The sequence below is a fragment of the Natator depressus genome, chromosome 26, assembly GCF_965152275.1.
Source record: "Natator depressus isolate rNatDep1 chromosome 26, rNatDep2.hap1, whole genome shotgun sequence".
In the NCBI taxonomy this organism is placed as follows: domain Eukaryota; kingdom Metazoa; phylum Chordata; order Testudines; family Cheloniidae; genus Natator; species Natator depressus.
Genome location: NC_134259.1, coordinates 13,610,156 through 13,861,953, shown reverse-complemented (window position 1 = coordinate 13,861,953; position 251,798 = coordinate 13,610,156). Strand labels below are relative to the sequence as shown.

The 251,798-nt window shown below is 57.5% G+C and overlaps 5 protein-coding genes across 15 annotated transcripts; 3 read left to right on the top strand and 2 right to left on the bottom strand.

The window, feature by feature from the left end:
- The first annotated feature begins 14,615 nt into the window (after positions 1–14,615).
- On the top strand, positions 14,616–162,355 carry CAMK2B (calcium/calmodulin dependent protein kinase II beta). Of its 7 annotated transcripts, XM_074940232.1 has the most exons (24): positions 14,616–14,744; positions 30,642–30,736; positions 76,180–76,239; positions 80,295–80,349; positions 85,082–85,147; positions 102,777–102,849; positions 107,268–107,370; positions 107,460–107,543; positions 108,909–109,003; positions 111,272–111,394; positions 113,759–113,842; positions 115,389–115,431; positions 118,012–118,086; positions 128,798–128,838; positions 129,275–129,346; positions 139,418–139,462; positions 148,290–148,338; positions 152,016–152,144; positions 153,373–153,501; positions 154,910–155,023; positions 160,236–160,311; positions 160,556–160,650; positions 161,240–161,474; positions 162,069–162,355. In XM_074940232.1, the coding sequence occupies exons 1-23, from the start codon at positions 14,680–14,682 to the stop codon at positions 161,470–161,472; spliced, it is 2,004 nt and encodes a 667-aa protein (XP_074796333.1). In that variant the 5' UTR covers positions 14,616–14,679; the 3' UTR covers positions 161,473–161,474; positions 162,069–162,355. The 7 variants fall into 7 exon arrangements, with proteins under 7 accessions (XP_074796333.1, XP_074796327.1, XP_074796328.1 ...); XM_074940226.1 differs by lacking the exons at positions 152,016–152,144; positions 153,373–153,501; positions 154,910–155,023 and having other exon boundaries at positions 162,069–162,352; XM_074940227.1 differs by lacking the exons at positions 152,016–152,144; positions 153,373–153,501; positions 154,910–155,023 and having other exon boundaries at positions 128,801–128,838; positions 162,069–162,351.
- A 9,310-nt stretch (positions 162,356–171,665) lies between these two features.
- Positions 171,666–186,656, bottom strand: YKT6 (YKT6 v-SNARE homolog). Of its 2 annotated transcripts, none has more exons than XM_074940240.1 (8): positions 186,554–186,656; positions 185,939–186,065; positions 179,874–179,956; positions 177,515–177,615; positions 176,593–176,697; positions 175,917–175,982; positions 175,041–175,142; positions 171,666–173,821 (listed from the first exon to the last, which is right to left on the bottom strand). In XM_074940240.1, the coding sequence occupies exons 2-8, from the start codon at positions 186,040–186,042 to the stop codon at positions 173,786–173,788; spliced, it is 597 nt and encodes a 198-aa protein (XP_074796341.1). In that variant the 5' UTR covers positions 186,043–186,065; positions 186,554–186,656; the 3' UTR covers positions 171,666–173,785. The 2 variants fall into 2 exon arrangements, with proteins under 2 accessions (XP_074796341.1, XP_074796340.1); XM_074940239.1 differs by having other exon boundaries at positions 186,497–186,618.
- A 4,442-nt stretch (positions 186,657–191,098) lies between these two features.
- On the top strand, positions 191,099–227,809 carry GCK (glucokinase). Of its 3 annotated transcripts, none has more exons than XM_074940233.1 (10): positions 191,099–192,107; positions 205,276–205,438; positions 207,358–207,512; positions 210,638–210,757; positions 211,884–211,979; positions 212,356–212,455; positions 220,977–221,160; positions 223,863–224,018; positions 225,931–226,164; positions 227,158–227,809. In XM_074940233.1, the coding sequence occupies exons 1-10, from the start codon at positions 192,018–192,020 to the stop codon at positions 227,300–227,302; spliced, it is 1,443 nt and encodes a 480-aa protein (XP_074796334.1). In that variant the 5' UTR covers positions 191,099–192,017; the 3' UTR covers positions 227,303–227,809. The 3 variants fall into 3 exon arrangements, with proteins under 3 accessions (XP_074796334.1, XP_074796335.1, XP_074796337.1); XM_074940234.1 differs by lacking the exon at positions 191,099–192,107 and adding an exon at positions 201,648–201,754; XM_074940236.1 differs by lacking the exons at positions 191,099–192,107; positions 205,276–205,438; positions 207,358–207,512; ... (2 more) ...; positions 212,356–212,455; positions 220,977–221,160 and adding an exon at positions 213,247–213,329.
- A 6,716-nt stretch (positions 227,810–234,525) lies between these two features.
- MYL7 (myosin light chain 7) lies at positions 234,526–241,292 on the top strand. Its single transcript, XM_074940064.1, has 7 exons — positions 234,526–234,583; positions 235,735–235,845; positions 236,706–236,781; positions 238,995–239,099; positions 239,865–239,943; positions 240,796–240,844; positions 241,121–241,292. Exons 1-7 carry the CDS (start codon positions 234,581–234,583, stop codon positions 241,220–241,222), a joined length of 525 nt encoding a protein of 174 aa, XP_074796165.1. The 5' UTR covers positions 234,526–234,580; the 3' UTR covers positions 241,223–241,292.
- Positions 241,293–242,220: 928 nt separating this feature from the next.
- On the bottom strand, positions 242,221–247,722 carry LOC141978139 (antimicrobial peptide NK-lysin-like). 2 transcript variants are annotated; one of them, XM_074940003.1, is made up of 6 exons: positions 247,640–247,722; positions 246,143–246,273; positions 243,921–244,031; positions 243,466–243,637; positions 243,006–243,141; positions 242,221–242,437 (listed from the first exon to the last, which is right to left on the bottom strand). In XM_074940003.1, the coding sequence occupies exons 1-5, from the start codon at positions 247,692–247,694 to the stop codon at positions 243,128–243,130; spliced, it is 483 nt and encodes a 160-aa protein (XP_074796104.1). In that variant the 5' UTR covers positions 247,695–247,722; the 3' UTR covers positions 242,221–242,437; positions 243,006–243,127. The 2 variants fall into 2 exon arrangements, with proteins under 2 accessions (XP_074796104.1, XP_074796103.1); XM_074940002.1 differs by having other exon boundaries at positions 242,424–242,437; positions 243,006–243,252.
- Between the last annotated feature and the right edge of the window lie 4,076 nt (positions 247,723–251,798).

Below are 251,798 nucleotides of genomic sequence, written 5' to 3'. Positions count from 1 at the left end.
CCCCCTGCCGAATTTCAAGTCCCTGCTCCAAACTGCGCGAGCTTTAGAGTGTCTTAAAGACAAGGGTGCCGAATTCTGGAATGTGGCCACGGTATTTTCCCCTAGCCTCAGGCTCTGGGGCCGCCTGCGGCTGAAACTTTCCAGCCACATTCAGCCTGGGGCCGCCTGCTGCTGCTGTGGACGATTTCAGCCTGAAAGGCTGCAGTTTGGCAAGTTGGAAGCAGCTCCAAAGGGACGTGGCAGGCTCCTAAACACAGATGCTGTGGTCTACACAGAGCCCCACTGGACCCCCCTGCAGGGCCCGATTGCGGAAGGGGGCGGGGGCTTGCAGCTATCCCCATAGCCATGTATTTGGATAGCGCTGGTCACTCGCCATGGGCAACTGCCGCTCTGCTACCGGTCTTGCTGGGCGAGCCCCACTTAGCCTGCTCTGCCCCCCAGCCTGTTCCCCATGTCCTGCTGGTTTAGCCCTGCCCCGGCCCCAGTGTGAGTGGAGCAGCCCAGCCAGCCTGGGTGTGTGTGCCCCACAGGACTTCAGGCTGGGATTGACACCCCCTTCCCGTCTGTGCCTGGGGGCCACCCCCTAGAATAGCCCCTTGGCCCCCTCGCCATCACAGCGGGGTCTCCTACTCCTGGGTTAACTCAGTTCCTCTGCCTCTTTAAAGGAGCCCAGCCTGTGTGTTCTGCTGGCCGGCTCCCCTCTCCTTTAGGCCCGGTTGGGTCAGTACCTGTAGCTCCTCTCCCTCAGCCTGGAGGCTACCTAGCGGTTAGTCTCGCTTCGTTCTTCCTTGTCTCCTCTTCTGCGGGTCTCTTCCCAGGCCGGGGCGGCCCACGGGCCAAGCAGCTCCAGCTGCCCGGGCTGCGGTGGGCGCAGCCTGCTTCATTCTCTCCGTGAGCCCCCCGGAGGCTGGCAGCGTGCTCCAAGCCGCACCCGGGAGCCAGCGACCGGCACCCCGTTGCCGCCACATGCGACTGCACTGGGATTTGTCCGCCTCCCTCTTGCTTTACAATAAACATGTTTATCTGAGCAACTGTGTGCCCATGTATGTGACTCTGTGAGGAGCCCCTCCTTCCCCTGCTGGGGGACATGGGTTGGGCTGGATCCAGCCTGCTGCCTTTTTGGGACAGTCAAGTCTCCAGCTGGGACCTGCCTTAGAGCCGAGCGACAAAGCAGAGCAGTGCCCAGCAGCCGGAGCTAAACCTCCCCCGGGGCTGGGGCTCCCACCACCCCTGCAGGAAAGAACTGGAGTTGGATAGATCGCCCTGGGGGCGAGGAAACGCTCTGCCATTCAGCAAGGAGCTAGGGCTCAGGTGTGTGATATTTTCTACTGGCCGCTGGATTCACCCTTTATCCCTGACCACATCTTCCCACCAGCTGCTTCCTTTTCGCAGCCACTGTCCCGCTTGCCTGCTGTTCCCTGGGCATGGGGATGGGAGAGTTGGATGGCATGGCAGTGTGGGGTGGAGAAGCCCTCCCCGGGGGTAGGTTGTTGAGGAATACAGGGGGCATTTCAGGCCGTGGGGAGTGGCCGTCACTGGCTGAGTCATGGCGGGGGGAGTGAACGGGAGTTGGCTACAGAGGTGGCTCTTCCTCACCAGTCGCTCGTTCCCTCATGCGCCCGTTGGCCTCGTCCGAGGGGAACATCCCTGGGCCCACGCGGAGCCAGGGCGGTGGGTGCCAGCACCGTGCACAGAGCATGGAGTGTGCCAGGAGCCAGGGTGACTTGTGCTCTGTCTGTTCCCTTTGCTTCCCACCTCTCCCAGGGGTTCATCGATTCGGAGTTTAAGGTCGGGAGGGACCATTGTGCTCATCGAACACAGTCACCCTGTTACTCCTGGAGTGAGCCCAACAGCCTGGCTTGACGGGCACTTCTTGCAGAAAGAGAGACTCCCCCATGTCCTGTGGGAGATCGTTCCAGGGGTTAGTCGCCCCCGCTGCTAAGATTTCTGATTGGAACTGGTCTGGTTTCAGCTCCAGCCGGCGGGTTTGGGTCTGCCTTTCTCCCCGAGCCTGAAGAGCCCTTTAGCGCCAGGACTTTCTCCCCATGAAGGTACTTAGACATTGTGCTCAAGTCACCTCTTGATCTTCCTTTCAGTAAGCCGAAGCCAGCCTCCTAGTACCCCCCGCCCCTCCCCAGGGGCCATGGCTGCTCTCAGCTGGGAGCCACAGACCAGCCCTTGGCCTCCCCCGAAGCCTGACTCACGCTGACGTGACCCATGAGCAGCAGGCGAGATCCTGTTTTCACACTAATGTTCCTGTGCTAATGAAGAGCGGGGGGGGAAGAGACGTTCCAACTCACCCGAGCCACATCAGGCGAACGTCTTCGGCCAGCTGAAGGCATGGAGGAGACGGGGGCGGGGAAGCCGGGCTCTTTGGGAGTGGAAGAGAGCTGGTCTCACCCCCGCCTCAGAGCTCTTCCTCCCTGGCACTTTCCAGCTGGCAGCCGCGGCGCAGGCAAGCGGCTGGCGAATCCCCAGAACTCGCACTCGTAACTAGGAAGCAAAACTTAAGCCCACCCGCTTGGCATTTGGGGCTACGGAGAAGAGTGTGGTGAAGCCCAAAGGGTGGGGACACCAGGCCAGCGGGCACCATGGTACAGGGCAGAAAGAGGACACAGGGTACAGAAGAGAGCACCATGGTCTCTCTCCCTTTCTGTCCCAGGGGATAGCAGGAGCGGGCCCGGGTGGGGGCAGTAGTGAGGTATCGGCCCCAGGGGGCTGAGATGGGTCCTTGGCTGAAGGCTCTCAGAACTTCCCAGGGGGCTAGGGGAGAAACGTGCATGAAACGCAGCAAGACTCACCGTGGGAGGAACTCCTGGGCCTGAGCCACTGGCCAACGCTACCCCAGCATCTCGGCTTCTGCTTAAAGCCAGATTGTGTGTCATAGAATCACAGAAGATCAGGGTTGGAAGGGACCTCAGGAGGTCACCTAGTCCAAGCCCCTGCTCAGAGCTTCTACAAAGCCACCGTCAAACAGCTGGCTTGGCCTGGAACCTGGGGGGCGAGGCCAGGGCCTGGGGCGGTGGATGTGGACCGAAGGGGGGTTCCCAACCTGGAGCTCCCCAAACAGGGAGTGGTACAAAGGGATTCATTCCTGCCAGGGCACCCAGGAGGCACCAAGTCTCCAGCACTGGCCTCCCCTGGTACCAGCCCCAAGGCCCAGCCCTGGAAATACGACCCCCTAAGACATCGCCAGGGACACTGCAGGGGAAGGGGGCTTTGGGTAATGGGGATGACTGGAGCTGGGGGCCTGTAGATCTCTGCTGTGCAGGGGAGGGGGGCAGGGAGACGAGGGGCCCTGGGGGATGTGGGGCTGGGGATTCAGGGCAGAAGAGACCTGGGCAGCGATTGCTGCAGGTTCACTGAGCTGCCACCACCTTGTTTCCAGCTGCCCCGTCGCAATTAACGAGGTCAATGTGGCAGCTCCCTACCGGGAGTTTTCCTGCCATGCTGGGGAAGCGGCCCCTGGCCTGGATTTTTCTATGGGGGCGTCAGGGTGTGGGGGGCTTTTCCAGGTCACCCGGATGGCATGGGGAGGCCAGAACTGACTGAGCATTTCCCTGGTGGCTGGGTGGGGGGCGGGGGGGGGGCAGGAGGTTTGTGTGCTGCAGCCCTACATCCCCATGGCATGTGGGGAGCAGGGGTTCAGCAGAGGTCTTAATGCAACCCCAGTGGGGTGGTGGGGGCAGCTGGAGCTGACCGGGTGGCTGAGGCAGGCTCTGGGGGCAGGTGCGCCGGGAGGAGAGAAGGACACAGGCTGCAGAGGGAAGATGACAGGGCGACAGGAGGAAACCGGAGTCAAGGGGAGGCCAGGTCAAGCTGGGCGGTGCCTGGGGAGGGACTGAAGGCTCCAGCACCGAGCAGGGAAAGGCCCCCCCCAGCACCAGTATTTCACACTGACTTGGTTTCTTGCCCCCGGGTGACTCCTCTGAGCCCTACCCAGGCCGGGTCCGTGGTGCCCGCACCTGGGGTGTCCTTCTCACCCCTGACTGAGCTCGGGCTGCAGCTGCCTCTGTCTCCCAGGAGCCGAGGGACAATTTCGCGCTGGCAAACGGAAGCACAAATATAACGGGGCTCTGTGCAGCCCCCCACAGCCGCCCCCGGTGCCCATGGCAACAGCAGTGCCAGCTGCCTGCCCTCCTGGCAGGGCTCCCTGTGCACTCTGGCTGCAGGGGGTCAGCCCCAGCCTGGGAACATGCCTCCCAGCCCCTCTGACCCAGCCCGTGAGCAAACCCTGCCCTGCCCCTCCTCGCGCTGGGCTCATTAATGCGGCCCGGGTTTAAATGCCCTGAGCTGCCCTGACACCGCCCCTTCCTCTGGCACCGAACAAGGAGTTCTGCCGGAATGAGGGAGCCGCTGTCACCCCGAGGCTGCTCTACCTGGGACTCTCCCACCTGGCTTCCAGATGCAAGTTAAGAGACAAGACACAGCCTCACGCAGGCTGCCCAAGTGAGCCCCCACCCAGCAGAATAATCTCTCTCTCTCAGTCCTGCAGCCCCCCAGATCCCTCAGCCTGCCCCCTACCCCCCAGCGCTCCAGAAAAGATCGGCTCTGGTGCATGGGGCTGGGCCAGAGCAGACCCTCCACTGATCGCACTGACATGGGGACCAGACCGCGAAGGGCTCTGTGGGCTACACCCAGCACCTCCCGCTGCCCAGTGCAGGCCCATGGGGAGCCCACCTCTGGGGAGGGCAGTAGTGGGTTTGCTCCCTGCTGGCCAGCTGCAGTGGGGGAAGGTGCCTGGTCAAGGTGTCTGCCCCCAGCAACCAGGGCCTGGTATCCTCTCTGCCAGCCCCTTCCCCTGCCCTGCTCAGGGAATCTCAGCCGGCCCGGCTCGTTTAGGGGCTGGCTTGTGCTGCGTTGGCCGGGCGGGTGGAGATGGACACGCGGGTGGACACTGTAGCTCCCGTTGGTCTCGGCCCCCCGGGGCAGAGGTCTTGTCTGCCTCTGCCCTCCCTACATCGCCGACAGGCAGGCAATGCAGCGCTGTGCCCAGGCAGGGCCCTGGCAGCAGGAGGCGCTGCCCAGCTGGGACGGGGGGATTCGGTGCCGGAAGCCACCCTGCACATGGGCTGCACCTGTTCCTCTGGGAGTGCGTCACCAGGAAGAGCGGCTGGGATGGGGGATCCTGCTGCCCTCTCCAGAGATGCCACCTTTTGTGCAGCTCCGTGGGTCACACTTCATGCAAACGATGCAATGAGCTAATTAGCATAGTTGCCAGTGATTTGCATGCGACCACAAACTTCAGCTCTGCCCGCGTTGAGTCCAGGGGAAAGGCCCTTGTGGGCAGCGACGCCCACAGCCCAGCCCCCTGGCACTGCCCAGCTAGCGGCCCCCTTCAAACCCTGGGTTCAGTTGCACCACGGCTGGCAGGGCGCCCTGGTTTTAACCGATAGCAGCAGTGGGAAGGGAGTCATGTCTCCGGGTGGGACTTAAATCAACCCGGTTTTTAAACAGGGAAAACCAAATGATAACACATGCAGCCCTGGCCTCCCCGCCCCCCTGCCCTGGGTTATCAGTAGGGTTTGAATCCCAGCACAGACTGGTCCCGCTTGAGAACAAATCACCCGCTTTTGTTCTGCAGCCCGACCCCCAGGAGCGGACTTGACCCCCGTGGTGACAGTGGGTGGGAACAAAGCCGGAGCCCTGGCTCTGAGCGGGAGTCTTATTGGGATCCAAAAAGTGGGTGGGCAAAGTGGATCCCCCCCCCAGCCTAAGAGGGGGGTCCACAGGACCTGGAAAACCAAATAATTGCGGGGGACAACTAATGAACAACAGGGACAGGAGTGCGGTCAAAGGGTCGAACGAAGGGAACGGGACGGGGACACCGAGCAGAGGACCCCGGACAGCGCCCACTGCTCCTCAAAGGGACTCAGTGGACGCCGCCCAGAGGAACTCTGCCCGGAGGCGTGAACGGACGGAGGATCGGAAATAGGCCCCAGTCACAGGAGACTCCATCAGCCAACCTCCTCACCCCGGTTTTATAGATGGCCACTTTAGCCAGGGCCAGAAGGAGGTTGACCAGGAGGTCCCGTGACTTAGCGGGGCCACGGAGAGGGATAGATAAGGAGGTGAGGGGAAAAGTGCAACCAAAATCTTAACAAAATATTCATGAGGAGCTGGAATAGGGGCTGCAGCCTGGCGCACTCCAGGTAGACGTGCGCCAGGGTTTCCCTCACACTGCAAAAGGGGCAGGTGTCCGGGATTGGGGTGAACCGCGCCAAGTACACGCCGGTGCTCACGGCCCCGTGAAGGAGCGGCCAACTGATATCCTCGGCGGGCCTCGGGACCAGGATGGAATATAGGCCGGCCCACCGGAGCTCCTCACCCTCTAGAGGTGGCAGGAGGTCCCGCCACTTTGTGTCAGGGCAGGACCCGAGGGTGAGGACGTGAAGGGTGTGGAGCACGAGATGGTTCCTTGGCGCGGTCTGGAAAGGGACCGGCTGCAGCTCGTGTAGCCGGCTCACGGTGAAGGGGCAGGGGGGTCGGTCGGGTCCACGGGGCAGGGGCCCGATGAAAAGGTCCGGAGGGCCTGGGGTGGAGGGTGGGCGGGGCAGCAGTTCGAGACAGACTCACCAAAGCCCACAGAGCTGGCACAGTTCATACAAAAGGCAGCATCACGGGGTGCCTGGCCCTTTAACGGGCCCCGGAGCGCAGCCTCACCTGGGACACTGTTTACTCCCTTCCCCAGGTGGGGAAAATGAGGTAGGGCCCCATGAGGCAATCAGGCCTGGGATAAATGAGGGAGAGAAAAGTCAGCCCAAGCCTGGAGCAGGCTGTGTGGGGATCCTGAGATGTAAGGCAAGTAGCCAGGGCATTTGCCCACTGGTCAGTCTGAGCTTGAGGGACAATAACTCAGGGGGAGTTTTGGATCCTGGCCTTTGGGGGAATGAGGATTCCAGCTAGACTGGGCTGGGCATGGCCATTGGGGAAGAGCCCCAGGACTGGCAGAAATGTGGGAACAGAGTATGAATGTTTGGGATGGGGATGGATTTTAGTTTGGGACTCTGAGCAATGTTCTGAGCTGTTCATGTCGTTAACCCTGCCCCAGGCAGGGGGCGAGGAGTAGCTGTGAGAAAGCCTCGGGAGATGATTTCTGGGAGCCTTGGAGGGAAACTGAGGCAGGGCTGCTGCAAAGCCACCCCTGGCCATGAAGGGGTACTCAGGAGGCAGCAGCCCTGGTACAGGTGGCATGGCGTGTGCAGGGTGAGCTAGGGGGCAGTGATACGTGCTGGGCATGTGTCCAGGGGCACAGTGCTGGGGTGCAGGGCCAGTGATATGTGGCCGTTGGCCGGCCTGGCCGGGGGGGTGCCAGGCAGTGGGTACAGGCACTAGGGGACCTAGAATCCAGTTGTGATTTTCCACCTCTTGATCACTCTCATGTTGCTTCTCAGTCCCTTTCAAGGGAGGGGAGGGGAGTTTGCCCAGCTGTTTGTGCCCCAGTTACTGGGGGTCCCTGCATGACTGCCCTTGGAGCAAAATTATCTTGTTGGGATGGAGGCAGAAGCAGCAAATGGGCTGAGTGAACCTGGGGCACAAGGGAAATCAGGGGACTCTGCAATGTCCTCCTTGGGGCATGGACAGCATGCGGTTTTCCTTATCCCCCCCCGGGGAGGCCCTGGCACATTGGGCTTGGTACCCCTTGTCAAGCTCTCCTACAGCAGCTCAAGAGCGTGAGTGCCAGCCCCAGGGCAGACAGTCAGGAATGGGGGCACAAAAATCCCAAATTGGCTGGGAGTTTTAGACTAAAATTTCACTTATCAAGTGTCAACTCCTCAGCCCCTATAACATCTTTCCCATGCAGTCAGGTGGTCCCTGTGGGCACTCTGATCTGTCTTGTCACCCAGGCAAGACTGCCTTTGTGATAGATGGTCCCTTACATCAAAAATCACAGCAATAGTCAGTCCCAACGGAGCAGTCCCTTACCCCTGCTCAATTGCACCTTAGGTCTCCCACCAAAGACAACGCTTCTGGCTGATCTTATAACAAACTATCTCGAAAGATTTATTACCTAGGAAAGAGAAATCCCAGAATTATTTACAAGGTTAAAGCAGGTAAACATACATGCATGCAAATGAGTTAAGTTTCAAAAGTAATAGGAGCTTCTCTAAGAAGCAAGCTCTCTGTGTCCTTTAGTGCTAACCCAGGCCAAGCCCTGGGGATATTTTGCTTATGCCTAGTAATCCTTGCCCCTCAGAGTCCAAGCAGCATTAAAGAGACAGTCCCCCCTTGACGGGGCTTTTTTATTCCTTCTGCTTTTAGTTGCAAATTCAGCTGGTGGGAGGAATTCAGTGGCACATCTCCCCTTCATGCAGGGGGCTAGGGTGGGGGAAGCAATCAACAAAGTCTTTTTGTTCCCTGATGTTCCACAAGGCTTTGTCTGGTGCTGAGAGGCCGCCTTTCTTGGGCAGGAGATAACCCTCCAGTTGGAAAAGAGTATTTCACACTTGTTCATGAGTCTCTCCTCTCTGGTGATTGACAGCTGCTGAACAAACACTTAAAATCCCTATCCTGCCTGAAAAGGTAAGATTCATGAGTGAAATTAACGCATGCAGTAATTTACAGGGATTTCATGAAGTTTTAAGACGTTCTTCTAATTCTAATACCGACTTTAACAGTACCAACACACAGGCGAGCCACTCTGGTGCCAGCTCTCTATTTTTCGGAGTTCAGTGGAGACCTAGGAGCCTTGGCATCAGTTGGCACCTGGTCTGCCACCGTGTCACCCCTTTTTTGACATAAGCAGTTAGCCAAAATATAAGGCCCTGTGAGTTGTTTCCACTAGGAGGAGAAGCTCATGCTGAAGCCAGGTGTCCTTGGCCTTATCGTTTATTTATGAAGTCCTGTTTCCCTGAACAAAGCAACAGCCAAACAGGAGGCAATTTCTTTGCTCCCAGCCCCTTTCTAGCCCACACTCTGCCCAAAAGCGCTCTCTTTCTCAGAGCCACACATCACAGCGGATCTCTTGACACCCCTGTGCTATGGCAGCTCATGCACTCATGGGCAAGAGGGCTACTGCCCGTTACCACGCCGGGGTGATCAGCGCCACTTGGGAGACGACAATTATGTCCTTACAGAGTGGAAGCCTGGGTGAGAAAGCGAGTCCAACACACAAAATAAATCCAGGAGTCCATCCCGCATCGGCCTCCTTGTCCACTTGATTGTAGCTCCTGGAGCAGGCTTCCCAGACTACTCTGGCTTGGCCAGCCTGGCTGCAGCCATCCCCTGACCTGACCTGGCTTCTTCCCCAGGCTGTGACTTGCTCCACAAGTCGGTGGAGCAGTGGCTCCTCTGGTGGAAAAGTGCCCAGCTTGGCACCTGGAGGATGGTCTGCAAGGCCTGGGCTTCCTAGATACGGAGGCCATCCGTCAGCTCCAGGACCTGCCCATGGAGTTTCGACCTCTGCACAGGCCATGCTGGGAGCACTGCTGTGCCTGGTGCTTGCTTGTTGCTTTCTCCCCCCTCCCCTTTCTGGTCTTTTTCTGCCTCTTTCCCAGCCACAGAATCCCTCACAAAGTCAGAGCCAGGGAACCCCCTCATCAGTGCAGAGCCCCCGCATCTCTGGGCCTGGCAGTGCTTCGCCCTGGCACCCCTGCTTGCCGCACCCGTTATGAACATCCAAAAATGGCTCCAGCCCCGACCCCTCTTTCATTCTGTATTAAGCACGGCCCCTCCGCCCACATGTGCCTTTCTTTTGGGCACTGACACATGCCTGGGTTTGCTTGGAGGCCCCCAGAGGCCCCGATCCTCAAAGGTATTTAGGTCCATGAGAAGCCGGGCCCTATTATTTGGGCCACAGGGCTCCATAACGGATCTTAGTGGCAACTTACAACCCTCTTCAATGTAGCACAGCCGTGGGCCAGCCCATAACAGGCTGCCCTTCTGCACAGGTGGTCATGGGGACAGCACAAGCTGCCCCCCCCCCCCCGAATGCATGTGCTGGCAAAGATGGATGCAAACGGAATTAAAGGTTACTAGGTGTGCTATGGTAGGAGTGCCGCACTGCGTCAGGCGCTGTCCCTGCCCCCCGCCGCTGACAGTCTACGTAGGAAGTTGCACTGGGGATTTACAAGGCTGATCGCTACACTGGGGGGACCTAGCTGGGTAATTGCAGCCCAGGCCTGTTTATGAAGATGCAGCCTAGCAGTGGGAGGAGCAGATGCAATGGGCGCGTCCAGGGGAGAGACCAATAGCCGGCGTACTGAAGGGCACAAGCGACTGGGGGAGCCCTGAGCTGAATGTGACTGCCATGCGTTCTGTTCTCCGGGCTTGCCCCGAATAGGGGTCAAGCGACGCGGCAGCCGGCGGAGACGATGAGTTCTAAGCTCCCCTCCACACGCTCCTGTTTGTTTCTGTGCCCGCCGTCGTCCCTGCTCCTGAGCAAGATCTTGCGCTCCAGGAAACCACCCTTTTCCCCCAATAAAGGTGTCGAGAGGATGCACGAGGGCAGACCTGGTAGAACTGGGGTTAGAATCCAGATCTCTCGTACGACATACCTGAGTTTCACATCTCTCGTGCGGCGCTGCTTAGAGTGAATGTGCCAAACCTATGTACTGGTCACTGCTGGTCTAACCACTAGACATCACTCCCCTTCCAGGGCCAGAATAGAACCCAGGAATCCTGCTTCCCACCTTGCTCCTGCTGCCTGGCAAACAGCAGCATCCCGCCCTCTAGTGGCTGGTCCCTACAGAGGACAATTCAGGCCTTTGCCCGAGAGGGTTGCAACGCTTTAACTTGCACCTGTTTCCTGAAGTGACTTGCTTTGAGGTCATTTAAATCAATTCCCAAGTGACTTACGCCGAACTGAAATATGCCTGGAGCCAGCCACATTTAGAGTCCGCACGGCCTTGGGCGCCGGTTTAATGAAATCGAGTTTCAGTCCCGTTTTCAGTGAAACTAGGACAGCGTTTGAATGTACTCGAGGCTTCCTTCAGCTCAGGAGGGAGAAGCTGAGCTAGGGATTAGCCGGCCTCCGGTCGGACCCGCTGCTGATTCCTGGCTGCACAGAATCCTGTTTGTTACTGGAGTGCCCGGGGACCGGCCACGATCAGGGCGCCTTCGCAGAGCAGACAGTCCCTGTCCCCCCCCCCTTCCAAGGAGGAAGAGTGACCCAGTGGTGAGAGCACATAGGAGACCAGCGCTCATGCCCTGCTTCGTCACAGACTTCCTGTGGCCTTGAGCAAGTCATTTAGCCTCCCTGTACTTCAGTTTCCCATTTTACAGATACTAACGCTTCCCTATGTCCCAGGGGCACTGGGAGGAGTAACAGATCTAGTGACAGGAAGGGCTAGAGAAGAAATGGACATTTATTATTAATCTACGAGGCGAGACAAGACAGATGCTGGGTAGAAGAACACACTAATCCAGTGGCTTCTGTCACACAGTGGCCGGCTTGAAGGATGAGATGCACGAGCTGCATCGATGGGAATCGTTTGGCCAAAAAACTCCCGGTGCCAACAGCATGTCCCATGTCTGGCACCCAGCTGAAAGCACACGGGCTCCCGGAAAGAAGGCAGCCCGGCCCCGATCCTCAAAGGTGCTTAGGAGCCTGGCTCCCCTGGAAATACCCCTGAGGACGCAGGCCTCTGTGTGCTGAGTGGCGAAGCTGCTGTGTAGCAAATGACGGGGACACATCCCAGGAGCATTCAGGGCATCCCTCCGCACAGAGCCGGTAAGATTCCCTCGCTTTGGGCTGTGCCTCTCATCTCAGTTCAATTGGGTTCCATTGTGATCACTGCTGTGTTTCTTAAAGCCCCAGCTCCTGGAGTCAGGTGACTGCGTGAGACTCTCCACTTAAATTTTTTAAAAAGGCAAGCATCCCTCTCCTCGTTGTGGAGAAGAGCTTGCAAAGGTGAACCCTCCAGGCTCCGTGCCCAGGAACCCAGTCGAAAGACCCTCTAATGTCGTCATTTAAAATCTTCGGATTTTTAAGCTGATCTCATGGTTCGGGGGGGGGGGGGGGGGGGCTGACTCCTGGGGTTTAAAGCCTGGATCGGCGTGACCATGGACAGGGGTGCCGGAGATGAAAAAGCCTCCTCACCCTGCTCAGCCATGAGGGGGTGCACCAGCTGGTGGGTGACCGTCCTCCCCCCCCCCAAACCGCCCATCTCCAGGGCTACATGGTTCATCAGACATGCAGATTTGTGGCGGTGGGCCTCTGGGCTCCATGTCAACTGGCACGATTTCCCCCAGGAGTTTCCTGCTGGGCTAATTCTGCATCCTTCGTTTTCGGTCCTTTCCCTATGTGGCACGTTCTGCCCTGGCTCCATCTCCTGCTCCAGATGACGCTGGCAGGATGTCCCTAGGCAGCATCACCTGCAAAGGAGGGACCCCTGGGCTGTGGTCTCTGTAGACATCCCCGCTCTCCAGCTATGCCGGCCTGGCCTTGGGAACCAGCTCGCCGCACAAGGGTTCTCCCTGACTGGGGCAGCCAGCTTGGCCGAGTCAGGACGTGCCAGGTCAGGAGAGGCTGCTGTGGTGCTAAGCCATGTTGTGATCAGCCCAGGTGCCCTGATGGAGCCAGAGCTGGGTCTGCGTGGGTCTCGTTACAGAGCTTTTTCTCCTTCCCTTGACTGAGGACGTGGAAATTTTCTAGGTCTAAAGCCAGCAGCGTTCCCTTGAGCTCACAGAAGCTGTAACAGGAATCTGCCTTCACACCCTTTGGAGTGTGAACGCTCCTCCCCACCCCCGCTATTGCCATACAAGTCCCACAGTTACTGATTCACAATGGTGTCCACGCTGAATGGGGCGGGGGGACTGGACAGGGCCCTGGACCGGAACTTAGGAGACCTGGATTCTCCTCCCAGCCCTGCCACTCCCCTGTCGGTGACCTTGGGCAAGTCACTCCCCTCCCCCGCCATCTGTGCCTCAGTTTCCCCCTCTATAAAATGAGAATAAGGATACTGACCTTCTTGTAAAGTGCTTGGAGATCTACCGATAAGAGCGATGTGGGAGTAGTTTGGATTTCTAGCAACCAAAATGATGGTGGTCTATGGGTCAGGGCCCAGCCCAGCAGCTGTGGTCTCAACCCAGGGCAGATCGTTGGCTCTAACCCGGTTCAGTGTGGCGGCCATGAGGATGCCTCTGCCCCTTTCACAACTGGGATGGTGCAACCCCCTGGCCAGAGCCTGGGAACAACTGGGACTACAGGGCCTGGCCACTCAGGGCTAGTCAGCACATACATCTGGGGCCCACGGGCAGAAGTGTGCCCTTGCTGAGCCCTTGCCCTGTGCCCTTGCTGAGCAGCCCCGAAGAGTGAATGATTCCCAAACCGATCTCGAGGGATAGCTCGGCTGCTGGCACAGGGGCTCTTCTCCCACTCTCGTTACTGTAGGATCTGAGCACCTCTCAGTCTTGCTTGAGGACACATCAGTGGGGGTGTTTGCGGGGGGAGAGGGACGTGGCGGGGGAGTGGCTTGTTGGGGTCGGATTGTTTGTTTTATTTAAATGTGCATTTTGGTGCGTATTTCTGTTGGAGGAGGCAAGGTCAAGGGAATGCACTGGGCACTTGGAGCAGAAGTGGGGGCCTCTGGGCATGGGGGGGGGAGGCTCTGGGGTGGGTGTCTAGGAGTGGGGAGGCTCCGGGTGGGTCTGGCAGCACTGTTTGGGTTGGTGGAGGGGGAGTTTGCTCCACAGGCAGGGACCAGGCCCTGGGCCAGCCCTGTCTCAGGCACTGTGTAGAGGGTCCAGCGCCCGGAGTTCCACCATGACCAGTGAACCCCCACCTCCCCTTGCAGATGGAAAGGGCCTATGAGAACCTGGATGGTGGTCCTGAATTACCCTTACAGCCGTGCGGCCCCCGGCTCCACCGCCCCCTGGGTCTAGGTGCAACAGGCTGGCACGTGGGGGTGCAGGGTGATGGGCCCTGTGTGCCCCCCTCTCTCAGACCGGGCAGCGGTGCTATATTGCGCTTTAATGGCCTTTTATGGCCCAGCCCCATGACCTCTGGACCTGGGGGCGAGGGGCTGATGCAGAAGGGAGGGGCCTAGGGCAGAACCAAGGTGTCACCTCCTTAGCAGAGATCCTGGCCCTCGGCAGATGCCCTGTCTGGGGCATGGCCTGTATTTTTGCCTGGCTGGCCACAATAAGAAACAGAGACTGGTCAAGCCAAAACCAGAGCACATTCCCCATCTCCCCCAACCTCCCCTCCAAGTAGACCCCAGGTCCCAAGCACCAAGGGGTCTGTGCCCCTTTCCGTCTCAGGGGAGGGGCTCTGGCTCCCTGGGGTGGGAGTGGGGAGGAGGTCTGGGGACCCTTGGGGGGGGGTGCTCTATGGGGAGGGGCTGGTTCTAAGTGGGGGCTCTCTGTGTATGGGGACGCTCCTTGGCTTCTGGTGGGGGGACCCTAACGATGTGGGGGCTGGCACTGCTCCCTCCACTGGGGGTGCACTGTGGGGCCTGACACCACCCCATACCCTGGGTGCAGGGGTCGCTGGGCTGGCCGTACCCCTCCCCTGGCTGCGGGGGTCCCCGAGGGGCTGGTCCTTGCTCCGGGGCGGGGGGGGGCCGGCGGCGGGGTGCATGTGTGGTGGGAGTGGGGGGGGGAGGAATCGCCGCTCGCAGGGAGCCTCGGAGCGCAGCGGGCTGGGTGGCTCCTGCCCCCGCCCCTGCCAGCCCCTCCCTCCCCCGCTGCCAGGCGGAGCCGGAGCCCAGCTCATTGCGGAGCGAAGCGGCAGCCGCGATGGCAACCACCGTGACCTGCACCCGCTTCACCGACGAGTACCAGCTGTACGAGGAAATTGGCAAGTAAGGAGCCGCGTCTGGAACCAGCGGCGCGCCCCGGGGCCGGGGCGCACTGGCTGCGGGGCGGGGGGAGCCTGCGCCCCTCGGGGGGGGATCTGGGGGTCATTCCCCTCCCCCCGTTACAGGGCCTGATGGGAGGAGCCGGGGGTACTGCGCCCCCCCCCCCGCGCCCGGCACGGGTGAGGGGCAGGGGGTGCGCTCTCCATTGCGCCCTGGGCGCACGGGCTGGGGGAGGGAAGCCCCGCGGGGGTGGCTGGAAGGTGGCTGCTGGCTCTGGGGTGCCACCGTGCTGGGGGTTCCCTAGTGTGTGTGTGGGGGGGGGGGGGGGAGCCTGGCCCAGGCTGCTCTGGTTGCCAGCTGCCCCCCCCCCCTTTGGGAATCCTGCGACTTGCCATGTGCCGGGGCTGGGCAGTGGGCAGCCCTCGCCCGGCCGCGGGTGGCAGCAGGGCGGGGGGGCTGGGGGCTCGCTTGCCGGCCGGAGCTCGCAGCCATGACGCATTATGCAGGAGGAATGGGAACCATCTGGAGAATGGCACTAGCCCTTCAGCGAGTCCCTTGTGCCAGAAACCCTAGACCGCCCCTCCGCCCTCGGCTCCCCTGCGGCGCTGGATCCTCCCCACCCCCTCTCCGGCTTGGGTTCGCCGCGTATTTATAGGCTCCTGCAGCCGGTTCTGCGGGGCTCACCCAGCCCCCTCGCCCCCACTGCAGTGGTTTGTCTGCCTGGCCCGGCGCAGCCCCGGGGACCGGCCCTCCCCAGCCTGCTCTTGCTCCTCGGTCATTAGTTGCATTTAGAAACACGCTCCCCCCCTCCGCCGCTGATTTTTTGGCTGGGGGGGGCGCTCTAGGTGATGCCCCTGGGCTGGGGAAGGCTCCACCCACTCTGGCACCCTGCCCCAGGCTGGCAGCAATCACCCCTCTTTGCATTCAGCGCCATGTGCTAGCGCTGGAGGAGGGGGAGGGGAGCTGGAGGCCCCCCCCCGCCCCGGGAGGATCAGCGGGGAAATACCCTGCGCCCAGGGCTCCGGAGTAGCGGTGCCACAGAGCGGGCAGCCCATGGGTGCTGGGCATGGGGAGGAGCTGCCCTGGCGGGTTGGCTCAGCACCCCACACACACACACACACGTGCCTAGAGGTCGCCCGTGCCCGGCTGGGGGCTGGCATAGCTGCCCCTCCAGTGAGCAGGGGCTAGGGCTGCCGTGTGTGGCCGACCCATGTTCCCTGCTGGGGTCTGCCCTTGTGCCACCGGGAGAGCGCGCGAGGTGGGCACCCTGCCATCTGCACGCCCACGCTGGGACCCGGCCGCAGTGCCGCCTAGTAAGGGGGCTTTCCCCACCCCAGCTGCCCCCCGCGAGGTCCGGCTGCTGGGAGCGTCTCCTGGAATGCCCCCCCCCCACCTGTTAGCTCCGTGGCTGTCGGAAGTCACTGGCTTTTGGGGGCGTCTCCAGGCTGAGACCCCTTAAAGCGGCCTGGGTTGCCGTGAGGCGGTGCTTGGCGCTAGCCCAGACTCAGGACCTTTGGGGGTGTCTCAAGCTGAGCAGTGAATTTGGGGTGCCCCAGCTGAGCGCCCCCCCCCCCAGCTGGGATAATCTTGGCCCTGGCGTTTCACAACCCCTGAAAATGTTCCATTCCTGGCAAACTGGCTCCATCTTTAATGCAAGTCTGGCAACCCCATAAGGACCTGCCTCAACCCCCCACTTCCCAAAGACCTGCAGACAGACAGGGCCTTTGCGGCGTCCCGCTGCCCCCTCCCTCGCCGCATGGATTTAGCTCTCTCCGTCTTTCCTTCTACCCCAGCTCCCAGCCGCCTGCCTTGCCCGGCTGGGAGCCCCTGCCGGTTTTTCTACATCTGCTACTTGGACCGCCGGCGCTTTGGGGTGGGGACTCGTTTGGTTCCGTGTCTGTCCAGCGCCTGACACAACAGGGTCGGGCCCTGACTGGCGCTTCTAGGCGCTCGGAGAATATGCTCCGTATTAGTCGGGTGCCCGGAAACCAACACGAGATGCCAGGTGGGCTCTGCCCAGAGGTGTGGAGAGAGATTGTCCCCTCTTCGCTACAGAGAGAGGGGCCGGGGGCTCGGTCATAGGCGTCTGTGGAGTCACCCCGTCTCTGGGGGCCTCCGTTCCCATGTGTTCACTGGGGACAGCCGCTCGGCCCGTCCCTCCGGAGCTGGAGAAACAGGCTCAGGATTGTGGGGTGCTCAGAGGCGTAGTCAGGGGCGGGCCCCGATGTTGAACGTGCCCTGGAGGGGTGCAGGGCGTGAGGCGTCCGGAAGTGAGGGTGCTGAGGGGGTGTGGGTGGGTCTTTGCCGGAGCTGTATAGAGGGGGACCCCCCCTTCCTGCTGCAGCCCCGGCCGCTGGGTTTGCACCTGGAGAGGCGTGAATTCGGCGTGGGTGCCGTAACCCAGATCGGGGGCCTTGGAAATGCCGGCCAGGAGCCCGCCCCCCAGAGGAGCCGGGCACCGCAGGGCTGCTCCGGAGCGGGCTGGCGGGCTTGTCGGCCAGGCTCCCTCCGCTCCGTCGGCGGGATGCCTGGCTACGCCCCCGGCTTCGGAGCAGCCTCCCGGAGGAACCCCTTGGCTGGGTCAGATCCCCGGGGAGGGGCGCGCTGGGCCTCGCAGCCGCCGGAGCCTGAGCCCCGGGGGGCTCCTGCTTCGCGCCACGGCCAGTCGCACGGAGCCGGGGACGCTCTGCCGGGAGGCGGCCCCCGCGCCCGGCCTTGGTGGGTCCCCGGGAAGGCGGCGCAGGACGGCCCGAGCTTGGCCTGGAGAAAGGAAGGGTCAAGGGTAGCCCAGAGCGACCTGCAGTGAACTTCGTCTCCCTCTCACTCAGAGCCCCACCTGCACTGATGTCCCTTCGTCTTCCCCGAGAGCAAATGGAACCCTCCTTCCCCGCACCGGGCAGCCACCCAATGCCTGGGGAAACTGAGGCACGCCAGGCTCATAAAAATACTGCAGCAAATTCTCACTTTGGCACACTGGGCGTGTCCAGGCCTGAGGACTAAGCCCCCTCTGCCGGGACTCAGCAGCTGCCCCGCGGGTGCCGAAGTGGGGCTGCTCCGGAACCGTGGTGGAGCTCAGATACCAGGGTGATGGGTGTGTTCGAAATATCTCAGCGGATCAACCGTGGCTGCCAGTCTGCTCGGAGCCCAGTGCAACGGGGGGTATCTGCGTGGTCTGGGCCCAGCCTGCCCGTAGAGGTGACCCGGCTCCCTGCCCCTGGCTACGTGTGGCCTGCTCTTGCGCTCCCGGACTGTCTTGGTGAGGCTCCTAAGTCCTGCGCAGATGGACCCGTGCCAGGGGTGTGGGCTGCCCTCTTGGCTCCTGCAGCAGGCCCCCTGCTAGCCTGTCCTTCGGGGGCGCCAGGCTTTGATCCCTTGGGGGCCTGGGAGGGTCGCTTTTGCACAAAGGCCCTCTGGCGGGTGGGGGCCAGGCTATAGTGCGGCACATAGGTCCCTGCCCCGAGGCAGCTCGGCCAATACACAGTAGCCCACCTCGGCTGCGGTGTGTGGCAATCGCGGAGTAAACAGCGGGTGGCTTCCAGGATCCATCCGGGAGAGGCTGGAACCGGGGCTGCTGGGTTCCCCGGGAAGCTCAGGCCGGGCCCAGGCTGGGGCAGTGGCCTGGCTCCTGGGGTGCAGGCCCTGCCTGTCTGCCCCCCGGCCCACGCTCCGGGGAGGCTCGGGCTGGGGAAGGAACGGGGCCAAGGAGGTGAACAGCAGCAGCTGGGCTGGCGAGGGGCGTTTGCGGGACTGGCCCCCCTAAGAAGCAACGAAGGGCCTGGCTCTTCCATCTCCCTCCCCCCCAGTGGAGTTCAAAATGGGGAGACTGAGGCCCAGAGCAGGCGAGGGACTCACCTAGTAGGCCGGTGGCATAATCTGGACCCACCCCCCCCGTTGAGCTGCTCTAGGCACTAGGCCACGCGGCCTGTCCTAGCGTAGAGGGGGCTGCCCCCAGCTGCAGGGCCTTGTGGCCACGGCTGACTCCTCGCCCCAGCAACCCAGGCGTGAGAGGGTCCCCTTCGCCTGTCAAGTCAATGCGGGGAGCAGGTGCCAGGCAAGGCCGGGTAGAGTGGGGGTCATGCAAGGTCAGCGCAGGTATGGCAGAACTCCCGGGGGGTCGGAGAGCAGCGAGCCCGGGTAGAGACTTCCATGGGGGAGACTCCAAAGAGGACACTGTGACAACCCAACTAATAATGATCCCTAGCTCTTATCCAGCACTTTTCCTCAGTAGCTCTTACAGTGCTTCCCGGGGGAGGGGGCTGGTCAGGATCATTTGACAGATGGGGAAACTGAGGCACAGAGTGACTTGCCCATGACCGCCCAGCAGGCCAGTGGCAAAGCTGGGAATAGAACCCACGTCTCCCAAGGCCCATTCCAGTGCTCTATCTGCTACCTTGGGGGGAAGACCGGTGGAACAACCAGTGAATGACTCAGGCGCAAGACACAGGGGTCTCAGATAGAGCAGGAGCGCCGATGTTTACCCTTCATCATCATACAAGGACAAGGGGCCGGTGAGTGGCAGCTGCCTGAAACCAGGAAAGACAATTATTGCACATCGGGTAATTAGCCGGTGGAACTCACTGCCACAAGATCTGACCGAGGTCCGGAGCTCAATGAGGTTCGCAAGAGGACTGGATAGTTATCTGGACAGGGAAACAGACGGTTCTCAGTTACAGGCCTTAGCAGCTAGGTATAAAAGAAGGGGGCCTCATCTAACACCCCCGCCTGGCCTCAGCGCGGGAACCAGGCTCTAGGGGGAATGTCCCCATGGGCAGGCTTTCCCCAGAACTGGCGGCTACAGGGTGCCAGTGTCTGAGACAGGAGTGGGGCCCCATGGCTGATCTGGCCTGGCCCCAGTGCCTCTGGGGCCAGACCAGTGGGCAGCGTGGGGCTGCCCTGACTAGCCCCAAACCCTCTAGGCCCTGGCACCTGTTCAGAAGCTGGCGGCCTCTGCCAGCTCACCCTGCCCTTCTTATCCCACCCCTGGGCTGCGGTGCCGGTCGGAGCTGCGGGGAGCTGCCGTCCTCCCTCTCATGCGGGGCCCTGCCGGCTCCACCCACCCTCCCTTTGCCACTGCCCGTCCTCTCTCTGCGCCGGCTCCCCGCCGGGACACCGGGCATCGCCGAGCTCGCCCCAGGCGGCCGCTCGGCTCCGGGTTTCGGGAAGGGGGGGTCAAGGCTCGGCCGTGGTTGCGTTGCCCTGAGCCGCTGGCTCTTGCCCTCTTGCCCGTTCGGCGGAAGGCTCGTTAGCCGGCTGGACCGGGAGACACAAGGCAACCGGCCCAGAAGCAGCAGCCGCGGCGGGGGTGTGAGCAGAAGGGTTCGGGGTGCCGGGCTGGACAGCGCCTCCGGGGATGACAGCTCTCATGGGGGGGGTTACAAACATGGGGGGGATCTGCTGTTCTGGGGGGGGGAGAAACTGGCCCTGGGGGGGTCATCCGGCCCTGCAGTGCCGGGAAGCGGGGGGGTTATAGGCCACGCCGGGCGGTGCGTCTAGGGGGGGCCGTAGCCCGGGGTTCGGGCCGCATCCATCGGGGCGACCCTGCAGCTCCCCTGGAGCCCGAGGGCCCCAGGCTGTGTCGGCCCCGGGGCGGGGGTGCTGCTGTCCGGCTGGGGGGGAGATAGATGGGGGGAGATGGGGGATCCCGGCGGACGCACGGCGGGATGAGCGCAGCGAGGGGGTTACAGCCTGGCCCTCCTGCGGGGTGCGCGGGGCCCCAGCTGGCCCGGAGCGCGGGCGGGCTCGTGTGGACGTGGCGCTGCCTGGCTGGGTTATGCCCCGCTGCAGCCCCGCGGGGCCCGAGCCCCGCTGGGGCACGGAGCTGGGGAGCGAAGGCGGCGGGCAGCGCAGCGGTGCGCGGTGGGAAGGCGGCGAGGAGCCGCGGTTGAAGCCCGGTCTCGGGGCTGCAGGGGGCAGGGATTAGACAGCGGGATGGAAACTCCCCCGCCCCGGCGCTCGCCGTTCTGCGGGGCCAGGAGCAGCGGGGGCTGCGAGTTCGAGGCCCCCAGCCCCTTCCCTCTGCGGGCCGCCCGCGGGGCAGAACAAACCGGGCCCCGGGGGGGCCAGCTGGGAGCTGGCGCTCCCCCCGCCGGCCTCCCTGCTGGCTCTGCCAGCCCGCTCCGTGCCCCAGCATCTCGCTCGGCGGGGGAGCGGAGCGTGCGGGTCCCCTGCCCCCGACATGCCAGGCGAGGAGACGGGCCTGGCCCCCCCGCCCCGGGACAGGCTCGGTTCTGGGTGGACGGGGAGGGCTCAGGCTCTGCGGAGACCCTCCGGGCCCGCGAGCAGCGCGGCGGGGGCGGTTCCTAGATTGCAGCCGGCTCTGGGGGCTGGGCAGGGCCCCCCCCGGGGGGACTCCCGGCCCCTGCCCCCCTGTGCCCCTGCCCGGTGCTGCCCGCCCGCGCTCGCTTCCTCGCCCCCCTGCAGCAATCCTCAATCCGGGGCGCCCGGCGTTTCCACGGCAACAGACTGCGCCGGCGAACCCGGGCTCCTGCCTCCGCTTGCCGGGGTTTCTAAGGCGTGTGGCTCCGCCCACCTGGGAATCTCCCCTAGCTGTTAGCAGTACGGGGACTATGACACACAGGGAGGCTACTTTGACCTCGCGGACTCTCTCCAGGAGGAGGCGGTGCCCTCCCCTGCCCCCTGCCCATTGCCAGGCTTGTCAGCCATGATCCTGCCCCAGCGCTTTCCATCCTCAGCCTGCCCCTTCCTTGGCGTTAGCACAGCGTCCGCAGCCTCTCCTCAGCGAGGTGGGTTTCATTACCCGCCCCCCTCCCCTTTACAGAGGGGCAGGGCATGGGCAAGGTCAGACCTACCGGGTGGCAGAGCTGGGGAAGAACCCAGGAGTCCTGGCTTTAGCTGCTGCTGGCCCAGATCAGAGGCACCAGGGACGCTGTGCGGTTCCCTCTTCCCCCTGTTCTCTCCAGGGTGCCCATGCTGGGGCCTCTGACCCACGGCTTGCTGCCCTCCCCAGTTTGCTGTTGTCGGTCCCAATGGGAGCGCTGACTGGGCTGGTTCTGAGCTCTCCCCAGGCACCAGCCCAGCCCACTGAGAGCCGGGGGTGAGCTTCTCCCGGGGCTGGGTCTCTGGGAGAGCTGATGCCATTTTTGCAGCGGGTGGGGCCCGGGTGCCAGCGGGGAAGGGCAATTAGAACGGCAGAAGGGGGCGAGCAGGTCACCTGGCAGGCCTGGGCTGTGCTTCCTGTTTGAGGGGCCTTTCCGAGCTGGTCTGGGCTTTTGGATTTGTGGGAGCAGATGTGCGGATGCTGGAGAACTGCTGGGGGACACCCCAAGCCTGCCTTGCCTGGGGAGGGTGTTCAGAGGGGTCGCCCTGCATGGGCCTCAGGGGCAGGGGGACTTGCGCAGAGCAGAGCCCCTTATTCCCAGCCGAGCCTCTGCTTTGAACTCTGGTTGAAGGGATGGGGATGCCAGATCTCCCCACTCCCTGACACCAGGTCTCTGTCACAGGGCTGGAGGCCATCATGCTGACCCGTCCTGTGCTCTCCCCTCTGTATGCACCTATTGCCTCTTGTCTTGCTTATCGGCTCTCCCGGGTGGGGAGTGTCTGTCTGTTCCGAGTTTGTACAGTGCCTAGCACAATGCGGGCCCTGCTCTGTGACTGGCCGGCATAGGTGCTCCTGTAACTCACCGAGGCAGTAATGTGCCCTGGGAGATTGCTGGTCTCAGCATTGTTGCTTCAAGTTTATGGTGGGGGGGGACCAGCTTTTGGGGGGATTCCTTATGTGGAGGGGGCTGCAGGATTAGGGGGAGCAAACCTGGGGTCTGCTTCTGGGCACTGGTGCTGCGGGGTGGTGAGGGCAGAGAGGAAGGGTGGCCCAGTGGCTAAGGCACTAGTTTGGCACTTGGTTCAATTCCCCACTCGGCCCCAGACTGATTCCCTGAGGGCTGTGGGCTAATCACTGAGGCCCAGAGCTCTGAAGGCATTCAGGTGCCTGAACCCCTTTGGGGAATGAGATCTCAGCTCCTAAACCCATTAGGTGTTGCAACGCTGAGCGTAAAAGTGCCTGGAAACCTTCGTAAGCCTGGGCCTTCTTCGCTGGGCCTTGGGTCTCCCCTGACTCCAATGGGATTAACAGCCCTGCCCCGCCACCTGGGGGGGTGATGATCCATCTCTTGCAGTGCGCTGCCGGGATGGGGGCCAGAGGAGCAGCCTGGTAGACAGGAGGGGCTCTGATAAAGACCTCATTTCTGGGTGGGTGGCGGTTTCTATGCTTTAATATGGGATGGCGCTGGGGCCTCTCCCTTACTGTACAAGGGACAGTCTCGCTGGTCAGTCCATGCAGGATGCTGTGTCTTGCTGACAGGCCAGAAGCAAGAGCTCCTGGGTTAGGCCCTTCTCCACCTGAAATGCTGGGTGCTGAACCAGGCTTTGGGGCGTGGGAGCCCTGCTCTGGGGGTTAAATGCTCCGTGGCACGTCGGCCATTCCTGTCGTTGATTGCTAGTCAGGGCCGTGTCCGGGGATTTCACCCGCTGGAGCAGCCTGAGATGGGCTCTGGTCAGTCCCTGTCCCTTCCTCGCACGCTGGGACTGGACCACTCCCCTGGGCACAGGAAGGGGCTGGGGCTGGGATCAGTAGAGATGGGGGTGGGCTGGTCTGAACGCTGAGCTGGGCACACAGATCAGAGGCTGGGTGGGGGCAGATTATCCCCCTGGGAAGGAGAACCTGGTTGGAAGGTTTGGGAGGTGGATGAAGTAGGAGCTGGGGTCTGCACGTCTAACCGGATTCAGGAAAGTCACTGATGCCATCTGCCAAGCGGGGGCCGTGTCTCCTGTTGGTTCTCCGGCTGCAGATCTGGGCACCATGATCAGCAAACGCTGATTAGACACTTAAACTGGCCCTTTCCACCGTGGAAGAGGCAGTAACACTGGGGACACGTAGGCTACAACTGCCCCAGCAATATCAGGGCCGGGAATTGCCAACGGGCGCAGCTGCCCTGGTGCCTGCTGTAGTGTAGACAGGACTCCGGCGTTTCACCTCTGTGTTGTCTTAGACCCAGCCTCATCCACACTACAGCTTCTGCCAGTGGAGCTGCGGCCTGGGGTAGTTATGGGGCCCGATGTGTGGTGCAGACAAGGCCTCCGGCGGGCACAGCAAACCAGGCAGCACAGCTGGGCCAGCCCAGTTTGGGGCTCTGTACCAGGAAGGATCAGGTCACAGAGCAGGGAGGAGGCAATCTGAGGTAGCTCTGATGCGACTGTCCCTGAGACACAGCATCTGGTCCTGGGTGCCTGCTTACCATCGAGACACAGAGAGGCTGGAGGGGGGAACTTCCCGGGAAGGCTCGGCGAAGTGATGGCTAAGGGGAGTCTGCAGACACCTGCCGGGGTGGGAGGAAGAAGAGTTACTGAAGGCGGTGCCAGGGGGGCATGTGAACCACCTGGCATAGAGGGGCCCCGAGCCTTGATACTGGTGCATTTAGACGCTGCCATAATCCCCCTGTTAACTCCAAACAGTTCAGACAACTAGGGACACAGCTGCTGGCATCCTTTGGGCTCGTGCCATGAAACCGGGGCAGCTTGTTCTGCCAGGTACAGATGGAACCTGAGCGTGTTCTCTCCATGGTACTGAAGTGTCTTGCTTCTTTAGAGGTCCGTTCTGGCCTAGTCTGAGCCCCTGGGGAACCGACCAGGCCCCTAGCAGATATCTTCCCTAACAGAATTCTGGGAATCATTAAGAGAAGGATAGAGAATAAGACAGAAAATATCATATGGCCTTTGTATAAATCCAGGGTACGCCCACATCTGGAATACTGCGTGCAGATCTGGGAGATCCATCTCAAAAAAGATATATTGGACTTGGAAAAGGTTCAGAAAAGAGCAACAAAAATGATTAGGGGGATGGAACGGCTTCCGTATGAGGAGAGATTAACAAGATTGGGACTTTTCAGCTTGGAAAAGAGACGACTAAGGGGGGATATGACTGAGGTCTATAAAATAGTGACTGGTGTGGAGATAGTATATAAGGAAGTGTGATTTATTCCTTCTCATAACACAAGAACTAAAGGTCACCCAATGAAATTAATATGCAGCAGATTTGAAACAAACAAAAGGACGTATTTTTTCACACAATGCACAGTCAACCTGTGGAACTCCTTGCCAGAGGATGTTGTGAAGGCCAAGACTATAACAGAGTTCAAAAAAGAACTGGGTAAATTCAGGGTGGATAGGTCCATCAATGGCTATTAGCCAGGATGGGCAGGGATGGTGTCCCGAGCCTCTGTTTGCCAGAAGCTGGAAATGGGCAACAGGGGATGGATCAGTTGATGATTCCCTGTTCTGTTCATTCCCTCTGGGGCACCTGGCCCTGGCCATGGCCTCTGGCCACTGTCGGAAGACAGGACACTGGGCTAGATGGACCTCTGGTCTGACCCAGTATGGCCGTTCTTATGTCCTCTCTCCTCTCTCAGACCCCAAGGAGCCATGTGCCCAGCACTGGTAGGAGGAAGCCCTTGAGGAAGGATTGCTCAGTGGTTAGAGCACAATCCTATCCCTGCTCTGCTACAGATTTCCTGTGTGACCTTGGGTGGCTGTCTCTGGCCATCAGTTCTCCACCTGTACGATGGAGATGTTTGATGCCTTGCTCCAGGGGACAAATCCCTTGCCAGGTGCTCAGACCCTCCTGTGATGGGGGTCATGTGTTTGTAGCACCTCGGAGCCAGATGGGTGGGACCAGGGCCCTGGTGTGGCAGGTGCTCTACAAACACAAAGCAAAGACCCAGCCCTGCCCGAAGGGGGCAGCTGAACTCCCAAGGGCTCCCACAGTCCAGAGCCTGCTTGTCCCGTGCTCCGGAGGGTTGCTTTGCCCAGGTGACTTCCCCGAGGTCAGGGCCTCAGGAAATGGGCCGATGGCCTTTCTCGGGCTGTTCTTCTCTTCCAGCCAACCCCTTGGTGGCTCCTAAGTCCAGAAGTTTGGAGCAGAAAACCTCACTGAGCAGGGTCAAAAATAGCCCACCCTGCACATGGTTTGGGGAACGGGGACCCGGGGGCGGGAAATACAGGGCCGGGGGAGTAAGCCGCTCCTTGCGGCCCCTGGCTGGGCCTAGCTGCTGCTGTCCTGGTGTGTCCGGATCTGGGCCAGCTGCCACATCCCCCTCTGGGAATCCCCCCAGCCCCACCTCCGTTAGGTGATCCGATCTGCTTTGTCTGCCCCCCTGCTTGTCCCGGGGGAGGCCCTGGAGCCTTCCTGCGGGGCCTGCTCTCTGCAGGTTGCCTTTCTGTTGGCTGCGGTTCGACGGCTCCTCCAGCTGCCGGTGCGCCTCCCTCGTTTGAAGGCGTCTGAGCAGAGCAGCGTGGCCTTTGCCCATCCGCACTTGCCGGCTCTGCGAGCAGAACGTGCCAATGCCAGGTCCGGCCAGAGCCTTTCTGCCCAGCGCTGCAAAGAAAGGAGGAGCCGGGGGCAGAGATCATTAGAAATGCTCCCAGGCTGAAAGCCTCGTGCGGGGATCCCGTGCCGTGTGTGGCAGGAATTGCTCCAAGGGGCCTCCCGTAACGCGGCCTGGCTTCCCCTCGGCTGTGTGTGTGTGCGGGGGGGCTGTGTCTCTGCTTGGCAACTAGGGCCCCTGGTCCTTGAGGGGTCGCTCCCTGTAGGGGAGACTCAGGGGGAAGTAACTGAGATGTGGGCCCAGAAGAGACTTGGCGAGGGGGGCTCCGACTCTCATGCTCCCCCCTGCAGAAGGTGCCCAGATTTGCTGAGATTGGTTTCTGCTGGGAGTTCTCTCTGCAGTCGCTGTTCGTGCAGCGCCTAGCACAGAGGGGTCCTGGCCCATGCCAGGTGCTCTTGGCACTGCTGCGATCCAGACAATAAATAAGGAGGAAAGGGAGGGCATGTAATGGGTGCCCGCAGGGAGAACGGGGTGCCTGGCTTCACTCTGTGGCTCTGAGCCCCCGGCTAGTCATTCCATCCCCCAGCCGGGAGAGCTAGATGCGTATCAGGGTGGCAAGGAGCATGGAGGGGGCGGTCTGTCTCCATTCCCTGGGCCCCAGGAACCCTGGGTGCCCTTCGCTTTCCTGCCCAGACAGCAGCTGCAGAAATTTCAGTTGAAAACTATCACCCCGCCCTCCCCACGGCTCTCTGCCCAGGGCCGATCTAAACTGGGCCAAGACCGCTGGGGAGGGCGGGGTGATCGGTTCCATTGGAAATGACTTTTTGCCGGGAAATGGCCTTTCGTTTTAGTTTTCAAACAATGGGGCAAAGAGCGCTCGAAATTGGAACAAAACGTTCTGTCCGAACGGAAATTATTATTATTGATTTTTTTTGCTGGTCGCTGGAAATTCTGGCAACTCTGGTTTTCGGGTTGATTTTTTTTCTCAGAACTTCCAGCAAACCCGGAAAAGCCATCGGCCGCCCGGCTCTGCAGGCGGGTGTTATACACCTGGGCGGGCTGGAGGTACATTGTGGGGCCAGCGGCAGGGGGCCTGGGCTCACAGCTACAGACAGGTCCCAAGTCTGTGTTCTGCCCCCCTCGGGCACAGCTTAGCCCTGCTAGGTGTGAAGCGTGGTCCTGCCCCAGCCCTTGTTCCCCCAGCCAGGCACTCCCGAATCTCTGATGATGAAGCTCATCCTTCTGGGGAGCAGCAGCTCCTGAAGAAGTGGCAGTCTCTGGGGAGCAGCTGGGTTGGGCAAGATGATGTGGAGTGTGACAGAGTGAGAGCTAACAGCTGTCCCAGCACTCCGGTCACTTAAGCTCTGATTAGTTTCCCCTAGAGAAAGCTTGAGGGAGGAATGGAGAGTACTTAATTTCCTAATCAGAGTGTAGGCTGGCTGGCTAAGGAGGTGATTGTCCCATCAGCTGGGAGGGGGGGTTAAAAAGCAGGGGAAGGAAGTGGCAGAGGGAGAAGACTAGCAGAGGAGAGGGGAGACGGGACCGCGGAAAGGCAAGATCTCTCCTGGGAGAAAGGGCCGTGGTTTGAAGGGCGCTGTCGGTAGAGGCTCTGCACAGGAATTAGAGTAACAGCCGTGTTAGCCTGTATTCGCAAAAAGAAAAGGAGGACTCGTGGCACCTTAGAGACTAACCAATTTATTTGAGCATAGGCTTTCGTGAGCTACAGCTCACTTCATCGGATGCATTCTGTGGAAAGTGTAGAAGATCTTTTTATACACACAAAGCATGAAAAAATGGGTGTTTACCACTACAAAAGGTTTTCTCTCCCCCCACCCCACTCTCCTGCTGGTAATAGCTTATCTAAAGTGATCACTCTCCTTACAATGTGTATGATAATCAAGTTGGGGGTGGGGACGGGGGGGGGGAGAAAACCTGGATTTGTGCTGGAAATGGCCCAATTTGATTATCATACACATTGTAAGGAGAGTGATCACTTTAGATAAGCTATTAGCAGCAGGAGAGTGGGGTGGGAGGAGGTATTTTTTCATGCTTTGTGTGTATAAAAAGATCTTCTACACTTTCCACAGAATGCATCCGATGAAGTGAGCTGTAGCTCACAAAAGCTTATGCTCAAATAAATTGGTTAGTCTCTAAGGTGCCACGCGTCCTCCTTTTCTTTTTGCACAGGAATTGAGGTAGTGGCTTGGGGGCGGAAGCATAAATAAAAAAACTCCCAGGGGGTGTCGACGCTCGAGGTGTCCAAGACTGTTGGTGAGGATCTCCTGGGCAGGAGGGGAGGCAGCCGCCCTTTTCCATGGCAGGATCAGGGCTGGCGCTGGACGTGTGGGCCGGCTCGACTACCCTCGCCGGGCTGTGGCAGCCTGAGGTCAACAGCACTTGCTGTTTGGAGCCGGGATTGATTTATTAGTGGTGCTTCCCTCGTGCAAGTTACCTCCTGGCGATGCGGCCACCTCTGGGGTGGAGGACAGCAGCCGGCTGCCCAGCAATGACTGTGGCAAAGGGGAGAATTCAGCCGGGGCGCCGAGGTCTTTAATGCCCACCCAGAGCCACTGGCTTGTCTTAAGGAGACCTCCCAGCTGATCACAATGCAGAGAGAGAAATCCAGGAGCTAGGGACACCAACGCTTTCCCCTTGTGCACCTGGGGAACGCTCAATGCTTAGCTCTGCGGTGATCCGCGCTGGCTTTCAGAGAGCCTCAGACAGGCTGCAGTCTGTGTAGCAATGCTGGCTAGCTGCCTGCTTTCCCGGGAGCCAGTCCGCCCGCTGCCACTTTCTGGCAGCATGTTCTAGACCCTCTTTGGCTGCACCGGGCCTGCGCTGCCCACCTGTGCATGCTGATAACTCGGCTTTAACCCGTAAACACCGCCCCCATCCATGGAAGCCGCTTTTCCCGATTCAGAACAATCCCGGCGTTAGCACATTTGGAATTTCAGCATCTTTTGTCCTTTATCCTTTTGAGCGGGGGGCGTCTCCAGATGCGCGGCTGGGGAGCTGACAAAATCCCAGCCAGGCAGCGGGAGACGGGCCGGGCCAGAGGGGTCTCCCCGCACCTGGTTTCCCCCGTATTCAGGGAGAGGCTGTTTCCTGCTGGGGGAATCGTAGCTGGGGAGGGAAACCGGGTTTAAAAGAGTTTTGGAAGTGGAGCGAAAGGAAAAGGGAACGGCCCTCGGAATGGAATCCCCCGGCAGGAGTGAGTCTCGCGGGGCCTAAGACGGCTTCAGGTTTTTACACCATGGATCACATTTTCAGGAGTCGTTTTCAAAGCAATGACGGGACCCAGGAGCCTAAGTCTCACTTTCAGAAATGATGTTTAGGGTCCGTCTCTGCGGCAGCTAAATGCCCACGGCCGACCTGGGCCACCTGACGTGGGCCAAGGGGCTGCCTCATTGCAGGGTGGGCTCTAGGACCCTGCAAGGGGGAAGGGTCCCTGACCGTCTACACTGCAATTAAACGGCCCCTCGAGTCAGCTGGCCAGGGCCGGCGCTGGGTTTTTCATGGCCGTGTGGACCTGCCCTTGTGAGCCCCATTCCCGCTGGCTGTCCGGGAGGCAGAGGCAGCTGAGTGCTACCGGCCCTGGTCGTCAAAGACACAGAAAGGCACCTAGTGAGATACAAAAGTGCCTAAGCAGGTTAGGTGCCTAAATCCCATGGGAGACAGGGTGCCTGCCCTGCTTAGATGCCTCTGAACATCCTACTAAGCGCTCTCCTGTGCCTTCGGGCACCTCAGTGCCTTGGGCAGTCTGGCCCCAAGTCACTTTTGAAAACAGGGCGGAGGGTGTCTCAACCACTTAGGTTGCTTTAGAAAATTTTTACCCCAGATGCTAAAACCCGGAGCTCCAAGCTCTTGCCTTCCTGTCTGAGGGCTGCACGGTGCCGGCTGCCCCTCGGCCCCCATGCCTGTCTGCTCTTTGGGGCCGGCCCCGCCGGTATCTGGTGTGTTGTACAGCAAAGAGCGCAGCAGCAGGGGGGCTGCTGGGGTGTGTGGGAGGAAGTGTGTGTGTGGCGGGGTGGGGGGTGAGTCCTGCCCAGCTGCATTATGGGGCGCTGGTGGCCTTGGCTTGGGACCAGGACTGAAGGGTGTTTGGGGGTGATATGCTAATGTTCATTTTTTTGCAATGCATTGTGGACTGGCTCCTCCCTCTCAATGGAAGAGGCTCCGCCCCCTGTGCTGGGAGAGGCTCCGCCCCCTCAGACCCTGTATGGAGGGAGCCCTTGGCACTGAACATCAAGCGGTCCCTGGGTCACCCCCGTATAGTGGGAATACCCCCCAAACGTGCCCTGCGAAACCTGCAGGCCTTTCTTCCCTGGCTCCTGGCCCTGCTGCAGCCTTAGATCCTCCGGCAGCAAACCTTCCCATCATGGTGCCACGTCGGAGCTGGCGCCAGGTGTCTCCGTGTCTGTGGGCTGGTTACACTGAAATTAAGCCAATGAGATAATCAGCAGCCTAAGGGCCTCTCCCAACCGGCCCGGTGGGCTGCTGCTGAGCTCTCCAGGTGCAGAGTTCGGGAAGTTAGTTTTCTCTCTCTCTCTTTTCCTCTTTCTAGGGGGGCTTTCTCGGTCGTGCGACGCTGCGTCAAACTCTGCACCGGCCATGAGTACGCAGCCAAGATTATCAACACCAAGAAGCTCTCTGCAAGAGGTAGGCTTAGCGCTCGGCTTGTTTCCCTTCCATGGCTGCTCTGACTGGGAAATCTGCCAGCCTCCCCTTCTCACCTGCAGCCTCCGTGGCCGCAGAGGGGAGAAGGGGATCCTTTGCTCGCCGTTTGCGGCCGCCCCGACAGGGGGGTGGGGTTTAAGGTCAGGCGACACGCTGATCATTTTGTCTGACTGCCTGCATTCGCACCAGCCACAGAACCCCGGCCCCAGGGTTGTGTGTGTGTGTCTGTGTCGATTCTCCTATGCGGGTGACACTATCACGCCCACCGATTTCACTGGGCGCCGGGTCGAGCCATTTCAGTGGTTGCCTTTAAAGAATCAGCATTTGCCAAAACAGTTACCCAGCGGTAAATTGAAAATCACCTGTAACAGACATGAAATCACTCCAGTCAGTATGTGGTACCTGTGGACTTTCCTGACCAACCATGGTCTCCACGCTTGCTGTTTCACGATGGACCTGTCCCGTTCAGCATGTGCCCACGAGCTGGCGTGGTTTATGGCTGAGTTATAGGAGAAGTGAGGATATGGATTCCACAGGCCTGTTTTGCTTTGCTAGGATGACGTATGAAGTTTCACGACTGTCTTTTAACAGAAATTGCATTAATTCCTCAAAGGTGTCACGAGGTGGGTGGGGGGACACACAGATTCTGGGTGGCTTAGACTCTCTGTTCCTCACTTCCCATTTGTACAATGGGGATAACTCGCAGGGGTGTCTGAGGATAAAGGCATTGAAGACTGTGAGGTGCCCAGATACCACGGTGATGGGTGCAGGAAAAGTACCCGTGATCCCTTACTGGCCACGAGCCCACTCCCCTATGGCTTGGCTCGCCTGCCTTTGCTTGCTGAGCCTGTTAATTCTCAACCATCTTCCCACTCCTCCGGAGGGAGACACGTCCCTACCGTGTCTGAGACCTCAGTCATCTCTGTGGCTACAGACGGCGAGATACCAACCTCAGCGTGTGACCCCGGGGCCGATGCCGGCAGCAGGTTGGAGAGAAGGGGCCATGCCAAGCGATAAATATCCCTAATAACAGCAAAGGGGGCCTGGAAAAGTACTGGCCCGGCTATTCTCCCTTTCGTACCATGCTCGCTGCTGGGGGCCCAATCCTGACCAGTGCTGGGCCTCTGCAGGAAGCGAATGGGAATTGAAGGGGGCGAGGGCCGTGCGGCTCAGGATCAGGCCCATCCATCTGCCTTTAGGGACAGGCCCCGCTGTCGCTGTGTTGTGAAGCTGTCGGAGTTCACGGGCTCTGAGGAACCAGCTGTACGAGCGTTCTACACGCTCCGGTGTGCGCGACGCCTGCCAGGAAGCTGGAGAAATCACAGCCTCTCTCGTGGGCACAGCGTCTGGGTAAGCGTCGCTCGCCTCTTCCCAGCTGTCTGCCCCCCGCACCAGCGTCTCTCAGCACCTCACGCACACTCATGCATTTATCTTAATACCTCCCCGTGTTATTATCCCTGGGGACTGGAGGCACGGAGAGACTAAGTGACATGCCTAAGGTCACACAGGAAGTCTGTGGCAGGGCAGGGAATCAACCCCCTGGTCTTCCAACTGCTAGGCCCCCATCCTAGCCACTGGGTTAGCCTTTCTTTTATTTCAGGAGCCTGAAATTAACATGGCTTTAATGCTTTTGGTGATGGTATTGCCCCTAGGCTATTGGCATAGCTCCAGCAGTGGGGTCAGATGGTTAGTCCCAGTCCCAGAGGGGCAGCCAGAGGCAACAAAGGGAGGGGGGCCTGCATGGTCACGTGCCGCCCCCAGATTTCTGCCAGGGTTTATATTTGTATTTTTATTTCCCTTTTTTCTTGCGGAAGGTGGGTTACAAATCCACGCCCTCCCCCCCCCCCACTATCAACAGTTACGCGCCACCTCTGGGCACCACCGTGAACGAGTGTTTTGTGTAGGTCCTATGTAAACCGTCTCTTTTTTTGCAAATCTTGGTTTAAAAAGGGGGCCCCGTGTTTTTAAGGAAAATCTGCCTTGAACCCAAACTCCCAGGCGTTGGGTTAACGCACAACCCAGCCACCTAGCTGTAGATCCAAATCACTCCAGGGCTCTGTCGGTTAACCCGCTCCCCATGGAGAGCTATTCTGCAGGCAATGAATAAACACGCGGGGAATGTGGTGGTAAGGTTGCATAGTTAATGCTCGAGTCAAGGAAAGCACAAGTGAAGATTTCAGGCATCGTCTTAAATCTGCCCCCTCTGTCCATTCCGAGCCAACCTGGAATGATGTGCTCGCATCCTGAAATTCCACGGGTAAGAGAATAGACTCGCCCATTCAGAGGCAGTGGGCTTTTGCTTTGGGGCTATACAGCGCAATAGAGCCCAGGACTGGGACTCCCAGTCACCGCTGCAAGCCAGATCACAACTAAGAAGAATAGGGGGCCTTGTTAGGATGATGCATCTCTTGTCTTTTGAACAGTGACCTGTTGAATGCATTCAAGCATCGTTGCAGGCGATGTCCGGCTCTTTCAGAAGGAAGAAATGGGGAAAAGCCCCCAGTCGTGTTTCCGCAAACGCCCTTGGGTGGGTGGGCAGCAGTGAGGGCCGAATCTGAGATCCAGGGATCTTCATACACACAGCTATTGCCCGAGCTGAAGGATTTCAGCCTCTTACACAAGGCTGTCGCAGGCTCGTCACCAGAGCAGGGCAGAACGCCACGCAAAATGGGCATGTCTCGCCAGGCCAGCGGGGTTGATGAACATTAGGAAGTTGTTCTCCTTTAGCTTCAGCGAGCTCCTTGTGTGCGTCGGCGCTAGGGCTGCTGCCAGCATGACACAAAGTCAGTGGAGCACGGATTACGTGGATTAAAAACTGGCCAACTGATAGATCTGAAAATCTAGTTGTAAATGGGGAGTCATCATCCACTGGGGACATTTCTAGGGGGCCTCACAGGGCGGTTGTGGTGGGGTCTTGCTGTTTCCCAGCGCAGGGCTAGTCAGTGTCTGGGTCATGGATCCACAGGGTCAGTGCTATGCCCCATTTTTGCAACAGCCTCGAGGAGGAATCCCTTCAGGGTGCCGGATCCCCACGGGTCTCACGCTTCCTGCCCAGGATAGGCCATGTGGCCTCTTTCATTTGAACCTCTGGGGCTCCAGCATTCCCGCGTCACACCGTGAGCTCCGTTCAGTGAGTCCAACTGAGGAGCTCCTGGTGGAGACGTGATCGCTCTTTGGGGATTAATGCGCCTCACCCAGCATTTGCAGGGACCTTCCAACTGCGTTGTCCAAGCAGGTGGGTTTATTAATCACCGGGAACACAGCATAGGAGGTCCGTACGTTAGCACAGAGAACTGAAAGTTAAAGCATAGACCATTCTGGTCAGCCCAGAGCCCAGCCAAGCTGTGGTGAACCCCATTGTTCAAGCTCTGTCTCTCTCTGACCTTCATCAGATCCCTGCAGGTGAGAGCCCCAACTCCTTCCAGCAGCCAACTCTTACCCCCCTCACCTCGCACCTCTCCAGTCCTTTGTTCTCACACTGGGGTCTTTGCTCAGCTTCCCGCCGGAGAGACGTGGAACTCCACCTCCCTCAGGGTCCTAGAGGCTGCAGGGACCTGGTGGCCACTTCCCGGGAGCCACGGTAAACGCCACTGGGACCTCGCATCCCAAACCTCCTCCCGTGCCCCTGCCCCAGCCCGAAGTCCCCTCCCACACCCAAACTCCCCCCCGCAGCCTGCACCCCACACACCCCAGCCCCCTGCCCCAGCCCGGAGGCCCCTTCTGCACCACAAACCCCTTATCCCTGGCCCCACCCCAGAGCTTCACCCCCAGCCAGAGCCCTCACCTCTCCCCCACGCCCCAAACCCTGCTGCAGCCCGGAGCCCCCTCCCGCACCCTGAACTCCTCATTTCTGGCCTCACCTGGAGCCCACACCCCCAGCCCAGAGCCAATACCCCCCTACCCCAGCTCAGAGCCCTCTCCTGCGCCCCAAATACCCTTATCCCCAGCCCCACCCCAGAGTCCACGCCCCCAGATGGAGCCCTTACTCCCGCCCCCCGCACCCAATCCGGTGAAAGTGAGTGAGGGCGGGAGAGAGCAAGAGACGGAGGGAGGGGGATGGAGCGAGCGGGGGCCGGTGCCTCGGGGAAGGGGCAGGGCAGGGGTGTTCGGATTTGTGCCCTTAGAAAGTTGGCAACCCTACCAAATTGCAGCAGGCAGGAGGCACGGGAGGGGTGGGCAGAGGCAGGAGCTGATTCATGGGGCTCCTAGTGGGTGCTGAGCACCCACTGGTTTTTTCCCATGGGTGCTCCAATCCCGGATCACCTGCAGAGTCGATGCCTATGTCTTGGCTAGTCCTTTTTTTAATGACTCATTCAGGGTCAGACAGCGAGGTGACATTCATACCTAGGGCTCTTAGCCTGCCCGGGGACCAAACAGCCCTTTTTGGGCCCGTTGGCTAGCCACGCACAATATAGGGGAAACTGAGGCATACATTGGCTTAAGAAAAATATTACAGAAAATTCCCACTTTGTCACACACTGATCTGGCAGGAACTATAAAAGCATGACACAAAAACTGGCGGAGCGGTAAAAGACGATGGCAGGTCGGCTCGACGGAGCTGAGCTCACTTGGACAACCGGCGTTTGAATGCAGCCAAATGCAAGGCCGTGCATCTAGGAACGAAGAATGTAGGATTCTGGGCTGGCTCCTGGAAAGCAGCGACTCCGAGGAGGACGTGGGGGGCCTGGCGGGGAACCAGTTGAACGTGAGCTCCCTGTCTGAGGCTGTAGCTAGGAGAGCTAATGCAAGCCAGGGCTGTGTAAGGAGGGAATATTGAGCAGGAGTAAGGATGAGGTTCTTACCTCTGCATACTGCACTGGGGAGACCTTACAGCCAGAGACAAGAGCAGCTCAGTCTAGATGATCCAAGAGAAGATGAAGAAGTGACTTGATCACAGTTTAGAAGTACCTACGCAGAGTGATTACTAGTTGGCTCTTCAGTCTAGCAGACCAAGCCGGAACAAGATCCAGTGGCTGGAAGCTGAAGCTGAAATCTTCGGACTAGAAATAACGTGCAGACTTTTAACAGGAAATGTAACTGACTTACCTAGGGATATGGTGGATTCTCCATCCTTGGAGTCTGTCAGTTACGAGTCGGTGTCTCTTTCTGAAATGTAGGCTCTAGATTAGCCAGGAGAACATAAGAACGGCCAGACTGGGTCAGACCAAAGGTCCATCTAGCCCAGTGTCCGGTCTTCTGACAGTGGCCAGTGCCAGGTGCCCCAGAGGGAATGAACAGAGCAGGTAATGATCAAGTGATCCATCCTCTGTTGCCCATTCCTAGCTTCTGGCAAACAGAGGCTAAGGACACCATCCCTGCCCATCCTGGCTAATAGCCATTGATGGACCTGTCCTCCATTAATTTATATAGTTCTTTTTTGAACCCTGTTGTAGTCTTGGTCTTCACAACATCCTCTGGCAGGGAGTTCCATAGGTTCATTGTGCATTGTGTGGAAAAAATGCTTCCTTTTATTTGTTTTAAACCTGCTGCCTATTAGTTTCCTTTGGTGACCCCTAGTTCTTGTGTTATGAGAAGGAGTAAATAACACTTTCTTATTCCTTACCAGTCATGATTTTATAGACCTCAAGAATATCCCCCCTTAGTCGACTCTTTTCCAAGCTGACAGTTCCCAGTCTTATTAATCTCTCCTCATATGGCAGCCGTTCCATACCCCTCATCACTTTTGTTGCCCTTTTCTGAACCTTTTCCAATTCCAATACATCTTTTTTGAGATGGGGCGACCACATCTGCACACAGTATTCCAGATGTGGGCGTACCATGGATTTATAGAGAGGCAATATGATATTGTTAGCCTTATTATCTATCCCTTTCTCAATGATTCCCAACATTCTGTTTGCTTTTTTGATTGAGTTCTGGGCTAGATGCAGGAATCGCTGGGGGAGGTTCTCTGGCCTGGGTTAGACAGGAGGTCTTGGTCCCATCTGGCCTCCACATCTATGAGTCTCTGAACTGAAATCTGAGCCCTAAATCTTTCCTGGAGCTTTTAGCTAATTGCAGGACCCAGCTCATGCCACAAGGTTGTCCGGCCAGGTGTGAGGCTGGAGGCTGGCCAGCAGATCCTTTATAACTAGGGCTGGGAGCTGAGAAGAGCCCAGCGGGAATCTCAGGGGGAGTTTGCAGAGGTGGATGTCAGAAAAAGCACTGTCAAATGCTGGGAGCAGGGAGAGAGAGGAAGATGGGTACAACAGCAGCTGCTGCTCTAAAGGCTTTTGGCTTTCAGAAGCCAGAGGGGCGCAGGATGCTGCGAGCAGCTGGGCCGGAAGAAGGTGGGAGAAGCATCTAGGGTTTGGGAAACACCTGTGTGTCTACACTTGTGGCACCAAGTCTCAGAGCCCAGGTCAATAGCCGTGGAGATGAGCCCGAGCTCTGAAACCCAACGGGACTGGGCAGGGGGATGGGGGGGGGGTGGACACACTCTGACAGCCCAGGCTCCAGCCCAAGTGGGAATGTCTACATGGCTATTTTTATCCATGCAGCCTAAGCCCTGCAAGCCCAAGTCAATTGACCTGGGCTCTGAGACAGCGCCACCGGCCTTTTATTGCTGTGTAGACATAACCACCCCAGTCGGAGTCTATGTCTAAACAAGAAAAGGAGGACTTGTGGCACCTTAGAGACTAACCAGTTTCTTTGAGCATAAGCTTTCGTGAGCTACAGCTCACTTCATCGGATGCATAAAGTGGAAAATTCCTTTTCTTTTTGCGAATACAGACTAACATGGCTGCTACTCTGAAATATGTCTAAACAGCGGCTGAAAATGGCAGATCTGGAGCTCTGACATCTGTACTCAGATCCTCTTCGAGGGGAGATTCGTGGATGTTCTAGGCTGTATTCTTTCAGTGGCACCAGTCAGTGGGGCGAGGCAGCCCAGTCTGTGATGGGCAAACCTTGCTGGCCACCTCTGATCACTTTATTTAATGTGATAACAATCTGTAGAGAGAGCGAAACGTGTGGACTTAACTGACCCAAGTCGGGCTCCACGTCCCTCTGCAATGAATACAGAGTCATTTGTCGGCGTTCAGAGGACTGATACAGGCATGACTGGGAGCTGATTTGGATCAGTGAGTGTGTTCTTCGTGGCGGCTGGTCCCTCATGAAAGGTCGTTAAGTTTGCAGATGATACCCAAAGGGGAAGAGGCTGGGGACGCATGGCCAAGACTCCGACGGACGCGGCTGTTCACGTGATGATTTTGATTAGGTGCGTGGGCTCACAGGTAGACCGGAATGGAGCGTGTCTGTTTAAAGTGATGCACTCCGCTCGTTAAGGGGCGTTTAAATGGCGCTGAGGAGGGAAGGGTCTGGGTACATCGTAGTGTCCAGCATTTAAAATTCTCTGCCCACGTGGCAGCGGCAGAGAGAAAACCTAGTGGAAGGCCAATGTCTCCTTCCAGTTGCCCTGGTCAAAGGAAGATATAGTTTCATTGGAGGGAAGTTCCGGGGGCCAGAGGGTGACCAAGTCACTAACTGGATTAGAGGGGTTTAGGTCGAAGGAAAGATTGATAAGATTGGGCTTATGGAGGCCTGGGAGAGGATGATTACGAGGTGACATGATTGATGTGTTTGAACAAGCTCAGGGTTGTTATGAGGCTAAACCCGGTGATCCGTGGGAGGTCGCGCTGCCCTGGGTTAGGGGCTGGGGGGTTATGGTAATCAGGAGCACAGCGCTCGGAAGAAGCGTTTGAGGAGGGCGTTAAAGCAAGTACTATCAGCTTCCAGACAAGGTGGCGGACTCAAGTAGCATTAATGCTTTTACGCTAAAGTTGGCTGGCTGGCTCGTCCCATCCCTGGTTTCCCTGGGCTCAGGCCAGGATTATTCCCTAGGGGACGAGCTCTAGGATTTCCGTTGTCTCAAGGGATGGGGTGTCACAAGTTGCAGTGGGGGAGGTTTAGGTTGGATATTAGGAAAAACTATTTCACTAGGAGGGTGGTGAAGCACTGGAATGGATTACCTAGGGAGGTGGTGGAATTTCCTTCCTTAGAGGTTTTTAAGGTCAGGCTTGACAAAGCCCTGTCTGGGATGATTTAGTTGGGGATTGGTCCTGCTTTGAGCAGGGGGTGGGACTAGATACCTCCTGAGGTCCCTTCCAGCCCTGACATTCCATAATTCTATGGGGCTCTCCCTCCTTCCCCCGGGGAGCCAGTTCACAGCCTGCCACGTCTCACCGCCGGGACGCCTGCGTTGCCTTTCCGCCTTTCACCCCATTGCCGCAGGTAGCTCCCTGACCTGTCGGCCTCTCCCCGTGTCCATCTTGCTCGCGGGGATGGAGGGGGAGGCTGAGGCCTCGGCTGGAGGAGAACAGAAGGCGTGGAGGGAAAGCAGGGACCTCGGAGGGCAGCACTAGGCGTAGGGAATGAGGCTATGAGGTGCGAATTAGCCTCTCAAGGGAACTTTTAACCCGGTGGGGGTGACAGAGGAGGTGACCCCCACGGCTCTTCTACACCAGTCTAATTCCAGGGCCCTTTGGGTCCAACATCGACCGTGGCATTTCGGCAGCTCTGAACCACTGCTTCTCAGCCTCTTGGATTCCATTAACCCAGCTATACAGGGGCACGACTGCCCTGAAGACAAACGGGAACGGCTTAGCCATGACGGAGAACAACGGCTGGCTGCAGCTGCACGCATTCATGTAGCTTTGATAATGCCCTGAGACCCCGAACTGGAATAGTCTCCTCCTAGTCCCGGCTTGGGTCCATCCTGTGCAGGCCATTCTGACCATTCCAGTGATGTCCCGGTGCGAGGAGGGCATCAAACATCTTGTCGCTGGTGAACCTCGCTTTTTGGTGGTTTATAAACTCAGGGAGCCCACCATTCTAGGCACAGCCAGTCGTGATGCCCGTAGGCAAGGTTGACACTTAATCTTATTTAAACCTTGTTTTCAGATGCCTAGATCTTTACCGTTCAAGCTGAAATTTTTCCATGCTGAGTGTTGGCCTCAGGCTGAATTTTGGGCAAACATAGTTCAGCCATTTCCAAGAACAAGGACAGGGTAAAATAGGTGGGTTTTCCTTTGGTTAGTTCCCTCCAGGGTTTGGAGCCGGAGCTTGAAATTTGGCAGAGGGATGGTCCGTGGGTCAGGGAGGTGGTTTTTGCGGTTCTCATAGAATCATAGAATCCTAGAAGATCAGGGTTGGAAGGGACCTCAGGAGGTCATCTAGTCCAACCCCCTGCTCAAAGCAGGACCAAATCCCCAACTAAATCATCCCAGCCAGGGCTTTGTCAAGCCGGGCCTTAAAAACCTCAAAGGAAGGAGATTCCACCACCTCCCTAGGTAACGTATTCCAGTGTTTCACCACCCTCCTAGTGAAAAAGTTTTTCCTAATATCCAACCTAAACCTCCCCCACCGCAACTTGAGACCATTACTCCTTGTTCTGTCATCAGCTACCACTGAGAACAGTCTAGATCCATCCTCTTTGGAACCCCCTTCAGGTAGTTGAAAGCAGCTATCAAATCCCCCCTCATTCTTCTCTTCTGCAGACTAAACAATCCCAGTTCCCTCAGCCTCTCCTCATAAGTCACGTGCTCCAGTCCCCTAATCATTTTTGTTGCCCTCCGCTGGACATTTTCCAATGTTTCCACATCCTTCTTGTAGTGTGGGGCCCAAAACTGGACACAGTACTCCAGATGAGGCCTCACCAATGCCGAATAGAGGGGAACGATCCCGTCCCTCGATCTGCTGGCAATGCCCCTACTTATACATCCCAAAATGCCATTGGCCTTCTTGGCAACAAGGGCACACTGATGACTCATATCCAGCTTCTCGTCCACTGTCACCCCTAGGTCCTTCTCTGCAGAACTGCTGCTGAGCCATTCGGTCCCTAGTCTGTAGCACTGCATTGGATTCTTCCGTCCTAAGTGCAGGACTCTGCACTTGTCCTTGTTGAACCTCATCAGATTTCTTTTGGCCCAATCCTCTAATTTGTCTAGGTCCCTCTGTTTCCTATCCGTACCGTCCAGAGTATCTACCTCTCTTCCCAGTTTAGTGTCATCTGCAAACTTGCTGAGAGTGCAATCCACGCCATCCTCCAGATCATGAACATCCACTCACTTTTGGCTGAGTTATAAAACTTTGGCCAATTGCCATCTGTACGCTCTGTAGGGCTTGTTACAGGCTTGCTGCTAAAATCGGTCACGTCCTGTTTGCACGGAGTGTACTCCAGCCCCACGGAACTCCTGAGCATCTTCTAACCGTCTGAGGAGTGAAGGTCTGGGATAGTCTCCCGGGGGAGCAGTGGGGGCAAAAAACCTAACTGGTTTCAAGACGGAGCTTGAGAAGTTTATGGCGGGGGTCGGATGATGGGACGGCCAACGATGGCACAGAGCCGATCGGCGACTGCTTGCAGCAAATATCTCCAAAGGCTGGTGACGGGACACTAGATGGGGAGGGCTCTGAGTTACTACAGAGAATTCTTCCCCAGGTATCTGACTGGTGGGCCTTGCCCATATGCTCAGAGTCAAACTGATTGCCATGTTTGGGGTCAGGAAGGAATTTTCCCACAGCTCAGACTGGCAGAGAGACCCTGGGGGGAATCGCCTTCCGCTGCAGCATGGAGCACAGGCCACTTGCAGGTTTAAACTAGTGTAAATGGAGGATTCTCTGTAACTTGGGGTCTTTAAACCATGATTTGAGGACATCAGTCACTCAGCCAGAGGTTCGCGGTCTGTTACAGGAGTGGGTGGGTGAGGTTCTGTGGACTTTGATGTGCAGGAGGTCAGACTAAATGATTATGCTGGTCCCTTCTCACTTAGATTCTCTGAGCATGCTCACAGAGGCAGAGAACTTGAGCTCAGACGGGTGGATGATCCCGAAGCTGCTGGCACCTCCTTGGGCTAGGTCCATGCAGGGTGGGCATCAGCATGGGTCCACCTGCTGGGAGGTGGCACTTCGGTCTCGCCTGTTTGCTCCCTATGGCACGTAGTTTAGTTTACTAAAGATTGAAATGCTTTAATCTAGCTAAAGTCTTTGGGTTTGATGGGGAGGATCTGGGTGAAAATGAATGGCTTGTGGTAGACAGGAGGTCTGCCAGGATGATCTGCTGGCCTTGGTCTCTAGGCAACTGTGCAGTTTTGAGGTTGAATTTTTTTGCTTTTTAAAAAAAACAAAACTAAGAAGTTGAATTTAAAAAACGCTTCAGTAAATCTGCCAAGTTTAGAAACTCAGATTTGATCCTATGGAAAGTGTTTGCCCTTGCAGCCTTCATCTGGATGTGCGTTACGACACAATCTTTGGTGGTGCGATAGCTCACGACTTGTTCTGTAGGCCCCTGGACTGGGTCAGCGCACAGGCTGGACGGTGGCAGTGACTGGAGGTTGCAAGGAAAGGGTCGCTGTTCTCTTGTGTTTAAAGATCCAGGAGGACTTTGTTCTGTTCCTGTCTCTGCCACGGTCTCCCCGTGTGAGGTGGGGCAAGATTATCCCAATTCCCACACACGAGAGGGCTGAATGGAGATTGCCGGGGCAACCTGGATTCTGGCCTCTCCTAACTTCTGAGTGCTTGGCTCTTCAACCTCCATGTTCTTTTAACACAATTTTTGTGTGTGTTCTGGATGAGTGCTAGCAGCTCCAGAGTATTGACTGAGACAAGCTTTGTACTGGACAGCTGATTATTTCCCCCAACAAAGTACTCTAAATCCTGCGAGCATACTCAGATTGTCTTAAAAATGGCTAGGCCTCGCTGAGGCCTGGGGTCAAAGGGTTCCTGAGATACAGCGTTTGGGACATGGTGGCGGGGGAAGGACCACTCGGTCAAATGTTTCCATTCTGTTAGGGGCTTTCCCTTCCCCCCTTCCCCAGTTCTTGTCACGGAGACGGAAAGCAGAAGGCCGGAAGTCCGAAGGGCAGGCAATGATGCCGCAGAATCCCTCCTCCTTAGCAGGCCCAAAGATACCTGCAGTGCACGTCCCTGGTCCCACCCCTTACAACTTATGGTCATATTCTGTTTTGGAGGTTCATGAGTCTTGGGGTTTTGTATCACCTCTTTTGTACCTCATGGGACATGTAGGGAGCGAGGTTGTGTACTGGCCAAGGTCAGGCAGTTCTTTGGCTTTTAGTGTTTCTTATACTTTCCCGCTTGACCCTCCCTACTGGTTGCTTGACCTTATCTTGGGAGAGGAGCTGAGGCAGGACTGTCCTTCAAGTGTACGTTGGTATATTACACTCCCACCAAACCCTCTATCCCTTATCTTTTCTCATTGCACTAAAAGCCCCACCTGGTTGTAGGAAAAGCAACACACGGCGCCTGTGTTCTTTGTTCCACATCTTAGGATGGATATAAAAGTATCAAAAAGTCAAACCCAAAATTCTCTCTCAGGCTAACAAACAGACCTATGTACTAACACATCCTTGTAACGTTTTCTCTGTGCGTGCCCATCTGTTGCTCAGACTGGGGCACCTAACTGAGCGTATCTGATTGGGTTTGATCTCTGCTAGAGGCCCATCGAGGGGGAGCTAGATTGAAAACGTTATTCGGAGGTGCATCCAGATCTGCCAACTGGCCTGTATCTGGGAAGTGCGCCACAGGAAAAGAACCGCTCGTGTGCCATGAGACGAGGACATCTTGAGCCGGGTGTGCTGTAGCAACCACCTATGGATTGGTGGTCGGCTCACAGGTTTTTCTGGCAATAGAGCCGGAGCCTAACTCAAGGCCCGTGAGTTCAAGCCCCACCGCTGGCAGACTTGTGAGAATGTCTGCTGCGTGTATTACTATTCTCGGCCTGCTCCCTACTCGGGCTGCGAAGAGGCTCCATGAGGAAGGTTGGCCCAGGGGGCAGGCAGCGTTGTGGAAGTGCCGTAGTGGGATTTCCATGACGGAGGCTGAGCGGAGCTGATTTTTGTTCCAAGCGCTCTACGCTCAGTGTGCGCCGAGGGATTGTCTTGAAAACTGGCCCACGACAGGGGTTGGGGTAAGACTTTGTGGAGCACAGTTGAGGTCGTTTGGGCAAGAGGTTCCTGTCTGCGTCCTGCCCTGGGTTCTTGGGCAGTGCTATGTCCAGGATGTGATGTCTGGGACGGGAGAGAATTGAAAATTGCACCAGAAAGGCCACTGCAAGGGTTCCAGGCAGGACCAATCTGTGCCAGGAGACTTGCCAAATTCCTGCCAGGCAGCTCTAGGCGTGACGGACCCGATCTGAGCTGGGACTGGGCATGCTTGCTGCAGCAACGGGCACACGGTGCTCTGACTGGCGGGGAGGAGAACACCCAGTGAGATGAATGGGGCAGTTCACACCTCTCCAGATGGGCATGCCGATCCCCTGCTTCCGACGCCAGACCCTGATGTGGGGTAGGAGCCCTGGGGCTCCCCTCCCTTAGCTCTTGCTGCCTCCATCCGGTCAATGTGTGTCTCAAGCCCGGCCTCTGCCAGAGTTCCCAGGCAATGCTGGGCAAGTTATTTACACCCAGCCTGTCACAGGTGGCCACTGAATGTTCCTCATTTCCTGGGTGCCCAGGGGCTGATTTCATAAAATCAGAGAAATGTAGGACTGGAAGGGACCTCGAGAGGTCGGTCATCTAGTCCAGTTCCCTGTGCTGAGGCAGGACTGAGTATTAAACCATCTCTGACAGGTGTTTGTCTAACCTGCTCTTAAAAATCTCCAATGGTGAAGAATCCACAACCTCCCTGGGTAATCTGTACCAATGTTTAACTACCCTGACGGGACGTTTTTCCTAATGTCCAACCTAAACCTCCCTTGCTGGAATTTAAGCCCATTGCTTCTTGTCCTGTCCTCAGAGGTTAAGAAGAAGAATTTCTCCTCCTCCTCCTTGTAGCAACCTTTCACATACTTGAAAATTGTTCTCAGGTCCATCCTCAATCTTCTTTTCCCCAGACCAAACAAGCCCATTTTTTTTCAGTCTTTCCCTCGTAGGTCACGTTTTCTAGACCTTTAATCATTGTTGTTGCTCTTCTCTGGACTCTCTCCAAATCTTTCCTGAAGTGCTGCGCCCAGAACCGGACACAATACTCCAGCTGAGGGTTGATCAGTGCACTCGCAGCTGCGGCTGAAGTCACTGGGGACTGTGCTTGGAACGAATGACGTGCTCAGTGATGCTAAATACTCGGATGCCACAGAGGCTCCAAACTGGGCACCCAAAGTTAGTGGACGCTTTTGTCCTTAATTTCTCTGTGCCTCAATTCCCCCTCTGTAAAAATGGGACAATACCCCATATGTAGACACAGGGGTGGTGTGAAGATCAATCCACTAGCGTCTGTGGACCCTTCAGCTACTGGAGTGAGGAGCGCCATAGAAAAGCCCGGGAGGAAATTAATAATTCTGCCTTCAGAGCAGGGTTTGACCCGTGTGCCGTAAATAAGGCCTGGACAATGGAGATAAAATGAAATCATAGAACATCAGGGTTGGAAGGGACCTCAGGAGGTCATCTAGTCCAACCCGCTGCTCAGGGCAGGACCAGTCCCCAATTTTTACCCCAAATGGCCCCCTCAAGGATTGAACTCACAACCCTGGGCTTAGAAGGCCAAAGCTCAAACCACTGAGCGATCCCTCCCCCCTATTGGGTAGCTGCTCAGTAAGCAAGCACCGTCCATCCTGGGCCAGGTACTGTGGGGGACAATAGTATGTGATCCTGGAATGAAAGAACTGCACCATAATGTACACGCAGAAGGGGACTGAATTAAGGAGGCAGAGACCACCTTACTTCTGGCTTGATCCAACTTTTGAGTGCTTGGCTTGGCACCCTTTTAAATCCAGGCTCCCGTCGTGACTTCACGGGGAGTTTTGCCTGGGCCAGGGCGGGCTGTGGAGTTCAGGAGGCGGCCTGTTCAGCCGCAGGGAGATCTGTAGTTGGAAATTACTGCCCTGTGGTTGCTACTGAAATCCACCAGCTGATGGGGGCGGGGGGTGCTTCAGATAAAGGAGCAATGGCTTTTCTATCAGCTTCAAGGATCCCGTCTATACAGACTCCTGGGTATTCTTCCTAGCTCTGCCACGCACTCGCTGTCACCTTGAGCACGCCGCTCCATGCTTCAGTTTCCCTGTCTACAGCCCAGCGATAACACGACCCTCTCTGGGTTGGCGGGCTGTATGACAAACGCCTGTGGAGATCCGTCAGTGAAACAGACTAGAGAAGGACGAAATCTTATAGTTCGTATTCACTCTGCTGCGCCTCAGCCCCTCTTCCGGGGCTGGCTCTCTCTCATGGCGGTTCAAAGCAGCACCCCTCTGTGCTAACCGTGTCTGAAATCGGTTCTCAGCGTAGTCGGAGGACTGCAAGTCCACAGTGTGCTGGAGGTTTCCATGCAGCTCCATTAAATGCAGCTCACGTAGCTCCGATGGGCTGCACAGTGATAAGCTAGAGCAGCGGTGTCTGAGACAGACTGGGGGGGAGAACCAGGAAGGAGGGGGAGGACGGTACTGTAACTGAGGCAGGACATGGACCGGGAGGTAGAAGTGGCAGGACATGATCAGGAGCCTGGCTGTGGGGTGAGCAGGACGGAGGAGAGTCTGACTCACCTTCCTCATCTGGTGGAGGGCCCTGGCGTTGGGCAGGTCCGGCTGTCCTGGGTTCTCCCCCCGGCAATGGAGTCCAGGGGCGTCTGTGATGGTGCTCGGGGTATCCAGGACTGTGAGCCACCTTGTGCCCCCTGCCCGTGGCGAGAGGGAGCCTTGCTGGCGGTAAGTGGCCATCAGCCTGTTAGCTCCTCAAGCACTCTCCTCCGGGTTCTGCCGGTCGAGTCTCAGGTTAACAAGCCGTGCGCCCCAGGGCCTCTGAAGTGTTCCCCTGCGCTATCCAGCCCCTGACACTGGCTGGTCGCAGAAATCCCGGCTCCTTGGCCCGCAAAGGAGCAGCGAGACCCCGGTTAACCTGAAATTACTGTTCCTGTATCCCACGCAGCACTTGAAATCAAACAAAAGCAGGTTGATTTAAGAAAGAGCAGAGATTCCACTCGAAACGAGAGAGAGAGATGGAGACAAATGGTTACAAAACGGAACCAAATCAGAAATCGCAACCCAGGGCTGGTACTTATGAACCGTTCCCTTTCCTGGCTAATAAAGGGGTTCCCTCCCCGTTCCCCACCCCAAGTCCAGGCGGTTGCAGAGCTGGCTGGGTTCCTAGGAACCAGGATCCCCTGCTCAACCAGAGGTCTCCTCAGCGAACGGATGCCTCTTCCCGACCTGGCATTCTGCTGAAAGAGAGTTTTGTCTCTTCACAGCCGGGGCGACCCCCTGTCCGTATTAATGGGCCTTTTTTACCCTCCCAGTGCTTGGATTGTTGGTAGCTGTCTGTGACGGTTTTCCATTTACTGTTCGGGGATGGGGTAAGAGTGGACGACTGAGCCTGGCATTACATCACTGGCTAACCCGGGAGGGGTGGCATCTTCCTCCGGCTCACCAAGGAACATTACCCCCCCACGCCTCCTTTTAGCCTTAAGACCATCAGGGCATAAATTTTTTGCACCGTTGCATTATTCCTTAAGTATCACCCGTGCACGCGCCACGTCATCATTATGAACGTCGATAGGTTGCAAGCTTTCAGTCGAGACCTCCCACGTTGCTCTTTACGGACACATATCCTGAAAGCAATGCATTGGATGTAGTGAGTTGGTCAGGTCTGAGATGAGAGTTGGTTGCAAGGAACAGGGGACCCTTCGCCGAGGGGTCTGTGTGTCACAGCATCCCCAGGACGTGGCAGTGATTGGCACCTTTGGAAAAGAGCCCTCTTGTTTCTGCTTCTGTGCTTTTCTCTGCTATCCCCAGGGCGGGCCGGTACCCGCGTCTGGGGGCAGGCCGATGGGTTAGTTTTGGTGTCGTCCGATGCTCTGTGAATGCTGCGAGAGGGCAGGGGAGCTGGGCCTCCCGGGGTACTGCAGGCAGGAGGTGCTAAGTTCTGCCCGGTCCTGATCATGGGGTCGGGTCCAGCCCGAGTGGGAGCATCTACCCTGCAATTCTGGAGCCCTTGGCCTGGGCTCTGAGACTCGGTGCTGCAGGGTTTTCATCGCAGCATAGACAGACCCTCTGTCTGCCTTCTTACTGCACGTTCTGGATAGTCCCGTCTTTTCTGGAGAACTTTGGAGAGAGGCCTGTTGGGCTGGCGGGCGGATCTCGGCGTTTGTTAGACATTCGTTCCATTCATCACCGTGGTGCATTTCTGCGGCATTCGCTTTACCCTGGAAGTAAGAGAAATTCTCTCAACGTAGTGCCCGGGATCATAGGAATAATAGCCTCCTTCCACCTGTCCCTAGCGCCGCTTGAGGGTCTGTGTGACATGGGGGGGAGGGGGAGCTTTATCTGTTAGCGCCCCCTCGTGGCAGGATGGGGAGCTACCCTGACCTGGCTCCATTCCCCCCATGCTGTCACAGCCAGTTCTGCACGGGCCGAGGACAATAGTCTCAATAGTCTCTGACCCCCTTTAGGATAAAGGGGAAGCAGAAGTTCTATGGCTCCAACTGGGGCTAATTCACTCTAGTACTCCTGGGTTTAGGGGCTTCTTCCCTAACAGTCCCTGGCTGGGGTAGACAGGGGACCCCAGGCCTATCCACTCCCCTGGGTGTCTGAACTAGTTCTCTACTGTTCATTGCTGTTCCCACAGCCGCTCCCCACCTCTGGCCTTCCCCAGGCCTTCCCCAGCTTCTTGCCCGGCTTTGGTGGGTGGTTTGTCTGGCAGCTACTTACTGGTCTGCTGGAGGGATGCTCTCTACAGACCCTCTGGCAGCCCTTGCATCCTCCCAGTCAGCTTGGGCTGAGCAGAGCAGGCCCTGGGACAGTCTCGCAGCTCATTAGCCTCCCGGGGCCAGATGGGGCAGGTTGGTGGCATTAGCCCCACTTTGCAGATGGCTGAGATGGGGCACAAATTGGGGAAACAGAAGCATTGATGTGTAGGACTGGAAGGGACCTCGCGAGGTCATCTAGTCCAGTCCCCTGCACTCAAGGCAGAACTAAGTATTATCTAGACCATCCCTGACAGGTGTTTGTCCAACCTGCTCTTAAAAATCCCCAGTGATGGAGATTCCACAACGTCCCTGGGCAATTTATTCCAGGGCTTAACCACCCTGACAGTTCGGAAGTTTTTCCTAATGTCCAACCTAACCCTCCCTTGCTGCAATTTAAGCCCCTTGCTCCTAGTCCAATCCTCAGAGGTTAAGAAGAATAATTCTTCTCCCTCCTCCTTGTAACAACCTTTTATGTACTTGAAAACTGTTCTCATGTCCCCTCTCGGTCTTCTCTTCTCCAGACTAGACAAACCCTATTTTTTCAGTCTTCCCTCAGAGCTCATGTTTTCTAGACCTTTATAGTCATTTTTGTTGCTCTTCTCTGGACTTTCTCCAATTTGTCCCCATCTTTCCTGGAATGTGGCAGCCAGCACTGGACACAATGCTCCAGGTGAGGCCTAATCAGAGCAGAGTGGAGCGGATGAATTACTCCTCGTGTCTTGCTTACAACATTCCTGCTAACACAGCCCAGAAGGATGTTTGCTCTTTTTGCAACAGCGTTACACTGTTGACTCATATTTCGCTTGTGGTCCACTATGACCCCCAGATCCCTTTCCGCAGTGCTCCTTCCTAGGCAGTCATTTCCCATTTTGTATGTATGCAGCTGATTGTCCCTTCCTAAATAGTGTATTTTGCATTTATCCTTATTGAATTTCATTCTGTTGACTTCAGACCATTTCTCCAATTTGTCCAGATCATTTTGATTCCAAAGCCAGAGGGGACAATTGTGATCATCTGCTCTGACCTCCTGTACAACACAGGCCAAAGACCTTCCCTGAAATAATTCCTAGAGCAGAGCTTTTAGAAAAACATCCAATCTTTGATATTAAAAATTGCCGCTGATGGAGAATCCACTGCAACCCTTGGTAAATTGGTCCAATAGTTAATTACTCTCACCATTAAGAATGTACACCTTATTTCCAGTCTGAATTTGTCTAGCTTCAACTTCCAGCCATTGGACCATGTTAGACCTTCCTCTGCTAGACTGAAGAGCCTGTTATCAATATTGGTTCCCCGTGAGGGGGAGGGATAGCTCAGTGGTTTGAGCATTGGCCTGCTAAAGCCAGGGTTGTGAGTTCAATCCTTGAGGGGGCCATTTAGGGATCTGGGGCAAAAATTGGGGATTGGTCCTGCTTTGAGCAGGGGGTTGGACTAGATGACCTCCTGAGCTCCCTTCTAACCCTGATATTCTATGTAGGTACTGACAGACTGGGATCAAGCCGACCCTTACCCCTCTCTTTGTTAAGCTAAAGAGACAGAGCTCCTTGCATCTCTCACTGGAGGCAGGTTTTCTAATCCGTTCATCATTCTCGCAGCTCTTCTCTGACCCCTCTCCATTTTATCAACATCCTGCTTGAATTGTGGGCACCGGAACTGGACACAGGATTCCCGCCGCGGTCGCACCAGTGCCAAACCCAGAGGTGACATAACCTCTCTGCTCCTACTCGAGATTCCCCTATTTTTGCATTCAAGAATCCCATTAGCCCTTTTGGCCACAGTGTCTCACAGAGAGGAGGCTCCCCCAGAGTGCTGACTGGCTTCATATGGAGTAGTCCCAGACCATCGCCCAGGGACGCCGTGACAACGTCTTACAGGGAGCTCATGGTCAGTTGATTATCCACCATGCCCCCCAAATCTTTTTCAGAGTCACTCTGTTAAATCACTCTGTATAGTTACCAGCAGGAGAGTGGGGTGGGAGGAGGTATTGTTTCATGGTCTCTGTGTATATAATGTCTTCTGCAGTTTCCACAGTATGCATCCGATGAAGTGAGCTGTAGCTCACGAAAGCTTATGCTCAAATAAATTGGTTAGTCTCTAAGTTGCCACTAGTCCTCCTTTTCTTTTTGCGAATACAGACTAACACGGCTGTTACTCTGAAATCTGTATAGTTATAGGGGTAATGCAGATACCTTGAGCACGCTTTGTCCCAGAGGTCATTGACCAGAGGCCGACAGAAGAATTTGGAATCTCTTTAGTGAAAGCAGGGTGCTCGACACTGTCCATAATAGTCCCTGGGACATTTTGGGGGTATTTCTGAACGCTCTTTAGGGCGTGTCTACATGGGAAGTTATGCTGATATAAGGTGTGGATTTACACTGCTAGAGTGACACCAGTATAACTCCCATGTGGACATGCTTGTTCCAGTTTAAGAGTGGCCTTTTCCGGTTTAGCGTAAGCTGCTTCCAAAGCCAAGTAAGCTAAAGCAGTAAAAGCCTCTCTTAACTCAGGGAAGACCTAAAACCTGTGTTATGCAGGAGGCCAGGCTAGATTACCAGATGGTCCCTTTCAGCCTTATGATCTCTGGAGTAGGAGTGTTCACATGGGGAGTTATTCTGGGCTGACAATAGTGGTTTCACTCTCCCGGTGTAATTATACTGGTGTAACTTTCTGCGTAGACAAGCCCTCAGTGACAGATGTACACTGAGCTGGCTAGGCAGGGCTGCCGGGGTTGGGTGATCTGATTTGCTGGTAGCTCTGCATGCTAGAATGTGTGGTTTGGGGTGCCTGTTTTATTCTTCGCTTGGGTTCCCCTCAGTCACCACATGTTGGTTATGTCGACCCTGCCGTTAAAAACCTGCCACTGGCCTGTGCGAGGCGGGAGGGTCCCAGAGCTCGGGCTGCAGCCTGAGCCCCAATTACTTGCATGGGCCAGCTGGGGTGTCTAATTGGACCCTGGCACACGGTAAAACCCTAGTGAAGACAAGGCCCTCTGTAGCTTTCAGATGACTTGCAGGTCAAGGTAGACCCTAGACCAGGGGCCCTGGAACAGGCGGGGCCAGGGGGACATGCCCCCGCCCCACTTTTAAAAGAGGGAGAGTTATGCAGAGGGTGAGTGATGGGGGGAGGGGGCAAAGAGGAGCGAGCAGGGGCAGGGCCTTGGGGGGAAGGGGTGGCACAGGGGGGTGGGGGTTCGGGGAGAAGGGGTGGCGCAGTGGCAGGGGCTCGGGGGGGCAGCATGGGGGGACGGAGCCATGGTTCAGGTGCCTATGCCCCCCACTTTTGGGGCGCTTCCGCCCTACACGCTGCCGTGTCTTCACTAGGGCTTACCACTGGTGTGTGCTAACTGGAGTTAAGAACACACTTTCTCTTAAGCCAAGTCTACACTACCACTGATGTCGGCAAAACTTTTGTCGCTCGGGAGGGTGAAAGAACCCTACCCTCCCCCCCCGGCCAAGCGACATAAATTTCACCAGGATAAGTGGTCGTGCGCACAGGTCAGCTCGTTAGGGGTGGTTTAATTATGTTGACAGGAGAACTCTCTCCCACCGGCGTAGAGCGGCTACATGAGAGACCTTACAGCAGCGGGTAGAGGTGGCCTACGAAAGACTCGCCCAAAAAGAAAAATCTGGAGCCTTCTAGTCCTTGAAACGAATTGGTTTGGGCACGGTGCGGATTTCCCCTGGAATAGCTTTCCCCTGGCTACCCGAGGCGCATGTCCCGTAGCAATGGGCGAGGTCACCAATTATCACACGGGACGAAGCCAAACCGAAACTCGGGCATGGCTGAGTTTTCGGCTTAACTCCGCTTTCGGAGCTTGTCTCTCCACGTGGTCAACCAAATGGGCACTTGCACTGTGTGTAATTGCGATGGCGGGGTCTGTCACGGAGGCCCCGGGCGATGCTCTGGAACTGCTCCCTGCGAAGCCAGTCAGGACTCTGGGGGAGTCTCCTCTCTGGGAGCAGCCTGTCTGCAGGACACACAGCTCACCCGGCTCCACCTTCCTGGGTCTGACCTCAGAGCATTCAGCATCCTCTGCCCCTCCGTGCGCTTCCCCCAGCGAGTCCACCCAGGCGGGGTCCTGGGGAAGCCAGAGGGTCCTGCCCCCCAACTCCGCAGTCAGACGGGACTTTCAGCCAGCCAGTAAAACAGAAGGTTTATTAAACGACAGGAACATGGTCTAAACCAGAGCTTGTAGGTGCAGAGAAGAGGACCCCTCAGCCGGGTCCATTTTGGGGGGCAGTGAGCCAGACAACCCCGTCTGCCCTTCACTCCATGTCTCCAGCCAGCCCCAAACTGAAACTCTCTCCAGCCCCCCCTCTTCTGGGCTTTGTCCCTTTCCCGGGCCAGGAGGTCACCTGATTCCTTTGTTCTCCAACCCTTTAGCTCTCACCTTGCAGGGGGGAAGGGCCCAGGCCATCAGTTGCCAGGAAACAGGGTGTCGGCCATTCTCTGTGTCCAGACCCCTGCACACACCTGCTCTCTAGGGCTCTGCAACGATCACACATCCTTACCCCACCACCTAGATACTTAAGAACTGCATAGGGGAAACTGAGGCACCCCCACACTATTCAGAGGAAACATTAAGAACAGTCCCGCTTCGTCACAGTGTCATAACCGTCTTGGGAGGAACAAAAGAAAGATCCGATTGGAGACCCAACCACTGTCTACGTCACTGGCTCTGGGGGAGTCAGCAGAGCCCTCCTCCGTCGTAGCAGAATATTATGCCTGGACACACCAATGTCCGATAATCCCTCTCCCGAGCGGATCTTGCGACCAGAGTGTGTGCCGGCTCTCCGGAAACAACCGACACCACTCGCAGGGCACAGTTAGGATGGGAACGAGGACTGTAGGGCACGGTGTGAGTGGGCTGGCATCGCTGTAGCTAGCGGAGGGTTGGTGGGGATCAGCTCCCCCGGTGCGAGACAGGAAATCCAGCGTGTGGGGTGAGAAACGTTTGCCAGGCTCTGGGTTGTCTTTGAAAGAACACAGCAGGGCCAGGGTAGGCGCTGTCCCCGCCTGAGGGCTTTGGCTGGGCTCTGCCGACCGATTTGCCTGGTTTCCGCCCACTCTGGGAACAACCGGGGGCTGAGTTTTTAATCCCTTGTGGCCGAGTGTACGTCCCCGCTGCACTGGAGGTGTGAGTGCGGCGAGCGTGCAGCTGGCTGGCGTGGGTGCCATCGCAGCAAAGCCATGCGAGGCCGGCCGCCCAGGTGCATAGCCCACCCGGCACCCGGGGGGGGCACAGCCCATGCTGCTGTCGGTACCTGGGCTAGCTCGACCAAAGTTCACTCGGGTACAGCTAACTTATCCACGGCTGCCCCCGTCCGGAGCAGCCTCCCTCCTGCTGCCCCCTCACCCACCGAGAACCTTGCCCGATACCCTGCCCTGGGCCAAGAGGGGGACAATAAGGATCCCTCCAGGCCCGGGACTCGCCTCGCTCCGAGCGAGTGGCCGAGGCGTAGGTGAGACAGAAGGTGCCGTGGGTAGCTGTAAATATCCCGAGCCTTGCGACGGCTCGGCTTCTCCGGGGCACCTCTGCCCCGTTCCCTTTGATCCCCTTGTGCACACAAAATGAAACATCTCGGCAGCTTTTGCCTCCTGCCCTGTGCGCCGGTGCAGATGTGGCAGGCGCTGTGCGGGGTGTCGGGGCGGTGTCATTTGGGGGTGGTGTGTGCGTGCCGGCCGTGCGGGAGGGCAGGTGCGTGCAGACCCTGGCTGGGGGTGGGGGGGCGGTGCAGATGTGGCAGGCGCACGCGGGGGGGGGACAGGGGACGCATAGGTGTGGAAGGAACTTGCTCTCAAGCGAGCCGAATGGCAGGTTTCGCAGGAGCCCTTGGCTACAGTCGCCCATAAAAAGAATGGAGCTGATTAAAGTGGAAGGAGGAGGCTGGCTCCCTCCGTCTCTTCTCGTCCCTGGCCCCAGCAGCCCTAGGGCACAGCCTGGCCATTCCCTCCCCAGGGATTTCTGTCCATCTTCCTCCTCCGGGTCTGGGGCTAACAGCTGCCTCTGACCCATGGAGACATGTGCGTGGAGCCCCTCTTACCTCTGCCCCTCCCCCCGGAACAGGGCGCCCCGATGCGTTCTGCTCCCCCAGTACCTCTCCTGCGTCTCAGATCCGCCCCCCCACCCAAGCCCTGGGGTCAGGGTGGAATTAGCCAGGTGGCATTTGCCGGCCAGGCTCCATCTGTGGCCGCAGCTTCCAGCGTCCCGTTGGCACGGCTCGTGGGCCCCAGCTAGCCCCTCGACCGGGGCCTGGCTCTGCGGAAACGCCGGCGGCCGGGGATTGTGCTGGGATTTGCATTCTGGCAGAGTTCGAAATAGTTGCTTTCCTGTCCCTTCCCCCGCCGCCCCCCATTCCAGGCGAACGCTCCCCCCTGCGGCTCTGCTGCTGTGCTAATAAGGGTCCTGGGTGGCATGGTGGGATTAGCCTGCAGCTGGGTTAACAGAGGACAACTGAGCCACTGCATTGCAGGTAGAACGGAGCATGCTCAGTCACACGGCTCCGCTTGCCTGCCAGCGCCAGCCCAGCTCCGGCTCCTCTGACTGACAGCCCCCGAGCCCCGGGACGACTGCTCGGGTCTGGGCTGACGTTAGCAGGCATGAGGCTGTGGGCTCGGCCCGCCAGGCCGGCTCCTGCCTGGCCCCTTCATGCATGGGGCGCTGGGAGTGCCCGGGAGTCGGATTCACTCTCCCTGGTGGGATGGGTGCAGGGCTCCGGGGTCGGCTCCCTCCAGGCTCTGAGCTGCCCGGGTTTGCTCTGCCCGGTGGCGCAGGGGGGTGGTCCGAAGGCTATTGAAATGAGAGCGAAAGGTCCGTTCAGACGTCCCAATTCTCCGCACGCCCTGCAGCCCCTCCCTCGGGTGCAGAGCTGCCGGCTCCCAGCTGTTCGTGGCTCAGGCCCCGGCCCAGCCCGAGGGGCGTACGGACACCACCCTTCCCTGTGCCAGCCGGCTGGGTGGGTGTCCGTGTGCAGGGGGGAGCATGCACTGTTGGAGCTGCGCTGTCTACGGGGCGTGTCCTGGCTCCCGGACCCGTGCTCCGCTTACTAGACCCGGATAGCAAGCACCTCTGGTTGGGGCTGCCTAGCACTTCCCCCTCCAAGACCCTGTTTTCAGTTGCTGATAACATTGGCAAGCTGTAACCGTTCGGGCTGAAATTTTCTGGGCTGGGAGTTTGCATCAAGCTGAGTTGTTGGGGAAAGTTTCAGCAAAAACCGTTGATGGTTTCTGAGAATGAGATATTTTTTGCCCGTGTTTTTAAGAGAATCGTACAGCTGTTTACAGAATCTCTAGCGCCCTCTTGCTTTGGAACCAGGAATGAAAATTTGGCCATGGGGGCTCACCCTGGCATCAGGGATATTAGGGTGCACAGCTCATCCCCTCTCTCGTGCTGATCCACGTAGAGGATGACAACCTACTACTGCTATCAGTTACTCAGTTAGGGGGTGTGGGGTAGATCTCCAGGTGCCAACCCTGCTGATGAATCGTGTGAGCGTCAATACGATGCCACACGATGAAATGTCTGGGGGGGGGTGTTAGGTTTTTTTAAGAGCCTAGGAAATGACGTGTGCTCACACAAATGACCTCTTTAAAAGAACACTGGTGTGACCGCTGCTGGAATCCTGTGTCCACTGCTGGTGCCCACAGTGCAAGAAGGGTGTCGATAAATTGGAGAGGGGTCAGAGAAAAGCCCTGGGAATGATTAAAGGACTGGAAAACCTGCCTTATAGCGATAGATTTAGCTTAAGCAAAGAGAAGGTTAAGGTGTGACTTGATCAGTCTGTATGTACCTACACAGGGAACAAATATTTAATCATGGGCTCTTCAGTTTAGCGGAGGAAGGTCTAACACAACCCAACAGCTGGAAGTTGGAGTTAGACAAATTCAGGCTGGAAATAAGGTGTAAATTCTTAACTGGAGGAGTAATTAACCATTGGAACAATTTACCAAGGGCTATGGTGGATTCTCCATCATAGAATCATAGAAGATCAGGGTTGGAAGGGACCTCAGGAGGTATCTAGTCCAACCCCCTGCTCAAAGCAGGACCAATCCCCAAGTAAAAATCACCAATGATTTTTAAACCAAGATGATGTTTTTCTGAAAGCTCTGCTCTAGGAATTATTTCAGGGAAGGTCTCTGGCCTGTGTTACACAGGAGGTCAGACTAGATCAGGGATCTCAAACTCAAATGACCATGAGGGCCACAGGAGGACATTGGCCCAAGGGCCGCATCACCGATGCCCCGCCCCCGCTGCCCCTGGCCTTGCCCCTACTTCACCCCTTCCATGAGGCCCCGCCCCTGCCCCGCCTCTTCCCACCCCTTCCCCAAAGTCCCCACCCCAACTCCACCCCCTCCCTGCCTCTATTCCAACCCCTTCCCGAAATCCCCACCCCTGCCCCGTCTCTTCTCCACCTCCTCCTCTGAGTGCGTGGCTCCCCGCTCCGTCCTGGAGAGCGTTAAGCACCGCCAAACAGCTGTTTGGTGGTGGGAAGCGCCTGGAGGTAGGCAGAGGACTGGGGACGCGGCGCACTGGGGCGGGAGGGAGACAGGTAAGGGGAGCTTGGCGGCCGCAGGAAATAACTCGGGGGGTGCGGGGAACTTGGCGGGCAGCAGCAAATAACTCCGTGGGCCAGCCCGCGGGCCGCGTGTTTGAGACCCCTGGACTAGATGATCACAATGGTCCCTTCTGGCCTTGGAATCTAGGAATCTACAAGGTTGCAAAGTCAGCTCAAAAGTTAGGAAAGGCCAGAGTGAAGGTTGCCCTCAGGGAGTTTTAGTTCACCCCCCTTGTGTGTGTGCGTCATGATACGGTCTCCAATGACGCGGTGTGATTATTCCTCACTGGGTGTGTGGGGCCTGCAGCTGGGCTGATTTTAATGGTGTCATTTGTTTCCGACCTGTGCTGGGAGCCCAGATGGCACGCTGCTGGTGTGAAATAAAATAAACCCAGCGTGAACGTGAATGGAGGCCACAAATAGAGGCCGGAGGCCTCTCGCCAGGCTCCGTGCCTGCGGTGGGCTGGGATAGTTTCTAAGGCTGGGCTCTTGGGCTCAGCCATCAACTCCCCCATCCTCCTCTCCTCTCTGGTTCTGTCCAGGAGCTGGAACCCCTGGCACCGACTCCCAAAGCCCAGGTCAATACACTTGGGCTTGGGCAGTGGGGCTAAAAATTGCCATGTAGATGTTTGGGCTGGAATCCGGGCTCTGAGACCAAGTGACGGGGGTGGGCTCTCTGGTACCCTGTGAGGCGGGTAGCGCACATCTTTGATTGCAGCGTAGATGTGCCCGACGGGTCCCAGGAAATACACGCCCCATCCGTGGGGGGTGCTTGCCATGGGGCCGGCTGCAGAGCTGCGACTGGAAGAGCCTGGCCTTCTGGTTTGGGTCAACTGGCCACGCTGTCTCTATCCTTTAGGCCTGGTTGCACAGCAGAATAGGAGGCATGTACGTCCACTGGCACCCAGCCGTAGTCCCCGTGCCCTATAGAATAGCACTTTCCCCACGTGCTGGATGGGGAGAGAATCTCAGAGAAAGCCATGGGCTAGGGGTTCTATGCCAGACAAGACCCCTTGGCCTCAGCTATTCCTCGCCCGCAGCTAGTTATTTCAAGACACTGATGCAAGATCACGCTTCCCTCCGAGGTCTCTTCCCACCCTAATCTTCTATGATTCTCCTTGGGGCGGCCAGCTGGGGGGTCTGAGCTCGCCCTGCTCTCTGTTCGGCCTTCCATTCAGCTACCCACAGTGTTTATTTGGCTGCGCTAGGTAGATTTTCCCAGGGTTTTCCTTGCTGGCGACCCCTGTGCGACGGGGTCTCTAGACTGCAGTAAGGCACCCACGGCTGGCCCGGGTCTGCTGACTTGGGCTCAGGTTGCGGGGCTGTACAATTGCAATGTGATGTTCTGGCTTGGGCTGGAACCCACGAAGGTCCAGTACCAATGATGCTGCCCTCCCCCCTTCAGCACCCCCTGCTGGCCCAGGCCAGAACTGCTGTGTCTGGGTGCACCCCACGGCCTGCACCCTTCCCTGCAGGAGCGCCTGTGGGCCGCTGGGAGTGGCTGTTCCATATTCTAGTCTCCCGAGGCGTAAGGAAGTCTCCTCTGAAGTACGTGGGCGGGCGGGTTCCTCAGTCTCTTTAGCTTCATTCCAAGACCTTGTGAATCTGAGTGCCACCATCAGGGTCGTGTCTCCCACTGATTTCCCTTTGTCTGTGATGGAGGCCAAATGGGCTCTTGAGTTGTAACTCAGAGCTACACGTCCCCGGGCTCACGGCTGCCGTCAAAGTCTGCAGAGCTCCCCGCTTTCTCTTGCCCCTGTGGCCTCCTAGGGCCACCCTTGGAAAAGAGGAGTTTTCCCTTCTTAACGGCCCGGCTGGGTTTGAACCTCACTTCCCAAATCCGGACACGCCTTGTTTTCCAGCCTGGCGAAGGTACCCTGTGGTCAGAGAGCAAAATGCTCTCCGGCCTCGTTTCATTGTGTGCTGGGAACGCCGAGGGAAAAGCCCTGTGGCACATAACAGAGACAAAACAAATAGGGCTGTGCAGAAATTGCCCTAGAAAGTTATCGGACCCTGGTTCCCCCCCTGCCAGGTAGCTGTAAAACTTACTTCTTCTGGGTTGACCCACTTTGCCTGAGTCAGTGACAATGGCATGAGATCAGTCTCCGAGCCTCTGCTCCAGAATTCTGCCAGCTGCTCGAAAGGTTTCTACGGCACTTCTGCCTCTGGAAAGTGGGGTGCTTGAGCTCTCCCCTGCAGGGATCGCCACCGCCCTGCCTGTATTGCGCCACTGACACACCTGTTCTGCTTTTAAATGAGCGGTGTGGACTTGGAGGGTTCTTCCTCGGGGCAGTGTGGCCTAGTAGCCAGAGCTCTGGAGTGGGACTTGGGAGACCTGGATCCTGTTCCCGCCATTGGCCTGCTGGGTGGGTGACTTTGGGCAAGTGACTTCACTGCTGTGTGCCTCAGTTTCCCCACCAGATCGCCTTTGCCAAGCTCCTTGAGATCTGTGGATGAAGCGTGCTAGATAAGAGCCAGGGATCCTTCTGATGCGATCCCATCCTAGAGTGGGGCTGTGACGAAGTGGGACTGTTCTTAATGGTTCCTCCGAATATTGTGGGGGTGCCTCAATTTCCCTTATGCAGTTCTTAAGTATCTAGGTGGTGGGGTAAGGGTGTATGATCACTGCAGAGCCCTAGAGGGCAGGTGTGTGCAGGGGTCTGGACACAGAGAATGGCCGACACCCTGTTTCCTGGCAACTGATGGCCTGGACCCTTCCCCCCTGCAAGGTGAGAGCTAAAGGGTTGGAGAACAAAGGAATCAGGTGACCTCCTGGCCTGGGAAAGGAACAAAGCCCAGAGGAGGAGGGGCTGGAGGGAGTTTCAGTTTGGAGGCTGGCTAGGACATGGAGTGAAGTGCAGACGTGGTTGTCTGGCTCACTGCCCTCCAAAATGGACCCAGCTGAGGGGTCCTGTTCTCTGCACCTGCAAGCTCTGTTTTAGACCATGTTCCTGTCGTCTAATAAACCTCTGTTTTACTGGCTGGCTGAGAGTCCCGTCTGACTGCGGAGTTGGGGTGCAGGACCCTCTGGCTTCCCCAGGAGCCCCGCCTGAGCGGTCTCGCTGTGGGAAGCACACGGAGGGGCAGAGGATGCTGAATGCTCCGAGGTCAGACCCAGGAAGGTGGAAGCCGTGTGAGCTGTTTGCCCTGCGGACAGGCTGCTCACCGGAAGGCGACTGCCCCAGAGTCCTGACTGGCTTCATAGGGAGCAGTTCCAGAGCATCGCCCAGGCACTCTGTGACAACTGGTGTTAGCGGTGGGATCTACTGCACCCCGTGGATGGCGCTTCCTGCAGTAAGTGACTGGGGAGCAGTAAAACAAAGGGGGATTGATGGGGACTAGGCGTGCTGAAGATTCAGAGAGAGACGGTTTCAGGGGGCGGTTAACCCCTAGGATTGTGTGACCAGAGAAAAGGACTTTTGCAGTAACAGGGTCCCCCGGGGGACTGCAGCGAGCGGTCCCAGGGGCGGAGGAGTCTGCAGCTCGACCCTGGCAAAGAGGTGGTGACCTCGAGAAGGGCTGGCACACTAGGGGTTCTCCCTGGAAACCGTGGGGAGCTGCGAGCACACAGGCCTGTGAGTCCACAACAACTTGGGAAGAGCGGAGTGATGGTCTGTCACCGTCTCCTGAAGAAGGACATTGTAACCCTGTGCAGAAAGAGAGGGTTGAGCATTGGAAAGTTCACCAAGGCACAGTTCATCGTGCAGCTGGAGGAGGATGACCGCTCTAAGGGACAGATTCCTGACCCCAAATGGGGCTATAGCAGGATCAGGGAGCAGCTGGAGTGGTAGCCAGGCATCCCCAAGACTCCTGTCCCTGACCAGACGAGGGTCTTCACGATCGGGTTCCCCATCCGGGGATCGGAGATGGACGGGATTGGAGCTGAGTCCGAGAGAGCAAGAGGACTGTGAGAGACAGCGAGAGCCCGAGAAAGAGCTGCAGAAGCAGCAGCAGCATGAACTGGCGGTGGGGGAGCGGAGAGGCCTAGGGAACCTCCCCGGGGTGAGTGGGGATAGACCCCGGGGGGCCAGTTCCGCAGGGAACCTCGAGACTAAATTGCTGCCCCTGGTTAAGGAGGGGGGGGATGTGGATGCCCACCTCACTGCCTTTGAGCAGGCTGGAGATTTGAACCAGGGGGACCCTGCGGAAAAGCCCCGGTGTCTAGCTCCCTTGCTGGGTCCCAAGGCCATAGACTCTGTCGGCCAGATGGGTGGGGAGGTGGACAGGCTCCCACTCCTGACCCCAACCTATATGTCTGTGTGGAGTTTCCTGGGGCCAGGCCCCTCGGACCCCCAGTGGGAGCGGAAGGTGATGGTCAATGGGGAGACATTCCTGGGGTGGCGAGATCCTGGGACAGAGAGAACTGTTGTCAGGCCCTGGGTGGTGCAGCCTCAGAGGTTGAGGGGCTGTGTGAGCTGGGTGAGGGTCCCAGGGACGAAGCCCCTCGCCCTGCCTATGGCCCAGATCCCTGTGCAGACCCAGGAGGGGTGGGGCTGGCTGGTCTTTGGGGTGCTCCAGGATACCAGCTGCGAGACCCTGTTGTGGGGCAACTGTGTCTCTTTGGGACAGGATCCAGGCCCTGCTCCTGTAACGGCCAAGGGTTTGAATTTGAATCCAGGGAACCAATCGGTGGAGAGGGAAACGGTCAGTGAAAATGCAGATGACCTGGCTGGCAGCAGGGAGGAGCCGCTAGGCTCAGGCTACCTGCCTGCCTGTAAGCAGACCCCTGGGGCTGGGTGGGACAGAGAGATGCTCCCTGCGCCCTTGCACTCCGGAGAGGGGGCTCACGCTGGCTCTGATGCAGTGAGGAAAGCAGCGAGCTCGCTGCCTACCCCCACTGGCACAGCAAGGGCAGCGCTGAGCACAGGGGGAGCTGAGACCCCAGCTGAGTGGGGGGAGACACAGGCAGGGGAGGGGATCTGTGGGGAGTGGCAAGGTGCTTGGTAAGGAAAGTTTGGATGAGCCTAGGCAGCCTTGTGATCTGATGGCTTTGTCCAGTCAGCAGGGTGGGAAGGCGAGGAGAGTGGAAGATGAGTGTCCCTGGACCTTACCTGTTAGCTGGGTGGAGAATTGGGACAGTGAAGGAAACGTGCCTGTGCCTGTCAGAGGTATTGACTTGCCTGTGGAGGGAGCTACCCTGATCTCCAAGCAGTTGTCTGTGACCAGCCTTGTGTGCTGGGACAAGGGGAATGAGATCCCAAGCTGTGTGTCTGGTAAAGGAGAAAGTGTGTCCGGCTCTTCTTGGTCTGTGGAGCAGACAGAAGGGGCCTTGCAGCCTGTGATGGTTGAGCGTTGTGCAGTTGTCTCAGAGCTGGTTCTGGATTCAGCTAAAGCCCAGGAAGGGAATGGTCCTAAGTTTGTGTCTGCTCAGGAGAATGGCCCTGTAACTAGGTCGCATCCAGTTAGTGTCTATGTAAAATCCCAGAGACCAGACAATTCTGGTGCTTGTATTTTGCCTGTTGCTCGTGTGTGGTTGGGAAAGGGTGTCGCAACTCTGTCTAATCAGGGTGAGATCCTAGCCAGGGCACAAGGAGAGCGTGAAGGTGATGTGATTGTGTTACCTATGGAGGGTGTGGAAACCTGTAGCAAGAAGGAAAAGATTCCTGAACTTGTGTGTGGCAAAGGGAAGGAGAAGGCTTCTGACCATTTATCTAGGAAGTCTGTCAGTTTGCCTGAAAGGGGATTGTGTAGGAATCCACCGGACGGGCCATAGGTAATTCTGGATGTAAGGGAGACCCAGAAAGAGTCTGTTGTTGCTCAGGAACGTGTTCCTCTAGAGCAAGCCCTAGGTAAAGAGGGTAAGAGCAGAATTTCTGGGAGGGGTGAATTGTTGCATAGAAAAGCCCTAGGGAAAGGAATCCTCATGGAGTCTTTGCAAGCAGTTTACTGCAACTGAAGGGTTTGAAAGTGATTTAATCAAGAAAGTTTCAGTTCCTAACAGCCAGAAATTTTCTGTTGTGAATGGATCCACTGACTGTCCTGTTGAAAGACCCAGTGTGGATAGCTTTGAGAAGGTCTCAGATGGAGTGAAAGCTGTTAAGAAACTTAAACAGTCCTATAACCAAGTGGCTGTGTTTGGCCAGCTTGTTGGGGAGAAGACCCAATCCAAGTTTGACCCCCTGGGGTTTTGGGGTGGCCAAAGGGCGGGCCGCAGAAACCTTCCCACATGCGGCCTGCGAGTGCTATCGACCACCCCCGACCTAAGGGAGGGCGTGAAACTGGAAGGGCCTGGTGTAACTCCTACCAAGGAATGGCAGAGACGCTGGGGCATCCATGGGAACGTTGGTGGCTTCGAACTTCCCCAGGTCACCGCCTAAAGTGACCCCGCTCAGTTCGATCTCGAAGGGGGGAGAGATGTGACGAAGTGGGACTGTTCTTAATGGTTCCTCCGAATATTGTGGGGGTGCCTCAATTTCCCTTATGCAGTTCTTAAGTATCTAGGTGGTGGGGTAAGGGTGTATGATCACTGCAGAGCCCTAGAGGGCAGGTGTGTGCAGGGGTCTGGACACAGAGAATGGCCGACACCCTGTTTCCTGGCAACTGATGGCCTGGACCCTTCCCCCCTGCAAGGTGAGAGCTAAAGGGTTGGAGAACAAAGGAATCAGGTGACCTCCTGGCCTGGGAAAGGAACAAAGCCCAGAGGAGGGGGGGCTGGAGGGAGTTTCAGTTTGGAGGCTGGCTAGGACATGGAGTGAAGTGCAGACGTGGTTGTCTGGCTCACTGCCCTCCAAAATGGACCTAGCTGAGGGGTCCTGTTCTCTGCACCTGCAAGCTCTGTTTTAGACCATGTTCCTGTCGTCTAATAAACCTCTGTTTTACTGGCTGGCTGAGAGTCCCGTCTGACTGCGGAGTTGGGGTGCAGGACCCTCTGGCTTCCCCAGGAGCCCCGCCTGAGCGGTCTCGCTGTGGGAAGCACACGGAGGGGCAGAGGATGCTGAATGCTCCGAGGTCAGACCCAGGAAGGTGGAAGCCGTGTGAGCTGTTTGCCCTGCGGACAGGCTGCTCACCGGAAGGCGACTGCCCCAGAGTCCTGACTGGCTTCATAGGGAGCAGTTCCAGAGCATCGCCCGGGCACTCCGTGACAGGGGCTGGTTACACTCCTGCCATGCCTTGGATGTTTGCTTTGGATCCCTACAGCTTCCTGTCTCTGGCTTGGAGCCAGCTCTCCTGTTTCATGTGGGGCTGTCAGCCGGGAATGGCGTTGAAATGGGCTGAAACTGACGCTGGGCTTCCCAGGGCCATGACCACAAAGTGTCCCGATGGGACTGGAGGAATCACAAAAGGGATAGGCTGGCCTGGATAGGAGCCACCCAAGTCAGGCTTCTCTCCCTGTCCAGGGGGATGTGCAGTCACGGTGCCCCAGTTGCTCTGACTGCTAATATTTGGTTTAAGCTCTTCCTTTTCCTGCTCCGGGCCATTGCTGCTCCTTCTGCCATCATCTGAGTCGGCGTAATTCCCTCCTTTAATTTCCATGGCTACCTTGGAGGTATTTACAGACAGAGACCGTGTCCCCCGCACCGCCTCTCTTTAGACTACAGAAATGCAGCTCACTTCTCTGCCCCTGGCAGGGTTTAGCTTCCGTTCCTTTACCAAGTTTTTAAACGCCTTTAAAATGGGTTTGAATATGCCCAGCGAGCGGCTGGGAGTTTGGATGAGCAGAAGCGCACGGTCGCCCTGCTCAAGGCAGCCTGAACGTGCCGTTCTTCGCTCAGATGGCTCCAGATGTGACCCGCTACGGCGTCGCTAGGTGCAGGGGGCGGGCGGAGAGCGCTTCTGTGATCATCACAGAACTACAGCGAGGAAAACCCCAGTTCCCGCTCCCCGGGGTCAGGGCAGGGATCTGCCCTACAGCTCACGTTCAGTTTTGTCCAGCCGAGTTTACCTTCCCCAGCTCTTCCCTCCACGACTCAATCCCACAGCCCCACGCAGGACTGTCCCAGCTCTTCAGCCGTTTCTAATGTCACCCCATTCCTCCACATTATACACTTGGGTGCTGCCCAAAGTAATCCATCCGCCCCGTTTCTGCTAACACCCTCCCCATGTTGTGTCCCCTGATGGAACTGCCCAGTAGAACTGAACAGGGATGAAACCTAAGGAAGCTGTTCTTAAAAGCTACCCAAGGTGACAGCGAGCAGGGCCCTTTCTATAGGGCATTTGTATTCAGGGATGTAATTTTCTAGTTAATCCTATAAAATGGTCCCAAACCCTATAGACGATGTTCCGTTCTACGGGGCTGTTTCTGCAGGTTCCGAACTCCTGGAATGATTTCTCATAAGTCGGTCCCTGCATCCCCCTGGATGGACAGACTGTTTGTCTGTCTGTCACACTTATATACTCCCCACTACCACAGTATTGTAGGGTTTGTCCACGCTGTCTTCGAGCCCATGGGAGCGAGACTCCTAGCCCGGGGTGGGAAACATGGGCTAATGGGGCCCACATTAGCACTCTAAAAAAAAGTCTGTAGACGGCCTTTTGGAGTTGTGGATCGAGCTGTGAAGCCGAAGGAGGAGGGTGGATTTCAGAGCCTGCAATACCGACAATCAATAATAATGTCAAGAGATGCTAGATTCCAAGACCAAAAGAGACCATTGCAATCTAATCCGACCCCCCGGATAGCACAGGCCAGAGAACGGCCCACATAATTCCCAGCTCAGATCTGTTAGCAGAAGAGCTGGACGTGCGTTATAAACTGCCAGGGACGGAGAATCTCTCCCACCCTGGGTAAATTGTTCTCATGGTGGATTGCCCTGAGTGTTAAGAATTTCACCTTATTTCTCTGAATGGGGAGAGCAGAATTCTGTCAGTTTCATTTATGTCTGTATGCAGCAGCTTTCCTTCCTGTGGGGCCGTTACAGCTGGGGCAGGGGGGGTGATGGACATGCTCTGTGGTGGGGGGGGGCGCGTTACAGCTGGGGCTGGGGGGGTAGGGCAATGGGCACACTCTGTATGGGGGGCAGGGCCGTTACAGCTGGGGCTGGGTGGGTGGGGCGATGGGCACACTCTGTAAGGGGGAGGTGGGGCTGTTACAGCTGGGGCTGAGGGGACAGTGGACACGCTGTGTATGGCGGGGGCAGGGCCATTACAGCTGGGGCTGGGGGGGCAATGGACACGCTCTGTGGGGGCGGGCGCATCGATTTTATGTAGTTCTCTCTGCTTTCTTTGCATGTTCCTTTCCCCTTGCTGCTGCATCCCGTTGCCATCTGTTCTCAGCTGTCCTCCTCCCCAGTCAGTGTTCGGGGGCGGATCATCCTCCCTGCTCACCCGTCCATCCCACTCCTTTTGGGCTGGTTCCCCATAGCCACGGGCGGTGACTTCCCTCTCCCTGCTCTCTCAGAGAGCATCACGGCCAGAATTTGGCCGTGAGAGTGGCTCAAACAGCCCTGCTGGAGTCTGGTGCTGCAGTGGGAGGTGGGTCCCCAGGGCCCTTTCGGAGGTTTGCTTGGGCCTCGATCAGGAGAGAGGACCCAGGTTGGGGTTCAGGTGCAGCCGGGAGCCCAACACCCCTGTTCTGTTGGGTGGGGAGGGTTCTGAGCTCTTGCCCAACTGCTCATCCGCAGCCAAGTTGCAAGTTGCACCTCTTTCTCTGTGGAGAAAGAGGTGGTTAGGGACTGTTTAGAAAAGCTGGACGTGCACAAGTCCATGGGGCCGGACGCGTTGCATCCGAGAGTGCTAAAGGAATTGGCGGCTGTGATTGCAGAGCCATTGGCCATTATCTTTGAAAACTCGTGGCAAACGGGGGAAGTCCCGGATGACTGGAAAAAGGCTAATGTAGTGCCCATCTTTTAAAAAGGGAAGAAGGAGGATCCTGGGAACTACAGGCCAGTCAGCCTCACCTCAGTCCCCGGAAAAATCATGGAGCAGGTCCTCAAGGAATCAATCCTGAAGCACTTACATGAGAGAAAAGTGATCAGGAACAGTCAGCATGGATTCACCAAGGGAAGGTCATGCCTGACTAATCTAATCGCCTTCTATGATGAGATTACTGGTTCTATGCATGAAGGGAAAGCAGTGGATGTATTGTTTCTTGACTTTAGCAAAGCTTTTGACACGGTCTCCCACAGTATTCTTGTCAGCAAGTTAAAGAAATATGGGCTGGATGAATGCACTATAAGGTGGGTAGAAAGTTGGCTAGATTGTCGGGCTCAACGGGTAGTGATCAATGGCTCCATGTCTAGTTGGCAGCCGGTGTCAAGTGGAGTGCCCCAAGGGTCGGTCGTGGGGCCGGTTTTGTTCAATATCTTCATAAATGATCTGGAGGATGGTGTGGATTGCACTCTCAGCAAATTTGCAGATGATACTAAACTAGGAGGAATGGTAGATATGCTGGAGGGCAGGGATAGGATACAGAGGGACCTAGGCAAATTGGAGGATTGGACCAAAAGAAATCTGATGAGGTTCAATAAGGATAAGTGCAGGGTCCTGCACTTAGGACGGAAGAACCCAATGCACCGCTACAGACTAGGGACCGAATGGCTAGGCAGCAGTTCTGCGGAAAAGGACCTAGGGGTGACAGTGGACGAGAAGCTGGATATAAGTCAGCAGTGTGCCCTTGTTGCCAAGAAGGCCAATGGCATTTTGGGATTTATAAGTAGGGGCATAGCGAGCAGATCGAGGGACGTGATCGTTCCCCTCTATTCGACATTGGTGAGGCCTCATCTGGAGTACTGTGTCCAGTTTTGGGCCCCACACTACAAGAAGGATGTGGATAAATTGGAGAGAGTCCAGCGAAGGGCAACAAAAATGATTAGGGGTCTGGAACACATGACGTATGAGGAGAGGCTGAGGGAACTGGGATTGTTTAGTCTGCAGAAGAGAAGAATGAGGGGGGATTTGATAGCTGCTTTCAACTACCTGAGAGGTGGTTCCAAAGAGGATGGTTCTAGACTAATCTCAGTGGTAGAAGAGGACAGGACAAGGAGCAATGGTCTCAAGTTGTAGTGGGGGAGGTGTAGGTTGGATATTAGGAAAAAAATTTTCACTAGGAGGGTGGTGAAACACTGGAATGTGTTACCTAGGGAGGTGGTAGAATCTCCTTCCTTAGAAGTTTTTAAGGTCAGGCTTGACAAAGCCCTGGCTGGGATGATTTAATTGGGGATTGGTCCTGCTTTAAGCAGGGAGTTGGACTAGATGACCTCCTGAGGTCCCTTCCAACCCTGATATTCTATGATTCTATGATTCTATGATGGAGTCAGTTTCAATGTCCTCTTTTCCCCTGCATCCTCTGCCATCTCCCCATCACCCTGTGGGTTCGGCCACTCTGACAAGGGCCTGCTTTTCCTCTGCTCACCACGGAGCATGCAGGCCTCATGAGCGTTTCTGCCCAGCCCTGACCACTGGGCATTCAGGCAACTTGGGTGCAGCCGAATACCAGCTCCAAAATGCAGCGGGCACCCAGCTCCCGCCCCGCCCCCCGCCCTAAGCCACAGATGGCTCAGTGCATCTGCCCCAGCCTTCCAAAACTTGGCCAAGGTATGTAGAAAGGGCCCTCTCTCTGCTTCTCAGGCTGGCAGAGCTCAGCACCCCAGAGCACCGGGGTAGGGGGTGGGGGCTGGATGTCCCAGCTGTAGGCTGAGCAGATAGCAAGTGTGAAAAATCGGGACTGGGGGTGGAGGGCAATAGGCTCCTATATAAGCAAAAGCCCCAAATATCGGGATTGTCCCTATAAAATCGGGACATCTGGTCACCCTACCCCACTGGGCTGCCAGTGTGGAGAGCTCGGCTCCCTTGTGCTTCAAAGCCCTCTTCTCATCCAAGTGCCCAACCCTTTGAAAACTCCTGCCCTGGCCCCATTCCCTCTGAGCAGCAACCCCTTTGGGGCACCCCCGTAGCCTTTATATAGGTGCAAAGAGGAAGAGAAACCCCAGCAGCAGCACTATGGTGCCACAAGGGGAAGGGGCAGAGATCTGGGGGGCTCCCAATGGACTGGCACATGGACGGCCAGGAGCGCGGCCCGGATCTTCCCTGCACGCAGTCAACGTGGTAGGGCTCTCCCTGTGTCCTGCCCAGCCACTCGAGTGTATTTGGCAGTGAAGCTGGGTTGCTTTGGAGCGGTTAGAGATTTCCTGTCCCTGTGGGTCTCCTGTAATCCTGCGTGCAGCTGCCTCAGAGCACTTGCCAATCAGGGGATCCCCTCCGTGTCCCCGAGACGAGAAAGGGGCCGTTGTTCAGGGTGGTGCACATGGGCAGGTGTCTCCTCTGCCTCAGGGAGCGCTCTGCCCCGAGTAACTGATGGAGCGGGGCCGGAGGGGGGTCCCCGAGCAGCAGAGATCCAGTTTCCCTGCAAGTGTCGCTGATGACAAGCCACAGCAGCTGCGGCAGGGAGGGCAGGCGGCAGCTGGGGCTGCGCGCAGGCAAGAAGGCGTCTGCAGTGTCCCACGGCCTCTCCGACAGACCCATGCCCAGTTGGATTGCTGAGCCTTCCTGGGTGCGCACCATGCCCCTGCCAGGCACTGGAGGGATGAGGAGTGCCCAGTGTGGCTGTCCTAGATATAAAGGGAAGGGTAACCACCTTTCTGAATACAGTGCTATAAAATCCCTCCTGGCCAGAGGCAAAGTCCTTTCACCTGTAAAGGGTTAAGAAGCTAAGGTAACCCCGCTGGCACCTGACCCAAAAATGACCAATGAGGGGACAAGATACTTTCAAATCTGGAGCTGGGGGGAAGGCTTTTGTCTGTCTGTGTGATACCTTTGCCGGGAACAGATCAAGGATGCAAGCCCTCCAACTCCTGTAAAGTTAGTAAGTAATCTAGCTATATGCGTTAGGTTTTCTTTGTTTTGGCTTGTGAAATTCGCTGTGCTGGAGGAAATGTATATTCCTGTTTTTGTGTCTTTGTGTAACTTAAGGTTTTGCCTCGAGGGATTCTCTGTGTTTTGAATCTGATTACCCTGTAAGATTATCTTCCATTCTGATCTTGCAGAGTTGTTCTCTTATCTTTTTTTGTTCTTCTAATAAAGTTCTGTTTTTTAAGAATCTGACTGGGTTTTTTTGGTCTTAAAAATCCAAGGCTGGTTTGTGCTCATCTTGTTTATTCTCAAGCCTCCACAAGAAAGGGGGTGTAAGGGCTTGGGGGGATATTTTGGGGGAAGACGTCTCCAAGTGGGCTCTTCCCGGATTCTTTGTTAAATCCCTTGGTGGTGGCAGCGTACCAAGGTTTAACCGAAGCTGGTAGAAATAAGCTTAGGGGGGCTTTCATGTGGGTCCCCACATCGGTGCTGGAGGCGCTGACTGTGGGACCCTTGCAGTGCTCTGAAGTCGGAGTTTTAATTCTGTTGCGCCCCGTGCTGTGCGGCGTTGCTGCGAGCTGCTGCGCTCCACCCCAGAGGTGGTTCCATCTCAGCAGGGCGAAGTGCTCTGGGCTCCTTGGGCATGCTGTAGCAGTGTTTATAAACCCAGCCACTGCATGGCCCAGCCTTGCCGTTTGCAGCCTGCTGTGGCCAAGCCACCAGGAGGGACTGAAGACGGGGAGGGTCCTGCTCCTTCTAGTCTTGGAGCCAGCAGCGTTCACAGTGGGGACCTTTACCCCAGGGGCTTCCAGAGAGAGCCAGCCATATCTCCTCCAGACCCCCTGCCCGGTGTGGCGCAGCTGGGCAAGAGGAGCGGGCCACGGCTGTGTGACGGAGGGAGGCTGCTGGCGGTGAGTGTCTCAGTGCTGAGCCGCTCCCTCCCATTCCGTCTCTCTGATCTCTCCCCCTCCCTTCTCTCTCCCGCCCACCACCCCGGCTCTCCTCGTGGGGGGCGTGGCACAGCTGCCATCTGCCCTCGCGGCTCCTGCTGGGGTGGCAGAGCAGCTGGTGCAGACAGGGGAAGCATGGAGGAGGAGAGTGATAGCAGCAGGATCCGTCTGGCCGTGCAGTCCCGGCATCAGGTTTCCAGCTGACCCCGGGGACGGAGGGAAAGTGCCTTGGGTCCTTGCAGCCCCAGCATACCCACTGAAGGGGCTACGTCCACGCTCAGTGCTGCAGAGGGGGTGAAGGGCCTGGGGGAGAGGGCCGTTGCTTGCTGGGCCGTGAGCAGGATGTCAGGGGGGCAGTCCTGGCAGAGGTGAAAAAACCCATCTTGTCTTTGCCCTGCTGCTTTGGGGGTCCATATGTGCCATGGCATGTCATTGGCAAATCTCTATGGGGCTCAGAATGACTAGCAACCGTGCTGTGGGTCAGCAATAGAGAGGGACCATGCCTTGGTCCTGCCCCACAGCTCGACTGGTGCCCCCTCCATCCTTCATTCCTGCTATCCTGGACTCTGCCCCTGCCCACCCCACTCCTGATGCTCCTCAGTGCCAGCCTGCATCCACCCATCCTGGGTTCATCTGGGCACAGACTGCTGACTGCACCAGGGCCCCGGCGTTCATTTCATTTCTGACCTGGAGAGGGTTTTGCTCGAGCCCACGAGGGGTTAAAGATCAAATGCATGAACCCACTATCCCCGGAGCTCCCCTTTGGTTCCCTGGGTTATAATTTCGCTGGGCACTGAGCCGTAGGGCTCCCCCAGCCTTTTGCTCTCTTTCTCTCTCTCTGAATTTCTGGGTCAGGGAACAGAGAAATGGATCTTGCTCTCCGTGACCGTCGGTGGTGGCGTGTGCTGGGACTTCATAGAATCATAGAAGATCAGGGTTGGAAGGGACCTCAGGAGGTCATCTAGTCCAACCCCCGGCTCAAAGCAGGACCAATCCCCAACTAAATCATCCCAGCCAGGGCTTGTCAAGCCTGACCTTAAAAACCTCTGAGGATGGAGATTCCACCACCTCCCTAGGGAACCCATTCCACTGCTTCACCACCCTCCTAGTGAAATAGTGTTTCCTAATATCCAACCTAGACCTCCCCCACTGCAACTTGAGACCATTCCTCCTTGTCCTGTCATCTGCTACCACTGAGAACAGTCTAGATCCATCCTCTTTGGAACCCCCTTTCAGGTAGTTGAAGTCTGCTATCAAATCCCCCCCTCACTCTTCTCTTCCGCAGACTAAACAATCCCAGTTCCCTCAGCTCTCCTCATACGTCATGTGTTCCAGTCCCCTAATCATTTTTGTTGCCCTCCACTGGACGCTTTCCAATTTTTCCACATCCTTCTTGTAGTGTGGGGCCCAAAACTGGACACAGGACTCCAGATGAGGCCTCACCAATGTCGAATAGAGGGGACCTATCACGTCCCTCGATCTGCTGTCAATGCTCCTACTTATACATCCCAAAATGCCATTGGCCTTCTTGGCAACAAGGGCACGCTGTCGACTCCTAAGTAAGTCACACAGGTGACTTGGGACACCTAACAGGGGCAGTTGGGGACGAAATCATACTAAGGCTGGGGAAGGATTGCCTGGCCTGACCTGGCCGACAGTGAGTTATAAAGAGTCACTCAGGATGGCCCGGGTGTGTGTGGAAGCAGATAGGGGACGGGGCTGCGCGGGGACTGGGACCACACCTCTGTCACGCTTGTTATAGGAGTCACTGCACCAGCAGCTCTCTGACTCGGGAAGGGCTATTTACATTAGCAGAGGCAGCAGCTCTGTGCCCTGGAGCGGTGTTGTTCTTTCCCTCCTTCGTTGCTCAGGATCCTCGGGGATGAAGGCAGGACGGACGCTGAACAAGAGCTCGGTGCTGAGAACCCTGGACAGTAGCCCGCAGAGACCAGCCCTGCTTTGCCCCTGTGATGAAGCGGGACTGTTCTTAACGTTTCCTCTGAATACTGTAGGGGTGCCTCAGTTTCCCCTGTGCATTTCTTAAGTCTCTAAGTGGTGGGATAAGGGGGTGTAATTGTTGGAGAGCAAAGGGCCAGGGTACATAAATGGCCGACACTCTGTCTCCTGGCAACTGATGGCCTGGGCCCTTCCCCTCTGCAAGGTGAGAGCTAAAGGGTTGGAGAACAAAGGAATCCGGTGACCTCCAGGCCTGGGAAAGGGACAAAGCCCAGAGGAGGAGGGGGTGGAGAGTGAGTGAGTTTGGGGCTGGCTGGAGACATGGAGTGAAGGGCAGATGGGGTTGTCTGCCTCACTGCCCCCCAAAATGGACCTGGCTGAGGGGTCCTCTTCTCTGCACCTACAAGCTTTTTCTAGACCGTGTTCCTGTCGTCTAATAAACCTCTGTTTTACTGGCTGGCTGAGAGTCACGTCTGACTGCGGAGTTGAGGGACAGGACCCTCTGGCTTCCCCAGGACCCTGCCTGGGTGGACTCGCTGTGGGAAGCGCACGGAGGGGCAGAGGATGCTGAATGCTCCGAGGTCAGACCCAGGAAGGTGGAAGTCGTGTGAGCTTTTTGCCCTGGGGACAGTCTGCTCAGAGAGAGGAGACTTCCCCAGAGTCCTGCCTGGCTTCGTAGGGAGCAGTTCCAGAGCATCGCCCAGGGACTCTGTGACAGTCACCATTAATGATTCTAACTCTGGATATTGTTACCCTATCCCTCTTTGAATCTTTGTCCCAGTGATATCTTGTGGCAGAGAGTTCCACAGTCCACCTATGCATTGTGTGAAAAAGCTTTTCTTTGCAACAGTTTTGGGTTTCCACCCATTAATGTCATTGACTGTCCCTTTGTCCTTGTGTTCTGAGATAGGGAGAACAGATGCCCCCGATCACCCTCCTCTCGACCAGACTAGACTTTATATGCTTTTATTCTGGCCCCTCTTATTCGCCTCCTCTGTCTTTCCAACCTCTCTTCAGAGGAGAGCTTTTCCAGCCCTTGATCATTTTCATTCATTCTCTGAAGCCTGGTTTAATTCGGCAAACCCTTTCTGAGAGGGGATGCCCCGTCCTGCACATGGGAGGCCGCCCCGTTGATTTCTAACCTCCCTTGCCTAGACACAGCCTGGTGCACCTTCAGGGGTGGCGTCCACTGAGATAAACACTGTGGCATGTATTGCATTGATTCCACGTTGAGCTCAAGTGGCTCAGGGAGCCCTGCGTCCCCCCCATCACATAGGGGGACAGGATTCCCCCGGCACGCTTCCCTCCGTGTCTTTGTTTGTCAGCCACATGCTTTGCTGCATAAACCTCCATCCAGCCGAGTTTCCACGGACGCCACGGGTCAGGGGATCCGGGTGTTTCCCCTTGCAAGCCCCTCTCCCACCCTCTTCTCGGTCCCTCACCCCGAGGCAGCTTTTCCCGCCCACACCATTGTTCTCGCTCTTCTGCATTGGACCCTTTCCAGTTTCTCAGCATCCTTTTGGAAGCGTGGAGCCCGGAGCTGGAGACCGCGTTCCAGCACCGGTCTTACTGACGCGCTGCAGGGTGGTAGTTCGACTCCTACGCCTTAGTCCCCTGTTTCTATCGCTGACGATCGCCTTAAGCTCTTAGCAACAGTGCTGCCCTGGGAGCTCGTGTTTAGTTGTTTGTCTACCCTGACCCCCAAGACCTTGTCAGAGACGCTGCTTTCTAGAATACAGCCCCCCCGCCCCCATCCAGCAAACGTGACCTGCATTCTTTGTTCCTTGATGGATGGCCCTGCATTACAACGCACGTTGGTCGAGTCTAGCTTTCGAAGCTCTGTAGAACTGACTTTTGCCCTCATTTTTTACCCCCCGTTCCCCCAGTTTTTGTGTCATCTGTCAAATTGACCAGCAACAAGGCTATATTTTAAAGATATTGAACAGTGTTGGGCCCCTCTAGAAATACCCCTGTGGGATGGTGATCCCCTCTTCACAGGCTCTTTGGGAGATCTATCAGCTAGCCAGTTTGTATTCTCACATGGTGAATTGATTGCATACGTTTTTAAAATCAGAATGTCTTGCAGTGCTAGGGGCAAGGAGGGCATTAACCGTTGAGGTGCGAGTTCACACACAAGGTGACGACAAAACCCTAACGCTACCCCATAGAGATGGCAATAAGAACATCACAGTACCTAGCCTTTCGTTTACAAACGGTGCCATTGTTTCTGGGTCCACCACAATTTCGCACCTGGACTCCTAGTCAGACAACTCCATAGGACCCTTGCCGTGTGTCAGCACTAATACGGGGAGCAGCTGCTGCCGGTTTACAGAGATCACGCTTCCGCCTTTTTTCCTGCTGCCCGGATGCAATTAACGAGGCCAACGTTGCGTCGGGCACTTTGCTTCCTGCACTTGAAGCCACTCTCCCTCCCTCCCGACAGAGTGATCCTCTGGGGGCATAGAATCATAGACTATCAGGGTTGGAAGCGACCTCAGGAGGTCATCTGGTCCAACCCCCTGCTCAAAGCAGGACCAATCCCCAATTTTTGCCCCAGATCCCTAAATGGCCCCCTCAAGGATTGAGCTCACAACCCTGGGTTTAGCAGGCCAATGCTCAAACCACTGAGCTATCCCTCCCCCCAGAGTGAAGGCCGGCTGGCCATGCTGGGGGAAACCTCCCTGGCGGGTCCAGGTTACTGGGGAGATGTGGGAAGGCTTGAACTGACTGAGAATTTTGGGGGTGTCTAAGGGTGAGTCTGGGGTGATGTGGCCCCACATCTCGGTGGTATAGGAGGCCCAGCTGGGTGGCAGAGGTGGTAAGGGAATCAAGGTGGTCTGTAGGGAGATCTCCGATGTTTGGGGCATGTTAGCTGAACAGACACTCTCCAGTGGTTGGATGCTGATGTTAGGAAAATTCAAACCAGAAACAGAGACAACTTCTGAAGTGGGGGGCGAGTAGCCACCGCAACCGATTCTCAAGGGGCAGGATGGGGCGGACTCTCCGCCACACCGGCTCTTCGCAGCGAGAGCGGATGTCTTTCTAAACGCCACGTGCTTGCGAGGGGTTACTCTGGCTAGCGTCAATCCCCTGGCAGGGGAGAACAAATCCCAACACGGCAGGACTCGCTGGCGGAGGTTCTCTGGCTTGTGCGATGCAGGAGGTCAGACTAGATGGTCACGATGGGCCCTCTGGCCTTGAAATCCATCCGTCCATGACCCTGGGCCCGCCTGAAAGCCCTCTCCCACGTGAGCTCCCTGGCGGCCTTGGGAGGAGAAGAGGGGGCTTTTGCAGAGTGCACTGCTGATGTAGCTTGGCTTCTGATACCCTTTCTCCCTTCCCCGCCAATCTGCTTGCTGTATTAAAGCCCATACCGTTTGGCCCGGTCCCGCTCTCAGGACAGGAGCCTTGGGCTCTGGTTGGGGTGCTTGGTGGCCCTTGATAAGCGGGATAGGTGATGTGTGCCCCTCTTTGCCCCCAGCCCGCGAGGGCTTGCTGAGCATGTGGAATGGCTGCGTCAGGCGATGCCGTTAATGGGGCTTGTTCTCTGTTCCGCCTCCAGATCATCAGAAGTTGGAGCGCGAAGCCCGGATTTGCCGTCTCCTGAAGCATTCCAACATCGGTGAGTGCCTGCCGCGAGGAGAGGGTGGGGAGTGCTTGCCGCGGGGCGGGGGAGGGTGACAACCCCCCTAAGAGGGCCAGAGGAGGGGATGGAGGAAGGATGCCTCTCCCCGGGATTTTGGTTGACCCAAAACAACCTGAATTTGACCCAATTTTGCTCATGGTACTGGCACGCCCAAAAATGCATCTTCCGGTGAATGTACTGTTCGCCCCAAAAATGTCACCCAGCTCTAGCCAGATGGGGTAGAAGTAGCAGGCAGTGCAGACATGTCCTTGGGACGCTGGGGGAGTGTGGGGGGGATGTCTCTCATTCCCAGAATGCCACTGTGCATGTCGCTCACCACCCTGCCCTCTCCAAAGGCCCAGCCTAGCCGCGGTTTCAGACCTGCTGCCCCAGCCGCCGGCCTCAGCCATTCGGGATCCTCCCCGTCTACCAGAGCTCAGCTGGAGCGTCGCGTGCCTGGGACCCTGGCCAGAGCTCGCCTGGGCACCCTGGGGAGTCCTCACCCCAGCCACACTCGCACCCAGTGCAGAGAGAGGGGCCACTGAGCCCATGCAAATGGCAGGAGCCCTTTGGCCGCCCCTCTGGCTCAGGGCCTGGGTTTTAGAGCTTCAGCAGAGGTGGAGGTATGCAGGTGGCTGGTCTGGTGGAGTGCGCTGAGACCAGAGGAAGCACGCGGGAGCCGTCCGGCGTCAGGAGAAAGATCTTGCAGGCTGCACGAGTGCTTGCTGCATGCCAGTTTCTTGCTCGTTTAAAGACATCAGCTCAAATGCAGGGAAATTGCTGACGGGGACGCAACCGAGGCTGACCCCGAACAGCCAGGCTGCCTCCTGCCGCACACCGTCCCCATGCCTCCGCCCTGCACGGGGCGTGATCCGGGCTCCCCGGGGAGCCATTGCAGCCTGGGGGTGCAGACCCAGGGCCCGGCCCGGCGCTGCATTGCTCATGGCCAAGTTAATAGCCCTATGGAAGAAGGCCACAAGCCCACGCCTGCCCTCAGCTGCTGCTGACAAGGGGGTGATTAAAACAGGAGGTTTTAATCAGCAGAGCACTGGGCAGGTCTTTCCTCCCATGCAAGTGGCCAATTCAAACTTCACCCCCCCCCACTCCCCCCCAGCACCAGCGCGCTCTGGTGATGCCAATTATTTGCATCAGTTCTTGTTCTTTTTTTTTTTTTTTTTAGTTTTCCTCTGGTCCCCCCCCTTTTGAAGTACACCAGTTGCTATGGCAACCGTGTCGTCACGGCCACCTTCTAGGTGGAGATGGCCACAAGTGCAGGAGAAAATCAGTGTATATAATGGGCTACAACTGACCCTGGGAGACGTGGGAACGCGAATGGTGGGCACGGGGGGGTGGGGGGGTGAGACAGACACACACAAGCTCAGCTAAGGGTACACCACAAATGTTTGTGTCCTGGAACAAATGTTTGGGGTGCGTCTGGACTGGCCTTCACCACGACTTTAAGGCTGGAAGGGACCATCGCGATCCTCTAGTCGAATCTCCTGCACAGAACCTCGCCCACCCACCCCTGTAACCGACCCCGAACCTCTGGCTCACTGATGTTCTCAGCTCAGGGTTTCAAGTGACAGAGTCCGCCATTTCCACTAGTTTAACCCTGCAAGGGGCCTGTGCCCCATGCTGCAGAGGAAGGCGATTCCCCCCCACAGGGTCTCTCTGCCAGTCTGAACTGGAGGAAATTCCTTCCCCACCCCAAATCTGGCGATCAGTTAGACCCTGAGCACGCGGGCAGGACCCACCAGCCAGACACCTGGGAAAGAATTCACTGGAGTAACTCAGAGCCCTCCCCATCCAGTGTCCCGTCTCCAGCCATTGTGTTAATCGCCCTGAGTTAGCTGGTTATCTCAAGTCAGTAAAAACCATCAGCATCGACAAACACCTCGGGGCAAAGAGACGCAATAATAGGGTCCCTTGTTCCTTACGAAGCCCTCAACACCAGCCTGTGTACAATAGGCCCCTTCAGGGCTGGTGGCGTCTTTCGCTCCCTTAAGAGCCACGTGAGGGCCTAGGAAGTTAGGGCATCCCCACATGTGAGTGGCAGCACCAAGCCGAAGCACTATTCATTGTATTTTTGGCAGCTGGAATAGCCCTAGATCCAGATCTGCCTTTCTCACTAGGGACCCTTTCCACTCGTCTGCAGAACCTTTGCCATGTTGCAGTTATTGCAAAAACCATTCCCACCCCACCTGACCCTCAGTTAACCACATTCTAACATGAAATAGCCCTGAGGCTGGACAAGTTGAAAATACAAGAAAGGGCTCCAAGTAGCCAAAACATCTTCCCTCAGGCCGGAGTCACTTCCCTTCCCTCCAGAGGAATCGGATTGCTTTTGTTTGGCAGTGGAAGAGTCCCGCTTCTTCCGTGGCCCCGAGCTCTTTGTTAAACCCCTCCTGGTCCAATGGCATCACAAAGGGGCCGGGGAAAGGGCCCCGTTGAAGTCACTGATCAGGAAAGCTGATTTCGGAGCGCTCCAGCCTCTGCAAGGAGGTATCTGAGCTCCTCTTCAGCCAGCTCTGGAGAGCCCCCGCAGTGCCAGTTACGGGCTCTCACCACTGCCAAGCCCACCGCGTCACTGCGTTTGCTGGCTTTCGCACACGCTGCTCGTGTTTCTAACCAGATGCTTCCCCCATTTGTTCCTTTCCCTGGTTTCTCCTGGTTCCGTCTCCCCCGGATCTCATCGAGAGCCTGATTCTGGGCTTAGATTTTTAGGCGCTGAATCGAATTGGGATCTGAATCGCACAGGCCTGGGGCTTCAATGGCAGGAAAAGTGGTTTGCAAAGAAACCGACAAGTTGCCAGTGGAAACGGATTGTCTGGAATGAGCCTCTCCCTGGGCGTCTGTACTCCGGCGCCAGCTGCATCTGTTCTGTTTCTTTTCCCCGGCCCCCTTTTTGCCATCGCTGCCCCAGTCCCCGCTCAGCCTCTCTCCCCGAGCTCGCCCTGCTCCTGTGTGTACGGTTAGTTTTGGTTCTCAGTCCAGTTCCTAAAGGGATGGGCCTGTCCACACTACCCCAGCAATGGGGCACTAGCCTGCACCCCATCTTTGGGAAGCGTGGCTGCCTGCACCCCGTCCATCCGGCAGCCCTGACCGCAGAGATGAGCTCGGCAAGGCTGCGTGGTGGAACCATAAGGAAGCTGCAGCTAGTTCAATGTGGCTGCTTTGCTTCTTGAGCAGGTCATGGGCAGAGGTTGTAGAAGACCCCCGTGCTCTGAGATGGGCACTGGCTGCTGCTTGGCTTCTGGGGGGAGCTGCTGGGGTCTCTGGTGGGGCATTTGCCTGGGGGATGTCTCTGGAGTGCCACTGTAGGTAGGATCAGTGGAGGCGTTGGAGGCTGGGGAAGGACCTCACTCCACCAGAGCCTGGATTTGCTAAGCTTTCGGGCCCATGGCAAAGCACATCTTCTCTTGGGCTGTGGCTCGGGCTGGAGCTGGTACCGAGGGCGGTGATCCACCTAGGCCGCCTGCCCCTGGCAGATAGATCCTTTGTCCTCTATGTACCATAATGCACCACATGCCCTGGCGCTGAGATCTGCCATCGATACTGAATTGCCAGCCTCGGGGCCCCAGGTCTTGGTAACGCCCAGATCTGGGCTTGATGGAGAACCATCCCTGGAGAAGATATTGGCAATGCCCTCTTTGCCCTTGGGGCAGGGAATGGGGGTCAATGATGGCTGGGCAGGCTAGAGGCTGAAATCCCCTCTCCACGCCAGGGCAGTTCTGCCATTATGGCAGGGGGTAGCACTCTCCGAGCTGAGCTCCAGCCTCGGGACTGTCCCTCCATCCCCGTGCCCCAGAACTCAGATTCCCCAGGACTGCCCAAGCATCACCACGGATTCCTGGGCCCGGCTGCTAGTGCCTGATTCCGGAGGGGAGTCCTGGCAGCTCTGCGAGCCTCTGGAAACGTGTCTCGTGGGAGGCATCATCCCACGACCGAGCGAGAGGCCGGTCCCCAGGGCTCCATCCGGGCACCTGTTCCTAGAGCAAGGCAACAGCTGACGCTTCCCTGGGGCCTGATGTCTCCTCTGTGCTCCATTGTAGTGCGTCTCCACGACAGCATCTCCGAAGAGGGCTTCCACTACCTCATCTTTGATCTGTAAGTACCTAAAGCGCTCCCTGGGGGTGGGGGGTTCTGGGGCACGCGGCTCTGAATTCGCCGGCAGAACCGGCCGTAGCGTCGTCCATTTGCTGTAACAGGGAATTCAGGACAGCCGTGTCTGGCTGTGTTTTTCCAAGGGTTTGAATTCAGCTCTAGCATAGCTGCACTGCAGCAGCTGTCAGGGCGGGGACTGGTGTGAGGGTGAGATGGGGGTGGGGGCCGGCTAAGGCATAGGGTGGAAGGGGCTGGGGAGCTTTTGCCCCGCTGGGCAGGAAGGAGACTCCCGTCTCTCCCCCCAAGGAGGTTTGTCTTTCTCTCTGCTTCTCCTCCTGGGCGGGGGAGGGAAGTTACTGTTCCGATTTACATTGTTGGAGCTCCTACTCCTGGACCAGGACCCCGTCGGGCTAGGCTTGGTCTTAGGAGCTTCCAAGTCTAAGACCAGGGACAGCGGGTGGATACAGGCAGATGGGAGAGGACATGGAAGCGAAAAGGAAGGCTGCGATTTTGTCACGGAGGTCGCGGTAGTCACGGAATCCGTGACTTCCAAAGATCTTCGTGACTTCAGCCCCGACAGCTGGGAGCTCCAGGGTCCCACTGCCTCCCGCAGCAGCAGGGAGCTGTGAGGTACCCCACAGCTCCCAGCCATCTCGGGCAGGGGGGTACCCTGCAGCTCCCGGCCTCTGCGGGGGACCCTGGCAGCTTCCGGGGCACTGCCGCAGAACAGGGGGAGCCCGGTAGCTTCCAGGCCACCGCTGCAGGACAGGGGGACCCCGGCAGCTTCCGGGCCACTGCTGCAGGACAGAGGGACCCCGGCAGCTCCCCATGCTGCGGGGAGTGGGGCAGGGGGATTCCCACAGCTCTCCGCCGCTGGGGAGGGGGCAGGGGGACCCTGCAGCTCCCCTCCGCTGATGGGGGCAGGGGGACCCTGGAGCTCTGAGTCCCCACGGGTGGTGGGGGGCCCCAGAGCTCCCAGCCACCCCGCAGCTGCCCAGTCCTTTCCCATGTTATCATGGATATTTTTAGTAAAAATCAAGGACAGGGCTTCCGTGAATTTTCCGTGACCTGCCCCCGACTTTTACTGAAAATATCCATGGCAAACCTTGGCCTTAGCGATGCGACAGCATTGGTCAGCCGGGCAGGCGGGGTCTCCCACACTGGGGACACATTCGCCGGGAGGCCGACCGAAATCGAGTTTTAAGGAGGGGTCAGAAGGTGGACAAGGAGGTGGCTCTGGGGCTGTTTCAGGGGAGCGTCTCCCAGGTGGGAGGGGCAGCTGGAGAGACGTGTGTGTGAAATGTAACAAGGGGGCTGGCATGACTGGCAGGGCAGAGGCAGGACCGGCGAACGACACAGGAGAGGCAGGGTGGGGAGAGGCTGGGCAGGGCCTTGAAAGTAGCTTGTCTGATGCACGGGAGAAAAGGCTCCTCGGCCTGGCCCCCGGCAGGAAGGGCGAGTGGAGCCTAGCCAGGTGACCATGCTTCTTTGTATTGCAGTCGTGCCCACGGGTGCCAGTCAGGATCGGACACAGGAGTCTCTATCCGGAGCAGCCCTGGCCCCTGGTTTCTCGGAGGAGACCGGGGCTGAGGCCAGGCGTGGCGCATGGGCTTAACTGCCTCTCCCAGCGCTGGTGCCAAGGCAGGTGACCAGCACGAGGCGGTTAGGCCAGGCCCCTTGGCTCCGGGGAGCCCTGGGGCCCGGGGCTTTGTGCTGGGATGGCGTGGCGCATCTGGGGGGTGGCGGAGACCCGGTGCGCTGTGCTCAGCTGCCTCTCGCCTCGTTCCAGATATAGCAGCTGGTGAGCTCATCGCACGGTGCCTCTGACAGCGCCAGGGAAGCAGCAGGTTATATTTAGCTCTCCTCTGAGTCACGGCAGCTCCAGGTTCCCTGTGCTGGACTCGCACAGACCTTGGCGTGTCCCCAGCCTGCAGCGGGAGGGGAATCAAGAGACACGGGTTTGCCCCGGGGCACTGGGGGCTGAGCTCCCCCCAGTCACCTGCTCCCCCCGCGCCGCAGGGCCAGGGCATGAACTCTTCACCTCCACTGCCAGCCAGGGGTTGGAGGACGGTGAAACGGGAGGGCTGGGGAGGGCTTGCCCTGAGCTAAGGAGGGGGGGAACGGCGCTCTCCCCCCAGTACTGCGTCCCCTGCTAATACCCAGTCAGCACCGTGTCACCGCTCAGCAGGAACAGAGCTCGCTCCTCCTCCCAGCCTTGGCCAGGCCTGGGGTAGCCGGGAACTACCTCCACAGCCAGCGCCCTGCCCCGCCCCCCACAGCGCCCCCTGCTGGGAGAGGCCGGGGCTGGAGTAGCTGCGAGCTCCCCCCAGAGCCAGCGCCCTGCCCCCCCCCCACAGCACCCCCTGCTGGGAGAGGCTGGAGTAGCTAGGAGCTCCCCCCACTGCCAGCGCCCTGCCCTGCTCCCCGCAGCGCCCCCTGCTGGGAGAGGCCAGGCCTGGAGTAGCTGGGAACTCCCCCCACAGCCAGAACTGCTGCCCTGCCCCCCACAGCGCCCCCTGCTGGGAGAGGCCGGGGCTGGAATAGCTGGGAGCTCCCCCCAGAGCCAGCGCCCTGCCCCGCCCCCCCCCACAGCACCCCCTGCTGGGAGACTCCGGGGCTGGAGTAGCCGGGAGCTCCTCCTCCCAGCCACTACCTCTGCCCTACCCCCACAGCGCCCCCTACTGGGAGACACCAGGCCTGGAGTAGCTGGGAACTCCCCCCGCAGCCAGAACTGCTGCCCTGCCCCCCACAGCGCCCCCTGCTGGGAGACTCCGGGGCTGGAGTAGCCGGGAGCTCCTCCTCCCAGCCAGTACCTCTGCCCTGCCCCCACAGCGCCCCCTGCTGGGAGAGGCCGGGGCTGGAGTAGCCGGGAGCTCCCCCCAGAGCCAGCGCTGCTGCCCTGCCCCCCACAGCACCCCCTGATGGGAGACGCCAGGCCTGGAGTAGCTGGGAGCTCCCCCCAGAGCCAGCGCCCTGCCCCGCCCCCCCCCACAGCACCCCCTGCTGGGAGACTCTGGGGCTGGAGTAGTCGGGAGCTCCTCCCAGAGCCAGCGCTGCTGCCCTGCTCCCCACAGCGCCCCCTGCTGGAAGAGGCCAGGCCTGGAGTAGCTGGGAACTCCCCCCCGCAGCCAGAACTTCTGCCCTGCCCCCCACAGCGCCCCCTGCTGGGAGACGCCGGGGCTGGAGTAGCCGGGAGCTCCTCCTCCCAGCCACTACCTCTGCCCTACCCCCACAGCGCCCCCTACTGGGAGACGCCAGAACTGTCCCTGTGATCACACTCTTGTGTTGATTTTTGCCATCCGTTCCATTCAGGAGCGTCGGCTCTTTCAGCCCCTCCTGGCCTGCCATGGCTGTGGACTGAATTTGTGTTGGCTTCCACTGGGCTTTGATTATGAGACAGACCAAAGTGCCCACAAGCCCCGCTGGTGTCGCCGTCGGCGGGCAGGTGCCTGTCCTCCCCGGGAACCCAGCCTGCAAGCTGCCCTGCCCCTCCTCCTGTCCGCACAAGGCCCGTGGAAAGTCACACCACAAGAGGGAGGGGGAGACGCACCTGGGGGACGTCGGGGTGCAGACGGATGCCTGCGGTTCTGTGATGCGGAGACGTGGGGAGAGATGGCGGAGAAACATGGAGTTGTCTCCCTTCCTGCCACGTGGGAGTTGAGCGCCCTCATGCTGGGGCTGGCAATCAGCTGGGGGAGGCGGGCGGCCAGCTGCCACGTGGGCAGAGTGGAGACAGCCAGCATAGGCAGGCAGCAGCAGAGTGCCAGGAAAAGCAGGGCTTGGTGATCGGAGAGGAGCGAAAAGGGATGGGGGGAGTCCAGTGTTCCTTGAAGTGAGGGTGTCCTGGCACTGGGACCTCAGCCAGCCAGAGGGGACTTGAGCCGTGGCAGAGACTGGGGTGGCATGGGGCTCCGTGGGCATCACCAGAGGGGACTTGACTCCTCTTAGCTGCAAGGAGCTTGCTTTGATCAGGCTCCACCCCCACTGGCCAGCCCCTGCCCTGTGGCCCCCACACCTGGCATGCCCCTGGTCCAGGCTGATTATTCTCTCTATAAACACCCCCGGGTAGGGGGAGAGTCAGGGAGCTACAGGCCAACGGGACTGGACTCGGTGACCCAGGATTCCGTTGCTGCCTGACATCCTATGGCCGTGTCCCTCAGGGAAGGAGCAAGGCTGGCCTCGGCCCGCTGTCACTGACTCGCTGGGCTGGGCACAGCCTGGCAGCAGGGTCCCTGCATAGGATGGACAATGGAGGAGGCCCAGGCCCTGTCTGCTCTCCCCTGCCCTCTGCCAGGGGCGCAGGGCACAGAGGGGCAGGAAGTGGCAGTGCTCCCTTCTCCATCCTGCGTGCCCCCCACTTGGCACCGGATACCCTTCGCGTCCCTGGGCTTCAAGTGGCCCGCACCGAGGGGCTTCCCAGTCGGCGTCGGGGCTGGGGAGCGTGGCGGCTGCAGAAGCGCTGCTGTCGGGAATGCCGGGGCTCCGGGCGCGTGTGCCGTGCAGCCCGCCCTCTTTGCCTTGGTCGTGCTGGTGAGCCGGGGGTGTGCTCTCTGGGAAAGCAGAGGGTGCAGCTCACGGGGGCCTGGCTGCCAGCTGCGGGCGGAGCTGTGGCCTGCTCTGGTTCTCCAGTGCCGGGCTGGTGCCATTCAGCAGGTGCCCCGCGACGGGTTTGGGTGGGAGCCGGGCACTGGGGCCTGGGCACTGGGAGGGTGAACTCTGCCTCTCTGTGTTTCAGGGTCACTGGTGGGGAGCTCTTCGAAGACATCGTGGCCCGGGAATATTACAGTGAGGCCGATGCCAGGTGAGTGGCAACTCCCCACCCCCCACATCCCCTCCGCCCTCCTCCCCGTCAACATTAACCCATTCATGACCTGGGCAGGGGGGGGGGGAACCCCAGAGGTATCGCCAGGTGATAGCCAAGTGCCTATGCCTTTGGCACCATTGTGCCATGTGTCCTGCTGGTCACATCCAGGGCTGGGTCCCTCTCCTGCGGTTCAGTTCCAGGGGCCCCTCAGCCGGCCTGGGCCTGAAAACAAATGCCTACCCCATGCTCCCTGAGGACGAGGAGGAGAGTGGCAGCAACTCTCCCTCCAGGGCCCAGCTGGCTTCTGGGGCGCAGCCAGAGAGGCAGAGGGGTGGTGGGACCCGGGGGGTTCGTGCTTTCCCCTCTGGGTTGTCAGTGGGACCAGTCTGGTCTTAGCCTGGTCCCTTAGGGAGCACTCGCGAAGCCACCACCCAGCAGGGCACGGTTGCCAGCCATGCACCGCGGGCCAGGGCTGCTGGAGGGCGGGGCGGAGGTGCGTTGGCACAGCAGCGGGGGGGACGGGGGGGACATTCTGGATCAGAACCGAGGGGCTTTGCCTGGGGAAGAGGGCTCAGGACCGGACGAACTACCGAGAGGCTCTGGCAGAGCTGTGGGGCAGGGCCAGGAGCGGGGCGGGATGTAGGGGCGCTCAGAGTGGGCAGGGGAGCACTGAGCTGCAGGACCGGAGTAGGGGTCTGTCCCAGAGAGGGAAGGGGGCAGCATCCCTCCCTCTGGCCCCAGCCTGGCCGTCGGGCCCCGGCAACTGGGAGGCCACTGACCCTCCCACGAGCAGCTGGAGTCTGTGGGGCTTGTCTCAGCCATCGGGGAGCAGTGGGCACAGAGCAGCCAGCTGGTAGAGAGCGCGGGAGACTGGGAACAAACTGCAGGGACAGGGTGCGTCTGAGGGCAGCCGGCAGGGTTTGGGGGGCATTGCTGACAGGGGCCTGACCTGGTGACCTGATGACTGGTCACGCGTGGGCTCGTCCAGTGATGTGCCCGTTCCTGGTCCCGTCTGACTGGAGCACGCTGGCCCCCTCCCGCCGTGTGCTGGGCCCCCAGCATCTCGCTGTTTGCTGCTTGTCGTCTCTCCAGCCCCCTTGTGAACTGGCGGGGAGGGGGGGGCCCCTGGGCCAGGCAGGCACCGGGACTGTGCCAGAGGAGGTCAGACGCCCGTCACGCTTCTCGGGCTCAGACGGGTTCCCAGCCCCAGGGACCTGGCCAAGCTGGGCTCTAGCTAATGACCTCACACGCCGCCCCGTCTAGGCTCTGCTGGGGAGACCCAGGCGCCTGGCCCCTCTTCATGCAGTTTCATTGCCGTTCCGGGCGTCTGATGCTTTCCCCAGGGTGGGGGGTAGCCTAGGGTAGCGGGTGGGCATCAGATCAGGATTGAGGGGCCATGGCAGAGTTATAAGTGTGGGGAGCCCAGGGCTGGGATAGCAGGGGGCTGTGGGTCAGGATTGAGGGGCAGCGGCCGAACTCTGTGTTGGGAGAAACCAGGGCTGGGCTAATGGGGTGGGGGCTGGTGGCAGGTCCCTCTCCGTGCAGCTCCCGTTTCCCCCTTCCTGGGCTGTCAGTGGTGGGAGCCCCCTGCCAGGGCAGCCCGTGTGGGGCAGCCTGTTACGGAGTCCCCGGGTGATGCTCTGGAACTGCTCCCCATGAAGCCAGGCAGGACTCTGGGGAAGTCTCCTCTCTGGGAGCAGCCTGTCTGCAGGACACACAGCTCCCCCAGCTCCACCTTCCTGGGTCTGACCTCGGAGCATTCAGCCTCCTCTGCCCCTCCGTGCGCTTCCCACAGCGAGTCCGCCCTGGCAGGCTCCTGGGGAAGCCAGAGGGTCCTGCCCCCCAACTCCGCAGTCAGACGGGACTCTCAGCCAGCCAGTAAAACAGAAGGTTTATTAGACGACAGGAATATGGTCTAACACAGAGCTTGTAGGTGCAGAGAACAGGACCCCTCAGCTGGATCCATTTTGGGGGGCTGTGAGCCAGACAACCCCGTCTGCCCTTCACTCCATGTCCCAGCCAGCCCCAAACTGAAACTCCCTCCACCCCCTCCTCCTCTGGCTTTCCCCTTTCCCGGGCCAGGAGGCCACCTGATTCCTTTGTTTTCCAACCCTTTAGCTCTCACCTTGCAGGGGGGAAGGGCCCAGGCCATCAGTTGCCAGGAAACAGGGTGTCGGCCATTCTCTGTGTCCAGACCCCTGCACACACCTGCCCTCTAGGGCTCTGCAATGATCATACACCCTTATCCCACCACCTAGATACTTAAGAACTGCCTAGGGGAAACTGAGGCACCCCCACACTATTCAGAGGAAACATTAAGAACAGTCCCACTTCGTCACATCTCTCCCCCCTTCGAGATCGAACTGAGCGGGGTCACTTTAGCCAGTGACCTGGGGAAGTTCGAAGCCACCAACGTTCCCATGGATGCCCCAGCATCTCTCCCTTTCCTTGGTAGGAGTTACACCAGGCCCTTCCAGTTTCACGCCCCCCCCCCTTAGGTCGGGGTGATCGATAGCACTTGCAGGCCGCATGTGGGAAGCTTTATGCGGCCCGTACCCTTTGGCCAACCCGAAACCCCAGGGGGTCAAACTGGGATTGGGTCTTCTCCCCAACAAGCTGGCCAAACACAGCCACTTGGTTATAGGACTGTTTAACTTTCTTGACAGCTTTCACTTCATCTGAGACCTTCTCAAAGCTATCCACACTGGATCCTTCAACAGGAAAGTCAGTGGATCCATTCACAACCGAAAATTTCTGGCTGTTAGGAACTGAAACTTTCTTGATTAAATCACTTTCACACCCTTCAGTTGCAGTAAACTGCTTGCAAAGACTCCATGAGGATTCCTTTCCCTAGGGCTTTTCTATGCAACAATTCACCCCTTACAGAAATTCTGCTCTTACCCTCTTCACCGAGGGCTTGCTCTAGAGGAACACTTTCCTGAGCAACAACAGACTCTTTCTGGGTCTCCCTTACATCCAGAATTACCTGTGGCCCATCCGGCGGATTCCTACACAATCCCCTTTCAGGCAAACTTACAGACTTCCTAGATAAAAGGTCAGAAGCATTCTCCTTCCCTTTGCCACACACAAGTTCAGGAATCTTTTCCTTCTTGCTACAGGTTTCCACACCCTCAGTAGGTAACACAATCAAATCACCTTCGTGCTCTCCTTGTATCCTGGCTAGGATCTCACCTGATTAGACAGAGTTGCTACACCCTTTCCCAACAACACACTAGCAACAGGCAAAATACAAGCACCAGAATTGTCTGGTTTCTGGGATTTTACATAGACACCAACTGGATGTGACCTAGTTACAGGGCCATTCTCCTGAGCAGACACAAACTTGGGACCATTCCCTTCCTGGCTTTAGCTGAATCCAGAACCAACTCTGAGACAACTGCACTACCCTCAACCATCACAGGCTGAAAGGCCCCTTCTGTCTGCTCCACAGACAAAGAAGAGCCGGACACACTTTCTCCTTTCCCGGATACACAGCTTGGGATCTCATTCCCCTGATCCCAGCACACAAGGCTGGTCACAGACAACTGCTTGGAGATCAGGGTAGCTCCCTCCACAGGCAAGTCAATACCTCTGACAGGCACAGGCACATTTCCTTCTCTGTCACAATTCTCCACCCAGCTAACAGGTAAGGTCCAGGGACACTCATCTTCCACTCTCCTCGCCTTCCCACCCTGCTGACTAGACACAGCCATCAGCTCACAAGGCTGCCTGGGCTCATCCAGACTTTCCTTACCAAGCACCTTACCACTCCCAACAGATCCCCTGCCCTGCCTGTGTCTCCCCCCACTCAGCTGGGGTCTCAGCTCCTCCCTTGCACAGCGCTGCCCTTGCTGTCCCAGTGGGGGTAGGCAGAGAGCTCCCTGCTTTCCTCACTACATCAGAGCCAGCCTGAGCCCCCTGAGCCCCCCTCTCTGGTGTGCAGGGGGGCAGGGAGCATCTCTCTGTCCCACCCAGCCACAGGGGTCTGCTTACAGGCAGGCAGGTAGCCTGAGCCTAGCCGATCCTCTCCCCTGCCAGCCAGGTCATCTGCATTTTCACTGACCATTTCCCTCTCTACCGATTGGTTCCCTGGATTCAAATTCAAACCCTTGGCCGTTACCGGAGCAGGGCCTGGATCCTGTCCCAAAGAGACACAGTCACCCCACAACAGGGTCTCGCAGCCGATATCCCGGAGAACCCCAACAACCAGCCAGCCCCACCCCTCCTGGGTCTGCACAGGGATCTGGGCCATAGGCAGGGCGAGGGGCTTCGCCCCTGGGACCCTCACCCAGCTCACACAGCCCCTCAGCATCTGAGGCTGCACCACCCAGGGCCTGACAACCGTTCTCTCTGTCCCAGGATCTCGCCACCCCAGGAATGTCTCCCCATTGACCATCACCTTCCGCTCGCACTGGAGGTCCGAGGGGCCTGGACCCAGGAAACTCCACACAGACATATAGGTTGGGGTCAGGAGTGGGAGCCCGTCCACCTCCCCTCCCATCTGGCTGATGGCGTCTATGGCCTTGGGACCCAGCAAGGGAGCTAGACACCGGGGCTTTTCCGCAGGGTCCCCCTGGTTCAAATCGCCAGCCTGCTCAAAGGCAGTGAGGTGGCATCCACATCCCCCCGCTCCTTAACCAGGGGCAGCAATTTAGTCTTGAGGTTCCCTGCGGAACTGGCCCCCCGGGGTCTATCCCCACTCACCCCTGGGGGGTCCCCTAGGCCTCTCCGCTCCCCCATCGCCAGTTCATGCTGCTGCTGCTTCTGCAGCTCTTTCTCGGGCTCTCGCTGTCTCTCACAGTCCTCTTGCTCTCTCGGACTCAGTTCCAATTCCGTCCGTCTCCGATCCCCGGATGGGGAACCCGATCATGAAGACCCTCGTCTGGTCGGGGACAGGAGTCTTGGGGATGCCTGGCTCCCACTCCAGCTGCTCCCAGATCCTGCGATAGCCCCATTTGGGGTCAGGAATCTGTTCCTTAGAGCGGTCATCCTCCTCCAGCTGCACTTTGTGACGACAGGAACATGGTCTGACACAGAGCTTGTAGGTGCAGAGAACCGGACCCCTCAGCCGGGTCCATTTTGGGGGGCAGTGAGCCAGACAACCACGTCTGCACTTCACTCCATGTCCCCAGCCAGCCCCAAACTGAAACTCCCTCCATCCCCTCCTCCTCTGGCTTTCCCCTTTCCCAGGCCAGGAGGCCACCTGATTCCTTTGTTGTCCAACCCTTTAGCTCTCACCTTGCAGGGGGGAAGGGCCCAGGCCATCAGTTGCCAGGAAACAGGGTGTCGGCCATTCTCTGTGTCCAGACCCCTGCACACACCTGCCCTCTAAGGCTCTGCAATGATCATACACCCTTATCCCACCACCTAGATACTTAAGAACTGCCTAGGGGAAACTGAGGCACCCCCACACTATTCAGAGGAAACATTAAGAACAGTCCCACTTTGTCACACAGCCCCATGGGTTAGACCTCTCCCATGGCATCCGGCTACTCAGGCCTGTCCCTGCTGGATTTGCTGATAGCCGGGGGAGGGGCGACGGGGGACATCCCAGGGGTTTCCAGCTCCCAAGCTCTACCCATTAGTCCCTGCTGCTTCTGTTAAGACTGCTCGTTACGCCAGCGTCCCAGGGGCCCTGCCCTAGACTCATAGCCCAGCTTGCTTTGTGGGTGTCAGGGGAGGAGGCTCGGAGTTGATTTGTGACCCGGCAGGGCAGGGGGGAGCTGCCCCCGAGAGGCCATTTCTGCAGATTCTCTCCCATCGCCCCTTGTTCACCAGAGAGCTTCCAACCCTGTGCGAGGCCCTGCCCCGCACCCCTGTGGCCTCCCCCTGCCTTGGGGGGCTCCCAGGCTGTATTCTGGCCCTCTGGGCACCCGCCCAAACCCCTAGGGGTGGGGGCCTGCTCCGAGCATCGGGCTGCAGCGAAAGGGAGGCCAGGGCTGGGCTGGCAGGGGGTTGTGGGGCGGGACTGAGGGGCACCGGCAGAGCTGGGGGGAGCCGAGGGCTGGGGTAGCAGGAGGTTGTGGGTCAGGAGTGAGGGGCACCGGCAGAGGTGGGGGGAGCCGAGGGCTGGCGTAGCAGGGGGTTGTGGGTCGGGAGTGAGGGGCACCGGCAGAGCTGGGGGGAGCCGAGGGCTGGCGTAGCAGGGGGTTGTGGGTCGGGAGTGAGGGGCACCGGCAGAGCTGGGGGGGAGCTGAGGGCTGGCGTAGCAGGGGGTTGTGGGGCAGGAGTGAGGGGCACCGGCAGAGCTGGGGGGGAGCTGAGGGCTGGCGTAGCAGGGGGTTGTGGGTCGGGAGTGAGGGACACCAGCAGAGCTGGGGGGAGCTGAGGGCTGGCGTAGCAGGGGGTTGTGGGGCGGGAGTGAGGGGCACCGGCAGAGTGGGGAGGAGCCCGGGGCTGAGCTAGCAGGGGGTTGTGGAGAGAGCTGCTGTTTGCAGGGCGGGCAGGGCAGCCCCAGCCCGCACGACCCCTGACTAGATAGTGGGGTCACCCTGCCAGCTCGTCAGTTCCCAGAGCCCCCCAGACGGTGATCCTCCTCCCACAGCACCTGCAGCCTGTTCCCTGCTCCGCGCTCAATCTGGGGCCGCGTTGCCGGACTCGGCCCTGCTAGCCGGGGGCTCTGCTCACCCGCTCTGCCCTCCGCACCTTGGGTCCCAACTGTCCTCTCAGGGGGCTGCCCCCTCTCTGCCCGCGCCCCTCCCTCCGGCCCTGGCAGCATGCAGTTCCTGGTGCCATTAACAGCCATCCCCGCACCCCTTGTGATAACCCCCTGTGGTCTCTGAGCTTTCACAACATTGTTTCTCTCTCTCCTTCTCTCGTCCCCCCATCTCCACCCTGTCTCCCCGTCCCTCTTTGTCTGTCCATCTGTCCCTCTGGACCCCCCCCCCCCCCGTTCCCTCTACCTGCTTATCCCACCTCTGGAATTCGTTCCCTCTCATGCATTATTTCGGTTTCCTTCTGTACATTTGATCGTCTCTCTCATGCCCTTCCTATCCCCCCCCCCGGCCCCCTCTCCTCATCGGGACCCTGCCCTGCCCGTCTCCCGTGTCTGCCCCCTCTCCCGCCCCTCCCTGACCCACTTTCTCTCTCCTTTCCTCCCCGTTTTGTTTTGCAGTCACTGTATCCATCAGCTATTAGAAAGCGTAACTTACATTCACCACTATGCCATTGTGCACAGGGACTTGAAGGTCAGTATATGCCTTTCGCCCGCTCCTGGCGTCGGGCTGGGGGTGCTGGCGCCACCCAGCGCTCACACGCCCCCCCCCCTTCCCTCCCCACTAGCTGATTTTTATTTTTGGGGGGTGGGGAGGGAGACGATATCCAGGGCTGGGGGGGGGGGGGTTAGTTCGATTCTCAGCATGCCCGGCCGAGTCCTTCCTGTGCACCGCACTGCAGCTGGGCAGGGCAGGCCAGGCAGGTCTGAGACCCTGGACAGGAGGCAGAGCCCGGATGCAGACGTCCCGCCCCGACTCCAGCGCTCGCGGGACCAGACACCACCCCCCCCCATTCCCCCCCCCCGACAATAATTTGCAATCTCAACTGGGCGGCTTGATTCGATTCGCATTTCACTGTCTCATCCCCCTCCCCGCCCCCCTCCCTCTCTTTCTCTCTCTCTCTCTCTCCCCCCCCCCATCTCTTGTCTTGTTTGCCACCCCACGCCCGCATGGCTGCCAGTCCTGTCTCCCAGCCCCGAGCACCTAGCGGCTGGCTCTGAGGCCAGAGCTCGCCACGCCCCGTCGTGGCCAAGGGGCTGTGGCGGGCACATTCTTCCTTCCAGGCACCTGCCCAGCACGGTCTCCCCAGGCCAGGGACTCCCTGAGTGACGGCAGGAGAGCTTGAACCTGCAGCTTGTTGGCGTTGTTGGGTGCACAAGCTGGGCCTAAGGCCACTCCCCACCCACCGAGCGCGGATCTGCCCTCTACCCACGTTGCTGTCTTATGCCAAATTGCCCTCTCCAAAGCCACCAGGGGATTTCACAGGCACCTTCCCCTGGCCCCTTCCTCTCTGAGCTGGGCAGTGATCCCATCTCTCACTGCTCAGCCCCTCTTCCCGTCCGTCCTGGGTGGCCTCCTCTCTCCCTGTGCTGCGGTTTGGAAGAGCCCCCCACCGCCAGGCAAGGCCGTCCCCTACTGAGCGAGGCCTTTTGCTGCCAGGACGCAGATGCCCGCTCAGATGCTGGCTGCCCTCTTGGCTGACACAGCGAGGCTTGAACCAGGGACCTCCAGAGCTACGGGCAGGAGCTGCTACTGTGTGGGCTAAAGAGCCAGGGCACCCTTACTGGGGCAGTCCCAGACCCTGTCCCTCTGCAGAGCAGGCCAGGGGCAGGGGATCTATAGCGCCCCTGGACCAGTGGGTTATGTCAACACAGTGCCAGGGGATCCCCCGTGGGGCTCCAGAGTGGGCAGCCCCAGGCAGCAGTGTCCTCACCCTGGGTGGGAGGCACAGGGATCCCGGCCGTGCGAGTGGGCCCGGGTGGGAGGCGCAGGGATCCCATCCGTGCGAGTGGACCTGGGTGGGAGGCGCAGGGATCCCGGCCGTGCGAGTGGGCCCAGGTAGGGATGCCAACTTTCTAATTGCACAAAACCCAAACACCCTTGCCCCGCCCCTTCTCTGAGGCCCCACCCGCCACTCACTCCAGGCCCCCTCCCTGGGTTGCTCACTCTCCCCCACACTCACTCACTTTTGCTGGGCTGGGGCAGGGGGTTGGGGTGCGGGAGGGGATGAGGGCTCCTCCTGAGGGTCCGGGCTCTAGGGTGGGGCTAGGGATGAGGGGTTTGGGGTGCAAGAGGGGGCTCTGGGCTGGGGCCAAGGAGTTTGGAGTGCAGGAACGGGCTCAGGGCGAGGGCTAGGGCAGGGGGTTGAGCTGCAGGGGGGGTGCAGGCTCTGGCTGGGGGTGTGGGCTCTGGGATGGGGCTGGGGGATGAGGGGTTTGGGGTGCAGGAAGGGGCTCTGAGCTGGGGCTGAGGGGTGCGGGCTCTGGGAGGGGCTGGGGGTTGGGGTGTGGGAGGGCCTGTGGGCTCTGTGAGGGAGTTAGGGTGCAGGAGGGGTTTCTGACCTGGGGCAGGGGGTTTGGGGTGCAGGCTCGGTTGGGCAGTGCTTACCTTAGGCAGTTCCTGGTCGGTGGTGCAGCAGGGCTAAGGCAGGCTCCCTGCCTGCCCTGGCTCCGCACTGCTCCCGGAAGCGGCCGGCATGTCCGGCCCCTAGTCGAACGGGCCAGGGGGCTCTGTGTGGTGTGCACTGCCCAAGCCCGCAGGTGCCGCCCCCGCATCTCCATTGGCCGTAGTTCCTGGCCAATGGGAGCTGCGGAGCCAGCGCTGGGGGGCGGGGGCAGCATGCAGAGCTTCCCTGATCACCCCTGCGCATAGGGGCTGGACATGCCGGCCGCTTCCAGGGAGCTGCACAGATCCAGGGCAGGCAGGGAGCCTGCCTTAGCCCCGCTGTGCTGCCGACTGGACTGGCCGCCAGAGTCCCTTTTCAACCGGGTGTTCCGGTCGAAAACCGGACACCTGGCAACCCAGGCCCAGATGGGAGGCACAGGGATCCCGACCATGCGAATGGACCCAGGTGCGAGGCACAGGGATCCCGGCCGTGCAAATGGGCCTGGTGGGAGGCACAGGGATCCCAGCCGTGCGAGTGGGCCCGGGTGCAGGGCACAGGGATCCCGGCCGTGCGAATGGGCCCGGGTGCGAGGTGCAGGGATCCCAGCCGTGCGAGTGGGCCTGGGTGCGGGGCACAGGGATCCCGGCCGTGCGAATGGGCCTGCTGGGAGGCGCAGGGATCCCAACCATGCGAGTGGGCCTGGGTGCGAGCTGCAGGGATCCCAGCCGTGCGAATGGGCCCGGGTGGGAGGCACAGGGATCCCAACCATGCGAGTGGGCCTGGGTGCGAGGCACAGGGATCCTGGCCGTGCGAATGGGCCCGGGTGCGAGGTGCAGGGATCCCAACCATGCGAGTGGGCCTGGATGCGAGGCACAGGGATCCCGGCCATGTGAATGGGCCTGGTGGGAGGCACAGGGATCCCAGCCGTGCGAATGGGCCTGGGTGCGGGGCACAGGGATCCCGGCCGTGCGAATGGGCCCGGGTGCGAGGCGCAGGGATCCCGTCCGTGCGAGTGGGCCCGGGTGCGAGGCACACGGATCCTGGCCATGGGAGTGGGCCCGGGTGCGGGGTACAGGGATCCCGGCCGTGCGAGTGGGCCCGGGTGCGAGGCACAGGGATCCCGGCCGTGCGAATGGGCCCGAGTGCAAGGTGCAGGGACCCCAGCCGTGCGAGTGGGCCCGGGTGCAGGGATCCCGGCCGTGTGAGTGGGCCCGGGTGCAGGGTGCAGGGATCCCGGCCGTGCGAGGGGGCCCGGGTGCAGGGTGCAGGGATCCCAGCCGTGCGAGTGGGCCCAGGTGCGAGGCGCAGGGATCCCGGTCGTGCGAGTGGGCCCGGGTGCAGGGCACAGGGATCCTGGCCGTGCGAGTGGGCCCGCGTGCGAGGCGCAGGGATCCCGGCCGTGCGAATGGGCCCGGGTGCAGGGCACAGGGATCCCGGCCGTGCGAGTGGGCCCGGGTGCAGGGCACAGGGATCCCGGCCGTGCGGATGGGCTGTCGCAGCTCACAGTAAGCACCGGGGAGGCTGCACAAAGCACCGAGCCAGTGTGTGACTCATAGTCTCTGCTGTCTTCTTGTCTTCTGCACTAACTCACTTACCAGCTCAGTGACCTGAATCCGAGCAGAGGGAAGACCCAGGGCCCTGCAGTCTCTGCCCCTCCCGAGTCCCCCCTCCCCCTTGGGGGGAAGGGCAGCCTGTCCATGTAACCAGGCAAGCAGGCGAGATCAGACCATTTAACACTACTTCCCTGCAGAACCCACAAGCACAGGACCTCCCTTCCCCTCCCCGGGGCCAGGGGCGCATGCCCCCTCCATGCTGAGGCTATGGGGCTCTGCCCCTCTCCTGAGCTCCAAGTGCCTGACCCCCTGCATCTCCCGTGGCCCCTTCCTTCCCCACCAAATCCGCGCTCCGAAAGGAAAAATCAAGGGGGCAAAAACTAGCCCCAGAGCAGGGGCCTGTCCAGCTAGCCAATCCGCTCCGCGCAGTCGGACCAACTTAGCAACCACGCCGAGAGCCTGGCAACCGGAGCAGCTGCACCAGGAAACCCTCAAAATACTAATGAGCTGGGCCGGAGCCCTCCGCAGTGTGATCGCCCACCCCGGGGAAGCCGACCAGCCGCGCAGCGATGGCAGCCGGGCAGAGCCTGGCCGTGCACTCAGGCCAGCGTGCAGGGGGGCAAACCGTGACCCCCAGCAGGGCAAGGACAGTGCCAGAGATGCTCAATTCGCCCTCCAGAGAGCAGGGCCCTCCCTGTGGAAGGGAGCACCCCGTCAACACCAGCAAGTGTCACCGGCCGCAGTGTGAGACCGCTCCCAGCTCCGCTCTCCGACCGGAGAAGGAGCCGGGGCTAGCGGAGCGAAGGTTGCAGCTCCCTCTGGACCCCTGAATTCCCGGAGCCGGGCATGGCAGATCTCCCCGAACTCACAGCGTGGTTTCCACCTTTCCGACGTGGCTTTTTAAAAAATCGGTCATTTCGTGCAAAATGCAGCCCCCACTTTGCCTGCCCAGAGCTACGTAAAGAGACAGGGGCAGCCCTGGTGGGCAGCCTAGGAGAAAACCCACTCTCCCCCACTCCTTTCGAATGCAGAGGCATCACACAGCTGGGACCATTCATCCACTCTAAGCGCGGGGGCCGCCACGTCGCAAACTGGGCCCTGTGTCACTGATGCCGTCTCCGAGGGAGCGGGAGGGGGGTATCTCGGCCAGCGTGTCAGATTTCCCCCACGTGCTGGTGGTTTCGTCGCAGCTTTGAGGAAATGCCCTCCTTGGCTTTTATAGATGCAGAGCAGTTGGGCGAGGATGCAAGCGCCAGGGCGGAGCTGGTTTCATGCAGATACATAGATTCCAAGGCCACCAGGGACCATTGTGATCATCGTGTATGACGCTAAGCTCGGGGGAGAGGTAGATATGCTGGAGGGTAGGGATAGGGTCCAGAGTGACCTAGACAAATTGGAGGATTGGGCCAAAAGAAATCTGATGAGGTTCAACAACGACAAGTGCAGAGTCCTGCACTTCGGAAGGAAGAATCCCATGCACCGCTACAGACTGGGGACCGACTGGCTAAGCATCCGTTCTGCAGAAAAGGACCTGGGGATTACAGTGGACGAGAAGCTGGATGTGAGTCAGCAGTGTGCCCTTGTTCCCAAGAAGGCCAATGGCATATTGGGCTGCATTAGTAGGAGCATTGCCAGCAGATCGAGGGAAGTGATTATTCCCCTCTATTCAGCACTGGTGAGGCCACATCTGGAGTACTGTGTCCAGTTTTGGGCCCCCCACTACAGAAAGGATGTGGACAAATTGGAGAGATTTCAGAGTAGCAGCCGTGTTAGTCTGTATCCACAAAAAGAAAAGGAGTACTTATGGTACCTTAGAGACTAACAAATTTATTTGAGCATAAGCTTTCGTGAGCTACAGCTCACTTCATCGGGTGCATGAAAATATGCATCTGATGAAGTGAGCTGTAGTTCACGAAAGCTTATGCTCACATAAATTGGAGAGAGTCCAGTGGAGGGCAACTAAAATTATCAGGGGGCTGGGGCACATGACTTACAAGGAGAGGCTGAGGGAACTGGGGTTATTTGGTCTGCAGAAGAGAAGAGTGAGGGGGGATTTGATAGCTGCCTTCAACTACCTGAAGGGGGATTCCAGAGAGGATGGAGCTCGGTTGGTCTCAGTGGTGGCAGATGACAGAACAAGGAGCAATGGTCTCAAGTTGCAGTGGGGGAGGTTTAGGTTGGATATTAGGAAACACTATTTCACTAGGAGTTGTGGTGAAGCACTGGAATGGGTTACCTAGGGAGATGGTGGACTCTCCATCCTTAGAGGTTTTTAAGGCCCTGCTTGACAAAGCCCTGGCTGGGATGATATAGTTGGTGTTGGTCCTGCTCTGGGCAGGGGGTTGGACTAGAACCTCCCACGGTCTCTTCCAACCCTGATCTTCTGTGATCATCTGGTCTGAGCTGCTCTAGGGCACAGGCCATGGAACTTCCCCCAGAATAATCCCTAGAGCAGATATTTTAAAGAAACAGCCAGTCTTGATTCTAAAATTGTCAGTGATGGAGAATCCACCACGACTCTTGGGAAATTGTCCCAACAGTTAATTACTCTGACTGTTAAAAACGTACGTCTTACTTCCAGTCTGACTTTGTCTAGCTTCAAATTCCAGCCATTGGATCATGTTAGACCTTCCTCAGCTAGACTGAAGAGCCTGTTATCAAATATTGGTTCCCCACGTAGGTACTGACAGACTGGGATCAAGTCACCTCTTAACCGTCTCTTTGTTGAGCAAAACAGATGGAGTTCCTTGTGTCTCTCACTATCAGGCAGGTTTTTTAATCCTTTACTCATTCTCATGGCTCTTCTCTGCTCCCACTCCAACTTATCAACATCCTTCTTGAATTGTGGGCACCAGAACTGGGCACTGGATCCCAGCAGTGGTTGCACCAGTGCCAAATACAGAGGGAAAATCACCTCTCTGCTCCTACTCGAGATTCCCTTGTTTATGCGTCCCAGGATCGCATTAGCTCTTTTGGCCACAGCATCACTGGATGCTCATGTTCTGCTGATTATCCACCATGCCCCCAAATCTTTTTCAGAGTCACTGCTTCCCAGGATAGAGTCCCCCATCCTGTATGGCCTATGTTCTTTGTTCCTAGCTGTGTACATTTACTCATTCTGTTTCCTTGCACCCAGTTTACCAAGCAATCCTGATCTCTCTCTGCCAGTGACTTGTCCTCTTCATTATTTACCACTCCTCCTAATTTTATATCATCTGCAAACTTTATCAGTGATGGTTTTGGTTTTTTTCCACATCATTGATTAAAAAATGTAAAATAGTGTAGGGTCAAGACCTGATCCCTGCAGGACTGCGCTAGAAACACACCCGCTTGATGACAATTGTCCATTTACAGTTACATTTTGTGACTTATCAGTTGGCCGGTTTTGAATCCCTTTCATGTATACCATGTTAATTTTAGACTTCTAGTTTTGTAATCAAAATGTCACGCAGTACCAAGTCAAACGCCATACAGTAATAAAATATATTACATCAACGTTATTACCCTCATCAACAAAAGACATCAAGTTAGTTTGACAAGATTTTTTTCCATAAACCTGTATTGATTTGCATTAATTACATGATGCTCCTTTAATTCTTTATTAATCGAGTCCTGTATCAGCCACTCCATTATCTTGCCCGGGATCGATGTCAGGCTGACAGGCATATAATTGCCCAGGTGATCCCATTTACCATTTTGAAAAACTGGCCCAACATTAGCTTTTTTTCTAGTCTTCTGTAACTTCCCCAGTGCTCCAAGACCTATTGAAAATCAACCTTAATGGTCCGGTGAGCTCCTCAGCCAGCTCTTTTAAAACTCTTGGATGCAAGTTTTCTGAATTTGCTGATTTAAAAATGTCCAACTTCAGTAGCTGTTGTTTAATGTCTTCCTGAGATACCAGTGGAATGGAAAGTGTGTTATTATCATCACTATATGATGAGACTACATTATCTATTTTTTCCTCCAAACACAGAACAGAAATATTTATTGAACACTTCTGCCTTTTCTGCATTTTTAGTGATAATTCTATCATTTCCATCTAGCAATGGACCGATTCCATTGTCAGGATTCTTTTTGTTCCTAATATGTTTTTAAAAACCTCCTTCTTATTGTGCTTAACTCTGCTGGCCATAGAGTTCTCCTTGTGTCCCTTGGCTTCCCTTATCAATTTTCTACAATTCCTAACTTCTGATTAATATTTATTACTGTCAACGTCCCCTTTTTTTCATTTGTTATATATATATATATATATATATATATATATTGGTTCCTACAATTGATTCTCCTAGGCTTTGTCCAGCCTGGTCTTAAGATGTCCCAAGTGAGGGGGTGCCCAACCCTTCCCAGGGAAGACTCTTCCATGCTAGGAATAATTTCCTGATTTTCATCCAGAGTTCATCCCCATACACCTAATTCAAGCCTCTGGCCATCCCTGGACAGTTCCTCCCCATCCTTGCCATGTGCATCCTTTTGTGGGTGTAGATGGCACCCCGTCCCCTGGATCATCTCTTAACCGGTCAGGACATTTTTCATACTTTCCCTCTAAGTCAGTCGCCCCGACTGAGCCCTGTGGATGATGCGTCCGTTCCATCAATGTGCGACGTTTGCGCTCTGTGTGCTCTGCGTCTTTCCCCTTGCAGAGGGACACTCTTGGCTTGGCTTGGAAGAGGAGGCTGTGTGAGGGCAAGGTGATTGTTCCATCCCCGCTAGCCCTCAACCTATTTCCCACCATCCGCACTCCCCTGCAAGCAGACACCTGAGAAGACAGAAGGGGTCTGCTCTGCGTTCAGAAGTCCAGTGGGCTCCATGTTGGGCAAAGCACAGAGACGAGGACCCCCGGATGAGATTCCCCTGCACCCAGATGTTCCCAACGAGGGGCTCCTCTTCCCAATGCCATGGGAGAAGAGCCTTTTCTCCAAGAACAGGAACCCACAGCAACAAGGACGTCAAAGGACACCGGGAATTGGTCCTGGAAGAGAACTGGAAACCAAGGCGTTCAGCAGAGCCCTAGGACAGCTAATGGGCCAGACATGAGCTCTGGCAGGAGCATGCAAAAAGGTCCAAGCACCCCAAACTCACAAGCTTGAAAGGACAGCGTTTGCTCTGGGGCCGCGTGGTGGCACATCTCTATTGGCTCTTGCGGTGCACCTGGACCACCAGGAGCTCAGCCTGGGGACCGGGGGGTCAGATGCTGAGGGGCGAGGCTTGGCGTGGCTGTTAGGAAAAGGGTTGGCAAGCGGGGCCCTCGTCCAGGGTGAGGTGGTTATTGCGGGGCAGGCCCAGGGGCCACAGATCAGAGACCGTGACTGGGGGGGGGGAGGTTTGCAGGGTCCTGTGCAGATTTCCAGGGGACTCTGAGAGCTCCCCACAAAGGTGTTCTAGCAGGAGGAAAGGCCTCGGGGTCGCTCTAGCCTCAGCCTCCTGGGGAGGAAGGTGGCTTGGCTGCTGGACTGGCTCACAGGAGACCCAGGTTCAATTCCTGGCTCCTTCACGCCCTTCCTCTGTGAGTTTGGGCAAGGTCACCCTGTGCCTCGGTTTCCCCTCAGCACACTGGGGATAGCCCTGCCCTGCAGCACAAGAGTGTGTGACCGTCTGCATCACCCCTAGGTGTGAGGTGCTCAGGGGCTGGTACCTGGCTGGAAGAGGGCACCTTCCGAGAAGGTTAAGGACCAAATGGTTCCAATGCGGGATGCCCTCCTGGGCGGGACGGGGGGAGGTCCTATGAAAACGTGGCTCCCTGGGGCTGAAGACAAGCCATTCCCAGCATTTCTATAGGGCCTACACAAAATATGCTTCTGCACTCCCTGCTGCCTGCTGCCCCTATAGTCGTGAGCTGAGCCGCAGCTGCTAAGAGAGCGCGAGGTGCAGGCCATGTATTAAAATCTCTTTGCCCCAGTGTCCCCCAGGATGACGGCGTCCAGCCTGGGCTCTCCTCAGTTGCTCACAGGAGTACTACACGTCAGGGCACCGCTGGGCAGGAAGCGGATCCACGCCGGAATCGCGAGGAGACTTGGGAGCGGAGGCTGGGCAGGGGGGCCGCGGCTGGTGATCGCTGGTTATTTGGACTGGGCTGGCACCTCGCAGAGCCCCGGGCTGAGAGATGGGCCCTGCCCTACGTCAGATTAGTGACCCTGGTAGGCTGGCAGGCTCAGCCCAGCCGGGGTAGGAATGGAGCTCAGCTGGGCTGGATCCAGACTGGGCAGAGCTGGTTACTTGCACCGGGGTAGGGGGGCAGAAATTCAACAGGCCCAAGGTATCAGTTCCACTGTAGCTACCAAGGTGCGTCAGGGCCGGGCAGCCGGGAGAGGAGGTACAGACAGCCAGGCCAGGGCACAGAGGTGCCAGCTGTATCCCTGCTGATCTCCATCCTCTTTCAGGAGGGCACCGTGGGGTGGGTCTCCAATGGGTGGCTTCGTGCCACGCCTGGCACTGCTCCTTCCCTGATGGAATGGGGCTGAAGGGACAGAGACAGCAGGACTTTTCTGGGGAGGGGGATTTGGGGGTTCCCGGGATGGCACCTCACATCCCCTGCCTGCAGGTCCTCCCCGAGACCCCAGAGCAGGGGGAAGGGCAGTGCCGGAGGCAGGTGGATGGCGGACCCCCTCCACCACCGCCTGACCCTAACGCTCCGGTGCCCTTTGTGTCTTCCCTCCTGGCTTCTGGGCCCCTTTCCCTGGCACAGGGCTGCTCCCCCATCACTGGGCGTTTCTTCCCCGACCCCCACGCCTCCCTGCCCCGTCCCCTGCCCTGGGTCCTCCGGGTCCGCTCAGGGCAGCTCCTTTGCAATTAGAGACTGAGACTGAGAGGGAGTCCGACTCCATAACCTCCATTCTCTTCCTCCTCCTCCTCTTCCTCTTCTCCTCCCGTCCCCCGCGCCCCCCCATCATCCTCCCTCTCACCTCCCGCCCCCCACCAGCCTGCCTGGTTGTTGCCACTCACCATGAACTAACACGCCCCCTGGTGTTTGCATGCAGTCATTGCATCCAGCAGATCCTGGAGGCTGTTCTCCATTGCCACCAAATGGGGGTCGTCCACAGAGACCTCAAGGTGAGTTTTCTACCCCGCTGCTCTGTCCGTCTGTCCGTCCGTCCATCTTTGTACCCCGTGCATGTTTCTGAGCGAGAACTGGAGCGGTTCAAGCCCCACGCCGCAGCAGGGGCCTGTGGGAAAGGGGCCGGCGCAGGGGGCCCAATCAGAAATCAGCTCGGCTCGGCTCAGCCACGGGGACCCGCCGGCCAGACCCTGCCCAGTAGGGGGCGACAGAGCGCCCTGTTGGCACCTCCAGGCACTTGGGGAGGCGGGGCGGGGGTTGGGGTTTGTCGCCACCCAGAGGCGAAAGCGGGAGCTGCTGCTGTCTAGCCGCCGGCCAGGTGGAGAACTCCTGGGAGAGATGAGACCGTGCTGAGGGGGTGATGGGGCGGCAAGGGAGCTGGCCCTTTAACCGGGGGATACAGCTGGCCTCTCACAGCCACCTCCTGGTGCTGGAGCAGGCAGCGGGCTCTTTACCCCTCTCCCGGCACCCATGCCCCGCGTAGATCGGTGCAATGGCTCACCCGCTGGGTGCCCCCACAGCTCACGCTGCCCCTTGGTATCGGACAGGCGCCCAGCCCCGGTTGCTCGGAAGGATTCGTTCTGCTCAGCACAGCCTGGCTAATCTGAGTTGCTTCCTGTGGCCGCTGCCTGGCACCAGCGTGTGACCGGGGCTGGGGGGCCAGGAAGCGAATGGCCGATGAGATCAGTTCCCCAGCCGGCCTCTTCCTCTCTTTTCGCCCTCCCCTTTGCCTCGTCCAACCTCTCTCCCCGCCCCGAGGCGGCACCTGCGGGCGGGCGGGACTCCTGCGGAGGAAGGCTCTCGCCAGCTGTCTGCATGCCCTGTGTCTGGTTTGACCCTGTTGCCTGTTCTCTGTGATGCCCGCCGTCAGCTGCTTGTCTTCCGTCTGCCCCTCATATAAAGCCCCCGGGCGTCGTAAATCGCGCTGGGCCTCCAAGCGTGAGGAGCAGGGACGTGGTCTCGCGTGGCCGAGTGGGGCTGGGAGAAAGGGGTGCGTATGTGTCTATGACAGACCCAGAAACAGCGCTGTGAAATTAACGGGGGGTGGGGGGGGTTCCTACACCAGGCCCGGTGTAGACCCTGGGGTTCCCCCTCCTCTGCTGCGGCCCACCTTCCCCGCACAGGCTTTGTTCAGCTGTTCCTTGACCCTTCAGTGACACACCAAGCTTTTCCGGGAGGCTCCTGCCCCCTGTGAGCTGGCTGAGGCCAGCTGGGGTCCCCAAGGCCACAGAACCGCTCTGGGGCGTCCCTACAGAACGTCCCCTGCAAACCCGGGAAATGTTACTGGGCAAAGATGACGTTCCCCGGGAGCTTGTGGCTGTCTGTGTCCTGCCTGGCGAGGGGGCCAGGGCAGGACGTTTTCATGGCTGGGCTCTGGTGCACAGGGTCATGCTGTAACGGGGTGATGGAGCCAGGCCCTGGTTGTGCCTTAAGGTAGTAGTTGAGCCAGGGTCTGGTGCCTGGAGTCATGCTGGAACGGGGTTACGTAGTTGGGCCTTCACTTGTGGGGTTCTACTGTAATAAGGCGATGGAGCTGGGCTCTCGCCTACGGATTTGGGCTGTACTGGGGCGATGGAGCTGGGCCATACTGGGGCGATGGAGCTGGGCTCTTGCCTACGGAGTTGGGCTGTACTGGGGCGATGGAGCTGGGCTCTCATCTGCAGAGTTGGGCCGTACTGGGGCGATGGAGCTGGGCCATACTGGGGCGATGGAGCTGGGCTCTCGCCTGCGGAGCTGGGCCATACTGGGGCGATGGAGCTGGGCTCTTGCCTGTGGAGTCGGGCCGTACTGGGGTGATGGAGCTGGGCTCTCGCCTGTGGAGTTGGGCTGTACTGGGGCGATGGAGCTGGGCTCTCACCTGTGGAGCTGGGCCGTACTGGGGCGATGGAACTCGGTTCTGGCTCCTGGAGACATGCCATAACGGGGTGATGGAGCTGGCCTGTCACATGAGGCATTGGGCTCTAACAGGGCGATGGAGCCGGGCTCTCAAAGGCGGAGTCATGTTGTCACGAGGTGGTGGAGCTGGGCTCTTGGACATTGAATTGTGCTGCGTCAGGATGATGGGGCTTGATTCTGGCACATGGAGTCCATGCCACGGGTAGCTAGAGCAGGGCGCTCAAACATGGGGTCAAACCATAGCAAATTGATGGAGCTGAATCCTGGTGCCTTGAGCCATGCCACCATGGGATGATGGAGCTGGTCTCTGGCGCATGGAATGGCTGTAACAGCCTGATGGAGCCAGGCTGGTGCATGTGGAGTCCTGTCCTAATGGGATAGTGCAGCTAGGCGCTTTCACCTGGAGTCCTGCTGAAACAGGGTGATGGAGCTGGAGCGGGTGCCTGGAGTCCTGCTGCGATAGGTGATGGAGCTGGGCTGTGGCTCGTGCCATCCTGCTGTCACGGGGTGACGAAGCTGGGCTCTTGTGCGTGGAGCTGGGCTGCCGGGGGACAGTGGAGCATATCGCATGGTGCTGGCTGTGTGCTGGAGAGCGGGAACCTGGGGCGTGGGATCATCGCGGAGCGGGGAGGTGCAGCGGAGTCGTGCCGCAGCAAGGGGATGGAGCTGGGCTCGAGGAAACAGAATTGCGTTCTGGGAGTTGGAGAGGATCCCGGGGCCGGGGGAGCGGGCGCTGGAACGTGCTGGAGTGGCACCCGGGGGAGCTGGTTTCTTGCCCGCTGTGCCATGGTGCACTGGTGAGGGCAGGGGGCTGTGTTGTACGCGGTGGCATGGTGCCAGTGGATACTCGGCTCTGGGGTGCAGCCAGTGCCATGCTGATGCAGGGGCTGGGCTGAGAAGGGGAAGGGCAGCAGCCTCCTTCATAGAACAAGGAGGAGCCCAATCAGCCCTCAAGCCTCTGCCCCCTCTGGACTGGCTCCGTAAGGAGCGGCCTTTGGCCTCTAGGGGTGTCCCTTGCAATCCGGCCCCAGTGCAGGGGGTCCAGCTGGCACGGGGAGCAGGGAATGAACAAGAGGGTCTTTCCCCTCCTGGGGGCACTGGCTCGGATCACCTCCGGGTTGAGGGGACTGGCGGGTGCAGGAATGGGGTATGGGGCCTGTCACCTCTAGGGGGCGTCGGCTCCGACCCAGCCCCAGGGCGGGGTGTCCGGCTGGCACAGGTCTGGGGGCCCGAGGCTCTCATCTCCGTGTGGCTGGGGCTCATTCCCACCTGCTGCCTGTCTGAATGACCTGATCTCAGGCCACAGCACTCTGGACAACGGGAAATTTTGAGACTCCCGTCCCGTCCCTGCCCCGGCAGGCAGCTGGTCCCGGCAGGGCATGGGCGGGGCTCACTGGCCCAGTTATGCAGGGTCACCCCCCTGGCCAGCGCTCTTTGTCAGGGGAGGTGGGGCTGTGCTCAGATGTGTACAATCCAGCTGTTGTCCCCTGTCTCAGAGCCAGCGCTCCCGGCCCTTTGAGTAACATTTCCAGAGCTTCCTAGGGGACGTTCTGGTTTCTCTGGCTCTGCTGAGCTCTGACAGATCCATGTGGGGGGTTAGGGGCACCAGTGAAGAAGCCAGGCCAGCCAACCTGGGGGGGCACCTGCTGCCGGATCCTGTGCGCCCGGGAGGCGGCGGAGAGGGGAGGCCCTTTCTGCATATGCTTGGTGAAGAGAAGCGTTGGCTTTTATATTGTGCGAATGGACATATTGGGGGCTAGGGAGCCCTGGGAAGGGGGGGCTGGAAGGACGTGCTGCTTCGGTCCCCCAAATTGCAGCCAAAGGTGGTGGTGTTTTCCTGGCTCTGAGAGCCTGTTTCGTGCCACCGACTTCTCTTGTTAGGCCAGGTACCTTGGCAGGCCATACCGAGGGCTTTGGGACATGACGCCAACCCCAGAGGGGGAACATGGCCTCCCAGCCTGGTGGCAGAGCGCCACCAGGGAAAGTGGGCAGGCAGGGTCCCTGCTTGTCCCCCCGCACAGGCCCAGAGCAGCGTGGGGCTTTGGGTGGCTGGAATGTTCCCAGAGGCCGTGCCAGATGGGCACAGCAACACAGGCCAGCACTTGCCCATGGGTCAGGAAGCTGGAGGCTGTGCTGGCCTGGAATAATCCCAAAGCCAGAGCTGGGTTTCTGCCCCCCTGTAATGGCAGTGGGTGTAGGGAAGGGGAGCTGGGGGCTGGGGGTGGGGCATCAGTCTGGATCCCAGCCCATCAGCCGAGAGAGCACAGGGGCTGGAAGGTACCAGCCGAGCCAGTCGGGCTGTGGGGACGCACCAACAACCTCATCCCGCCCGGGTTGTGACCCCCAGGACTTCACTCGGTTCCCTCCGCTGGTCAGGCTCGCACGTGTCTCACCTGCTTCTGCAAACCGTCTGGTGTTGTTCTTCTGTTTTGTTTTCTCCCCCTCCCCCCTTCTCTGCCCCCCTCTGACCACGTGCCTGGTCCCACGGTGCCCTGTGCCTGACGGCTCCGCACGACAGCCCGAGAACCTGCTCCTGGCCAGCAAGTGCAAAGGCGCGGCGGTGAAGCTGGCGGATTTCGGCCTGGCCATCGAGGTGCAGGGGGATCAGCAGGCTTGGTTTGGTGAGTGGCAGAGCCCCCTCTCCCCCCATCCTGCCCCGACTGCCCAGGACAGCCGTGCCAACGCGGTCTGTGCTGTTTTTTCTCCCCAGGCTTCGCCGGCACCCCCGGTTACCTCTCGCCCGAAGTGCTGCGCAAAGAAGCCTATGGCAAACCCGTGGATATCTGGGCATGTGGTAAGGGCCAGCGCCGCAAGACATAAACGCACAGACGGGAAGGCCAGTGGGAACCACTGTGGTCGTCTAGTCTGGCGTCCCGAATACACCCGGCCTGCCCTGCCGGGATCCCTGTTTGAACTAGGCCAGATGTAGAAAAATATCTAGTCGTGATTTCAAAATTGTCAGTGATGGAGAATCCACCAAGATCCTTGGGAAATTGTCCCCTGGTTAATTACCTTCCGCGTTAAACATTGACCCCTTATTTCTAGCTTCACCTTCCTGCCACTGGGTTGTGTTCGACCTTCCTCTGCTCTCACGTAGGTACTGGCAGACTGGGATCACGGCCCCCCCTTAACCTTCTCGGTATTAAGCTAAATAGATTGAGCACCGTGAGTCTCTCACTGGAAGGCAGGTGTTCTAATCCTTTAATCATTCTTGAGGCTCTTCTCTGCCCTCTGTCCAGCTTATCAATGGCTCAGGGTCAGGGATCTGCCAAGTCTCCTTCTCCCTGCCTCTGGGCTGCCTGCGGTTCTTTGCGACGGTCAGCGTTCGCAGACCGGTAGTGGGCTGGCCTGTTGGGTAGGGTGCTGGCTTGGGAGACATGGGTTCAAGTCTCACCACTGCGACTCTCTCTCTAGCAAATCACTTAAGGCCAGATTGCCCAAGGTGTTTAGGCACCCAAAGACACAGAAAAGGCACCGAGTGGGTTTTTTAAGCAGGTTAGGTGCCTAACTCCCGTTGGTGTTCCATTCCCGCCCGCATGGAGCCCAGAAAGTTGCTGTTTATTGAACTCTGTGTCCAAGATGCTGCGTGAACCAGCCAGTCCAAATCCCACAGTGGGCAGTTTGGATCCTAGTCCCTAACCCGTGCCTGATAACGGACGCTAAAAGCTGTCTCTGCCCCATGGCTCATCCTCTCCCTGGAGCCTTTGCTAGCCCCAGACCCCTCCCCGTCCTCCAGGGAGAGGAGGTCTAGAGGCATAGACAGATGTCGGCAAGGGGGTACTGGAGGCAGAGATAGCAATCGGGCCCTGGTCAGGTCTAACCCCCTTGCTGCAGGCTCTCACTCCCATCCCGTGGTGGCCCCCTGGCATCCGGTCACTTTGCTGGGCACCTGCTCAGTGCCGGGGCTGTGCTCCTTCCCTGCCACATGTGGGGGGTGGATGGGGGGTGGGTAACCAGCAGCAGGTCAGTGCTGGAAATTTAAAGCCACGTTGCATTAAGGCAGGAGAGAGGGAGTGGGGCCTGGCAGAGACGGGGTTCCCCGGGAGATGCCTGCTGGCAGCAGGCTGAGCAGAAACCCCCATATCCCTGCCTAAGTCCAGGCCTAGGCCCCCAGGAGCTGGCGGGCGCTGACTCTTTGCTCTCCCACCCCTCTCCCCAGGTGTGATCCTTTACATCCTGCTAGTTGGTTACCCACCCTTCTGGGACGAGGACCAGCACAAACTGTACCAACAGATCAAGGCTGGTGCCTACGACGTGAGTACCTCCCTGCCCCCAGGTCCCAGAGCACTGCGACGGGGACCCGCTGCCACGGGCCAGGAGTCCCGTACGCCACCGGCTTCGTCTCTGGCGTGTCAGCCTGCCCCTCTGGCTTCTCGTTTGCCGCACCTGCTGCCGGACCTCGAATCGCTGGTGTCCCCCCAGCCATGGGCCTGTGCTCAGCCCTTCCAGGGTAGGACACGTCCCTCCTCCTCCTCAGGGGGCCGACAAGGCTGTGTCCGGCCAGCCTCCTCCCACAGCCCACGCATCCCCCACGGCTTGCCCCTATCACGGTGCAGTTGCCCGGGCCCTGTCCACAATGCATATGGAGCCACTCCCCCGCCATGTAGACAGCCTCCCAGAGAGCCCTGGGGTGGACACGGGGCTAACGCAGGTTGGCGCTCACTGGACGTGCCCAGCCTGCGGGGATAGGATGTGTTTGAAACCGTGTTGGCTAGCAGGACTCCAACAGGACTTCTTCCCAGTGTAGACGGGGCCAGTGGGTTTAGGATTGTGTTAGCCGGTCGGGATCAGGCCCCGTGGCAGGGCCTGTCTGCGCCAGGGGCTGGACTGGGGGGATCTTATGCTGGCGCGGGCGGGCATCATTTCCTGCCCAAGGAGCAGGGCCAGTGCAGGTCCATCTCCTCAAGCTGGAACTGACCGCCCTTCGCCAGAAAGCCATTCTGTTACTGTCGGGGCTGGGAGGCTCGGGGAAGCCGCTTTTCATTACACCCAGAGACCAAGCAGAGCCAGGGGGCTCAGTTCTTTGCCTGGGAGGGGCTGTGGCCCACCAGCCCTGCTGCAGGGTCGCGTGTGCTGTGGATCCTGCGGTTCCTTGAGCCCGGAGCCGTGTGCCCGATGCTGCCACGCGGGGGCCACAGGAACCACGCACAGAGAGCTCCATCCCGTCCCCACTCCCAGGCCCTCCTGCCCTCGGTCCCAGGCTCAGGGAGCCGGCCGCAGCCCAGCAGAAGCCCGGCTGTCTGCACAATCCCCGTGGCAGGCCCAGTGCTGCCCGGGACGGGGCAGTGCCAGCACCTGCCGTGGGGCGCGCTGGCCAGTGTGGTAACCCGCCCTCCTGGCTCCCTTGCAGACACTGGGCAGGGCAGCGGCACAGGGACCTGGCCGAGATTCCTGCCTTGGCACGACTCATTCTCCACGCACGTGGCAGCACAGAGGGACCCGGGAGCATCCGGACGCCCCATGCGAGCCGCGCTCCTGCAGCTGCCCAGAGCGCAGGTCCAGTGGGTATCTCTCCGCTCCCAATAGCTTGGTGGAATTCGGCAGCCTCTCCCCTCCCTCTCTTCCCCGCCTTTGCTGGTGCTTTCCTCACTCCTGTACGCTTGGCCTCTTCTGCACGCACTTGGGGTCCGCTGGCGGGGATGGAACGACCGGGGCCCTGGGGAACAGTCTCTGCTCGTTTTTCTCCCTGCTGCCGGGGCACCTCCTCTCCCCTCTTGTTTGTATGGAATACGAGCGGGGTCCTCCGGATTGTACAGCATCTGAACTGGGCGCAGGCTCCCCCTCTCGCTCCCGAATCCCAGCTTTATACCGATTTCCCTTAGCAAGCCTGTGGCTTGCGGGGGAACCCTCCAGAGCGCAGCCTGAATGGAACAGTGCAGCAACAGCCTGAAACAAGAGGTGTGAACAGCCCCCATTGCGCTCAGTCTATCCGTTAACTCTGAAACCTAATGACGCATGCCCATACAGTTCACTGCCCGTCTACCAGCGGCAACATCCAGGCAATGTGCTTATCCCACAATCCCACACACTCTCCGGGGACAGAAACCCCTGCTGCCCCCTCTCCAGCAGCCAGAACCTCCAGCTTCCCCACACCCACAAAGCCTGCAGACCCGCCCCATGTGGCCAGCACCAGCGTCTGTGAGACGATGAAAACGCAGGGAACAAGGCGTTTAACCAGAAATAACTGTCGAGGCAAAGGGGCGGCAGCAAGGGTGGGAATGAAAGGTTCAAGACAGGAAATCAAGTCCGGGTTTGCAGTCGCCCTGGATCAGCCACAGAGCTTCCAGCCCACTGCTGTGCCAGGGCAGAATGCAGGTACCACTCACCTTGGAGCAGATGTGATAAGGCTGCGGGCAGCATCAGCCGGGCAGCGGGATGTGGGCAGACTCTGGCGCTGGCTTTGGGCTGCCCTCGGGTTCCTGGGGAGTCGCTGGTGCCTTGGCTGCGAGCGGCCAGCTCCCCGCCCCCGACAGCCGCAATCCCCTGCATTTAACCTTCCTGGCCCTTGTTTCTTGTCTGCAGTTCCCTTCTCCCGAGTGGGACACGGTCACCCCCGAAGCCAAAAACCTCATCAACCAGATGTTAACCATCAACCCGGCCAAAAGAATCACAGCCCATGAAGCCCTGAAACACCCATGGGTCTGCGTAAGTGTCACCGCTGCCCCGAACACAGCCAGGGAATAGGGCTGCTGGGTTCTCCCTTGCTTTACCTCTTCTTTGTGGCCACGCCCCTCTAGCTTGGTGTTGGGGGGATGGCGAGAGGGGCTGGCCAGGCCATGCCGATGGCGCCAGCTCGGGTTAGGCCATAGCTCAGGGGCTTTGGGACCAGCATCGTCCCCAGTGAACGGCAGCTGTCAACGGGCTCATCAGAACCTTGGCCGGTTCATCTCAGCCACCCGCAAGAATGTCCAGCCTGTTGTTTCCCCATCACCGAGTGAGCAGATGTTCCCCCGGCAGCGCTCTGAGCTCTGGGGCCAGCTTGCTCACTCAGGGTATGTCCGTTGCGATGGAAGACCCACTGCCCAGCCTGGACTGGGGACATGGGGCTCGGGCTGCGGGGCTATAACATTGCAGTGTAGACATTTGGGCTCGGGCTGGAGCCCGGGTTCAGAGATCCCGCGATGGGAGTGTGATGGTTCGGTCACAGAGACTCCCCTTGGGACTGTCACCTGATGTGCTGAGATTACATCTGAGCCGGTTTTCTCTGCCAGTTTGGGCCTCCAGAACCCTGCCTTGTTGAGCCAGACATACTAGCCTGCTGCAACACAGACCCAGGGTCTGAACCACGCCCCCAAAGATGCAGACTTAACTGAAAACAGCTCAGCAAGTGTTCCTGTCTCCAGCACCCAGACACCCAGCTCCCAATAGGATCCAAACCCCAAATAAATCTGTTTTACTCTGTATAAAGCTTATAAAGGGTAAACTCATAAATTGTCCGCCCTCTGTAACATTGATAGAGAGATATGCACAGCTATTTGCTCCCCCAGGTATTAATTACTTACTCTGGGTTAATTAATAAACAAAAGTGAGTTTATTAAGTATAAAAAGTAGGATTTAAATGGTTCCAAGTAATAACAGCCAGAACAAAGTAAGTTACCAAGCAAAATAAAACAAAACATGCAAGTCTAAGCCTAATACATTTAAAAAACTGAATAAAGATAAATCTCACCCTCAGAGGTGTTCCAATAAGCTTCTTTCACAGACTAGACTCCTTCCTAGTCTGGGCCCGATCCTTTCCCCTGGTACAGCCCTTGTTAGTTTCAGCTCAGGTGGTAACGAGGGGATTTCTCATGACTGGCAGCCCCCTTTGTTCTGTTCCACCCCCTTTTATAGCTTTGGCACAAGGCTGGAATCCTTTGTCTCTCTGGATCCCCACCCTTCTTCTAAATGGAAAAGCACCAGGTTAAAGGTGGATTCCAGAATCACGTGACATGTTCACATGTCCCTGTGAGACTTCATTACCCACTGGCTAGTAGGTACACAGGCAGGCTTACAAGTAAACAGAGCCATTTACAGGTCACTGATTCTGAAGCACCCTTAATGGCTTCCATTTAATATGTTAACATCAGTGATACAAGTTTATCTCTTATTCTCCTAACTCCAGACATAGAAATAATACAGGCAAACAAATGAGATGAATGCACTCAGTAGATCATAAACTTCGTAATGATGCCTTACAAGAGACCTTTTGCATGAAGCATATTCCAGTTACATCATATTCACACTCATAAACATATTTCCATAAAACATATGGAGTGCAACATCAGGGAGGCTCCCAGAATGTCTACACTGCAATTTGATAGCCTGGCAGCCCAAGCCCTGCAAGCCTGAGGCAGCTGACCCGAGCTGAGACTCGGTGCCATGGGTTTTTTTTATCGCCATGTAGATGTACCCCGAGGGTCTGTCTGTGCTGCATTGTAACTCTGGGTCTGTGAGACCCGGGCTTGTGTTTCCAAGCCTGTGCAGGAGCGGCCACACTGCAACGTAAACCCAGGCTCACAGTTGCTGGGCTCAGGTCTCACCGTCATGCTAAGGCAGCCGTACTGCGCTACGCAGCCCCTCTGACTCGGGGCCGTGGCTTGAGCTGCGTCCACACTGCCAAATGACAGTGAGTAGGGTTTGGTCCTAGGATCCCGGCCCTGAGTGCTCGCTGGTCCAAGTCAGGCTGATTTGTATGTGGACAAAAGCGGGAGTCGGGCTCAAACCTGAGTCCCACTCGGGCTTAGTATGCAGTGTAGACAGGCCCTTGGAGCTTTGTCACTGATCTGGTGGGACAGGATCTGGGGTGCCCAGTGCTGGTGGCCTGCCATATCGGCAGTGTTATGGCACCTGTGGTCCCAAGCCAGGACCAGGCCTCTGGGGGCACTAGGGGCATATCTGGGTGGGGCAGGACCCTGCTGGCTGAGCCGTTTCTCCAGCCCCCCATCCCATTCCCTCCCCTGACCACACTCGTTTTCTGGTGCCGAGGCAGAAGAAACTGATTTCTCGCCCCCACCTTCTCTCCTCCAGCAACGCTCCACCGTGGCCTCCATGATGCACAGGCAGGAGACCGTAGAGTGTCTGAAAAAGTTCAACGCCAGGAGAAAGCTCAAGGTAAATGCCCCTGCGGAGCCCTCGGGCCGGACTCTCCTGAGAGCCACAGCAAACAGACATGGTGGGGTCGGGCTGGGGCTGAGGTCCCCACTGCCCTGGGGGCCCCACGATCTCTGCTGCTCAGCCAACAGCCCCAGAAAGGAGCAGAGGCTGCCAGCCTCGTTAGCATGGCACATCCAGGGCATAGCATGCCCCGGCGTCTCCCCTGCAATGAGAATTCCTGTGCCAGTGGGTTCGTGCCCAGCCTGGGCTGCGAGCCTGGCCACACCACAGAGCTTGGAGCCCTGCAAGTCCTTTCCCGGTGCTCGCAGCTGGAGAATTGGTCCCCTCCCAGCGGGGGACTGGCTACAGTTCCCCCAGCTCCTAGCCCTTCCCCGGGGGGGGCATGCGCCTGCCCATGCTGGGGGAGTGGAATGGCCCCGCCAGCTTCGCACGTTGTCCGTTGAGCGCACTCTGCAATGGCAGGGTAAGTCCATTGCCCCCGGAGAGCCCAGCGTCTGGGGGGGTTTCAGCTCCCACTGTTTGTGTAGCCCCCGCCTGTAGAGGTGGACGGGCCTGCTTAACAGAGGTGGATCTTTTAGCTCAGGCCGGACTGGCTCGTGCTTTAAGGTGCAAAGGTGTCAGGTTTGGTGCCCCCTTGCAGGCGGCTGGAGGGGACAGGGTGGTAGCTGGCGAGGGCTGGTTTCTCTAGGGGGTATAACGCCCAGGGGGACTCGTGGCCTGGCTTTATGAGCGTAAGGATACGCAGGAGAGTCCCAGGACCATGGGCCGTTCTGTGAAGTAGCCAAGCGGGAGGAAGGTCTGATGACCGTCGTGTGGCAGGACCCATGGCAACTGTGCCCGTGCCCCTCCTGTGTCCCATGGCCCCCTGCAGCTCCTGCTGCTAAGTGAGAAAATCCCCATGGGGCCAGAGGGGCCAGGATTTCACCCAGGGTCTCCAGAACCCGCCGTGTCCCTTACAGGCCAGTGCCACGCGTCAGAACCTCAGGGGTTCTGGAGCGTCGGCCCTCCACGGAGGAGAGAGGGAAGAGTCAGGGGAGGATCTGAGGGGAGCAAGGCGCCAGGGCCGGCTGCGCTCTGGGAGGAGGCGGGGCCGTGCTGCGGCCCGTGGAGTCCCACGGGCGGATGTGCAGCAGATTCCGGTCGGGGCAGCGCATTGGCAGGGAGTTACCCCCAGCCTCGCAGGATGTGCTCCGGGGAGCCGCGCCCTGAGCGTGCCTGGGCTCACCGCCTCGGGACTGGCGTGACTTCCCACCATCCCGGGCTCTGCTGCGAGGGGGGCCAGGGCGTCAGCCCCACGTCACGGGTGGGAAGCCGGGGCTCAAGGAGCTCACGGGGCTTGCCCACGGTAGGCCACGGCGGAGCAGACCAGCAAACCCAGCATCCCCGTGCGCTAGGTACGCTTCCTCACTTGGCCACACCCCTCCTCGTGCGTCCAGGGGGCAGCGCCCAGGTGGTCGGCGTCCTGGCCCCGCTCAGGCCAGCTGCCTGTCCCACCATGTTCTCCAGCACTGTGCTGTACCAACCCCTGGCTCTTCTCTTCCAGGGGGCGATTCTCACCACCATGCTGGCCACGAGGAACTTTTCGGGTAAGAGCTCGGCTTGGCTTCGCGCTGCAAAGAGACGCGCGTCCCAGTGCTTGCCCCCGAGGGGCGAGAGTGACCTTAGCCCCCATTGGGACCAAGGCCACGTTCGCGGGAGGCGCGCTCCACCGGGATTCCACGCCAGAAAAGCGCAGCCAGAGCGGCAGAGCTGGGCTTGTACCAGTTCCACGAACCGTTCTGGCACCATCCCCCCTGTGTCCCTCCCTCCGCGCGGGCCCTGGCAGGTCTCGGATGTCACCAGTCTCTGAGCCGGGACCCTGGTGAGCGGGGGTTTTAAGGCTCCCCCGGCCCCCTGCCTTCCACTGTGATATGCGACCGAGGCAGTGTGCCTACCAGCCGGCCCTGTTCTCTCCGAGGGCTATGAACGGGCTGTGGCCAGCCATCACAGGTGACCGCCCCGTGCTTTCTAGGCAAGCCCCTTTGTTCTTAAGGCAAAAGCATCACAGAGAGAACCTAGAAGAACCATACGATTTAACCACACACGAAGCATCCTCCATCGGTCTGGGGGGGGCGGGGCACATCTTTCCAACCCTCCTGCGAGGATTGGGGCCCCCCTTGGACAGAAGGTCCTGTCTGTCTGCTGCATCGGAAGGAAGGCCCTGCGTTAGTTTAAATACACCCTTTTTATTCCCAAAGCCCCTTCTTCGTTGGTCTCTGGAAAACCCAGTCTGTGCCACCCTCCCCAGCGGTGGCCAACTTGGTTGACCTTAATCACCCCCCACACACACACACTGGTTTTGGTTCCTGAAGGAGCCATGGTAACCGCCCTCCCTGGAGTGGCATACAATCCCTCTCCCACAGCGCTACATAAACTCGCTACAGTGTGGTCCCCGGAAGACATGGCATGGGGTTGCTGCAGGCCCCAGGCGAAACAAGCGATGCTGGCAAAAACACAGCTTTGCCGATACCACTGCATCGGCACCAGGGCTGCTCTGCCGGTCAGGGAGTCGCTGCTTTTCACACCCTGACCGGCAGAGCTGTGAAATCGGTAGTGTCGACCTGTGCTGAAGAGTTCCCAGCGCGGCTTAGAGCCGGACGCAGTCCACGCAGCTGCCGTTCCTGGCCAACTAACCTCGGCCTTAGAGGGCAACATCTTCTCCTGAGTGGTGCCGGTTTGGTGATGTGGGGAATTGGGTATAGAGCTGAGAACTACAGAGCTCATGTCACCTGTGCCTGGCTAGCCTCGGTACACAGGTGCCCAGTGCAGAAACCCATTGTGCCCTGGGCAGGTCTGGGCTAAAGAAGTCCCTCTAGAGCCCACTGTTAACATTTGCACGGAGCTGCCTTGCACACCAAACAGGGGAGGCGTCTAATCGGGATGCCGCCGGGCGCCTGTAGAAATGCAGACGTGCCCGGGTATGTTTCAGGGGAGAGGTGGATGGATCTGTGTCTCTTTCAGCCATTGCAATCCCGTTTTTGTCAATTTCATGGCACAGCGGATTCTCACCTCCCAAATATCCTGCCAGCAGAGTGCTCCAGGGGAGGGGGCTGGCGGGGAAGGGGCATGCCCCTGCCCGCTGGATGTCCCTGGGAATGCTGCTCTAACGCGTACCCTTCCCTCCTGGTCTTTCCCTCCTCGGTTGGCACCCAGTATCAGCTGAAACCGACTGCCTCGGGCCCCTGCTACTGCCCCTGTCTAGCGGAGTGAGGAGAAACATCTACATCCTTAAAGGGAACAAGGCGGGGGGCAGCTGGGTAGATCCCTCAAGCAGGACATTTTGGTTTCTCTTCCGAGGGGCCGTGGCTTAACTCTGCAGCACCCAGGCCGGGAATTCAGCTTTCCAGGGTCATGGCCAAGCGTCACTTAGCAAGTGGGGCAAGAAAGGCTAAGAGATAAGCACCCATTGATGGTATCACGGGGATTCAAAGCCCCCACTGGGCTGGGGGGGGCAACCTATGGGCATGGGGCTCCAGTGCCCTGCCCCGTGCATCCCTCAGGATCTCAGAGCTGGCGTCTTGTGCGAGAATCCCTTCTCCCGTCCATGCCACACGGCACGGGGTTGTGGCTCCTTGGCTGGGACGTTCCCTGACGTCTCAGCGACCCTAGCAGGGCCTGGCGGGGTGGGGGGGCTGCTGCTGTGTGGCCGACCCTCCATACCACCTCTGGGAGTAGCTTCCCCGCTGGGCACAGAGGGTCTGTCTCTGCTGCAGTTAAACACCCGCGGCTGGCCCGTGTCAGCTGCCGGGCTTGCGGGGCAATACAATTGCAGTGTAGCCATTCGGGCTGGGCTCGGAAATCTGGCGAGGGGGGAGGTTGAAAGCTAGCTCCAGTGTCTCCATGCAGGGCCCCCCCCCCCGGGCATTGCGGGGGGGACGTGTCCCCAGCCATGGCTCTAGACCGGTCGCCCCGTGGGGCATGCGGAACAGGGGCTCAGCTCCCAGCAATCTTGCCTCTCCATCTAAACTTTAACTCTAATCTTTTTTTCTGCTTCCTTTGTCTCCTTTCTTTCCCTCTCTCTCCCGCCCTCCGTCTGTCTCGCTCCCTCTCTCTGTCTTTCTCTGTCTCTCTCCCCCCCACCCCGACCGCTCTCCTTGTCCCTCCGTTTCCTACCCTGGTGCTGACAGTCGGCAGACAGACCACCGCTCCCGCCACAATGTCTGCAGCCGCCTCCGGTGCCACCATGGGGTTGGTGGAACAAGGTAGACGTGTCCTGAAGGGACCCTCCCCGCTTCCCCCCTCTTCTCTCCTCCCCCCCCCCCCGGAAATCTGAGTGCATGCAACTTCATCCATCATTAGCACCGCATCCCCAGCCAGCGCCCAGAACCGGGGGCAAACGCAGCCGGGTCTGCTCTGAGGAAGGGCTCCGGGCACTGGAGGAAGCTCCGGTTTATTCCAGCAGTGATTTTAAAAGGTCCAGGGGGAAAAGAGGGTTACAAAGTGGAGTTGGAAAATGTGTAGGGGTCTGGAACGGCTTCTGTATGAGGAGCGAGTAAAAAAGCTGGGACTGTCTATGATAGAGGTCTATAAAATCTTGAATGTGGGAGAAAGTGAATAAGGAAGTGTTATTTACTCCTTCTCCTACCACCAGAACCAGAGGTCACCCGATGACATTAGTAGGCAACCGGTTTAAAACAAACAGAAGGAAGTACTTCATCACGCAAAGCAGTCAACCTGGGGAACTCCTTGCCAGGGGATGTTGTGAAGGCCAAAAATGTAACTGGGTTCAAAAAAGAATCAGAGAAGTTCCTGAAGGATAGGGCTGTCCATGGCTATTAGCCACGGTGGTCAGGGACACAACCCCATGCTCTGTATGTCCTTAAACCTCTGACTGTCAGAAGCAGGGGCTGGATGACAGGGGTTAGAGCACTCGGTAAATTTCCCTGTTTTATTCATTCCCTCTGAAGCACCTGGCACTGGCTGCTGTCGGAAGACAGGATACTGGGCTAGGTGGACCATTGGGCTGACCCATTCTGGCCGTTCTCATGTTCTTATTTAAATTCCACGTTACTGAAATTGGGCTTCTCGTCCCTGGGAACTCAGAACCTGGATCATATCTCAGATGGCGACCAGGATCGACGGGGGAGAAGCCCAGGGCCCTGGCCACGCTTTAAAAGCCAGCCTCCGGTTTTGTGCCCGCACCCTTGTACATGCGGGTTGTAAGGGCACATGGCTCTTTCATTGCCCCCATGGCCGAGGGGGAAATGCCTCTTTTGAACCCCCTGCGTTGACGAAAGCCCTGAAATATTTATGTGCAAGGCGGGACACCTGGTGGTCAGAGTCGGGCACTGCAAGTCGGGAGTAGAGGGACTCCACTTCAAAAGTGCCTAGTTCACTTAGCAGCATCTGAGTAAAATCTTCCTCGGGGCCTAAGTGATTTAGGAGCTGGAGTCCAATTCTCAGAAGTGACGTAGGCCCTGAGAGGGGGCTAACTTTCATTGAAATCCAGTGGGACGTAGGGTCCTAAGTGACTCAGGGCCAGATTTGCAAAGGTATTTAGGCCCCTAGAAATGCAGAGAGGTGCCTAAATCCCTTTTACAACCTGGCCCTTTTGAAAATTTTACCCGTAGCTTCTCCTCATGACATCAGGCAACCCTCTCTCTGTGCCTCAGTTTCCCCATTAGTAAAATGGGCACCCAAACCCTCCCCACCTTCTGGCATGTGGATTCCTGGCTGTAGTCTAAGAGCCAGCTCCTGCTGATTTATTCATTCATCAAAGCCAGCAACGCGGCAGTGACATCCTCCTCCATCTCTCTGTCACGCCGCGCTCAGCGCAGGGCTCTGTGTTCCCTTTGGCAGGAGTTAAAGCCCGTCCCTTTCGCACACAGGGCAGGGAGCAGCTGCTGGTGAAATCATGGCGGGCGGGGGCGGGGGTGGCGGTGTAAAAACCTGAACTCAGGGCTTGGCAGGGGACGGAAGGTGGAAATGGGCTCCGGACTCTGTATTTTAAATACCAGCCTTTGCAGTCCTGGCTGATTGGTTTGGGAGCATAATCAGCTGTGGCCCTCCCCTTTGAAACAAGCCAATCCCTTGGCTGTTTTCCTGCCATACACAGAGCCCAGGGCACGATTGTACTGGGGTGGCTATGCTGGCTGTTTTTAGCTCGATTAAAGCCAGCTTGCGGATGCCTACCCGTGCTGCTGTCCCACCTCCTGACCGCAGTGGGGACATCCCCGGCCCCTTTAGGCGCTTGTGATCGGTCCCTAGAGCAGGGAGAGGCGAGGGCCATGCATGCCAGCTGCAACCAGTGTCAGGCCTAGTTGCGGACCCTCTTGCATCTTTCAGGCTGTTGGCCTCGTATCCTGCACCAGGGGCTTCTCAGGGCAGCGAAGGCCCAGCTGGCTTTCCCAGCGCGCCCAGAGATTCTGTTCCCGACTTGGGATTGGAATTCGTCGGTCGGTTTGCCGCGGCTGCCACATTGGGATTCCTCCCCCAGCGAGGGATTTCCACAGACAGGGGCCTAAACAGGAAGCTGCCCCTTCAGCTGAGTGGCTTGACCAAAAAGCCCGGGGAGCAGGCAGGCAGATCGCCCACTGTATAAGGTGCGAGCACCGCCCCCAAGCACAGTGACAGAGTCGCCCATCCCACTTTGGTGGGCGATTGCGTGGTTCGTACCGAGAGCAGACAGCAGATAGGTGCTGGGTGCACGTCATGACTGACATTCACCCTGTGCAGAGGGTCAGCCCGAGGTGCCGCCCAGACGCACTCCCAATCTTCGGAAGACGTCAGCGGGGCCTAGACCCACGGTGGCCCTCGCACGGGGCGAGAGTCACTGGGGGAGCGTTTCAGGGAGCGAGAGGGGGAGAGCAAAGAGCACACATTTGCTTTGTGGTGCTGTATTAAAACGTAAAGACTGGAGCTGAAGAAAGTTCCTTTCAGAGATCTCCCTTGTGCCAGGGTCTGGGGGCATCCCCTGCCAGGCAGTCAGGGGGGTAAGTTCCCAGCAGGGCTATGGCACAGGGAATGTCTCCAGTGTAGCTATGTAAGTCTGGTGTACCGCCCCGCCCCCCAGTCATGGCGAAGCAGAGCCTCTGGGTAACCTCTACAAGGCTCCTAAGTCACTTAGGGCCCAGATCCTCCAAGGTACATAGGTGCCTGTCTCCCACTGATTGCAGTGGATGTTAGGCTTTGAGGTTCTGGGCCGCGGGAGCCTGAAGCCCACTGACTTTCTGTGGGATTCAGCACGTCTGAAAATGGGGCTCAGATGAAATTGGCCAAAGCACCCAAGTGATTTAGGAGCCTCACTCTCATTTTCAAAAGCCCCGCAGATGCCTGGGAGTCCGTGTCACTGCCAGTCAATAGGGTTTTGGCTCCTAAACAGAGGCATTTGAAAAGTTCCCCTCTATTCATTTCCAAATGGGGTTTGAAAGGGGTTTGGGGCCCTTTCTTGGTACGTGTGGGGCCTGGAGATGGGCTCTGACATGGGCCCATTTGCCTTTCTGCATGAGGTTTCTGCATGAAACTCGCCTGTCTCTGGAGCACGGAGTTAAAGGAGGTGTTGGGGAAAAACACCTGAGCGTGCCGGGGGCTGTCCGGAAGTGGCTGGGCTGACTGGCTAGTCTAGTGAAAGGAGACAGCTGAGGATAAGTGAGAGCTTATCCATATGGAGGGTCTGCGGGCATTCAGACAGGCTTCCCCTCCTCCCCCCGTGCACTTCCATCCCAAAGGTTCTTCCTTGTGAATGCTGGCTCTCTGCTTGCCACGGCCTCCCGCCCGCTCCTCCCCCAGCCTTGCCTGGAGGTTGAACTTGGTGAATGATGCATGAGGTTGTGTGACCCAAGTGCATGGTCCAGAGCCTTGTCCGGTTTAATCTGTCCACCCAAAAGGGAGGTGGGGCTCTTTGCTTTGTGTCCGCTGGTGCCCGCCCTGCATGCAGGAGACTGATCTGCATGGCAGAGACAGAAACTGACCCGCCCGAGCCTGTCTTAATGTCCGTGCAAAACTCCAGCCGGGATCCAGCCAACAAATCCAGTGGAAGGGGCACTGGTCCCACTGTGTCCGGCACCAGTTGTAAGCCTGTCCCCTCAGAGCAGACTGGTGCCGACATTACCTGCATCTGCTTTAAGAAGAGGCCTCTGAATCTCCATGCAGATGTTAGTCCATAGGGATTCACAATGTACTTGAGGCTGGAAGCTCGCAAGGCGAGAGACCCTGCCTCGTGTGGCTATGGCAGGGCTCAGAGGGGCACGTGGGAACTGCCTGTGAGTAAGCAGAGGCCGGTGAGCGGGGGTCATTTAGGGTGACACCCAGGGGGGTTATATTAGGGGGCTGTAATGAAATCCATTTAAAATTGATCCGGTTACACCCGTGCGATCCCTGAACGGAGATGCATCTAAATTGCTGGCCCTTGCCCGTAAACAGATTTTGCTTGGTGTGGAAAGCTGCTGTCACTCTCCTGACCCCGGGAGCTGCCCCGCCAGCTCTGACAGGGCGAGTTTGAGAAGAGAAAGGCTCCGACGGCTCAATGGCTGACACCAGAGCAGCTCCCTACTCTCCCGCCCTGCCAGCGTCCTCTCTGGAGTCTCTTCCCTTCTGACTGCAAGACGTGGTGTTAAAGTCACCGTTCCAGCCCCTTGTGCCCCCACGAAGCCGGCAGCAGGTGGCTAGAGCGGGGCTGAGCATGCCAGGGCTGTTCGTACAGCAGCCAGGAGGACAAGTGAGCGAGTCGCACGAGGTTCTCCACGGGGGGAAACAATCCGTGTTGTGCTGCGGAGAGGGGCCCGGGAGTTGGGGAAGGACTGGTACCGTCAGCGTTCTAGCAAGCTCTGCAGAAATGGAGCTGCCACACCTCGAGGGGAGCGGTGGGGTTTCTGGCCTCGGCCTGGAGCGGGACTGGTGCTGCTTAGCTCGGCATGGCGGAATAGTAGATCTCCAGACTTCACAACGGTGGGGTTTCTGGCCTCGGGCCTGAAGCGAGTTTGGGGCCGCTCCCAGCTCCGGGATCCTAGACCAGGCCTTGATGGGAAGCAATTGGTGCTGAATGCCCTGTTCCTCTCTTCTCCAGGGGGATCCACAACCTGTGACCCCCCCATTGCTGTCCCGCCTGGTGCTGCTCCCCCAGCAGATGCTCTGGTTGTGATGCGGCGGCTCCTCGTAGGCATGGCTGGCAGTTGCTCTGATGGGTTAAGCGAAGGGTCCCTTTGCTCCTCATCTTACACACCATCCTCCAGGACATGGAGAGTGGCTGCAAGTGCCTTCTGGCCCCTCCGCCCGCGAGGTTCATCTCTACCCCACTCCCTGCTTTGTCTCCTTCCATCCTCTCTGTCTCCAGACAAGCCTCGCCCACGGTGTGCAAGGCTTCTTGTCATTGATGTTCAGATGTTCTCCTGCCCTCTGGCGAGAGATCTCTGCCGGAGCACCCGCCTTGCTAGCAGCCTCCTCGGCCGTAGACAACGGGCCTGGCTTTGTCTCGCCACTTCCTGCACCCGATCCCGTCACACCAGGGTTGTAGCCCTCCAGAGTCTTCCCACTGTCTCTAGTAACGAATAAGCCCAGAGTGTTGGGTTCTCCCTGCTGGCTTTAAGGTGTGAAGCCCTCTCCGGTTCTGCACTGTCCTCCTTTGGGGAACAAATGCATCACCTCCCCAGAGCTGTCTCCTCTGCCAATCCAGGGCCTCGGGAAACCAAGCTGCCATCCCTCACTTTACACTCAGCTGGGCTCCCTGCCAGTCTAGGAGCCAGCCATAGCAAAGTGACATGCCCAGGGGCCCATGAGAAATCTCAGTCTGCTGGCATCCATCTCCCCTCCCCTTGCCATGGCTGCTGGGGATGAGCCCCCAAGACAGTCGCTGTGGCATCTGGGCCAGCCGTATAGGTATGTCGGGCTGTGCCAGGCTCTGTGAGTTCACGTGATGAGACCAGGTCCCTCACCCGACCCATGCTGTGCAGGGCGTCCGGCAGCTTGCACCTTGTGGATGGGCGTTTCTCCTGGCAGTGGCCCGCTAGCCAAAGCGTGACCTTGGGAGTTAGATTTGGAGAGCCCAGGGTCAGGCTGGGCTTTGGAGACCTTGTCCCCTGCTTTCCAGCTGGATTACTCGTCAGAAATTATCCGAGCGTGTCCCCTTTGCACGGCCAACTTTCCCCTTCGCGGGGATGGGAGCCCACGGCCAGTGGCACGTAGATGGTCTCTGAGGTTGGATTCCCTCCCAGCGCACGCCATGCTCTCGTTTCCCAGCCAGGCGGCTACCCCCTGCAGGAGGGCACCAGGATTGCCAGACCCGTCTGGGTGCTGCCACGGTAGGCAGGGGTCTGCTGAAAGGGGTGAAGGCAGCCTCTCTTCCCGATTTGCAAGGCTCTGCGTGGTGAAGCTCCCTGGGGATGGGCCAGCCCTGGAAGAGCTGCTCTTCTGTGTCATGTGGAAGAGCGACGGTTTACGAGGCAGGGGGTGTGCTTGGTGGTTTTGCTCTGGGGAGGCAGGGTGACCCAGGGGATGGGCCGATCGACTGGGGGCCAGGACTCCTGGGTTCAGTTGCCAGCTCTGGCACTGACTTGCTGGGTGAGCTTGGGCAAGTCACTTCTCTGCCCGCTTCCTCCCTCGGCGAGGGATATTGACCCTCCTTAATAGCACAGCTGGAAAGTGCGGAGCTCGCTGTGTTGTCAGGCCCAGCAGACGGGGCTGGCTTGCAGCAGAACCGACCGTTTCACCCTCCAGATGCGAGGAACGCTTTGCCCAAGCCAGAGCTGGGACCTGTGCCCCCAACATGCAATGCACAGATGTCCCAAGTCCACGAGACGCTTTCTAGTAATGGAGTAACTCGTGGTCCGATCTTGGGGCTACTCCAGGTAGACCATCGCATAGAGCGTGACTGTCATGGCGTCCCCGGGCGATGCTCTGGAACTGCTCCCCATGAAGCCAGGCAGGACTCTGGGGAAGTCTCCTCTCGGGGAGCAGCCTGTCTTCAGGACACACAGCTCCCCCGGCTCCACCTTCCTGGGTCTGACCCCGGAGCATTCAGCATCCTCTGCCCCTCCGTGCGCTTCCCACAGCGAGTCCGCTCAGGCAGGGTCCTGGGGAAGCCAGAGGGTCCTGCACCCCAACTTCGCAGTCAGACGGGACTCTCAGCCAGCCAGTAAAACAGAAGGTTTATTAGACGACAGGAACATGGTCTGACACAGAGCTTGTAGGTGCAGAGAACCGGACCCCTCAGCCGGGTCCATTTTGGGGGGCAGCGAGCCAGACAACCACGTCTGCCCTCGTCCCCAGCCAGCCCTAAACTGAAACTCTCTCCAGCCCCTCCTCCTCTGGGCTTTGTCCCTTTCCTGGGCCAGGAGGGCACCTGATTCCTTTGTTCTCCAACCCTTTAGCTGTCACCTTGCAGGGGGGAAGGCCCAGGCCATCAGTTGCCAGGAAACAGGGTGTCGGCCATTCTCTGTGTCCAGACTCCTGCACACACCTGCCCTCTAGGGCTCTGCAACCATCATACACCCTTATCCCACCACCTAGATACTTAAGAACTGCCATGGGGAAACCGAGGCACCCCCACACTATTCAGAGGAAACATTAAGAACAGTCCCGCTTCGTCACAGTGACTACAGGCCAAGCTTGTAGCCTTTTCAGCATTGTGTAGGTATTTGCACGGGGCATTTTATCAAAGACACCAAAAGAGCTCCCTTCTGAGTCACAGCCGGTCGGATTTGCTGGCTGGGTGCCCTCCGTGGCTGGGTGCAGCCCGGTGACACGCTGTCGCCCGCAGGATCCGTGCTGCAGAACCAAAGAAGCCATGGAAATGCAAGCTGGATTCTGCCCTGCTTCCCGGTTACCGGTAAAGCTACCAGCTACCTTTGGATCTCAGCCTCTATTGCCAGGGCCGAAGGAGCTCAGCTTGGTTAAGGCCAGAAAGGACCGTGACGATCATCCAGGCTCATCTGCACGGCACGGGCCAGCGAATGTCACCCCGTGTTTATCCCGGTACCTCCTGGCTGCACCACGGCGGACCTTTCACAGGGGGCTGTCCCGTCCCTAACGACTCTAAGCGCTGGAGCGTTGACCCCGTCCCTTGGAAAGCCGCCCGGGAACCCGCATTGTTACAGATGCACCAGCAGCGTGAAGGGCTGTAGTAATTTTGGCCGCCCTTCCCGTAAATGCTTCCCCGTGGACCTCCCCTTGCACCCTGGGCTCAGCAGAGTGACAGGAAGCCAACCCAGGCTAGGTCTGTTGGGGGGCCCTTCCAGCTGTTTGGAAATTGGCTGCATGGGGCAAAGCCAAAGTGAACCCCAGACGCCAGCAAGGGTCACTTCAAACCCCAGATCGGGGGCGGGGGAGGCGGCAACATTAGGGGGCATTGGGGGGGAATATGGCCAATGTGCTTGAATGACAAAGAATTTGGCTTCGGTGACACCGAGAGACACGATCCGGGGAGCGGAGAGCTGTCTCGTTCTGCCTTGTCGCTTTTCTGACTGCTATGGCATTTTAAAAGGCTACTGTCCTCGCCCCCCCCCCTCACCCCCCCATCAGTGTGACTGTGCTCAGGCCAGGTGTGAGTGGTAACTTCCCTCTTGGAGTCCCCGGAAACTTTGCTCTCTGCCTAAATCAACAGCTCTTTTTGTTCTCTTCTCTCCTCTGCCCCCCACTGCCCCCCTCTCCTCTCACCTGCCTGTCTCTCTCGCTTTCCTCTTCTGTACATTTCTGTCAGGTAAGCAAACTTTTCCCCGGGTTCTCCCCTCAGAGCTGGCCGGGGGACGGGAGGCAGAGGTGGCCGTGGGGCCGGGGGCCGGGTGGCGGAGGAGCCCTCTGGGACCGCCCGTGGGGCGCTCCCTGCCTTCCACCTCGTCCCCGGGCCGTCGGGCGAGCGCCGTTAGTCGGGAAGCGTTCAGAGAGGGCTTCTGTCTGCGAATGAGCGACAGGCGGCCCCGGTTAAAAGCCGGCAGATAGAGGCAGGCGGTGTGCCCGCCGTCCCACACGCAGCTCTGCCAATGCACCTCAGTCTTCACTGGCAGCCCCCCCGTTTCAGTCCTCGGCTCACCACAAGCAGCTCTGCCAGTGCCCCTCACTCCCGACCCACAGCCCCCTTTTATCCCAGTCCTGCCCCCCGCCCCTGGCTATGCCGGTGCCCCTCAATCCCAGCCCACAGCCCCCTGCCAGCCCAGCCCTGGGCTCCCCCCAGGTCTGTCAGTGCCCCTCACTCCCAACCCACAGCCCCTTTTTATCCCAGTCCTGCCCCCTGCCCCTGGCTATGCCGGTGCCCCTCAATCCCAGCCCACAGTCCCCTGCCAGCCCAGCCCTGGGCTCCCCCCAGGTCTGTCAGTGCCCCTCACTCCTGACCCACAGCCCCTGCTACCCCAACCCTGGGCTCCCCCCAGGTCTGTCAGTGCCCCTCACTTCCAACCCAAAGCCCTCTGCCATCCCAGCCCTGGGCTCCCCGCACAGCCCTGCTGGTGCCCCTCACTCCTGACTCACAACCCCCGGCATATCCAGCCCTGGGTTCCCACGTCTCTGCCAACGCCTGGTGTCTCAGCCAGGGCTGCAACGTTGCTGACACGGGACAGTTGTTGGCTATTCTGAATGCGGATTCGGACCCAAGGAGTAAGGAAAACACGGAAAGCAAAGGGGGCGGGGGGAGTGCTTGAGAGCAGGTGGCCCGGCCCAGAGGAAACCGCGAGGAAGCAGGACGCCGAGCCTAGCATGCTGGAGACCCCGGGGCAGGAGAGCTGGGCAGGGCAGTGAAGACGGGACCCAGAGCACAGCGGGGGCCAGGGGTTGCTCCCTGGAGAGTGAGCTTCTGCAGTTTGGGCCCCAGCTGGGGAGGGCCATGGATGCCAAGGCTGTGACACTCAGGGGATTGGGAGCCCAGGCAGTGCGGGGTAGCGGTTAGAGCAGGGGCTGGGCGTCATCCCTGAGTTCTAGTCCCAGCGCAGGTTTGACCTTGGCAGAATACCTCAACCCCTGTGTCTCCACGTGCCCCTCTAGGAGCGCAGGCTGACCCACCCCCGCCCCCCGGCCTGCCTGGAGGGGGCATGGTGAGACCGGTGGGGGGGGAAGCGCTCTCAAGGAGCGAAACGGGATTGTGCCAAGTTCTGAGCGTGTCTCGGTGCCGCGCTGCCCCGTGGCGTGTGGCTGGGCAGCTCCCGGCCGGAGGGGCAGTCGGTGGCGGGGGGCTGGCTCTCGGAGGGCGTGATCCTGCGTGGGAAGGGTCGGGGCAGAGGAAGGACCGCGCGGCTATCAGCTCACTGGCGGTGAGGCGGAGAAGCGTGGAGCCTGGCTGGTGTTAGAGCAGGGGAGAAAGGCCCTGGGGGTGAGGGTAGCTCAGACTGGGGCAGAGGGCGAACAGCGGGAGATCACGCGGCGGGGCCGCTGGCACCCTCTGCCCAGTGCCTGCGTTTAGGAACCGGGGAAGGGGCTAGTGAAAGGTCCAGCTGGGTGGAGACGTTCTGAGTCAGTGGGTTTCTAGCGGAGCCTGCTGGCCGGCGGTCACGACCGGGTCCCAGGGGAAGAGAGCAGAGACCCCAGGGCTGCCCTACGGCAACCCCACTCAGGAAAGTTTGGAGGGTTTCTCTGAGGCGACCAGGGTGGGGCATCATTGACAGAGCTGAGCACTGTCCCTGGAAAGCCTGCCCCCGGCTCTGCTGGCGTGGGCTCTGGCCGAACTTGGGCGCGCCCGGGGCAGCTCCGCGGAGCTGGGAAACCGAGGGCACGAACGGAACGGCCGCCAACTGGGCCGGCTGCCACGGCCGCCGCGACCTTTGCTGGGTCTCCATCTCGTGTTCCACCCGAGCCAGGCGGCGAAGGTGGGGGCTCCCCGGGTGCAGGAGGCTGCAAGTCTGGGGGAAGGGGTCACGCTCCCCTTCTGTGTTCGGGCGTAACCCATCAGGGTTCGGGTTTGAAGGGGCCTCTCTCCGCCCCTCAAGGGCAGGCAGCACTGCGGGTGCTGGCGAGGGGGGAACCGCCACTAACCCTGTCCTTTCCCTCCCCATGCAGCAGCCAAGAGCTTACTGAACAAGAAGGTCGATGTTGGCAAGGTGAGCTGCGCGCCGGGGCTGCGGGGAGATCGGTTTTAGATCCCGGGGCCGGTGGGAAATGATGCCGTCGGTGCAGGCTCCTCTCAGACCAGTGCCGTGGCAAGCTGGGGCCCGCCGCTCACAGCTGGGCCCCGCCGCGCACTGGCCCGGAGCCACGACTGAACCTCTGGGGCCTTTCCCAGGCCAGGAGGGCTTTCCTGTAGACAGTTCCCCAGTTCCCTGTGTCCCACCCACATCTGGGCCTTCTCTGGAGCCCTGGATCCACGCTAGACCCTTGGCTTTCCTGTCCATGTCCGCCTCGGGCTGGCCACAAAATGCAGGGGATCCCTGCTTGCCCCATAGGATTGGGAAGGTCTGGGGGACCGTGGGCCACCTGAACGGAGCGCGGGCTTTGGAAGCTCAGACCTGTCTTTCAGGGTGTGTTTCTCCTTCGCAGCCACAGACAAACAGCAGCAAAGGCGGTGCCGGGGTCACCAGCCCGAAAGGAACCCTCCCACCAGCTGCACTGGTATGGCTCTCGATCGGTCCTGCTCCCCCTCCGCTTTCCCAGCCGCCGGCTCGGGGGGCTCGAGCGGCGCTCCCTGCTCGTGTGCCCCCCAAAGCCTCCTGCGCTGGGCGTGGGCTCTGCATGGCCGGGAGCGGGCGCTGCTGCGCACGGCTCCGGGCCAGGTCCGCCGGCTACTGTCTCTGTGCAGAACCAGCTGCCCGCATGCGCTCAGAGGGTGCTGAGCACACAGTCCGGATGGGGCAGGGGCAGGGTGCAGGCAAGTGGGGCTGAATTGGCTGGCTCCGAGACCAGCCCTGCTCCGAACACCTCCTCGGGCACAGACCCCTTCTTTCCACGCTGCCCTTCTGGAGCTGGGGACCTGCCACGTGACTGCGGCAATCCGGTCAGATGGGGAGGGCTGCGTGTTCCTGCTCACAAACAACAGAGGGGGCTTCCTGCCCCTCTGCATCACTAGCCCAGCCAATGGCAGGTGCCAGGGCCTACCCCACCTGGATGGGCACCTGATGTGCGCCCTGCCTTCCGCCCCCATCCCTGGCCCGACTGTGCCACGGGTGCCAGCCCCAGAGCAGACCCCGCGGGGGACCAGAGTCACAGTCGAGAACAGTCCACGGGCAGCTGGCCCAGAGGGCCACGGGCAGACAGCAGCCTGGCCTTGGTAAATGTGTGGAGCCCAGTACCGTGCCCAGCCCCAGGGATGGTGGGACGAGCCTGGGGAGAAGGGTGCCAGGCCTTGCCAGGGGAGCAAGCTATTCCTGACCCAGTCCTCGGCCCGGGGCAGCGAGCGTCTCCGGAGCTGCTCTAGGCCTACCGGAGCTTCCCGTGGCCCAGGTGAGGAGCGGCAGGGTGAGCTGCGTTCATTTCTACCCAGGTCCACACGCTTCCCCGCTCAGCGCAGGGCCCCAGCTGCCACCCCAGGGCTAGTGCCAAGGAGGCTGAATGGGGGAGCGGGGAGATGCCACCACTGGTAATCGCTTGAGACGAGACCGAGCCGGGAAGGCAAGGCTGACGCAGCGTCCAGCAGCCTGTGCCCTGTCCTGGCTCCGTAGGGCTACCCAGAGCCCTGATCTGCTGCCAGCTGCTCCCTCTGGGGCTGGGAGTCACGGACAGGCCGGAGCAGGACGTCCCTCTGGGCTCCACGAAGCTGTAAATGAAGCAGGGAGAGGCCGTAGCGAGCTGTACAGTACAACGCCCCGGGCCCAGATCCCGGGGACAGGCCTCAGAGACTGAACAGGGCTGCAGTGAGGGGAGGCTGCCAGGGCAGCCACCCAGTCTGAGGGCCTGGCTCTCCCTTGTGCGGTCGTTTAGACCAGCGCCAAGTGGGTATAAAGACGCCCAGTCTGCTTTGGTAGCACCTTACACCTAGCTTGGCATCTGCCCAAGGAGCAAAGCGCTGGAGGCTCGGGATCCTAGATTTTGTATTCTTGGCAGAAACCTTTAGGGAGCAGAGTCTCTTATAAGTGAGTGCAATGTGCAGGCCTTTGTGTTCAGGCCTTCCCATGGAGTGGCCTGTTTCTCCAGGACACCCTGTTGCTGGAGGATCGTCCGTGCCCCTGCTCTGTCCAGCCCTGGAATCGTTTTCATTGGTACCCCTAGCACAGATCACGTTCTAACACATGTCCACTAACATGCCTTGAAATTCTAATGTGGACAGGACACACCCATCTGTTCCCAGTCATGTTTAAGGGCTAACCCTTCATGGCACGTCTACACCCGAGTTTACAGTCACGCTAGTGTAAAGCTCCCAGCGGTGATGCAAGAGCATGATACCAAACGCAGGGCAGACTGTTAAACACCAGGGCACAAACCCCGGCTGGGCGATGAGTTCTACGCCTAGATCTCACCAACCAACCAGGCCCAGTGCAAACGCCTCCAGCGCTGTAACAGCCAGTCCCCTGGGGTATGCCACTCTGTCTCGCCACCCGGGTGAGTGTATCTCCGTGATAGACGGACCCTTCCTTCCACCGAGACTCACAGCAATATTCAGGTTACCCCCAGCTCCAGTCACTTGCCCCAGGTCAGTTGCACCTTGGATCTCCCACCGCAGACGCTTGTAGCCAATCCTGAAGACGGATTAGCTAGGAAAAGGAAATGAGAGAGTTATGTACAAGGGCAGAGCAAGCGAACGTAGACACACACACGAGTCACAGTCGTCAGGTTCAGAAGGTGATATAGGCTTGTGACAGGGCTAGTCGCCGCTGGGGCGCCTCCTGGTGGCCACGTCTGGGGATTAATACTTTTCAGGTCATGACCGCTTTCCGACCGCACCCTTCCTCGCTCTCCTGGACTTGCGGTGCTCTCTTTTTGTGACTCAGCCCTCCGGCCAGGTCAGTAACAGTCCTACCCTTGAAGGTATCAAAGTCCCGCTGGGTCAGCTGTCTGCGTGCCTGCTCCAGGGCCAGGTCCACTGCCACTTCCCCAGCAGCTGGTAGGGGAACCCGGCCCCCCCACTACTCCAGTTTCCAGCCCAGAGACTCTAAGTCTAGCAACTACCATCTACTTGATCCCAGATCCTGTTGCTATTTCCATGGACCCTTTTCTACTCCCCTTCTCCATCTTCCAGCCCCCTCCTCTGGGCTTGCCTGCCCAAACTCCAGATTACGTTCCCTGCAGCCCTCTTCACAGAATCATAGAAGATCAGGGTTGGAAGGAACCTCAGGAGGTCACCTAGTCCAACTCCCTCTTCTGATCTTTCTTTTTCTTCTCCTCTCGTTTTATGCTGCAGCAGCCGTTCTCACACCAGCAAAGTCCTATATCCTCGCCCCTAGCCCAGTATCCTTCGGAAAGCGAAGTGATTCTCTTTTAAGGCTGCCCCACTTTCCTGGTGCTGTCACCAGTCCCTTTCCGACGATCGTCTTTCACCTCGCGGCCTCTTGGTTCTCGAGAAAGAATCTTTCTGTCTGCGTAATCCCCCCTGCATTAGCAGCTGCTCAGCTGGGTCTTAAACTTTTGTGCGTGTCACACAGCACATCTTTGTGCTGGTTTCGTAAATATAAATGACCATTCGAGTCACAGCGAGCTCTTTGAAAAACAGAAGTAACTATAGTCAGAGTGCTATCGCAGCTATTAATAGACCATTATCCTCGAGTTGAGGACATAGTTCATGGAACCGTTACCCGTTTTTTCTCTTGGGACCCTAGCTCTTCCCATTCCTTTGCAAGTTCTTTCTTAACCAAACTTTTGAAGTCCCTATTTACTCAACCTCCCCACTTTGTAAGGCAGTTTTTGCAGCTTTATCTGCCATTTCATTGCCCAGTGTCCTGACACACCCCGGAATCCACACTGTTACTATATAGATACACCCAATCGTGTTATCTCCGTAGTTAAGAACAATATTTCATTGAATAGGTCATTCCTACTTTCCAAGGCTTTCTTTCTAATCACCGTTACACCCAGTAAAGAGTCAGGTAGGACAACGGCCGTAGCCAACAGTACACCCATCAATTTGGCCATCAAACGGCCGCAAAATTGGCTAGGCTCCTAGATCTCTTAATTCCAAATTCAGGGGTACAAAGGCCATTCGCACTCTGCCTGTGCTGTCATCTCTAGAACGACAGTATAGATTTAGCAAAGCTGACCCAATTTGCTGTGCGTAAACTCATAAATCGTAGTCGGCATATTTGATAGCCCTGCTCCTTCTTATGTTCTTATAATTCCAGCTCCACAAGTGGAGAACCATCTGTCCAGCTGTAAGTGGATTTCCCCGGACTAAAGATTTTAATTTCTTCCAGACCTTCCTTTTCACCAAAGTCTTTTACCCACCTTTTGACCCTGGGAGTTTGTGACTGAATTCTCAGCAGTCCTTGTCTAGTCGTTTAGTACTTTGATCTTCTCTGTTTCCGTTAACCTTCGCCCAAAAGGTGAAATCTAACGATTTCATCCTTCCATTTATCGGCATTTCTCCGGTTGCAACCTGCAGCATGCACAACGGAATTGTGATACTCGCCCCACATGCGATTCGCAGAGCTTGGGCTCGGCTCGGCTCTGATTGTTCGGGTGTTGAGCTAGAAGTGGAATTAAAGGCTTGTCATCCCCCAGGCTTTCCCCTGTCATACCCCAGCGATTTTTTAAAGCAGATTTCATCCTAGCTTTACATTTAATCTTGATATCACCTAGATGACCCTTCCACATGAGTTTGCTGTTGAACATAACTCCGAAGAATGTCAAACGTTGAGCTACTTGTATTTTGTCTATACAGATAAGGCCCTTTGTTTTCAGTTTAAACCGATTTTTACCGGAAAAATCCTGTGGTTTACAGAAAGTATTATTCCATTTTTTCTGATGTTCACCCTACTTTTGTATCACTCAAATATATAAAAAAAATAACTTGGTTTTATTGGGAAACTGCAACACAGTGCACGAGATCTATTGTTTTCTGAACCTCGGAGATGGCACTGTGTTCTGAGTTCTGTTTTGGTTCTGCAGCAAACCACGTTGATGAATGGAGTTCAGAGCATTAACCTATGAATATTCCCCCCACCACCGCCCCGTCCTTCCATCCACCAAAATAAACCCCAATATTTCCCCGGAAAAAATACCCATAGTTGGGTTTTTTTTGCACAGGTTTTTGCCTGTTTTTGTTGTTGTAATAAACCCTGTAAATTCCGGGGGGAAATTAAATAAAATAAAAACTGAAAACGAAGGGCCCTGTCTAGAGAGAGAGAGAGAGGGGGGCTCCGTTCCTTCCCAGCCTTCCTCTTTGTGAGGGTCATTCCCTTAGCTTTAGCAAGGGAGAACTTAAATCCCCACATATCTCCCCATTCTGACCCCCCAACCCCACCCCGAGCGTCTCATTGGCTCTCTCCACAGCTATGGGAAGCCTTCTATGTTGGGTCTATATAGCAGAGTCATCCGCAAATCGGGTAATAACTATTCCTGCCCATATACTCCCCAGGGGATCATTAATCATAAAGTTAAACGGGGTTGAGCTGCTAACGGGGGAGAGCCATTAGTACGTTTATAAATGTTTGACAAAGCTGCCCCCACCTTTACTTGTATGGTTCTCTTACCCACTGGAACCTTCTTCCTCTTATTCCAGTCGTGGGTAGTTTCTACAGCAAGCCTTCCCTCCGCTGCATGTCATGCTTTCTCGGTGTCCAAGAAGACAGCTGTCAGAAACGCTCCGTTCCTCCTGGGGTTTTGTATTTCTGCTTTTAATCTTACAGTCTGATCAGCTGTGCATCTTCCTTTCCTGAGTCTGCTCTGTACATAGTGTGTAATTTCGGTTTTTTTCCCAAGCACGCTACTAAGCTCTCATTTATCATTCTTTCTGTAATTTTGCAGACTAGATGGACACACATCAGGTCTCGTGTGTATTTTGCCAGGTTTTCCTATCAGTATAACCACCGCTTGCTTCCATTCACCGGTAGTATTCCTCTTCCCGGATATTATTGTATAATTTCAAAGAAACTCTTATGCTGCCTTCCAGTAGGTGCTTAAGCATTGCATTACATATGGTATCTTATACAGGGCTGTGTTTTTCCTCTTGTCTATTAGCTTTTTTGAGTTCCAGTGTGGTGAAATTTTCATTCAGTGTGTCCTCTTTAGATCACAGTTTTCTCCAGCAAACATTCTCTTTGCTTTGCTTTGGATCACTCCTAACTTTTTGGAACTCTGGCTAAAATGTCCCCTTTTTCCTGAGTTAGAACATTCAACTTTATCATTTACTCTAAGTCCAGGTCTAATCTGGTTTTGTTCTGTAACCCATTCATTTGTTTAACTGGTTTATCTCTCTCTGAATCCTTGGAATCTTTGTTCATTTTCCCATAATACTTTCTCCAAATCTCTCTTTGCCTTTTTAATAGTTCTTTGTGCCCCTGCTTTACATCTTTTACAGTTCATTAAGTCCTTGTTATTCATTGTACTTTTGGCACGTTTGTATGCCGTATTTCTTTCTTTACCTGCTGCTTGACAATCTTCATTCCACCAGGGAACTGAATTTCGGAGTTTGTGGCAATTCGGTATCTTACATATCGCTAGACTGGCTTCTGCTACCACTCCTTTCATTATATTGTCATGAAATTCCTCTCGATTATCACTTACACAATTGGTACTTAGGTACTCAGCGTTCCCAATTTGTTTTTCGAAGCCTCCAGGTAGGAATTCCTTCGGTGTTTTCAACATTACCTTGGCCTTGATATGTAATTAGCATAGGCAAGTGATCACTTCCCATTCCATCTTCTTCATAGTTTCCCAGCTGCATTACCTGGCCATATTGCTTGTTGCAATTCCCAGATCGAAACATGAAAAGTTCCATCCACCGAATGAAACCTGCAGAATTGAGCAATACCAGGTTGTACGTATCAGTGAAACGGTTCCAGGCATTTTGCCATTATAGTCAGTTTTCCTGCTTCCCCATAATTCATTATGGCGAGTAAGGTCTCCACAAATAATATACGGGCCTTCTTCCAATTCTAGATAGTTTCGTTTTTTTATCTGGGTTGTATGAAGCTGTTGTAATTCTGCAGAGGAATCTCACCAGTATTGTACTCAAAATGTAAGTTCTGCACGTCGATACCAACATAACTTAGACCTTCCTCCTCTTGGAATTTCTCCGTCACATCTGATTACATCATATCCCGAAAGCCTAAACATGAGTTTTCTCAGTAACCATGTTTCTTGGCCACACATCTCATCAGGTTTGTGTTCCCAGGTTTCAAACCCAGCTTTCTTTCATTCCCGGCCATGTGTTATTAAACTGTGTGCGTTCCAACAAAAAAAACCCCGTGTTGTTTAAACTACATTATTACCGTCATTTAAAATTGCATGCATGCGGTCTATCGAGAGATTGCCGATATGCAAATACTTTCCGGTTGCTCTTGTTGTCGTTTTTAATGTTTCAGTCACCTTCTTCCCTGTTCTGTAAACTGCAATTAGTCACTTTGGTCATAAAAAGAAAAAGGGTACTTGTGGCACCTTAGAGACTAACCAATTTATTTGAGCATAAGCTTTCGTGAGCTACAGCTCACTTCATCGGATGCATACTGTGGAAAGTGTAGAAGATCTTTTTATATACACACAAAGCATGAAAAAATACCTCCTCCCACCCCACTCTCCTGCTGCTAATAGCTTATCTAAAGTGATCACTCTCCTTACAATGTGTATGATAATCAAGTTGGGCCATTTCCAGCACAAATCCAGGTTTTCTCACCTCCCCCCCCCACACACACAAACCCAGAGAAAACCTGGATTTGTGCTGGAAATGGCCCAACTTGATTATCATACACATTGTAAGGAGAGTGATCACTTTAGATAAGCTATTAGCAGCAGGAGAGTGGGGTGGGAGGAGGTATTTTTTCATGCTTTGTGTGTATATAAAAAGATCTTCTACACTTTCCACAGTATGCATCCGATGAAGTGAGCTGTAGCTCACGAAAGCTTATGCTCAAATAAATTGGTTAGTCTCTAAGGTGCCACAAGTCCTCCTTTTCTTTTTGCGAATACAGACTAACACGGCTGCTACTCTGAAATTGGTCAGAAAAGCTATCCACTTCTCTTTGCCTGCAAACGGTGCAGCTTCATCAATTCGCCTTATATCATCTTCCCTGCCCTGAACTGCTTGGTGTTGTACCAGGAGCTCGTTCTCCTCCTCCTCCAAATTCCGATGTGACTATTTTGTGTTAGCATCTGTGCTGGATGTTTTATGGACCGTTTTCATTTTCTGTCTCTCTCTAGCTTGTTCTGCGGCCACACACCCTTCGTGTGCCGCGCTGGGTTTACAACTTCCGCGCTGTAGCTGTTTTCTTCCCCCACCGTTCTCAGATGAGTGTTCTCCACCTTTACCACCCCTCGTTTTCCCCTGACAGGCAGCAAAGGGGCCGGGGTACATGGTTTAACCCAGCAGAGTTGAGTTCCTGTCAGGTAGCGTTGCAGCTTTAAATGTTACTCAGACAACTGTGGATGGCTTATGGTCTCCCCCTCTCCTGCTAATCAGCACTCGATCCTCACTTATCCCCTTTTTAATTACATCCTCAGCCCTGCCTAGTGGAACCCTGTACGTTACCCGTCTTGCTTCTGTCATAAACTTAGGTAGCTGGCAAATTACTTTTATTGCACATAAAATTCTAGTTTTAAGAAGTTTCTCGCCCTGTTCCTCATGTGTCCGTTCTCCTACTAAATTGCCACCTTGCCTGCTTTGAGCTCATCCTAGATCTCTGATATTGCACCTAATCCATTCTGCTGTTTTCAAGGGATTAACATCTCCCAGCATCAGCATAAGATGTCGATCCTTTTCCTTACTCATGTTTCCATCCCCGTCTGCTCCCTGTCCTTCAGAGACAGATCTTTCTATTCTTCCCAATCTGAAGCTATTCGTCATCCCTTGCTGCTTCTCCCTCTCAGCCTGGATTTCCAGCTCCGTTCAGCCAGCCAGCTGCCAGCCCAAGCCCCGGCTCTCAGCCTCTCCCAGCCTACCCGGCCAGCCCTCTTCTGTTCTCAGCTTGCTGGCTTTATACCAGCTCAGCCTGCCTCTCATCATCAGTTAGCTTTTCAGGCTGTCCCCCCAGGTGCAGCCTAACAATCTGCTCTGCCCTGTCAGGTGGACACCCCATCACAAGGCTTCTATAATCAGCAAGCACAATTTGACCTTTAGGGCTAAACCCAGCCTGGGGATCTCTTGCTGTCCATCTAGAAACACCTTGCCCCCCGCCCCGAGTCCATGCAGCATAGAGTTAACCCCAAACAAAAGGAACTAGGTCTTAGCCCCTTCCTGCCATATGCTCTGAGCTGCAAATGCAGCTGATGGGAGAAGTCTGCTTGCAAGACTCATCTTCACAGATGAGCAGAAAAGCCTCGGGTCTTGAGTTCTTTTGCTGATGATCTGGAAGTGGGGAGTTCCCAGTTGTACAACCCCCCCTGTCGTCTGTCCAGTGCCCATGGGGCGTGTACATCCCGAACACTTTCCAAAGGGGCATGACAATTTCTGTGAAAGAGCAGCTCTTCACACTCCGTCATGTCCCTCTCCTGCATGGCGATTCGCGCCCCCACCGAGGCACACGATGCAGCCGCTCAAGTGTTACACCACATGGTGGACCAGGCATATGACGAGTGAGATTAAGGCAGGCAGCAGCTCACCAGCGTTCAATGGTGCAGACGTTTTCTGGTCATTCCAATACCTGTTTCATCAATATGAACCCACATGTGAGCCAGAGAGAGTCCAGCTGTGTGGCTGATGAGACACAGGGACTTTGCTGGCAGCCCTTTACTCCCAGGTAAGCGCATGGTAAAGTTCCCGCGACCCCGCCACGTTCCGGCAAAGGTTAGAGCTCTGTGCCGCCGACCTGCAAGCCCTTGGGTGCCGAGAGAGGTGAGGGCCGCACATCCCGAACACAAGGCTGCAGTAAAGACAGTCCCCCGGCTGGAGGGCCGGCAGGGCCCTTCCCCTCTGGCTGGACCCAGGCTCCTTCAAGGCTGAGACCTGGGCTGGCTGATGATCGCTGAGAGCGCTCCCCAGAGACAGGCGCATTGAAAGGGCCATTCCTTCCATGCTTGGGCAACTAGCTGCCTTCCCGACGGCATATGGAGCAGGGTGCCCCTTCCCTGTGAGTGGCACTGGCCTTGCACTCGAGACCACTCTTGGGCTCATGGGGACTTGCAGGGCTCCCTGGGGCAGCCTGTATTTGGGTGCTGGCAACACAGATCCCCAGCAGCCCTGCCTCCTTCCTGCCATGCCTCCCGCCTCAGAGGGCTCTGATCCAATTTCAGCTTCACGCTCTCCATTTCCTCCCCACCCCCTTCGCCTAGATGCTCACGCCGCCCTCGCCATGGCTTGGGCTATGAGTCAGTTTCATTCATGGAGATCCAGCCCCCCCCCGTTTCTCTCTTCCTGGTTTACTCTGCCACTCTCTGTTTTTTTAATCATTTGCCTTTTGCTGAACTAATTACTTTTTGCTTTTCTCCCTCCATCCTACCTCCTCCCTGCTCTCTTCTGGGTCCGTCCCCCCTCCGTCTCCCCCCTTCCCCTTCACGTTCTTGTCACCATTTTCTGATCCATCTTTCCCTCTCTTCCAACGACGACTGTGTTGTTTTTTCCTTCCTTTCTGTCTCTCTTCTCCTTCCTCTGTCTCTCTTCCATAGGAGCCTCAAACCACCGTTATCCATAACCCCGTGGACGGCATTAAGGTACTGGTGCCTGTCTTTCCTTTGCCCTTGGCCCCGTTGCGAGCTTGGATAGGTTCTGACACAGCTGTGCGCTCTCCCCTCCGGGGACCGAGCCTGGGCTAAGGCTTTTCCTCCTTAGCGTGCTCCGGTCTCTCTCTGGAGCGTAAGAGAACAGGAGTTGGGTGCCCCTCGGGGAGCTGTCCAGGGGAGTAGATTGGCCCTGAACCGAAGCCGTCCCATCAGACGCTTCCGCTGGGCATCGGCCTCCTTGCAGAGGAGCGGGGTCTGTGGGTGAGCAGGCTGGAGGGTAGACCCTGGATGTACACTGGGGAGCTTGGGGGAAACCTTGCCCCCCAGTGCAGTCGGTGGGAGTTTTGCTGTTCGCTCCCACCAGGTCTGTGGAATTGCTGCTAACAGCGAGAGATGACCCCCCGTCCCGCCCCGGGCCGCCCCTCCTCATCCGCATTGTTACCAATCAGGCACGAACGCCCCTGACGTCGGTGGGGAGATGCCAGCTGGGGGCTCTGCCTCCCGTTCTGCTCCAGCCTTAGTGGCTCAGGGTTCAGAGCCCCATGGGGGCATTGGGGTCCGTGCTTGGAGCATGCGCTGGCTGCCTCTCGGAGGGAGAGGTGCATGGTGTATTGCTGGGCGTGCCCCTCTGCGTGCTCCTCACCCTGCAGCAGCAGGCCTAGAGCCATGTTTATAGTCGCAGAACCGGGGTCTGGGGGAGTCTGGCTATGCAGGGGGCGGGGGTGGGTTCGTTGGCCAGTGGGGCACTTGCTCAGGGTTGGGAGAGGGGTGGGGAGCCTCTGCTCTGACCCCAGAGGAGCCAGTCCGAGAGCAGAGATCCTGAGCCAGCTCCGAGCACAGCCACGGAGAGGAAAGTGAGCAGACAGCCCAAGAGCTGGGACTGGCTGAGGACTGACAAACTCCCTCCATGCCACGTTCATCCATTGCTCTCACACAGCCCCAACCTCTGCCCAAGCCTGCATCTCGTCCTCACCCATCCTCCGCTGCAGGGATTTATCTTTCCTTGACATCCCCGACTTCCGACTCATTCCCTCGGCACATCTGGCCATACTCACTCCCCGGGGCGGGGGACACAGGCAGATTCACACTTTGCAATTCCCTGCCCTCTGTCCCCTCCTGCCCACTTGGCCCAGCTGTCTGACACTGCAGCCTCCTGCCTCGCTGGGCAGTGCATTCGCGGCGAAGGGTGTGCAGGATCAGGCCCTTCGGAGCTAATCCATTGCCCCAGCGCTGTATCTACCTCAGTGTCCCCTTGACTGGAGTTTCCACCTTCCTGTGCAGCTTTTGTAAATAGCCTGATTGGTCCCTTATCCCGGTCTGTGGGGCCAGTGCCCCGTGGCTTGACTGATCCCAAGCCGAGAGTGCTGTTCAGGGAACACCCCGTGGGCCATAGGCTGCTTCCCCCGGCATCAACCTGCCCCCAGCGCAGCCCCATTGACTTCGGGGGAGCAACGCCTAATTTGTGTCGACAGCCGGGAGAGCAGGATGCTGCTATAGCTGATGGCATGTCCCCAGTGCGGGCCGTGTATCAAGGGACCTGGGGTCAGCCCTGGCAGGTGTGCGCCCACCAGGGACCAGTACGTCCCCAGGTAGGGCATTGCAGTTCCTCTGCTCCCTTTGCCCCCCTGAGGAATACAAAAGGAGCGGGGCCTGGACCCTGCCCCAGCATCTGGGCTAGACACACCAATCACCCAGCGTCCGTAAGGAGTTGCTTTTTAAGGAGCTTGTCTCTTAAAGGTGCCCTGCACCGGCCGGGTCTGTGCCCTTGGTTTGGTTCTCTGGGACGGATAAAAAAGGGCTGCAAAGCCGGGGGGATTCTCACACTCCCCCTTAGTTCACTGAGCTTCACTCTGCTCTGATTCGTGCTGTCACAATCCGGCTGGGTCGCCGGTCGCCGCAGAGACTCCAGGGCAGAGGGGCTTTCTACATCACACGGAAACCACCAGGAGCACAGAGCCAGTTTTGTTCCCCTTCGTGCATTGCAGAAATTCGGTGGAGAAACAGGCAGCCTCTTAGCCGCTTTCCTCACCGCGTAAGTGAACGAACAAGGGAAGGTGGAGCGAGCAGGACCTGGCCTATTGTCTCCAGAGACCTTTTTGTCTCATTGTCCAGGTGGCACAAGGTGGCCTTGCCATGCAGGTTGTTCTGCCCTGGACAGCAAACTTGGCAGCTGGTGTCGCTCAGAGGGAAGCTGGCATCTCTGTTCCAGTTGAGGGGGCAGCGGGAGGTTTAAGGGCCTTTTCCCTGGCCGAGCTGTGGCTTGATGATTCTAAAATTTTACTGCGGGGTGGGGGGAGGGGAGAAGGGCTTTGTTCCCACCGTGCAAGTCTGGCAGATCGGCCCAATAATTAGCTGCGTCTCAGTTACTCTAAGGGAAGGCAACTCGTGGCAGGGCATAGACGGGACTTGGGTCTGGTTCTCCATTGCCCCACGCCACATTGCGGCCCGAGGGCTGGCGATTGCCTACCAAGCAATGGAAGGCGTGGTGTGAATAGCGAGGCCACAGAGGGATAGTGTGCCATACGGAGCAGCATTGTTACAAAGGCTCCTGGGGGAGACCGGGCGATCTAATGGGTCTTGTCTAGCTCCTGAAGGCCAGGGCATGGGGCTGGCTGCATGGTTTTGCACGTTCTTCTCGCTGAAGGGGCTGGCTAGCTCAGAGCGTTGGTAATGGCGCTGGAGCCTTGGTCGCTGGCTTGAATTCAGGCTCCTTCGCTGCGTGGTGGTGTACGTTGGTGGCCAGATGGCCCCGTCCTTTAGACACGAAGCCGAGGCCTTGGTCTTGCCTGGGCGCGTCCTGCCCATCTTCGTTGGTGGGGCTCGCAGCCCAGGCTGGCGTGATACCCGTCTGCACAGGCTGGGAAGCGCTCGTGTCCGACAACTTTTCAGAGCAGGTCTTCTCAGTGGGCCCAGGACGAGAGGGGGCTCCCAGCAAAACGCCTCACTCGAGCTGTTCCTTCCCCTTAACCCAAGAGACTGGCCGTGCATTAAACTAGCCAGAAGATGCTGTAACTGGGGCGGTTCCTCTCCTTCCCCTTCCGTGCTGACTGAGGCTGGCCTCCAGGCTCTCAGCTAAGGTCACGTCTTCCCAGGACCCCCCCCGCCGGAGCTGGTATTGTTCCTGGGGTCGGGACACGACAGGGGATTTTCCAACACAGGCGACAGCTGCCTGGAGAGAGAGTGGGAAATGTTTGCTGTCCAGTCAAGTCCGGACGCAGCCACCTGACGTAAATGCGTCTGGAAAAGGGCAGATCCCGTTTTCCCTTCGTTCTGGAGGGCTGTGCAATCCACCCTCCTTCCCCAGAGCCTCTTGCGGGGGGAAGACCCTGGCCGCACGCTGCTCCTGCCTCCCTGCTGATGGCGGGGAAGGTGGGGCTCAGGGTTGGGCTGCATGGAACCCTGATCCAGAGCACCAGTGGACGGAGCTCGGGGGGGCGCCCAAGGAAGGGTTCTGGGGAGGGCTGTCGGCCCAGAGTCAAAGGGCAGCTTTTCTCCCTGCAGTCCTGCCTGGCGCTGCCAGGGGTCCCTGGCCCCGTTCCCGGTCCTTCCCTGCCGCACCAGCGCTGGAGGGGCAGGGCTGCAGGCAGGTGGCACGAGTGGGAGCCTCAAGAGAGACCTGGCTACCGTGAGCCATGCCTGAGTCCCCCCCGGGCTAGCTAGCAGCAGTGCCCCTCGTTCAGGAGCGTCAGGGCAAGCAGAACTCCCCGCCCCGATACCACGGTGAGGGGCTTGGGGCCAGATCTTCAGCTGACTAGATTGTGCCTGACTGCCATCGTGGGCACAGCTGTTCCGGGCCACTCCCGTTCACTCCAGGGGGGAATTAAGGCCCCACTGGGGGAAGATACATCTTCCTAAAGGCCCCAACAGGGAAGGTCACAGACTTGGTCATAGCGTGGGTTGGGGGCCTGGATCTGTGGGGCCTGGGGGGTGTGTGATGAAGCGGGACTGTCCTTAATGTTGCCTCTGGATATTGTGGGGGTGCCTCAGTTTCCCCTATGCAGTTCTTAAGTATCTAGGTGGTGGGATAAGGGTGTATGATGGTTGCAGAGCCCTAGAGGGCAGGTGTGTGCAGGAGTCTGGACACAGAGAATGGCCGACACCCTGTTTCCCGGTAACTGATGGCCTGGCCCTTCCCCCCTGCAAGGTGAGAGCTGAAGGGTTGGAGAACAAAGGAATCCGGTGACCTCCTGGCCTGGGAAAGGGACAAAGCCCAGAGGAGGAGGGGCTGGAGGGAGTTTCAGTTTGGGGCTGGCTGGGGACATGGAGTGAAGTGCAGACGGGGTTGTCTGACTCACTGCCCCCCCCCCAATGGACTCTGCTGAGGGGTCCTGTTCTCTGCACCTACAAGCTCTGTTTTAGACCCTGTTCCTGTCGTCTAATAAACCTTCTGTTTTACTGGCTGGCTGAGAGTCACGTCTGACTGCGGAGTTGGGGGGCAGGACCCTCTGGCTTCCCCAGGACCCCCCCCCGGGGCGGACTCATTGTTGGAAGCGCACGGAGGGGCAGGGGATGCTGAATGCTCCGAGGTCAGACCCAGGAAGGTGGAAGCTGTGTGAGCTTTTTGCCCTGAAGACAGGCTGCTCACAGAAAGGAGATTCCCCCAGAGTCTTCACTGGCTTCGTAGGGAGCAGTTCCAGAGCATCACCCGGGGACTCCGTGACAACTGGTGGCAGCGGTGGGATGTACTGCACCCCGTGGATGGCACTTCCTGCAGTAAGTGACTGGGGAGCAGTAAAACGAAGGAGGATTGACGAGGACCAGGCATGCTGAAGGCTCAGAGAGGAGTGGTTTCGGGGGGCGGTTAACCCCTGGGAGTGTGTGACCAGCGAGAAGGACTGTGCAGTAATGGGGTCCCCCTGGGGACTGCGGTGAGCAGTCTCAGGGGTGGAGGAGCCTTCAGCTTGGCCCTGGGAGAGAGAAGGACTTTTGCAGTAACAGGGTTCCCCTGGGGATTGCAGCGAGCGGTCCCAGGGGCGGAGGAGTCTGCAGCTCGACCCTGGCAAAGAGGTGGTGACCTCGAGAAGGGCTGGCACACTAGGGGTTCTCCCTGGAAACCGTGGGGAGCTGAGAGCACACGGGCCTGTGAGTCCACAACAACTTGGGAACAGCGGAGTGATGGCCTGTCACCGTCTCCTTAAGAAGGACATTGTAACCCTGTGCAGAAAGAGAGGGTTACACATTGGAAAGTTCACCAAAGCACAGTTAATCGTGCAGCTGGAGGAGGATGACCGCTCTAAGGAGCAGATTTTTGACCCAAATGGGGCTATCGCAGGATCTGGGAGCAGCTGGAGTGGTAGCCAGGCATCCCCAAGACTCCAGTCCCCGACCAGACGAGGGTCTTCACGATCGGGTTCCCCATCCGCGGCTCGGAGACGGACAGGATTGGAGCTGAGTCCGAGAGAGCAAGAGGACTGTGAGAGACAGCGAGAGCCCGAGAAGGAGCTGCAGAAGCAGCAGCAGCATGAACTGGCGATGGGGGAGCGGAGAGGCCTAGGGGACCCCCCAGGGGTGAGTGGGGATAGACCCCGGGGGGCCAGTTCCGCAGGGAACCTCGAGACTAAATTGCTGCCCCTGGTTAAGGAGGGGGGGGGATGTGGATGCCACCTTACTGCCTTTGAGCAGGCTGGAGATTTGAACCAGGGGGACCCTGCGGAAAAGCCCCGGTGTCTAGCTCCCTTGCTGGGTCCCAAGGCCATAGACTCCATCAGCCAGATGGGTGGGGAGGTGGACAGGCTCCCACTCCTGACCCCAACCTATATGTCTGTGTGGAGTTTCCTGGGTCCAGGCCCCTCGGACCCCCAGTGGGAGCGGAAGGTGATGGTCAATGGGGAGACATTCCTGGGGTGGCGAGATCCTGGGACAGAGAGAACGGTTGTCAGACCCTGGGTGATGCAGCCTCAGAGGCTGAGGTGCTGGGTGAGCTGGGTGAGGGTCCCAGGGACGAAGCCCCTCACCCTGCCTATGGCCCAGATCCCTGTGCAGACCCAGGAGGGGTGGGGCTGGCTGGTTGTTGGGGTTCTCCAGGATACCAGCTGCGAGACCCTGTTGTGGGGTGACTGTGTCTCTTTGGGACAGGATCCAGGCCCTGCTCCGGTAACTGCCGAGGGTTTGAATTTGAATCCAGGGAACCATTCGGTGGAGAGGGAAATGGTCAGTGAAAATGCAGATGACCTGGCTGGCAGCAGGGAGGAGCCGCTAGGCTCAGGCTACCTGCCTGCCTGTAACCAGACCCCTGGGGCTTGGTGGGACAGAGAGATGATCCATGCCCCCTTGCACACCGGAGAGGGGGGCTCAGGCTGGCTCTGATGCAGTGAGGAAAGCAGTGAGCTCGCTGCCTACCCCCATTGGGACAGCAAGGGCAGCGCTGAGCACAGTGGGAGCTGAGACCCCAGCTGAGTGGGGGGAGACACAGGCAGGGCAGGGGATCTGTTGGGAGTGGCAAGGTGCTTGGTAAGGAAAGTCTGGATGAGCCCAGAGCCTTGTGAGCTGATGGCTGTGTCTAGTCAGCAGGGTGGGAAGGCCAGGAGAGTGGAAGATGAGTGTCCTTGGACCTTACCTGTTAGCTGGGTGGAGAATTGTGACAGTGAAGGAAACATGCCTGTGTCTGTCAGGGGTGTTGACTTGCCTATGGAGGGAGCTACCCTGGTCTCCAAGCAGTTGTCTGTGACCAGCCCTGTGTGCTGGGACCAGGGGAATGAGATCCCAAGCTGTGTGTCTGGGAAAGGAGAAAGTGTGTCCGGCTCTTCTTTGTCTGTGGAGCAGACAGAAGGGGCCTTTCAGCCTGTGATGGTTGAGGGTCGTGCAGTTGTCTCAGAGCTGGTTCTGGATTCAGCTAAAGCCCAGGAAGGGAAGGGTCGTAAGTTTGTGTCTGCTCGGGAGAATGGCCCTGTGTGAAGGTGATGTGATTGTGTTACCTACTGAGGGTGTGGAAACCTGTAGCAAGAAGGAAAAGATTCCTGAACTTGTGTGTGGCAAAGGGAAGGAGAATGCTTCTGACCTTTTATCTAGGAAGTCTGTAAGTTTGCCTGAAAGGGGATTGTGTAGGAATCCGCCGGATGGGCCACAGGTAATTCTGGATGTAAGGGAGACCCAGAAAGAGTCTGTTGTTGCTCAGGAAAGTGTTCCTCTAGAGCAAGCCCTCGGTGAAGAGGGTAAGAGCAGAATTTCTGTAAGGGGTGAATTGTTGCATAGAAAAGCCCTAGGGAAAGGAATCCTCATGGAGTCTTTGCAAGCAGTTTACTGCAACTGAAGGGTGTGAAAGTGATTTAATCAAGTAAGTTTCAGTTCCTAACAGCCAGAAATTTTCTGTTGTGAATGGATCCACTGACTTTCCTGTTGAAGGATCCAGTGTGGATAGCTCTGAGAAGGTCTCAGATGGAGTGAAAGCTGTTAAGAAAGTTGAACATTATAACCTATAACCAAGTGGCTGTGTTGGGCCAGCTTGTTGGGGAGACAAGGTTGTTGAGAGAGGAATGTCTTCATGCTAGTTCTGTAAGTGAACAGTATGTGGCCCAGGTCAAGATGGGGGCTCTTAACCAAGAGAGCCTGAATTGCAGCCCTCCAGACTAGAGCGCTGGGAGAAGACCCGATCCCAGTTTGACCCCCGGGGGTTTTGGGGTGGCAAAAGGGCATGGGCCGCATAAACCTTCCCACATGCGGCATGCGAGTGCTATCGACCACCCCTGACCTAAGGGAGGGCGTGAAACTGGAAGGGCCTGGTGTAACTCCCACCAAGGAACAGGAGAGATGCTGGGGCATCCATGGGAACGTTGGTGGCTTTGAACTTCCCCAGGTCACCGGCTAAAGTGACCCCGCTCAGTTCGGTCTCGAAGGGGGGAGAGATGTGACGAAGCGGGACTGTTCTTAATGTTTCCTCTGAATAGTGTTGGGGTGCCTCAGTTTCCCCTATGCAGTTCTTAAGTATCTAGGTGGTGGAATAAGGGTGTATGATGGTTGCAGAGCCCTAGAGGGCAGGTGTGTGCAGGAGTCTGGATACAGAGAATGGCCGACACCCTGTTTCCTGGCAACTGATGGCCTGGGCCCTTCCCCCCTGCAAGGTGAGAGCTGAAGGGTTGGAGAACAAAAGAATCCGGTGACCTCCTGGCCTGGGACAGGGACAAAGCCCAGAGGAGGAGGGGGTGGAGGGAGTTTCAGTTTGGGGCTGGCTGGGACATGGAGTGAAGGGCAGACGGGGTTGTCTGGCTCACTGCCCCCCCCCACCCCCAAAATGGACCCGGCTGAGGGGTCCTGTTCTCTGCACCTACAAGCTCTGTGTTAGACCATGTTCCTGTCGTCTAATAAACCTTCTGTTCTCCTGGCTGGCTGAGATTCCCGTCTGACTGCGGAGTTGGGGGGCAGGACCCTCTGGCTTCCCCAGGAGCCTGCCAGGGCGGACTCGCTGGGGGAAGCGCACGGAGGGGCAGAGGAGGCTGAATGCTCCGGGGTCAGACCCAGGAAGGTGGAGCCGGGGGAGCTGTGTGTCCTGCAGACAGGCTGCTCCCAGAAAGGAGACTTCCCCAGAGTCCTGCCTGGCTTCATGGGGAGCAGTTCCAGAGCATCGCCCGGGGACGCCGTGACGGGGGGGTACTGAAGGGGGTTGCCACGTCACAGTGCTGCTGAGCATCACTCCTGGCTCAAGAGTGGGCAGGAGCGGGGCCCTAATAGACCACTCCCAGAGGGGCCACATGTGGGGCAGACGCAGGACAAGGCTCGTGGGTTGAGCTGGGGCCGTGGCTCTGGCCCGGACACCGGGGGACCCTGGCCCAGCCCTGCCTAACGCTCTCTCTGGTCTCTCTCCCTCTCCCGCCTGTCTTCGCAGGAATCGTCCGACAGCACCAACACCACCATAGAGGACGAGGACACGAAAGGTAACAGCCCCGCCAGCTGCCAGGGCTGGCCGGGCAGCAAGGTGTGGCAGGCAGTGCCCGCCAGCTGGCGTCTCTGCATTAGCAGCCTTGAGTGATCAGCCAGGAGAAGGGCAGTTGTGGGGTCGGCGAGGGGGCAGAATGGGGGCCAAGCGGGGGGGCTGGGGAAGACGAGGGGGCTGAGACAGGAGAGGGGACACTGAACCAGAGACACTTCAATCCTGTGGGATCTAGGGGCAGTTTGGGGGGGTTCACCCAGCCTGGGGCACTGCCGCTGCTCGGAACTGGCAGGAGTCAGTGGAGAGGACCAGGAGCTGAATTCCATGGGTGAGTCCCAACGATACCTGTCAAACGATGGGGTCTAAATTAGCTGTTACCGCTCAAGAAAGAGATCTTGGAGTCCTTGCGGAGAGTTCTCTGAAAACATCCACTCAATGTGCAGCGGCCGTCAAAATAACGAACAGAATGCTGGGAATCATTAAGAAAGGGATAGAAAATAGGACAGAAAATATCATAGTGCCTCTCTGTAAATCCATGGTACGCCCACATCTGGAATACTGCGTGCAGATGTGGTCACCCCATCTCAAAAGAGATATACTGGAATTGGAAAAGGTTCAGAAAAGGAAAACAAAAATGATGAGGGGGATGGAACAGCTTCCATATGAAGAGTGATTAATAGGACTGGGACCTGTCAGCTTGGAAAAGAGATGACTAAGGGGGGATATGCTTGAGGTCTATAAAATCATGCCTGGTGTGGAGAAAGTAGATAGGGGAGTGTTATTTACTCCTTCTCATAACACAAGAACTAGGGTCACCAAAGGAAATTAATAGGTAGCAGGTTTAAAACACACAAAAGGAAGTATTTCTTCACACAACGCACAGTCAACCTGTGGAACTCCTTGCCAAAGGATATTATGAAGGCCAAGACTACAACAGGGTTCAAAAAAGAACTAGATAAGTTCATGGAGGATAGGTCCATCAATGCTATTAGCCAGGATGGGCAGGGATGGTGTCCCTAGCCTCTGTTTGCCAGAAGCTGGGAATGTGGAACCTGTGGGGATTCTGGAACAGGGCTCGCTCTGCGTGTGCCGGGGTGGGGGGGTGAGTCTGGGACGGGGCTCACTCTGCGTGTGCCGGGGGTGGGGGGTTCTGGGAGGGGGCTTGCTCTGCGTGTGCCGGGGGTGGGGGGTTCTGGGAGGGGGCTTGCTCTGCATGTGCCGGGGGTGGGGGGTGAGTCTGGGATGGGGCTCACTCTGTGTGTACCAGTGGTGGGGGGTTCTGGGACGGGGTTCGGTCTGCGTGTGCCGGAGGTGGGGGGTTCTGGGACAGGGCTCGCTCTGCGTGTGCCGGGGGTGGGGGGTTCTGGGAGGGGGCTTGCTCTGCATGTGCCGGGGGTGGGGGGTGAGTCTGGGACGTGGCTCACTCTGTGTGTACCAGTGGTGGGGGGTTCTGGGACAGGGCTCGCTCTGCGTGTGCCGGGGGTGGGGGGTTCTGGGAGGGGGCTTGCTCTGCATGTGCCGGGGTGGGGGGGTGAGTCTGGGACGGGGCTCACTCTGCGTGTGCCGGGGGTGGGGGGTTCTGGGAGGGGGCTTGCTCTGCGTGTGCCGAGGGTGGGGGGTTCTGGGAGGGGGCTTGCTCTGCGTGTGCCGGGGGTGGGGGGCGAGTCTGGGACGGGGCTCACTCTGTGTGTGCCGGGGTGGGGGGGTGAGTCTGGGACGGGGCTCACTCTGCGTGTGCCGGGGGTGGGGGGTTCTGGGAGGGGGCTTGCTCTGCGTGTGCCGAGGGTGGGGGGTTCTGGGAGGGGGCTTGCTCTGCGTGTGCCGGGGGTGGGGGGTGAGTCTGGGACGGGGCTCACTCTGTGTGTGCCGGGGTGGGGGGGTGAGTCTGGGACGGGGCTCACTCTGTGTGTACCAGTGGTGGGGGGTTCTGGGACAGGGCTCGCTCTGCGTGTGCCGGGGGTGGGGGGTTCTGGGAGGGGGCTCGCTCTGCGTGTGCCGGGGGGTCTGGGACAGGGTGCGCTATTTGTGTGCCCTGGCTGGGCCGGAGCCCCTCTGCATGCCCTGGGCTGGAGCTTGCTGCAGGCTGGTGTGGCTGCCCTTGGGCTCCTCTCCTGTTCCCGGCCGGCGCTGGGCTGGCCCGAGCTGGGACTCCCCCAGGGATCCAGGTCGACGTCCCCTTTTCCTGCAGGGCTTTGGAGCTTGGTTTTCAAACCGATCTTCTCTGCCGTTCCGCGGCTCCTGCGCCCTAGGTACCTGGGCTGCGGGATCCCGGCCAGCATTCCCCGCAGCCTCTGGCGGGGCTCTGGGTCACCAGCCCCATGTCAGAGAGCGGGCGATGCCACGGAGCGCCTGGGAGTCAGGGGCAGAGCCGGGCGTAGAACCCAGGAGTCCTGGCTCGCAGCCTGGGGCCTCAGTCTCTCTCTCTGTATTCACGCCCCCTCAGGGCTCCACGGTCATCTCTCCGCAGCCCGTGGTGTGAAACCCAGCTTTCCTCCTTTCCCTGGGATCTCTCCCTCTCCTGCTGTATCCGCTCACTCTCCCCCACTCCCCCAGCCAAGAGCCCTGGTACAGCCCATCTCCTCTTGCCCTGTGTAAGTCACCTGGACTGCTTGTCCTGGGGGTGCAGGGCCGGCTCCCACACAGCCCGTCCAGCCACTCTCCCATCCCATGTGGCCTCATGGCCGGAGCGCTAGAAAACGTCCTGGGGGAACCACCCTGCCTGGGCCCCGGGGGGAACTCGTGGGGCTTTGCCATCTCGTGTGGGGCATCAGGCAGGCCCAGGGGCCCACAGTCAGTGCCCGACGGGGATGCAGCCGGGAAGCGGGATATCGGCTCCAGCAGGAGAGCCGTGCTGGGGCTGGCTGTCGTGTGGGTGGACGCAGGGCAGGACTCGCCCGGGATCCAGGTTAGGGGGGGGATTATAATGGCTAGCCATGCCGAGGACAGGGCACCTAGAGGGCAGGGAGTAACCCCGGCCACTCTGCCCTGTTCAGCGGCTGCGGGGGCAGATACATCCCCTCCACCCCACCCCGGAGCACGCGAGGGCTGCCCTAAATCGCACCCCAGCCTCTGGGCCTTTGCAAAGGGTGCAAAATCGTTGCACTGCTCTCTGCTTCTGCCACATCCCTTCCGGTCTCCACTCTGCCGGGAGCTGGCACAGAGCCCTGTGTCTGGGCAGAGGGGCTACCTGCACCAGGGGATGCCTGCCTGTGGCCCCTTTGTGCCCGCTCAGCTGGGCAGCACGGGGGCATGGTCTGCGTTTAGCGTGTTAGGCGTTCGTCTCGACGCAGTGAAGTGCCCCGGGAGCCTTTCCTTTCCGCCCGTCGCCTGCCCCCCACCCCTCGCCCAGACTGGGATGCAGGGGTGGGTTCTGGAGGATGAATCCAGCCTTCTCCTGCCTCAAGGCGATGACCTGGGCTAGCCCCTTGTGGCACCGAGGGGCTTTGCCACGGCAGGTTGGTTTTGGTATTAATACCAAGGGGTCCTTAGAGGGAAATTAGCGCCACGGAGTCCATAGCCTTGCTCCCTGTCCCTGACAGCACCGGGGAAGCCCTGCTCTTGGAAATCAATACAGACCCTCCTCCCACACCTGCTCCTCCCCTGCTTTCCTCCTGTCTGCTGCTTTTCCATTCCATTTGTTTTCTCATCCTTCTCTCCATTCTTTTGTCTGTCCTGTCCCAGCTGCCAGGTTCTCTGACATTTTATTCACGGTGAGGAGGGGCTCCGGGCCCCCGGATGTTGAAGGGCTGCAACCTGCCACCAGCCAGCCCTGCCCATCTCCAGCTGTCACAAACCCTCCGCCTCCCCAGCGTAAGTAGCGGGTATGACTGGGGCCTCTGTGGCAGAACAATCAGCCCTGCAGGTGACTGTCTCCTGGGGAATGGGCAGGAGGTCCCGGTGTCCAGGAGCCAAGCTAGAGAGACGGATCTGCCGCCTCTCGTGCTTTGAGAGCGAGTCTTGCAATGGGTGCAGTTTTCCTGGAAGGCCCGGCTCCCAGAGACGCTCACGGTGCAGGGCTGCCGGCGTGAGACAGTCAAACAGGACGAGCCAGGCCCTCAGAATCCGGAACGCGGCCTCGTCAGACCTGACTGAGATTTCAAAAAAAAAGACCCAATGAAGGTTGGGTTCCATTTCGTTGCCGCCTGGTTTCTGCGCCTTTAGGTTACTTGCCAAGCTTTTCTCCACAACCACCACCACGAGGCAGGTGATGCCGGTGGCGGGAAAGCTGAGCCTTTATTGGTAATCACCTGCCCCCAGGAGCTGGGGCTTCAAGAGAGAGCAAACATCGCGAGACTCACTCTAAAGCCCCTGCCATGCTGCCCCCCCTCCCCAGCACGACCTCTTCCCTTTCATCTCTGCCCTCGGCCCGTTCCTGCAGTACTTGTCTGAAGTCAGCCGGCATTTCCCCTGGGATGCTGCCTGAACTCTTCCCTAAAGCCCAGGGGAGCAGAGCTGAGCATTTCTCTCCCCGCTTCATCGGGAACTTGTTTGCTGGCTTAGCCCCATGCTGCCTTGCGCCCCTCCAAACAGCAGCGTTATAAGCTGGATTTGCCAGGATCGCTCCCTTCTATTGATCGTCCCAGTACCAGCCTCCAGACTCGTTGTGCACGAGAGGTCACTGTATTATTTGTATTACTGGCACGTCCACGTGCCCCAGGACCCCACTGCGCCAGGCGCTGTACAGACACAGAGCAAAAGAGGGGGTTAATCATTACCATCCCCAGAATGGCAAGGTACCACCGTGCGCCCGGCCCAAGTCACGCAGCGAGTCCGTTGCAGGGCTGGGGTTCGAAGCCAGGCGTTGTTGGCTCTCAGCCCCCTAGGGAGCCCTGACACTAAACCACAGCCCAGTCCCATTCCCCAGGGTCATAGGCAGAGCACAGGGCACGCTGGCTATCGGAACCAGTGCGGCTGGGCCAGCCAACTCGAAAAGCCCCCTGGCCTCCCCACAGCTCCGGGCTCTTCCCCGCACTCCTCCTCTCCGTCACGCTTCCATTCCACCTGTCTCCTCATCCTTCTCTCATCTGTCCCATCCCAGCCACCAAGTTCTCTGATATTTTAAGCACGGTGAGGAAGGGCTCTGGGCTCCCGGACGCTGAGGGGCCGCAGCCTGCCGTAAGCCAGCCCTGCCCCTCTCCAGCCGTGGCGAACCCGCTTGGTCCCCAGCGTAAGTAGCAGGGCTCGGGGGCCTGCGGCTGGGCACTGGAAGCGCCGTGCTTGTTTCTGTGGTCACCATGACTGGGTGAAGTCGCCCGTCGGGTGCCTCCCAGCTGCATGCGGTGGGGACTACGGCTCATCTGCCCCTTTGCTAGCTTCTTTCGGGGCTCCTGGTCTGAGCGCCGGGCGTTTGTTCTGTGCTCTGTGTGTGGAGGCCGAGCTGGACACGACTTGTGGGGACTCCCCTGCCCTGAGCCTTGAGCCTGCCATCCCGGGGCAGCCAGCCGGGGACGTTGCCCCGAGCATTGCCACCGCTCTGAGCCTGGGCAATTCCCCCTGGTCCGAGTGGCAGCTGACAGCCCCGGTTCTAGTCAGGCGTGCCTGCTGGGATTGGGCAAGCAACGGGCCCCAGGGTTTTCCAGTCCCTCTTCCAGGCCAAAGCAAAGGCCTCTAGACATGCTCTGTCTCCTTCAGCTTGAAAGGAACCGGGCCCCTTCTGGTGCAGTTCTGCCCACCGCAGCCCCTCACCAAGGCGGGGCCGGTTAGGTCCCAACGTGGGCATCCGCCACCCCCATTTCACCGCTGCCGAATGGTGCCCGGGCCAGGAGCTGGCCTCCCTTCGCTGGGCTAAATGGCAACAGGGTGTGCCCACCCCACGCCCGCTGCAGAGCTGAGTGCCACAGCGACCACAGTGCCCGCCTGGCAATGCTGCGCCATGAGCCCTGCACACAGTTGGAGCAAAGCCGGTGCGGGCCACTCCGCTCCCCGTAAGCCACCCCACCACGGGGATGGGGGGGTCAGGGCTGGTGCCCCTCTCTCTTTTCCAGCATGGTGCCAAGGGCCGGCAGGGTAGGTATCAAGGCTTCTCCTGCTGGTTTTTGCCTTTAGAAGCAGGCTCGTCCCTGACTCCGTGGTGCTGTCTTTGGGGCGGGAGGGTCTCGGGGCCACATCTCCCACCAAAGAGGGGCCATTTGTGTCCAGCTAAAACTCTCCAGCTGGGGCTGGCACAAACTCATCCCTGCAGGTCGGGCACCGAGGGGAGCCAGGAACATGCAGTCCCCAGTGGATTACTAGGGCCATAAACAAAAGTGGGGGGCTTTCACCAGCCCTCCCCTTCCCGAACCCCTCCCTGGCACCTCGATCACAGCCCTGCGTGGTCTGCGCTCCGGAGAGCTGGATTTTTGAATGTAAAAACAACCAGCGCTCTCCCCTTTTTGGCTCCTCTGCTCAGCCGGAAGGTGCTGGGGAGAGACCCGTGCCCGAGGGGCTCCGCCCGGCCTCGGTGCTGCCGTGACTGGGTCTGGCGGGGAGGGCATGCGTCCCAGGCCAGGTGAATCCCGCCTTTCCCTGGGCTCCTCCCCGTGTCTCTTTTCCATTCCATGCATCTTCTCACCCGTCTCTCGGCCTTCCCGGGCCAGCCGCCAGGTTCTCTGACCTTTTGAACACGGTGAGGAGGGGCTCCGGGCCCCCGGACACTGCCATCAGCCAGCCCTGCCCATCTCCAGCTGTCACGAACCCTCTGCCTCCCCAGTGTAAGTAGTGGGGCTTGGGGAGGGGGGCTCAGTCACCCAGCTTGGATCCGCCCTGAAATCTGCCCTGGCAGCTGCCCCGGGGCTGGGTCTCAGTGTGTCCTCTCCTGGCACGGAGCCCAAACCCGTCCGCAATGCCCAGGTGGGAACCAGTGGGCTGGCACGGCAGCATGGAGGGCCACTGGCAGAGTCGGGGGGCGGAGTGGGGGTATCAGAGAGGGCTGCTGGGTCAGGACTGAGGGGCGTCGGCAGAGCTGTGTGGGGAGCCCAGGGCTTGGCTAGCAGGGGGGCTGCGGGTCAGGACTGAGGGGCGTCGGCAGAGCTGTGTGGGGAGCCCAGGGCTTGGCTAGCAGGGGGGCTGCGGGTCAGGACTGAGGGGCGTCGGCAGAGCTGTGTGGGGAGCCCAGGGCTGGGCTAGCAGGGGGGCTGCGGGTCAGGACTGAGGGGCGTCGGCAGAGCTGTGTGGGGAGCCCAGGGCTGGGCTAGCAGGGGGGCTGCGGGTCAGGACTGAGGGGCGTCGGCAGAGCTGTGTGGGGAGCCCAGGGCTGGGCTAGCAGGGGGGCTGCGGGTCAGGACTCAGGGGCGTCGGCAGAGCTGCGTGGGGAGCCCAGGGCTGGGCTAGCAGGGGGGCTGCGGGTCAGGACTCAGGGGCGTCGGCAGAGCTGTGTGGGGAGCCCAGGGCTGGGGTAGCGGGGGGGCTGCGGGTCAGGACTGAGGGGCGTCGGCAGAGCTGTGTGGGGAGCCCAGGGCTTGGCTAGCAGGGGGGCTGCGGGTCAGGACTGAGGGGCGTCGGCAGAGCTGTGTGGGGAGCCCAGGGCTGGGGTAGCAGGGGGGCTGCGGGTCAGGACTGAGGGGCGTCGGCAGAGCTGTGTGGGGAGCCCAGGGCTGGGGTAGCGGGGGGGCTGCGGGTCAGGACTGAGGGGTGTTGGCAGAGCTGTGTGGGGAGCCCAGGGCTGGGCTAGCGGGGGGGCTGCGGGTCAGGACTGAGGGGCGTCGGCAGAGCTGCGTGGGGAGCCCAGGGCTGGGCTAGCAGGGGGGCTGCGGGTCAGGACTGAGGGGCGTCGGCAGAGCTGTGTGGGGAGCCCAGGGCTGGGGTAGCAGGGGGGCTGCGGGTCAGGACTGAGGGGCGTCGGCAGAGCTGTGTGGGGAGCCCAGGGCTGGGGTAGCAGGGGGGCTGCGGGTCAGGACTGAGGGGCGTCGGCAGAGCTGTGTGGGGAGCCCAGGGCTGGGCTAGCAGGGGGGCTGCGGGTCAGGACTGAGGGGCGTCGGCAGAGCTGTGTGGGGAGCCCAGGGCTGGGCTAGCAGGGGGGCTGCGGGTCAGGACTGAGGGGTGTTGGCAGAGCTGCGTGGGGAGCCCAGGGCTGGGCTAGCAGGGGGGCTGCGGGTCAGGACTCAGGGGCGTCGGCAGAGCTGTGTGGGGAGCCCAGGGCTGGGCTAGCAGGGGGGCTGCGGGTCAGGACTGAGGGGCGTCGGCAGAGCTGTGTGGGGAGCCCAGGGCTGGGCTAGCAGGGGGGCTGCGGGTCAGGACTGAGGGGTGTTGGCAGAGCTGCGTGGGGAGCCCAGGGCTGGGCTAGCAGGGGGGCTGCGGGTCAGGACTGAGGGGTGTTGGCAGAGCTGTGTTGGGACATGTTGGCGGGAGGAGAGTTTTGCTCAGTTCAGGTTCACGCTTGTTTCCCCGGAGTGCTGGGCTCTGGGCTCCTGCCCAGCCGCCGGAGAGGCGGGTGTCCTGGGCGCCGGGAGTCCCGGCGCGGATCGTTTACAGGGCTGGATGACAGGGGCAGACATGGGGAATGGGAGCTGCCGTGCCCGGCTGTTAGCGCTGAGCCAGGGGTGGGGAGCTGAGCAGGGAGGAGCAGGCATGGCCGACAGGCTCCCAGGTAAGGGCTGGTTTGGCTGGGGCCGGGGAAGGATTTGGGGAGTCTCTGGAGCAGGCTGGGGTGGGGACAGAGCGTTCCCTTCCCCTGAAGGCTCTGCTGGGTGCCAAGGACGATTAGCCGGAGCTGATGTGGAGGGGCAAGGATTTGAATTAACTCAGGGGTCGGAGGGCAGACCTGGGGCAGGGGAGCAAGGCTCAGTAGGGGTTGTGGCACTCGCCCCAGGAGGGCATGCTGGGTGGTTTCTGGGCAGCGAGGCCTGGTGCTGGCTGGCTGATCCCAAGAGGGTATGGGGTGTTCAACCCGGGGCCCAGGGCGCGAGGTCCCTCCCGCAGGGCAGGGCTGATGTCCTGATACGGCCACAGCCTGGCGCCGTTCAGGGGGCCTAGTTCTGCTCCCGTCTGCGTGGTGTGAATCTGAGAGAGGAGCTAGGGTTACACCACAAGGGCTCAACCCCAAGGGCCCCTCGCATCTCCTCTTCCTCGGAAGTGTCAAGGCCCTGGGCCGGGACCCTGGCATCCAGCTGGGCCCGGACACGGCATGCGCTGCGTGGTGCTGAGCGGGAGGGGGCTGTAGTGCGTGGGCTGGGTGCGGGAGGAGCAAAGGTTACCAATGCCATTGGAAATTAGGGCAGCGAGGCAGGGAGGCTGCAGGGGAGAAGGCTCTTGCGCCCATGCTGTGGAGGGGACCAGGGGGGCCGGTGCCAGAGCAGGGGCAGGGATGGCGAGCCAGCGGGTCTGGGGGACAGCCTGGAGAGCACGTAGGGTAGCACCTGGGTCCAGGTGAGGAAGTGAGCAGTGGAGGGCAGGGGGCCTGTGGGGGAAGCCCCATAGGCAGGGAGTGAGGAGGGGCTGGGGATTTCAGCAGTGGGGCAGTCGCATGGAGGGCCCCAGGCAAGAAGGATGGGTGCAGGCTCGGGGGGGTGGGAGTCTGTTGGGCAGAGGAGTGGGGATGGGCTTGCCCCTGGGAAGGTCCCTCTGGCCCAGGGGGAGAGGGTAAGTCCCTGCTGGATGTTCCTGTGGGTCTGGGCCAGGCCTCGCTCACCCTATCCCTCTCCAATGGAGCCAGCTTCCCCATTCCACCAGCCAAGGGAGCCAGGAGAAGCCTGGCACACGGCGCCCAGAGGGGCCGCAGCGTCCCACGCCCCCTGGGCCTGCCTGTCCACAGAGATCGGCTGGCCTGAGGGTATAGCTCTAGATGCAGCTGTCCAGCCCTGGGGTCAGTGTGTCCGTGCGGGGAGCTGTCCTGGTCTAACCACAGCAGTATTGTCAGCCTGAGCTGGGTACCTGGACTGTGGCTACAGTAACAAGACTAGTAACTAATAACCGAGCCGTCAGTTCCCCACGCAGACCCACCCAGAGACATGCAGCCCCAAAGTGCTATTCACACGCACCCTGGCTCCACCGGGCCGTGTGGCTTAGAGGGGCTTTCTTAGACACTTCCGAAAAATACTATCAAGCCATTCTAGAAATCAGTGGGGGAGCCCCATCTGACTCTGGTGGGCAGGACCAGGCCCCCCCATCTCAGTGCACAATGGGAACGAACAAGGGCCTGGAATAACACTCCTGTAACAAGCGATTTAAAAGACTGGGCTCGTTTCCCTTCGTGAGGCGACAAATAAGAGGGGACCGGCTAAAAGCATATAAAACAATGGCCGAGCTAGAGCAGGGGAAGCGTCTGTTCTCCCATCTCCAAACACAAGAACAAGGCGACATTCAGGGACACTGAAATTCAAAACCAATAAAGGGAGTTGCTTTGTCACACCGTTAGCCGGTGGAACTCCCTGCCACTGGAAGCAGTTGAGGCCAAGAACAAGAGTCAAAAAGGATGAGACGGTTGTGTGGCTAACAAGAACCTCCAGAGTCAGCGCAGTTAATGGCAGTGAATTTGAGAAGGGATAGCAAAGCTCGTGCTTCAGGGCTAAAACCAGCCTCGGGCAGGGATGGAGGGAGACGGATTAGCCCCCATCTGCCACTGTTGGCTTCTGCTGAACCATCTGGGGCTGGCCACTGATGCAGCCAGGAGCCCGGACGAGACGGGCCATGACTGTGTAACTCCTCCGTGCAGGCCAGCTGGCCCCTCGCCCTTGCCCGCGGCAGGTGGGACACGCTTTGCCTTGGCACCGAGTGAGCGCTCACCCCGCTGGCATTGATGCCTGGTGTGCCTCCCGTGTATTCCCCCAGCTATGCTGGGCAGGGATGGGGTGTCCCCACGCACCACTCCTTGCAGGGGCTGCTCTGTGGGCGAGCAGGGACCATGGCCAGACAGCGAGAGAAAGGGGAACCGGGGTGCCTGGCAAGAAGAGCCCCTCTGGGGCAGGCTCCAGGCCCCTAGGAGCTTCGAGGCCAGGGGCGCCAGCTAGAGGGGGGTTAGACTAGAACCCCCCACTGCACTGGATTGAAGTGTCTCAGGGCCTGCATCTCCCCTCCATCGCCCCGCTGTGACTGGGAGTGGGGCGGGATGCCCTGACCCCAACCCCTGCCCCCTGGAGAGGCTCAGCTCCGCTCTGCCCCAGCACAGGAGGGCACAAGGGGCAGGGCTGGCTGGCTGCCAGGCCCGTGGGGAAGGAGGGGGATCCCAGCGGGGCCCGGGGGCAGGAAATGGATGCCACGGGGCAGGCCAGAAGTTTCCGAGCGCCGCTCCGAGGAGCCAGCCTTGGCGGGGAGCTGATAATGGGCGCTGAGCTAAATGGGTCACCTGGGCTTCTCCCAGGCCCCCTTCCTCCCCCCAGGCCTGCTTCACAGCGATGGGGGGCAGGCATGGAGCACGGGGGGGGGGTTGTGGGCATGGGCTGCAGGGCTATGGGGCTTGGCTGGGCAAGGGGCACCAGAGGGGTGGGCATGGGGCATGGGAGGGCTGTGGTGGGCATAGGGTGCAGCAGGCTTGTGGCCTTGGGCTGGGAATGGGGCGTGGGAGGTTTCTGGACCTGGCCTGGATATGGGGCACAGGGGAGCTGGTGGGCATGGGGCGCGGGAGGGTTATGGGGCTGGGCCGGGAGGGTGTGAGGAAGGGGCTCGAGCTGACTGGTTTTTCAGGGCATGCTGCTCTGGTGGGCGGTGTCCGGTTGTGGGCCCTGGAGGCAGAAGCCCTGGGGGCGCCCACCAGGCAGGGCCAGAGCGGGCGTCCCCCGTATGCGCCCCCCAGACACACACCCACACACACAGCGCCTCAGCCAGGGCAGAAGGGCGTGGGCCTGTGTGCCGGGCTCTGCCCCGGACCAGCAGACGGTGGGTCGCGATGAGCCAGCCCACCCATGGGTAACAGCCAGGTCTGGCCCAGGGGGCCACGGGCGCCCACCGGTGCCCACCCCCTGCTGACACCCCCCGTTCTCCGCCCTGCAGCCCGCAAGCAGGAAATCATCAAGATCACCGAGCAGCTGATCGAGGCCGTGAACAACGGGGACTTCGAGGCTTACGCGTGAGTCCCCGGGGGCCGAGCGGGGCTGGGTGGGGGGCTCTGCGGGCGGCCTGGGCAAGGGCTCCTCCCACCCCCCCGGGCCATGCTGAGAGCCAAGCCCAGGCGGGGGAGGAGGCAGGGGCCCTGCCCGCCGGGTGGGGAGATGGGGGGTCCCGGCGGAGGGGCAGCGGGTGCTCTCTGGGTGGGGCTGGGGCGCGGCCAGGCGCCCGGCCCGGTGGCTCACCGCCCAGCTCTTCCCTTCTAGGAAGATCTGCGACCCAGGCCTGACGTCATTCGAACCCGAAGCCCTGGGCAACCTGGTCGAGGGGATGGACTTCCACCGATTCTACTTCGAAAACCGTGAGTGAGCGTGCCCACTGCCAGGGCCGGGCTGGGCCCCCCGGACCTGCACCCAGGGGTGCCGCCGGCCGGCCCAGCTCGGCCTCCAGGCTCACCTTGGCCAGCCCAGCGCAGGGTTCGGGGGCCTGCTGGCCGGGCTCGGCTCAGTGCCTGGGGTTGCTGGCAGCCGGCCCAGCACGGTGCCCAGTGGTCGTATCGGCCAGCACGGCACAGGACTTGGGGGGACCTGCCCCCTGGCCCCGCTTGGCGCACGGAGGTCCTGCTGGCCGGCCTGGCTTGGCGCCCAGGGGTCCTGTCAGCCCAACCCAGCTCAGCACCCAGGGTCCTTCTGGCTGGGCCCTGGCCCTTGATTTGATGCTCAGAGCAAGACGCCTCCTGGCTCTGACTCAGTGGGCCTCACCACAGCCCTGCCCCCAAGACCTGCCCCCTCCCCATGATCCTCCAAGAGCTGCCCCCACCCCAGGACCCCCCACGACCTGCCCAGGCAGTAATCGCGTTCCCCGGGCTCACCGCTGGTCCCTTGGGCCCGTCCCCCTGGCCCCGGGGTGCAGGCCGCCCCCCGGCTCACAGAGGCTCTCTGCCTCCCCAGTGTTATCCAAAAACAACAAGCCCATCCACACGACCATCCTGAACCCCCACGTGCACGTGATCGGGGAGGACGCCGCCTGCATCGCCTACATCCGCCTGACGCAGTACATCGACGGGCAGGGCCGCCCCCGCACCAGCCAGTCCGAGGAGACCCGCGTCTGGCACCGCCGCGACGGCAAGTGGCAGAACGTCCACTTCCACTGCTCGGGGGCGCCCGTGGCACCGCTGCAGTGAAGGTGAGGCCAGGGCCCGAGCGACCCCCGCCCGCCGGGTGGACCACCCTCACCCCCACCGGTGCCGCTCCAGGGACGGTGAGACCAGACCCAGAACCTCCCTGACCCAACCCGGCCTCCCCTCTCCGCGGTGCTGCTCTGGAGACGGTGGGACCAGAACAGAAACACCCCCGCCCCCCCCGGCAACCTAACCCACTGTATAACATTGCCCCCTCCCCTCCGGCCACCGATGGTGCTGCTCTGGGGAAAGTGAGCCCAGAACCAGCCCCTGCTGATCCAGCCCTGCTTTGGGGCTGTGCCCACGAGGAGGGACCCTCGACAGGGTGGGTCAGCAGGTCTGGTTCTGGTGGAAGCCCCCAGCAGGAGCAGCCAGTCACAGGCCCGGTCTACACTAGGAAACTCTGCTGGCTTGGAGAGTGACAAAACTCCCCTCCTGCTATGCCAGCCAAACCCTGGTGTAGACGCAGCTCTGCGGCCGTGGCGGCTGTGCCGGCAAAACTCCTGTGGCCTCCCGCCGCGTCTGCCCCGGGGGCCGTCCCGGCGCGGGCTCTGCGGGGCAGGCACGGCCCACGGCATGTGTGTGTTTGTGTCTTGCAGAGCTACCGCTGGCTGTTTTGGTTTCATCCCGAAGGAGACGGTGATTTGAGCTGAGCCGCTAGCCGGGAGCAGCGGTGCCAAGCACGCGCCCGCATGCACGTGTCCCCCCCTCCCCCCGCCCCTTTCCAGTGCCTGTGTTTGCAGAAAAAAACCCAACAAAACCAACAAAAAAATCAACAGCAACAAAAAAAAACAACCAATCAACCCCGCCCCGAGCCCAAGCCCGGCCGTGACCTCTCCAGACCCAGCCACCCCCTCTCCCCAGCCCCCCCCGTGTCCGTCCAGCCAGGTGAACAGGTGTTGCGATGAAAATGTTCCAAAACTCTGATACAAACCTTCCTTCCAAAGCCCCGCGCCGCCCGCCCCCCGCGCTGCCCGCCCCCGCACTGAGCGGCGCTCCGCCGAGACGACTTGCATTCTCTGTCGAAGCATGGACCTTCCCCGTGGTCATGTCCCGTGGTCGTGTTTGCGCTTGGACATCTGTGACCTGTTTTTCGAACCGTTCCTCGACAGCGGACTCTGCTCCCGAGCGCTCGGGCATCCCCGGATCTTCCCCTTCTAGCTGTGCTTGTGGATTGTTCTGATGACGATGACGATGATATTACTATTCTTCGGACGCCTCGTTCGTTTCTTCTTTGGTGGGTTTGGTCGCTGGAGCCGTGGCTTTGCTGGGCCTGGATGCCCACCCCGGCCCCCCGCTAGCCGACGGCTGGCTTTCCCTATACACCGCCGACCAGGGGGTGGAGAAGGGGGTGTCGCGAAGTGGAGATATGCCAAATTCTTGCCAAGGCCCAGATCTTGTGAGATGAACCCACTCCCCCGACCCCCTCGCCTGCTGGTGGCGTGGCTGTGCCGGGATTTGCTCAGGGCCGGTCCCGAGGTGGTGGGGAGTGGCGGAGTTTGGAGGCCTGGCACGGGGGTGACACGCCAAGGCCTCTCTCTCGGCTGTTGCTGGACGCTGAATTTCCAGAGGGACGGGCAGGGCGGGGAGGCCCTAGGTGGAGTGCTGAGTGCGGCAGGGCCAATCCTGCTCCCGCAGCTGCCGCAGGGGATCTCCAGCATCCCAGCAACCCAGTCCCAGGGGAGCCGTGGTCTCCAGCTAAGCCCACCTCTGGCCAGCACTCCATCAGATTCCCCGCAGGGGAGAGGAAACCGAACGGGGGTTTCTCTGGTCCTGGCTCCAGCTCGAAGGCCTGGGCTCTGGGGCTGGACTCCCTCAAAAGCGAGGGGCCAAGCTACCCTTCCACGTGCCTGCTGCATCTGGGTCCCCTCCTCCTCCTCGCCTTGTCCATGTCCAATGAGCCGGTGCCCCCCATCCCAGCTCAGCCCCTTGCCACTGCTGGCCCCGGGATGTTCGATTGGCCCCTCTCCCAGAGAGGGGTTGGCTGGACAGTCCGGGCTGAGTCACAGGTAGGGGGAAAGGGGACAGGCTGGGGCTGGGGTGTTGAACGGGCACAAGGGGCCAACGGTGGGCTCCCCCCCTCGTCAGCGCCCGACCTCTGCTTTGTGGAGCCAGCTGGGCTTACAGCCCCTCAGCGTGTTGGTGAGCCCGGCCTTGTCCCGTTTGCTGCCATGGCCGGCTCTGCCCGTGGGCCGTGTGAGTGCCAAGCGACGTACCCTCATGGGGCGTGCTCCAGAGGTCCCAGTTAAAGTGGCCTTTGGGGAATGGGTTGGGGAAGACCCTGGCACCACCGAGGTCTTGGGCAGGGGGCTCATTCCTGGAGCCCTGCAGCCTTGCTTCCAGCTGGGCCGCTGGCTCTGTGGGATGGGGCTGGGCGTGTGCCCTGGCAGGGCTCGCTCAGTGGGGTCCTCGGAGCCACGTGGCGCCCGCGAGGCAAGCCCAGGTTTGGTGTGGGAGGCAGGGACGGAGCCTGTGGCTCCTGACTCCCTGGGCAGCTTGGCGCACATGGGATGGCTCAGGGATCCCCGTCTCCCATGGCATGAGCAGGGGGCAGAGTGTTTGGGCACAGAGACGGGTCACAGGCAGGTGGGCGGGGCTTCTGGAGGTGACGGGGTTTTGGGGGTGGCGCTGGGGGTAGGTGGGGACAGTAAGGGTGGGGCAGGAGGCCGGCGGTGGTCCAATGCGGTGAGCAGGTGGGGCAGGTGTAGGTCAGAGTGAGGCAGGGGCCGGGGCAGTAGGGGTGCGACTGGTGGTGGGGCAGTGGTGGGCGGAGCAGTAGGGGAAGGACGGGGGCAGTTGGGGTGGGGCAGGGGGCAGTGGGGGGCACGGGGCAGGTGGGGGATGTGATGGGCAGTCAGGACCAGGGGAATTGGATAGTTTGCTCACAGGGCAGCAGGAAGTCCTAGAGGAGCAAACGGGGGACACATCGCTCCAGACCCATGGTGCCAGCACTGTCCGGTGGAAGTGAGGGGCACCGTGGGTCCAGGTGACTGGCCATGACGTGCAGAGTGCGGAGGAGAACTGCCCGGGGAAGGGGCAAAGCCCACTTGGCATGAAAGTGCCCAGGCAAGAAGCAGGTGGGAGAATCAGGCACAGGATGGGCGTGGGGGCACGTGCCCTGTGGGGATAGGGCACAGGGGGTACAGTGTGCTCTGTGGGGATGGGGCGTGGGCCTCATGGGGGTCGACTACAGGATGGCGCATGACCCACGGGGATGGGGTGCAGGGGGTGGTCTGCATATTGTGGCAAGCCAATCCGGGCGTTATCGTTTATATCAGGGGGCAGAGCATGGGGGATGGGACGGGCACTGTGTTAATGGGGGGCGGGTGTGGGGCTGGCCGGGAGGGCCCGCGCTGACCAGGAGCTGTAACGCTCGGCCTCCCTTTGTTATTGGGAGGGGGCTCTGGGGGCTGAGCTACAGCTAGGGAAATTAACTGCACCACATCCCCAACTAACCCCCCCCCCAACTTCTCTCCCCCCCAGCCCGCGGCCACAACTGCCCTTTCCTCTTCGCGGGCTGGGTCCTGCGTGATGCCATCCATGGGCGCGCCCTGTGCCCACGCTGGGCGATTGCGTGCGAGCAGGGTGCGTCACGAGGGGCTGGCACAGTGGCTCTCGTGCGCTGAGCCGAGGGTATGGTGGGGGGGTCATTCCCGTCCCGGGGCCGCACGCGCTGGGCCTGCGGCGATCTCCGTGCTGTCTGTCGCATCTCGGTGTGAGCAGAGTTGTTCGTCTCAGTGTGGTTACGATGACCTGGCATCTCCTTGCCTCGGGTGGTCGCTCCCCACGGACAAAGACTGCCCAGCAGCCGGGGTTTAAGGAGAGCATCTCCGAGCACCAAGACCGCCCCTTGGCTGGGAGAGCACGTCTGTCCGCCCCATGCAGCATCTGCAGCTGGTTGAACCCGCGAGGCTCAGGGCCGCCGGGTGAGAACCCACCTTCTGGGCAACCCGACCACAGGTCGATCCTGAAGGGGCCGGTTCGACCCTTCCCACCAGTGGGGAAACTGCCCCACGATGGGCCCTGTGCCTTCGACGAGCAGCACGTACCGGGCCACCATCTTTCCAGGACAGTCGCCCCGCTCGATGCCATCCCAGCGGCTGGCGGGGTGGGTGACCTGGGGCTGCACCTGGCTGACCTGCCGACCGCCACGAAGAGAATTCCCTTCCCCCAGACTCGGCCCTAGATGATTCGCTGAGTTTCACAGCAACCCCCCCGGGCCACTCCGTGCGTCCCTTCCCCACACTGCCAATGGTCGTCAGCCGGGCTCCGGGGTCCTAGCGGCGAAGGACAAAGGCGAGTCGAAACTCCCCAGGCTCTTGGTCGCTGGTGCTGAGCGGTCATGACAGGCGGCACCAGCTGCTCAGAGACTCTCCACGGGCTCCCGGCCGTGTTGTGCACCTGCCCTGGCCGGGGCCTATTGCCGGTGAGGGGCTCGGCACGCGGCACCTTCCCTTCTCCTGGGACGGGCATACGGGGCCAGTCTTCTCTGCCAGTCGGCCGGCCTGCACGGCACAGAGCAGAGAACCTGCATGGAGCCCGTGACTCCGCTGGGCTAGAGCGGAGCTGTCAGCTGGACGTCCGGGCGCGAGTGCTGGAGGCCATGGAGGCTCACCACCTTCTCCTCTCCCCAGCCGGGTCGCAGGAAGGGCCAGCCGCCTGGTGGGAGGCCGATGGAGGAAGGCGGGAGCCACGGAGCAGTGAGCCCTGCCAGCATCTGAGCCTTCACCTGCCTGGGGCAGCCCTCGAATGGCGCACGAGCCCCTCATGAGGACCCTGGGGTTTGGGTCGTGGGCCTGCCTGGCTCCGTCCATGAGCAACGGCCCTGGAGCTGCCCCTCCAGTCCCAGGTCTGGCTCCACAGGGAGGAGCAGAGATTCTCCTGGGGTCCCGGCTGCACTCACTGGACAGGCCCCCTCGTCACTGACCGAGCCCATGGCTGTGGAAGGACCTACCCTTGGGACCAGTCAGAGGGGTCCACCGGGTTAACCTCCCCCTCAGTCCACAAGGCTAACCTCACCGCTGGCCCCGGCTGCAGGGCCGGCTGACGCCACGGTGGTGCAGCAGCCTGGAAAGCCGTCCCCACAAGGTTGGGTTTTCAGGCTGTGGAGGATGGTGGGTGGGTGAGCCTGCCGCCAGCTTGGCTGACACAGCAGGGGTCTGCGTGCCGGCGCTAAAGGTGGGAGCTGCCTCAGCTCCTCCATGGAACGGGCATAGAGTCGGGGACATGAATCAGCCCCCCCATGGTGTTGTGCGCGGTACATTAGGTGTTTTATGGTCCTGCTAGGGACCCCTGGCATGGCCCAGGACTGCCTGGTGCCAGGTGATGTTCATTATTAGGTGTATTATGGTTATGCCTAGGAGCCCCTGGTGTGGCCCAGGACCCCATGTTGTTATGCATGCTCCATTATTAGGTGTATTACGGTAGCTGTAGGAAGGGGAGAGGGGCCCCTCTGGTGTGGCCCAGGACCCCATTGTGTTATACGCGGTCCATTATTAAGTGTATTATGGTAGTGCCTAAGAGCCCATGGCATGACCCAAAACCCCATGGTGTTATGTGCTGTGCATTATTAGGTGTTTTACGGTAGTCCCTAGGGACCCCTGGCATGGCCCAGGACTGCATGGTGCCAGGTACTGTACATTATAAAGTGTATTATGGTAGTGACTAGGAGCCCCTGGCATGGCCCAGGACCCTATAGTATTATGCATGGTCCATTATTAGGTGTATTACTGTAGTGGTAGGATGGGAAGGGGGGCCCCCTCTGGCATGACCAAGGACCCCATGGTGTTATATATGGGCCATTATTAGGTGTATTATGGTATCATGGTACCAGATACGGTTCATTATTAGGTGTATTATCGTATCATGGTTCCAGGCACTGTTATTAGGTGCATTACGGCAATGCCTAGGAGCCCCTGGCAGGGCCCAGGGCCCATGGTGTTATGTATGGTCCATTATTAGGTGTATTATGGCAGTTCTAGGAGGGCCTCTCCAGCATGGCCCAGAACGCCGTGCTGCCCATTATCAGGAGCATTACGGTACCATGGTGCATGACAAACAGAGCTTGGGCCTGGCCCAAGTTTTGCAAAAAATAAATAAATAAATAAATAAATCCTCGACTTGAGACCCGGTTCCTGGGACCCTCGTGTCACCCTCCGCTCGGCAGCCCGTCACTGCTGGGCTGTAGCGCCGGGCACCCGCTGCCAGCCTGTGCCCGTCCCCTAGGGTCAGACCCAGGTGTGGGGCTCTCAGCAGGTGGCCTTCTCCCCCCCCCCCCCCGGTCCAGGTGCCACCTCGAGCCCAGGGGGCAGTGGGGGGGGGTGCACACAGGGGGAGCTGACAGCCAGGAGAGCCCCAGTGCTAAACGCTGCCGGGACAGCACCTGGGCCAGGGCGGCCAGGACAACAGCAGCTGCTGGCAGCTGAGCTGGTGGCAGGGGGTGGCAGGGCAGGGGGTGGCTCGGTGGATGGTGGCAGGGCAGAGGGCAGCAGGGTGCAGGTGGGAAGGGGGTGGCAGGGCAGGGGGTGGCAGGGTGCAGGTGGGAAGGGGGTGGCAGGGCAGGGGGCGGCAGGGTGCAGGTGGGAAGGGCGTGGCAGGGTGCAGGTGGGAAGGGGTGGCAGAGGGCAGGGAGTGGCAGGGCAGGGGGTGGCTGGGTGGATGGTGGCAGGGCAGAGGGCAGCAGGGCGCAGGTGGGAAGGGGGTGGCAGGGCAGGGGGTGGCAGGGTGCAGGTGGGAAGGGCGTGGCAGGGTGCAGGTGGGAAGGGGTGGCAGAGGGCAGGGAGTGGCAGGGCGCAGGTGGGAAGGGGGTGGCAGGGAAGGGGGTGGCTGGGTGGATGGTGGCAGGGCAGGGGGTGAGAAGCGCAGGTGAGAGGTGCATGAGGAATTGCGGTCACTGGATCCCTGGTGTTTTTCACACGGCTCCAAGTTCCTCTCCTCCCCCCCTCCCCGCATTCCTGTGCCCCATTGCCCCACGATACTCATGTCCTCCCCCGAGGTGCCGCCGAAGGTGCTCGCGCGGGTGGGACTCCACCTGGGGTGGCTGGACGGCCCACAGCGCCGTGAGCCCTGCAGGATCGTGCTTGGGGGGGGTGTGTGTGAAATGCAGAGTAGGAGCTGATCTCCCGCCCTCCCCCCACAAGCCAGCGCTAAGGGCCTGGGCATTATACCCACTGTGGGCATGGGCTGGGGCTCCACAGTCATGGCAGGACAGCGAGTGGAGTTGCAGGGCGGGTGCAGTGCTGGAGCAGGGGGCGAGAGCGAGTAGGGGAGCGGTGTCACAGCTCTGTAGGGCCACCCTGCCCCAACTCGGAGAGGAGCCAGCCGTGCGCACATGGGATGCCATCAGCACCTCGGCTGCCGGTCCAGCGCTCGCAAGCCCTGTTAGGTTTGGATCAGGGCCATTTGCACAGTCCTGGCCTGGCTAGGGACAAAGAGGCATCAGGTGTGTCCTGCATAGAAGGCTGCTGGGATCTAGCCTGTGGCCATCTTGACTTGGTTCCTGCACCTTGCTGGTGGGGTTATAGTCCAGGGCCCTGTGCCGGGGGCGGTGGTCACCAAGGCAGGCAGCATGGCTCACGGGGAGGGCAGGCCTCTGCATTCTGCCCCACAGCATGGGCTCCCTGTCCCCCTTTGCTCTCCCAGCTGGTGCCAGGGCCCCCCTGCAAAGTGCAGGGAGCAGTTCCTGTGAGTGCCGAGGGGTTTGGGGTGCGCTGGGAGCAGAGAGCTGGGCGTTTTCCTGGTACGTGCAGTGAGTGAGCCGGGCTCTTGTGGGGAGGCTGGCCCCCTGGCACCAAGCTGGCCCCCTGGCACCAAGGTGGATCCATGGGAGAGGAAGGGCTCTCCAGGGCTACAGTGAAACAGCAGGGGCATTGGACCAACTCAGCGGCGTGCATCCAGCCAGCACAGACACCACATTGAAAGAGAGCAGGACTCTTAGAGGGAGTGGGTGGCTGCCGGCCCTACCCCATAGTTTGGACTTTGCCCAGAATCGCCAACCCGCCTGGAGCAGTGGGGCACTGTCAGGACAAGCTGACCTCTGGTCTAGCCAAGGCTCAGGAGGGGTGTCGCGGAGGGTGGTTCCCCACCCAAGGCTAGGGCTAGTGCAGGAGAACAGAGCATGGGGAGGGGGACGTCCAGTCCTACACCACGCCCCTCTCCCAAACGCATTGGATCCCAGCGAGAAGCCAGGGACTGGGCCTCACTTTGCTCTCGCCCACCCCCTCTTTTCCCGCATATCCTTTGGAGGTGGGAAGGGGGCATAGGCTGCTCAGGAAAAGAGAGGGGGGAATTCTGAGGCTGGGGGCTTCCTCCAGCTGCTTGTGCACCAAACCCAGAGTGGGGGGGCGCCCTCCACAGCCGCATGGGGAAGCAGGTGTTTCATTCGCGCCCTTGGTACCCCTGTGCACTGCCGGGGGGGGGGGGGGGGAATCGCTCTTCTGCATGCCCTTTTCAGAGCAAGCCTCTCACTACTCAGCTGTAGGCCGAGGAGCTGTTTGTCCGTCCCCTGAATGCCGGTGGATTGTTGCTGAATTTCCCTCTTGCTTTCTCTTTGGTTCTTTTGTCTGGGCTTCTCACTGTCTTTTCTTTCTGAGCCTTGTAAGTGTAAATGGTGAGTCCCATTTTGGGGGGGAGGAGGGTTTGTCTTGGGAAACTGCAAATAAATTTTAAAAAAAGGAAGTGAAATGACTGCGGCTCCTTCTGTGGGCGAGACCCCCGTGCCCTCACCCCCCTGGACTGTGCCATGGCTGGGAAAGGGGAGCCCAGTCCCTGTGCTCTGTGCCCCTGGAAATGCCCCACGCTGACATTAGCTGGGGCAGATCGGCCTCCCCCCCAGTCGATGCTGGTTAGTTTCCATTCTGGGGCCTTGGCTGCCTGCCCACGGGTTTGGTGCTGCAGCCCCTCACCGCAGCGTCTGATCTCTGCCACATAATGCACTACTAGAGGCCCAAGTGGCCTTTTCAGAGGCTCTGGTTTCTGCCCGTGAGCAGTCAGCACCGAGGGATTGGTTACGAACCGGCTTAAGGGTATAGCCCAGAGGACCAATGTGGGGGTCATGGCCCATCCCTCCTGTCCCCCCTTTAGCATGTTGTGATTTGGGCACCATTGACTCAGCTGCAAAAAAGCCCCACCGGGGCAACTACCCCCCTACAAACACCACTCCCAGCAAACCCAGCCCCTCCCTGCGGTGCCGCCCATTAAACTGTCAACGGCAGAAGCAAAGGCTTGGGTTTGGAGGCCAAGGCCTGCCTGTGGCAGGCGGCCCCTGGGCCAGGAGCCCTTGAGGCGGCATAGGGACCAGGCCCGGTGCATGCCCCCAGGAACAAACAGGTGTCTGCATTAAGAGCAAGCAGGTGGTTTCGTGCCCGAGGCAGCTCCGAGGGAACAAGAGATGGGGCTGGAGGGGGAAAAAGTGAAAACCAGCAGCTGGCCCACATTCAACCCCCCTGCCCGAGATCCTGACACGGAACAAGGGCAGCCGCTGGTGCCCCAAAGGATGGGCCTCGCTGAAGATGGGCGCAGCATCCAGCGATCCCCCAGGGCCCAGGTGTGAGCGCCCCCCTAGCACCACGCTGGACTCCAGCACCGCAGAGCCCTGCTGCACGGCTGGTTCACCACTCAGGATGGCGAAGGCCAAGGGGCAGCTGGGCTGGCCCCAAGCAGCAGGAGGCAGCAGGCTCCAGCTCTGAGGCTTAATGGGACAGCAAGGGGCCCCAACTGTGAAAAGCATCCTCCCACCCCCTCTTCACCGGGGCCCAGGCCCATTTCCGCTCTGCCTGCCACCTTCCCAGGGCTGGCACTGGCTCAGCCCTGCCTGGGGTGGGGGCTGCTGCCGAAGAAATTGCTACAGGGTCACCCCAGGGGTCCACTGCCCCCCCATCCCGAGCAGGGGACTGGGAGGTTAGATGGATGCCTCTGTCCTCGGGCGGGGGCTGAGGTAAAGAGGCCCTGGGCTAATGCTGCCCACATTGTAGGGCACAAGGGGACCTAGGGGCTCAGAAAGCAGCAAGTGCAGTGGCCCCAGAGGCAGCGGAGGGGCACTCACTCCAGCTGTACCTAGTACCCTCCCGCCTCCAACAAGTGGCCAGGGCTGTGGCTTCACAGCCAACCAGGGACTGGGAGATCTGGCAGGCTACAGGCCCGGGTCAGCTGGCTGGAGAACTGGAGTACGAATGAAAGCCCAAGCCAGCTGAGAACGGCGAGAAGACAAACTTTATCCAGACGGGTACAGGCCAGCCAACATCACGTACAGAGAAGTCAGGCAACGGTTACACAGTCTCCGCGGCCGCTAGCCAGAGCCTTTCCATTGGAAACGGTAGGAGTGGGGGGATGGAGTGCAGAGCCAACACGGCCACCGAACATCACGGCGTCCAGGAGCATGGCTGGGAGCTGGGGCTTCTTCCTTCCTTCCCCCAGGGCTGGGCTCACACCCTTTGAGCCCAGCCGCCAGGCACATGAGGGAAGAGGCCAATGCCACGGGCCTGGGAACGCGATGGGCAAGAGGGTGCTCGGAGTGCCAGGCAGTACAGGCCCAGCTCCACGCTTCCAGTGGGGAGAAAGTCACCCCCATGGAGAGGGTGGCTCTGCCATGCCTGGGGCTGGCTCCCTGCCTGCTTGCCCAGAGAGCAGCGCCAGGCGCAGCTGAGGATTCTGCCAGGAGCACCCACCCCCAGAGCATTACCAAGCCACGGCTTTAGCACATGGTCCAGTGGCCTTGAGCCCCAGGCTGGATGTGCAGCTCATGGCACCAGGTGGGCAAGCAGGCACACGCTCTGCTGATGCCCCTCTGTCCTGCTCTTCCCCGGCACCTACCGACTTCCCCAGCCCCAACAGAGCCAGCCCAAGGTGCAGCGAGGCCCCCCCCAGGTGACCGAAGCAGAGGCCAGTGAGCTCTCGCTGCTCCAGGGATAGCACCCACAGCCTGCGAGCAGCGTCCCAGGGCACGCACGCTCGGGTCACCTCCCACTGCACAGCAGAACCGCTCCGAGGATGGGCGCTCGCTGCCGCTCTCCCGCGTGCAGACCGAGCCAGGTGCTCAACCCGCCCACGAGAGGTGGTGCTGACACATCCGCCGGGCAGCGAGCGGGTGCCTGGCATGCTGTTACTGGCAGCTGCCTCGTCTCCCTGGTGCCCCTCCCCAGGTGACTGCTCCCCTTTCAGAGCCCCACCCAAGGATGCTGGTTCCCCCTGCCCACTCCCAGTACATCAGTGCTGGGCAAAGGCAAGGATAAGCAAGAGTCAGGTCCAAGGTGGGAAGAAAATGCAGCTCCACGGACAGGATGGAAGGATCAAAGGGGTGGGCTCCGCTCAGCCTCCCTCTCCAGAGGGAGAGGGGACGTGAACATCATGGTCTAGTTTTTCCACTAGCCAGCAGGAAGCTCAGGGCCTGGCAGATCAGCGAGACCCACGTTCCATGGCACACGCACATGGCACACACTTGGCACAACTCCCAGTGGAGACAGCACAGCCCCGGGGGGCCAGAGCCGCTGGGGAGGACGAAGTGATGGGGATGCTGGCTGACGAGAGGCCGGAGGACGGACAGTAACTGTGAGACAGCCCAGAGACCCATGGAGGGCAGAGACCCACCAACCCCTGGGCGAGGAACAGGGCGAAAGGCAAAAACAACAGCATTTCCTGCTGCTCCGCACCAAATGGTGCCACCCCCCCGCCCCCGGGGACTCTCTCTGCTCACTGCCGGTGGCAAGGCAGATTCCAGGCCTGACTGGCCGAGACTCCAGTCTGAGCACCCCTGGGAGCAACAAGGCTACATCCCACAACACTGATGCCCGTTCTCAACGCTCCTCAGAGGCCCAAAGCAACCGGGCCCCTCGCCCAAGGGTTCAGTCACTGGGTGGGTAGGAGTCGGAGGCTGAGCTAGTGAGCCCTCCACACTGGGCAGTGGCGCTGGCTGGTCTCAGTTACTGAAGTCCCTCTCTAGTGTTGTGACTGTAAACAACAAGGTGACCAGAATGCAGTCCGCGTCTGATCTCTGGAGATGAGGAGCGAGAGCCCCAGGCCAATTCAGCGCTGCAATTACAAGCCCGAGGTCAAAGCAACAAGCCCTTCGGGGCCAGAAAGGGCTGGTAGGAGAATGGTCACGCTGTCTCTTCAGCCTCGCTGGCCTTTCCGAGGAAGAGCTGTTTAACTAGACGGGCCTGGGGTGCCGAAAAAGCCCTGTCCCAGCCCCACCGCCCGCAGTGGTGCGGCCTGGAACCGGGGATCCCCACCCACAGACGGTCTCTTTTTGTCCCATGTACTTTAAAGGTCTGAACGTGAGAGAAGGCCAGGCGGTCGGGAGCAGCGGTCTCAGCCGGCTGGGTCACATGATCTCGCAGCACGAGTTCTGCTTTCGGGCCTGAAAAGGAAAGAAGAACTGAGAGGCTTCTCGGTGGAGTTACCCTCTGGGGACAGGCCGAGAGCCCGTGTACTGGGCTCACAGCCGGCTCCTCCCAGGCCAGCTCACACCGTGAGCACCCTGCAGTTCGCGTGCCAGAAAGTCAGCAAGATACAGGGACGCCTAACCCTGCCCACTGCCCCTGTGCTACAGGGCCGGTGAGTCGGAGCAGCCGTGGGACAGGCGGGGTTTGGATCTGGGAGGGGGTCACCTATGCGGGGCTTGTGACCCATCCAAGGTGTTTGATGCTCACTAGCAGAAGTGAGCACAGCTGCAAGGCCATGGCTTTAGCTAGTTCAGTGCCCTCCACTCCAAGTTCCACCCCCTCCCACACACATTATCCTCTTCTGTTGGGAAACCCCCCTGCCACAGCACTTCTGTAATGCCCAGCCCTCCTGCCTTGGGCTGGGCATGGGGACATCGCTGCCCTGTCAGCAGCTCAGTCACTTCCAAACCCCAGCGGGGTAGCCTGTGCCATGTCACCAACTCCGGGCTTGCTGGAGCGAGGCAGAGGGAAGGGTATTTCTGAAAACCCGCCACCTCTGCCCCTCCCATCAACACCCACCTTGAGGGTCACCCACAGACTCACTAAGGGAGTTTGCAAACAAACCGAGCACCTTAGCTTCACCTAGAAGTCACTGTGCTCTTCGGAGCAGGGACCAGCTTTGCTCAGCACCTGGCACAATGGGAGCCGGCTCCAGCAGGAGGCCTCTGAGGCACTGGTGCATGCAAACAATAAAATGGCTGGAAGCCAAGGTAGCTCACAGAGCCCTGGCACAAGGGGGCACTGCACTCTGAGAGGAAATCCCTGCAGCCCAGAGCAAAGCTGCAGCCTTCTCGCCAAAGAGAAGCATGCTCCTGGCAGCTGGGACCAGAGAACAGCCCCAAGGAGGTGACCATCTCTAGTCTTGGTTCATACTTCTCCTCCACACTTAAGCATCCACTCTAAGCTAGATTCAGCCTTAGCCAGCCAGCCCTGGCATCCGGGGCCCCAGCCTGCCCTACATCAGACACCGGGGTAATATCTGAGTGCCTACTTAACAGGATTTATGTCTGGAGCTTTGCCCATGGTAAACTGCTCAGTCATGCCAAGTGCTGGCCTGGCGCAGCACACGGCTGGCCCTCTGCCCTCGCTACCCCCTACCTCATGCTTTTTGGGCGGCCGCGCCGAGCCACTTACAGTTTTGTAGAAGTGTTTGGAATGCTGCCCAAGCACCTCCGACTTGGCCACCAAGTCATCCAGCTTCTCCCCGCGCTCCAGCAGAGACTCCATAGTGTTGTGCTGCAGAGGGCGAGAAGTGACACCAGAGCTGAGACCCCCGTGCCTCACCCAGCGGCTGTGACGGCACCAGGGCCAAATACTTTCAGTTTCTCCCTAGCTAGGCTATTGGCTCTCCATGCCCAGAGCCCTCAGGGCAGCTCTCGCCAGGCTGCGCACCAGCCACTGTCCAATCACCACGTGGTTAGCTCCCAGGACACCGCATCGCATGTGTGAATGGCGATGCCACCTCGCCCGCCCTGGGAGGTCACAAGGAAATCCACGGTAAAGAGCACGAAGAGGCCTCGCATGGGCTTGTGACTTCTTGGGTCCTTCAAGACCCTGCTTCCCAGTCTCGCCCCATTAGAGGGGAGGATAGCCAATGCCTTTGCTCTTTTCCCTGGTGCCCTGGCAGCCTGATACCTGGGACTCAAATGCAGCCCCACAGTCTGGTGCTATGTGACCCAGCCTGCCCTATGCAGTCTATGGACGGTTATCAAACTAACTTCAGACTCTAATACATCTGCTTATTTCCAAGTAATGGCTGGGAACCCACACAACTCCTGACAGTCAAGCCATCCCAGGAGTTCAGGCCAGTCTGGAGTTGGGTTCAGCTGACTTCATGAATGGAGACAGGGGGTGTCCGCAGCACAGTCCTCAGGCAGGGTCTAGTACCAGACTGACAGCACCAATTCCCAGGAGACTGAGCCAAACGCCCCCACGGAGGCTAAGGGTTCACAGCAGCGGCTGCCCCGGGAAGCCCTCCTCGCTTCCCTTTCCCATGCACGCAGCCCTTACCAGAATTATTTTGGTCTCGTCCAGCTCCGCCTGCACTTTCGTCATCGCATCTGCCTCCCGGGGATTCTTGGAGAGCAAGAACACAGCACATTACGTAGACACACTATTCCAAGGACAGCGTCTGCAGGCCCATGAGCCCATATGTAGCCAAGCAGGAAGCTGGACTCCCCCCCTCAAAGCACTCCACGCCCTGCGGGTGCACAGGGAGACCGTCTTTTACCCTGCCCAGATACAAGCCCCTGTGGAGGCTGCAAATGGAGCTGATGTTTCTCAGTGGGATTGCTGGGGGTTCCCAGCTAAAGGCCTTCCTCACACTCCCAGGAAGGCCTAGAGGCCAGGAGCAGACTGCAGAGCTGGTCTGAGCAGTGAGGGAACAGACCTATTCATTCACCTTAGGCACTCAGCCAGCCCCATGACTGCAGTGGCTGGACACCTCACTACTGCTGGCGTACTGACCCTCCGTACCCCGAGACGCAGGGCAGAGCTACGGGCCCTATTTTACAAATGGGCAACTGAAGCCCGGCACAACTAAGTGATTTGCTGGAAGCCTGGAGGAACAGGGAGCTAAACCCAGCACTCCCAAGTTCTAGGCCAGCAGCCTACCCACTAAGACCACCCTTTTCCTACTGCTTCTCTGCCTTCTGACATCCCGACAGTCAGTAAATGCATGTCATACCTGATATTTACTAAGGTAACCGTCCAAGGCTGCATAGTTAATCGTAGATGGAGAGCCTGAGGGCCAGTCTGCCCTACTGACCTGCGTGGAGAACTCATCCAGCACCTGCAATGCAAAGCAAACCCAGTGGTGAGCACCCAGCTGTCTTCTCCACTCAGACACCCACAACAGGGCTTGAGATCTCAGAATCGTTAAGTCATTCCTTGGCATCCTGCTCTCTACCAACAGACGGAAGAGGGTTGGGACCCAACTCCTGTCTTGCAACCTACAGAGGAATGCAAGCTGGGAGTATATTAAGTGTCCCATGGGAAGACTGTCACTAGAATTCAGATAACATACCAAGGACTTCCCCTCTCCCAAGAGCCCCATAGTCTTCACGGACACGCAGGACACCCTGGCGTCCAGATGCGTGACTAACAGCGACCATAGCTAAGAACACAGACAGAGGCCATGCAAGTTGTGATACAAGTCGGACAGAACTGTAACATCCAGGCACCAGTTCTGACCACTTGAAAGCCTGGGCCAGACTGCAGAATGTTTCTGTGAGAACAAATACTCACTAAGTATCAGGCTAAGAGCATCAGACCCTTCTTTCTTGGGGTCTAATCAGGATTGAACCCAGGTCGGCCAAGGTAAAATGCATTAACCCACTGCATCACCCAGCCCATGAAGAAGTCTTAGGCCTGAACAGATCCTACCCTGCTCACTCCTACCATCACCATGTAGCTAATTTGTGACAGTAATGTCAGCAAACAAGAAAAGATTTGTAGAGTCTCAAATGCCCAAGCAGCAAGTCGCTTTTCAGCTAAAAGGGAAGCAAATTCAGGACTCTGAATACACAGTTGAAGTCTCCTCCTGCCGTGCATCGTCCTAGCTGCACAGCTCATCTCCAGAAACAAAGAGAACCCTAAGTTGAGTTTACCTTCTCCAGCAAGGTGAAACACACGCGCGGTGGATACTCGTTGTCTGCGATCACCACTCCAGCCAGTCGGTCACTCCGCACGTACACATGGCAGAGGTATTCTGAACCAAAGACCAAGGGCAAAGGTTTCACAGAGAAGTGCACAGCATGGGGTCATCAAGCAGCATTCAGAGCAACCCACGTGTAAAAATCAGCCAACTGTCATGGACTAGCACTCCGCTGTCCAAACTAGGATCCAGGGTTCACATTTTGGCAACGTTTAGCTCAGAGGCAGCATGTGGGTTTCACTAGGAAGGAAGCAGAAGGGGATGCAATGCGTTTCTCCCCAGGGAAGACCAGGGGCAGCACACAAGAGTGCTGAGTGAGTTAGATAATTTCTGTTCCCCCATGGCACGCATGGTGCACGACAAATGTAACCACGGCAAAGCGTGTACAATCTAAGTTAAACAAAGGTGGGGAAGGGAGGTAACATACAACTGGGCCATTCAGGTTGTTTGCGTTACACATTCTGTTGGTTCTGGGGGGGTTAATATTTCATGACTCACTATTACATACTATTAGTGAGAACACAGATTTTAGAACATTTGGAGCAAGGCGATGTGGCATACAGGGAGGTGTACGGATTGAGGCTAGGAGTCAGGAGTTTGGGCAGACAGGTGATGGCAGAGAAGAGTACAAACGGTGGGACAGGAAGACAAGGGCTGTATCAGGTGGAGCATCACAGTTCACAGCCTGGAGCACAGGGACATGGAGTTTGAACTCTACGCAGGAGAAGCCAGCAGAGGGCTGGGGTTGAAAGTAACGGCAGGAAGATCTGAGCAGCTCTGTGGGCTGGAGAGGGGAGTTCAGGCAGTACACATGTGAGGCTCAGTTCAGCGGCAGGGCTTGTGTGGAGTTAGGGTAAGGTGAGGAATGAAGCGCAAAAGCAGCATCTGGTAGTCAGGCAGGTTCCTGCGCTTACTTGATTTTCCAGCTGGGACAGCAGAAGCACCAGTCAGCATTGACTTGGCTGGGGTCCAGCATGGATTGAAATCCAGATTCCCTCCCACCTCACAATCTTTTGCGCACCTCCTGGCCCGACGGAATCAAAACTGCCAATCAGAGACCAACACGGTTACTCAGGAACCCCGAGTTTATTCTACAAATGGAGGAAGTTCCCAGATACTCTACAACAGTGGTTCTCAAATTTTTTTCTTCTTCTCCATGGACCACTTGAAAATTGCTGAGGGTCTCAAAGGACCGCTTAATGATCTTTCCAAATGTTGTTTGTACCGTTAGCTAACTATTGTAAAGCGCTTTGGATAAAAGCATTATATAAAAAACCTTAATAATAAGCAGCTTTTTTTGTTCTATAAATAAAAGCACACAACTCATATTTTAATATCAGTAGACTTACCTTTCTAATGCGACGGATGTGCCCTCTCTCCCCTGCCACGGCTGAAGCTGGGAAGGAGGGCCATCTCTCCCCGGCAGCTGCAGCCCTGGAGCTGGGGAAAGTCGCCTCTTTCTCTGGCCGCCACAGCCCTGAATGTCCCAAATTCCCCCACCCCCTCTTCTCACCCCACTGCTCCATCCCACCTGCCTCCTATCCCCCCCGAGGCCAGCACCTCACTTTACATGTGTGTCTTCTCCAGGGTCCAGATGCCTAATTAGTGGAGCCACGCCTGTGCGGCTCCACTAATTAGGTGGGTGGCCCTTCATTCTCTTGTGTGCGGCCGCCCAGGCATGCACCTTAGAGGGAACTATCCGCGGACCACCTGAATGGAGCCCGCGGACCACTGGTGGTCCATGGACCACAGTTTGAGAACCTCTGCTCTACAGCACACACCCAAAAGATAGGCATGGTTAACCCTTTGGTGCCAGATTTCTCATGCACATACCACAATGCCATGAGGGGATGCCAGAGCTACTTGGGCAGAGGAGAGGTCATGACATCAGCAGCCAGGAATGTTCAGTACTACAGGAGTAGAAGAGGTGGCTGTCACTGTGGAAACTCCTACGAGTCATGCCACACCTCAGGGTGGATGTTAAGAGCTGTGCCTCATCCAGCCAGGACTCCAGACGTCCACTTTTCATTGGGCATTAGGTGCTTTGCAATTTAATCAAGCAATTTAGGCCGGATGTTTGACTAATCCTGCATGACTTGCGTAGCCAGAGAAACAGCTCCTGCCGATTGCAATGAAAGGGAGGGGGACAGTAGCCAGCAACAGAGTCTCTGGAGAAGCAGATGCCCAGGGAAAAGAATTAAACTCTCAAAGGCACACAGCTGCTCTGTATCTCACAAGATACAGAAAATCTGCATTCCAGTACGTTACCCTCCGTAACCCTGCGTGATCAAGACCCTTGCATCCTCTCTTACCTTGCTCCTTCACTGATGCTCGGCTGCCCAGCACCGAGCGCTCTACAATCAGCTGGCTCGTGAAGGTCATGAATTCCTGAACACTGCAAACACAAAGCATTTCATTACTTAACATTCTCTTACACTAGCATCTCCCCACCCCCAAACAGACCGATCGCCACAATGGTGCCGAGAACAAAGCAAGTTTGCCAGCAGCTGCTGTATTAACTCACTGCAGAGCAGGTGCTCGTGGGAAAATTGTGGTGACCAATAAAAAGGGTTCCTTTAAATCTTGCACTCAGGATAGCGCCTTGACCACTTTGAGAACCGGGCCAACTACAGACCCAGACCACCAGTGTCGGCTCTGCTGATTAACATAAATTAACTCACAGGTCTGTGTTACTACCCAGCCCTACCATATGCACTTCAGTATGTGTACTGCGTGGAACTGAAGGGCGGGGGCTCAGCCTGCAGTGTTTCCCGTAGACAGGGCTACACAGAAGGCAATGCACCTTCGCTGCCTAGCATTAAAAGGTGTGCATGAAGCCTCAGTTCTCATCCTAGCCTACTCTCTTAGGAATGCCACTGAGCAGCATGTGGGACACAAGTGGTGGTCTCCATGAAGAGGGTCTTTTTCACACACTGCTAAGGCATTCTGCTTTCTTATATACTGTACGTAAGTTTCTTTTTCCATCAAGCCCCAGTATCTTACAATGGTTTTCTATTAACTCCTAAGCTTGTGCAGTGGTCTAAGATATTGGGAACATGGGTGGTATTCACGATTACTTTAGAGTAGGCGAACTACAGGTGCAGTGGCAGGGAGAGGCCCTCTTGGTCAATCAGTCCAGTAGGAAGGACTCTAAAGTATCCTGTCCACAAGTGTCTAACCATGACACCTGACTTTAGCCCAGACATCTCATTAGACCATTCCCATTTCACAACCTTATCAGAGTTTTCTAATCTCCAAGTTGAATTTGTCCTTTATTGACTTAGGAACTAAGTAAACTGACACTGTCAAACTTAAGATCTGCCCTGTGTGTATTTAAAGAGACCTCCTGATTTTAGTGACTAAAAATTAATTGCTTGTCTTTACTCCTGAGAGCCCTAAAGTGCCAAGACATTCGGGGAGAGTGAATTGAATTTAATCCCTTTTTGTGCATCATTGGAATTTACCAAGGTCTAATCACTTGACCTTCCTTGGCTTTCCAGAAGTGTCACAGAGTCTGTTTGGCCTGGAGAATCTTTATTACTGGGGATGATGCATGAGAAAGACACCAACTTAATGCAGATCCCAGAGCAACTGTACAGGGGTGGAGTGCAGGAGAGACATTTTAGTGGTAATTGAACACCTGAAGCAGAAGTCTTCATTACTAACATGGAAGAGCCCCAAAAGCTATTTCTCCTGGTTTTAACCCCATAAAAGAAGGGAAGGAAAAGACTTACTTGCCTTTAAGGAGAGGGGGAAGGGGAAAGAAGGTGAAAGTTCACCACCATTTCAGTTTAAAAACATTCAAGTGCCTTTAATCTTCCTCTGAGTCTCAAATTCTTTTCCTCAAAGCTGTCTTCAAGTTGTATTTCCTCTTGTTCTGGCTTTAAAAGCAAGTGCACTGCATCCCAGAGCAGTCTCACTAACGTAGCGTGAAGTGGCACTAAAATAGACGTGTCATACATTCATCCTGGTTGACGTATTTTTGGGGCCTGCACAGTATACTCAGACTCTGCAAAAATCTAGGCTTTCATTTCATAAGTACCTTATTTCTAGACCTCTCAGTTATAAGGATAGCCTTGAAAACATGAACCAAGAATAAACCGATAGCTGTGTCTTGAGTCTGCAAACTGAAACAATTACAGAGAGATGTAAACCCACCCCTCCATTTAGAACCCTGGAAGCAGCCGTGAAACTGCCAAGACTTCGGTCAGTTTCACACTGCTCTTGGGGAAGACTAGGAGCACAGGCAGGTGCTGGAGTTAGTCACAAGGAAGCACCATGCTTGTTAGCAGAAACGTACACTCCATCAATTGTCAGGAGGCTTTGGAGGGCTGAGAAGAGAGAAATTCTTCTCCCTTTCAGCTATTGGTTTGCATGGGGGAAGGGGCAGGATGTGGACATTCACATTTATCAGACACCTACTAGTCAGACATATGAAAGATGGTGCTTCTAGGCAGAGTCCACCAGGCCAAAATCCCAGCTACCTCCCTCTTCCTAGGGGCTTCAGGTGCAAGGATCAGCAGGTTCTAGTCAGAGCACAGTCCCGAATCCCACTAGGGAGGCTAGAGTCTAGCTAAGAATCTGGTAACTTCAAGCCCCACAACTGGTTTTAGTGGGACTACTCCCCAGGAGTAAAACACAGATTAGAACAGACTAATCAACCAAAGGTAGCAAGTATGGCCTTTATGCAATGCTCTCTTCCCACCAGAAGCCCAGAGTCCCATACTTTATTTTCAGGTATGCTACCTGGCCTTTTTGAATAAGTCAAGTCAAAAACAGCTTCTGGAAAGGATAATTTGCATCCCCCTATAGCTCCTTTACTGCTGCCTTATTCAGCCATCTTCCCACATCCCACAATAGCTCTCCTCCCCTCTTTCAAGCTCCAGTACACAGAAAGCTGCCTTTATAACAAACCATTCTCGGCACATACTTGTTCAGACCACAAGTTTTGTTTAAATCCACGCTGTTGCAATGCATTCCACATTTAGACAGTTTCTACACCCCCACCCCTACGGTATACAACTTAGATGAAATATATGGATTAATGCAATCATATACTGCTATAAAGTGACAATGTTAATGTGTAGTTAGCCAGTTTGTTTTACCCATTTTCAATTATTGAAAGTGAAAGTTTTAAGTAATCAATTCACTTGTTACTATTTACTTTTTGCATTACTCCCAGTCTGGACAATGGGGAATCAAAAGTCAGTTTCACTTTCAGATTCTCAGTACTGCAACATAAGGCTTCCAAAACCTGCAGGGGAAGATTTGCTCAGGAAAGTGTTCCATCGGAGATTGAAATGAAAGACTACAGAATCATTCCTATTGGTCTCAGGTTTTGTAATACAGGCTGCCAGATGAGGTATGAATTTGAAATTCCAGGCACGTGCGGATTTTTAAGGAATAAGTCCAAGGGCTGATTACAATACAACACAAATCAAACCTAATTCCTGGTAAAAAGAAAAGGAGTACTTGTGGCACCTTAGAGACTAACCAACTTATTTGAGCGCATCCGATGAAGTGAGCTGTAGCTCACGAAAGCTTATGCTCATATAAATTGGTTAGTCTCTAAGGTGCCACAAGTCCTCCTTTTCTTTTTGCTAATAGAGACTAACACGGCTGCTAATTCCTGGTGACAATTCTGAAAAATACTCAAATTACAATTCTGATAAAAAAAGTGCAGGTGGGGCGTTAAATTAGGTACTCTGTGAGGTACCTGATCACAGTCTCTCTCCCTCACCTACCCCTCCATGTTTAATTATGACGTTTTAGTAAGTCTCATGAAAGAGATCACTGGACAAGATTGCCATGAATTAAAAAAAGCATTTAAACATTCACTTTAAAATCCCAGTACCTTTCCAGGACCAGGAGACACTAAAAACTTAAGACAAAATTCAAATTTTAGGCCAAATTTGTTAATCCTTAATACTGCTTGCAAGCGTTTACACACTGAATTCAAAGGAGCTATTTGTGCACACGAAGTTAAGCACGTGTGTTTGCAGGATTGGGGTACTTGGAAGGAAAAAAAAGCAGTACAAGATGATGCATGTGTAAAGCAGTCGAATTAATAATGCGGGGAAATTATTTTCCCCCACAATTGAGATTTTTTTTAAATGAGTAAGAGAAAACTACCTGTACTTTACGTCGTCTTTGCATCTGAGTGGGCCTGAGTTAGGGGGAGATACGGCAGGACTCCCTGGGATTCTACTAGTGTTGATCAATTTACATTGAGGTGATTGTAAATTTTGAAAATAAAAAGAAACTGATTCTTTAAAAAAAAATCATAAATTCCCATTAGCAGCCTGTTGTAGAACGCAGGACAAATTGTAGGATCTGTGACTTTTTCCTGCATCTGTGATTTTCTTCTGCCTCTGACATTAAGGCAGTTCTTCCGGGAGGATTTTATTAAATTTCAATTAGCAAACTGCAGTTTCCCCTCATGCATCAGCCCTCGTTCATGCAAGATTTCTGGTCATGCCAAACAGGGAAAATATATAATGATGTCAGAGGGGTACAACTTCCTTAAGCACAGGTAAATCGCAGAAGGAGCACAGGAGTGCGTTTGTTTAATGCTTATCTTTTAAAAAAAATCCCCCTAACGTAATCCACCATCAAGTAAAAGCCCCAGCAGGCCTAAGTATCAAGTAATGGCCAAGCTTCAAATCTCAGCTATTTTTGTGTAACCTTGGCAAAGGAAGTAAACATTTATAAAATAAATTCTAACAATGGTATTTCTCCTCCAAACTCACTCTGCCCTCCCGCACATCAGAACCACAGAAGAGAGAGTTTGCTCATGCTTTAAAAGTCACCTTTGGGCACACACCAAGCATGGAAAATTTCAGGGCAGAAGACAAACGTTTCTTAAAATTATGAGCATCTGAAACCAGGAGGTTAGAAGGGAAGTTGTTTTGCAGTCAGGCACTTGCGAATACAACTACTTCTTTCAAAAGCTTTAGGGGTATTACCCCATCTTAATGGTTGGGGGCTGTACTTCTAGCGCAGGTTAACTGATGTAAGGGTAACATGGGTAAACTCTTCTGCAAGTACAGATTACACCCTAATGCTGAGAGGATTGTGAACCACCAGGATAACAAGGAGCTGGGATTAGCATTTAGCTTTGAGCACTCTGGCCTGAACCATCAGCAGTAGTCTCTACACAACTAAACACCTTAAGCAAAGGGGATGTGCCAAGCCTACATAGTATGTTATCACAAGTGGAACAATAGTAGCAATTGCTAAATACAAATACACTGATCGCTCCAGCTGGATTGGTAAAGCGAAACCCACAAATTATCTCCCATTTGTTTTTCAAGTCTCTTCATGAGCTGAGAAGCTTGTGAGACTAAACAGATCTGTTCACATATTATCCAGGATATGGATTACAATTCACATCAATATATGCTCTCTTATTTTGTATACCCCACTGCATCAGCCTTGTAAAACCTGCAAAACATACCAGCTCAGGCACTGATCTATTCACAGACCTTTTGCTGTGATAAAAAAACACCTTATTCACCCATTTAAAAGGTCACTCGTATTGGATGTTCGTTCTACCCATCTCAGGTACTTCTATGGGCCCTATTACTGTAGTATATGACCACCACACAATCTCTCATGCAGTTACCCTCACCATACCCCAGAGGGACAGATTAGCATCCCTGTTTTACAGACTGTTCCACTGGGAATAAATACTTAACGAGCCACTGGGTGTGAAAGAGAGAATGACACTGCAGCCTGACACTTAGAGCACCCACTTGGGAGGCAGGGCACACAGGACGCAGACCCCTTTCTCCAACCAGTGTGTCACTATTTATCCACAGAGGAATAGCTCCAAATGGAAGAACTGAGAGAGCCCCACAGCACAATACCCCATAGCTCAGGGGTTACAACACCTCCCTAAGAGAGGAGACAGCTCTGGTCAAATCCATTCTCCCCATTAGGCAGAGGGGGAACTAAACTGAGGTTTCCCAGATCCCAGGTGAGTGCTCTAACCACTGGGCTAAATGTTATAAAGGGGGGCGGTATGAAGACCACTTCCTCCTCTTTGGCCAGATTTTGAATGGGACCTAATCCAGCAGGCAGCCTCTGAGCTTGCTTACTGGATTGCCTCCTGTACTCATGATAGGGGTTTGTCCCCAGTCTGTGAAACCAAAAATGAGATTTAGGCACCCACCTACCTTCCTTTGTGGATCGACCTAAGTGACTTGCTGGGGTTCACACAGGGAGTCTGTGGCAGAGCAGGGGCTTGAACCCCAGCCCCCAAAGCCTACGCACCAACCCCTGATTGCCCTTATGGAGCTATCTGTTCCAGCCAGGGAGGCGGCCGCTCAGCACAGGGGAGGGAGTTCCCCAGCCAGCGCCTCAGGGACTGACCCACCTGGTTTTCTGGAAGAAGCTGAACGAGGACAAGTCGAAGGCAGCTTTCAGCAAGTGCACTTTGGGGTCGCCTTTGTAAAGGACACTTAGGCTGTAAAGCTTCATCCTGGTGCCTTCCCAGCAGCCGCCTGAGCGAGAAGGTCAGAGTCAGGGCCGGTGAAGAGACCCAGGAAACAAGCCCTGACCGCCCCCCCCAACCCCGAGAGCGCCCCCCCGAGAGCGCCGCCCCCAGCCCGGACCGCCCCCCGCCCCCCCGAGAGCGCCCCCCCCAGTCCGGACCACCCCCGAGAGCGCCCCCCCAGCCCGGACCGCCCCCCGCCCCCCCGAGAGCGCCCCCCCCAGCCCGGACCGCCCCCCGCCCCCCCGAGAGCGCCCCCCCCAGGCCGGACCGCCCCCCGCACCCCCGACAGCCCCCTTCACTCCCCCAGCCCGTGCCGGGGCCCGACACCCGGGGACCCCCCCCAGCCCTACCGCCCCAGAGCAGGGCCTGGCTGCGGCCCCCCGGCGCGGGGCTCGGAGACTCCCGCTCCCGCCCGACCCCGCCGGAGGCAGGACGGACCCGGCTCCCCAGAGCCCCGCCCTCAGGAGCTCGCTCGCTCGGACCCGGGGTCGGTACCGGGCGGGTCCCGCCTCCCTCCTGCGGCGCCGGCGGTTGCTGCGACGGCCTGGGCAGTGGGCGGAGGAAAGAACCACCGCCGCCCCGCGCTGACCCGGAAGCAAAATGGAGCGGCCGGAAGTGCCGGCGGGGAGTCAGTGCCACGGGGCGCTCTCGCACTGCGCATGCCCGCGGCCGCTGGGGGACCCAGCCAATGAGCATCCGCCTGACAGACAGCTTCGCCCCCCCCTCCCCCCCCACCCCAGCCCATGCTGGACAGCCAATCAGCATCACCCTGGCATACGGCCCGCCCAGAGAGGGCGGGGCTGGGGGGCAGGGGCGGTCCCAAGGGGGCAGGGGAGGGGTAGCTACCCAGGGGTGGGCATGGGAGGTCCCAATGGGGCAGGGCAGGGGTAGCTCCCAAGGAGGGGGGCAGGAGCAGGGGTAGCTCCCAAGGGGTGGGGCAGGGGAGCTCCCAAAGGGGGGGAGCTCCCAAGGGAGCAGAACAGCTGCCCCAGGGAGTGGGGCAGGCTCTGGAGGGGAGGCAGGGGCAGATGCTGGGGAGCTGACCCAGCCCACCCGAAACCCCCCCACATGCTCTGGCTGCAGATTGAGGCCTGGTTCACACCCATGTTTTGTACCCATGCAGTGCCCTGGGGAGTGGGAGATCAGGGTGTCCGGGCGCCCGAGCCTGTGTGATGGAGTCAGGGGCACACTCCTTGTGGAGTCAGCTACCGCACACTGGGGTGAGCACCACTAACCTGGGGGTAGCCCTGCTCTTCCCAGGTGAGCACCAATATGCCAGGGTTGGGCCCACTACATCAGAATTGGCCCCGACTACACCAGAGTGAGCAACAATGTACCGGGGTCAGCACCAGTACACTGGGGTCCCATGGGCAGCAAGCCTAAGGGGAAAAACAATTCAAGAGAGTTGGTAGTTTTTCAAAGAGACGTTATTAAGGGCTAAGTTCCCTGTAAGCTGCACGGCCACGCAGCACCCTATTTCATGCCTGGCAGGCACTCAGGGAACCCGCCCGGGGACTGCCATGGCCGGGGAAGGGGCGCCCCTCCCCCATCCCCAACCTAGCCCAGCCCCCAACCTCCCCCAGCCCCAACTATGCTGCAGCCCAGACCTGCCGGGGCACCCCTACCCCTGCCTGAACCTGGCCGGTGTGGCCTGGACCCAGCCACGGTCAGGGCAGCCCCTCCTAGACCCAGCCGTGGCGGCCCAGACCCAGGCAGGGTAGCCCAGCCTGAACCCAGGCGGCCTGGTCCGGACCTGTCGCAGGGCGCCCCTCCCCAAATTAGGATTGCCAACTTTCCAATTGCACACCCTAGTCCCACCCCTTCCCTGAGGCCCCGCCTCCCCATAGAGCTGCAGTTCTCAAACTTTAGCAACCTGAGGACCCCCAAGCCGCAGGCCCTGCCCCCACTCCACCCCATCCCCCAAGGTCTCACCCTGCCCCACCTCTTCCCACCCTTGCTTCACCCCTGCCCCTCCTCTTCCCCGCCTCTTTCCACCCCCTCCCCCAAGCGTGTCCCATCCCTGCTCCTCCACCTCCCTCCCAGCGCCTCCTGCATGCCGCTGAACAGCTGTTCCGCCATGTGCAGGAGGCGCTGGGAGGGAAGGGAAGGAGTTGCGGGGGGAGTTTATCAACTGTGCCGGCGGACCCCCCTGGAGTACCCTCGCGGACCCCCAGTGGTCCACGTCCCCAGTTTGAGTAATGCTGGCATAGAGAGTACACTTATCAAGTTGGGAGGGGTTGCAAGTGCTTTAGAGGATAGGATTAAAATTCAAAATGATCTGGACAAACTGGAGAAATGATCTGAAGTAAATAGGATGAAATTCAATAAGGACAAATGCAAAGTACTCCACTTAGGAAGGAACAATCAGTTGCACACATACAAAATAGGAAATGACTGCCTAGGAAGGAGTACGGCGGAAAGGGATCTGGGGGTTATGGATTGCAAGCTAAATATGAGTCAACTGTGTAACACTGTTGCAAAAAAAGCAAACATCATTTCGGGATGTATTAGCAGGATTGTTGTAAGCAAGGCACAAGAAGTAATTCTTCCTCTCTACTCTGTCCTAATTAGGCATCAGTTGGAGCATTGTGTCCAGTTCTGGGTGCCACATTCCAGGAAAGAGAGGGACAAATTGGAGAAAGTCCAGAGAAGAGCAACAAAAATGATGAAAGGTCTAGAAAACAGCACCTCTGAGGGAAGACTGAAAAAATTGGGTTTGTTTAGCCTGGAGAAGGGAAGACTGAGAGGGGACATGATAACAGTTTTCAGGTACATAAAAGGTTGTTACAAGGAGAAGGGAGAAAAATTGTTCTCCTTGGCCTCTGAGGACAGGACAAGAAGCAATGGGCTTAAATTGCAGCAAGAGCGGTTTAGGTTGGACTTGAGGAAGAACTTCCTAACTGTCAGGGTGGTTAAGCCCTGGAATAAATTGCCCAGGGAGGTTGTGGAATCTCCATCACTGGGGATTTTTAAGAGCAGGTTAGACAAACCCCTGTCAGGGATGGTCTAGAGAATACTTAGTCCTGCCGTGAGTGCTGGGGACTGGACTAGACGACCTCTCGAGGTCCCTTCCAGTCCTAGCATTCTATGGGCCCCACTATACCAGGGTCAGCACCAATATATCAGAATGGGCCCTGCTATACTAGTGTCAATACTAATATACCAGGGTGAACCCCACTAGACAGGGGTGAGCACTAGTACACCGGGTCATCCCCAATACACTGGGCTGGGTCCCACTATGCAAGGATTGGCCCCAACATAGCAGGGTCAGCTCCAATATACTGGGGTGGGCGCACCAGACAGGGATCAACCTCAACATACTGGGTAGGGTTGCCAACTTTCTGACCCTTGCCCTGAGGCCCCGCCCCTTCCCTGAGGCCCCACCCCTGCTCACTCCATTCCCCCCTCCCTCTGTTGCTCACTCTCCCCCACCCTTGCTGATTCGCTAATTTTCACCGGGCTGGGGCAGAGGGTTGGGGTGCGGGAGGGGGAGGGGGGGGCTCCGGTTGGGGCTGCAGGCTCTGGGGTGAGGCTGGGGATGAGGGGTTTGGGGTGCAGGAGGGGACTCCAGGCTGGGGGGGTGGGGCCAAGGGGTTTGGAGTGTGGGAGGGGGCTCCAGGTTGGGGCAGGGGGTTGGAATGTGGGAGGGGGTGTGGGCTTCAGGATGGGGCCATAAATGAAGGGTTCAGGGTGTGGGAGGGAGCTCTTCGCTGGAGCAGGGGGTTGGGGTGCAGGGGGGTGAGGGCTATGGCTGGGGGTGGGGCCGGGGATGAGGAGTTTGGGGTGCAGGAGGGGGCTCTGGGCTGGGGCTGAGGTGTTCGGAGTGCGGGAGGGGGCTCAGGGCTGGGGTTGGGGTGCAGGAGGGGTGAGGGGTTCGGGCTCTGGGAGGGAGTTTGGGTGCGGGAGGGGGCTCAGGGCTGGAGCGGGGGTTGGGGTGCGGGCTCTGGGAGGGAGTTTGGGTGCAGGAGGGGGCTCAGGGCTGGGGAATGGGGTTGCGGTGTGGGAGGGGGTGCGGTTCTGGGCGGCACTTACCTCAGACAGCTCGCGGAAGTGGCCGGCATGTCCTGCCAGCTCCTAGGCACAGGGACGGCCGGGGGGCTCTGCGCGCTACCTCTGCCTGAGGCGCAGGCGCTGCCCAGAGCTGCGGGGGCGGTGCCTGCAGACAGGGGAAGTGCATGGAGACCCCTGGCTGCCCCTCTGCCCAGGAGCTGGCGGAACATGGCGGCCACTTCTGGGAGTGGACGTGTAGCGGCCTGGTCAGCTGTGCTGACTGGAGCTGCCAGACTCCCTTTTCGACCGGGTGCCTGTCAACCCTAACACTGGGGTGAGCACTGATATACCAGAGTCTGCCTCAATATATCGGGGTAGGCTGCACTATACTGAGGTGAGCCCCAATATACTTGGGTTGGGCCCCACTATACCAGGGTAGACACCCTATACCAGTATGAGCCCCACTATACGTGAGTAAGGCCCTTTGTACCAGGGTCATCACCTTGATACCAGGGTAAGCACAGATGTGCTGGGATAACTGCATCCACACTAGGAGCGATACAGACCTACCCATCTTGGTTTCAAGTCAATATTATAGCAGAGTGATAGCACCGCCATACTCAAGGGTGAGGCTTGTTTGCTGTGTACCCTCCTCCACAGAACAGAGAACCCCACCCCCAAATTTCTGCATCAAGCCCCGAGCTTCTATAAGAGCTACATTATATCTACATCTAGCCTTAATTTAAAGTCTTCAAGTGACGGAGATGACACCACACGTTCTGCAAAGCCTCCTAAGAGATCTGCTGCCCTGCTGGTGTGCTCTGTAATCTGGTGTGTCACATCAGTGGCTCTGTCTGAATTAGACTGGAAGCTTTTGGGGGCAACTGCCTTGTTTTCCTCTTCGTGCTGGCTGTGCTCACTTCAAGAACGAAATAACTGTCTGGGCTTCATTTGTGATCCCAGGACTGTGCCTTAGCAGGATCGCTGGGCCAGGCGGCTCCTTGCCTATTCCAGATCTCGTTGGCCTCTGAAAGGGGAGCAATGCAGAGCTGGACCCTGGTTTCATTCCCGCCACGGCAGATGCTTCCCGTTTACCCTCGCCTTTGCTCAGACTTCTCATCTAAGCACCTTCCTGCTCTTCGTTAACCTTTGTCACTTGGAAGTGGATTTCTCTGACCCAACATGGTCACCATGGGAGCAGAACAGGTTGCTAAGTCTTGCAGTGGAGTGGTTACCGCAGTAACAAGGAGATAAAGTGGTTGTTATGACAATTTGAAGGAAGACTGATCACCATGGCGGTGGCCTTCTGCATGACAGCCCTAACGGACAGATGGGGAGGGGGCTCGGTGAAGCAGGACAGCAGCAGGATTTCCCTGGTTGCCCCAGTAATGCGAAGTTAATCTCAAGATCTCAGGATGCAACGTGGGACCCCATCGAGGGCAAAAATGGGAGGGTGTCAGCAGCAGAAAAAGTAAATAAACTTCCTGGTAGGTTGGGAAGTGACTGGAGGAACCGGGCAGGTGGGTGTGTGAAGCTGATCCCCCATGCTCCATTACCCCGAGGAGAGGAGGAGACCTTCAGTCGCCAGGAAGGGACTCGTTGCTTCTCTTCCGACATGATGCAGGATGACAAAATGGATCCCGACGTGACGGACGTCCCTTCACCCCATCCCACCAAGTGAACCCCCAAACCAGAAGGAGGCTGAGTTCCTGGGGGCTGGGGCAAGACAAAGTCCAGGGAAAGAAGGGGAAACGGGAGCAGAATTGCTTTGGTTTTGATTTTGCGTGCTAGAAAAGAGGAAACCAAACAATCAACCTACAACTGAAATAAACCAGCGGGGAAAGTGGAGGATTCACAAGCACAGCAGGGGGGACCTGTCTTCTCAGCCCAGGACCAGCAGCTTCAGGGGAAGAGGTGGAATATTTCCGGGGCAAGGAAACAAGTGGTGGTGTGTGTTTTGACTCAGTGCATGACAGATTTGCCAGCAGCCCACCCCTTGCGGACAGCTGCCCCAATGCTGGATCGCAGAACGAGGATGGACAGCTCCAAGAAGGAGAAGGTAACATATCTAGTTCTGGCTCTTTCCCTTAGCTTTGTGGGGCGATGAAGGTGCTGCCTGGATGGATAGCTGATTAATCAGTAGGCCCCATCCTAAGCCCAGGGTGGACTCCTTCGGTGCACCTCTGCAAAAGGCAGCCCTTTCTGGGAACCCCAGCTTCATTTAGTGCCCATCCATCACCCCTTGTTCCACTCGACTCCAAATCCTGCTGACAGGGAAGTTGACACCCAATTTTTCAAGGATGTCTCAATTTCTGGAGACCCAGTTAGTGCCCGGGTCAATTTTGGCCACCCAAAATCTGAGGCATCCAAACTCAGAAGGCGCCTTTGAACGTTCAGGTTTTAATTTCCAGCAACTCTTCGTGGGGTGTCCGGACAGATGGCAGTCTTAGCTGTCCGTGCTGCTGTGTTGTGATGAGATTGCACCCAGGGTCGCATAGCTTGGCCGTCAGCGTTCTGCTTCACCTGGAAGCCGGCACGTTCGGTGCCGTCCCCGTGCCAAGAGCGCAGAAGGGGGACGCACATGGCAAATGGTGGGCACAGAGGGGAGACTGACACAGAGGGGAGAGTGCCCCCTACTGAGCCCCCGCCCCCCCCCGCTGCCTGCAGCACAGCGCCCCCTAGCACTGCACTGGCACCTTGGGGGTAATGCTGACTCAGAGGGGAGCGCGCCCCCTACCGAACCTCCCCACGCTACTCCCGGTATTACAGTGCCCCCTTGCACCTGATTGGAGCCAGCACGGACTCAGAAGAGAGAGCTCCCCCTACGGGTCTGCCCGCGCAACAGCTGCTGTAGGCTCAGGTCCTGTGCAAGCAGTCTCGGTTCCTTTTAATCTACAAGATCTGGCAAGATCACAGCTCCTCCAAGGTGTGGAAGAGGGGACTCGGGGGTTCTACAGGTTGGGGGGTTCTGTGCCCAGGATGTTTAGTCCTGGGGAAGCGCTGCACAGCTCTGTCAGGAAGGCTTATGGTTCGGATCACCGATTGGGCTGTTTGCCTGCTTTTCGGCTTGGCTGTCTACCGTCCAGCCTTGTTCCAAGCCCCAGTGATGGCTCGTCTCCCAACCCGTCTGTCCGCTGGGGCCCATTATAACCAGCCTGTCTGCGATTACTCCAGGCTTAGCAAACAGCTTGGATTTCCAGCCCAATCCGGGGCTGCCATAGAGTCTAACTTCTCTGGGTAGCAGGAAGGAGAAGTGTCTCACAGGGCTCACTGCGTCCTTGGCCCACTGACCTCATGCCATTGACATCTGCAGCATCCTGCCACCATGTGACCTAGTTAGAGCCTGAGAACTAGAGCAAATAACTACGCCCCACACACACACACACCATGTGCATCCCCCTTGTGTGCTCAGAGATCACAGTCGATCTCAGCAAGGGGGTGAGCCAGAGGGAGCAGTCAGTGTGTGCTGTGGTCTCCCTGGGTGGGGGAGCAAGAAGGAAGGAGACAGGAATCTGTGTCCCCTCGCCCCCAAGCTGCGATGTTGTTTGGGGAAGCAGTGTGCCCATCTTAGGAATTGCAACATCCTATCTCCCTGCAGTCGGGGGAGTCAATGGCAGTGCATGGAGTGGGCAGGGCCCATGGAGCCCCAGCAATCGCCCATCATGTGATCTGTGAAATATTGACTCTGCGGCAGCAGGCACCTAGCGCAGGGAGATTCCAGCTACACAGGCCCCAGAGCCAGGGGCATTCGTGGCTCGGCTCACAGTCTGCGTTCGCCGTGTGCTGGCCTGTGCAGGGAGCTGGGCTCCCCAAATTTCCATCCCCTGCAGCGCCCCCTGCTGGCTGAGAAATGAGTGGTCCATGCCACTTGTGCTGTGCTCCCTGCTGGCCGGGGCATGGGTTGGTCTCTGCCAAGGCAGGGGCCTCAGGCATTGGTGGCACCTTGGTCTCTCCTGTTCCCTGCCTGTAGCACCCAATAGTTTGATCTCCTGAGGACTGAAATGCTTTGGTCTAAGCGAAGGAATTGAGCCCAGCACAGGGGTATTTGGGTGACCGGTAATGCCTGCGCTAGGCTGGGGGTCAGCCTACATCATCTCATGGTCCCTTCTGGCCTTAAACTCTAGGAAACGATGAAAAAGAAGAAAAGCAGCACATTGGGAGCTGACGTGTGTTAAGAAGCATCGTGATACATGTATGAAGGAGAATTACGGGGCTGCCAACGACAGCCGAGGCTGAACTCAGGGATGGCCACAGCTGGAGATGGGATGCCGGACAGGGTGGGCCAGGGCTCGGAGGTGGTACCCAGTGTTTTCTCTCGGCTGCCTGGTTCTTGCTCACGTGCCCAGGGGTCTCCCTGATTGCCGTGTGTGGGGTCAAGAAGGAATCCCCCCTCGGGTCAGATTGGGAGTGAGCTTGTGGGTTTTTTGCCAGCCTCTGTAGCATCTGGGTGCAGTTCGCTTGCCAAGGTGTATCTCATTTAATCACTTTCCTGCTCCTGCATGGGCCTGGAGCACTGGTGCACCTCAGTCCCTCCTATTCTCCGTCTGAGGCATGGAGTAGTCTATCTCCTTTCTGCTGCTGGTGGCCCGTGATATGCAGGAGGTCAGACCAGATGACCTAGTGCTCCCATCTGGCCTTAAACTCCATGATGCCTCTCTGTGCCTCAGAGCTCTAGTGGTACCCTAGAGCAGTGGTCTCCAAAGTGGGGTGTGCGCACCCCAGGGCATGCACCAGAGGATCCCAGGGGGTGCGCGGCAGGAGGAGCGCCTCCGGACGATACTCCACCGTTTTTTTTCTTCGGCGGCAGCTCTGCACGCCTGCGGCAGCTCTTCCCCCCTTCTTTCTTCGGCGACACGCCTGCGGTAAGTCTTCCCCTCTCCTTTCTTCGGCGGCACCGTGGGGGTGCGCGATCCAAAAACTTGGGAGACCACTGCCCTAGAGCCTTCCAAGCTACATGTGGACAGAGACAAGGGACCCTCCCTCCTTCCTTACACGTTGCATCAGAGAGATCAGCTGGCAGCTGTCTAGCAACTGCTTGGCCATGGTGGAGCTTCCTCGTTTTGTCCTTTTCCTTTGGACCCCCTGTCTTCAGGATCTAGGAACCTAGGTCTGCAGTGCCTAGTGCCTGAAGTTGTCTGGGCAGCTCCACTGATGTCTGGCCAGCTGTGACTCCCGAGCACACCATCTCTTTTGGTCTCTGACCCTGACTCTTGCTTATTGAACCCGGCACTAGCGCTTCCTCTGACCCCAGCCTATGTACTACAGTCCTGAGGCTAACCCCTATGTGTGGACACCACCAGCCCGGCTGTGACTGCTAGGCCAGACTGCCTCCACCCCAGTTCCTTATGCTTTCCTCCAGGAGGTTCCATCCAGAAAGCTCTATTCAAGGGCGTTCAGAAGTCAAGACAGGAAGGCGTATCCGTTAGCTCAGGAGACCCAGTATCCCAGGGCTTGGCTCGCTGCTGAGCTGAACACAAGTTCTGTCACAGCAAGTGGAGATGGAAAATCTGTTGCCCTGGGGGAACTGGGCAGGGCTGTGCCCTCCAGTGAACTCTCCCTTTCTGAGTCTCGTGCTCAGCGAAGTGGGTGATGCTAATAGAGGTGGCAGTACGAGGAGCAGGCTGCCCAGCTGCCAATAACTATCCCACCTCGCTCTGATCAACCACTTTACATCAGTAGATGTCAAAGCCCTTTACAAAGCAGGTAAGTATCGTCATCCCCACTTTACAGATGGGGAAACTGAGGCACAAGGGGGGTGGTGACGCGGTGAAAGTCACCCAGCAGGCCAGTAGCAGAGCTGGGAATAGAACCAGGTCTCCTGGGTCCCAGTCCATTGCTCTGTCCACTAGGCCTCATTGCCTCCCATTGTTGCTTCCCAAATCCCCCCACAAGCCCACACTTGGGGTGCTTCATCTCAGAGACTTTCCTTTAATCAGTTTACTTTGGAGGGGCACAGGGCCAGGTTTCCACAGTCTGATTTGTGTCCTGAAAAAGGGCCGGAACCAGGAACGGTTCAGAATCACTAACAGAGCCAGTCCTGTGTCTGAAACGACCTGCAAGAGACTGAGCACTACAGAAACTCTGCCAAGAGTCCTGGTAGCAGAACGTATGTCAGTGATCTGGCGACGGGCCTCCGGGCCGACCCCCACCTCCCAAGTCCCAGGGCACTGAGCTGGGTGTATTTCAACAGCTCCTGAGTCTTTAGTCTCTTTGGGTTGGAAGAAGCTGTCGGTGCTATCTGCAGCCCTCAGCCTGGAACTTCAGCAGCGGTTCAGCACCAAGAGACACGGGCTCAGCCAGTCTGTTCAGCTTCACAGCAGGCATCCAAAAGACGCCTTTGGTGCCTGCGGAGAGCAAGAGGATTCCTCCCTGTCCTCAGAGCAAAGCAGACCCCGCCGATCTCTTGGGGGCAGAAGGACCGGAGCGGTGTCAAAGATGAAACCAAGCCAGGAGGACACCTTGCACCTGGTAAGCTCAGAATCCTGCCCACAGGAACCTCCGCCATCTCCCTTACGCTGCGTGATTTTCTGTTCGAGGTAGTGTGGACAAGCAGGCACTTGGTGGGCTGTTCCCTGCCGGTCAGACCATGCTGGGTGGGAGTCATGCCTAGCTCTGGGCATGCTGCTTTGCATCAGCAGATCACAAAACTCTTTACAAAGGAGGTCGGTCGCATCACCCCCATTTTACAGATTGGGAAACTGAGGCACGGAGAGGGGCGGGACATGCCCAAACAGGCAGCAGCAGAGCCAGGGAGTGGGTCCTACTGCCAGCCTGGGAGTCAGGACTCCTAGCCTTTCTTCCTGACTTTGCTGCTGGCCCTGGGTTAGTGTGTTTAACTTCTCTGTTGCCCCTCGCCTGTCAAATGGGGGTGCATTAATCCTCCCTCGGTCACAAGGCTGCTGTGGTAAGTGATGTCTGGAAAGGCCTTGGTGGTCCTCAGGTGAAAGACCCCTCCTCGATCCCCTCGTCTCCGGCACGCAGCCCTGCTTGGTCGTTTTCAGTGCCCCTCTGTGCCCTGGGGACTCCCAGCAAGGGTCTCAGAGATGGTGCAGTGGGTTCATCATTCTCCTGCTTTCCCCAGCATGCTGTCTGCGGCAGAGCAGGGCGGGGTGCTCCTGGCAACGCCTCAGGAACCAAAGATCCCAGCTGGCATCGACCTGAGCCAAAGAGAAACCAGGGCACTCGAGCCGGCAGTTGCTGAGTGGTGGTGCCTGGGTTAGGGCCCGAGGTGGAGGACCCTGGGGGCCTGGTGTCAGTCCCTGTGGTGGGCAGGGATAGCTTGGATGGTGGTTGTTGGGGACCGGGGCTCAGTGCTTGACATGAGCAGGAGTGAGTTCTGGGGGGCAAGTGCCTGGCTTTCCACATGCGCTGCAGCCAAGGGCAGCTGAGAGTCCAAGACTGGCATCAGCCAAGGGCGGGCTCAGCCCTGCCCATGGTTGGCAGGGTCTGAAATTGGCAGGTGCCTCCCTAGCAGTGGGTGCTCCTGTGGTCTTGCACTGTGGCTGGGAATGACCCTGGGGGCTTCATGCCTTTCCCCTTTGTTTGGAACCCTTGGAGAGCAGCAGCTGTGCGGAAGGCCCAAGGTGGGCAGGGGAGATGGAGAATCCCTGAGGGGCACTGCTCTGCGTGCTTCTCCCCCAGAGGGGCTGGGATGACCCTCCCCAAACTCGGAGTGCTCGCGATGTGGGTGCGGGGTTTCCTGTGCCCATCCATGTGCCTGGCCAGCTTTGCTGGCTGCTGCACTGGGTGGGAAGCAGCGTGGCTTAGTGGTTGGGGTATCAGACTGAGACTTCGGAGCCCTAGGTTCAAATCCCGCCTCTGCTACTAGTTGGCTGGGTGACATTGGGCGAGTCATTGCTCGCTCTGTGCCTCAGTTTCCCCATTTGTAAGTTTAAACATTGGAACAATTACCCAGGGTGGTGGTGGATTCTCTATCCATGGCTCCACATTCTAGCTGCCTTCGCTTAGGGGCTCGGGCTCGCCGCGTCCCAGCTCGGCAACCCCCTTTCATGCCATTCACAACGTGCCAAAGGCGCGTACGCTTCTAATTGAATGGGGAATACCCGGCCAAACAGCTTGTCGCTGTGGTTACTGCGGAGCTCTGTCTAGACACCGGCAATGGGCTTGCTTTCCTGGCCGCAGCAAACCAGAAAGCAGCCTGGCCATTAGCTCTGCGGGGCTAGGCTGGCAGCTGTCTGAGCGCTCCCCTGGCTGCACAGATCTAGAAAAAAACGTGTCCGAGTTTTGTATCCTTGCACTCAGCACCAGCGAGTTGTGAGTACCCGAGAGAACTCCTCAGGCAGCATCGCACCAGCCGTAGGTTGTTTGCAGGGGATCCAAAGGATGGGGAAGTTCATAGAGTCACAGACGCACCGAATTTAAGGGCGGAAGGGATCGGTAGGTCATCAAGCTCCTATATATCATCACCAGGCCGGAGAATTCCACCCAGGGCAGCACGAGAATGGGAACATAGACAGGGAAAGGGGCTCAGATTAGCTCACCCCGGTGCAAAGCGGGGGTAAAACACAACCAGAAGGGCAGTGTTTGTGCCCGCTTTGCTCTTGTTTGAGGGCTCTTCTCATCCTTTAAATCAGTCACGTTTTGCGGTCCTGGAGGTCACAGCCAGGACGTGGCCCCAAGCTCTGAACACACACCAGGAACTCAATTCTTTTAAGTGCCACGTTTCCAAACGGGCCTCTAATTTGGCAACCAGCGAGTCTGACCTGAGCAGGTCACGATGAACACTGGGCCATTTGGTCTCACAGCCAATTGCAATGGTGCATGTAACGTGTGAGTCCAATTGTGGCCCTAGTACAGAAGTTACAAGGCCAAGCCCATCTCTTCCCTGGGCACGTGCAGGGGATTTTGCTGAGGTCAAACTGAGATGCCCCGTGTGGATGGGCTTTTATAATGATCTGCTGGGGTAGGTATTTTCGGATGGGAAGGAAAGATTATCTTATTTGATGGCTTTCTCCTTCTGCCGGTCACCGTGGTATCTGGGCACCCTCCACATGAAATCAGTAGCAGTAGCGAAGTCCCGTGGTGTCTCTGGCACTCCTCCTTTTCAGAGTCAAAACTCTGTTTTGGTTTTAGACGTTACGAATTTGCTCTTTTGGGTTGGTCGGGGTGTGGGGGTTGGAAGAGGGGTCTGTTGGGGTGCGAGGTTGGAAGGGGGAGTCAGTGTTTGGTGGTTGAGGGGAGGAGGGGGGTCAGGATTGAGGGGTCAGGGTTGTCAGTCCTATGTTGGAAATACCCTTGTAACTGTAGGGCGCCCCCTTGTGTCTTTTGTGCATCTTATGCTACTGTGAGACGGCCATTGTGGAAACGGGCCCAGGGCATCGCATGCAGCTTATTGCTGTTTTATGCATCTCATTAAATAACGAGGCAACATGCACTTTGATTCCACATCACAGCAACAAGAGCACAGATGGTGTTTTAGCGAGGGCACTAGCCTGGAGCCCAGGAGATGCAGGCGCTCTTCCTGCCCTCTCGGACCAGCGGCTCCATCATTTACAGGGGTCTGGTGGTTGTTAAGCGCTTCCAGCTCCCGGAGACGTCAGTTTGACCGTCAGTGCTCTGTGCCTCAGTTTCCCCACCTCTGGAATGAAGATTGTTAACCCTTCCCTACCCTGTGGGGGAGTTGCACAGATAAATTTGTTAATGCAAGTGGTGCACCCATACTATATGACAGGGCCAGAGAAAACCCTAGAAATAAATGAAAGCCTAAATGGTTGTGCACCTCCTCAACTTGGAGCAAGGCTCACTCGGTAGAGACTTACCTGGCCCCCATCACTGGAGCATTTCAGCAGCTCACAGTCGTTAGCACATTTATTGTCACACGTCCCTGAGAGGTAGGTCAAGGCTGTAACCCCATTTCACAGATGGGAACTGAGTGGCAGAGTGACTAAGTGACTTACCCAAGGGCACACGGCACCTCTGTGGCAGAGCAGGGTCACAGCTGGCTGAGTAATGGGAAAGATATTTCAGGCTACTTTCTTTGACCATCAACAAGAAAACTTACTGAATACATCCTTCCTGGATAGCCGTCATCGTGCTCTGCTTCCCATCTGTTTCCCAGGCTGGGAAAGATATTATATTAGTTTAAGAAGAAAAGCTTTTTTTTCTCCCCGACTCAGCCCAAATACGACAGCACTTTAAATGCCAGTGAGGCCTTCAGCTACTGCCGTGAACTGAGCGTTGGCCTTCACTGGCAATACAGCAGGTAGCTTCTCTCAGATATTTTGGTTTGACATATAAATTGCGGTTGCTAAAGTGGAGCTGTGGTGTCTGTCCTGCACTCCCTTTTTCAGTGGCTCCTAATTCACCCCAACAATCTGCTTTGGCAGCAATACCTCCCAGACTCAGTCCAAAGAGGAAGGAATGCTCCTGGAAAGTTTGAGCAAAATCAGATCAGACACTTTTGAGTGATGTGAACAGGGGGTGGGGGGAAAAAAGACCAGTTTCCCCTGTGTTCCAGTTGAGGTTTTGGAAACTGAGGCACAGAGCAGTGAAGGCAAAGCAAGCATGTTCATGCTCTCTCCCATGCTGCCCCTTGTGTTTGGGAGGAGCTGCCCATAAACACCCTCCTTCAAATCTCTCCTTAACATTCTCCTTTGTCACGACGCCTGCAAAAACTTGACAACGATTTGGCCACTGGGGTGCTGAGACCACTTCTGTCAGCCTGGCCAGCATCTCATTGTTTCCTTGTACTCCCGCATTGGTCTATCGGCATCTATCTGTTGCCTCTTGTCTGACCCTTAGATAGTGTGTTCTCTGGGGCGGGGACCATCTTTTTGCTCTGTGTTTGTACAGCGCCTGGCACAACGGAGACCTGGTCTGTGACTGGGGTGCCGACCTGTCATCATAATAGATGCATGAAATTAAAAAGCTAAAATTAACCCACAGGGGAAATAAATGCCAAACCTCTTCTGTCCTATCCAGCTTCTCCTCCTGCCCTCATCCCCAACTCTGTGTTTATATCAGAGAGGGCAGGGTAGAGGGTTCCACCTGGCACTCAGAGCAGAAAGTGGTCATCAGCAGAGGTTTGGGGTACTGGTGATTATTAGTCTTAGCCAGACATAGTTGGCAGACCACTGTGTGGGCCAACACCGGGAACCTCCGGAGCTCAAAGCGGGATGATCTCTACAGCTTGAGCTGAAGAGCCAGGCTAGGCCTAGGTGACTTGAAAGAAGCAGTGAAACAGTAGAACGGGGAGGAGTGGGGAGCGTGTCTGGTAGTCGAGACCCAAAGGGGAAGGGGCAGGTGGGATGGGGAGAAGAGGATGGTGTCATGGGGCCACCTAGGAGGAGAAAGTTGGGGAGAGGGAGAAAAGAGGGGGCCTGTCCTATAATCACAGATGAACCCATGGGGGAGCCGCTGGCTCAGGGAAATGGGGATTACCCCAGGGCCTGCCACAGACAGAGGGTCGGGGGTAGTGTGTAACGAGGGATCTGTGGGGTTCTGGCTGACAGATCAGAGCACTGGGATGCTGTGGCATGCTCCTTCCAGAAATGGGATCCGAATCTCATCCTGTGTCTTCTCCTTCCTGCAGAGGGTGCAGCAAGGGGTGATGGCCCTGCCTGGCCACTGGGATTAAGTTCCCCACTTCTCGCCCCTCTTGAGGCTCTGGAGTGTCCTCGGTGGGGCCCGCTCAGTGCAAACGCCAGACCCAGGAGTTCGCGAGCCATTCACTACGCACAGTGGAAGGTGGGGAGGAGGGGTTCTTTGCATGAACTCTTGGGAGCGGGCGAGGTAGGGAGGCTACCAAACGGCAGGGCATTGCAAACACGAGGGTGATGCAAGGCTTCTATATTTAGGAACTGGCATGAGCCTGTCCTAAATATAGCACAAAATATGGGGCGCTGGCCTCCCTGCAGACCTCTGGCAGTCCCTCAAGTTACGAAAGAACCGCTCCATTTAGATTAGATGTGGAAGAGCGCCCAAGGTCCCATCCAGTACCGCCCTGGGGGACCAGTACAAAGTCCTTCTCTAGGGGACTTGTATAATGTTTTCTTCAGGCTCGGTTTAAATGCCCCAAGGGTTACGCTCCAGCCGTTTCCCTTTGGGAAGCAATGGTGATCGTCCCGCTATGGTGATGTTTTCATAGTGCATCGGAACTGGGAACTGTCCTCTGAGCTCTAGGAGGGTGTCCACAGTGTTCTCTATTCCACAGTGTGTATCTGGCCCTCACTGGGCATATTTGGTTCCTTCACAGTATTTATGGCTGTGTTCTACCCATTAAAATAGCCTCAAAACCCACTGGACCCACTGTCTGATTGATTTGCTTTACGGTCCATTTTCATTTCATCGAAGCATATTTGGTCTACGGTAAATATAGCAGGATGCAGATGAGCATGTGCCATTGTTTGTACGTGTGTCCAGGAACAAACAAAATGGTTGCCATGGAATTGAGATTGGAAATACATAGCCATCATTCCAGACGGAAAAGAAACCATTAAAAGGAATTTATAAATTAATAACCCAGACACCAGGAAATTCAAAGTGACATCAAACAAAGAGAAAGTGGGACATGGCGGGTTAAGGAAACTGCAGATGAGTTTAAAATCCCCTCCCATCCCCTCTCCAAATCATGAGACGACTCTACAACATCAAATGGACCTGATTCTGCTCTCACTGGCGAGTGCAAATCTGGAGTAACTTCACTGAAAGCAGGGGAGTGATCCCGGCACAAAATCAGGCCCCATATCTTTTTCACTTACCAGATTGTCCCACACGAAATACTGATGGCCTACAGCAGCTGTTGCCTCGGGGTTCTGACATCCCTCACCCCCTGCCCTATGCCCTATCCTCCTTCTCCTTCCTGTCGATCACGCCTCCCCTGCACTGTCTGCCTAGGTCATTTTAAAACCTCCACTGCAGCATGAGTCTCCTCTCAGAACCCGTGAAGCTGTCACTGGGGGAGGAAAGGGACTCATTCCATCACTTGGAGGATTTTATTCCCAAGGAGAATAGGACACCCTGGAAGGGAAAGAGAGGTTGAGCGGCAGAGAGCCATGCTCCGAGCGGGAGTGAGAGGTGACCTGTGCTCCGGCTGCTGCCCCACAGCAGAGGCGTGGGTGCATGGAACAGATAGTTGGTTGAAGCCTGTGTGGAGTGACTGGCAGCAGATTGCTGGCTAAACTCTGACACATCATTGTTTTCTGTGCAAACAGCAAGTCAAGGTCAGTGGTGATGGTCCTTACAGCTCAGTGACCGTACTCTGAGGACAAGTCAGAAGATCTGGGGTCCTCTTTGTCTAAGGTCACTGTTGCTTACTTTGGGACAGGACCTCTAGGAAATACATTTCAGCCGGAGAGACTGGTGCCAATTCCAACATTACAAAAGACAGATCAGACCAGTGGCTGCAGTTCTGAGCTGTTGGCAAGGGTGGATGTTAACATATGCTACATCACATGCTGGGAAGTAAACAGGGTGTTTTAAGGCGGCGGAATTACAATGTCCAGCCTGGCGGGCTATAGCAAAGCAGACATTAAGCATAAACTTTAATTGGCTGTATTTGTAATAAGTTTACGGTAATGGGGTTTAAAAGTCGCCTTTGAAGCAGCTTAGCTTTGATAGAGGGAAATACGAAGTTGCCCAGACAGATGACAGTTTTGTAACTTCTTACTGTGGTCGTGAGGTCTCCTGGGCCTTAAGAAAGCATAAGCATGAGATGTGTGACCGAGTGAAGAATAATGGATTATGAGTTATGACCAGGAAAGTGGCCAGACCCTAATGTCCAAGAAGCCATTGAGGAGCCTGGATTGTTGACTCAAGGGGGCTTGAGACAGTTTGGTGGAGGCGTCAGCTCCTGTTATTTCCTTATCGCTTGCTTGGGATAAACACGTGGACTTGTGGACGGGACACAGAAGCAGTCCCCTAGGAAGGAGGGCCCCCAAGAATGAACGAAAGGTCAGCCTGGCCTCACTTGATCAGGACTGGACAATGCAGTTGAGGTGCAAAACCTGTGATCACCTGATTTGCCCAGAAGATCTCTGGGGAGGTCCTATGGGATGTGACCAGCTTGAATCTCAACCTTAAAAGACCAGGTAAGCGAGGAAGAAGTGCGCTCCTCTCCAGATCCCCGTAACAACAACCAAGCAGCTGACACTCCTGCTTTCCCTGGGCTGGTCCCATGGACAGTGAAGCCCAAGACACCACAGACCAGCCAGTTGAGCAGAGGTTGATACCCGCTCACGTGATGGTACCTGAGCCAGAAGACATCGCCTGCTTCCCTACACTGCAGTTCCTCATTGGCTCTCGGAAGCTCAACAGATCAAGCAAGAGAGAGAGAGCGCCCATAGTACGAAATTAACCTAGGTTAATGCAAATCTTATCACAGATCACTGAAGGCCACTTTGGGTTTGTAAAAATTCCAGTTTTAGCCCATTCTTTCCACAAGGGAAAGGATACAGATTGAAAACGTCAGCCATTCAATTACTGGTATGATATAGTTTTGTAATTTAATGATTAACTGGGCTCGTGCAATGATTTGAATCCATTGTTGGTCTCAACTTGTTTTTATTGTTAGTTAACCAATTTAAATTTGTACTATTGTTAACTCTTTGATTGATTAATCTGATTTACGTTCTAACCTCAGTCTGATTGTCATATCGTTTAGCACTTTAGGGAAGTATAATTAACTAATTAGCCTTATAGTCATTTAGGCTCTTAAATAAAAGCCATAAAACCACATTGAGTTGATTTTCTCTAATCAAAAAGCTATGAGGTCAAAAGAAACTTAGTTAAGGGGATTTTAATTAAACATTAACAAATAATTTAACTGAGGCCCTGAAAACCTTATTATTACTACAGTTGACAGCACACGAACCTAAAGCTGGGACAGTGTGAAACCCATAACTACCCACCTCCTTCACTCATGGCTGCTCTGTCACACTACCCAAATCACACCCAGGAAGGAGTGGCTGGGTTGAGCTGTTATCATGGTTTTCTGGTTAGTTTCTTGATCTCTACTCTGATCACTTTGGATGCCCATGCTGCGTTCTAGGCTTTCCCTTTCTCCTGGGCGGCCAGAAGACCTCTTGGATTCTGCACTGCCTCTGACGAGCTCCCTGCACAAGGGACCCTGATGCACCGAGCCTGTCCTTTCTGCACAGGCTAGGTGTAAGTGAATGAGGTCTTGGGTGTTAGATCGCTTGCTCCTCTTCCTTCCCTGGCACAAACTCGCCTGGGTCCCTCCCCTCTTACCTGCATCTCTGCTGCCGTAGGTGGAGCAGATCCTGTCTGAGTTCCGGCTGCAAGAGGAGGATCTGAAGAAGGTGATGCGTCGGATGCAGAAGGAAATGGATCGGGGGTTGAAGCTGGATACACATGAGGAAGCCTCTGTGAAAATGCTGCCCACTTACGTGCGCTCCACACCCGAAGGCTCAGGTAACACATTATCCTACAGGGCGTGGACGCCCATGGGGAAATGAGAGTGCAGAATTTCCCACCCTTACACCTCTCACTGGTCCCATGGGTACACAGAGACAGGGACCCAACCAGCCTGGGGTAAGAATTTGATCACCATCCCTCCACTCCTCTCCACCGAGGGCGTGCTGCTCGCAGGTTGGGGGAGGGATCAATCAGTTGTGGCAGATGACAGAACAAGGAGCAACGGTCTCAAGTTGCAGTGGGGGAGGTCTAGGTTGGATATTAGGAAACACTATTTCACTAGGAGGGTGGTGAAGCACTGGATTGGATTACCTAGGGAGGTGGTGGAATCTCTATCCTTAGAAAGAAAAGGAGGACTTGTGGCACCTTAGAGACTAACAAATTTATTTGAGCATAAGCTTTCGTGAGCTACAGCTCACTTTATCGGATGCTTATGCTCAAATAAATTTGTTAGTCTCTAAGGTACCACAAGTACTCCTTTTCTTTTTACGGATACAGACTAACACGGCTGCTACTCTGAAATCTATCCTTAGAGGTTTTTAAGGTCAGGCTTGACAAAGCCTTGGGTGGGATGATTTAGTTGGGGTTGGTCCTGCTCTGAGCAGGGGGTTGGACTAGATGACCTCCTGGGGTCCCTTCCAACCCTAATCTTCTATGATTCTAAGCGCGCTGGCCTTGGAATCCATGAAAGACCCGCTAGAAGAAGGGCTAGAGAGGGCTGAATAGCCTGTTGGACCTCAGTCCTGCCACCGTCTGCTGAGAGGGCCCTCCAGTGCCAGTGAAGTCTGTGGGAGATGAGGAGTTTCTGCCTTTCTCAAGAGGTGCCCAGCACCTTCCAGGATTAGGTGATTTCAGGGCACCTGTCTCCACTCCTTGTTGTCTTCTAGATCAGAGGGGAGCATGGCAGCTGCCTTATCTTTTGCAAACTCTGCTGGCTAGCACAGAGGCCAGGGCTTGTTTGGGAGAGGCTAGCGCTGACTCTGTGGCACGAGCCTCATTCAGTCAGCGGAAGGCAGGTTTGTCCTTGTGCTGGCCCCCAAAGAGGCGTTTTGTGGGTCTTTACACAATCTCCTGAATTCCCCCACCTCCCTCCAGCAGTAGCAAGAGATAGGTGACAAACCCCGTGGCAGGAACTGTGTTGACATCAGGGATGGTGCTGGCGCACCTGATGTGCTGGGCTTCCGATCAAAGAGGCTGGCCAGAAACTGAAATTGCCAAACAGAACCCAGCCATGTTCGAGTCATTTGGACGCATAAGAGAGAAACCAACGTGTCTGTAAAATGGAGGGACAAGCAGAAGGGAAAAGACAGGTCTTTCTTCATTTGCTTTCTAAGCAAGTCTTCCAAGTTAACTGCCTTCCTTTGCAGGGGTCCAGGCGGTGAATGTGACAAGTCAGGAATAGAGCTGGTCGGAAAATGGGATTTTTTTCTCCATGAAAAAAGTTGACCTTTTGTTGAAAAAATAAACATTTGAGGCCAAAACCCAGAAAATGTTTGGTCAAAACCCCCTAAAATTTCAGTCAAAAAACAAACCGTTTTTGACAGAAATATTTTTGATTTTTAGCCATGGTTTTTCAGGTTTTGTTTTTTGACAAAAAGTTGAAATTTTCCACAGGAAGGGGAGGGAACAGTTTGGGTTTTGGACTGAAAATTTTCTGTCCTTTCGATGGAAAAACCAAAAACATTCTCCCCCAAAAAACAGATACTTTCCAAGAAAATGTCTATTGAATCAAATCCCCAATTTTCCAACAGAAAAAAAGTTTTTGGGGGAATTTTTCAACCCTGAATTCTACTGTTAATTTTCGTAGCATCTAGGAACCCAGTCGTGGGCCAGGGCCCATTGCGCTAGGCGTAGTACAAACACAAGACAACAGCTAAGTAACTCTTGAACTGTTAAGCTTCATCCTGATGTTGCAGAGGTCGGGGACTTCCTGTCGTTGGATCTCGGCGGCACCAACTTCCGTGTGATGCTGGTGAAAGTGGGTGAAGGGGAGGAAGGGCAGTGGAGCGTGACGACAAAGCATCAGATGTATTCCATCCCAGAGGACGCCATGACAGGAACAGCCGAAATGGTGAGCGAGTGCTTGGCCAAAAGAGCCGTGAAAACAAGGTGCTGGCAGGCGTCCCCTAGACAAACTCTCCAATCCGAAGCTGGGCAGGTGGCAGCTGGGGCGGGAAATGAAAAGGCAACTGGACTGGAGCAATACTAAAGGTGCTGAAGAATAAGCTAAGTTGTCTGATTGATTTTCTAGATCTATCCAACTCCAACAGGCCATGGAAGGTCTCCTTCAGAGGGGCAGAAAGGATGGGGGAGGGTCCACTTTCTATGGGATATTAGGAGTAACGTACAGAGTAAAACATGGATATATCCTTACTTTACCAGAAAGGAACCATGCGGGAAGTCGCTGTAGCAGGGCTTCCAATATCCTGTGCTTAGCGTGGTAAATATCGCTGAACAAATGATTGATTTTTTTAGTTTGGTGGCTAAACTGAAAAATCTTGGGGGGAAATTGACCCGAAACAGAAATTTTTCAGTTTTTCTCACTGAAAAGCCTCCAAAAATTTAATTTTACATCCAGCAAAATATTTCGTTCACTCCAAAACAATTTTTTTATTATTTCATTTTTTGTGTCATTTCGTTTTCAAGTGTTCTTATCCTTTTTTGAAATCTAACTAAGTTTTAAAAGAAACTTTGTTTAGAAAGGAAAAGTGGAAATGTTTCATTCCAAAAGGTCAAAACAAAATGGTTTGACTTTACTGAATGTTTTGTTTTGTTTTCATTTTTGTGCCAAAACTCTTTGCCAAATTTGGCCTGAATTTGTGAATAGTTTCAGTTGGCCTAAAACTGCATTTTTTGGTAATCGGCGGTTCTTCTGAAAATTTTGCCCAGCTGCAGCGGTGAGGCAAGGGTACATGGTAATTGGCCATCCTTTAGGGAGCCTGTGTGAAGCCATAAGTCTGTTATACAGCCCACACTAAAGGAAAGCCAATACAACCTTTATACTCCCGCACCTTAGCACAAGTTCTCTTTGTGTCACAAAGTTTGGAGAACTTGTCCTAGTTGATTTTTAATTGTTTATCCTTCATGAAAACTAAAGAGACAAGCCTCTGAGGACAGACCAGGTTTAGCTAACATTAGCCATGCAAAGAATGAAGTAGGGTCTTGAAGAGATCAAAAGACCCCAGTGACTTTAGGATTTAAGACTAGACAGAATATGGGTAGCCTGGCAGATTCATATTGATTTTTTCTGGTATAATTCGTAGGGCTGGACAAAAATTTTCTGTTGAAACTGTTTTTCGATGGAAATTGGGTTTTAGGCAAAACAAAAAAGGTTTCTTGCTTCCCACATAAAATATGGGTGTGTGGGTTTGGGTTGGTTTTTTTTTTTGGGGGGGGGGGTGTCAAAACAAGAATGTTCAAAGATGGAAACATTTCAGTTGTGAAATGCTGCTGGCGTGCTTCATGGGAGTTGTAGTTTGCATGTCTAATGCTCTTATTTTCTTCTATGGCAGGACTTCATCTCCCATGATGCACCAAGGCCATGCCGCAGCCACAGTGAACCACCTCCCTGCACTAAGAAGGGAGGCTGTGGTGCATCATGAGAGATGTAGTATGAATGGGGAGCCTGGCCTGTGGAGGAGAATGGGAATATTAGGGACCTGAACTACAACTCCCATGAGGCACTGCTGCAGCCATTACCAAATTGAAATGATTTTTTGCCAAAAAACTTGAAATTTCTCATTTTCCGACCAGCTCTATTAATATGTAATTATTCAAATGGCAGGCAATACATTCTAAGGTCCTCAAATTGGGGTACCTGTGTGTTTGATAGCCCATTTTTAGGTGTAACCTCAGTGGCAGCTTGACTAGGCAGCTGGGTCAAATAAGTTTTAGCTTCATCCAAGCCATAAAACAGATAGGTTTTTTGTTTTGATTTTTGCTAAAGCGTCTTTGTGATAAGAATAAAACGGAGGTACGAAAGCCCTGTTCTCACGTATGGGTCTTTAGGAGTAAAAGCTGCTGCCTCTGAGTTTGTAGATTTTGACACATCTGGAAATTAGGAATCTTTTATTTTGGAGGCCCAGTGTAACCCTTTTATCTGCCCCCTCCCATCCAGCTGATTAATATTTCATGATCAGAGAGATACAATAATTGTGTGGATAATTAATTTTACTGGCTGCGTTAAAATAGCCATTACTAGGGACACAAAATACTTAGATATGTGAAGGGGAGGACTGAACTAATAAAATTTTCAAATCAAAACACAGAATTATACCATCCCTCTACTCAAATTCCAGCACTCACCGGTTACAGATCTCGGTATTGTTCCCGAAGACTTCAGCTTCTCTATGTAACAATACATTCCACCCATGACATGGCAGCTACATTATCTAACCACTTGCCTGGCACAGACACACCAAAGTCATGTCAGAATTTTTCTCCCCCACCCAAAAAAGTTTTGACGAGGAAAATTTCACCCAACTCTATCTAAGAGTAATTCCTTCAACGAATCTGCATGTCAGAGGAAGGCCAGTAGGGTACAGACAGCTGGATTTGGGGCAGAGATAAAGTCATCTGCTCTCACGTACACACGTTCACACACACCAGGCTTTGCCCAATCCCAGCCTCCTCTACCAGTATTCATTTCCTCTGTACCTCCAGCTAGGACTGGGCAGCTGCACACATCAACTCAGCCGAAGAGGCGTGGCTGGAAGCCATGGCCAGCGGTGCTAGCCGACGTGCTGTTGGCAGCTCCAAGACAGGCAAGAGCTACCCGTGAGCACAGATTTTGCCGATCTCCAAAGCTGGAATTAGGAAATGCCATTGCAATGGCTGCTATATTATACCAGAGGGCTGGGTGCCATCTGGCGGGCAATGCTGCAACTGCAGACATCTGCCTGTCTATATCGTGTGCGCCGTAGAAATCTTTATGTAGTGCGTGTGGTTTTCTGGGTAGTAATCACTGACAGGCTTTGTTACTGAGGCAACATGCAACAGAAAGTCAATCAATGGGCCTGTGTAGAGGCTAGAGAACTGGGCAGCATGGAGCAACAGGGAGCGTGGAGCCAGCTGTCCCCTAGAGGAGGTGTCAGTGTCTCAGAGGCAGGAGGAGGTTGGTGGTTGGAGGGCTGATGGGAAATGCCCAGCAATGCTGTTGTCGTGATTTTGGAATGACTTGGGGCCTTCCTTTTCCAGCTCTTCGATTACATCTCCGAATGCATCTCCGACTTCCTGGATAAACACCAGATGAAACACAAAAAGCTGCCTCTGGGCTTCACATTCTCCTTCCCCGTGAGGCATGAGGATATTGACAAGGTGAGGCCAAGGCAGGGTGACTCCTGCAGGCAGATCAGAGGTGAAGGGTGAGAGAGGCTGCAAAGAATAGTGAGGGAGTGCAACAGTGGGCAAACTGGAGGAGCCATGCCTGATCTTCACTGCCCCTTCCCATGCTGAGCCGTGGAGCTGCATCCCGCGTCCCCAGGGAAGTGGTTCACAGTGTGAGCATGAGCCCCCATCTGTACACAGCAGATCCCTTAAATACTCAGGCCCAGGTCCTCAAAGGTATTTAAGTGCCATTGATTTCAATGGGAGTTAGGTACCTAAATACCTTTGGCCTTTCTTCATAGGGGCTGGCGTCTTTACTTGGAGGTGAGCAATGACTGATCCCCCGTCACGTTCACACTCGTTGCTTCCTCTGTACACCCATGTGCTCCCTTGCATGCTTACACTAGATCTCACACTTCAGACTCCAAAGCTCAGTCCTTGCTGATAAGGCCTCAGCTAGAGCATTGTGTCCAGTGCTGGGCGCCACATTCCAGGAAAGATGGGGACAAACTGGAGAAAGTCCAGAGAAGAGCAACAAAAATGATGAAAGGTCTAGAAAACATGACCTGTGAGGGAAGATTGAAAAAACTGGGTTTGTTTAGTCTGGAAAAGAGAAGACTGAGAGGGGATATGATAACAGTTTTCAAGTACATAAAAGGTTGGTACAAGGAGAAGGGAAAAAAATTGTTCTCTTTAATCTCTGAGGACAGGACAATGAGCAATGGGCTTAAATTGCAGCCAGGGAGGTTTAGGTTGGACATTAGGAAAAACTTCCTAACTGTCAGGGTAGTTAAGCACTGGAATAAATTGCCCAGGGAGGTTGTGGAATCTCCATCACTGGGGATTTTTAAGAGCAGGTTAGACAAACACCTGTCAGAGATGGTCTAGATAATACTTAGTCCTGCCATGAGTGCAGGGGACTGGACTAGACGATCTCTCGAAGTTCCTTCCCGTCCTAGGATTCTCTGATTGTGGGAGCTGGGACTGCCCAGCTGGACATGCATGAGCAGTAATGCACCGCCCCGCATCCATTGAGATCAGAGAACTGATTGCTTAGCTCTCTGCTTTCTCTCTTTGTAGCACTTTGATCTAACCCCTTTGTCCCCTTGTCCCGCAGGGGATCCTTCTGAACTGGACGAAGGGTTTCAAAGCATCAGGAGCTGAAGGGAACAACGTCGTGGGGCTTTTGCGGGATGCTATCAAGCGCCGAGGGGTGAGCTGAAAACATGGTTTGTGCTGTTCATGCTGGCTAGTTCCCCCGGCGTCTCCGCACAGATGCGCCCTCGTGGGGTAAGACTGAGGCTTCTCTGGGCTCACCAGCTCCACCGGGGGCACGTTGCCAATCCTCCTGCTCCTTCAGCCTCAAGGACATCCTCAGTGGGAAGGTGGGCTGGAGAGATCCTCGCTCAGCAGGAGCGTTCTTGGCTGCTCAGTCTGGATCAGTGGACTGGGCACTCCACATGCCCCTTACTAGCGGCAGGGTCCTGCCCTGGAATTGTTCTGTACCCGGGCGTGTGCTTCCTTTTGTCTGGGCTCTTCTCTGGAATGCCTGGGGGATCGTGACCTCTCTTTTGTATGCTCCTCCGCAGGATTTCGAGATGGACGTGGTCGCCATGGTCAATGACACGGTAGCTACAATGATTTCCTGTTACTATGAAGATCACCGGTGTGAGGTTGGCATGATAGTGGGTAAGATACCTGCCCACCTGGGCGTTTCCCCTCATCCCAGAGTGCATTGGGCGCATTCCCCACCTGCCCATGGACACCGCGGGCTCTCTGATGTGGATTGTCCAAGTGGAATTCCTGCTGGTCCATTCTCAGGGCTTGTTCCAGTCCTGTTGGCAGCAGGAGGAAGCAGAGTAGTCCTCAGTACCGCTCAGTGTGGGAGTGGGCGGGAGGCTATTCAGTTGATTTGGAGCAAGGCCATGCCATGTGTCACCTTTGGTAACACTCAGGAGGCGGGTTGGTTGGAGGAAAGCCCCACCGCTGAGCTGCTCTGACATCATCTGTTTGGCAGCGGGCATTCTCAAAGGCCTGGCTCTCCAACTGGATTTCTCTGGACACAACTACTGTTGAGCGTCCCTTGAGGCTAACAATGTTGCAATGTCAGGCTCCCTCAAGATGCAGCAGCTGGTCTTAGTAACCCTGGGGTCCGCAATGATTCTGCTGACGCCGAAGCGCATTCCCTCCTCCCTTGAGTTGTTCCTCGCGGGATCCAGTTTTCTTTTTCTCCAGGATCAGTCGGTACCGATGGTGTCTCTGGTATTTCAAGTAACTGTGCTGATTTCTCTGACCATCTGTTTCTGCCCTCTGTGATGGTGGTTCCGTCGTGGGGGAGCAGTGAGCACGCTGGCTGACTTCCAGCTGTTATTGATTGTTGGGCTGAACCGTGGATTTGTGTATCTCCCAGAGTCACGTTACTGCTTTGTTTGCATTTCTTCCAATTGAAGTGTTAAGCCTGGAATTGACGTAGGTTTGTGTAATGGAGATCTTGTGGGAAATAAAGTCCCTGCTCATCTGTTCTGTGGAAGCTGCTCTCCTACTGGTACCTGTCTACGCTCCGGTAGGTTTCGATCTATTTATCTATCTTAGGGTTGAATACTTCCACCCATCACCATAATATCTGGGTGCCTTTCCCATAAAACAGATAGCGACAGCGAAGCCCCTAGAGGACTGGCTAAATAAAGATCATTCTTAGCTTTCTTGGAGACAGGCTTCGCTCCCCGCCTCCCCATTGCTCTGGGGATACTGTGGCGAGAAAGTGCTGGGCTCAAACAAGGAGATCGAAGTGAGCTCCTGCACTTCCGCATCTGGAACCAGGGCTTAGGGCTCAATGATGGTGTGAATTGTGACCCAGGATGGGGAATGACCGTTCTGCTGACTGTGCCTGTTTGATTTGAGATCGCCGTTCATTGAGTAATCGGTTAGCTGGGGGCACGTCTGGGACGCTAAGACTCGATACCATGTGTGGACATTACCTCTTCCATCTCTGACTTCCGTGAGCTGATAACCTGCCCTACCAAGAGCAGTTAGCATCACCTTGAGAGTCACTGCTGACTGCTGGTTCCCATGAGGAGGACAGAGCAGAGCTGAGGGAGTTACTCACAGCCCAGCCCCTGTGTGCCAAGTGGGCTCTATGGGTGGAGAGCTGCCAGGTGGATCAGGGAGGCAGAGCTCCCTTGGAAGGACTCCGGAATGAGAGGACATAAGAGAGCTGGCAGGAGAAAGGCTGGGGGGTGGGCCCAAAGTTCTGGGCGGGGCCCAAAGCAAATGGGCAGAGTCTCTGTTATAGAGTTATAGAGTTTTAGGCCAGAAGGGACCACCAGTCCAACAGCCTGTGTATCACAGGCCACCCACCTCACCCAGCACCTGAACACTAACCCAACAACCCAGGAGTCACAGCCCACAGGACACTAGACTGTGGTGTGCCACAGGCTGAGATTAGGAGTTACCAGGGTGCACCCGTGCCCTGTAAGGGCAGGGAAACGGCTGTGAGATACCCCCAGATAATCCTGGCGAGGGACCTGCACCCCATGCTGCATCCCTGCAGAGGAAGGCAAAAAAGGACCTGTACCCTGCATCTGCATGCTGCAGAGGAAGGCAAAAAACCCCGAGATCACTGCCAATCTGACCGGGGGGAAATTCCTTCCCAACCCCAGAGACCCTGGGCATGGGAATAACAACCAGCCAATGACACCAGGGGAGAGACTACTCGGTGCCCCCTCAGGGCCCTGGCCCACCCCACCCGGTGTCCCATCTCCAGCCACGGCCATCCCTTTATGCATTTGGGGGGGGGGGGAATCCCTTCCTGACCCCTGCAGGCGGCCGGCTGACACCTTGAGGGGCCCGAGAGTCCGATTCAGCTCCCGCTCACCCCATGTTCATCAGGAGTGGTTCCACAGAGCACACCGGTGCAAGCGATTAGAGATTCAGGCCCGTTGCATTCACCACGAGATCCTTGCTGAGCGGACACAGCTGGCAGTGATGCCGAGCAGCCCACCCGGAGATGCCGCAGAGCGCCGGGCGTCGGAGAGGCACCGAGCCTGAGCCAAGCACAGTGACAGCAGGTCGCTGTTAGAAATGCTGGGATACCCTGTGCATGAGCAGGCTGTGGCCTCCTGGAATGGTAACAGCCGACAGCAGCCCGGGGCCCCTCCTGCAGCAGCCAGGGAGGGAGCCCTGGGTGTGGTGCCCGCTCCCCCTCAGCTGGGGCAGGTGGAGAATCAAGGCCGCCTCCCCCATGGGGCACGGGAGCCACTCAGTGTCCTCAGCGACAGCTCCATTTGGGCCTTTCACATGGCTGCCTCTTCCACTTGCCCTGGGTAAACAACGCTCGCTCAGCAAACACACTAAGAATAGAGATGAGCTCATCTCTGAGTGGGAGCTGCCAGTCAGGTGAGTTTAACACATAGGCTCCTTCCAAGCAGCCACAGACCTCCCCGGTGGGTGAGGGCCGAGGGCTCCCCCAACAGGGTATTGTCACTGCTGGAATCACCAGGGCAGGCCATGGATTTATAGATTCCAAAGCCAGAATGGACCCCTGTGATCAGCTAGTCTGACCTCCTGTAGACCGCAGGCGTAGACTGCAAGCCATGGGACTTCCCACAATAATTCCCATTTGAACTGGGATGGATCTTTTACAGAAACATCCCATCTTGATTTAAAACTTGCCAGTGATGGAGACTCCACCATGTCCCTTGGGAAATTGTTCCAATGGCTAATGACCCTCGCTCATTTGTACCCTATTTCCAGTCTGAATTTGTCTAGCTTCAACTCTCAGCCATTGGATGGTATTAGACCTTTCTCCGCTAGATTGCAGAGCCCAGTATTAAATACTTGTTCCCCATGTAGGCACTGACAGACTGGGATCAAGTCGCCCCTTAACCCTCTCTTTGTTAGGCTAAATAGATTGAGGTTTTTGAGTCTCTCCCTAGAAGGCAGGTTTTCTAATCCTTCAGTCATTCTCGTGGCTCTTCTCTGCCCCTTCTCCAATTTATCAACATTCTTCTTGAATTGTGGTCACCAGAACTAGACACCAGGAGCGGTCACACCAGTGCCAGATACAGGAATCAATATGGATTGGCCAGTGCTGCCATGTCACTGCTTCCAGGTGGGATTTCCTGCACTCTTACCTGTGACCTAGTGGGGGACTTGCTTATAGACCTGTAGGCAGTATTTTCTCATGTGGACAAGGATTCGGTTTCTATCGTTTCTTTTCCTCAAAGGTCAACACTATGGTACAGTGATCTGGAGGAGCAGTAAGTGGTAGCTATGCCCTCTAGCGTCTGGCTTGTCAGACTGGCTCAAGTATGTAGAGAACCGCGTGAATCATCTGTACCCAAGAACTTATTTGACAAATGTTGCCTCTTTCTGCTGGAGATCTTGTCGACTGACTGCCACTTTCTGAGTTCATTTGCCAGCAGAATGTGTTGCTGATCTTTTTGCGGTCGTTTAGTCAGTGAGTTCACCCTCGTCCGAGATATTTAAATTCAAGCGGTGTGGCTTAGTTGTGATAGATCAGGTAAGTTACGCAGTCTGGTTTCCGCTCATTGTTAGAGGAGGGTGCAGGCACTTGGAAGATGACGATTTGTGTGCTTGAATTTAACACTTGGTTTCCAAGAATATTCATGCGAGCAGCTTGCTATCTAACATGCTTATCGGGCCCGCAGCACTGTGGTATGTGAGCACCTCGCAATCGTTAATGTGTGTATCCTCACGGCAGCCCCCTGCCGCCAGGAAGTACTGTAATCCCACCGTGCAGACGAGGAGCTGAGCACGGAGAGGCTGGGGCCACACTGAGTTCAAACATTTGTGCCAACGAAACTCAGTTACTTGAAAGTTTGTGGGATGTGAACGCTAAAGGATGAAAGGCGCCATCATAAACCCGAGCCAGATATGCTTTATATGTGTGCCGTTTGCCCAGCTCTTGCCCTGACTCCTAATGCAGAGATTCTCCCTCAGTGCTCTGGGGCCTGTGCTTCGGGGAAGACCCCAGTTCTGCCTCTGCTTATGCACTGGTGGTAGCAGGTAGTGTAGGGATAGCCCCGTAGGCAGAGCTAGCCCCTCCAGACCCGCCCAGCTTGTTCCTGTATCAGACTGGTTGGTTCCCTGCTGCCAGCGTTCTTCGTACTGCAGGAGGCTTGAACACTCTGATGGAGAAAGAGGTGGTTCGGGACTATTTAGAAAAGCTGGACGTGCACAAGTCCATGGGGCCGGACGCGTTGCATTCGAGAGTGCTAAAGGAATTGGCGGCTGTGATTGCAGAGCCATTGGCCATTATCTTTGAAAACTCGTGGCGAACGGGGGAAGTCCCGGATGACTGGAAAAAGGCTAATGTAGTGCCCATCTTTAAAAAAGGGAAGGAGGAGGATCCTGGGAACTACAGGTCAGTCAGCCTCACCTCAGTCCCCGGAAAAATCATGGAGCAGGTCCTCAAAGAATCAATCCTGAAGCACTTACATGAGAGGAAAGTGATCAGGAACAGTCAGCATGGATTCACCAAGGGAAGGTCATGCCTGACTAATCTAATCGCCTTCTATGATGAGATTACTGATTCTGTGGATGAAGGGAAAGCAGTGGATGTATTGTTTCTTGACTTTAGCAAAGCTTTTGACACGGTCTCCCACAGTATTCTTGTCAGCAAGTTAAAGAAATATGGGCTGGATGAATGGACTATAAGGTAGGTAGAAAGTTGGCTAGATTGTCGGGCTCAACAGGTAGTGATCAATGGCTCCATGTCTAGTTGGCAGCCGGTGTCAAGTGGAGTGCCCCAGGGGTCGGTCGTGGGGCCGGTTTTGTTCAATATCTTCATAAATGATCTGGAGGATGGTGTGGATTGCACTCTCAGCAAATTTGCGGATGATACTAAACTAGGAGGAGTGGTAGATACGCTGGAGGGCAGGGATAGGATACAGAGGGACCTAGACAAATTGGAGGATTGGGCCAAAAGAAATCTGATGAGGTTCAATAAGGATAAGTGCAGGATCCTGCACTTAGGACAGAAGAACCCAATGCACCGCTACAGGCTAGGGACCGAATGGCTCGGCAGCAGTACTGTGGAAAAGGACCTAGGGGTAACAGTGGACAGGAAGCTGGATATGAGTCAGCAGTGTGCCCTTGTTGCCAAGAAGGCCAATGGCATTTTGGGATGTATAAGTAGGGGCATAGGGAGCAGATCGAGGGACGTGATCGTTCCCCTCTATTCGACATTGGTGAGGCCTCATCTGGAGTACTGTGTCCAGTTTTGGGCCCCACGCTAAAAGAAGGATGTGGATAAATTGGAGAGAGTCCAGCGAAGGGCAACAAAAATGATTAGGGGGCTGGAGCACATGACTTATGAGGAGAAGCTGAGGGAACTGGGATTGTTTAGTCTGCAGAAGAGAAGAATGAGGGGGGATTTGATAGCTGCTTTCAACTACCTGAGAGGTGGTTCCAGAGAGGATGGTTCTAGACTATTCTCAGTGGTAGAAGAGGACAGGACAAGGAATAATGGTCTCAAGTTGTAGTGGGGGAGGTTTAGGTTGGATATTAGGAAAAACTTTTTCACTAGGAGGGTGGTGAAACACTGGAATGCGTTACCTAGGGAGGTGGTGGAATCTCCTTCCTTAGAGGTTTTTAAGGTCAAGCTTGACAAAGCCCTGGCTGGGATGATTTAATTGGGGATTGGTCCTGCTTTGAGCAGGGGGTTGGACTAGATGACCTCATGAGGTCCCTTCCAACCCTGATATTCTATGATTCTATGATTCTAACCCGCTGCGGTGCCCCTTGGAGGGAGTACGGCTGCCGGGGGCATGGGCCGGCCACGGCAGCTCAGTGAGGGGAGCCCTCCCACTGCAGGCCTGGGGCACTTGGCTGACCCTGGGAATGCCCCAGGGAGGCTGGGGCTGCAGGAGGCAGCAGGAGCCTGGGGCAGCCGCTGCCCCCCGCCCCACATCGACATGGAGGAGAAGGGCAAGAAGCCTGTAATAATGTCCCCTTTCAAATGAGACTCACTGCAAGGTGAAAAGGGTCGGGATAAAAAGGCCCAGGAAAAGATACAGAAAGAGAACTTCATACAGTAGTGCTGTCCCGGTCCCATCGAGGTGAGCCAGACACGATGCTGGGCTTAGTCCATCTGCCCACAATATCAAGCCAGTGTGGAGGGATGGAGAAGATACCGTATGTGGGTCCCCATCCACGACACCACATTAGACCTGACGAAGAGCACTGTGTACGCTCGAAAGCTTGTCTCTGTCTCTTCCACCAACAGAAGTTGGTCCAATAAAAGACACTGTCTCACCCCCCCTTGTCTCTCTCAAGCACTAGTAGGCGTTTTCCATTGCTGGTCAAGCCAGTTTGGTCAACTCAGCAGCTCATACTTCTGTCACTGTCCCTTAGTGACTCTTAAGTCCACTGACAGGTGACCAACTTGAGCCGTCTTCTTTCTCCTGCCTGACAGATCCCTAATTTAATTGAGAAGCACTTAAATCCAAAATATTCCGACAGAAATCATTATCCCACGGAGCAGAGTTGCCAGCTCTCATGATTGTGTCACGCGTCTTGTGGTACTTAATGTTTTTTTCTCAAAGCCCCAGTTCCTGGAGTCACGGGATTAGAATGAGAATCTGCACTTTTGTTGTTGTTTTTTTAAAATACATTTTTAGCTTTCCTGGTTGCAGAGAAAAGCATCAGAGTGTGACCCGGGTAAACTCGAAAGGCTCAGAACCCAGAAGACAAGGAAAACGAACCCAAACTTACTATTTTTTAAAGATCTCGTGATTTCTAAGCCAAACTCATGATTTTTGGAGGCCTGACTCCTGAGTTTTGAGCTGGGAATATATGCAGGAGTATTAAATTATGAAAGAGCAGCTCCATGTTCGTCACTTACCAATGCAACCGGAAGAAGTGCACAAGGACGAACAGACTGCCCAACCCGAGGGCCCGGATTCCAGGGGACACACCAGTAACCACTCAGCCCTGCAGGGCCACCATTACAGAGAGCAGAGTCCGAGAAAAAGATCACCGTGGTCCCTTGACTTTCACTTTCAAGGCCCTGCCCACCCTGCTTCTCTGGGTCACCACTGAGCTGTTGACCACCATGGTCCCAGCCTCCGTCACCCACTTGTTAAATTTGCAAACGAGCCTCTGTGCGTTTCCTCCCCTGCTGTCCCTCACGCTCCCCGTAAACATCCCCAAAGCTACCTCATTATCCCCCTTCAAACCGCTCCTTAAAACTCTCCTTTGCCTGCAAAAAACATACCGGCCAGGCAGCTGCTGTGCTGAGACCCCTGCTGATCAATACTGTCCCACTGTTTCCTTGTACTCCCCCCGTCTGCCTGTACCCGTTTGTTCTCTCTCAGGGCAGGGACAGTCTTTTGTTGTGTTTGGGCGCAGCACCTCGCACCAGGGAAGCCTGGTCCATGACGGGGGCTCGTAGGCGCTATGGTCAGACAAGTAATAATACCAGAGACACCCCAGATCCCGGTTGCTCCAGGAGAAAAAGGTGACACCGTGATCCCTCAAGGAGCGATAACCAACTGACCAGTGGGGCAGATCCTCAGCTGGGCTTAATTGGCAGAGATCTACTGATCGCCCCCGGCTGTGGATCTGACCCAGGGCTTGGAGAGTTCTGCATCGGCCAGGCTATTTCAGAGCTGGGTCGCTGAGAGTGGGTGAAAGGAGAAGTATGGACCTTGCAGGGCTTTCGCCTTCTTCCACAGCGTGGGGCATGGGTGGTCTGCTGGCATCATCTGGGCATGTCTCACCTAATCCATTCCCTGCCCTGGCAGGGGCCTCAGCCGTTGATGGCACCTCAGTCTCTCCTGTTCTCTGTCTGTGGCTGCAACACTTCAGCCTCCTGAGGACCGAAACCCTTTAGCCTAACTGGCGTCATTGGGCTCAGCTATGGGTATCGGGTGAAATATAATGGCCTGTGCCATGCAGGAGCTCAGACTAGCGCTCCCTTCTGGCTTTAAACGCTATGAAACAGGCTGTAAGGATGGGGCGTGAAATTGTATCGTGGGCACATGGACAGTACAGCCTGTGTTAAACCCGTGCCCCTGCCCCTTGTAAACCAGATGCCCGCACAGACTCAAAGTCAGCTGACTGCTCGGGCAGTGAGTAAAGCGCAGGGCCTTCTCTGCCGAACAGCCCGCATCGCCAGCTGTCACAGGGCGCTTTGCCTGGGACTCGCCGTCGTGGGACTAATCCCCGGCTTGGTGTCCCCTGCCAGGTACCGGCTGCAACGCTTGCTACATGGAGGAGATGGAGAATGTGGAGCTGGTGGAGGGGGACGAGGGCCGGATGTGCGTGAACACCGAGTGGGGGGCCTTCGGTGCCTCGGGGGAGCTGGACGAGTTCCTCCTGGAGTACGATCGCGTGGTGGACGAGACCTCACTTAACCCCGGGCACCAGCTGTAAGGGACACGACAGATAAAATTATTGCTTTCCCTGGGCCTCACTTCCTCCCTGCTGTCGCCCAGGCCGCAGAGCCGGACTCTGCCGGCCAGGGCTCCTAATTCAGCGGAGGGTGGGCGCAGTTCATCTCCAACGTGGTTTGCTCAGCTCTGGTTCTGAGAGTGCAGCTTTAAATTCCCTGGCAGGCAAGTCGGCCCTTGGTGACAGTGTGGGCCTAGGGGCCAAGAAGTGGGTCTGTGGGGCTCTCCCCGAATGGCCCTCTCTCGGAGGTCCCAGTGTGGGTGCTGCCAGGCGCGCTCACCTGGTCACTGAGGTGCAGTAGCAGGGGAGCAGGAGGCTGATATGCTGGAGGTGTTTGAAATGTGCAGAGCCCAGCAAAGAGGAAAAATGGATGTTTTCCTGCAGCTCAGAAAATACCCTCACTAACTGAACAATCAGTCTCGGCGGTGTTAAAACCGGTGAGAGCAATTTCCGCTCGCCGGCCCGACCTCCAGCTCACTCTCTCTCTCACACATACCCTCAAGTGTGTCTAAACACATACTCGCAGACCCACAGACACACCTCAAATATACCAGCATGTGCAAACACCCACCCACCCACCCACCCACGCACACGCTCTCAAATGGACACACACCCATAACTGCACCCATGTCCGCTTACCCACCCACGCGTCTCCCTTCAGAAACACAAATGTGCACATACGCCTCACACACACCTCCATGCACAGCCATCCACTCCCAGCCATGTGCACACTCACCCCAGGACACAGATACCTTTACACACACACCCCTGCACTCTACACTCACACACACCTGTGTACACCCCCTGTACACAACCATCCACTCCCAGCCATGTGCACACTCAGTACACTCACCCCAGGACACAGATACCTTTACACACACACACCCCCGCAATCTACACTCACACACCTGGATACACACAAATACACTCCCCTATACACACACTAAAACACCAACACACACACCGAGAGCAGTCTGCATTCCCGCACCCTGGTGCCCTCACAAACACACTTCCGAATCCACACACCAATACACAAACACACCCAGAGCAATCTACGCTCACGCCCCCAGATGCCCACAAACACACTCCCGTATCCACACACCAATACACAGAGCAATCGACACTCACACCCCGACACCCTGACAAATACACGTTTCTCTCTTGTGCTTTTCCTCACTTCTCTCCTTTCCCTTCCCCTTCACTCTCTCGGGCTGTCCCCAGCCCAGCGTCCCACTCACCTTGAACGGACAGAGGAGGTCCCCCAGGTTCCAGCTTTGCTTCCCCGGGGCGTCTTCCATCCCTTCGGTTCTACAGTGCCCTGCCGGTGGTGGGAAAGGGCACCCACCACTTGGCGTTAAGAGCTGAAGAGCACAAAACCTACCAAGGCCTGAAATAAAAGTGCCAGGGCAGGGCTGGGGAATTAGCTGACAGCTGCTGCCCGAGGGGCGTGGCCATCTGAATAAGCGATCAATTGCATATCCATTTGAGTTAAGCATCTCCTTAGCTGCAGGATCAGAGTGGGCCCAATCCTAGCCCATGCTATGGGGCAAAGGGGCTGTAAAGACATTTGCAGAGGATGAATCGCTGGCTCTATGCCCCCTCGCTTGGCCCCCCTGAGCTCAGCGGGTACAATGGATGGATGGAGGAGGGTGTGACTGGAGGATGCTACACTCCAGGGCTCCCCTGCGGTGTAATGGTCCCTCGGGGCCCAATACAAGCCGGCACAAGTTAGAGCAGTCCGGAGGTGGCTCTGAGTTGAGGTGGGGAGTGAGCTGGGCCCCCAGCAGAGCCAGGGATCATGGGGGCTCAAAGCCACCTTCTCCCCCGCCCCAGGGCATTGGGTGAGGCTCTAACACAGCGGAGATTTTGAGCCAGTCAGCGTATTTGGTATGTAACTGTCCTGTTCTCCTTCACCTATCACACTACTGAGGGGGCGATGGAAACCCTGGCCCAGGTTCTCCGGCGGGGCCCAGGTGGTTGGCGTCTGGTTCCAGTTCCCTCTGCACGGCCTGCCCGTAACTCCCCCACCCCCCGCAGGCCCCGGAACCGGCCGTTGCATTTGCTGGGCACTGCAGGCAGCAGGAATTGCTCACATCTGCGTGGCCAGAGTGAGAGCTGCATCCTGCCAAGGCCAGCGGCACACGCCTGGGATGGCCCTGCTGCGGTGCGGCAGTTAGGGGAGCAAGCCCCTGGCCTCCAGGATTGAATCTCCCTCCTGCACGGGCTCTTGGCCGCATGGACCACATGGTACATGGCAGCCCTTGAGGACTGCAACACCCACCAGGCAGGGTTCCCTGAGCCAGTGGGGACGGGAACTCTGCATTCTTGCACTAGAGCCTAGGGGTATTTTTTAAGGATACTTGGCTTTGGCTCTGCTCACTTCCAGCCGAGGCGTTTCTCTCCTGCTTGAGCGTCTGCACAAGGCCCGTCCCCACGGACGCTGGGAGTAGGGACATGTCCCCTTGGCAGAACCCAAGGGGAGGAGAAGCCGAGCAGGGCCTCTGCCCTCTCAGGAGGAAGGGGCAAGCCAACGGCAGCCTTGCTCAGCCGGGGTTGTGTCGAGACAGGTCTCCAGGCCTAGGATACCCTCCGTTGCAGGAGAGCAGGGTCCGACCGAGAGCGGGCGGAGGGTCTGTGTCCTCGTGGCCCTGACCGATGGTGCTCTTCTGTTCCCACCCAGCTACGAGAAGATGATCGGAGGCAAGTACATAGGAGAGATCGTGCGGCTGGTGCTGCTGAAACTGGTCAATGAAAATCTGCTCTTCCACGGGGAGGCGTCCGAGAAACTGAAAACCAGAGGCAGTTTCGAAACCCGCTTCGTCTCACAGATTGAAAGGTACAGGGTGGCCTCCCCAACCACCCAATGCTCAGCCAGCCCCACCCACTGCAACTCAGGGGCTCCTAAAACCGTCCCCCGCTCTCCCATCCCCTGCCCCAGCTGTAATCCCATCCTACAGCCCCAGAGCACAGCTGGACTCCCGCGGCCCCCAGCGGCCACTGAGCTGCAATATGTATGACTAGAGAGAGCAACAACCATTCCCCACTGGGCTCCGAGCTGATGTGGAAGGGGTGTATGTCAGCTCCCCCTCTGACAGGGACTCGCACACAGCTGCGGCAGGTACCTCACACCTTGCAGTGTACTGGCTTGAGCACTGCACTGGGGCTCAGGAGACTTGGGTTCTATCCCCGGCTTTGCTGGGTGACTTTGGGCAAGTCACTTGCCCGTTCTGTGCCTCAGTTTCCCCATCTGTAATGACACTGCCCTCCTTTGAGCAATTTGGCTGAAAAAATTGCTGGGGATTGTTAGTACTTGAAATGAGGAATCAGCCCCAAGGTTGCGGGAGCCAGAGGAATGGTTCCACTCAGTGAATGCTCTTTAATAAGGGTGCTCACAACTGCCACACAGCTGTGCCAGTGTCACTTAGAACAGGGGGCGGCCTAGCTCACTTTTCCTTGCATGCTATTTGTGGCTGTTTTTCTCTGCACCTGGCCTCTTGAGCCCAGCTTCTCGGGCCTGGCCCAACTGTCCTCCCTTTGCAGCTCTAAGATCACGGGACTTAGAGCAGCTCTAAGGCTAATCCTCTAAAATGCACCAAGTTAGACCTGGTAGTCTACGGCGCAAGGGGCCTTTCTGGCAGCTGGGGATTTCTGATCATCTAGTCTGATCTCTGGCGGAACTCAGGCCAGAGAACCTCAACCAGAGATTCCTGTGTCTAGCCCAGAACTCCTCTCTTAGCTACAGTGGGTCTCTGAGAAAGACTGAAAGACTCCGAGCAATGGAGAACCCGCCACGCCCCTCGGTAAATTCTTCCAGTGGTTAACTACCCTAAACAAATGCACCTTAGTTTTAATCTGAATTTGCCTAGCTTCATTTTCCCACCGTTGGATCTCCTTCTGCTGTTTACGGCAAGATTAAAGAGCCATCTAGAATCAGAGATCTCTATCAGGTGGTGACCAAGTCACCTCTGAGCCTTCTCTGGGATAAACCAAACAAAGGGAGCTTCGTAAGTCTCACACTGTGTGGTAGGTTTTCCAGACCTCAGATCATTCCTGTGGGCCTTACCAACACGGAGCCGTGCAGGCTCCCGGAAGCATGGGCTGTGTTTGTAGGGATGGGGAGAGACACCTGCTCGCAGACCTTCGAGACCAGACATCATCTGGTGGGAGGGGCTGGAGGCACCTGGAGGAGATTGGGAAGGAGGCTGGAATCTCTCAGGCATTGGTAAAGCGGGTTTACAGGCGGTACCGTAGAGCTGAGAGTGAGGTAGGAACATAGGCACTGCCAAGCTGGCTCAGCCCAAGGGCCCTCTCGCCCAGTCTCCTGTACCTCACATTGGCCAGCACCATCTGTTACAGGGGCTGGGTGGAAAAAGAAGCCCCCCAAGAGGGCAGTTCCGGGGTAGCCGGAGCCCTGCCCCCATGTCTGTGTTGCACCCTATCTCAGGTAACTGCACTCAGCTGTCCTGCTGCTCTCTTCCCAGGAGTATGAGCAGTCTGAAATGCAGCCACTTCTGGTGAGGAGCTGCACTGCAAACCAGCAGAACGCTTTCCAGAGGGGTAAACGCGTGTCCTCTCCTGAGTCAGCAAAGCCAACTTCCATCCAGCTACCGACCAGGCCTTAGGAGCCTGCTAGCTGTCTGCACCCATCCGCTGGCTTTGTCCAGCTGCCCCAGCAGCGCCGGGCCTGCCCCCCACATTCGGCACGCCCTAGCGTCCGGAGCCTGACATGCTTTCGCTCTCTGTCCCAGCGACGCCGATGACCGGAAACAGACCTACAACATCCTGACGTCCTTCGAGCTGCTGCCCTCGCTCACGGACTGCGACATCGTGCGGATGGCGTGCGAGAGCGTCTCCACGCGGGCGGCGCAGATGTGCTCGGCGGGGCTGGCCGGCGTGATCAACCGCATGCGGGAAAGCAGGAGCGAGGAGCGGCTGAAGATCACCGTGGGAGTCGATGGCTCGGTCTATAAGCTCCACCCCAGGTGAGGTCGCACGCAGGGAAGTGCCCGGGCAGCCGCCTCCCCAGCCCCGTCACGGCCTCCCTGGAAAGCTGCATCAGACGGAATGATTGACAGATAGGAGCGTGTGGGTGGCCTGTCTCTGCGGGGCCACTAGGGAGCGCTCGCCCTTATCCGGGCAATGGCTGCACTGTGAGTGCCTGAGCAATGAGCGGCTGCGAGAGACAGCGCTGAGGGCTGGCCCTGGGGAAGCTGGCTTCCAGTCCGGCTCTCTGGCCAGCTTTACAGGTGCTGGTGGGGGTTGGACTTCAGCTTCCTGGCCCATAGAAGGGCCACCGAGATCTGGGACCTCTAGATGGTGGGGGGAGATGGAGGGGAGGGGGGAGTGGAGAAGGGAGTAAACTGGGAAGCTTAAAAGAGCAGCATCTGAAAAAGGAACAGACTGGAAAGGAGCTGGAATGCCTTGAGAGGGCACGGCCGGGGGGATCCATCAGCTGGCAGACAGTCCTCAGCAAGCCAGCGGGCCGGGCAGGGGTCAGCCCGAGGACTGTCTTTTCTTCGCTGCCTTTCCAGGAGCACTTTGGCTCTGACCTGCGCTAAGACCTGCCACCACAGTCTCTGAGCCCGTTATTAGCACTGAAAAGCCTTCAGAGCCTGCGGGTCTCGTGGGGCGGGTTAGCAAACTGTAGAGTTGTGCCAGGCTACAGCCCGGAGGTCTAAACTGCCTTAGATCGGACGCGCCGCGGGGCAGCACCCCGCACAACGGAACCTCACCCCTGTGGGCACCATCAGAGCCTGAATCGATCTTTAGATGACCCCCATCACCATATTTATGCTCGCTGCCCCCTTGGGCAGTGTTGTGCCCATTGTACAGATGGGGGCACTGAGGCACAGAGAGGCTAAGTAAGTTGCTCGTGGTCACACAGGAAGTTGGGCAGGGCAGGGAGATGTGGCAGCAGTCTCTCCGTACGCTCAGCGGACCGTTCTGCCTGACCCCGCCGCCTCCTCTCTCCCCAGCTTCAAAGACCAGTTCCACGCGACCGTCAGACAGCTGACGCCTGGCTGCGACATCACCTTCCTCCAGTCGGAGGAGGGCAGCGGCAGGGGGGCCGCCCTGATCTCGGCGGTAGCGTGCAAAATGGCCTGCCTGATTGGCCAGTGAGCGGGGCCATTGGCCAAAGGACCACGGAAGGAGCAGCCGCGGCTGGGATGTGGCTCCGTGCCGAGTTCTTTAGAGCGCGCGCGCCCAGGAGCGGAAACAACAAGTGAAGGGGTGGGGCAGTCCCTGACCCCGCCCACCTGCCTCCCACCTGTCCTAGCCGCCGCGCTAGCCATGCCAGCTGCGCTCTGTCCCCTTGCTGTTCCTCAACTCTCTTTGCTGCTGCCAGGCCGGGCTCTCGGTCTACGCAATAAATAGGTTCCCGAGGAGGTCTCCTCCTAGGATTGGTTTGCGGGGGGGAGGGGAGTCCTCTGACCCTTCTCTTCTGATTGGCTCAGGAATTAAAACGAGACGGGGGCGTCAAAACGGCTTCCAATCAGCACAAACGGCGGTCGAGGGTTGTGTTTCTCTCAGCCAATCAGGTGCGTGGATGTCGGGGCGTGTCAGGAGCCAGCGACTGCCCTGATTGGTGGCAGGCTGGCGTGTGCTTGGGGGGGGAGGGCTGGCGAGACGACAGGCGGGAGGAGGAGGCTGGATAGAGAGTGGCCTCTCCTGGCCGCTGCTGGGCCTGCTGAGCCCAGGCTGGGATGGAGCTGGCGGGAATCTCACGCAGGAGAGCAGCTGGGAGGGTTTCACGCCCCCTCCTGCCCTTTCCTGTCCCTCCAGATCTAGCTGCGAACAGGGCCAAAAGCTTTGCCTCTGATCTACCCCCTTCTCTGGCCGTCCCATCCAGGGGCTGCTTCTCGCCGTGGTGCAGCCCGGGTTCCTTTAGGGATAGCAATAGATCCTCTCTCTTCTGGTTGTGCCCAAAGGCCGGCGGCCCCATGGCACTGGCTGCTGTACGAACACCAATGAAGAGATGTTCCTTGCGGCGGAGGGACCTCCTGGCATCCCTGCCCCTGTTGCTCTGGGAGAGCTCCCCAGCCCACCCCTTTCCATCCGGAAATCCAGCTCCAGGGCTCGCCTTCCTCCTCCCAAGCACACCGAGTCCTTGGCCTCCCCGGGGTGCACCTCCTGCTCACAAGGAGGGGGCTGCCAGGGAGTAAATCCTGCCCTGTGCTGTCTGGCTGTCCTCGGGCTGGTTTCACAGGGGCGTTTGAAATATTCCGGTACCCCTCCCGCCCTCTCAGGCTAACGTTGATTAGGCTATACCTCTCCTTAGTGCTGCTGTTCGTGAGCCAGACACATCGCCACACCCGCTCCCCCGCACACACAGGGTGTGTGTTCCCGCACAGCGTGCACACCCACGTGTACAAAGCCCACCGGGTGCACGCCTTCACCCGCTCACCGTCCCACGGGACGTGCGTCGCCTTGCAGCTCGTCAGATAAGCATCATGCCTGGGTGCACCGTGGCCATACGTACTCACGCACCTCTGATACCCCCACACATGGGTGCGTGTACCGTCCTTGTGTACCCAGTCCGTCCGCAGTACACCTCACTGGACATACAGGGCTTCCATTCATTTTTTTCTGTACATCGGAATAAAATCATTCTGATGCTCTGGACGTGACTGTTTAGTAGCGATGAAATTCACCCCCACAGCATATTAGACTTTATCCTGTGTTTGATGTTAAAATAAATCCCCACCCACCCCTAGCAATGGCATCCTGACATGGAGGTGGGGAGGGGGGCATGTACTCCTGGGTTAAAGTCCCCCTCACTCAATCAAAACACAACACAACATAAGAACAGAGAAGATGCATGTAGAGTCTAGACAGCCTTTGTAAATAGCACGATCTACCCCTCTGTGGGGCTCCTAGGGGCATTGTACTGGAAGTCCCATTGTGGTAGGTAATATACCCGTAGCTATGCTTCCTAATGCCAGAACTGGCCCTGTAGGAGCCAGCTGTAAGACACAAACCAGGTCTGGAAGAGGCCAGCAGTTTCCCTCTGATCTCTGGCTCTTTTGAAGCTCCTGGCCCTAGAGGGGACTGTCCTGGCAGGTCCCAGCCCCTTGCTTTCCCCCTGTGTCAGTGTACTCCTGGCACTGTCTGCGTCACATCCCCGAGCTGTCAGAGCTGCCTGGCCGTCAGTATTTCCTACGCAGCCTGGTTGTTCCTGGCAGTGACAAGAGGATGATATTTTGGGATCGGGAACGGGAGCTTCCTTTATCCTCCCCACTAGAGTGGGTCAAAAAAGCCCCCAAATCCTGATTTGAATCCAACTTTCATTTCCGAATTTTCCTACAAAAAATTTCGAACAAACAATGTTTCCTTTGGAATTGTTAGCAGAAAAAGTTTGCAAGGAAATTGACTTGGCTCTGAATTGGGGTTTTTTCTTGCCGTTTGGTTTTTGCAAAGCATGATGTTTTCAAAAATGTGGATGTTTGTTGTTCCTTTTAGTGTCGAAGGCCAGAAGGGACCATTGTGATCATCTGGTCTGACCTCCTGTAGAGCACAGGCCAGAGACCTGCCCCACAGTCATTCCTAGAGCAGATCATTTAGAAATCCAGCATCTTCATTTGAAAATGTAATTATGGAGAATCTACCATGACCCTTGGTAAATTTTCCAGTGGTGAATTACCCTCAGTGTCAAAAGTTTACACCTTCTTTCCAGTCCGAATTTGTCTATCTTCAACTTTCAGCCATTTGGATCGTGTTAGACCTTCCTCGGCTAGACTGAAGAGCCCAGTATTAACTGTTTGTTCCCTATATAGGTACTGACAGACTGGAATCAAGTCCCTCCTTCACCTTCCCTTTGTTCAGTTAAATAGACAGAGCTCCTTGAGTCTCTTGCTATAAGGCAGGTTTTCTAATCCTTTCATCATTCTTGTGGCTCTTTTCCGGCCCCTCTCCAATTTATCGCCATCCTTCCTGAATTGTGGGCACCAGAATTAGACACCGGATTCCAGCAGCCATCGCACCAGCACCAAACACTGAGGTTAAATAACCATTCTTCTACTACTCGAGATTCCCCTGTTTATGCAGCCCAGGATCACATTAGCCCTTTTGGCCACAGCATCGCATGGGGTGCTCATGTTCTGCTGGTTATCCACCATGCCCCCAAACCTTTTTCAGGGTCCCTGCTTCCCAGGATACAGTCACCTATCCTGTAAATATGGCCTACAGTCTTTGTTCCTAGATGTACACCTTTACCTTTAGCCGTATGACAGTGCATATTGTTTGCTTGCGTCCAGCTTTCCAAGTGATCCAGATCGCTCTGTGTCAGTGACTCGTCCTCTTCGTTATTTACCATGTTCCCAATTTTCGTGTCAGCCGCAAACTTCATCAGCGATGATTTTGTTCTCTTCCAGGCCATTAATAAAAATTTTCAATAGCGTAGGGCCAAGAACCGAACCTTGTGGGACCCCCGTTTGATGCTGATTCCCCGTTTACAATTACATTTTGAGACCTCTCACTTAGCCAGTTTTTTATCCATGTCATGTGTGCCATGTTAATTTTACATTGTTTAGTTTTGTAATCAAAATGTCGTGCAGTACCAAGCCAGATACCTCACGGTAGTAGTCTAAGTTTGTTACCTCCACATTAGTACCTTTATCAACCAAACTTGTAATTGCATCCAAAAAAAGCTGTCATGACTGGAATTTGAGTGTGGAGTATTTTGTTTGGTGTTTCCCGCTCTCCAGTGTTTCAGTACTTCTCCAACTTTGGAGAAGTCTCCGGTGGGCTGAAAAAAGTGACAGTGGAGGGGGAGTCTGTCAGAATCTGGGAGCTGCAGCTTTGGGAAATGGAGTTGAACAGGAAAAGCTTTCAACCGTTTGGAGACGCGGCTGGGCATCCTGCCCCTCTCACTCCTCCAGCTTCCCAGTGCTTGGGGATGGATGTCACGGACAGGGATCGCAGTCGCGAGGCAGACACTCTCCCTTTTGCTCAGGAGGTGGTGGGCCTTTCTGGGATGACCTTTGTCTGGATCTCCAGGGAGAGGCTGGTTCCTCAGTTGTACGGAGAGGGGACGACCCCTTTCTTCATCCAGCTGTAGTACTGCCAGCCAGCAGTGGCTCGGTCGCTTCAGAGCTGTGTGGCCAAAGGGGTTCCAGCCCAAGGGAGTCGGGGTGGGTGGTGGATACCAGGGGTGGGGATGTACTTCAGACGTGATGTTCGCTCGGCCTTGGTTGGCTTTCCTAGGGGGGAGTGAAGATGCTGTGAGGCTTGACAGAAAGCGCTGAGGCTAATCCCAGGCAGGGTCTCAAGCCGAACATCCCCAGCACTGTGTGCACAAGGGATAAACTTCCCCTCAGCAGCAGCTCCCAGGGAAAGCTGGCCAGGAATCCTGCCCGGCCAGCATGGAGCCGTCTCTTGTCTCTGAGAGCAAACCACAGACTGGGAGGATTTGCCCCCTGTATCCTTCTCCGCTTCGCTGGAGCTGGCCCCTGGGGACACCCCAGCGTGGGGGGCTGCAGTAGACACTGCGCTGCACAGAGCCCCCCGGGCTGCGCTGGCATAGGAGGGGGTGCAGCTGGAGCACTCTGCACCCCAGCTCCTCTGGGCTGTGGCCTGGCCCTTAGGTGGCCCCATATGTCAGAGGAGTCCCAGGGGCTGCTCTGATGTCATGCCGGGAACCAGGCAGAGCCCAGAATTCAGCTCTGCTCCCCCCACGTCTGAGCAGGGACCTCCTCAGCACTGGATCTGACCCTGAGTCCTGGCTGCAGGGACAGGCTTCCCCCTTAGCATAACCGGGGATAATGAGCCCTCTAGCTAATGGTTAATATCCGTAATCCAAACCCTCCCCCAGGCCTGGACAGAGAGGGAACGGGATGTGGAGCCGGGAACATGTTTGCTCCCAGCTGGAGTCTTGACTAGGGCTGGCGGGATCAGAGGCCACGCAGGCCTTTAATGCATTAGCCCCGGAACCGAGACTGGGACAATATCGCTGCCCAGGGCCTAGCGGGTCCCAGGAGGGTCTGCTGGGAGGGGGAGCAGGTGGCAGTGCTGAGGGGTTGAGAGACAGCGGATGACGTGTCTCAGTGGGTTTGATTGCCCATAGAGAAATCAGCCCCGACGGGAAAGGGTTGGTTCCTTCCCCAGCGCTGGGAAGCTGTTCTTGCAGCAGTTTTCAGGCTGTGTCTGCCTCAATGTGTGAGTTTAATTCAACTCATATTTATACACCCCTTGTTTCGGACAGGGAGAAAAGGAATGCCCCCCGCTCCCTTTTCCTGAGCCGCTTTCAGAGTTATCTTTTTAGGCTACAGAGTCATCCAGGCTGACCAGACCCAATACCGCCCCAAACGACGAGAAACCGTCAAGCGCAAATCACATTGGCTTAGACTGGTTTCCTGGCCTGCAGCTCGCGTCCGGCAAACCTGAACAGAACCTACATCTTGCTTCTGGCAAATCAAGGGACCGCCCGAGGAGCAAAGATTACAGGGGAACTGCTCGGACGTTGCCATGCTGAAACCTGATCCGAGTATAGGAGACACGGACGGGGCGTTATTTAGTCTGCAGAAGAGAAGAATGAGGGGGGATTTGATAGCTGCCTTCAACTAGCTGAAGGGGGGTTCCAAAGAGGATGGAGCTCGGCTGTTCTCAGTGGTGGCAGATGACAGAACGAGGAGTAATGGTCTCAAGTTGCAGTGGGGGAGGTCTAGGTTGGATATTAGGAAAAAAACTTTTTCACTAGGAGGGTGGTGAAGCACTGGAATGGGTTACCTAGGGAGGTGGTGGAATCTCCTTCCTTAGCGTTTTTTAAGGTCAGGCTTGACAAAGCCCTGGCTGGGATGATTTAGTTGGGGATTGGTCCTGCTTTGAGCAGGGAGTTGGACTAGATACCTCCTGAGGTCCCTTCCAGCCCTGATCTTCTATGATTCTATGACAGAGCTTTAGCCCAAAGACCAAAGTACGCGGGGAGTCCTGGGGTCGTAGTTCACCACAAGCCTTTTGTCTCATGTTACAATATTGGCTAACAGGGACCTGGGCTGCTGCACCCGAGATGCCATAAGCCCAGATGAACCGCGCCGGCTTCAGTGCGGACGCCAAGACGTACCCTTCTCAGTTCCCTTTGAAAGGCCCAGAACAAGAGGAGCAGCAGTGGGTAGGTTTGGGAGGAACCCAGCCCCTGCCCAGGCCCCGGCTGGTCTGTCTGCACGTTGCATAGGGGGGAGGCCGACGCTTTGCTCCTCCTGTGGTGAGCTCAGCTGCTCGGAGGCGACTCCTCCAAAAACGTGCTCCGGGGGGACTCCCACCCACCGGCCGGAGTGGCTGAGAAGGTCTCAGTGGTGAGTGTCCAAGGCCAAAGTCCACGCGATGGCTGGCTCTCTCCGGCTCGCTGGGGAAGGCCATGGTGGGCAATGGGGAATGAGAGGGAAGCCCGCATGCCAGTGACACAACAGGTGACCCCAGCAGAGAGCACCCTCGGTGCTGGGGGGTGAGGGAGGCCAAAGCATTCCTTTCCTCAGCAACCTTCACAGCAGGAGCTGGAGGCCGGGCGTGAGGCAGGAGCCTCTCTCCAGCCTGGGTCTCCATGGGGGGCCCTGTAAATCAGAACCATCCCTGCTGACTTTCAGCTTCCTACCTGCCTCAGTTTCCCGAGGGCTTCCCGCACAGACCTCCCAGCAGCCTGGCTTGGGGCAATGTTTTTACAAGCGGCCACAACTCCGGGTGGCCTCCATACTTGGGTGCGCCAGGCGGGGAACCCGGAACCTGGGGCACCCGCGTTTCGAAATGTGGCTGCACACGACTAGCTCGAAGCCGGGGTTCCACCTCACCTCCCGGCGCTGTGCTGGAGCTGCCCTGCCTCCCTGGCCCTGCTGCTTACTCAACGTGGACAAAGCGTTTCAAGAAGGTCCCGTCTCGACCCGATCGGATCGAACGGTTCCTTTTTGTTTCCCGAGGTATTGTATGGGTTGGGCCGGTGTCAATAACAGAACGGCACGGTTTAAACAGTCCGGCGGGGGTCCCAGTGAGCGGCTGCAGCCCCCCGCCCCAGAACGGGCCAGTCGACCTGAACCACACGCCGGGTTTCGAAAGCTGCGTTTCGCTGGAACGTTCGACTTTGTTTTGTTCCGATTCGGAGCCAAACCGAATTTTGCGCTCTCAGAATTTCCCGAGGAAGGGAAATCCCGGGCCGTGACCAGCATAAGGACCCCGGCTGCTCCGCAGCCGCCTGGGGACCCCTTCCATCGCACTCGAACCGGCTCCCTGGGGCCCACCCCACTGGAATGTCGCTGTCATCCAGCCCTTATCACCCCGGCCAGCTCTGCGCCGGGACTGCCAAGTTTGGCGCTCTCCCCCTGTTCTGCTCCTATTTTAGCCACGGAGGTGATAAGCAGCAGTATATAGCGAAGCCCAGCCACCCCCTCGCTGCGGAGGATCTGAGACAGCAGGATGGTGAGTCCTCCCCGCCCCCCAGCCCCTCACTGGAACCAGCGTCTAGCTCCTGGACGGGGCTGTTCTGAGTGGGAGCCGTAGGACCCGGGGCACTGTGCTGAGCGCCCCCCCCCGAACAGCTTCAGCCCCCCACGTCCTGGGGCAAGGGCACACGCTAGGAGCAGCCCCTCGGCATGCAGCAGGACACTAACTCGGAGGGACCGGCCCGGGCCATGCCTGAGCCCCATTGCCAGCCCCTAGATACCCATTGTCAGAGCCCCCCCAGCCCCAGTACCGCCCGCAGACCCCAAAGCCCCACTGCTGTCCCCCAGAACCCCATCGTCAGCACCAGCCCCCCCCAACCCTACTGCCAGCCCCAACCCCAGAGCTTACAGCCCCTGTGGGGAACGTGCAGCCAAGAAAGCAGGGAAGGGAAGAACTCAGCAGCCCTGAGATTACTGGGGACCTTTCCCTGCCTCCCTCCAGCCCTTGCCGCCCCCCCAGACCCAGAGCCCTTCACCCACTAGCAGCTGACCGCCCCCCCATGCAGATACCTGCCCTAGAGAGCCCCTTCCCTCCCCCTGCCCCATTGCCCCCTGAGAGGTTTGACGGGAGTTTGAAGGTGCTGGGGGTTGTCAGTGGTTTACAACTGTTTGTCTGTTTGAATCACGCTGGTCCCAGACACCGGAGAGGGAGGCACCTTTCGTGCCAGCATGGGGCTCCCCTTCTGCCGCTTGTGCCCACTGGCACGCACCACAGGGCTCCTCGCTGGGCTGGCATGTGGCACAGGGCTCCTCACTGATTGGCTCTGCTGGGGATAGCAGGATTCCCTGCCCTCTCATTGGCTCTGCTGGGCTCAGCAGGATTCCTTGTGCTCTCATTGGCACTGCCAGAGACAGCAGGATTCCCTGTGCTCTGATTGGCTCTGCTGGGGACAGCAGGATTCCCTGTGCTCTCATTGGTGCTGCCAGAGACAGCAGGATTCCCTGTGCTCTGATTGGCTCTGCTGGGGACAGCAGGATTCCCTATGCTCTCATTGGTGCTGCCAGAGACAGCAGGATTCCCTGCCCTCTCATTGGCTCTGCTGGGCTCAGCAGGATTCCTTGTGCTCTCATTGGCTCTGCCAGAGACAGCAGGACTCCCTGCACTCTAATTGGCTCTTTCCCCTGCAGGCCAGCCGGAAAGCCGGGACCCGAAGCAAAGCTGCCGCCAAGCGCGCCCAGAGGGGCTCCTCCAACGTCTTCTCCATGTTCGAGCAGTCTCAGATCCAGGAGTTCAAGGAGGTGAGGGTGCCACGGCCCATGGCGCATGAACGCCAGCATGCCGGGGAGCCTGGGCAATGCACATGGTGCCCACGCAGGGATATGGCCCGTGGTGAGAGCAGGGTCACGGCCATGGCCTTCGCAAAGAGAGAGGGGGGAGTATTCAGCGCTAGCTACCCCAAGTAGTCACAGCACACACACAGCGAGCTAGAACCCGAGCGTCAGCCATCTTGCAGGAAGGCTGTAGCATAGCACGACTTTATGTCTTAGAATCCAGAAGCTTAACACACAAGAACCAAAACCAGAGAGAGACAAAACAGGCTGCTCCCTGTGGCAGAGAGGCCCAATTCACCCTACCTTGCTCTAGGCAGATTGACTGCAGAGGACCCAGATCGCAGGCTACCCTGTAGAGCCCCCGAAGCCTGCAAGCAGAACCAGGAATCCCCTTATAATTTAATGTGACAGCTCAGACTTTTCACACAGTTTGCAATACACCGCACTTTGCATTGACCAGATGGTTTCTGAACCTTTCGCGGTCACGTTTTTAGCTCTTCTCCCCAACCACGAGGCACTTGTTTGGAACCAAAGCCGACATTCTCCCCGAATCACCTGACTCCGGGAGCTGAAGCTTGAAGGGGGAAATGCCAAATATTGTGACACTTGCAAGTCAGCCGTGCTGCAGCTGCAGGGAATAATGTGACCTAGGGACTCAGCCATGGCAAGCTGGGCTGGAGCTCCCCACTCCTGCTGGGGCAAGGCTAGGGAGAGGGGAAGATGCCAGCTGGAGGGAGGTTCTGCCCTACCGAGAGAGTGAGGGGGCTAGTGCCTAGGGCTGCAATCAGGCCCAGGCCCCAGGGCTCAGCGTCTCGTTCTGTTCCCAGGCATTCAGCTGCATTGACCAGAACCGTGATGGCATTATCACGAAATCAGACCTGAAGGAGACCTACTCCCAGCTTGGTGAGTGAGCACCTCGCCTCCCACCCTCCCAGTGCTCCTTGGCCAGGGGCAGGCACCAAGCTATCCCCAGTAATCATTGTCGTGAAATGCCAGGCCTCAGCAAACCCCCAGCCCTGGATCTCGCTGCGAGCTTCAAACACAGACTACAGAGGTGCCCAAAGAATGACAAACCTGTCAGGACATATCTATCTAGCTATCTAGCTATCTATCCCCATCCACTCCATCTATCTATCTACCCTCATCCACTCCATCTATCTATCCCCATCCACTCCATCTATCTATCCCCATCCACTCTATCTATCTATCTATCCCCATCCATCCATCTGTCTATCTATCTATCCCCATCCACTCCATCTGTCTATCTATCCCCATACACCCCTCTCTCCACCCCCTCTATCCACCCCCTCTATCTATCTATCCCCATACACCCCATCTATCTATCTATCTATCTATCTATCTATACCCATCCACTCTATCTATCTATCCCCATACACCCCATCTATCTATCTATCTATCTATCTATACCCATCCACTCTATCTATCTATCCCCATACACCCCCTCTATCCACCCCCTCTATCCACCATCTATCTATCTATCTATCCCCATCCACTCCATCTATCTATCTATCTATCTATCCCCATACACCCCTCTATCCACCCCCTCTATCTATCTATACCCATCCACTCTATCTATCTATCTATCTATCCCCATCCACCCGCTCTGGCTTGAGTGGCTTGCCCTCTGGTGGGAAGGCAGCGGAGGTTCCCTGCTGTCCCGATCTCTTGCAGAAGTGAGTTCCCCAGTTCCATACCAGTCCAAACCTGGGCCCGGTGCATCGCTTGGAATCGAAAGGGTCTGAAATTCCTTAATCTCAGGCATGGCAGCTTTGTGCGAGATTTGCTTTGGTATTCCCGTGTATCAGCCTGGCGTCTAGTTCCGCAGCTGTGGCCCCGTGGCACCAGGTGCTGCACAGACACAGGACGCGAAAAAAGGGCTGAATTTTCAGTTCATTCAAAGCAGAACTGGGAGACTCCTGCACTTATGCTGGGACCCCAGGAACAAAGCTTCTTCTTGCTTCCTCAGCCCTGTGGTGCCAATGCCACCCCCCCACACACCCCCCTGAGCACAGGCCTACCCCTTGGGCCTGGGGAAGAGGGGAGCCCTCGGAGCAGGAGAAAGGCAGGGAATTCTCAACCACCACGGGCCCATGGGCTGGTGCCCAGTAAAGGAGGGTCTGGCCAGTGGGTAACGCACCTGTGAATGGGGGCGTGGGCTGCTGGGGGATCCTGCACCGCCAGGGAGCGGGTGGGGCCGGGGGGCACAGCTCTAACAAGATGAGCCCTTTATGTTACAAATCGATGGAGGAAGCTAGCTGAAGCTCCAAAAATACCCAGTCCCTCACCCCCCTGGCTGACAGCGGGAGCTGGCTGCTTATCGGCAGGGCCGCTGATTAAGTAGCCAGCACGCTCTTTCCACCGGGCACTTGAGCCTGGCATCTCGTGATTTCCTCCCCGTGCGTCATCGCTGATAAGGCTGGCTCTGCTTGCCTGCACTGTGGGGGAGTGAGGCCATCGGCTTCTGGGCTCAGCCCACCGCCCGTTGCGGGGCTGGGGCCCGGCTCAGGGGCGAAGCGCACCGCTTCCTAGAGCAGCCCGAGCAGCAGGCCCGGCTCAGCTCGGATCCCGGCCCGGCCCTTCTGGTGCTTTTATCAAAGGCAATCGAAGGGGGTGGGTGCAAGGGGGTTCTGCGGAGATGGCTCTCTCCACCGACGCTGGCACAGAGATCGGCCTATAGACCCCGACTGAGATCAAGGGGACCCATCGTGCTGGGCCCTGCACCCACCCCGGCTGAGATCGGGGGCACCACTGTCATGCCAGGCTCTGCTCCGACCCTGACAGAGATCAGGGGCCCCCCATCGTGCCGGGTGCTGCCCAGACACACAGCAAGAGCCAGCCGCTGCCCCAGAGGTAGCAGAGAGGGAGAACAGAGCTCAGCGTGGGTCGTGTCATCCGATGGCATGACGTGCCAGCTCCCTGGCTGGAGCTACCTCCCTGCTTGGGTTGTGCTGGGATCCGGGCCTCCCGCCGTACAGCAGTAGGGCTCCATGGGGCGGGGCCCACTCCTGCCGCCGGAAAGCGAACGGTGCTCCGGGCGGGGGGCCAGAGGCATCCTGGGGAAGATGGGCTTTCACCGGGTCTCCCCTCCTCACCAGGGAAATTGAACATGAAGGATGAGGAGCTGGACGAGATGCTGAAGGAAGGGAAGGGCCCCATCAACTTCACCGTCTTCCTCGCACTCTTTGGGGAGAAGCTGAATGGTGAGTAGGCCGCGGCACCTCCTCTGGGAGCCGTATGGGGCCGAGAGCTGGAGGGGGCCCGTTCGAACCGGGGCTCTATTTTCCTCTGGGCCGTCCCGGGCCCCATCGCCAGAGCATCTGAGCGCCTCACCCTCCGTGATGTATTGATCCTCACACACATGGGGTTATGATTCCCACGGGACAGATGGGGAAACTGAGGCACGGAGTGACTGGGTGCCTTGCCCAAGGTCACACTGGGGTGGCACAGGTTTCCCGCATCCCAGACTAGCCCCCAAACCGCTGCAGCATCCTCACTGATTCCCTCAATAGCTTCGCCGGCATCCCCTCCTCGGCGTGGCCGGGTGCCCTGTCCCAGGCTCCGGGCGTGAGCCATGGCTGAGCGCTGCTGGGCCCCACGGGATCCATGCGGGAAAAGCCGTGCGGTCTCCTGCTGCTGCTGAACCTGCGGGGGTCTTTGGAACCCAACCCCCCCACCCAGCAATGGGCCTGGGGGGGGGGGGGTACGGGGGGGCTGCAGCTGCCCTCTGAGATGTGGCTTTGGCACCTCAGAGCAGTCGGGGCGCAGGCAGGGAATGTGGGTTCCTGGCACCTCTGAGGAGCGGGAGGGTCGTCGGCTCGTCCTGCCCCGCAGGCTCGGCGTGCGAAGAGGAGTAGCGCCACGTCCCCGCCCCGAGGCAGGAACCGGGGGGGCCTAGAGCCAGGGGAACGTGGCTGGGGAGCCTCGGCCTTTCATCCTGAGCCAACCAGCCCCCCTGCCCTCCCCAGGCACCGACCCGGAGGAATCCATCCTCAACGCTTTCAAACTCTTCGACCCCAGTGGAACCGGCCACGTGAACAAGGACGAGTGAGTCTAAGCGCCCCAAGCCGGGGTGGTGGGGGGGGAGTCGCAGGCCTGGGGGACCCAGCACCCCTCGGCCCAAAGGGACATGAGCGGCCTCTGCTTCTGGGGCCTCGGCTTTTGGGAGCCCAGGTGGAGAGGCCCTTGGCCTGGTGTCTCAGGGTGGGAGGGGGCTGCACGCCCCCAGATCGGACTGAACTCAATGGGGGGGTGTGGAGGCTGCAAATCAGAGCCCGGGGTGCCTCAGGCTGGGCTCTCAGGGCCAGATTCCCAGGTGCCCGATGGCTCGCAGGGCAGGGCAAGGCCTCTCCGGTGAATGGCAACGCCAGGAGCAGAGCCGGCTCTGTGCCACCCTAGTGCCGGGGGCGTCCTGGGCCAAACTGGGAGTGGGCTGGAGCCAGGAGGAGGCCTGGCTGGGCCCCCCGGTCACTGCCCCAATGGGGAAACGGCCGTGGGGGGCGGCGCGGGCTGCCACAGCCGCAGCCCTGGAAGGGGCGCGGGGCCGGGGGGGAGCAGCCGGGCTGCACAGGTCCCAGCAACTGAGAGGCCAGTTTGGGAAATGTGGGGTGAAAAAGAGTCTCTGTGTGCAGTGGGCAGGTCTGTCTAGCCCTGTGGGACCTGGCCCCTGGAATCGCCCCCCCACCCCCACCCCACCGACCCTGCCCTCCTTCCAGACCTTACCCAGCCCCTGCCCCCCTCCAGCCCCCACCCTGCCCCTTGCCAGGCCCTGTCTGTCAGACCCCGACCTGGCCCCTACCCCCCTTTAAGCCCCAGCCCCCCAGTCCCTGCCTGGCCCCGGGGGCAGTGGGCACAAACCCTGGGCTCTGGGTTCTCACTCACATCCTGTTTCGTTCGCAGGTTTAAGCAGCTCCTGCTGACCCAGGCAGACAAGTTCACCCCGGAGGAGGTGAGACGGCCCCGGCTCTCCCCCCTGCCAAATGTGTGGGTCCCAGGAGCTCCCCCTGCCTTTAACCCCACCGGTTGGCAGGAACCCCCTATGTGCTGCTCTGGCTTTGCACCACACGGCCCCCCGGGGCAGATCTGGGTGCCCGCCAGCCGCTCAGAAATTTGGTGCCCCGGCTGAGGCCTCCCTGGTGGGCCCCGCCCCGGGGAGTGGCTGGGATCCCTGCCCAGGTGGAGCAGATCCCTGCTCACGTCCCCACCCCGGCTCTCTCCTGCCCAGGTGGAGCAGATGTTCGCGGTGACGCCCATCGACGTGGCAGGAAACATCGATTACAAATCCCTCTGCTACATCATCACCCACGGCGACGAGAAGGAGGACTGACGGGTGATGCGGCCAGTCGGCATGTGCCCCACGCCTAGCCCCATTGAAATAAAAGCCCAAGCCCATCAAACGAGACAGCCCCCCGTGTGTGACCAGTGGGGCAGGACAGAGGGAGGCCCCATCTGTGGCCAGTGGGGAGAGGGAAGCTAAGGGCTTGTTTCAAAGGGATGGGCACAGCTCAAGGCCATTCCTTAAGCACTGGGTGTGAGGCCAGGCGGATGCTGGCACAAGGGCTGGTGGGGGACTGGGATGCAAAGGGCCCCTGCTGGGCATGCAGCCCATGGTGCCTTCCTCCACGGTGGGGAGTGGCGGGCAGGCCCCAGGACGGAGGAGGACGCAAGCCCTGCAGGGGTGCTCTCCCGTGATGGAGGCAGGGGGCATTGGGAATCCGCCCTTGCGGGAACCAGCCTGGAGGAGAATCCAAAGCTCAGGCCCCTGGGGAGGCCCCTTGCCCACACCCTGGGGGTGGCTCCCCCCGGCACAGCAGAGGAAGGGTTGTCACAGGATCGTCTCCTGACCTGAGAGGCTCCTCTGCGCAGGGGAGCCGGGTGACCAACACGCAACAGTCACCATGTCCCACCCCGTCCTTTATCTCCCGCCACGGTGAGCTCGGAACCCGGGGCGGTTTCTGCCTCGCTGGTGGCCACTTTCCCCTCCTGCGCTCACCATTCCTCAGGCGCGTCTTCTTCTGAGCCAACAGCTTCCGCTCCCTTTCCTGCTCCCCGCTCCCAGCTCTGGTCTGGCGGGCGAGGGGGGAAGGAGTTGCAGGGGCCAGGGCCCCTCCCCCCCCGAGCCGCGGCCAGCCCGTGACGCCGTCAGGGCCCCGGGGATAAGGAGCGCAGGAGGGAAATGCAGACGTTGGACCGGAGAGAGGCAGGATTGTGGCTGGGACAAATGCTTCTCAAGCAGCATCAGCAGCTCTGGGGCTGAAAGGCTCGTTTCCACCTGCCCGCCCTCCCTGCCCAGCAGGGGCATGAAACCAGCGACAAGTTGTCCAAAGCACTTTATTCACAAGGAAGCCAAAAGCAGTGGGGTGGAGGAAGGGGGTCAGATGCCTGGCTGGTGCAAATCGGCATGGCCTGGAGCTGTACCCACGTGCACCAGCTCAGCCCACGATATCCAGCAGAAGAGATGCCAGACTGCCAGAGCCAAGCTGATGGCCAAGGGCTGGCAGAGCCGCTGTCCTCGGGTTGTCTGCTCCGGCCTGCAGCGGTCCTGGATGAGGGAGACAGCAGCGTGGGGCAGTCAGCCTGTGAGCTTAGCCAGGAAGGGTCCTGCTTTCTGCCTTCAGCTCCAGGCTATACCCCACATCTCCTCCACAGCCCCGACTGGGCTAGCCCCCCATTTGCCCCCCACTGCCCGCACTGCCTGGGGCTCATAACCCTGGGTGGTGTTCGGAGCACCCACTGCTGAGCGGGTCCCCAGAGCACCCATCCCCGTGGGCACATGGAGCCGTCAGTGTGTGCTCCAGGCCCCCCTCCGTGCCCGATCTCTAGAGATGAGCGTGGGGCAGCCCCAGCGGTGGAGCCGTGAGCTCCTGCTTTAAGCTCTGCCGGTCCCCGATGTGCAGCCACCCCGCCCAGGGCATCACAGACCAAGGAGCACGTGGGCCCCGGAGACACCGCAGCACTCGCTGGGCTGGGCTGGGCTGAGGCACTGGGTTGAAGGAGCCCCGGCTGCTGCTCCAGCGACATGGTGCCATAGGTCAGACCCGAGCACCAGTGGGTCCCTCATTCCAGCTCGCTCCCCCAGCCCATGGATCTGCCTTGGGGGCATCACGTACCCAGCTGGCCCCATGCCATGCTCCATCCAGCCAGTTCTGTGCAGTGCAGGTGGGCACAATCAGCAGCAGCAGCAGCGAGAAGCTTTGGGGAATTGGCGTGGCCTCGGGGCAAGCGGCGGGCATCAGTTCGAGAACTCTGGAGGGAAAGTCAGCGTTTCCGGGTCAGAGCAGCTCCAGCCCCCCGGGCAGGCAGGCGTAGGCATCCTCTGTGTGGCACCTCAGAGTCAGGCCGGGGGGCAGCTGAGCCCTAGCGGGATAATCACGGGGATGGGGGAAGAACAAGTCAGGGGAGGATCCCTGGAGATGCGGGAGGGGGTGAACTCTGCAGGGGACAGTTCCTGGGGTGGGGGCGATTGCTGGGCCGGAGAGGGACAGCCCAGTCCATGTTTCTGGGAGAAGCCCCGAGGAGCCTGGCCCGAAGTTTCCCGTGGGGGATGAACTGTGGCCTTCGTGCTCTCACCTGGGGGTTCCTTGCACCATTTGATGCTGGTGCAGATATCTCCGGCCTCATCGCCATTCTGCAGTCCACCCGTGAGCTGATCTTTGTACTTTTTCAGCAGCGATTTGCATATCCGGGCCTGGCGTCTGCCCACGGCCTTGCACACGGAGTTCAGGGCATTGCTGATCGCGTCCTGCGGCGAGACCCCTGGCTCATGAGCTATGGCACCGCGCTCCGCCCACCCTTTGCTCTCCCATAACTTCGCCATCAGCCAGGGACTCATCCCCCGGTCCGCTTCCCATCTCTCCCTCTTTCCCCACTCTCCCATCACCGTCACGCCCTCTCCTTTCCCCCCCACATCTTCTCCCTCCTCATCCCACCGTTCCTCACCCCCCCACACACTTCCTCAGGCCCGCCCCCCCGCTCTAACCACTGGGCAGGCCAACCCGCAGTGCAAGCAGCACTGGGTGACTTACCTCGTCGGGATCATCGCCAGCTAACGACTTGAGCTTATCCACAATCTGGGTGCAGAAGATGCACTTCTTGGCGGGGGGCCGAGCCTCGTCTTCCTCCTCCAGCTGATCCCACTGTCCCAGAGAGAACCGAGAGGCCCTGTAGTGCAGCTATGGGACCAGGACCCAGTGCGGCCAGGCCCAGGGCGGCACTAACCGGGGGACGACGCCCAGCCCGAGAGGGGTTCTCAGCGGGGCTGGGCCGGGTGTTCGACTGTTACCTCCTCTGACCACAGGGCAGCAGTATCCCCGCCAGTATCTATCTCAATCGCTTGTCCAGCCCTAATTATTATTCCTAGTCGTTATTCGCGGTGCAGGAGCACTGAGGAAGCTGGCGATGGGGCAGGGCCCCAGTGCCAGGCGCTGCACAGACGCAGAACAAAATGACGCGCTCCCTGCCCCCAAAGGCAATCTCCGAGCGCCGCGCAATCGTCAGTGTGTTTATTAAGGCTGGTTGAATAGTTCCCCTTGAAGCTGCGGGTCAGGGGGAAACTGGGTTTTCGACTCGGCGAAATGCTCCCCGGAAAGCGTCTGCTTCCCGCTTGTTCATCCAAAGAAACGGAGCGCCCACAATATTTCAATGCCGAAGTGTCTCCTGGGAGCAGCAGGTCAGGTGCTTCCTGCTTCCAGCCTCCTCTGCGGACCGGGCTCCCCCGCAGAACGTCGTCTCCCAGGAGGCACTGGGGAGAGGTGGCAGCCGCAGGAAGAGGCGAGGCTGCAGTGCATCATGGGAGATGTAGTTCAGTCAGCCCCTAGAGGAGACTGGGGGCCTGGGGCACCCGAACTACAACTCCCATGATGCACTGGGGAGAGGCAGCCGCAGGAAGAGGCGAGGCTGCAGTGCATCATGGGAGATGTAGTCCAGTTAGCCCCTAGAGGAGACTGGGGGCCTGAGGCACCCAAACTACAACTCCCATGAGGCACCGGGGAGAGGTGGCAGCTGCAGGAAGAGGTGAGGCTGCAGTGCATCATGGGAGATGTCGTCCAGTCAGCCCCTAGAGGAGACTGAGGGCCTGAGGCACCCGAACTACAACTCCCATGAGGCACCGCAGCGGCATTTGCAAAAGTGACGTATGAGGGTTTTCAATATTTTTGCTGAAAACTTGAAATTTCGCATGGGGGGGAAAAAAACCCAGCTCTACATTTATCCTTTCAACCCCCACTCCCACTCCCCCGGGAGGCGGGGCTGTGCTATGCGCCCCATTTTACAGGCAGGGATACTGAGGCACAGAGAGACACAGTGACCTGCTGAAGGTTACTCAGGGAGCCTGTGGCAGGGCAGGCCAGTGCCCCCACCACTGGGCCACCCTTCCTCACCGACACGAGCGAAGTTTTGCCTATCTTGGCCTGGGGTGGGGGGGTGGGGGTCAAGGGAGATGGGATAAGGGAGGGCAGTGGGGTCAGAAGCAGAGGGCGTAGTCGTTGGGCCATGGAGTGCAAGGGCTGCTGCAGTGGCTGGCTCCTGCCATTGCCTCACTAGCTACCTCAGCTCCTCCCTGGTGCTGGGGGGCAGTGAGAGGAGGGGGGCAGCTGGCTGCGCTGACCCCCCCGTGGGTCGTAAGCGGCTCCTGCCACCTCCACTGCAGCCAGGAGCAGCTCCCGCAGCAGGGATCGTTCCTGGCTCCGCTCCCATCAGCTGCCCTGACCCCCTCTCCCTGCCCCACCTGGGCACTGCAGGACTGGGAGGTGGGCGCAGGCAGCTGGGCTGGGAGCCATGCAGAGCAGGAGACCAGGGAAGGGGGTTTCCGCTCCTCCCCAGCTTCTCTGACTCATCCAGGCCCCTGCCTGCCGTTGCCAAACCAGCCAACTCCTTCTGCACCCGGTAGCCCAGAGCTCAGGAAATTTCATCCCTGTGTCTCCTGTGGCCCCTCTCTGGGCCCTCCTGAGCTCCGCTCCCAGAGAATCCCTCCCTTAGCCCCCGAGCGCCTGCAGCACCCAGGCTGGGCACCCAGCGCCCCTCTGCACTGCCCCTTGCCCCACCTTTTGTCACCCAACTGCAGTCCGTTCCCCTCCCCTCGCCCCCTGCATGGGCAGCCAGTGGGGAAGGGACAAGGCATGGAAATGGGGAGGGGGAGAGACGGACGTGGCTCCAGCACCCCCCGAGGAAAGGGGGAGGAGAGACGGACGCGGCTCCAGCACCCCCCGAGGAAAGGGGGAGGAGAGACGGACGCGGCTCTAGTACTCACCAGAGGAACGGCGGCCCAGAGGCTCGTGCAATACTGCTCCCTCTGGCATTCGACAGCCGTGGCCACATCCTGGCACCAGAACTTGGGTCCTTGCAAACATCGCGTGGGAACCAAATCTTGCCCGGCCAACGCTGCCCAACAAAGAGACAAGTGGGAGGGGGCAAAGCTCTGCGGACCTGTAACGCCCTCTCGCTGGCCCAGGAGCGCTTCCCCCAGGAGAACGTGACCTCCCAACCCCTATCTGGTGTGTCACGCTCTGTCCCCACGGCCAGCCCCACGGCTGGTCGGTCAGCCTTTCTGCCATTCAGCTGGGTAAATCTTCAGCTCTAGATAACAACAGGTTCTGCATGCAGCATGCGTCAGTCTCACTGGGGCAGGGCTGGCCCCACCTTGCCGATGGGTTGTCTCAAGATACAAAGAGACCCTACAAGGGCAGGCTATGGGATCAGAGGTTCTCCGGGATGTACAGAACCAGTGTCTTCCTGGGTGTGACTGTGTTCATTCTCGTGGGGTTATGCCGGGGGCGGGGGGTCTGCCCCAGTGGGTCATTCATTAGCCTGTCCATTAACGTGCAAGAAATCAAACAGAGCCTTTCTAGTAATAGATACCAAAAGGAAGGGCTAAGCGGGATCTGCTGCTGTCTGGAGCATCCCAAAATCCTCGAGAGGAACATTATATTATTATGATAATGTATTTGAATTACCAGGACCTCGTTATGCCAGGCAATGTACAAACACACAGCAAAAAGACAGCCCCTGCCCTAGGAGCTGACGAGCTACGCAAACGTGGTCTAGCTGCACTGCAATATGTGGGGGCCTTGTCCATAGGAACGTGGTGGGATCTGCCAGACCTGAGCGGAACCAGGGCCCATCCCACCCAGGATCCTGCCTTTGATAATACCCAAGACCAGAGGCATCAAAGGAAGAGGCAGGGAAATCTGAAAGCAGCTCACTGGCTTCCCTTCCTGCCCGACTCTGGTGACATGCTCCGTGGGTTCTTCTAGCTCAGGGACCAGAGCGGTCAGCCCCGAGGGTCTAAAAACCAGGAATCTGGCCTCCAAAATCATGAGATTTCAAATTAATAAGGGGGGGTATTTTTATTGGCTCTGGGGCTGGCATGTTTTGGGGCCCACATGTTTCTCTTCAGCCTCAAAAGCGAGAAACTCCCTTTTTTTCTGAAAGGAAAGCGGAGACACTGATCTAATCACCTGATCCCAGCAGCCGGGGCGCAAGCAAAACGAGCAAATGGATTGAATCGTCGTTCTAACCAGCGTGGCTGGGCCTGACCTGCGGCTGGCCGGCCGGCAAACCCCAGAGCCCTTCGCACGATAACAACGTTTGCCCCCTCCCATCTCGCTGGTCCAGAAGCAGATGCACCTGCCTGTTAGCAGCGCTTGGCTCCTAAAACCCTTCAGTGCTCTTGGCTGGCTCCCGTCTGGGGCCTGGCAATGGACATGGGGGGGGGGGGAAGCAAGCCTACCCCTCCCTTGCTTCTTACCTGTGGCCACAGCGAAGAGCAATGGGAGGCCGAGTATCGAAGCCATTGGAGCCATTGAAGCTGGAATAGCCGGCCAGAGCTCTCGCAGTGGCTTTTATAGCCCAAGTGAAGGAGGCGGAGGGGTCTGGCTGGGCCAGTAGGAGCATCTGAAAGCCAGAGAGACCTTAAAAAGGAGTGCTGAGGTCTTGCCGCCCCCCTTCCCTCCGACCCCTGCTGCTCTTCCTTCCTCCTACGCCCCTGGCTTTCTGCAGAGATGCTCGCCACAGAAACTAACCAGACACAGAAGGCAGCCACCACCACAGGCTCTGCTCTGTTGGGGGCCGGCTTCCTCTCCCCCTGCCTCCTTCGTGGGCTCCCTGCTCCCCATCCCTGGGGCCCTGGTATCTTCCCCTTCGGGCCCGCTCCTGTTCGTGGCAGCACCGGGTCAGGAGCCCAACCAGGAGATGGTTTCATTGCAGCTGGGTGGGTTTGGGGTGATTTCCCGGTTCCCAGCCTCCTCACTGCAGCCGCTGGCTTCTCTGACTCACCCGGGCTGGGGGGGTCGGCCCCCGGCGGGGACCACAGCTCAGCACCAGGCAGGTGGGAACAACTGCAGAAACAGCTGGTGGTTTCCAGCCCGGGCCTCCGTCTGTTCGCTCACAGGCGAGTGGTGGCCTCTGCACTCAGCGAGCAGAACCCCGCGGTTCATCTCCGTTTGTTCCCAGCTGCTTTGGTCCAAGCTGGCGTCACTGCACCGGTGTCAAGCCGAGGCGCTGTGGCATGGGTCCACCGCGAGTTATATCTGGCATGATCAAATCGTCCGAGACGCCTTCTAATATACTGAGCTAAGCTGGACCTAGTATAGACCCCCCCGCCTTCCCCCCATGGCACCTGCCGGTCACTGATGGTCATCACGAAAATTAATCAGTAGTGAGTCGGCCAGTTTCCAAGCTGTACCAGCACTTTGCCCCTCCGATCTATGACTGATCGATTTCCTCTTGTTATGGACTTTGCCAAAGGCTTTTTGCAAGTCACAGGAACGGTCAAACTGGATCAGCCTGAGATCCAGCCAGCACAGTAGCCCATCCGTGACAGTGGTAGCATCAGATGCTGCAGAGGAAGGAGTAAGTACCCTATGGTAGCAGACGTGGGATAACCTGGCCCCCGTTTAGGTCTACCCCTAATGCATGTTAGCTTTAACATGAACTCCGGATATTCTGGCTAGCCATATAAATGTCCAATCCCTGTTTCAAACTTGCAAAAGGCCTGGCATCCTGTGGCAGAGAGTTCCACAGTCTAATTGCGCCTTGTGCAAAACACTCTCCTTTTATCGGTTTCCCGCATCTTCACTTCATCGAATGCCCCCTTGTTCTTGTGTTGTGCGACAGAGAGAACAGAAGCTGGGTTCCCACTCTCCTGTCTCTCGACCAATTATTATTACAGGTAGCAACACATGTAGTTAAGGTCGGCTGACACGTCCCATGATAAGAGCCTGTTTTCAGATGCTTATAACTTTGCCAAATTTGAATCTTTCCGGCTGAAATTTTCCATGCTGGGTGTCTGCCACAGATTGAATTTTGGGAGGAAAGTTTCCACAAAAATGGATCAGCAGTTTCTCCAAATGAAGTGGAAAAAAAAATACAGTTTTTTCCCCCCAACTAAAAAAATTCTTTCAGCGGTTTCATTGAGAAGCCCTAGATTCTGCATGCTTTGGAGTGGGGGCTTGAAATCTGGTGGAGTGATCACCTTCGGGTCAGAGTTGTGCCTTGTGCTGCCCATGTGAAAATTCGCCCAACTTTGGCCAAGTTGCAAGGCTTTGAAAAATTGCAGTTTGCACACGCTCACGTGGGATTTATTAGGGTTTGGTAGGGTGGCTAGATTTCATGCGCACTGAGGATGCTTCATCCCGTCAAAGCTCCTACATGCCAACCATCGTGTGTATGTGCCATCCCCACAGAGCGAGGGAGCATGTTCCATCCCGAGGCTGCATGAGCTAAGAAGGACTCTCCCTGCAATTGTTGCTTGGCACTGTGGTGCTGGACACCAGCAAAGAGATGTCAGGGACAAGCTAGAGGGGACGGGGCAGACGGGGTCAGTCTTAGGGGGTAACAGGGCAGAAGGGGCTATTCCCAAGGCTCCTGAATTTCAGCGTTCCTCTGTTCGAAGCACAGGTCTGTGAAACCTGCTGATAAAGCATAATACGCACCCAGTAGCTGGATACAGAGGATAACAACCTACTACTACCGAGAGTTACTCATTAGCTCAAGTGGCTCAAGAGGTCTGTGGGGTGCAGCTTAAGATTCCAACCCTGCTGATGACCCACACGGAATGAGAAGTGTTAATTAGACCCAGAGAGCCCCACCCTGGAGGGCTGGTCAGGCTCAGGAAGGAGTTACAAGGCCAGCTGGGAGGAGTCCCTGTTCTCTGGGAAGGGCCTGGCAGGAGGCCAGTGAAGGGAGAACCTACAAGGGAGTCGATGGGTGGAAGTTGCTTAGTTTGTATTTTTGGCTGGGTCTGACTCTTGCTGAGGGAAGCCCTGTGAGCGGCTGCTCTGGAAGACATGTGAGGCTGAAAAGGTACCCGGTAGAGGCGGAAGACGCTGTGTTACCGGACATCGCTCGTGGGGGACGTCGCTACCCCAGAAAGGTAGCTTTACCTGGCCGGAGGGCCTCATCGCTGCTGTCCTAGACCAGTGAAATCCAGAGAGAGCGGCGGAGTGGATGAAATAGCGGGCGTGCCACAAGGAGGTGCTCCAGGACAGTGCAGCTACAGCGGGGCTGAATTACAGCTGTGCAGGCAACCAGACCGTATATGATCTCTGACAATACTTCGCCTCTCGCCCTGGGTCTACTCCCCCTCTTCAGCGGCCTCTTGGGAGGGATGTTGTGAAAGTCCCACGTTAACCGGCTGTCCTTTGCCCACTACCGTACTGACCTGTTTAAAGAATTAGTATGTTCCCTTTGCAGAAACCAGGCTGGCTAGTCCCCATCACATCACCACCTTCCCGAGGTTTGATTCTGCTGTCTCTGTTTCTCTGCCCGGGACGGATTACTCACTGCTCTGTAATTCCCCACCCCACGCCTACGGCCTTCCTTAAATGCAGGTTCAGTGCTTACCCCCCTCAATCCTCGGCGACCGGGGCGGCTTTTCAGGAGAGATTGCCTCCTTTTCCCGGCAGTTCAGCCTCTAGCTCTTGAAAACTCTTGGCTGGACCATCTGGGCCTGGTGACTTGTTGCTTTTTAAATGATCAATTTATTCCCGTATCTCTTCTTCCGATACCTGGGTCTCTAACAACACCTCATCCTTATTACCAGGAAACAGCAGGTGCAGGGTGGGTATTCTTGCAACACCCTTAGCGGGAAAAATTGATGAGCTAAATCATTTCGCTTCCCAGCAATGCACTTAACTTCCTTCATTGGTCCCTGGTGACCAATTACACAGACTCACAGGACTGGAAGGGCCCTCGAGAGGTCATCTAGCCCAGGCCCCTGCACTCAAGGCAGGACTGAGTGTTATTTAGACCATAGGCGCCGACTACATGGGTGCTCTGGGGCTGGAGCACCCATGGGGAAAAATCAGCCAAGCTCCCCTCACCCCCCACCCCTTCTCCTCCTCCCCTTCCTTCCCCCCCCCCCCCCGAGCACGCCGCGTCCCTGCTCCTCCGCCTACCTCCCAGCGCAAGCTCCGGGAAGGAGGGGGGAGGAGCGGGAACGTGGTGCGCTCAGGGGAGGAGGCGGGGAAGAGGCAGGGCCAGGGCAGGGATTTGGGGAAGGAGTCGAATGGGGCAGGGAGGGGGCGGAGTTGAGGTGGGGACTTTGGGGAAGGGGTTGGAATGGGGGCGGGAGGGAGGCGGGGCAGGGGTGGAGTTGGGGCGGGGGCAGAGGAGGGTCGAGCACCCACTGGCACCATTAGAAGTTGGCGCCTATGATTTAGACCATCCCTGACAGGGGTTTGTCCAACCTGCTCTTACAAATCCCCAGTGATGGAGATTCCACAACGTCCCTGGGCAATTTATTCCAGGGCTTAACCACCCGGACAGTTCGGAAGTTTTTCCTAATGTCCAACCTAAACCGCCCTCGCTGCAATTAAATTATGCCCATTGCTGCTTGTCCTGCTTGTCCTTATGTCCATTATGCTTGTCCTTATGTCCATTGTCCTGCTTGTCCTTATGTCCATTGC

Coding starts and splice junctions, on each gene's coding strand:
- CAMK2B (XM_074940232.1), top strand. CDS start 14,680: ATGGCAACCACCGTGACCTGCACCCGCTTCACCGACGAGTACCAGCTG. Junction 107,371..107,459: donor GGATCAGCAGGCTTGGTTTG/GTGAGTGGCAGA, acceptor TTTTCTCCCCAG/GCTTCGCCGGCACCCCCGGT. Junction 139,463..148,289: donor ACCCCGTGGACGGCATTAAG/GTACTGGTGCCT, acceptor CTGTCTTCGCAG/GAATCGTCCGACAGCACCAA.
- YKT6 (XM_074940240.1), bottom strand. CDS start 186,042: ATGAAGCTTTACAGCCTAAGTGTCCTTTACAAAGGCGACCCCAAAGTG. Junction 179,957..185,938: donor AGCTTCTTCCAGAAAACCAG/GTGGGTCAGTCC, acceptor TTGTGTTTGCAG/TGTTCAGGAATTCATGACCT. Junction 175,983..176,592: donor GTTACCTTAGTAAATATCAG/GTATGACATGCA, acceptor TTGCTCTCCAAG/AATCCCCGGGAGGCAGATGC.
- LOC141978139 (XM_074940002.1), bottom strand. CDS start 247,694: ATGGCTCCAATGGCTTCGATACTCGGCCTCCCATTGCTCTTCGCTGTG. Junction 246,274..247,639: donor GCTCTTCGCTGTGGCCACAG/GTAAGAAGCAAG, acceptor TTTGTTGGGCAG/CGTTGGCCGGGCAAGATTTG. Junction 244,032..246,142: donor TCTGGGCCGCCGTTCCTCTG/GTGAGTACTAGA, acceptor TCTCTGGGACAG/TGGGATCAGCTGGAGGAGGA.
- GCK (XM_074940233.1), top strand. CDS start 192,018: ATGACAGATTTGCCAGCAGCCCACCCCTTGCGGACAGCTGCCCCAATG. Junction 221,161..223,862: donor CTTAACCCCGGGCACCAGCT/GTAAGGGACACG, acceptor GTTCCCACCCAG/CTACGAGAAGATGATCGGAG. Junction 226,165..227,157: donor GTCTATAAGCTCCACCCCAG/GTGAGGTCGCAC, acceptor CTCTCTCCCCAG/CTTCAAAGACCAGTTCCACG.
- MYL7 (XM_074940064.1), top strand. Junction 239,100..239,864: donor CTTTGGGGAGAAGCTGAATG/GTGAGTAGGCCG, acceptor TGCCCTCCCCAG/GCACCGACCCGGAGGAATCC. Junction 240,845..241,120: donor ACAAGTTCACCCCGGAGGAG/GTGAGACGGCCC, acceptor TCTCCTGCCCAG/GTGGAGCAGATGTTCGCGGT.